Here is a 247,608-nt window from a genome sequence, read left to right on the forward strand (position 1 = left end):
AGCAGAGCCCACTCCAATGAGATGGATGTTAGTACAAGTGATATACAAATCTCACTATTTTAATCCCCTGCAAACTTTGGGTTGTTGTTACTCAGTGTAGCCCAGCCTGTCCCAACAGACATGTCAAAGAAAAACCAGAGCTGGACAGTAGTTAAAGTGGTAAAACCGGATTTTACTCAAGAACTATTGCAAGAGGGGAAAGGAGACATCAGTACAGAACCAGGGACAATTCTGAATACAGCACAGACTGGTGGGAATTCACAGCCAAGAGCCTGCTGGAGTCAGAGGATGGAGTTACTAAGAGGAAACAGCAGGGTGGTGGGAGATGCTGGTGAAACTGACCTCACAGGATCCTTGCTGAAGGCAGGCCAGACGGAGCAGACATCCTCTGGGGAGGGAGTGAGGAATCTTGTCAGATATCGAGGATGACCAGGTGTCGAGGGTGGGAGATGCTGGTTAAACTGTCCGAGCAGGAATCTTACTAAAATCAGGCTCTTAGGGTCCCCTGCTCAGGGGAGGGCCTAGTTGAAGAAGAGCTCAGAGTTGCCAACTAGAGTTTGGTCAAGAAAGACTCTCTGTCAATAAGCCTTGTTCCCTGCCAGGAACGCTTGTCAGCCTTGCCCTCTTCACCTCCAGCAAAGTCCTCACTCTGAGTGTCTCATCTCCCCTTGAAGTTCCCGTTGACAGCCAGGCCTCCTCATGCTCCCATGGCCCCTTGTGCACACCTCACAGGGCACTTTTCATTCTGAATTGCAATGAACTGCTTTCTGACTGTGTTCTCTTATCAGGAGTAACCCACACAAGAACTCTGTTCTTTCACCATCAGCACACAAAGAACTTCCGAGTGCAAGAAGTCTCCCTCATAAACACCATCTTGAAGCCTCTGCTCAAAAGTTTCTGTTCCATCCAATTTTTGCTGACCAACTACTGAAGCCTCCCTGAACTAATCCTGGAAATTTGCAGTCGATCTAAAACTTGCTACCAAGTGAATTGTTTCTACTTCTAAACAAATTCAAAATATAAAAAATCTGGGTTTACATAATGGACCTATTGGGAGGAGGAAACATGATGTACATACAATTATTTTCTTCTCCAAAAGTTCATTCTGGAAGCTTTCTAGGCTACTGTGACACAGCAGCCTGACAGCTTTGTGAGGGAATGGGATATATTCACTCCTTTATGTTACCCGGAAGCTAGCACAGTGCCCAAGGTGGAGTAGGTGCTCAGTTGACATTTCTGAACTGAATTTAGTGAGTAAGAAAAAAGTGCCTATGAAAGTAAAAGTCCTGTGTGTCGCTCCTCCAGAGAGTAAGGTTGTCTTGCAGCAGCTGCATGAGGAGCATGGAGTCCTTGTAAGAATCCTTGTTTAGAGTGTCCAGCTCGGCTATGACATCATTGAAGGTTGTTTGGCTAAGAGGAAGGCCTGTTTGGGCACATTCTGGATGGCCTAGTAGAACATGGAGAAGTTGAGGGCCAAGCCCAGCTGGATGGGGTGTGTCGGCTGCATATGCTCTTTGTTGATTTCAAAGTCTTCCTTGTAGGCCACCTCTAAAGTTTTGACTACACTATTTTTCTTCTTGCTGGAAGCCACCTCTGCCAGGTAGCGCTAGCAGTCACCCTTCATCTTCAGGTAGAAGAAGTTGCTCTTGTACTGGAAATCACTTCAGTTCTTAATGAGGAACTTGTCCAGCAGAGCCAGCATGTTATCACACACTGCACCAGCTCCTTCTTGATCTTCTTCCAGTTTTGGTTGAAAAGAATGGTGAAGAGAAGCCAGCAAGGCATTTTGAGGACACTGTCAAGGGAAAGGAAACCAATAGATATTATATATTGACTTACTACTAAGAAGAATGAAGATTTACTTCCATTAAATTGGACTACTGCCTAGGTGTCAAAATGCAATCTCCCTTTACCATGAACCTGTGTGCCTCCTGTAATCATGAACATCCCTGAAATGAATGAAAATTGGAAAGCCTCAGCAAAGAAATAGAAACTGTCAACAAAGAAATAGACGATATAAAGAAGAAGTCAATGGAAATTTTAGAGTGGAAAAGTGCAGTAACCAAAATAAAAAAACTCAGTGGATGGACTGAAGAGCAGAATGGATGGGACAGAGGAAGGAATCGGTGAACTAGAGGATAAAACAATAGAAATTACCCAAATTGAATAATAGAGAAAAAAATGACTGGAAAAATATATGAACAAAGTCTGCCTTGGGGACCTGTGGGATGATAATAAAAAATCTAACATTCATATCATCAGGTTCCCAAAAGAGAGAAAACAAGGAGGCCCTGAAAGAGTACTCAAAGAAATAATGGCTGAAAACTTCCTGAATTTGGCAAGAGACAAAAACCCACAGATTCAAGAAACTGAGTGACCCTCAAACAGGATAAATCCAAATAAATCTATGCCAAGACACATCATAATTAAACATCTGAAAATTAAAGACAAAGAAAAATTGAAAGCAGAGAGAAAAGTGACACCTTACCTAAAAAGGAAAAGCAATTCCAATGACAGTGGATTTCTCATCAGAAATCATGGAGGCCAGAGGAATTGGCAAAATATTTTTCCATTTGTGAAAGGAAATAACTATCAATAAGAATCCTCTACTCAGTGAAAATATTTGTCAGTAGTGAAGGGAAAGACATTCTCAGATGAAAGAAAACTAAGGAATCTGTTATCAGCAGACCTTACCTAAAAGAATGGCTAAAGGAAATTCTTTAAACAGAAATCAATAAAACTGAAAACAGAAAAACAATAGACAAAATCATTGAGACAAAGAGCTGGTCCCTTGAAAAGATCAATAAAATTGACACATCTCTAGGAAGACTGACAAAGAAAAAAATTGAGGACACAAATGACCAATGTCAGGAATGAAACAATATCAGTATAGAGGGGGAGGAGGAGGGGGAGGAGGGGAGGAAGGAAGGAAGAAAGGAGGGGAGAAGAGGGGAGGAGCAAGGGCCGGAGTGGGGAGGGGCAGAAGATGATGATGACAAATAATCCACAGCAGAAAACTGAGGGAAAATTGTGAAAAAGCACTGCCCGACCCTGATACACCTTTTAACCCCGACTGCGAGGCCCTCCTTATCTACAGCCCTGCACCGGCCCTGGGAGCCAATGCTCCCACTGTGCAGTGATGAAGGGAATAGGCAGGGGCAGTGGGGCAGCTTGGTCCAGGGCTTAGGTCCCGAGTGAGAGCCAGGACAGCCTGACCCAGAGCCGGCACTCTGTGTGCTCCAATGCTTCCTCTGCTCCCAGAGCTGAGCTGTGATTGCCAGGTTCTGGCTTCTACCTAGGGGTTCCAGTCTGCAGTGGAGAGACCACTGTGAAGTCCCATCATGGTGGAAATTGGCTCACCCACACAGCTCTGAGGCAGAAGAAAAGGCTGGTGAGGTGGCCCCTTTAAACGTCCATGCCTGTGACCAAACTCCCAAGGCCGGCCTCCTCCAGCTCCAGCTGGTCCTGGGGTGGGTGGTACACCCTGCTCTAAGCCCAGGGTGGCCCAAGGCCTGCAGTGGTCTGTGGGATCAGGGAGAAGCAAGTTGCCACCCCCAACTTTTATTTTTATTGAGGTATATTTTTCATACGGTAAAATGCACAGATTTTATATACCCAGTTCTTTAATTTTTTATAAAGACATAACCATGTAAGCACTGTAATCAAGATACAGAACGTATCAGTCAGCCCCGTAGGTCTCCACTTGCCCACCTTTATCAGTGATCTGATTTCTATCACTATAGATTAGTTTTGTCTGTTCTTGAACTCTGGAATCCCACGGTGCTTACTGTTTGGTGTCTAGCTTCTTCTCAATGCAATATTTTGAGGTTTATCCATGTTGTTAATGTGTATCAGTAATTCTATTCTTGTTGCTGACTTGTGTTCCATCACATGACTCTGTCAACACATGTTTATCAGTTCTCTCACTGGTGAATATTTAGGATTTTTCCAGTTCGGAGCTATGATGGATAACCTCACTAGAAATATTCCTGTGCAACTCTTACTGTGAAAGTGTATTTTTATTTCTCTTGGGTCAATACTAAAAGTGACTCTGCTGAGTGATAGAGTGAGTGTATGTTTAAGAAAGCATCAAGAGGTAGGGGCAAGATGGCGGAAGAGTAAGACGCGGAGATCACCTTCCTTCCCACAGATACAGTAGAAATACATCTACACGTGGAACTGCTCCTATAGAACACCCACTGAACGCTGGCAGAAGACGTCAGACCTCCCAAAAGGCAAGAAAATCCCCACGTACTTGGGTAGGGTAAAAGAAAAAAGAAATAACAGAGACAAAAGAATAGGGACGGGACCTGTGCCAGTGGGAGGGAGCCGTGAAGGAGGAAAGGTGTCCACACACTAGGAGCCCCTTTGCGGGCAGAGACTGCGGGTGGCAGAGGGGGGAAGCTTCGGAGCCGCGGAGGAGAGCGCAGCCACAGGGGTGCGGAGGGCAAAGCGGAGAGACTCCCACACAGAGGCTTGGCACCAACCAGCACTCACCAGCCCGAGAGGCTTGTCTGCTCACCCGCCGGGGCGGGCGGGGGCTGGGAGCTGAGGCTCGGGCTTTGGTGCTAGCCGGGAGGGAGTCCGGGAAAAAGTCTGCAGCTGCCGAAGAGGCAAGAGACTTTTTCTTGCCTCTTTGTTTCGTGGCGCGCAAGGAGAGGGTATTCAGAGCGCTGCCTAAACGAAATCCAGAGACGGGTGCGAGCCGCGGCTATCAGCACGGATGCCACAGCAACAGGGGCGCAGAGGGAAAAATGGAGAGATTCCCGCACAGAGGCTCAGCGCCGAGCAGCGCTCACCAGCCCGAGAGGCTTGTCTGCTCACCCGCTGGGGCAGGCGGGGCTGGGAGCTGAGGCGCGGGCTTCGGTCGGATCGCAGGGAGAGGACTGGGGTTGGTGGCGTGAACACAGCCTGAAGTGGTTGGGGTTCCGCAGCGAGCCGGGAGGGAGGCGGAGAGGAGGTCTGCAGCCGCCGAAGAGGCAAGAGACTTTTTCTTGCCTCTTTGTTTCGCGGCGCACAAGGAGAGGGGATTCAGAGCGCCGCCTAGATGAACTCCAGAGGCGGACGCGAGCCGCGGCTAACAGCGCAGACCCCAGAGACGGGCGCGAGCCGTGGCCATCAGCGCGGACCCCAGAGACTGGTAGGAAACACTAAGGCTGCTGCTGCCGCCACCAAGAAGCCTGTGTGCGAGCACAGGTCACTCTCCACACTGCCCCTCCCGGGAGCCAGTGCAGCTCGCCACTGCCAGGCTCCCGTGATCCGGGGACAACTTCCCCGGGAGAACACACGGTGCACCTCAGGCTGCTGCAACGTCACGACACCTCTGACGCCGCAGGCTCGCCTCGCCTCCTCCGTACCGCTCCCTCTCCCGGCCTGAGTGAGCCAGAGCCCCCGAAGCAGCTGCTCCTTTAACCCCGTTCTGTCTGGGCGGGGAACGGACGCCCTCAGGCGACGTACATGCAGAGGCGGGTCCAAATCCAAAGCTGAACGCTGGGAGCTGTACGAACAAAGAAGAGAAAGGGAAATCTCTCCCAGCAGCCTCAGAAGCAGCGGATTAAAGCTCCACAAACAACTTGATGTGCCTGCATCTGTTGAAAACTTGAATAGACAATGAATCATCCCAAATTCAAAAGCTGTGTGGATGAAAGGCTCTTGGTGCTCCAGCCAGGCATCAGGGCTGTGCCTCTGAGGTGGGAGAGACAACTTCAGGACACTGGTCCACAAGAGACCTACCAGCTCCACGTAATACCAAACAGCAAAATCTCTCAGAGATCTCCATCTCAACATCAAGAACCAGCTTCACTCAACGACCAGCAAGCTACAGTGCTGGACACCCTATGCCAAACAACTAGCAAGACAGGAACACAGCCCCATCCATTAGCAGGGAGGCTGCCTAAAATCATAAGGCCACAGACACCCCAGAACACACCACCAGACGTGGACGTGCCCACCAGAAAGACAAGATTCAACCTCATCCACCAGAACACAGGCAATAGTCCCCTCCACCAGGAAGCCTACACAACCCACTGAACCAACCTTACCCCCTGGGGACAGATATCAAAAACAACGGGAACTACGAACCTGCAGCCTGTGAAAAGGAGACCCCAAACACAGTAAGATAAGCAAAATGAGATGACAGAAAAACACACAGCAGATGAAGGAGCAGGGTCAAAACACACCAGAACTAACAAATGAAGAGGAAATAGGTAGTCTACCTGAAAAAGAATTCAGAATAATGATAGTAAGGATGATCCAAAATCTTGGAAATAGAATAGACAAAATGCAAGAAACATTTAACAAGGACATAGAAGAACTAAAGAGGAACCAAGCAACGATGAAAAACACAATAAATGAAATTAAAAATACTCTAGATGGGATCAATAGCAGAATAACTGAGGCAGAAGAAAGGATAAGTGACCTGGAAGATAAAATGGTGGAAATAACTACTGCAGAGCAGGATAAAGAAAAAAGAATGAGAAGAACTGAGGACAGTCTCAGAGACCTCTGGGACAACATTAAACACACCAACATTCGAATTATAGGGGTCCCAGAAGGAGAAGGGAAAAAGAAAGGGACTGAGAAAATATTTGAAGAGATTATAGTTGAAAACTTCCCTAATATGGGAAAGGAAATAGTTAATCAAGTCCAGGAAGCACAGAGAGTCCCATACAGGATAAACCCAAGGAGAAACATGCCAAGACACATATTAATCAAACTGTCAAAAATTAAATATAAAGAAAACATATTAAAAGCAGCAAGGGAAAAACAACAAATAACACACAAGGGAATCCCCATAAGGTTAACATCTGATCTTTCAGCAGAAACTCTGCAAGCCAGAAGGGAGTGGCAGGATATACTTAAAGTGATGAAGGAGAAAAACCTACAACCGAGATTACTCTACCCAGCAAGGATCTCATTCAGATTTGATGGAGAAATTAAAACCTTTACAGACAAGCAAAAGCAGAGAGAGTTCAGCACCACCAAAGCAGCTTTACAACAAATGCTAAAGGAACTTCTCTAGGCAAGAAACACAAGAGAAGGAAAACACCTACAATAACAAACCCAAAACATTTAAGAAAATAGGAATAGGAACATACATATCGATAATTACCTTAAATGTAAATGGATTAAATGCTCCCACCAAAAGACACAGACTGCCTGAATGGGTACAAAAACAAGACCCATATATATGCTGTCTACAAGAGACCCACTTCAGACCTAGGGACACATACAGACTGAAAGTGAGGGGATGGAAAAAGATATTCCATGCAAATGGAAATCAAAAGAAAGCTGGAGTAGCAATTCTCATATCAGACAAAATAGACTTTAAAATAAAGAATATTATAAGAGACAAAGAAGGACACTATATAATGATCAAGGGATCGATCCAAGAGGAAGGTATAACAATTGTAAATATTTATGCACCCAACATAGGAGCACCTCAATATATAAGGCAAATACTAACAGCCATAAAAGGGGAAATCGACAGCAACACAATCATAGTAGGGGACTTTAACACCCCACTTTCACCAATGGACAGATCATCCAAAATGAAAATAAATAAGGAAACACAAGCTTTAAATGATACATTAAACAAGATGGACTTAATTGATATTTATAGGACATTCCACCCAAAAACAACAGAATACACATTTTTCTCAAGTGCGCATGGAACATTCTCCAGGATAGATCATATCTTGGGTCACAAATCAAGCCTTGGTAAATTTAAGAAAATTGAAATCGTATCAAGTATCTTTTCCGACCACAACGCTATGAGATTAGATATCAATTACAGGAAAAGATCTGTAAAAAATACAAACACATGGAGGCTACACAATACACTACTTAATAACGAAGTGATCACTGAAGAAATCAAAGGGGAAATCAAAAAATACTTAGAAACAAATGACAATGGAGATACGACGACCCAAAACCTATGGGACGCAGCAAAAGCAGTGCTAAGAGGGAAGTTTATAGCAATACAAGCCTACCTCAAGAAACAGGAAACATCTCGAATAAACAACCTAACCTTGCACCTAAAGCAATTAGAGAAAGAAGAACAAAAAAACCCCAAAGCTAGCAGAAGGAAAGAAATCATAAAGACCAGGTCAGAAATAAATGAAAAAGAAATGAAGGAAACAAGAGCAAAAATCAATAAAACTAAAACCTGGTTCTTTGAGAAGATAAACAAAATTGATAAACCATTAGCCAGACTCATCAAGAGAAAAAGGGAGAAGACTCAAATCAATAGAATTAGAATTGAAAAAGGAGAAGTAACCACTGACACTGCAGAAATACAAAAGATCATGAGAGATTACTACAAGCAACTCTATGCCAATAAAATGGACAACCTGGAAGAAATGGACAGATTCTTAGAAATGCACAAACTGCCGAGACTGAACCAGGAAGAAATAGAAAATATGAACAGACCAATCACAAGCACTGAAATTGAAACTGTGATTAAAAACCTTCCAACAAACAAAAGCCCAGGACCAGATGGCTTCACAGGTGAATTCTATCAAACATTTAGAGGAGAGCTAACACCTATCTTTCTCAAACTCTTCCAAAATATTGCAGAGGGAGGAACACTCCCAAACTCATTCTACGAGGCCACCATCACCCTGATACCAAAACCAGACAAAGATGTCACAAAGAAAGAAAACTACAGGCCAATATCACTGATGAACATAGATGCAAAAATCCTCAACAAAATACTCTCAAACAGAATCCAACAGCACATTAAAAGGATCATACACCATGATCAAGTGGGGTTTATCCCAGGAATGCAAGGATTCTTCAATATATGTAAGTCAATCAATGTGATACACCATATTAACAAATTGAAGGAGAAAAACCATATGATCATCTCAATAGATGCAGAGAAAGCTTTCGACAAAATTCAACACCCATTTATGATAAAAGCCCTGCAGAAAGTAGGCATAGAGGGAACTTTCCTCAACATAATAAAGGCCATATATGACAAACCCACAGCCAACATTGTCCTCAATGGTGAAAAACTGAAACCATTTCCACTAAGATCAGGAACAAGACAAGGTTGCCCACTCTCACCACTATTATTCAACATAGTTTTGGAAGTGTTAGCCACAGCAATCAGAGAAGACAAAGAAATAAAAGGAATCCAAATCGGAAAAGAAGAAGTAAAGCTGTCACTGTTTGCAGATGACATGATACTATACATAGAGAATCCTAAAGATGCTACCAGAAAACTCCTAGAGCTAATCAATGAATTTGGTAAAGTAGCAGGATACAAAATTAATGCACAGAAATCTCTTGCATTTCTATACACTAATGATGAAAAATCTGAAAGTGAAATTAAGAAAACACTCCCGTTTACCATTGCAACAAAAAGAATAAAATATCTAGGAATAAACCTACCTAAGGAGACAAAAGACCTGTATGCAGAAAATTATAAGACACTGATGAAAGAAATTAAAGATGATACAAATAGATGGAGAGATATACCATGTTCCTGGATTGGAAGAATCAACATTGTGAAAATGACTCTACTACCCAAAGCAATCTACAGATTCAATGCAAGCCCTATCAAACTACCACTGGCATTTTTCACAGAACTAGAACAAAAAATTTCACAATTTGTATGGAAACACAAAAGACCCCGAATAGCCAAAGCAATCTTGAGAACAAAAAATGGAGCTGGGGGAATCAGGCTCCCTGACTTCAGACTATATTACAAAGCTACAGTAATCAAGACAGTTTGGTACTGGCACAAAAACAGAAATATTGATCAATGAAACAGGATAGAAAGCCCAGAGATAAACCCACGCACATATGGTCACCTTATCTTTGATAAAGGAGGCAAGCATATACAGTGGAGAAAAGACAGCCTCTTCAATAAGTGGTGCTGGGAAAATTGGACAGATACATGTAAAAGTATGAAATTAGAACACTCCCTAACACCATGCACAAAAATAAACTCAAAATGGATTAAAGACCTAAGTGTAAGGCCAGACACTATCAAACTCTTAGAGGAAAACATAGGCAGAACACTCTATGACATACATCACAGCAAGATTCTTTTTGACCCAGCTCCCAGAGAAATGGAAATAAGAACACAAATAAACAAATGGGACCTAATGAAACTTAAAAGCTTTTGCACAGCAAAGGAAACCATAAACAAGACCAAAAGACAACCATCAGAATGAGAGAAAATATTTGCAAATGAAGCAACTGACAAAGGATTAATCTCCAAGATTTACAAGCAGCTCATGCAGCTCAATAACAAAAAAACGAACAACCCAATCCAAAAATGGGCAGAAGACCTAAATAGACATTTCTCCAAAGAAGATATACAGATGGCCAACAGACACATGAAAGAATGCTCAACATCATTAATCATTAGAGAAATGCAAATCAAAACTACAATGAGATATCATCTCACACCGGTCAGAATGGCCATCATCAAAAAATCTAGAAACAATAAATGCTGGAGAGGGTGTGGAGGAAAGGGAACTCTCTTGCACTGTTGGTTGGAATGTAAATTGATACAGCCACTATGGAGAACAGTATGGAGGTTCCTTAAAAAACTACAAATAGAACTACCATACGACCCAGCAATCCCACTACTGGGCATATACCCTGAGAAAACCATAGTTCAAAAAGAGTCATGTACCAAAATGTTCATTGCAGCTCTATTTACAATAGCCAGGACATGGAAGCAACCTAAATGTCCATCGACAGATGAATGGATAAAGAAGATGTGGCACATATATACAATGGAATATTACTCAGCCATAAAAAGAAATGAAATGGAGGTATTTGTAATGAGGTGGATGGAGTTAGAGTCTGTCATACAGAGTGAAGTAAGTCAGAAAGAGAAAAACAAATACAGTATGCTAACACATATATACGGAATCTAAGGAAAAAAAAAAAAAAAAAGGCCATGAAGAACCTAGTGGCAAGACGGGAATAAAGACACAGACCTACTAGAGAATGGACTTGAGGATATGGGGAGGGGGTGGGGTGAGATGTGACAGGGTGAGAGAGTGTTATGGACATATATACACTACCAAATGTAAAATAGATAGCTAGTGGGAAGCAGCCGCATAGCACAGGGAGATCAGCTCGGTGCTTTGTGACCACCTAGAGGGGTGGGATGGGGAGGGTGGGAGGGAGGGAGATGCAAGAGGGAAGAGATATGGGAACATATTGTATATGTATAACTGATTAACTTTGTTATAAAGCAGAAGCTAACACACCATTGTAAGGCAATTATACTTCAATAAAGATGTTTAAAAAAAAAAAAAAAGCATCAAACTCTTTTCCAAAATGGTTGTAACATTTCACACTCCCACTAGGAGTGTATAAGTTTCCAGGCTGACCCTTGCCAAAGTTTGGAGTTATCAGTATTTTTAATTTTAGACATTCTAGTGGATGTGAAGTGGTGTCTTATGGTGTTTTCATTGACATTTTACTGATATGTATGATAGATCACTTATTTATATCTTCACTGGTCATTCGTTTAGTCTCTTCTGTAAAGTGTTTATTCAAGTCTTTCAGTCAATTTTCAAAAAGGAAATTAAGTTCTTTATCATTGAGTTATAATAGTTCTTTATATATTCTGGATATAAGTTCTTTGTCAAATATGTATTGTAAATATTTTATCTCCATTTGTGTCATGTCTTTTCATTTTCTCAAAAGTATCATTTGATGAGCACCTTTTTTTTTATACCATAAACCCATTTATTTGCACTATTTAATAATAATAGGGAAATTTTTTGATGTTTATTTTTTATTTTTATTTTTTCTTATTAGTCATCCATTTTATACACATCAGTGTATACACGTCAATCCCAATCTCCCAATTCATCATACCACCACTCCCACCCTCTGCCACTTTCTCCCCTTGGTGTCCATACGTTTTTTCTCTACCTTGATTTCTGCTCTGCAAACTGGTTCATCTGTACCATTTTCTAGGTTCCACATATATGCATTAATATACAATATTTGTTTTTCTCTTTCTGACTTACTTCACTCTGTATGACAGTCTCCAGATGCATCCACATCTACAAATGACCAAATTTCATTCCTTTTTATGGCTGAGTAATATTCCATTGTATATATGTACCACATCTTCTTTATCCATTCTGTCAATGGGCATTTAGATTGCTTCCATGACCTGGCTATTGTAAATAGTGCTGCAATGAACATTGGGGTGCATGTGTCTTTTTGAATTATGGTTTTCTCTGGGTATATGCCCAGTAGTGGGAGTGCTGGTTCATATGGTAATTCTATTTTTAGTTCTTGAAGGAGCCTCCATACTGTTCTCCATAGTGGCTGTATCAATTAACATTCCCACCAACAGTGCAAGAGGGTTCCCTTTTCTCCACACCCTCTCTAGCATTTGTTGTTTGCAGATTTTCTGATGATACCCATTCTAACTGGTGTGAGGTGATACCTCATTGTAGTTTTGATTTGCATTTATCTAATAATCAGTGATGTTGAGCAGCTTTTCATGTGCTTCGTGGCCGTCTGTATATCTTCTTTGGAGAAATGTCTATTTAGGTCTTCTGTCCATTTTTAGATTGGGTTGTTTGTTTTTTTTAATATTGAGCTGCATGAGCTGTTTATATATTTTGGAGATTAATCCTTTCTCCGTTGATTCATTTGTAAATATTTTCTCCCATTCTTAGGGTTGTCTTTTCATCTTGTTTATGGTTTCCTTTGTTGTGCAAAAGCTTTGAAGTTTCATTAGGTCCCATTTGTTTATTTTTGTTTTTATTTCCATTACTCTAGGAGGTGGATCAAAAAATATCTTGCTGTGATTTATGTCAAAGGGTGTTCTCCCTATGTTTTCCTCTAAGAGTTTTATAGTGCCCAGCCTTACATTTAGGTCTCTAATCCATTTTGATTTTATTTTTGTGTATGGTGTTAGGGAGTGTTCTAATTTCATTCTTTTACATGTAGCTGTCCAGTTTTCCCAGCACCACTTATTGAAGAGACTGTCTTTTCTTCATTGTATATCCTTGCCTCCTTTGTCATAGATTAATTGACCATAGGTGCATGGGTTTATCTCTGGGCTTTCTATCCTGTTTCATTGATCTATATTTCTGTTTTTGTGCCAGTACCATATTGTCTTGATTACTGTAGCTTTGTAGTATAGTCTGAAGTCAGGGAGTCTGATTCCTCAAGCTCTGTTTTTTTCCCTCAAGAGTGCTTTGGCTATTTGGGGTCTTTTGTGTCTCCATACAAATTTTAAGATTTTTTTGTTCTAGTTCTGTAAAAAATGCCATTGGTAAATTGATAGGGATTGCATTGAATCTGTAGATTGCTTTGGGTAGTATAGTCATTTTCACAATATTGATTCTTCCAATCCAAGAACATGGTATATCTCTCCATCTGTTGGTATCATCTTTAATTTCTTTCATCAGTGTCTTATAGTTTTCTGCATACAGGTCTTTTGTCTCCCTAGGTAGCTTTATTCCTAGGTATTTTATTCTTTTTGTTGCAATGGTAAATGGGAGTGTTTCCTTAATTTCTCTTTCAGATTTTTCATCATTAGTATATAGGAATGCAAGAGATTTCTGTGCATTAATTTTGTATCCTGCAACTTTACCAAATTCATTCATTACCTCTAGTAGTTTTCTGGTGGCATCTTTAGGATTCTCTATGTATAGTATCATGTCATCTGCAAACAGTGACAGTTTTACTTCTTCTATTCCAATTTGTATTCCTTTTATTTCTTTTTCTTCTCTGATTGCCATGGCTAGGACTTCCAAAACTATGTTGAATAATAGTGGTGAGAGTGAATATCCTTGTCTTGCTCCTGATCTTAGAGGAAAAGCTTTCAGTTTTTCACCATTGACAAAGATGTTTGCTGTGGGTTTGTCATATATAGCCTTTATTATGTTGAAGTAGGTTCCCTCTATGCCCACTTTCTGGAGAGTTTTTATCATAAATGGGTGTTGAATTTTGGCAAAAGCTTTTTCTGCGTCTATTGAGATGATCATATGGTTTTTCTTCTTCAATTTGTTAATATGGTGTATCACATTGATTGATTTGCGTATATTGAAGAATCCTTGCATCTCTGGGATAAATCCCACTTGATCATGGTGTATGATCCTTTTAATGTGTTGTTGGATTCTGTTTGCTAGTATTTTGTTGAGGAGTTTTGCATCTATATTCATCAGTGATATTGGTCTGTAATTTTCCTTTTTGTAGTATCTTTGTCTGGTTTTGGTATCAGGGTGATGGTGGGCTCATAGAATGAGTTTTGCAGTTTTTTGGAAGAGTTTGAGAAGGATGGGTGTTAGCTGTTCTCTGAATGTTTGACAGAATTCACCTTTGAAGCCATCTGGTCCTGGACTTCTGTTTGTTTGAAGATTTTTAATCACAGTTTCAATTTCATTACTTGTGATTGGTCTGTTCATATTTTGTACTTCTTCCTTGTTCAGTCTTGGAAGGTTATATCTTTCTACGAATTTGTCCATTTCTTCCAGGTTTTCCATTTTATTGGCATATAGTTGCTTGTAGTAGTCTCTTGGGATGTTTTGTATTTCTGCCATGTCTGTTGTAACTTCTCCTTTTTCATTCTAATTTTATTGATTTGAGTCCTCTCCCTCTTTTTCTTGATGAGTCTGGCTAATGATTTATCAATTTTGTTTATGTTCTCAAAGAACCAGCTTTTAGTTTTATTGATCTTTGCTATTATTTTCTTTGTTTCTATTTCATTTATTTCTTCTCTGATCTTTATGATTTCTTTCCTTCTGCTAACTTTGGGTTTTGTTTGTTCTTCTTTCTCTAGTTCCTTCAGGTGTAAGGTTAGATTATTTATTTGAGATTTTTCTTGTTTCTTGAAGTAGGCTTGTATAGCTATAAACTTCCCTCTTAGAACTGCTTTTGCTGCATCCCATAGGTTTTGGATCGTCGTGTTTTCATTGTCATTTGTCTCTAGGTATTTTTGGATTTCCTCTTTGATTTCTTCATTGATCTCTTGGTTATTTAGTAACGTATTGTTTAGCCTCCATGTGCTTGTGTTTTTTACGTTTTTTCCCCTGTAATTGATTTCTAATCTCATAGCGTTATGGTCAGAAAAGAAGCTTGATATGATTTCAATTTTCTTAAATTTACTGAGGCTTGATTTGTTACCCAGGATGTGATCTATCCTCGAAAATGTTCCATGCGCACTTTAGAAGAAAGTGTAATCTGCTGTGTTTGAATGGAATGTCCTATAAATATCAATTAAATCTATCTGATCTATTGTGTCATTTAAATCTTGTTTCCTTATTAATTTTCTGTTTGGATTATCAGTCCATTGGTGTAAGTGAGGTGTTAAAGTCCTCCACTATTATTGTGTTACTGTCGATTTCCTCTTTTAGAGCTGTTACCAGTTGCCTTATGTATTGAGGTGTTCCTATGTTAGGTGCATATATATTTATAATTGTTATATCTTCTTCTTGGATTGATCCCTTGATCATTATGTAGTGTCCTTCCTTGTCTCTTGTTACATTCTTTATTTTAATGTCTATTTTATCTGATATGATTATTGTTACTCCAGCTTTCTTTTGATTTCCATTTCCATGGAGTATATTTTTCCATCCCCTCATTTTCAGTCTGTATGTGTCCCTAGGTCTGAAGTGGGTCTCTTGTAGACAACATATATATGGGTCTTGTTCTTGTTCCATTCAACAAGCCTGTGTCTTTTGGTTGGAGTATTTAATCCATTCAGGTTTAAGGTAATTATCGATATGTATGTTCCTATGACCATTTTCTTAATTGTTTTGTGCTTGTTTTTGTAGGTCCTTTTCTTCTCTTGTGTTTCCCACTTAGAGAAGTTCCTTTAGCATTTGTTGTAGAGCTGGTTTGGTGGTGCTGAATTCTCTTAGCTTTTGGATGAGCTAATGACATACATATATTTCCAGCAAGACAGAAGCCATTTGGCATCATATCTACCACAAAATCACTGGCCTAACACAAGAAACATTAGGATTATGTAGACCAGTGCCTTAATTTTACAGATGTCAAAAATCCAGAAATGGCAAAAGTAAAACCATGAAATCAATAGATAGTATTTACTAAGAGTTTATTGTGCTTATAAAAACAGTTCACTGGGAGCTTCCAAATTCAAACTGATATGAAGCTCAGGGCCATGAAGTTACAGGTTGGCTTATAAAGTAAAAATGAGGATTGTTTATTACAATGGGTGTTTCCAGATAGCAGGAGATTGGTTAAAAGTGATTATCTCATACCATTTTTAGGAAGATGACAAGTTTCTTTTAAAATTCTCAGAGCCATTTACCAGAAATAACCTAATTAAGATTTTTGCTTTTGTTCATGAAATATCTAGATTTAGTTTTACTTACATGGCTTAAATGACTTTGTCTGCTCAGAGAATTCTCAAGTCTGCTCTCCATTTTGTATTTAATTTTAACATAAAGGAGAGATTAAAGTTCAGAGAGGTTAAGTGCCTTGTCTGAAGTCACACAGCTTTGCAAATGGTGGAGTCAGGTCTAGACTCAAGAGTTTGGACTCCTGGTTTACTCTGAAAAAAAAAAAAGAAGGGTGGAAAATAAGAAAACAGAGAAAGAGACAAAAAACCATAAAGCTACATAGTATATGATGAATGGCTAGAAAACTGGTGGGTCAAATAATCTGGAAAAATATGTGTAAAATGAAGTTACCTGAAATGTTCCCTCAGAAGACTGACCACATATAACTGCAGAAATCCATGGGCAAATTCTGAGCAGTCCTGATCCTGAGCCTCTAAATTGAGCTTTTATTCATATGCTGCATTTATCTTCTGAGGCCTTGCAACGTTTGTCACCTGTGACATTTCTCTAGACTGTGCATGCCATGACCCCACATTGCCTGTGACCCCACTGGGCCCTACTCAAGAGCAATCTTGGGCATTTCAGCGATGCATTATGAGAAGGTCTACCCAGTGAAATGTTGAATCATGTCCAAGAGAAAGGGGAGGCTCTCTTCAAGGGCTGGCTTCATTTTGGAACCCACGTGTGCCTGGATCTAGTTCCTGAGAGTGCCAGGCATGAACTAGAAAAACATGTGCTGATGGCAGCTGCACTGCCACTATCGTGGACAGCAGAGCCTATCTGTGGGTTATACAGACACACTTCACGTAGCCCTTCAGTCCTTAGGAAACAAAATCATGTGGGAAAGCTTAATGGCAGAGCACAGAGAAGAGGGGTTTAAGTACTCCTTCATAAAAGTTCCATAGTACCCTCAAGACAATGGTATTAGGAAGTGTGGCCTTTGGGAGGTGATTAGGTCATCAGGGTGGAACCCTCATGAATAGGATTAGTGGCCCTATAAGAAGAGATACCAGAGAGCTTGCTCTGCTCTCTGCCCCCCTCCCTGTCCCACCACCATATGAGGACAGTGTAAAAAGGTGGCTATCTGCAAGCCAGAAAGAGAGCTCTCATCAGGAACTTTCCATGCTGATACCTTGATCTTGGACTTCTAGACTACAAAACTGTGAGGAATAAATTTTTATTGCTTAAACCACCAAGATTATGGCATTTTGTTTTGGAAGCCCAAGCAGACTAAGATACTAGGTCATATCAAATTGGCTTCCAATTTATATCAATACATCCACCAGAAGAATCCATACTTTTTTTAAGAGATATTTTTCAGCGAAAAATATGGTCTTTTTGATAGTGTTCCCATTTTCCCATCTTGATTGGCATTTTTTCTGGTCTGGGGTAGTGGGTCTTCCCTCCCTCACCTGATCCCCATGACAAGGCCTGGAGGACCCCTTGCCTGGTTCTCTCTGGGGTAGCCTCCAGGGAAATCACTGCCAAACCCTGCTGGTCATTACTGACACTTGTTTTATTTGTCTCAGGGGCTCTCACACGATGCCTTTACGAACCCAATAAAAGCAACAATTCCTGTTGCTGGGAAAACACACATATGCACACAGCTTTCATTTAATTTCACGAGATCCACAGCCTTCCCAGCCCTACCCCAACTGAATAAGCTGTATTGAGTTTCGAGGAGAAGCCTGTGTGAGCATTTGGCCCTGACTAAAGCTGGGGCTACATTGCAAAGTAAATGATGAATAATAAGTTCTTATGCACTTTTAACAGAAAAGAAATGATGGCAAGATGCAGAGTGGCAGTAGGTTTCAACAACAGAGCAATCTTTGAAGTATGTTCACTTATTCCATAAAAAGTTACTTCCTAGCTCCATGAACCAGGCACTGTGCCTGGATACAGAGCAGGCTGTGATCAACACAGAAATGGAAGCAAGTGTGTTTCTTTAAGGAGGAGGGCACCAGGAACGCAGCTCCTGGAGGTTCCATCTGCATTGTCTGGCAGTGGGAGAGGTGTTGAGAATAGTGAAGGGTCCTTGCAAGCTAACAAGTTAGCCTGCCACTGTTCATAGAAGCTGAAAGATGACTTCTAGGTCAGAGAAAAAGGACCTCATCACTCATGGCAACTGTTCCCTTTGTCCTCAAAGTCCCATGGGGGTGATGTGATAGGCCCAGGAGGATGCTGCCCACATGGTGGGTCTATATCAGCTGAGGAACTCTGAGCTTAGGAACCTCCCAATCTTATAAGGGGGTTGCTAACAAACTTGCTCAAATTGCATCATTATCCTCTCTTGGTCAGGAAACGAATCTACCCTCTGCCCCAAAGGGAGACACTATCTCTATCTCCCAAAGCTGTTTGTTATACAGACATCTTTGGAGTGATAGCTCAGAACAAAAGGTGATGTAAGATGTGCAGAAATACATGAAAAATTATCTCCTATCAAAAGGGGATGGCATTATGGTTCCCGGACGTAGACAAGGAAACTAGGGTGCAGAGAAGTTAAGCTCTTACACGGGAACACACATTGATGGGCCCTGGACTTGAAGTGGGCCATGAGCCTCCAGAATACAGAGTCTGCCCATTGTAACAGTAAGACTGGGCTGGTTTGGAGTTAAGCGTGGAGGATTTCCCTGGGAGGAGTGGGGTGGTGGGGAGAGAAGGTACTGAGGCAGACAGAGCATGTTCTTAACCATTGCATCAGGAAGTAGGTGGGGTGGTGAGCTGCAGCCGGGACAGTGGAGACAGGGAGATGGGGGGAGGGCAATGGTGGAGGCAGGCGGGAAGCTGGGCCAGCATAGCATGTAGAGGGCTAGACTTGATCTCCTGCACAAAGAGCAGGCAGGGAAAGCTGTGCATACACAGCCCTTCACAAGCAGGTGTTCCATGACAGCCATCTGGATCCTATTCCATCCCAGGAAGGTAAAGGTGGAAAATAAGAGAGGTCAACTTTTTAAAAAAGGTGTTATATTTCAGATCACCTTTGATATATAGGCAAGGAAACACATCTCCTGTCCTGCATCTCTAGTACACAGAGATGAAGGGATCTGAGAGAAACTTCCAGAAACTAGAAGGAACTCTACTAACTAGACAGTATCCCAGAGGGGAGGGGCAACTCATTTGACATCAATTGTCTGCTGCAGATGATGGACACGACTTCTCCTGAGTACCACACTGGTTGAATTAAAGTGATGAATAAACAAGTAAGTCCCCTCACAAGATTATTGAAATTGAGGACAGTGAAATCCAGACACTTTTTTTCTAGTGTGGGAAACACAGAGAGAACTTCACAGGAATAAACCCACAAAAGCAGTGGGTTGAGACCAATTCTTGGCTGCAGTCTCAGAAGGTCTCTTTGCTTCCTTCTTTGTCTCTCTTTCTCAGGACCACTGGCCAGTGCAGCCTCAGAGGACTGGGTGACAGGACGAGCTAGGTCCCTGGAGGGGAGACTTGACCAGTGGGTAATGGAGAGGGTGAAGCTCAGGACAGTTCTCCAAAAGCCCACCCCTGCCATGGGTCCATCTCAATGCTTCAAGAGTAGGTCCACTGGCCGAATGGAAGAGGCGCTGAGAACTATAGTGTCTTCATGGTGAAGTGTGGACAGCATGTGGCATCTTCCTTGCTTTACCATCCATAACTTTCCATATGATCATTGCACTCTGGTCCTGGTTTGCAGATCTATTTTCTCTAGGACTTGCATTTGATTGGAAGGAAAAAGCAGGGATGGATAAACATCTCTGTATTCCTTCTTGGGCTGGTGTAGATGAACACATGTGTATCAAGAAAAAGACATTACCCCCGGCTCTCTGGCCTTTTCTGGGTGGGCCTTCTCTCTTCTCTGAAGACCCTTCTTCTCTCCCCAACACCAACAGTCTCGGAAGTCTGCGGCTCTCTTCTCTCTTTGCAAACAACCTCCTAGGAAACATCTTCACTTGAGTCATGAATACTTTGCTGTGGGTACTAGCAGATCTGTGACTTCTCAGAGGTGTTTTCCATTGAAAACCTTATTGCTGATGATGAACTGTGTTGTTCATTGGTAGCTGACATCATCTGGGGAGGGATGGAGAAATGGTTTAGGACAGGAGCCCATTTCCTGAGAGGCACGGTAAAAGAACAAATCCTTTGAGTCCTTGCTTTGCTTCCTGCAAGTGCTGTGATTTTGTGTGTTATTTAACACAGATGTCATGACATATTCCCATCCATAAATCAGAAATAATTATATCTTTACCTGTTCAGGAGGATTATTGTAAGAATGAAATGAAATAATTTGGAGATGGAATGCTTTGTGTGACCCACACAGAAACTGCTACCAAATCCATTCACCTATCAATCTATCTGTCCCTCTTTCTTCTTGTGTGTATGTGTATCCTTTCATCCATCCATCCATCCATCCAACTCTCCGTCTCCCTACTTACCCATCCACTTAGCCCTCACCATCAGGCAGACAGCAGACCCCAGACTGTGGGATGACATATCAGTTGTCCAATGGCATAACCTGCCACCCATGGTCAGAGGAGTTGCTAAAAGTGGGAACAATATGATTAATAAACTGCTTGGCAGGTTTCAAGGAAAAAGCTGCCTCAATAGATATCAGAACTGGGATGTTTTAGTGGCTCTGGGGGATTCGCTGATGCACCACTTTTCAGTGTGATCGCTTGTCCACAAATCCAGTTGATTGTGTTTTCTCTAGGTGCCTCCAGGGGGGAAATACAACTGCTGATGTCTTGGTTGAAGAGTTCACTCTCGATTGTGGAAGGAGTAGGAGGTGTATGTGTAGAGGCGAGGGCAACGATTCTGTACCTGATGTTGAATTTGGGAGAACCACTGCCAAAGAGGCCTTAATAGATGACAAATCCACAGGCACATTAAAAAAATCACCATATATCACAACTTTTCTGTAATACTTTCAGAATTTATGTTAAAAAATTAATCCTCCAAGAGAGCACTTATTTAGGAGCAAAGTTGGTTAATTGTCGCCATCCATGTGACTGTGACATTGTTGCAGGGACCAGAAGCCTAGGGCTCTCCTTTCCTTGCTCTTTCTCTGTCTGCACCTCTCCCCTTCCTGTGTGGAGTAAGCTTCTTTTCTGTGCACACCTGGCTCCGGCAGAGCTGTGTGTTGTTCCTTGGATCCAGGTGCTTCTCTCTCACTCTTCTCACAGGAGGGAAAAAGCATTACTTCCAGAGCCCACCTCTTGCCCTATTTCATTTGCTGAACTGTCCTGTATGATCTTGTGCCCTGTCAAGAGCTCGATCAGAGGGCTTCCGTACTAGGTAAGGTCAGATGCTGCCCTGGAAGCTAGTGATTCTCACTCAGTCTTGATTGCCTGTCACAATCACCTGGGAGCTTAAAAATATCCACCAGCCCAGGTGCCCTGCAAACTCTGGGTGGGGCCTAGTGAGTTCCAGAAGCCCTGTCCTTGTTCAGCTCTTCCATCTTTGCGTTCAGCAAACCCTGGTTTCTGTCAACAAGACAAACATGTCCACCATGAAAACGGGGTCCTATTCATTTTTTTGTCAAGTTAAGCAGAAAACAAAAAATAAAGCTAGTGTATAGAATTTTCTCAAATTTAAAATTCCTCCTGTAAGTTTTCTTAAAACTTCAAGGTCTAATATTGCTTATGTGAATTAAAATATAGCCAAATATATTGTGTCTGATTTAGGCTGCATTATATTTTATTATTTTACATGAAATATAAAAATTCTTCATGATGTTAGGACAGAACCCCATGTGCTTTGTCAGTGGAACACATTTGGAATGATGCTGACACTTGCTTCTGGAATGGGATATTCGTCAATGTCCTCTAAAGAAATAGAGCCAATAGGATGGAGGAGGGATGGGGAGGGAGAGAGAGAAATCTGCAGTGGGCCAGCAGGCTAGAGACTCAGGGAGGGGTTGATACTTCAGCTAAAGTCCAAAGGGCGTCTGAAGGCTAAACTCCTTCTGGTTCAAGGAAGGCCAGCCTGTCCTTTCTTGGGGCTTCAGTTGATTGGATGAGGCCCACCTACATTACAGAGGGTCATCTCCTTTACTCAAAGACTACTGATTTAAATGTTAACCTCATCCAAATAGACATCTTCACAGAAACATCTAGACTGGTGTTTTGACCAAATATCTAGGTATCGTGGCCCAACAAAGTTGACACATAAAATTAACCATCACAGATGGAACATGCATTTACATCATACATTACACACTGAGCAACTGTCTTTGAGGAGGGCAAGAAGCGGGAGGGTGTGGAAAGCTGCCATCTAAGCTGTGGAGCCCATGAGAGATCAGCAGAGCCAGAAAGGTGCTGTGGGGGGGGGGTGGGAAAGAAAGGAGGGCTGCAGCGTTGCCTTGGAGGGGTTATTCAGATACACCAAAGGGCTGCCTTCCCACCCACAGAAGGTGGGCTGTGATGTGCTTCCCAGGAGAGTAAAGGCAGCTCCCTCCAGGGAGGGGCCCATCAGCAGGTGTCATCATGCATCCGTGGGTGGTGTTACTGCTATTTTCATCCCCAATTCACAGGTGAAGTTGCTAAAGCTCAAAGTGAACCCACCATCCAGGTGCACACAGGGACCATGTGAGGAGCCAGGACTATGCCCAGGTCTGCCTGCTCCGAAGTCGGAGATGCTTTCCCACTTCACCATTCAGCCTCACTCCACATGACAGTGAAAAGAGCCCTAAGAACTCGAGTTTGACATGATCGAGACCTTGGGGGGAGGAAGTAACGAGCTGCAGTCTTCTCACTCAACACTGGTAGCTCAGCAAAGGAAAGGAAATCTGGCTCTCCAAGCCTGAGACAAAGGCACCCACTTCCATGCTTGTTCAACTTAAGAGGAGGTTCATTTGTCCTTTATTACCTGATAGATTGTGGCCTCAGTGAGAAGCATCTGATTCATCCATACTTGATGACTCCCCATTACTGGAATTTCTCCAGCAATAGTTTCCCTTTCTCACAGAGGTCCATTTCTTGTTCTCCGGGTCTGGTTACCTGATTGCCCTGACAGAGCACGTGCTTGGAAAGGACACGTGTGGTGGCAGCAAACTGAGGGGAGGCTTCCTGGAGCCTCAGGGAAATGGGAGCTGTGTGTCCCAGGCAGAGCAGCTTCTCTGCAACCCCTAATTGCCAGGGGAAGACCAGGAAATGCCCTTGGCTTTGAAGGGCCAGCCTCTCTTGTGTTTGCTCAGGGGCTCTGTGGAGTTAGCAGGCCTGGTGTTGCCCTTGACACCTACAAACCTGCACAGGGAGAGGGAAATAGTCCACTCAATTTGGCACTTTAAAAGCTGACAAGGTTCTGGGTCAAGATGGCAGAGTGGGAAGATGCAGAGTTTGCATCCTAATTCTTACAACTGGGGCACCTAACAGGCACTGGTGGGGGACTTCGTACACCTAAAGGGATGGGAGGAATCCCCAAGTGACCAGGTAGGACATTGGGGGGAAGAAAGAGGGGAGGAAAAGTGGAGGTGGGACAGGACCAGCACCCCTGGGGGAGGAGAGGGGTTACCATGCTTGAAAGGGCCCACCCACAGAGAGGGATCAGCAGGGATGGGGAGAGACCTTTGGGGGATCAGGGGATCAAAGGGGAATGAGGCTAGTGTCTCCCTTGACCGCTCGAACCCCAGCAAGGCTGCTAGGGTCCCGGGCCTAAATCTCAGCCCTCTGGGGCCCCATTGGTCCATGCTGAGCCTAAGACCCGCCCCCATTCCCCCCCAGGGCCTTTTCCGGATGCGTGGGTCTAGAGCCTAGGCTCTGCCCCCACCCAAGCCCCATCCCACCTAAGCCCCACCCCAGCCTAAGCCCAACCCCCCAAGGCCCTTTATGTACTTTTTCTTCATTTCTTTTCTTTGCTGTTGTGGTTCTGTTTTGCCTTGTTGTTGTTCCATTTATATTTTTATTTTTTCTAATATATTTTTGATTTTTCTAATTTAATTTAATTTTATTTTATTTTGTTATTGTTCTGTCTTTCTTTTTTTTTTTTTTTTGCCACACTATGTGGCTTGTGGGATCCTGATTCCCAGGCTGGGGGTCGGCCTGAGCTCCTGTGGTGGGAGCACCAAGTCCAAACCCTGGACTAACAGAGAACCTCAGACCCCAGGGAATATTAATTGGTGTGAGGTCTGCTGGAGGTCCTCATCTTGGCACCAAGATCTGGCTCTACCCAAATGCCTGCAAACTCCATTACTGGATGCCTCAGGCCAAACAACCAGTAAGACAGGAACACAGCCCCACAAAAAAATATTAGAGGACAAAAAAATATGTTATAGATGAAGGAGCAAGGCAAAACCCCACAAGACCAAATAAATGAAGAGGAAATAGGCAACCTACTTGAAAAAGAATTCAGAATAATGATAGTAAAGATGATCCCAAATCTCAGAAATAGAATGGAGGCAAAGATTGAGAAAATACAAGAAATGTTTAACAAGGACCTAGAAGAACTAAAGAACAAACAAACAGTGATGAACAACACAGTAACTGAAAGGAAAAATACACTAGAAAGAATCAATAGCAGAATAACTGAGACAGAAGAACGAATAAGTGAGCTGGAAGACAGAATGGTGGAAATAATTGCTGAGGAGCAGAATAAAGAAAAAAGAATGAAAAGGAATGAGGACACTCTCAGAGACATCTGGACAACATTAAATGCACCAATATTTGAATTACAGGGGTCCCAGAAGAAGAAGAGAAAGAGAAAGCATCTGAGAAAATAATTTAAGAGATTATCCTTGAAATCTTCCCTAACCAGGGAAAGCAAATATCCACCCATGTCTGGGAAGCACAGAGTCTCACACAGGATAAACCATAAGAGAAACAAACCAAGACACATGTTAATTAAACTAACAAAAATTTAAGTCAAAGAAAAAAAATTTTAAAGCAGCAAGGGAAAAGCAACAAATAATATACAAGGGAATCCCCATAAGGTTATCAGCTGATTTTTCAGCAGAAACTCTGCAGGCCAGAAAGGAGTGGCAGAATATATTTAAAGGAATGAAAGAGAAAAACCTACAACCAAGATTACTCTATCCAGCAAGGATCTCATTCAGATTCGATGGAGAAATCAAAAGCTTTACAGACAAGCAAAAGCTAAGAGAATTCAGCACCACCAAACCAGCTTTACAGCAAATGCTAAAGGAAATTCTCTAGGAGGGAAACACAAGAGAAGAAAAAGACCCACAAAAACAAACCCAAAACAATTAAGAAGATGGTAATAGGAACATACTTATCGATAATTACCTTGAATGTAAATGGATTAAATGTTCCACCAAACGACACAGACTGGCTGATAGATGCAAAAACAAGGTCCATATATATGCTGTCTACAAGAGACTCACTTCAGACCTGGGGACACATACAGCCTGAAAGTGAGGGGATGGAAAAAGATATACCATACAAATGGAACTCAAAAGAGCGCTGGAGTAGCAATTCTCATATCAGACAAAATAGACTTTAAAATAAAGACTGTTACAAGAGATAAGAAAGGACACTACATAATGATCAAGGGATCAATCCAAGAAGAAGATATAACAATTATAAATACTTATGCATCCAACATAGGAGCACCTCAATACATAAGGCAAATGCTAACAGCCATAAAAGGGAAATCAACAGTAACACAATAATAGTGGGGGACTTTAACACCCCACTTACACCAATGGACAGATCATCCAGACAAAATAAATAAAGAAACACAGCTTGAAATGACACAATAGACCTGATAGATTTAATTGATATTTATAGGACATTCCACCCGAAAGCAGAAGAATACACTTTCTTCTCAAGTGCACACAGAACATTCTCCAGGATAGATCACATCTTGGGTCACAAATCAAGCCTCAGAAAATTTAAGAAAATTGAAATCATATCAAGCATCTTTTTGGACCACTAAGCTCTGAGATTAGAAATCAATTACAGGGAAAAAACTGAAAAAAACACAAACACATAGAGGCTAAACAGTATGCTACTAAATAACCAAGAAATCAGTGAAGAAATCAAAGAGGGAATTTAAAAATGCATAGAAACAAATGACAATGAAAACACAACAACCCAAAACTTATGGGATGCAGCGAAAGCAGATTTAATAGGGAAGTTTAAAGCAATTAAAGCTCACCTCAGGAAATAAGAAAAATCTCAAATAAACAACCTAACCTTACAGCTAAAGCAACTAAAGAAAGAAGAAGAGGAAAAACAACAAAAAAACCCCAAAGTTAGTAGAAGAAAAGAAATCATAAAGATCAGAGAAGAAATAAATGAAATAGAAATGAAGAAAAAAATAGTAAAGATCAATAAAACTAAACGTTAGTTCTTTGAGAAGATAAACAAAATTGATAAACCTTTAGCCAGACTCATGAAGAAAAAAAAAAGGGAGAGGATTCAAATCAATAAAATTAGAAATGCAAAAGGAGAAATTACAACTGACACCACAGAAATACAAAGGAACATAAGAGACTACTACAAGAAACTATATGCCAATAAAATGGACAATCTGGAAGAAATGGACAAATTCTTGAAAGGTACAACTTTGCAAGACTAAACCAGGAAGAATTAGAAAATATAAACAGACCACTCACAAGTAATGTACTGAAACTGTAATTAAAAATCTTCCAGCAAATAAAAGTCCCGGACCAGATGACTTCACAGGTGAATTCTATCTAACATTTAGAGACGAGCTAACACCTATCCTTCTCAAACTCTTCCAAAAAATTGCAGAGGGAGGAACATTCCCAAACTTGTTCTATGAGACCACCATCACCCAGATACCAAAACCAGACAAAGATATCACAAAAAAAGAGAAAATTACAGACAAATATCACTGATGAACATAGACGCAAAGATCCTCAACACATTCTAACAAACAGAATCCAACAACACATTAAAAGTATCATACACCATGATCAAGTGGAATTTGTCCCAGGGATGCAAGGATTCTTCAATATATGCAGATCAATCAATGCGATACACCATATTAACAAATTAAAGAATAAAAACCATATGATCATCTCAATAGATGCAGAAAAAGCTTTTGACAAAATTAAACACCCATTTATGATAAAAGCTCTCCAGAAAGTGGGCATAGAGGGAACCTACCTCAACATAATAAAGGCCATATATGACAAACCCACAGCAAACATCATTCTCAATGGTGAAAACCTGAAAGCATTTTCTCTAAGATCAGGAGCAAGACAAGGATGTCCACTCTCGCCACTATTATTCAACATAGCTTTGGAAGTCCTAGCCATGGCAATCAGAGGAGAAAAAGAAATAAAAGTAATACAAATTGGAAAAGAAGAAGTAAAACTGTCACTGTTGGCAGATGACATGATACTATATGTCGAGAATCCTAAGGATGCTACCAGAAAACTACTAGAGCTAATCAATGAATTTGGTAAAGTAGCAGGATACAAAATGAATGCAGAGAAATCTCTTGCATTCCTATACACTAAGGATGAAAAATATGAAAAAGAAATTAAGGAAACACTCCCATTTACCATTGCAACAAAAACAATAAAATATCTAGTAATAAACCTACCTAAGGAGGCAAAATACCTGTACTCAGAAAACTATAAAATGCTGATGAAAGAAATCAAAGATGACATAAACAGTTGGAGAGATATACTAAGTTCATGGATTGGAAGAATCAACATTGTGAAAATGACTATACTACCCAAAGCAATCTATATATTCAATGCAATCTCTATCAAATTACCAATGGCATTTTTCACAGAACTAGAATAAACAATTTTACAATTTGTATGGAAACACAGAAGACCCTCAATAGGCAAAGCAATCTGGAGAAAGAAAAACTGAGCTGGAGGAATCAGACTTCCTGACTTCAGACTATACTACAAAGCTACAGTAATCAAGACAGTATGGTACTGACACAACAACAGAAATATAGATCAATGGAACCGGATAGAAAGGCCAGAGATAAACCCATGCACATATGGTCACCTTATCTTTGATAAAGGAGGCAAGAATATACAGTGGAGAAAAGACAGCCTCTTCAATAAGTGGTGCTGGGAAAACTGGACAGCTACATGTAAAAGAATGAAATTAGAACACTCCCTTACACCATACACAAAAATAAACTCAAAATGTATTAAAGACCTAAATATAAGACCAGACACTCTAAAACTCTTAAAGGAAAACACAGGGAAAACACACTTTGACATAAATCACAGCAAGATCTTTTTTGACCCACCTCCTAGAGTAATGAAAATAAAATAAAAAATAAACAAATGGGACCTAATGAAACTGAAAAGCTTTTGCACAGCAAAGGAAACTATGAACAAGATGAAATGACAACTCCAAAAATGGGAGAAAATATTTGCAAATGAAGCAACTGACAGAGGATTAATCTCCAAAATACACAAACAGCTCATGCAGCTTAATATCAAAAAAACAAACAATCTAATCAAAAAATGGGTGGAAGACAAAAATAGATATTTCTCCAAAGAAGACATACAGATGGCCAAGAGGCACATGAAAAGATGCTCAACATCACTAATTATTAGAGAAACGCAAATCAAAACTACAATGAGGTATCACCTCACACCGGTCAGAATGGCCATCATGAAAAAAATCTACAAACTATAAATGTTGGAGAGGGTGTGGAGAAAAGGGAATCCTCTTGCACTGTTGGTGGGAATGTAAATTGATACAGCCACTATGGAGAACAGTATGGATGTTCATTAAAAAACTAAAAATAGAACTACCATATGACCCAGCAATCCCACTACTGGGCATACACCCTGAGAAAACCATAATTCAAAAAGACATTTGTACCCCAATGTTCATTGCAGCACTATTTACAATAGCCAGGACATGGAAACAACCTAAATGTCCATTGAAAGATGAATGGATAAAGAAGATGTGGTACATATATACAATGGAATATTACTGAGCCATAAATAAGAATGAAATTGGGTCATTTGTAGAGATGTGGATCGACCTAGAAAAACAAATATCGTATATTAATGCATATATGTGAAATCTAGAAAGATGGTACAGATGAACTGGTTTGCAGGGCAGAAATAGAGACACAGATGTAGAGAACAAACGTATGGACACCAAGGGGGGAAAGCGGTGGGGGCGGTGGGGAGATGAATTGGGAGATTGGGATTGAAATATATACACTAATACGTATAAAATTGGAAACTAATAAGAACCTGCTGTATAAAAAATAAGTAAAATTAAATTTTTTAAAAATCAAGAAAAAACAAGGAATGAAGTTGGGTCCTTGTAGAGATGTGGATGCATCTAGAGTCTGTCACACAGAGTGAAGCAAGTCAGAAAGAGAAAAACAAACATCATATATGTTACGCATATAGGTGGAATCTAGAAAAAATGGTACAGATGAACCAATTTGCAGGGCAGGAATAGAGACACAGACACAGAGAATGGACATGTGGACACAGGGGAGGAAAGGGGAGGGTGAGACGAATTGGGAGATTAGGATTGACTTACATACACTATCATGTGTAAAATAGATAGCTAATGGAAACCTGCTGTATAGCACAGGGAGCTCAGATCGGTGCTCTGTGATGTCATAGATGGGCGGGATGGGGGGAAGATGGAGTGGGAGGGAGGTCCAAGAGGGAGGGAATATATGTATACATATAGCTGATTTACTTCATTGTACAGCAGAAACTAACACAACATTGTAAAGCAACTATACTCCAATTAAAAAAAAAGAAAACTCCTGACTTTGGCTGCCCCAGGGATTTGGATGTAATTGGGAGGGAGGGGGTGCAGCCTCGTCAGTGGGGTTCTAGGTGCAGCCCACTTTGAAGAGTGCTGATCTGCACCAGGGGCTGTCGCATGGTGCATCCCATGGACTGCAGCATCACACTGCCAAGAGCTTGTCAGCCACACAGAACCCCACGTCCACCCAAACCCGCTGAATCAGTACCTGCATTTCCACAGGTGATGAGTTTGCATGTGGAGTTTGAGAAATGCAGCTCTAACGTGGAGCAATCCTGTTGCTTCTCCAGAAACAGGCAGTAATGAAGTGGAGCTCAAATCAGGTGCACAAGTAGATTTCAGAAAGTCAGGGAGCACAGCAACACAACCAAGCCTCTTCCCTCCTCTGCCTGTGCCCTGGAGCCTCAATCTTGCAGCCAGCCTCCTCCTGCCATGGGGAGAGCCACGGCCCGGGGATGGGGACTGTGACACCCGCAGGTGCTCAGGCAGAGTCTGGGACAGACACAAGCTCCGGGATGCCCCCAACAGCCCCATCCTCTCCTTCAGCCCTTCCCGTGCTTTGGGTGTAGGAAACATTTTCATTAATTTTTAAACTGTCCTACATATTAAATACATATTTCTAAATATGCTGACATAACTCACCTCTGCAATCATTATCCAGATGTGATGATTAAATGACCACTGCAGTGGTGCTTCAAACAGGGGTGTTCTTAGAGGGCTTAGGTGAAGATAAGAGGGAAAGGTGGGGTCAGGAACGGCTGTTGGCTTGTGTTGTATTGTGATTTTGTTGGTTTAGGAGGTGACACTGGTGGAGAAGAGGGTTATACACTGGCTGCAGGTGTGTGATCCTGGGGCCGGCTGGGCACCCACTCCGCTGGGCCTCAGCTCTGAGGGGCGACACTGAGCTGACCCTGCCCTAGCCTCCTCCCTGCCCTGAGGCTGTGAGTCTGCCTTACTGAAACCACTAGAAGGAGAACCAGGGGTTCTCAGAGCAGCCAGCATTGGGGCAGCACTGGCTGCTGGCCATGGTGTCTGCAGCCCTGTGGACAGGATGGCAGTTCAGTCCCCAAAGGCCATGGTCCTGCTGGGAACTGTTCTCAGGCAGAGGACAGGACCTGTGGCTCTGTGAGCCTGAAGCTCAGCCCCTCTCAGGGGACAAGTTATCCTGAAGGAGGACAAACAGGACTTTCAAAAAGGAGGGCAATACTCCAAGGACCCCACAACCACACTTGCTTTCTAGTCCAGGAACACCGGACTAGGTTCACAGGAAAGAGGCAGCAAGTACCTTTCCCCACGGTCCTGTGGTCTGGTTGATGGGATGAGGCCATTCAGGGACTCAGGACTCAGCTGCAGATGCCAGCCTCCCCAGGCAGCACTGCTGCTCTCAGTCAAACACAGGAGACCAGGAGGCCTGCCCACATCCGGCGAGGGGCTCAGAAGCCAAGAAGGATGTGCAGGAAGAAAGGCTATCAGCCCTGGGATCTGTCTCCACCCTCCTCGTGGCCACCTTCTAGGATGCAGGCCGTTTGTGGGAGACTCAACCCCACCCACCTGTGGGAGGAGAATGCAGGCTTTCTGGATCTCCAAAGAAAAAAAATAAAAGCATGTTTTAGTATACCCACTGTCTTGACCATGCCCTGTCTTACACCCACACACAACCACATGGCCACATGTGCTCACCCACGCCCACACTTACACACTCACCACGAATCACCCAGATCACTACCTTGAGAAATCATGTGTCATCCCATCCACACACACTTCCTGAGGCCCCCTGTGGCAGCCAGACAGTGAGCGGCACTCTTGGAAGAAGGCAAAGACAATGGCTCAGGTCTCCAGGGGTCCTGCACTCACCCTGTATCAGACCATGGAACCTGGGTCCCTTGTGCATGGAAGCTGAGGGCTCTGGTTAAGGGAGGGGTCCTGGCCCTAAAGGGCTCCCAGCTTGGCCATAGCAGCTCAGCTGCCTTAATTGACACAAGCTGACAGAGAGAGAGAGAGAGAGAGAATGCAGAGCAAGACCCTTCAGCCATCTAGAAGCTCCCTCAGGCCCTGCTCAGAGAGAGGGTGCTGAGTGCTGGGACAGAGCTGGGCTGGGCTGGTTCCTGGGGGGTCCCAGTACTCAGCTTTGAAAAAAGTGACTCTTGGGTCAGGTTCAGTGGTGGACAAATTCTGAAACCAGCAGACACTCAACTCCCCTGGCTCTTCAAGGGGGGCACGGGGTGTACTCATCAGGAATGTAAAAGATAAATACCTGTCAGATTCCTATTGCAAAAACAAACAAATAAAATCCATGCAACTTCTTTGCTAGAGTCAGTCTCCCTGGATGACTCACGGGAGGCCCAACTACAAAGTCACAAACACGAAAATGTGGGAGCAGCCAGAACTGTGAGCAATCAGACTCCTGTCCCTTTCACAGGCTCCCCTGAAGTCCCTCCCTTGGGCAGCCCTGCCCTCCAAACCATTCTTCTCAGCTTGACACTTAAAATGTAGATTTAGGGAAATTCTTGGTCGCTTAAAAAAATCTCCTGCTCCCTTTTTGGTTGACCCCAAATGGAAAACCTATCAGACATATCAAGGGCACCAGTGTGACCACACAGTCTGCTGCCCCATTGGTTCTCTGCGTGATCGTGGACATATAGCTTGTCCTGCTCCTGGACTGCAAAGCTCATGCTTCCCCTCCAGGCCCCCGCCCAGTGTGTGTGCTCATGTGAAGCAGGGGCTCATAGAATGCTCCCAGGTGATGAGCATCAACACAGCAGATATGCTGCTCTGCATTTTTCCAACAGAGCTGCCCTTTAATCAGGATCTCACTATTGGCCCAGTTTAGAATTTTTCTAAAAGGAGTTTTGCCCTCATGGAAACTCAGAAATTTAGGTTTTACCTATTCTTGAGTTTTTGAGCTAAAAAGAAAAAAAAAATCAAGGAAGGATATTGTCTTTTGCATTGGAGAACCAAGCACCGTTACATCGACACTATTATGGACCAGAAAAGCTAAAATAAGCTCACTGCAAACCTTCTAATCTATTTATAAGGCCCTCCCTGCCTGCCTGGTTGTCACTTCCTATTATTACAAAGTTATCTTTGGTCTCAGTTTGTATAATACCAAGAACTGCCCACCCACAGTTATTGAGTTCTTGATATTGTCCCAGCGGTGACTTTTATGAACTGTGCTGAGGGATTCAGCCTTCCAAAGGAGTGCAAATTTAAAAGGAACTGGAGACACAAAGGGAGGGTGACATCACAGGCCTTTCCTTTGTTCAGAGCTGCCCCCATTCCCTGCCCACCTGGAGGGAAGGCTCTGTCTCCACTCCGGGTCCCCTTTCTCTCATCCCTCCCGCCAGCCTCAGTGCTGTGAGGCCAGTCCTGGTGGGTTTTTACAAAGGAGGAAAAGAGGTCCCAAGTGCAACCCTGGCTTATTTCCCCTGAAACAGACAAGGCCTGGGGAGAAGCCCCTGGCCTCACCGTTATCTCCACGCCCCTCCCTTCAGTTGACAGGCAGAGTGCCAAGGCCAAAACTGCCCCCAGGGTCCTGGAGGTCACACCCGGTCAGGTGGTCTCCTCTTTTCCTGCCACCTGACTGGTGAGTCCCCTCTGAGTCTGAGCCGTCTGAGCTGAGGACTGCAGGCCACACATGGCCCATGGGTCAGTGTCTCCATCACCTCTGGCCTCCATTCCCCCATCCATATTTTCTCTCCCTTCCTGTTCACAGAGTCCTAGTTTTCTTCTGATATTTTATGGAAAGTCTTATACTTTTACATTTTGCATTTAATAAGGTTTTTTTTCCCCTCTTTTCAGTAGCACTGTTTAATTTTATCATCACAGAAACATCATCTGTGCGGTAACATGAAAGCAGGGACCCTTACCCCCATTTCACAGACTGGGGCACCTAAAACCAGCAAAGAAGGTAAACATACTAAGTCCACACAGTGAGGAATAGCCTGGGCTCTTTCTTCTAAATCAGGGAAGGAACTATGGGCTGCAGATCTCAGGAGCCCCAGAGTTTCAGGGGACTTCACACTGGTGACAGTCCCTCCTCAGCTTGCACTGCTGTTGTCATGAACATAATGCCCATTCACTCTGAATTCATAGTAGCTTGCTTGTTTTATATTTTCTCAATTGGCAGATAATGAAAGAACAATCACCATCTAGAGGAAGTGTACAAAATTTTTTCTCTTTTCATTCAAAAGCCCTCCTTATAATGGGTTAAGAATCGCAGAGAAGGGCCAGACACCATCACCATTTCCCAAAGTGGGGTGGACATTCTGCTTCTGGTGCACAAGATAATTTTCAGGGCTACACCGACATTTTTTATTTAAATGTGTTAGCCTCCCTTTGTGACAGTAGCATTAAATATTTTTTGGAGAATATTCAAGTAGAAAAGTATTGATAGGTTGATGTAAAGAAAAGGCTTGTAGGTAACTGGCTCATTGGTTCTGGGGACTTGCTAATTGCAGGAGTGAAGGATATTTGTCCAACCCGACACTGTACTGAGCTAGGCAGTCAGGATATTGAAAAGAGAATCACTGGTGAAATGAATCCATTACCAACCATCAGGAGTGAGGTTTCCTATGCCCAGGTATCCGTGTGAGGTGAGGACAACCGTCAGGGGGCTGAGAAGTTCCCTGCCCTGTAATTCTTGCAGCCTTTCCAAGAAGGCCCCCATGAGGACAATGCAGCAAAGAGAAGCCCTGGGACAGTTCTGCCAATTATTCCTCTCCCCGCAGGGATGCCTGCCCTGTGCCCTGGGATCCCCCTGCTCCCACAGGCCAGAACTGGCTCAGGGCCTGCAAGCCCCTGGGGCTGCCTTCCCCAGTGGTCACAAGCTGCTCACCTCCACATCCCCACGTGAGGGCCACATCAAGGGAAAAGTTCTCTTTCTCCTCAAGGACATGCCATTTTCACCATTATCAGGCTTCAAAATCCAAAATTCATTCTCGGAGTTTTGATCACTGTAGGAGACTCATTTTTCCATACATTGGAAGAGTTGTAGTCTTCTGAGTGATTCAAAGTTTGAATGCAGATCTCCAACAGTGGTTCCAGTGGATTTCATTCATGTGGACAACTTGATGCTGCTTGGGCCAGAGGAAGGATTAAAGCAGACAGAAACAATAAAAGCAGCTCTGCCTGTACAGCCCCACAGATGTCGGCCTGCACAGGTGCAGGTGCAAAGAGTTACAAAGGTCCAGCCCAAAGTAGAAGAGCTGGAAGGACCAACCTGGCAAAAACCTGTGCCCTGTGGTTACAGAGCACAGCCCAGAGGAGCAGCAAGTGGTCCGGGTGAGGAGATGCACAAAAGCCCCAACAGAAGATTCTTTTGCTGCCGGCTGGGTTTCCAGGTGGACTGTGGAAGGCTTGCAGGTTGAAAAAAGAGGCTTGTTTTAAAAAAATTCTTCCTTTCTTGTTTTGTAAGAATAAAAATATGAGGTACATCTTTGTTATGAGTTGAATTGCTCACCCCCCCACTCTCCAATTTATGTATTGAAGTCCTACTGCCAGTACCTGAGAATCAAGTCTACAGTGACCCAGGGTGATTAGTGAACATGAGGTCATACTTGAGTAGGGTGGGCCCCTCACCCAATATGACTGTTGACCTTATGAAAAGAGTGCCATGTGAAGAGAAAGAGACAATGCACACAAAGGGAAGATGATGGAGAGAGACACAGGGAGAAGGCAGCCATGGGCAAGCCAAGGCTTCAGAAGGAACCAGCCCTGCCCACGCCTTGATCTTAGACTCCCAGCCTCCAGAACTGTGAGACAATATCTTTCTGTTGTTTAAGTCTCCACATCCGTGCTACTTTGTTATGGCAGCTCCTAGGCAACAAATATATGCTCCATGTAAATTCTTTATGCTACACATGAAGAAAAAATTTTTTAAATTTAAAACAGAAAACAAGTACAATAAAAAAATTTGCCTTTCCCACAGTGACCTAGGATCCATTTCTATCATATAATCTAAAATTAAAATAAATTTCATTCCAAAACACCTCTTGATTGAGAAGCTTTATTCTGGTAGATGCTGTGCAAAAATGGATTAGACATAGCCTCTCTTTCGAGAGTTTATTCAGGTATAATTGGCGTACAATAAGCCTCACACATATAAAGTATACAATTTATAAGCTGTGAAAGATTCAGCACAACCAGGACAGTGAACAGATCCATCTTTTCCAGAAGTTTCTTCTATTGCCTCTGTAATCCTATTCCCGTCCCCTTCCTTCCTTCTCTCTCCACCCCTCCATCCCCAGGAAACCAGTGATCTGCTTTCTATCTTTGCTAAAATTTTACATAAATGGAATCACAGCACGTCATTTTAAAAAATTTGCTTTGCTTCTTTCAGCATAATTATCTTGAGACGTTTTTCTCCCATGTGGTTGCATGTATCAGTAATTTATTCCTGTTTATTGCTGAGTAGTAGTCTATTGTGTGGCTATGACTGTGTTTATTCATTCACTTCTTGATGGGCATTTGGATTGTTTCCAGCTTTCAGTTATTACAAATGTGCTGCTGTGAACATTTGTGTGTAAGTCTTTGCGGGGACATACGCTTTCTTTTCTCTTGGGTAAATACCTAAGAGTGGAATGGCTGGATCATATGGTAGGCGTATGTTTAACTTTTTAGGAGATTGCCAGATGGCTTTCCAAAGCCCTATACCCTGTTATGCGCCTAACAGAGGTGCATGAGTGTTCCAGTTGCTCCACACCCTCGCCCATTCGTGCAGGGTCAGCCTTTTTTACCTACTCTGTTCTCATACGTGTGCAGTGGTGTCTCACTACATGGCCTGGAGGCTTTGGCGTGAGCCATGCCCTGGAACCTTGTAACACAGAGACCCTGTGGAACCAAGGTCACAGGGTAAATGACTGACATGCCTTTGCTAACTCATGAGGGAATAATGAAGATGGTGCTAAAAAATCTGATTAGCCATTTGATTCCTTTCCTTCTGACACACAAAATAAATTCCAGGTGGATTAGACGTGCATTTAAAAAACATCTCAGGATAAACAACAAGGTCCTACTGTATAGCACAAGGAACTATATTCAATATCTTGTGACAAACCATAATGGAAAAGAATATGAAAAAGAATATAATATATATATATAAAAAACTGAGTCGGGGCTTCCCTGGTGGTGCAGTGGTTGAGAATCTGCCTGCCGGTACAGGGGACACGGGTTTGAGCCTTGGTCTGGGAGGATCCCACATGCCACAGAGCGACTGGGCCCATGAGCCACAGCTGCTGAGCCTGCACGTCTGGAGCCTGTGCTCCGCAACAAGTGAGGCCGCGATAGTGAAAGGCCCACGCACCGCGATGAAGAGTGGCCCCCGCTTGCCGCAACTGGGGAAAGCCCTCGCACGAAACGAAGACCCAACACAGCCAAAAATAAATAAATTAATTAATTAAAAATCCTTCCCTAAAAAAAAAAAAAAAAAAAAAACTGAGTCACTTTGCTATATAGCAGAAATTAACACATTGTAAATCAACTATACTTCAATACAATTTTTTAAAACTTAAAAAAAAAATCTCAGGTAAAAAGTACTATTGTTTGTTTCATAGCAAAAATACATGAATGCATAAAGAGAACCTAACTAAATATGCAAATGTGTGATGCTGCAATCCACACTACCTGCTCCAGCTGCTCCCAGGCTCCTCCCGCCTCCCCTCTAGGCCTAAGGCATGAGCCGGACTCCAGTCACGCAGGGCTTCTGACCATCCCTGGGGACACTGAGCCCTTCCACACATCAGCAGCTTTGCCCATGTGTCTCTGCCAAGAAATGCTTCCCCCTATTATCCACTAGGCAAACTCCTCCTCACTCTGTAGGACCCACAGTGAATAGATACCTCGTCCCTGTGAACCAGCAGCTGCCTGCACAGTTGGACCCTCCCACCTATGTGTTCTTACAGCACCTGTCATGTCGCTTGAAATGAGCAGGTTACAGGTTGGCCTCCATGCACCTGTGAGTCCCTCTTGGGTGAGGACTTTGTGCTTGGGGGACTGTGTTTCCAGTACCCAGCAGAGAGCAGGTACCAAGCAGTGTGTGCCTAGTGAAAGGAGTAAGCATGTGCATCTGTTTAAAACATACACGACGTTGCAGTGGGTAGTCATCCAACTCTGAGTTTAGCTCGCAGTCACAGCCCTCGCAGGAGCCTCCCTGGACCCCCTCGCTGGGCTCTCCCAGCTTCACCTCCCCTCAGCAAATCCATGGGTTGCTGTTGAAGATCCGGGGCCCTTGATTGATCCTTCAAGACACATGCCTCCCTGGAGTCAGCGGCATTGCTGTCTAGCCTTTTTACTTTAATTAAACACTACATAATCCCATGAAATATGAGTGGGAAAAGAGAGTGGTTGTTTCTATGAAAAACAAGTTAAAAACTTTGGAAAGACTCAATAATGGTAAATCATGGGGAAAAAAATGATGTTCCATTATGTGTGCATGGGGAAACTCTTTACAGATGGGCAGGGGAGTAAAAATCCATAAGAATCTGCATTTAGAGTCTTGTGCAAATGTCTTAGTTTCTCACATCACTTTAAATAAGTTGAAACTGGTGTATATATACTGGTGTATATATAGAAAATGCATTATGGCTGTGTGTGTTTTGGACAGGGAATGTGGATTGGAAATCACCAAATCAGATGATCAGCACATACGTCTACGTATTTAGGCTTCAAGTTAAAATAAAATGTTATGTATAGACATACATATATATACATACACATACGTGTATACACACTCATATACATACGTGTATACATATATTTGTGTGGGCATGCATGTACACACACACACATGATTTTCTGCTTTAAGTGATTTTGGCTATTCACTTATCACCTACTGGTCTCATAGGCGTTAGATAAGAGAGCTCCTACTAAATACATAATTAAGTATGTGTGTATATGTGTATAGATTTTAAATATTTGTTTTCTATACATTAAACATCTGTGTAAATATATTTTATATATTGAATACTTTTTTTGCATATAAACACATAGTATATAAATTGAACATTTGTTTTTGCTTTTTTTAAAATTTTTATTTTATATTGGAGTATAGTTGATAAACAATGTTGTATTAGGTTCAGGTGTACAACAAAGTGATTCAGTTATACATAAACATGTATCTATTCTTTTTCAACATTTGTTTTTTTTATTTGAATTTCCTCCATCCTTGGCCTTTAAGCATTTCTAGGACAGACGGTTGTCACGACTGGGTTCCCAGGAAGCCAACTCTGAGGTAGAGTTGGATGTTTATTAGGGAAAACCTTTGGGATCATCCCCTGTGGAAGGCAGGACAGGAAACAGGATCAGGCAGAAAAGGAGTTAGATAAGAAGGAGCGCAGCAGACTTGGCTGGCCCTAGGGGCTCTGGGATTATAATGGTCAGCGTTGTCTTACCTGGATGGAGATGGTAAGACCTGGATCTGCCACAGGATGTGGACCGCCCCAGGGAGGGAGGTCATCCTGGGTGGGAGGCGCTGAGGCCAAGGGGCTGAATGCTGGAGGCCGACTGCCCACTTCTCCCCCAAGGCCAGGCAACAAGCCCTCCAAGGAAGGGACTCTGGGCAGCGCGGCCCAGTATCCACAGCAGGGGTGGTTGGCTTTGCTCTAGAATGAGTTTCCTCCATCACATGGAAGAGATTCTAAAGTACCTACAGGAGCATCTGGATTGAAAACCTAGTCTTTTACTTATTTTCATGGCATTTCTCCTTTCCTTCACCTCAAAATGCCACATAGGACAGATCCAGCCCCCCACGGGTGAGCACACTATAGGGTGCTGTGAATAACTTCCTTCTTACAAAGGGGCTGAGGAATATTTGGACCAAAGGCTCAGCAGTCCCTGTTCACCAGAAACTAGAGCACACACAATGACCCACACATAAACACATACGTTCGGCATCGCAAAGTGGCTGTGCCCTGTTAATGATACACAGGTTCTTAAAGGGGCTAGGAGGAGGTAAATTCTAGTCTTCTAGCTCCCCATCATACTCAAGGATTCCATGAGTCCACAGTCTTAGAGATGGGTGGCTGCTCTACTGTTAGGTGGGAGACAAAACACAACGACAGTGACAACAGGTTACCAACAATGTCAAAAGCCTGGGTATAGGCCTGGGTGGGAATCCTGGTTGCGTGGGACAAGTTTCTTTACCTCTCTGAGCCTTTCTTTCTATTTCCCAGCTCTACACAGTGAACAGTGAAATCACATGTATTAAAGTTCTTGTTGCTCAAGGCCTGGTGAGACCCAACTTTAGAAAAGTAGTAGCTGCATTATCAGCTATCATTCTGTGCTCAAATATGCATAAATACATAAATATGTGTGCACAGAAAACTAAAGTAAATATTGGTATTACTGGATGGGGAGATATGGGTGATTTTTTTTCCATAAATTGTTTTCCATGAATGTTTTAGAGTAAAGAGATACTACATTTGTATTCAGAAAGAAAAATAATTTTAAAAATAAAATTAATTAATGTTAAAAATCATACTATTTTCTACAGTGGGTGAAGTCAACAGAATAGTCAATTTTGTGGCCTGACTGCCCCACCTCAGGAGGGAGAGAGTATCAAGAAGTCAAACTTTTACCAGGAGATCCCAGAGAGGCTGGATTACTTAACTTAGCTCTGGAAGAGTGGTTGACATGCTGTAGAAGACAGGTTAACAACGTTTTTGGCCCCAAGTCATCAGGTAAACACACACTTTTCCCCCAACTCATATATAAATTCCAGCACCCAATTACTTCTCCCTTAATAAAGATCCAATAAAATTTTTTCAAAGAATGGTACCACTTACCCATCACAGAGGAGGTCTGTCTGCTGCTGCCACTGGGATAGTCTGGCCCCAGGAGAGCTCTCCTGGTCATCTTGTGACCTCAGCTGCACTCCCGGCTACTGCCTAAGAGGAATGATTGGTGTTCAGACGGGGCTGCCCAGTTGTGTTGGGAACTCCTGGTGACCTTGAGGTAATGAGGATCATGAGGTCTCATACCCCCAAATTTGGACAAACTTGCCTTGAAGACCACCTCTGTGCTGTGCACATGCAACTTTGCAAACAGCATTCTGTAGCTTGGATTGGAAGCAGCAGACTGTGACTCGGGGTGAGGTTGCCCTCAGGTCTCTGGATGTCCCCACCTTCTTCATAAGGCAATCCATAATCACATCACCTCACCTTCCCTTCTTTTTCTCTTTTAAAAATTTGTGTTCATTTTTCTCCCTTCCAATTTTCCTTATTTTTCTTTTTATTTAACAAAACAAACTTCTTGTAAAAAGTGATCCAGAAAAAAAAAAAAAAACATAAAGCAAAAGTTAATGGTTCACCACCATCCACATGCCCTCACCATTTTACCCTGAATTTGAAGGTTTGCTCATAGTTGTCGTGTCATCCCCAGGAATCAGAGTACAACCACCTAGGCCAACGCATTTTTATTTAATTCATTAACATTTTGTTCCTAGTTATGATGATGAAGCTCTGTTAATTTCCAGTCATTCAGACAGAGAGGGAATCATCATCATGGCAGCATCCCCCCATGGGTTAAAGTCTAGTCACCCACCCTCTGTGTTTCAGATTTGTGCCACTCGGGACATCTTGAATGACACTTGTTCTGAAGTGGAATAGAAACTCTGTACCGAGCCATGGAGGGCAGGCTGGGGAGGGCCAGGCACACTCCTTTGCTCAGTAACTGTTCACAGATGCAGGTCCTGAGTCTATGGGGATGGCAAGACCCATTCATATTTATGAATGTCTCCTCTGGAAATAGTTTTCTCTGAAACTTCAGCAATGTAAGTTAGAAGAGTTTTCTTAAAGTCATACCACCTTGAGGAGGGAAAGAAGGAAATAAAGAGAACTAAAGTGTGCCCAGACTGTGCTTATCTCAAACCATCATAACCTTTAGAATCTCATGTCTCCCAATGCCCTACCCTACCCTGGAGACCTCATCTCACTGCTTAGTAAATTAAACAGGCAGGAAAGATGGCTGATGTTGTAAGCCTGCAACTCGCCCTTCAGTCAATTCTGGGCATGGCTGTGGTGGCTCAAATCCACCATCCTGCTGTGCAGGCACCTTCCAGAGTCATTGTCTCCTTGGACTGGAAGATGGCAGGCCTTCATGGCATCAGCCATGAGCCTGAGGCCACAGAGGTGACCTAATGATCCAGAGTGCCTGACAGGTAGTGGGGAGCTGGCACAAGACCACAGACAACACAGAGCGACATGAGGTGGGCAAAGCAAATGTTAATTCTGCTGAAGCCAAATTCAGCGTGCTTGCCCCAGAGCACATCCTCCTTTTACCCCAGAGCTGAGCTCAGCTGTTCTCCACTCCACCCTCAGTCCCTGAGCCAAGCTAGACCTGAAGCTGAAGACACTTAAACTCACTCATCCCTACCCTGCATGATCCCTCAGCTGTGGGTCCATAACCCCGAGCTCCACTTCCTTCTGCGCAAGCTGCTGCTCCAGGTTTCCCTCGCCAGCCTCCCATCCATGTCCTCTTTAGAGTGAGACCCTCCTTTTTCTTGTCTGTCCTCTTCCCAGAGATCGGAGCCCTTCCCTACCACTCAAGACAGCAACAAGGACAACAACATTCAACACAATATTCACGTCAAGAAGAACATTTCTCTGTTTGTGAAACCACATCGACCTAGAGCTTCATAGCTCAGGGCTGAGCCGGTGGTAATGAGAGAGAAAAGCTGAGGGCCATAGCCATCCCTCCCCATGCCACCTGGAAAGCAGGGACCGGCTCTTACTTGCCTTGAGGTGCAGAGCCTGATGCCTTATCCAGAGTCCATGAGCAGCAGAAATAAATGCAGTTGGTACCCTGTTATTCAATCTTTTCTCGTATCTCCCTCCTGGATTGTTTCCAATCATTGCCGAGTTTCTGTTGGCCTGAAAATCTGCCCCACATGTCCAGGCACTGAAGTGGCCTTGCCTATGATGACATGTGATCCAAGTGTCTACCAGCCTGCTCCCAATCAGTCACCAAAAACAATAAATCTGTGAACGTGCCAAGAGCTGTTCTGGTTGAAGTCCCTGTAACGGCACAGTCTCTGTCCTTCAGGACTTGTTGGTCTAGCAACTGGAGAAACCAGAGATAGCCATGGAGTCCCCAAGCTCTAGGTAAGCATGTTCTTGCTGAGGACAGGTGGATGGTGTAGAGAACTTGTGAGTGAGGGGTGTGGCAGAGGGGCCAGCGATGAAGGGTGGCAGGAAAGAGGATGGCCAGGTTGGAAGGAGCAGAAGGCAGGCAGCAGAAGTCAGGATGAAAGAAGGAAGGATGCAGGGCATATCCTGGGACACAGCAAATGACTTCCCCCAGGCCTGTCCAGGGTCACCCATGTGGCCTGAAGCCATAGTTTTGTGCTTCCTTGATTAAGTCCCTGACAAATAGTTGGCTCCCGAAAACATTTGTTGGATTCAATTCTAACCAAAGTAAAAGTGAGAGAAGCTTTTTTGCAAGATAATCACAGCAAAGCAGATGACAAATGGCGAGCATATGGAAATGAGGGTCCTGTTGAATCGTGCAGTTCCCCTGTGAGCGCAAATGTAAACCCATGGAAGCAACCCAAGTGTCCATGGACAGATGAGTGGATAAAGAAGATGTGGTACATATATACAATGGAATATTACTCAGCCATAGAAAAGAACGAAATATTGCCATTTGCAGCAACATGGATGGACCTAGAGATTATCATACTACATGAAGTAAGTCAGACAGAGAAAGACAAATATGATATCACTTAAAAGTGGAATCTAAAAAATAACACAAACTTATTTACAAAACAGAAACAGACTCACAGATATAGAAAACAAACTTATGGTTACCAAAGGAGAAAGCGGGGAGGGGAGGGATAAATTAGGAGTTTGGAATTAACAAAGACATTAACAGATACACACTACTATATAAAAAATAGATAAACAACAAGGTCATACTGTATAACACAGGGAACTATATTCAATATCTTGTAATAATCAATAATAGAAAAGAATCTGAAGAAAATAGATATATATGTATAACTGAATCACTTTGCTGTACACCTGACACTAACACAATATAGTAAATCAACTATAGTTTAATTTAAAAAAAGTTTAAAAAAAGATGTAAACCCAGACTTCAGAGGCCTTCTGCTGTGCCTTTCACAGCAAAACCCTCAGCAAGCCCCTGCCCAGCACCTTCAGTCTGAAAGACCATCTTGCCCCCCTCCTCAGGCCTTGACATTGTCTGTTTTTACACTTTGCCTGCTGTGAATTAGCAGACTCTTGTTTCCCAAAGTATATCCCTGTGACTGCTTGCCCAAGGTGGTTCACATAGAACCTGTAATTGTCAGGATCCTGCAAGACTATTTCCCTGGAAGCAGCTTCAAGAAGCATCCAGGTGTGAAAGGAAACATTTCCACTTGCAGCAGCACCTTCCAAGGAGCCATTCAAACTCCACACCGTCTTCCATCACAGCTGGTCCCAGCTGTGAACAGTGAACTTCCCCTCAGCACAGAGGACTCGCCCCAACACTGTGCTCAGAGTCCTAACCAAACTCGCGCCTGGCTCCAGCCCGCACTGGGCCGGTCCCTGAAGGTGACCTCAGCCTCTGTGTTGAGTCTTTGCTCAAGAAAACACAATGCTGCCAAACTGCAAAATGTTCATCATCCCAAACCACATTGCCAAACCACTTTCAGTAACTCTTCACTTATCCTTTCTGCAATTTTCCATCTCCTCAGAACCCCCAGTCTCCTTTTTGGTTCCCCAACTTTCCACTTCCCACGACCCCTTTTTGTTCCTTCTTGGTCCTCCCATTAGGTCTTGGCTGGTGTTGAACTCAGTTTATACTGAAGTCTCTCTCCACTATCGCAATAGTCTGAAAAAAATCCATCTTGCTGCCTTTATCAGGTTTCCAGAGCTGTTTCTCTTTGACACAACCAGCTAAATCTGGGCAGACAGACCCTCCTGGGTACTTAATGAAGATGCTTCCTGACCAATGAGCCATGACACTTGGTGCGACCAATCATTTAATCCACCGTGCCAGCCTCAGTCTCATTAACATAACCACAATAAAACTGCTTTCCTGAAACATAAACACTACTGACTCTTTCCTCTTAGAGCCACAGGTGAGCTGACTCCCTCCCTGGTGTGGGCGCCCTTGCCTGCCAAGTAAATGACCCCAGTTCCCACCACCTGTGCAGATAGGAGGAGGTCAGACCCCACCAAGTTCATGATCAAAAACCAGAGATCTACACCAAACTGCAAACCACACCACTCAGAGCTGCCACTGACCGAATTCCTATGTGTGTGCCACACTGCAGGCTATTCACACATCATCTATTTTTGTTTGATCCTGCAAGACCCCCACTTTACCCACGAGGAAACCAAAGGGTCAGGTCATGGGCAGGCCAAGCTCAAAGTTATGTGTTCCTGGTTCCAAACACACGACCAGGAATACTGTCCAGTGGCCCATGAATTCAAGGGAGTGGACATTCGAATAAGAGAGCTTTACCAGATGCACCACAAGGCTCGAAGCAGAAGGTAGGAGCAACTTGAAGAATGAGGCAATTCCGGCCAGGGCTGGCTCCCAGAGACCAGAGGCCCCTGGGTTAGCAGAATGGAACAGGAAGCTTGTCTGCTCCAATAGCTGGTGAAAGGGTCTGCTGCCGACACACAAGCCAGGATGGAGAGGAACCAGTTACAGAGAGGATGGGACCTCTAGGAGCTGGACAGCATCCTCAGGGTGGTCCCAGCGCAGCCCAAAGCCAGAGAAAGACTCTCAGGCCCTAGATACAGAAGTATCTCCTTCACACCTGAGCACAGGGCAGAACTCATGGGGGCTGGCAGTGCCTTCGAGGGGGAGCTGGCTGTGGCCAAGGCCCTCTAGAAAGAAGAGAAGGCAGATTGACATGCTTGGTGTCCACCCCATCAGGTCTGCATTCAGGCACAGATGGCTTGGCCTTGCTTCCAGCCTGGGCCCCAGTCAGGGCAGTCTAGGCAAGGTCTTGGCAGATTTGCCACCTCAGAAATTCACTCTTTCCTCCTTAAATTCTAAAAAACATTTAATTTTTCCCATAGCTTTTTAAAAATGTATTTTTAATTTTAAAACTGTGGCAAAATACACATATCATAAAATTTACCATCTGAACCATTTTTAAGTGTATACTTCAGTGATTTTAAGTACATTCACATTGTTGTGCAACCATCCCCTCCAGCCACCTCCAGAAAGTTTTCATCTTCTCAAGCTGAAACTCATCCCCATTCAACACAAACTCCATTCTCCCTCCCCCAGCCCTTGACAACCACCAGTCTACTTTCTGTCTCTGTGAATGTGACTACTCTAGGGACCTCATATGAGTGCAATCAAACAGTATTTATCCTGTTGTGACTGGCTTATTTCACTGAGCATAATGTCCTCAAGGTTCATCCATGTTGTAACAAGTGTCAGTATTTCATCACTTTTTAAGGCTGAATAATATTCCATAGTATGTATAGACTACATTTTGTTTATCCATTCCTCTGTTGATGGACACTTGGATTGTTTCCTCCTTTTGGCTTTATGAATAATGCTGCTATGAACATATACAGATATCTGTTTGAGTTCCTGCTTTCAATTCTTTTGTGTTTATATCCAGAAGTGGAATGGCTGGATCATAAGGTAATTCTATTTTTAATGTTTTCAGGAACTGCCCTATTGTTTTCCACAGTGACTACAACATTTTATGTTCCCACAAGCAAAGCAGAAGTGTTCCAATTTCTCTACATCCTCACCTACACTTGTTATTTCTGATTTTTTAAAAATAGTAGTAGCCATCTTAATGGGTGTGAATAATGTATATTTTTTTAATCCCTAAATAAAGGAAGTAGGGAAGTGCTTACGCTTAGGGCCAAAGAACTCAGATGAACAGAGTGCTGGGTAGACACAGAAGTACCTTTCTCGGTACAGTATTTCATGTTCCTGAGATACATGCTTGCTCACATGTATTTGCATGTTTGACTCTGTCTCAGACTGAGAAGGCTATGAGGCTTGTCACTGTAATCCCTATATTCCTAGGTCCTAGTAAAGAGCCTGGCACACAGCAGGGGACACTGGGAATGGTGTGTTTCCTGGAGCTCTTGACCCCAGACACGCTTTCTCCAGACACATCCACCTACCACCCCTGAGTCAGCAAGCTCTCCATACCCTTCTCATCCATACATGGGCTTTCCACACAGAGCAGAAAAAACCTTTATCTTCTCTTGCTACATTGCCTCATGAGATTTGCTGTGGACTGCTGGATGAGCCATTTCTCATGTCTGCTGACCAGCTCTATCTCTGCCCTAACTCCCACATAGATACATAAATAAATCTCCTTCTAAGCTGGAATGTTTCCAAATCCCCACAGGCAGGTTAGTGAAAGGTAGGAACGTGTGTTAAGAAAATGAGCCTGGTGTGGAATAGTGAGCTGTGGAGAATGCAGGGAGCACGTCTGAACAGTGACAGGGGAGGGCTGTCTCTCCATGTCTCACATGGCTAATGAGCACTAGTCTGCGCTTTCAGGGATGATTTTCAAATCAAAGCTAAATAAGTTCAGGAAAATGTCCAGAATAGAGTGTCAGCTCAGATTGTGACTCGTTTCCACTTGAGAGACCTTACAGCCTGGATGTCCAAATCCTCGAATTTCTGCAAAGAAGAGGCTGGTGCTGCCTGAGCAGGGCCCTGGTTTTGAGACTGGAGTGCAAAGAAGCAGTCAGAGGATCTGGGGCTGGATTGGGGGTCCCCACCTGACACAAAGGAAAGAGCAAGTTTGGAGGAGGAGAATTGTAAAACCATGTGGGAAGGCCAAGTTCTCAAATCTCAGAAAAGTGTAGGAGCTAAATGTCCATTGACAGATGAATGGATAAAGAAGATGTGGTGTGTATATATATATATATATATATATATATATATATATACACATATATGGAATGAAATATTACTCAGCCATAAAAAAGAATGATATAATGCCATTTGCAGCAATGTGGATGGACCTAGAGATTATCATACTAAGTGAAGTAAGTCAGACAAAGAAAGACAAATATCGTATGACATCACTTATAGGTGGAATCTTAAAAAATGATACAAATGAACTTATATACAAAACAGAAACAGACAAAACTCACAGAGAGTTATATACAAACCTCACAGACAAAGAAAATAAACTTATGGTTACCAAAGGGGAAAGGTGGGTGGGAGGAATAAATTAGGAATTTGGGAATAACATATACACACTACTTTATATAAAATAGATAAACAACAAGGACCTACTGTGTAGCACAGGGAACTCTACTTAATATTCTGTAATAACCTAAATGGGAAAAGAATTCGAACAAGAATAGGTATATGTATATGTATAACTCAGTCACTTTGCTGTACACCTGAAACTAACACAACATTGTAAATCAACTATACTCTGATGAAAAAATTAATTTATTTAAAAAAATTAGAAGAGTGTAGGTTGGTGGGCATATATAAGCCCAAGGCATGTATCTAACGCAGGGGTGAAGCCCAGAGCCTGGAGTATGAAGTGAGGCAAAGTAAGTGAACCATCAGGAAAGAGATGTGTGTTGTAGTGTGTGTAGAGGGCTGCGGGAGCATAGTGGAAAGAGGCGGGACTACTGAGCAGACGGCTGGAACATCTACTGATGTTCTACGTACAGTGGGTTGGCTGGTGCGTGGGTGGGTTGTGTGTGTGAATGAGCACACGAGTGTGCATATGAGTTTGTATGAATGTGTATGTACATGTGAGTGTGAGTGAGTGTGAGCATGTGTGATTTGTGTATGGGTCACATGGAGAGGTATGGAGTCTGGCCTGAATTAAAGAGTTAGGGTTTGAAGGTCTGTGCCTCTTTGGGCAATTTAAGACCCTTCACCTTAGGACAGTTCACAAATCCTTACAGCTGGATTACCTTCATCTTTACATGCCTCCTTCTCAGAATTAGAAAGTCGTATGCACAAACACAACATCTAATTTGTGGTCGCCACCTTCCAAGATGCTCCCCCACCCCACAAGTATCCTTGCCTCCCAGTGTTCACGTCCTGTGTAGTCTCTGCTCATACTGAAGGGCTGGCCTGTGTGACCCATCAAATACAGCAGAAGTGACGATGTGTAGCATCCATAAAAGGCTTTGTGGCTTCCACCTCAGCCTCAGGAATCACTTGCTCTGGGGAAGCTGGCACCATGCTAGGAGGACACTCAAGAAGGCCTGTGGAGTGGCCTTGAAGAGGGGCAATAAGGTTTCCTGCCAGTGGTTAGCACCAACCTCCAACCATGTGAGTGGCCAGCTTGGAAGCAGCCCTCTGGCCCCAGTCAAGCCTTCAGATGACTCCAGCCCTGGCCCACACCTGACTGCAACTTCATGAGAGACCCTGAGCCAGAAACACTCAGCCAAACCAACCCCAGATTCCTGAACCACAGACATTGTGAGATAATAAATGTATATTGCTATGTTAAGCCACTAAACTTGGGATGATTTTTTATGAAACAATAGATAACTAATATAGTATTATACAAACATGAATAAAAGAAGGATCATTGGGAAATTTGTGTTTTCCAGGATAGACTATTCAACGTACAACAAAATAGTGCCATTTATCTTGTATATGGGTGACTACCTTTTGATGGTGCCTCTCTAAGGATTGTCAAAGGATAAGAGATAGAAGGGGGATATTAATGGGAATTCTGTATTCAAGGGTCATCTCGTTTAGTTCATATTTTTTCTTTCAGGTCAGCAAAATTTTATAAATCACTTGAAAATATTAACATCACTGCAATTGCATTTTAAAATCACTTATCTGAAACTATGCATTTTTATATGTATGCATAGTTTTTGAACAATGCTGGCACCCAATGGAAGTCCAGTGGGGTGGCAAGGTTCTTGTGCCCTGGAAGCCCTCCTGGAGACTTCCAAGAAGCCCTTGAGAGAGGGTGGGTAAGGGCAGAGCCAGAAAAACATGACTCCATGGTTGTGAATACCACATAGAGCATCTCTGGCATGCTGCATGCTGTCCACCTCAAAGCACGTGTGGAGTGTTTGTTTTGTAAGGGAGACTCAAAAGAATCGAAATTGTTAGAACTAGACTGCGCTTCCCATGTCAGTAGTGAGAGCCTGGAGTAAAATCTGTTCTGATTAAAACGTGTCCCCTTTGCTCTCATGGGAAGAGCAAGAACAACACTTGTCATCTCGTGTCCCTTACGTGACAGTCGGCAATCTCCTTCAATAAGAATTAGAATGTGAAGGCTCAGTGCCATCTTGGTGCTCGATGGGTTCTCTGGTTCCAGACATGAGGGGTGTGCCTTGCACCTTTGTCCTGGGAATGACTTGTACCTTGGCTGCTCAGTGACTCAGTGTTGGTGGGAGGGCTGCCCTGAGCTAAGGACAAAGGTGCCAACTCCTCTCATCTCACTTGATAAGGTGACCCCCTCCATGCCCTGGGACTGTGTTGAGAATGTCCTGACATTCAGAAAAGAGTTATGACAAGAGATAGATCTCTATGGCCTACGTCCATCATGGCATGACAGGTCCATCCACATTCAATACAGGCTCCTGCTTCACTTTGGCTACACCTCTTGAAGTTCAAGGGTCTCACAAGGCTAACAGAATTCCCCCAGGTGTCTACAATACTAATTCCAAAAGGAGATGAAATGATGAAAGGGTATTTATTTTGGGATATCCTGACATTCGCAAAAAAATTTTGATTGTTGACTTCAGTACTTCTAAAACTAGTAACTTAACATTTTCCTTAAAAATGTCAGCAAACTTTCAAAAATCACTGCAGTTTCCTGGCCTGTCTGAGCTACAGTAAGCTCCAAGGTGGGCCAAGAAGATACACATTAAAGCTGTCTATTGGCTTGTCAAGATTTATCTGATCAAAACAAAGTCACAGGGGCTTCCCTGGTGGTGCAGTGGTTGAGAATCTGCCTGCCAATGCAGGGGACACGGGTTCAAGTCCTGGTCTGGGAAGATCCCACATGCTGCGGAGCAACTGGGCCCGTGAGCCACAACTACTGAGCCTGCGGGTCTGGAGCCTGTGCTCCGCAACAAGAGAGGCCGCGACAGTGAGAGGCCCGCGCACCGCGATGAAGAGTGGCCCCCGCTCGTCACAACTAGAGAAAGCCCTCGCACAGAAACGAAGACCCAACACAGCCAAAAATAAATAAATAAATAAATTTTTTAAAAAAAAACAAAAAAAACAAAGTCACAGAGAAGACATCCCTGCCAGGAGTCTCAGTGTAGAGAGGCATGTCTTTGATGGATTCTGTGGGAGAGGCCCTGATTCAAGCTTTTGAGTGCAAGTATTGTTTTGGGGAAGTGATGCAGGAAAGACTGCTGGGGGGTGGGGAAGTCAAAAGGGAGGGAAGACAGCCAGCAGGATGGGGGGTGGGGGGGAAGTGGGGTATCATCAAGTAACCATCCCACTGGAGCTCATCCCACTGGGGGTCTCTACCCACAATGGAGAAGACATCTCAAAGTTATTCCAAGGAAGGGACAAGGAAGAATTGTAAATTATTACCATAAATTTTAATGTTCATCTTTATACTATGCAGTGTCAGTTTTAAATGCAAATAGCAGCATTTAACTCATGCAGAATCATCAAAATTATACAATTTGTATTTGGTAGTTCACACATTTATATCTCTTACCAGAACAGTGGCCACACAAAACTAACTCATCTGGTTTTATTTCTCCATAGGTGTCCTTTCCCCCCAACCCCACGCCCCGCCCACCGGCTACCTTTGGCTCACTGGTGAGTAAAGACAGCCTGAAGGGAAAGGTGGGTTGGCCTATCTTTCCCTTTCCTTCTATCTCTTTACTGTTGGCATAATTGATTGGCTAATACAGGGAAGTAGCAAGAGTAAGAAAGGATGTGATAGGGTTTGTTCCCTAGTTGTTTCCAAATCTGCTCTCTGCATGTGAAACAAGTTCTGATGTGATCAGAAAGTGTGGCCTCTTGGGGCTGTTTGCACCCCTTTACTCAGTCATGAATGTGACACACTTACCTTGTGCTCGCTTTCTCCCGGTATCCTGGGTCCCTAAATTCTGGGCTTGTGGGGCATTGGGAATGCTCTGTGGGAACTGGGGAGGCAAGGAATGATGGTGGGGGCCACATACATCATGAGAATCTCATCTACTCACACACATGACCCAGGTCTCATTGCCTTCACTTACAAAATAGTAGCCCAAGGATAGAACAACTAGAATTTCATGAAAAGGACAGCAAAGCATTAACTGAGGCACAGGGCCCTTCTCAATGTGGGGCCCCCTGGGACGCTGGTCCTGGCTGGGGTTTTTATCCATCGCAACCCACTTGTGGTGCGTTCATGCCAAGCCAGATAGGGAAACTGAGTGAAAGCCTTGGGCAGAGATGCAGGTGTTGACCACCTTCATTTAGTGTGTAAAGGTGGGTACCGGAGTAGATGTAGGGTGCTGATCAGTCTCCAAAGACATCTCTGAGACTTAAACAGAAGAACGTTGTACTTCAGGGTTTGCTGAGTGCTCTGGACTCACCATTCCCTGTAATGTAAATCAAAGTCAGGAGATTTGTCACCAGGGATTTTTTTTCTGTGTTAGTCCCACCAAAATGAAGGTCACACATGTTTCCCTCACCAACTGACCCCTTCCTACATTTTTTTAAAAATTGAGGTATAGTTTATTTGCAATATAATATTAGTTTCAGGTATACAACATAGTGATTCACAATTTTTAAAGATTATACTCCATTTATAGCTATTATAAAATACTGGCTATATTCGCTGTGCTGTACGTCACATCCTTGTAGCTGTTTTATTTTATACATAGTAGTTTGCACCCATATGTTTTCGTTTTGCAGCCTGTTTGAGATTGTCACCGGCTGACAGCTGCTTGTGAGGTGCCTGCAGGACTTGGCTGGGTAGAAGAGAGACAGGGGACATTCTCTGTGTGGAAGGAACACAGAAGCAGAGGAGCAGATGGAAGCTGGAGAGGACAGAGCCTGCTGGGTTCCCAGAATCTACCCAGCTTAATTGGAAAGCAGAGCCTACATGGGGAGGAATGGATGTGGCTGGAGAATGTTCTCTCTGTTCTAATTCCAAGGGCTAGAGAGGCGTTGGTGAATTGGGCTGACTGCAGAGAAAGTGTAAATGTTGATAGCTTCTGGGTAAGCAATTTGGCAACATGTATTTAGAATTTTAATAATGTTTATACCCTCTGCCCTGGAATTACACTCTTAGGAACTTATTCTAATACACATTTATTGAAATATCATTTACCTTAGAAAAAAGTTACACAGTTCAATAATGAAAAAATCTTCCAAATTTCCAGATGAAGGAATGCTGTGCAGCTAAAAGATTATTATGCTTTGGAATAATAATTATAAATCTGGCAAAGAGTTTAAAATTAGACTGACATACATCCCCATTTGTCCATTAGAGTCCAGGTCTATGCATGTGACCCTGGGAGAATCACTATGGGTGTGCCTTTCACTGTCACTCCACCATAACATGGCGACTGCACAGAGCTGGCCATGGCACATTACATGCTGATTTAACTGGGACTCTCTGGGAAACTGGCTCTGATTGCAGCATCTGCCAATTTCCATGGTGTAAATACTCCCACTGTGGCCGATTTCAAGCTAAAACAGGAGGTCCCTGAAGGCAGATTTGGGCTGAGATGAACACAGTCGCTCTCCTGAGCCATCCAAGCAGACTCAGCCCACCTCTGGGGAAAAGTGACACTGTGTGGTGGGAACTCCACAAGGACAAGGGTGGCTGTTTTTGTTTGCGTGGTTGGAAGTAGTTCTCTGCTCTTCTCTGTGTGTGGTGAGGGAGTCTGACACCCACTGGGCACCACCTCTAGAGAGGGCGACTCCTGCATTTGGTGCAGGTGGGGGTTGGAGGGTCCTGCTGCTCTTTGAGGAGGGGGAGCCTCTGAGTTCTGGCCTCCCTGCCTGCCCATCAGGCGTTCCCCTCCCCACCATGAGCCCCACCTCAGGGCAAGAGGACTAGCTCTGATCTCTGGCTTTGCTCCTAGCCCTCCAGCCTTCCAAGGATAAGAACGGGAGATAGCAGGGACAGACAGACTTGTTAGGAGGCTTTAACAGTATACAGAAGAGGAAACGAGGGCCTAAAGGAGAGGAAGGGCAAGAACTTGCAGAGGAGGGGGAAGCTGCAGGAAGCACTGGATGCTCCTGTGCCCTGTCCTGATGTATGGAAGTGGGAGTGGGGACGGCCAGGTCTAGGAGCCTAGTTTATTGACAAACTTCACCATCCAACGTTTTCAAGGGATGCAGCCACACCATGAATGTGGATTAAGAGGAACACAGTGCCAGCTGGTGGAAACTCCATGAAGAGAGTGGTCACGTGCCTTTCCTTGTCTGTCATCCCCACTGGCTCCTGCCTCGGAGCTGTAGTCACAAAGCCCATCGCCAGCAGGGCCCCACAGCCTCAGCCATGAGCAGGGCACACCTGGATGGGGATCCTTCTCAGTGTGACCAAAGTGTCTGAAGTTATTTCCAAACTCAGATTATATTTTCATACTGTTATGGTCTGAATTTTATTTCTCCCCAAAATCATATGTGAAATCCTAACACTCAAAGATGATAGTATTAGGAGGTGAGGCCTTTGGGATGTGATTAAGCCATGAGGATGGAGCCTTCAGGAATGGGACTGGACTTTTATAAAAGAGCAGAGAGATGTCTCTTCCATCATGTGAGGACACAGCGAGAAGGTGCAAGCTATGAACCAGGACACAGAACCTCAGCAGAAGGAGATCCTACTCATACCTTGATCTTGGACTCTCAGCCTCCAGAACTGTGAGAAATAAATTTCTGTTGTTCATAAGTCATCCGTTCTGTGGCATTTTTTATAAAGCCCAAACAGACTAAGACACATACATTCATTCCCTCATGAAATATTTATTAAGCACCTACTATGTGCTAGGCCCAGCTATAGGCACTCGGGGTACACCAGTGAACAGCAGCAACAAAAAATTCATTAAAATCCCCACCTTTGAGGATCTACTTCTTGCAAGGAGAAGACAGACGGTCAATGATGTGGTGTGTTGAACATGGTCAGTGCTTGAGAAATAATAGAGCAGGGCAAGGGGGATGGGAGTACAGCCTGCCCTCAGTATCCACAGGTTCCTGTTTGCAGATTCAACCAAACTTGGATCACAAATATTCTAAAAAAAAATTCCAGAAAGTTCCAAAAAGCAAAACTTGAATATGCCACATGCGTCAACTATTTACATGTCATTTACATTATATCTACAACTATTTACATGGCATTTACATTGTATCAGGTATTATAAGTAATCTAGAGATGATTTATAGTATACGGCAGGATGTGCACAGATTATAAGAAATACCACAGCATTTTATAAAAGGAGTTTGAGCACCCATGGATTTTAGTATCGTTGAGGGTGGTGGTAAGGGGGAGAGGGTTCTGGAACCAGTCCCCTGTGGATACTAAGGAACGACTGTACTTGATGGGCACCAGGGAGGAGAGCTGAAACTCTCCCTTAATTCTGGTGCATTTCCCATCAGTCAACTACATAATTTAGTGAACTGATGTGTTGGTCTAATCAATCTCCAGCACAGAGCCCACTGGGTCCTGTCTAACCCCATGTTCACCCTCCTTTGTCTGCATCCGAGTCTCACTGCTTTGGAAATCAAGTCCTCTCTAAGGGATTTACTGGAATGTCCCAATGACACAGGTCACTAAGTCACTGTGAGATATACTCCCTTCATTTGTGAAGGAGACAGAAATCCTGATCCCCAAGGAGCTATGCTTGTGGGGGAAAGATGCAAACTGTCCCGAACAAGGGAGTAAGGGGCTGAAGACAGCAGAAGGTTCTGGAGTGGGTAGGAGGGTGTGGGCAGGGGAGGAAAGTCAAGAGAAGTGCTACAGGGGAAGATGAGTGGTCTTCAGGTGGACAAGGGAGAGAAGGACCTTCCAGCAGAGGAAACACTTGAACCCTTTTTCCGTTCTTGTCTGACCATCCCCAGACGGCCAAGTCTCCATTTACCTTACCCACCCCCTCCTTAGTCCCTACAGGATGAGGACACAGCCAGTGCTAGGTAAATACTTATTGTGAGGAAGAAGAGAAGGAAGAAACACAAGGAAAGACCCTTCAGCTGGGAGAGTGGCTCGTCTAATAGACCTGAGGTGGAGAAACCAAGGGAAGAGGTGAAATTAGAAGTTAAGGGAGGCAGATGCAAAGAGCCTGGTGTGACATAATAAAGAGTCTGGGCTTCCTCCTGAAAAGGTGATGGGGAATCTTAGAGTATTTTAAGAAAGAGAGAACACATGATTGGCATTACATATTAGAAAGATTGGTCTGGAAGCGGTAGGCCAGATGGACGTGAGGCAGGGAAGGGGGTTGGAGGGTTGGACAAGGGATGAGGCTGTAGACCAGTGGAAAACTGGGGAGAGCTGGAACAGGGTGGGAACATTGAGTAGGGTGGCCAGGCCAAGCAGGCAGGGGTGGGAGGAGGGCAGGGCAGAAAGAATGCACATCAGGTTGCTTAAAGATGCATTGTGTTTCTTCAAGAATCAAGATTGCACTTTGAAAATATTTTTTCCTCCATCCTAATTGGCACTCCCCCAGTTACATTTTTTTCAGTTTAGAAATTTGTGGTAAAGGAAAACACCAGCTTAGCATGTGCAAAAAGACCCCAACAGCAGTGATAGGACTGCGTTAGTTCAGTCCCCGGCAAAATTGCAGAGACCCTCAGCCCTGCACCCTCCCTCCCAGACACTGCCCACAGGAGGGTCTCTCCCCTGTTCCGATCATGGTGTAAGCTCAGTCCCCTATAGATTTTAAAGACAGGGCTCTGGGTTAACGTCTCCTCCCATTCAGACTTGGAGTGAAAGGACAATGAGAGTAACCCCACGTTTCCACACTCCAAATTCTTTTTTTTTTGTTCTGAGTTTCAGGTCTTAACTTGCTTGTGAGCTTCACTTCTCTTGCTCAAATTGAAGCAAGAGAAGTTCGTCTTTATGTCAGCAAACAGGTTCTTCAGGAGGCCAGAAAACAAACCTGGACTTGACTACCTAGCAAGGGGTCTGTGGCTTATGCCGACTACATGATTGTAACTTGATGATCAATTTTCCTCCCAAATTTTTATTATGAAAAATTTAAACATAAAGAAGATTTGAAAGAATACTACAGTGAACATTCATATATCCACCAACAATATTCAATATTCCACATTTTGTCATGTGTACTTCTCTACCTAACCTATCTGCACTTTTGTTTGAACCATTAGAAATTATGTTACCTTTACCTTTACCTCTTCAGCATGCATCTCCCAGAAAAAAGAAATTCTCCTCTGTGACTATAATAGCATAATCACACTTAACCTCAATTCCCTAATATCCTCTCTATATTAGCATTTCCCAGTTGTCTCCAAAATGTTTTTTATAGCTCAATTTTTTAAAAATGTAGATACAACCAAGATTCACATGTTGCATCTTGCATTTGGTGGTTGCATCTTCTTAGTCCTTTTTGATCATGACGTTTTGAAGAGACCAGGACAATTGCCTCGTGAAATGTCCACATTCTGGATTTGAGGATGATATCATTGTGGCATCATTTGATGCTCCTCTGTAAACTAGAAGTCAAGACAAAAGCTTCCTTTAGATTTAGTGTAAACATTTTCATCAAGAATACTTTAACTTGACTAAAATATTTCCCAAGTTTTCAAACCATACCAAATTGGGTTTGATAGCTCCAAGAATACGAGGTCATGTTGTAGCCATGTGGAAGGGTCTTCCTCACTCCTCTGTCTGTGTCTGGGTGTCAGAACTATGATAAGTTACTTCACTGAATAATCCATGAACATCATCACTGTTAATCAGGTTGCAGATATGGATTCAAAGATGATTTTGAATCAAAATAACCCTGGAGCTTCAGTTTAGCACTTTGGTTCATTGAGCTTTCTTTAACAAGAAACCCTAAATGGAAGACTTTTTCAGACCTCTCCTTTTCACTTTCTTTCTACATTGATACCTTCTAAGGTTACTTGAAGAAGTAAAATCAAAGCCAATACAAAACTCACTCTTTTCTTCTGATGTTGCAATAAATACTATAGGCAAATGAAAATTAATTTCCTCCAAACTATAAAAAATAAATCAATTAGGACAAGAGAGTTTCAGCAGTGGCATATTAAACTGGTTGGTAACAGTGGCAAAATGATATAGTAGTTCTTTCAAGATGATGCAAATAAGCCTCATGCTGTGTACACGGGCAATTCTACAGATGAATGTAACCCAGGGTGACTGCAGGCAGCCTAAAAAACTCACATCTAGGTCTTTCCCTTCCAGAGCAAACTCTAGCACTGTAGGTAGAGCATGGTTTAATGTGTATAAATCCAAATTAATTATAATTTTTATTGTGGTAAAATATACATAACATAAAATTTAACATTTTAACCATTTTTAAGTATACAGTTTAGTGGCGTTAAGTACACTCACATTGTCATGTAACTATCATCAACGTCCACCCATCTTCCAACTCTTCAGCTTCCCAAGCTGAAACTCTGTACCCATTAAACTACAACTCCCCGTTCTCCCCTCACTCCCTGGCCTGTGGCAACCACCATTCTGCTTTCTGTCTCTACAATTTTGATTCATTTAGATACTTCATATAAATGAAATTATACAATATTTGTCCTTTTGTGACTGGCTAATTTCACTTAGCATAAAGTTCTCAGGGTTCATCCATGTTGTAGCATGTGTCATTCTATTTTAAGGCTGAATACTATTCCACAGTAGGTATAGACCACATTTTGTTTATCCATTTATCTTTCAACGAACTTTTGAATTATTTCCTTTTGGTTATTGTGAATAATGCTGCTATAAACTTAAATGTACAAATGTCTGAGTCCCTGCTTTTAACTCTTTTGGGTATATACCCAGAAGTGGAATTGATGGATTATATGGGTAATTCTATGTTTTGTTTTAATTTATTGAGAATAACCATAACTTTTAAGTGTGGCAAATAAAAATATGGTGAAATTTCCATATATAATACTAAAGAAATCAGAAGGACAATTTACACATTTCAGTTAAGGTCACCCTTTCCTCAGGTAAATAGAACCTATGAAGCAGCTTCTTGCTCTCAGTTTCCAAGACCATCATCTCAGTGAACAGTGCATAATCTTCATTAGGACCCATGTAAACACTTCCAAAGTGGGCCAATCTGGAGGAAATAGTCCAGGCAGATGGACAGTGAATTATAAGAACCAATAGAATAGATGACAAAAACATTCATCAAAGCTTCCAGATCCAGCAAGGTACAAATTCCAGAGATGTTATTAATAGGAAGAAAGGAGGTAAATTTTAGACACTGGTCCAGGTATGCTAACTCAGGAAGAAATCATTCTGGCTTTGAGGCTGTAGAGCACAGCTCTCTTTGTTGTACTAGCCATCTTTTTTTAATCAAGGCAACAGAGAACACAGCATGTCAGAAACTGGGCCAGTCTCCTTTTTTTCAATTCTTTTTTTGGTTTTCATTCCTTTCCAAAGTCAGACTACAAGTCTGAGGAGAATTTACACTTTGATGTTGGTGATAAAATGGTTTCTGAAGAAGAAGAGACAGAAATCTGAAGAAGGAAAAAAACAACAAAGAAAGCAAAAGAAATGGAGGTGAACCAGCAGCTAATGAACAGATGGATAAGCTTTACATACATGTGTATATATATATATATATATATATATATATATATATATATATCTTCTTATCTGGAATCAGTGGGTTCCGTTGCCAGCAGACACTTAGAAAGCTGTCATTGAACTCTGGAGCAGGAAGGTAGGGAACCATCAGCCAGTCCTCTGAATGATGTGGAGGAGGTCCTGGAGCCCAGGGACAGGAAAGGGAAGGCCAGCAGCCTGTCTCTGCAAATAGGAGATGAATTATTCACTCTGGAAACTAGAGCCATCCAGAGACACTCGGCTTCCCCAGCTCAGGACCCGATCTGAGAATCTGAGGTTGGGAGGTTCTCCAGACAGAGTGCTTGGGGAGCTGTTGGTCCACATACCATCCCGATAGAACACTGATTCTCCATGGACAGCAGAAGTCACCAAGCAGACCCTGGGTGACTGAGAAGAAGGACTACAAACAGAAGTCACTTCAGCATGAGAGGGTTTTCCTCCTGAGGCAAGATTAGATCACAAACACCAGCATGGCTTTCCTCTGCTGTTTTAATTTCCATTCCATTGCCCACCACATGGACAACAGTTAGAGTCGTGCAGAGGAGCTGCTGTTCACACAGATGCTGCACCACCCACAGACCCCTTCACATGCCACCCTTTCTGTCATATGGAATCAGCAACAGAGACCAGATGGGACCCCGTGTCTCTTTTCAACAAAATTAGACACACTTTTGCCTAACTGTTCCTACTCTTCTGGACCCCTGGCCTACAATGTTCCCATTCAGCCTTGGGGACCATCATAGCATGGAAATTCAGGTCTAGAGAATAAGGCTAAGGGTCTGAACTGTCTGCTCCTGGGGTCCACGGTGCCCAGGATGCTGGTGGGGATGGATGTGGCTTGAGTCAGTTCTGTTCTCATCGTGCTTCCTCCCCCCTCAATGACTACTGATGACACTCCCTTCAGCTCTCCCGGGAAACAACTGTCTACACTGTGGGGCTCATGTCTCTCACCTTTCTTGTCCCAGCCACAAATGAACTGGACAAAGGGCCTTTCTGCAGAGGTCATTCATCTGACTTTTAAAATCAAGTGTTACAGCATCTCCTGAAAAGGGCCTTAGTGTAAAAAATGGGGTGCATAATTGGGCTCATGATAATTGCATTCATAGTCCACGTAAATTGTCCTTGATGTCTCAGTGACCATTCAGATCACAGTGTAACACTGGGCTCCTTACCAAGCTCAGGCTTAGAAACAGGTGATCTCTGATTTGTACATTCTTTCATTTATCTGTTCATTCCCTCATATCTCTATTTGAGAGATGATGGGTGGGCTCTGGGACTATACCTTGCTTCTGCAGTCTCCCTCTCAGCTTGGGATGATGAGATTTGGGTGTATTAGAAGGTTTTCTTTAAAAAGATCTTCAGTACCTCCCTACAGATCATGGTCCATTAACCTGTAACTGCTTTTGGAACATCCCAAGGCACACATAGAAGCTTTATCTTCCAAGGTGTTTAAGTTTATGCTATTGGAAAGAATATTATATACACAAAGGGGGAAAATGCTAATGCTAATATGATATTTTTGGTTCAGTATCCGTAAGTCAAAACTGACACTGATAGCCCAAATTATCATGAATGTTTCTTTTTAATTTTTTTCCCCAACTATGAAAGTAACAAATGGTTCCAGTAATGGCAGACTGAGCAATTCAGACCAGCTCTTGCTCTAAGAAAAACTAAACTATCTGGATGATGCTAAAATATATCATCTTAAGAGCATCCAAACATTGACATATATACACTAACTAATATGTATAAAATAGATAACTAATGAGAACCTGCTGTATAGCACAGGGAACTTTACTTCACTTCGCTGTATAATAGAAACTAACACAACATTGTAAAACAACTATACCCCAATAAAAAAATAAAAATGAAAAATAAAATAAAATTGCATAATTGTATACCAATGGGAAGGCCTTATAAATATAGATATAATATTCATCTAATATAAATATAAGCCACTACATCTTATGAAATATTAAAAGCCTGCAAGTTTAAAATCTCTACGTGTGTGTATATATATATACATGTATACATATATTAACATACCTGGAGACAAAAAAAAAAAAATGTTGCCTGCCACTCCAGTAAACAACGAATGTTGCCCAGCCACCAAGCCATCAGCCACTGTAGCCATCCCCAACAGTAGGCCCCTGAGGAAAATTCAGGATGAAGAAAAACAAGACATACTGAGAAGGCACCAGCAATGAATCAGGAAGAGAACCTCACGTGTCTATTCTGGCGACTTGATCTTGGACTTCCTGCCTCCAGAATTATGAGAAATAAATTTATGTTTTTTATAAGCTAAAAATAAATAAATAAATAAATAAAAGCATCCAAGAGCCAACAAGAGAGTAAAGAACCATTAGACCACACTTTAAAAGAAGACAAAAACCAGAAAAAGTAAGCCAAAGACTCAGAGGTATTTTGCCCCAGGGATTTTCTCTATAAACAAAGAAACAGCGGGAAAACTGATTTTAGGTCAGAAGGAATTAAAGTCAAATCTCCAGGCCTCCTAAAATAGGGCTGCAAATAGACTGTACTGATGGGGAGTTAGGACTCCAAAGGCCAACACTCTCAGGGTGAGAGTGAAGTGGACATAAATTAGCCTGTGTCTAGACTTGCAGCCTGGCTTTGAGTTCTTTGTGTGGCCCAAGGAGCCTCAGGCTTTGAACTTGGATTGAAGGAGTCCTAGCTGAGTGGTGCACTCAGATTCTGATGCATAAATTAATGGTACATCCAGAAACTGGAGTACTATGCCACTGTTAAAAGGAATTCTGCTGGAGAGTGAACTCCAGGATATATTGTTAAGGGAAAAAGAAACATGGAAAAAGTTTGTAGCATTGTAGCATGCCTTCATTTATCTGGTCAGGGTAGGGGTAATATATATATATGTATGTATGTATGTATATGTGAACTTGTATTTTTAAATACAAAATAAACAATAGATTGGTTCAAAATGGCAGAGTAGAAGGACATGTGCTCACTCCCTCTCGTGAGAGCACCGGAATCACAACTAACTGCTGAACAATCATCGACAGGAAGACACTGGAACTCACCAAAAAGGATACCCCACATCCAAAGACAAAGAAGAAGCCACAGTGAGACAGAAGGAGGGGCACAATCACAAAATCAAATCCCATAACTGCTGGGTGGGTGACTCACAAACTGGAGAACACTTAGACCACAGAAGTCCACCCACTGGACTGAAGGTTCTGAGCCCCATGTCAGGCTTCCCAACCTGGGGGCCTGGCAACAGGAGGAGGAATTCCTAGAGAATCAGACTTTGAAGGCTAGCGGGATTTGATCGCAGGACTTCTGCAGGACCTGGGGGAACAGAGACTCCACTCTTGGAGGGCACACACAAAGTAGTGTGCACATCGGGACCCAGGGGAAGGAGCAGTGACAGCACAGGAGACTGAACCAGACCTACCTGCTAGTGTTGGAGGGTCTCCTGCAGAGGCAGGGGGTGGCTGTGGCTCACGGTGAGGACAAAAACACTGGCAGCAGAAGTTCTGGGAAGTACTCCTTGGTGTGAGCACTCCCAGAGTCCGTCATTAGCCCCACCAAAGAGCCTGTAGGCCCCAGTGCTGGGTTGCCTCAGGCGGAACAACCAACAGGGAGGGAACTCAGCCCCACCCATCAGCAGACAAGTGGATTAACGTTTCACTGAGCTCTGACCAACACAGCAACACCTAGCTCTACCCAGCAACAGTCCCTCCTATCAGGAAGCTTGCACAAGCCTCTTAGATAGCCTCATCCACCAGAGAGCAGACAGCAGAAGCATGAAGAACTACAATCCTGCAGCCTGTGGAACAAAAACAACATTCACAGAAAGATAGACAAGATGAAAAGGCAGAGGTCTATGTACCAGATGAAGGAACAAGAAAAAACCCCAGACAAACAACTAAATGAAGTGGAGATAGGCAACCTTCCAGAAAAAGAATTCAGAATAATGATAGTGAAGATGATCCAGGACCTCGGAAAAAGAATGGAGGCAAAGATCGAGAAGATGCAAGAAATGTTTAACAAAGACCTAGAAGAATTAAAGAACAAACAGAGATGAACAATAAAATAACTGAAATGAAAAATACACTGGAAGGAATCAATAGCAGAATAACTGAGGCAGAAGAACGGATAAGTGACCTGGAAGACAGAATGGTGGAATTCACAGCTGCAGAACAGAATTAAGAAAAAAAAAAAAAGAAAAGAAATGAAGACAGCTTAAGAGACCTCTGGGATAACATTAAACACAACAACATTCACATTATGGGGTCCCAGAAGGAGAAGAGAGAGAGAAAGGACATGAGAAAATATTTGAAGAGAGTATAGTCAAAAACTTCCCTAACATGGGAAAGGAAATAGCCACCCAAGTCCAGGAAGCACAGAGAGTCCCATACAGGATAAACCCAAGGAGAAACATGCCAAGACCCATAGTAATTAAACTGGCAAAAATTAAAGACAAAGAAAAATTATTAAAAGCAGCAAGGGAAAAATGACAAATAACATACAAGGGAACTCCCAGAAGGTTAACAGCTGATGTCTCAGCAGAAACTCTACAAACCAGAAGGGAGTGGCATGACATATTTAAAGTGATGAAAGGGAAGAACCTACAAACAAGATTACTCTACCTGGCAAGGATCTCATTCAGATTCGATGGAGAAATCAAAAGGTTTACAGACAAGCAAAAGCTAAGAGAATTCAGCACCACCAAACCAGCTTTACAACAAATGCTAAAGGAACTTCTCTAAGTGGGAAACACAAGAGAAGAAAAGGACCTACAAAAACAAACCCAAAACAATTAAGAAAATGGTCATAGGAACATACATATCGATAATTACCTTAAACGTGAATGGATTAAATACTCCAACCAAAAAACACAGACTCACTGAATGGATACAAAAATAAGACCCATATATATGCTGTCTACAAGAGACCGACTTCAGACCTAGGGACACATACAGACTGAAAGTGAGGGGATAGAAAAAGATATTCCATGCAAATGGAAATCAAAAGAAAGCTGGAATAGCAATACTCATATCAGATAAAATAGACTTTAAAATAAAGAATGATACAAGAGACAAGGAAGGACACTACATAATGATCAAGGGATCAATCCAAGAAGAAGATATAACAATTATAAATATATATGTACCCAACATAGGAGCACCACAATACATAAGGCAACTGCCAACAGCTCTAAAAGAGGAAATCGACAGTGACACACTAATAGTGGGGGACTTTAACACCTCACTTACACCAATGGACAGATCATCCAAACAGAAAATTAATAGGGAAACACAAGCTTTAAATGACACGATAGACCAGATAGATTTAATTGATATTTATAGGACATTCCATCCAAAAACAGCAGATTACACTTTCTTCTCAAGTGTGCACAGAACATTCTCCAAGATAGATCACATCTTGGGTCACAAATCAAGCCTCAGTAAATTTAAGAAAATTGAAATCATATCAGGAATCTTTTCTGACTACAACGCATTGAGATTAGAAATCAATTACAGGGAAAAAAACGTAAAAAACACAAACACATGGAGGCTAAACAATATGCTACTAAATAACCAAGAGAGCACTGAAGAAATCAAAGAGGAAATCAAAAAATACCTAAAGACAAATGACAATGAAAACACGACGATCCAAAACCTATGGGATGCAGCAAAAGCAGTTCTAAAAGGGAAGTTTATAGCAATACAAGCCTACTGCAAGAAACAAGAAAAATCTCAAATAAACAATCTAACCTTACACCTAAAGGAACTAGAGAAAGAAGAACAAACAAAACCCAAAGTTAGCAGAAGGAAAAAAAAAAAAGTTCAACATTCATTCATGATTAAAATTCCCCAGCAAATAAGAAATAGAAATGAATTTACTTAACATGATAAAAAATCTATTAAATATTATATCTTTTAAAATACATATTAAATATAAATATATTAAATATTGTATTTGTTGATGATACATTGAAAGCTTTATCTTTGAAATTAAGAATAAAATAAGAGTGCTTTCTATCACCACTTTTTTTTTTTTTTTTTTTTGGCCATGGTGCAAGGCTTGTGAGATTTTTGTTCCCCCTACAGGGATTGAACCCGGGCCACAGCAGTGAAAGCACCAAGTTCTAACCACTGGACCACCAGGGAATTCCCCTATATCACCACTCTTATTCTGCATTTTATTGAAGGTGCTAGACAACAAGAAAAATATATCAAAGATATAAAAACTAAAATAAATAGATAAAACTTTTATTATTCACAGAGTATATGATTGTGTATGGGAAAATCTATAAATAAAATATTAGAGTTTGTAAAAGAGTTTGTCAGGATTGTCGTATTTTAAGTAAAGATATAACAATCAATTGTTTTCTATATATCAGCAACAAATATTTTAAAATGTTTTTCAAAATATATAATTAGCAACACATCTAAAACAGCAGGAACCTAGTAATAAATTTAGTGAATTACATTGTAAAATACTATGAGAAATCACAAAATTTTATTGAGATGTCAAAGATGATTAAGAATATAGAGAAATACCATCTTTATGAATTGGAAGACACACTGTTATAAAGATCTCATTTCTCCCCAAACTAGCTTATAGATTAAATGCAAACCCAGTCAAAGTCCCCAAGGGATTTTGTGGAATTTAACGAGTTGATTCTAAAATATGTATTCATCTGCAAAATGCCAAGACCTTTAAAGACCCTCTGGAAAAATAAATGCAAGATGAGTTTATTATAAACTTACTATAAAGCCATAATAATTAAAATGGTGTGGTATCAGTACAGAGACAGACAAAAAAGACCAAAGAGCCCCTGAAACTGATCAGAGTTGTGCAGATGACCAAACAGTTTGACAACCTTCTGGCCCCTCTGTAGTCTAGATTATTCCTTCTTTTACCCCCAGTGCAAGTTCTTGAAATTGACCATTACCAGGTACAGAGGCAAGACTGCCTCCTTCCTCCTTCCTGGTCCTTATGTGAACCTGAATGACTCTTGGATTCCCTCTTTGCCACACAAAGCTCTCTGTGAACTGGTTCTACTCTTTCCACTCTCTCCTTCAACCTCATGTCAGAGTACAGCCAACTGAGAGTCCCCTCAGTGGGGAAGACATCTTCAATTGCCCACCATAAGTCAATTTTCCCATTTATTTCTTCCTTGCTGCCTTAGCCCACATTCTACCAGAGACGATAAAAGTACCAAGTCTTTACTTCCCCACCCCCTGCAGCCAGAGCATGGGCATGAGATCCAACCCTAGTCCACAGAATCTGAACAGAAATGTGATGGAAGCATTTTCCCCCCCATCCTCCACACCACCCCCCCACACACACACACATGCTCACACACCACCCCAGTGTTTCTCTTCTTGGACAGGATATGGCTATGTCTACCTTTGAATTTGTAGCTGAACCAACCCTAGAACAATCTACTTCCAGAATTCTTATTGTGAGTTAAGGTATAATTCAAGATCTTTGCAGAACATAGACCACCCTCAAAGGGTTCACTGAAGAGTTTCATAAAGGGGCTGGTGGCAGATGTGTGGGTAGAATGAAAGGAACTAGAAAAGGTTGTTGAAGCATCCAGAAACTGGCAAGAGTAGGAAGCCATTATGACTCTAAGTTTGCAAGGACAGGGAGTGGGTGGTTACTGGACCTTGGAGAGAGGATGAGGCTGGGAATAGAGTAACTCAGATGCTTTCAAAACCACAGCCCAGTGTGAAAAGGGTGGAACTAATACTGCAACCTCTCTTTCCTGGTGCCATCTGATCTCCTGCCAATGCCTCCCACTAGCTGAAACCCAAAGGTGGCCCAGGTGATGGAGCTCAGCTTCCCAGGGCACAGAGAAGTGCAGTGAATGGACCTAGAAGGGTGATCAGAGAATAGCTAACACTTAAAGCAAACCCCTCTCCATCAGGCCACTTTTAGTGAGTCTTGTGCTACTTTTGATCAAAGCATCCTGACTGATGAATTACCCTTTCCCACCTCTGTGCTTCTGGGAAGGCTGTTCTGATCTCTCCCTAAAAGGTTTCTGCCACCCCTGAAAGCCCCCCATCAACCAAGGACTAGACTCATATGTTGCTTCCACAACTAAATCGTTCCCACCTCTGCAGGGCCGTTACTCCATTCTCTGTGTTTTTCAAACTTTTAATTTTGAAATAATAGTAAACTCACAGAACCTTGCAAAGATGGCAGAGTAGTCCTATGTATGCTTCACTCAATTTCCCTTCTGGGTTATATCTTACATAATTATAGTACACTATCAAAACCAGAAACTTGACGTTGGACAATGTGAGTGTACAGTTCTGTCATTTTATAATGTGTAGATTTGTGTGATCCTCATCACAAGAACTTTCTTTACCACAAACATTTCTCTGAACTACCCTTGAGCAGTCACACATTCTCCCTCCTTCCCCAATCATCCCTAACCTCTGGAAACCACTAACCTATTTTCTCCATCTTAATATTTTTGTCATTTCAACGAGGTTATACAAATGGAGTCATATAATGTAATGTTTTGAGGGTTTTTTTGGTTTATTTTTAAATCACTTAGCAAAATGCCCTTGATATCCATCAAAGTTTGTGTATTCACTCCATGGTATGGATGACAGATAAACCACAGTTTGTTTAACCATTCACCTATTGAGGGATATTTTTGTTGTTTCCAGGTTTACAAATAAAGCTGCTATTAGCAATCACCTACAGGTTTTTGTGCTGACATAAGTTTTCATTATGAGCATAATTGCTGAATTGTATGGTGAGTTTATGCTTAGTTTTTTAAGAAACTGACAACCTATTTTCTTTTTTTTTTTTCACACACACACACTGTATTTTATTTTTACAAGAGATAAATAGACTGACACCAAGCATTGTAAATGGATGACCACAACAAAAGCAACAATGATTGCAATTACCAAACATGAAACACACTCATACTATGACAACCTATTTTCTAGAGTAACTGTACCATCTTACATTCTCAACTAGTAATATATGAGAGATTCAGTTTCTCCATACCCCCTGCAGCATTTGGTATTGTCGCTGTTTTGTATTTTACTTGTTTTAATAAATGTATGATGATATCTTATCATCATCTTAATTTGCATTTCTCCAATGATTAGTGGTATCATGATATTGAATATCTTTTCATGTGCTTATCTGCCATATATAAATTCTCTTGAGTGAAATGTCTGTTCATGTCTTTTGCCCATTTTCACCTTCTAATTGTATTGTTTCCTTTTTAAAAATTCTCACCTTTGAGAATTACTTATATATGCTAGATATGATTACTTTGTCAGATATTCAGTTTGCAAATATTTTCTCTCTGTCTATAGTTTTCATTCTCTTACCAGAGTCTTTTGAAGAACAAAAGATTTAAAATTTGATAAAGTCCAATTTATCATTTACACCCTTTTATGGATTGTGCTTTCGAGTCATCTCTAAGAACTCCTCACTTAGACCCAGGTTTCAAAGATTTTCTACTATGTTATATTCTTAAAGTTATATAGTTTTGCAATTTACACTAAATCAATTATCCTTTTTTGAATTAATTTTTGTCTAATGTGTAAGGTTTAGGTCAAAGGTTATTGTTTTGCCTATAAATATCCAGTTGTTCCAGGACCATTTGAGAAGACTATTCTTCTTCCTTTGAATTAAAAAAAAAAAAAAATCTTGTCAAAAGTGAGTAGCCGACTTTTTTGGGACTGTTTCTGGGTTTTCTATTCTGTTCCAATAATCTATGTGTCCATCGCTTTGCCAATACCACACTGTCTTGATTAGTGTAGCTAATATTGGGTTAAGTGATTTCTCTCACTTTACTCTTGTTTTCCAGACTTGTAGATAGATAGATAGATAGATAGATAGATAGATAGATAGATAGATAGATAGATAGATATACAATCTTGTTGAGATTTTGATAGGAATTGCACTAAACCTGTTTATCAATTTGGAAAGAAGACATCTCTACTATATTGAATCTTCTAATCCATGAACACAAAATATCTCTCCAATTATTTAGATGGTTCACTTAAAAAAATGCACAACGTGCAAGTTGTGAGTTAAGTTTTGTTTGGGGCAAAATGAGGACTGCAGCCTGGGAGACAGCATTTCAGATAGCTCTGAGAAACTGCTCCAAAGAGGTAGTGGGTCAATATATATGTGATTTTGGTGAAGGGGGAATACATGCAATCAAGCACATATTTTTGCAGAAGGTCTCGTGAGGGTTAATGTTAGTCACAAGGAGCAGTCTTCACATGAAGGAATTTAGTGCTTTTCTAGAGGGGATGCAAGAAATGGGCTCATAAAATCAGCTCCTGAAAATATCTAACTATCTGAAGACCTGTTCTGCTAGTTTTACTCAGAGCACCTAGTGCCTCATTCCTGATCTCCACCCTGAATTCCTTTCAGGGAATGTTGAAGGTCAGCAGCTGCAGTGGCACTTGGTTTAATCCTAGTAGAGGTAGATGGCAAGTGCCCATGGCAAACACCAATTTGTAGTTGACAAGATCTTTGATTTCTTTCATCGGTATTTCATGGTTTTCAACATACAAGTCCTGTATATGGTTTGTTAGATTTATACCTATTTCAGATTTCCTCCTTCTGTCTTCTGTGGACAAAGAATATCAGTAAACAAAGGATATTGTGGCCATCAAGCCATCAGCCACTGCAGCCACCTCCAACAGTGCACCCTGAGGGGACTCAGGATGGGAAATAACAGGACACTAGCCCCATATAGCTAAGGTGCATATCAAAGGAATGATTTCAATGAGCCCAGACTCTTGCATCTTCCCTTACATGGAAAAGTGCTAAATTCATTAACTTGAGATGTCTGGTTTTCTTTAACAGTAATCTTTTGATATTCTGACTACCTGGTTTTTGTTGCAAAACTCCTGTATATCCTGGCTCCTCCCTTACCTCTTTGGAGCCAGACAGAGCAATCTAAGAGGCTGCCTCCTGGGCTTGAAGTCCTCAGAAAGTCTGCCAAATAAAACATAATTCTCAACTTCTGGTTGTGCTTTTTTTTTTTCAGTCGACACTTCTTTCAAGAGTTTGTCTTTGGTTTTCTGATGTCTGAATATGACATGCTCTGGTGTAGTTGTTTTAATATTTGTACTGCTTGATGCTCCCTGAGCTTCTCAGATCTATGGTTTGGTGTCTATAATTAATTTTAGAAAAATCTCAGACATTATTACTTCAAACATTTTCCTGCTTCTTCCTCTCCTTCTTCTGCCTCTGGTATTACAATTATGCCTATGTTATACCTTTAGGAATTGTCCTGTAATTCTTGAATATTGTGTGGTTTTTTCTTTGCACTTTAGTTTGGAAGTTTCTATTGGCATATCATAAGTTTACTGATTCTTTCTTCAGCCATGGCCGGTCTACTGATGAGCCCAAAGGCATTCATCATTTCTATTACAGTGTTTTTGATTCCTGACATTTCCTTTTGATTTTTTCTTAGAATTTCCATCATTCTGCCTACATTACTCATCTGTTCTTGCATATTTCTACTTCCCCCCTTTTTACTAATCATAGTTATTTTAAATTCTTCATCTAATAGTTCCAATATCTATGTCATAGTCTTGTTTTGATGCTTGCTTCGTCTCTTCAGACTATTTTTTCTTGCTGTTATCATGCCCTGTAATTTGTTGACTTTATTAGGAAATAGTACCTGAGGTAAATAGGCCTTAAGTGTGAAGTTTGATGTTAATTTGGCCAGGAAGTGGGTGTTGTTTTATGTTTGCTGTAGCTGTAGGAGCATCAAATTCCTTGTTTTGTTTCCCTTGTCTTTGGGCTTCTCCTTAGATGGAGCCTATGTCTTGTGGCTCCTTCATTTGTAATCCACTGATATTATGCTACAGCCCTGTTGATGTGGTGATCAGGTGTGGGAAAGGAAAAACATTCTATAGTCTTATGATTAAATCTCAGTCTTTTAGTGGGTCTGTGTCCCCAGGTTATGACTTTCACAATTGTTTCTTACCTTTTCTCCTCCCTTGGGTGAAACAAGAAGGCTCTGGTAAAGACTTTCCCCATAAAGAGCAGGTATTTGTTATGAAGAATGCTCTGGGCATATTTCATAATTTTTTTTTTTGCACCCCCTGCCAAAGACATGAGGGAATTTGCCTTGGCTTTTCACAGTGAGAACCTGGTGGGGTTAGTGGAGGTTAAAACCCATAAATGTTTGGGGTCCACCAAACCTATAACCCCAGGAATCTCTTAACTCTCACAGTAGTCCATATTCAGCCTTCAGCAATTCATCAGAATTACCGTTTAAGTGTTCCTATCGGTAGCTTCTGCTACAGGTAAGCTGATCTCCATGTGATTCCTTGTAGTCATCTACTTCTCCAGATATCAGGGTGGTTGTTTGCCCTGTGACCTCAGTTCTCTAATGAGTCCAAGATAATTCATTGGTTTTCAGTTTCTTCAGGTTTTTTCTTGTTTAAGAAGAGAGTGAGGACATCCAAATCAATTTTTTTATTCCCCTTGAGGCATTCTTTTTGATCCATAGTGCATTATTTAGCTTCTGAGTACATGGAGATTTTCCTGTTATCTTTCTGCCACTGATTTCTACTTTGTTTCCATTATGGTCAGAAAACATACACTGTGTGATCAATTCTTATAAATTTATTAAGTTGTTTTATCACACAGACTAAAACAACCTACCTGCTTATCTTTGTACACGTTCTGATCTATCTTGGTATATGTTCTGGAAGCTCTTGGAAAGAATGTATTTTCTGCTATTGTTTAATTAAATGTTCTCTAAATGTTAACTAGATTGTAATTGTTTGTTCAGTTCTTATATATCTTTTCTGATTATTTTTCTGGCTGTTCTATCAGTTGTTGAGAAAGTAATGTTGAAATCTCCAATGTAAATGTGGATTTGTCAACCTCTCCTTTCAGTTTTATCACTTCTTGCTTTGTATATTTTGCAGCTCTGTGGTTTGATGCATATATATTTAGAATTGCTATGTATTCTTGGTGGATTAATTCTTTTATGTAATGTCCATCTCTGTCCTTAATTTTCTTTGCTCTGAAGTCTAACTTATCTGATATTATTATAGCCTTTCCTGCTTTAAAAAAATGTATTAGCAAGGTATGTTTTTCCACCTTTTTCCTTTCACTTTGCCTATATCATTATATTTGAAGTGAGCATAAGGGAGTGGATAAAGTTACTGGATGAGAAGTCTGGATGCAGGCAGTCCCAAGATTCTGCCTGAAGAATCATTCTAACCGCAGACCTAGTTCTGTGGGTCCACAAAGTCACCAGTTGTGCGGACCCTTTAATCTGTCACACGTTGGGCACACCTCTCTCTTCATCATCTTAGGTGACTGCTTTTTCAAGCATCTACATCTTTACAGAAGCATCCAAAGCAGAAAGCAATGGGAAGTGGGAAAATCTCTCTCTATCTCCATATTCATAACTATTATCAAGTAGGAAAAAATTCCCAATGTGCTCATCACATTCTCCTTCATGTCTCATTGACCAAAATTGGGTCACATGCACACCTCAGGCCACTCACTAGTGGAGGGGATGCCAGTCCTCCAAGACTTCCATGACTGCTATTCTGGCAAACACCAGTCATTACCCACCCAGTGAAGTGAGGCAGATGCTGTCAGAACAACAGTGGACTTCTTCTGTTCGCAAGCAAGAGAGGAAGAAACATTAAAAAGGAGCTTTCATTGGGTAGATAAGATGGTCAATTCTTCTGTAGAGGTGCGAAGGCTAGCACCCAAGAAAAATTACCTGAGGAAATTCATGAGAGTTCTAGATTAAAATCCATCCTAGGGATGCATATTTGGCAGGACAAGGTAAATTTAATGAGGAAAAATGAATGTTCTAAAGGGGAAAAAAATAAAAGAGGAAAAAACAGAGCCAAAGACTGAAACTTGGGATGATTTCCATTGTAAAGAGATGAAAAAGAAGTGGTGGTAATCAGCAAAGAATGCAAGGAGGAAGGCAGACCACCAATATGGAATCTTGACAGGGAGGTCTTGAAAGAAGGATTTCAGGTGCAGGCAGTAAATGGTGTCAAGTGCTGCAAGAAAGGTGTGAGTGTTCATATAAGGAAGTCACCTTCAAGAGTAAAGCTCAGCTACATAGTGAGGAGAAATCTCAATGCAGACGGCTGAGGGGGGCATGACTGTTTATGACAGAGTCCAGTAAGTATAGCCCAGATGGAAGAATTTTGAACAATGAATTAATGTGGAAAAAGAAAAAGCTAACTTGGGAAATGACAAGGTCAAATAAAGACTTTTAGGGAAAAGGAAGATGACACACAGTTGAAGGCAAATGCAGAAAAGTTAGTGGAGAGAATAAAGTTCTGCCCTGGAGAAGGAGAGACTTGGTTATTCAGAATAACCCTTCTGCTAAGCCAGATGAGAAAGCTGAAAGAAATAAACCAGCAATACCTGGAAGTACAGACAGAAATGAAGCAACAGCATTCTGAAAGAACAACCTTTGTTTTCTCAGAATTGTAAAGGAGAAAATTACATGTCCTCAGTGGAATAAGTGAGATCTGGAACTCAAGGAAGATGAAGAAGGAGCAAGTGCTAAGGGAAGTGGGGTCCAGAACCAATAAGACATGCTTGCAGGGTAGACAGGAAACACGGTGTAATTTATATTCCATGAGTTGAAGGGCTTTGTGGATTCCTATAATCAGGCTAGTTTGGGGCTGGTAATAAATGTATATAAGTCAAAAAATCAAGGAAATAGTGGTAGACAGAAATTTTTGTGGGTGTTATCTAAATTGTATTGATTCCTGAAAATATTTTCAACATGACTTTTCAGAAGCCATTAGTTTGAATGTAAAAAATAGTAATGCATTCCTAACCCTACCCCAAAACTCCAAACGATTTCCCCAAATATGACTAAAACACATTTTAACACATACATAGCAATTCATCATGCATTTCTGCAAAATGCATGGCATTTAAAAGACCAAGTAGTAAATAATCTAACACTTAGAGACTCACTAATGAGTATGCTTGTGAATACTGTGTATTAATCCTGTCTGTATAAAACATAGATTACATTTACTTCTTACACAAGCATGTAAAGTAAATAAATAGTGAAGTAGCATATTAAAGATATACAATGAATGCAATAACACTGGGCAGAAAAAAATAACAAAGAAAACAATTTTTTTAAAATGGGCTACTTCCTGATTTCCTAATCCATTTCTAAAGTAGCTGGTATGAGATATCCTCCTGTTTTAAATAATTATAAAAGCTAGACAAAATATATAAACAAAATGTATAAAAGAACTGGACACTGGACAGTAGTCTTGGACATCAGTCAGTGCAAAACTTTCAAAAATCTTTGAAAGAAGGAGAGCACAAGAAATGAGCCTACATTCACCTGTAGTACCCTGAGTTCATCTTCCAAATAGAGGCACAGAGAAATGGAACTCAGGCAGAGAGCAGCAGTCTCAGTGGGTGACAGAAGCTTTGAGCTTTGAAGGCAGTGGGATGGTGGGGGAGGGTACTGAAAAAGAGGGCACCTCTGAGAAAATACACCCAAAGATCTCAGCCAATGCATCTTTGGCTTCTTGTCCTAATTTTAAGCTGCACAAGTACAGGGTGAGACTCCAGGATACCTGGCAGAGAACAGTTGTTGGAAAAGAGCATGTGAGGCAGAGATTTCAGAGATCCTACAGTGCTGGAGAGACATGGGAATTCCATCTCAGCCAGTGTTGAGATACTTTGGTGAAAATCCTGGACATTCAGTACAGACTCCAGAAAGGCAATGCTTAGGAGTAAGAACTATGTCTGAGGAATAAGAGCTATGCTCCAGGACTAAAACAAAACTGAAATACATCAACTTAACAAAGCCTAAAACTAAGCCTTAATAGGAGCCACACATCAAGAAATAAAAAGTCAATGAAGAGACACATTCATGTTGGGTCTTCATAGACAGAACTCATTCATGTTGGAATAAATAGAAAGGATGTCAAGATGACTGTGATTAATATGTTAAAGAAAATAGAATTAAAGATTGGGAACTGATGAAAAGACATATTTCAAAAGAGAATTCAAATCTACAAAAAAGAACTAAATGAACATTCTAGGACTTCGAAATATAATATCTGATGTTAAGAAATTATTAAATAGCTTTAATAGCGTAGTGGACACGACAGAATACAGCATTAGTATATACAAAGATATGTTAGTAAAAATATCCAAACTGAAGTAGAAAGAAAAAAAGATTGAAAAATAAAACAGTATGAGAGATGTAGGATGCATTCAAAAGGTCTGAAATAGGCATAATCAGGGTACCAGAAAGAGAAAATAGAGAGAATGAGACAGAAGCAAAATTGGAAGAAACAATGGTTGAGAACTCTCCAAATTTGATTATATACATCAACTCACAAATTTAAGAATCACAGAGGATCCCAAACAGGATTAATATAACACACACACATGTGCAAATATCCATAAGCATGCTATAGTCAGAAATACTGAAAAAGAGAAAGAGGAAATCTTAAAACACCATGAAAAAAAGACATTATCATTGGAAAAAAGTAACAACAGAAGCAAGAGACATTAGAATATAATCTATAAGAAATTTTTTATAAGAAAAAAACCTATCAACCTAGAATTCCATACCCAGTGTAAATATTCTTCAAAAATAAAGATGCAATAATGATGTTACTTACAAATGAAAGCTATGAGAATTCATCTCCAGCAGACCTACACTTCAAGAAATACTAAAGAAAGTTCTTCATGCTGAAGGAAATTGATCTCAGATGGAAAAATAGAAGTTTAAGAAGTGAACAGCATTGGAAAGGGTAAATATATGTATAAATATAAAAGATTATTATGTTTAAAAAACAATAAACAGCATATTTTGTGAAGTTTGTAATCTATGTAAAAGTAAACCACACAACAACAATAGAAAGGAGGAGATGGTAAATAGAGTTAAATTGTTGCATGGTTGTTTTATTGTTGAGAAGTGTTAAAATGCTAATTTAAGGTAGACCGTAACAAGGATGAATTTTGTAATTTCTAGTAACCATAAAGAGACTGATACTAAAATGTATTACAAAATGCTGGTAGAGAAAACAGGATATTAAAAAAAAAAAAACTTGCTTAATATATACAATGGAAGGCAGGAAAGGAGGAAAAAGGAAATAAATGTCAGAACAAATAAAAAATAAATAGTAAAGTGATAAACCTAACATATAATACTATATTAAATATGAATTGAATAAATACACCAATTAAAATACAAAGAGAGATTTTTTTAGAAGCCCAAACTATATGCTATTTACAATAAAAATATTATAAACTTACAGAAATAAAATTACAGGATGAAAATAAAAGACCAAAAAGACATACTAATTAAATGAAATCTAGCATGGTGAAATTAATATTAATTAAAATAAACTCTAAGGTAAGAGACATTGTGAGAGGGGGCTTCCCTGGTGGCGCAGTGTTTGAGAATCTGCCTGCCAATGCAGGGGACACGGGTTCGAGCCCTGGTCTGGGAAGATCCCACATGCCGCGGAGCAACTAGGCCCGTGAGCCACAACTGCTGAGCCTGCGCGTCTGGAGCCTGTGCTCCACAACAAGAGAGGCCACAATGGTGAGAGGCCCGCGCACCACGATGAAGAGTGGCCCCCACTTGCCACAACTAGAGAAAGCCCTCGCACAGAAAAGAAGACCCAACACAGCCATAAATAAATAAATTAATTAATTAATTAAAAAAAAAAAAGAGACATTGTGAGAGATAAATGGTGACATTTCATAATGGTAAAGGGTCAAATCAAAAGAAAGTCATAACAATCTAACATCATAGTTTCAAAATATGTGAAGCAAAAATTGACAAAACTAAAGAGAGAGAGATGAACCCACATCAGAGTTGATATGTTAACTTGCTTCTCTCAGTAACTGATGAAACATATAGATAAAATAAAAGTAGTCTGCCTTTTTCCCCAGCCACCCCTGTCATTGCCCAATGGGGTCATGAACAAAGTAGCCAGAATGACAGACAAGGAGGTTGTATGTGAGCTCAGCAACATGGACTTCCCCTCAGCAAGGCTGGCCTGGCTATGCCCACTGCTGAGAGCCCAATCTGCCAGCAGTAGAGAGCAACACTAAATCCCCAGTATGGCACCATTTCCCATGGTGACCAGCCAGCTACCTGAAAGAGGTGGTATTTTGTTCTCACTGGAATAGACACTTACTCTGGACACAGATTTCCTTCCCTATGTGCAATGCTTCTGTCAAAACTACCATCCATGGAGTTACAAAATGCCTTATTCACCATCATGGTATTCCACACAGCATTGATTCTGATTCTGGAACCCACTTCATAGCAAAAGTAGTGCAGCAAGGGCCCATGATCATGGAATTCACTAGTCCTGCCATGTTCCCCATCATCATGAAGCGGCTGGCTTGAAAGAACTGTGGAATGGCCTTTTGAAGATTACAGCGTCAGCTAGGTGACAACACCTTGCAGGGCTGGGGCAAGGTTCTCTAGGAGTCTATATATGCTCTGAATCCATATATAGTGTTACTTCCCCCATAGTCAGAATTCATAGGTCCAGGAATCAAGGGGTAGAAATGAGATTGACACCACCCACTATTACCTCTAGTGACCCACTAGCAAAATTTTTGTTTCCTGTTTCTATGACTTTATGCTCTGTTTGCCTAAAATCTTAGTTCCAGAAGGAGGAATGCTTCCACCAGGATACACAGCAATTATTTCATTGAACTTGGAGTTAAGATGGCCACTGAACCACTCCAGGTTCCTCATGCTTCTGAATCAACAAGAAGGAAGTTACGGTGCTGGCTGGGGTGATTGATCTTGACTACCAAGAGGAAATTAGACTACTAATCTACAATGGAGCTAGAGAAGAGAATGTTCCTTGGGGCATCTCATGCCCTGTGGTTAAGGTCAATGTAAAACTACAGCGACCCAATTCAGGCAGAACTATTAATGGCCCAGACACTTCAGGAATTGAGGTTTGGGTTATCTCTCCAGCTGAAAAAAACATTATCATGTGAGGTAGTCGCTGAGGGCAAAGAACAAGTAGTGGAAGAAATACTAGCTACAACCACCTGACGAGTTACCAAAATGAGGTCTTTAATTGCATGAGTTTTTCTTCCTTATTTTGTTCTGAATATGTTTGTGTGGGTGTGTATGTGTGTATAGCAAATATCTTTGACTTCTTCCCTCTCTTATTTCCTTATCACATAACATAAGATGTGTTGACTTTATATCAGTATATTTAAGTATTGTTGACTTTACATGATAGTATTTAAATTATAAGATATCAAGAAGAATAGTAAGCATCACTCAAGGACTTTGTGTCCTCTTCTGGGGAAAAGGCATTTTTGGTTGTATGTAGGATAGTTTTATAGTATTAGGCAGAGTATGACCTTGTTATTATCTTTATCTGGAGATTAAATATTGTTTAAGGAGATGCATATGGGTGCCAAGTTGACAGGGTGGACTTGTGATGAATAATTTTATGTGTCAACTTAGCTGCACCACAGTACTCAGATATTTGATCAAATATCTGGATGTTTCTGTGAAGGTGTTTTTTGGATGATATTGACAATTAAATTGGTGGTCTTTGAGTAAAACAGATTACACTCTGTAACATGAGTGGGCTTCATCCGATCAGTTGAAGGCCTTAATAGAACAAAGACTGACTTCCCCTGAGCAGGAAGAATTTCTGCCAGATGACTGTCTTTGGACTTAAATTGCAACCCCTCCCCTCCCTGGGTCTGTAGCCTGCTGGCTAACCCTGCAGATTTTGGACTTACCAAGCTTCACAATTTCATGAGTCAATTCCTTAAAATAAATATCTTTCTCTATATGTGTATACACACATATATATATCTCTATATATACATCTTGTTGGTTCTGTTTCTCTGGAGAATCCTGACTAATACACTAGAAAATCTCACTGAAGGAAATGAAAAAAGACTGAAATAAATGGAGAGATATTCTATGTTCGTAAGATTGAAAAGCTCACATTGTTAGTATGTCAGTTCTTCCCATATTGCCTGATGAATTCAAATAAATCTACTAGTTTTTTTTTAATGAAGAAAATTGTCAAGCTAATTCAAAAATATATGTGGAAATGCAAAGGACCTAGAAGAAACAGAACACTTGAATAAGAAAAGCAAAGTTCAAGAATTTCAAGACTTACTTTAAAGCTACAGTAATTTAGACAGAGTGGTATTGGAGGGAGGACGGACAAAGAGAAAAGTATAACAGATACACAGTCCCAAAATAGACACACACATGATTTATGTCAAAGGCGCTGCTGCTAGTCAGTCAGAAACAGATGGTCTTTCTAATAAATAAAGCAATTGGCTATCTGTCTGAGAAAAAAATAAACCTTAACTCCTATCTCACACTCTAAACAAAAATTAATTTAAGATGGATCATATATCTCAGTGTGCAAGCTAAAAAAATCCTCAAGATTTTAGGAGAAAACATAGAATGTCTTCATGATGTTATGATAGGCTAAGACTCTCTAAAAACAGGATATAGAAAGCACTAACCACAAAAGAAAAATATGGTAATTTGGACTCTTAAAATGGAGACCTTTGTTCAACAAAGGACATCATTAAGAAAATGAAAAGTCAAGACACAAACTGGAACAATATATTTGCAATAAATAAATATGACAAAAGACTCCTCTAGAATATATAAAGAATGCCTACAAATAAATAATAAAAATATAAACAACTCAAATAAAAATGAAGAAAAGACTTGAACCTGCAATTTACAAAGGATATCCAAATGCCCAATACTCATATAATTTAATGTTCATCATCATTACTCATCAGTGAAATGCAAAGTCTGGCAATACCAATATTGGTGAGGACTTGAGGAAAGTTACACTTTCATACTTTGGTGGAGAGTAAACTGTCTCTTAATAACTTTTGAAAATTTTGCAAATACCTATTAAAACTTGACATTGCCTACTCCAAAACCCCTCTAGGTATATACCCAAGATATATGAATGCCCCTCTATACATATATCCAAGAGAAAAGACATGTACAAGAATGCCTATAGTACTTTTATTCATAATAACCAAAGGCTAAGAGTAACCCAAATATACATTAAAGAATAAATAGAGATATTTATAATGGAAAATTGCACCACAGTAAAGAACACACGGTTGATATGTGTAACTAGGTGGATAAATATCAAAAAGAAATATACTGAGTAAAAGAAGCCAAACACAAAAACAAATATATCTGAATAATTCCATTTATATGAAGCTCAGGAACAGGCAAAACTAATCTCTGGTAATAGAAGTCAGAATAGTGGTTACCTGGGAGGTAGATGGTATTGACTGGGAAAGGGCAGGAAGGAAGCTTCCAAGTGATGGAAGATTCTTATCTCCTGATCCATGTAGTGGTTACATGTATGCATATGTAAAAAATTCACCCAACTGTCAACATTTGTGCAATTTACTACATATAATTTATACCTTAATAGAAAGTAAAAACTGAATTTCTTTCTGTATTAGTTTTCTGTTGCTGCTATAATAAATTACCACAAAATTGCTGGCTTGAAACAATAGAACATTTTTATCTTTTAGTTCTGTAGTCTAGAAGTCTGACAGGGGTCTCATTGGACTAAAATCAGGGTATCAGCAGACTGTATTCCTCTGGAGGTTCTAAGGAAAAGTCCATGTCCTTGCCTTCTCCAGTTTCCTGAGGCCACCTGCATTCCTTGGCTCGTGGCCTCTTACTTCATCTTCAAAGCCAGCCACATTACCTCTCTCTGACCCTGCCTTCCAAAGGCATACCTCTCTCTAACCATAGCCAGGAAAAGGTCTCCACTTTTAAGGACACGTGTGATAGAGTGGGCCCACCTGGACAACAGGATAATCTCCCCATCTCAAGGCCCACAACCTTAATCACATCTTCAAAATCCCTTTTGACATTGAGGGTACCATATGCACAGGTTCCAGGAGTTAGGGCATGGTATCTTTAAGGGACTATTACTCATCAACCACACTTTATTCCTTAATTGAAAAGTTGCTTGAGTAACGTTTGATGGCAAGAGGAAGGAGATGGATCTGTGGTCTCTGATAAGCTGGTAGGTGAAGGTGGTCAGGAGAGTGGGTTGTAAAGGAGGGTACAAAATAGTAAAGGCCTGAGGGTATGCATGTTTGAATCCAGGGAATTGGTGGGCTGTCTGCTTTTCTTGGCACTTAAGACTCCAAGAGATGGCCTTGAACCCTAGTCTGAAGCCATAAACAAAGCATCGGATTAAAAAAGAACAGCCCTCAAATAGGACCTGTTGTATTCCTTTTTCTTTCATTGTACAGCCGCTGCTAACACAAGGCTGTAATATAACTTCATTTGTGAATGTGATGTTTTTATCATGATCACACTCATGTGCCACAGCAATCATTTTGTCTGTACCATTTAATATTTCTTTTAAATATTTGTCATCCAGTATTTGTGACTTCTTTTCCTCTTTTTGCCCTTCCTTACCATTTCCTACTTTTATTCTAATGCTTCTTAGGCTCACTTACCTTCTTCATAAACTTTGTCACTAAGGTAGAAGACGTTTTAAGCTCATAAAGTGGGGAAGGTGATAGCAGTAATGCATAGTAGCATATTTAAACAAGCTTGAGACACCATCCTGATGGAAGAACAGCTGAGATATCCAACAGAGCACTCCATTTCTTCACACCTGTTCTCAAACTAAACTCAGTTTTGTTGACAGATTCATTTTATAGGAATTTCAAAATGGATAGTAAGTTTTGGGGAAAAGAAAATTTGCAATCCATTATATAAAACATACAGACAGGAAGGGTACAATTAAAAAGAGATAACTTGGGCTTCCCTGGTGGCCCAGTGGTTGAGAATCTGCCTGCCAATGCAGGGGACATGGGTTCGAGCCCTGGTCTGGGAAGATCCTACATGCCACAGAGCGACTAGACCCGTGAGCCACAATTGCTGAGCCTGCGCGTCTGGAGCTTGTGCCCCGCAACAAGAGAGGCCGTGACAGTGAGAGGCCTGCGCACCACGATGAAGAGTGGCCCTCGCTCGCCGCAACTAGGGAAAGCCCTCGCACGGAAATGAAAACCCAACACAGCCAAAAAATAAATAAATTAAATAAAATAAATAAAAATTTAAAAAAAGAGATAACCTAAGGAGGGACTAAAACTGAAATATTACTATTGGTATCTAGGTATTCATGGTAATATTCTAAAAGCGAGTATCTTCCAATTTATGCCATCAGTTAAGTGGGTTTAATATTTTTACATGAATCTTTCTTGTTTGCTACCTTCACATTACTCCTTATTCCTCTCATACTTACATCACCAGTCCCATAAAAATAGGTATCATTAATAAGACTTTATGATATTGATATGATATGATACTTGATTTATATGCTACTCCTTGAAAAACTGCACAGCTTAACTTTTTTTTCTTCTTTTCTTAATGGACTCAGAATAGCTTTTGTTTTTTAAAGGTCCATTCTTTACTGTGAATTCAGTTCTCTGTTTCATTGATATTGAGAAAAATGAAACCTCTACTATGCTGCAGGGGAGTCAGAGAGACACATAGGTTAAATCCTAACTGGGCACTTAGTGACCCTGCAAATGACTCAGCCTCCACCTTAATCCTTACCTTCTTCCACTCTCTCCCACATCCCCACCCCTAGACCCAGGGGCTGACTTTGATTAATCTAACACAGTTAGTGTAATTCCATGCTCCAGTCTTGCCCCATGGTTAACTCTTTACCTAAGTCTATGGCATTCCCTGAATAATAAGCTCTGTTCAGGAACTGGGCCAATGTATTGGAAGGAGAGTTGTTGGGGGCCTTCTGGATGGTGGGATTAAAGGTCTGGTACTGCAGTAGGCATGATGACACTGTTGAGTCCTGAATTAAACCCATTCTCAAAACTGTACAGCCAGGATGGGCAAGAATACATGATCACCCTAAACCACTATTTCAGTGTTGATTTGCAAAAGTTTGTTTCTCATGCGCACATTCAGCTGTGGGCCTAGGTGATGCTCCGGGACACCATCCTTTAGTGGTGGTTCAGTATTCCTGGCTGCTTTGATTTTGTGTAACCCTCATATCAACACAAGAGAGCACGGAGACTCACACACTTCTTTTCCCCCAGAAGTAAGCACACATCATGTTTGCTGTCCGTAATGTGACATGCCCAACGCCAAGAGGTCACATGCCTGAAAAGGAGATTTTGAGTTCTAGTGGTGTCGATCATTCTACTTTATCTACAGACTGTCACTCAAGACAATACTTCCCTTTACGGTTTAGGTAGCTAGAATCTGAATTTATGTTTTTAATTTCAACCAAAAGTATCTAACATCCTAACTGAAGCAATTGCTACCATTTTCATTCAAAGGGTGAGGAAATTTCTCAATATGCCGAGAGTTCAGCTGCGCATCCATTTCTGGCTTCTCAAGCAGGGAGGAAAATGCAACTACATGGGATTGGCAAAAGCCACAAGCCAGCTTGGTCTTCAGGTCACAGTGACAAGTTTCAAACAGAAGCCTGGCATCCAGAAATGTACAGCGTTGACCATGAAAGCATGAAGATATTCCAAAGTATTCTGAGACAGGTCTTGCTGGCACCCACATTCTGAGGCCTGTTTTAAATAAGAGTCCTGGAAGCAGGCCCCTGAGCCTCAGAAATATACCCTGGTTCCTCCAACCAGTCACTCACCCATCTCTCTGAATGCTGTCACATCTGGGCATTCTCTGCAGTTCAGTTATTCTTCAAACTATCCTTTGTGCGAGCAGCCAAGTAATCTAACTTTCTAAATAAGGATTTAAAGGTGCCCCTCCTGATGAAGGTAAAATGTCTGCAGGCTTGAGTGTCTCTGCTGTCCTCAAAGGCACCTGGACATGTCGTCAGCCTTCTACATGTGCATGCCAGTGTTCAGTTCTTTCCAAGGCCCCAAGGGCAATGACTTTCTGTCCAAGTGGCAGACTATCTTCACAATGCTGCCAAGAAAATATGCAACAGGGAGCTTGCAAAAGCACCTTTTGGACTTCTCCCATATGTCTTTTTTCCCACCTAACTTCAGAAATACATATATGCACGTGCAAACGTGACTTAAAAGGAGCAAGATTCTGTGATGTGCTGTCCAGATGATATATCAAGTAATGGATATGTAGTAGAATTTAGGACCATGGAAATGACTCCTATGTCTCCAACACTGCTCATTTAATTCCCTGCAAGCTCAGCTGTCCACACACTGGCACTGTCTCATGCATGTTGCCCTCATGTTCCCCTTAGTCTGGACAGCCCCCCAGGACACTGATTGGAGATGAGCTTGCAAACTTCAGCTTCCTCTGTAGAGATGACAGCTCACTTAGGAACACACAGGGCACTGCCTTGAGAGCTTTCGTGGGTCCTTCTGGAACTCCTCCCTGCATCTTAATTCCTTTACATCATTACAAGTTGAAAGCACCATTAGATCAAAGGGAGCCATTTCCATGTCAAAAGGCATCAGCCTGCCTTTTGTCTCTTTAGGTTAAAGTTCAAGTCTCTGCCAAGATGCTCAGTCTCTCTTGACACCCACAGGGGAAGTGATGACCCAATTTCAGATCTACGGATTTTTCACTCCCAATGCCTCCCACCCCGCAATATTATCTCAGAAACTTCCTGTAAATTGTAACTGACTCTAAATTTTTAAAATTCAGTTTTTAAAAATTCCATGGGTTGCAAGTTGGCAAAAGAACAAAACCATAAAATTTGGGACAGTCTTTGCTGTCCTGAATGTGTGAATTTTCGGCAGGTAGTAGAGTACCTTCCCTGATTTGGGATTCATGATACACCCAGTCTATTTGTCCACTTTTCAAGTGATTTCAAGGAGAGAATACAGCCACTTCAAGAAAAAGAAGGAGATCACAAACCTAAAATGATGATGTGGAAAACACAAATTGATGAAGCACCGTCAGAGTTTCTTGCCATAATTATACTAGTGTGGAAAGGGAAGATCCTTTAACTGCAAACAATTCCTAACTTTTCTTAAAAAAATAAAGTAAAATGAGGCCCAGAAAAGTAGAGATTAAAAAAAAATAAGCTTGCATTTTCTCACACACACACACACACACACCCGAGTGATTAATTCCCATCAGGAGCATCATACCAAGGATGGTGCCAGCATATCACCCCATTGCACAGTCTGGGGAAACTCCTTTCCCAGTGAGAATCTGGGCTGAGAAGAGATTGACCAAGACTATGACAAGCAGGGGTCAGAACCGCCCCCTCCAAGCTCCTGGAGCCAAAAGATTGCTCATCACAAACAGCTGGGCTGGAGTATGGGAGTTGAGAGTGTAGCCCCACTTGTGATACCACCGCATACCCTGGAGGTGTTGCCACCTTCAGGACAATTGGTACCTTTGTGTGTTCTTAGACATCCACGCTATGCCGGGCACTGCTGTAGGCACTGCTGAGTCTTACCCCTCATGGGCCAGCAGTTTAGCTGGGATAGTCAGACCATAAACCACTTAACAAGTGATCATGCCCAGCACACACACCCTTTAATTGCATGGCTCTTGCTGCCATTCATCATCCTCTCTGCTCAGACCTTGGCCTGCTCCTCAGAGGTCTTCCCTGGATGCCTGACTTCAGTGAAATGTCATGACTGTTACAACACGGGGACAATACGCAATAAAGCAAGTCACCAGAGGACTTCACCTGCTCCTGGTGCTCACAGCCAGTCTAGGATGGGAGAAGCAGAGCCCTGGGGGTTGCTCCTGGCACTGAGGAATAGACAAGCTTCCTCCTTCTCACTCCATTTCACAAAGACCAGTTTTTGCTCCATGGACTTCCAAGGAAAGAACTCAATGGGAACTCTTGCACACACTGCGAGGAGCTCATGGCTCTTAGGGCAATGGAGAGGCCAGCAGCCGTGCACTCAGCTGGCAAACACTGGATGAAAAGTGTAAGAAGAAAGTCCAGGCCTCCACAGTTTCCTTGCTCAATCCACTTGGGTCAATTTGCTTATATTTTAGCATTATGGACATGCAGTTTCTGATGTCTCCTTCTTATCTGCCTTTATATTAACCTTTTTAAAAGAAATTAAAAGAAGGCCTTTAAAAAATTAAATTGGTTCTGTAATTAATAAACATTTAATTTATTGTGGTTAAACTACAAACAGGAGACATTAAGCTGAGTCAGCTGGTGTCGCCCAGAAAACATGCTGTTCTTTGGGCTTCTCTTCATGGCTAAAGCTCCAGTTGATTGTCAGCTCCACCTATGCCAAATTAGTGGGGCCCCGCCAGGTTAGCAGGGAAAGTCCTGAAAGAAACCACAGTGCCAGCCTAAGAGTGACCAGTAAAAGAAACCTGACTAGCCACTTCCTGCCAGGAGGCTGCTGACCCCAGGGCAGGGGGAGTGTGAAAGAGGGTTTGCCTCATCTCTGGTGTGGACAGAGCTACAGTCCCAGAAATGTGAATGATCCATTCAAGGAGCACAGTTGAATGGTTCCAGGGTTGCTCCAGAGTCAGGCACACTGGATGGGTGTCCAAGTTTGCCACGTATGAAATCTGAGGCTGAATGAATCTGAGTCCTGGATCCCGGGACTGGACTGGGATCACATGAGGCCACAGGGCACAGAGCACAGCCCCAGTGATGGATGTCATCCCAGCACCTGCCACTTCCTTTCTCGGCTGGCATCTGTGTCCCTGAGTTCATTCCCTCATCGCAGAGATGAAACAGTGATAAGTAACTAACAGTGCATATTGGCAATTTCTAAGTTAATAGATGTTATTTTTCAGATCAGTTTTAAGTTCACAGTATAATTGAGGGGAAGATACAAAGATTTCTCGTATGCCCCCTACTCACACACATGAATAGTGTCTCCCATTAACGACGTCCCTCACCAGATGGGATATTTGTTGCAATCCACGAACAAACATTAACACATCATTACCACCCAAAGTCCATAGTTTGCATTAGGGTTTACTCATGGTGTTGTACATTCTATGGGTTTGACAAATATATGATTCCATGTATCCACCATTATAGAATCATATAAAGTAGTTTCATTGCCCTAAAAATTCTGTGCTCCACCTATTCATCTCTCCCTCCCCCCAACCCCTGTCAACCCCTGATCTTTTTACTGTCTCCATAGTTTGCCTTTAACAAAATGTCATAGAGTTGGAATCATATAAAGATTTTCCAAATTGGCTTCTTTCACTTACTAAAATGCATTCTAGTTTCCTCCATACTTTTCACAGCTTGATAGCTCATTTCTTTTCAGCACTGAAAAATATTCCATTTTCTGGGTGTATCACAGTTTCCTTATCTCTTCACCTACTGAACGATATCTTGGTTGCTTCTGAGTTTTGGAAAATTATGAATAAAGCTGCTGTAAACATCCATGTGTGGGTTTTTGTGTGGACATAAGTTTTCATCTCCTTTGGGTAAATACCAAGGAGTACAATTGCTGGATCATATGGTAAGAGTATGTCTAATTTTGTAAGAAATCACCGAACTGTCTACCAAAGTGGTTGTACCAGCTTGCATTCCCATTTATGAACATTTTTAACATATAAAGAACTCTCAGATATACTGTTTCATCCAATCATCAAGATAAAGTCATCAGGTGGTATAATTAACCCAACTGTGTAGCTGGAAATGGTGGCTCTGAGAGCCAGGATATTCCCCCAGGGCTGCACAGATAGGGCGGGCAGGCCCTCTGAGAAGTGAGTCAGATGGCTTAATGAAGGTTACAAGGCAAGAGTCCTTACAAAAATGGAGGATTCGTATCCCAACTTGACTAGAATTTAAGGAAGACACTGCAACAGGATCCACAATGCAAGAAAAGTCACTATCAACTAAAATGGTAGTATTTTGTGTGTGTGTGTTTTTAATTAATATCATGTCAAGGTTCACCAAATGAAATGCTTCTCTTCCTCACTGTGATTGCTTTGGCAAACTGAAGATATTTTGTTTCCTCCTCAACCATTTCATGAGCTGCTGGATATGGAGTGCCCCAATTGGTCCCCACACCAAAGGCTACCCAGGAGGAGCTGGAAGCTACTGACTTCAGGCTGGATGCTTACACTTTAGCCTCTGCTCAGGCTAAACACCCCTCTCTTCTCAAGATGTGTGCTTCTGAAGGACAGCAAATATAGTTTCCAATTCTTTTCTGGGCCTGCTTATCAGGATCGCTGCAGTTTTCTGAGTTCTGCACATAATGGGTTGCCAGCCTGCAGCTCTGACTTCCCTGAGCTCCTGTGGTACCTGGAAGCCCTGGTCTCAGAAACCCAAATCTCAACAACCTTTGCAGGACAAAGGGTGATTCCCCAGGACCAGAGGCAGACATCTCTGCCCTCTTCCTAATTGGTTTAAGAACTTTGATTTCATGAATGGATAAAGAAGATGTGGTATATATATACAATGGAATAGTATTCAGCCATCAAAAAGAATGAAATAATGCCATTTGCAGCAACATGAATGGACCTAGAGATTATCATACTAAGTGAAGTAAGTCAGATAGAGAAAGACAAATATCATATATCACTTATACATGGAATCTAAAGTATGGCACAAATCAACATATCTATGAAACAAAAACAGACTCACAGATATAAAGAACACATTTGTGGTTGCCAAGGGGAAGGGGTGGTACGGGAGGGAAGGAATGGGAGTTTGGGATTAGCAGAGGCAAACTATTATATATAGAATGGATAAAAAGTAAGGTCATACTGTATAACACAAGAATGATATTCAATATCCTGTAATAAACCATAATGGAAAGGAATGTGAAAAGAATAGGTATATGTATAACTGAGTCACTTTGCTGTATAGAAGAAATTAACACAGCATTATAAATCAACTATACTTCAATAAAATTAAAAATAAAAAAAACTTTGATTTCCTTGGGCAGCCCTGTTGAGTGGGGGTGGGCCCTCCCTGAGACCCTGAGACCCTGAGACTCACCAAAGAACCAGAGTCCGTGTCCCTGGCCTACTTCCTGGCCACACCCTGCAGCTTCTCCCTTAAAGACCCCACCCCAGGACTTTCTCTGGCAGCAGGAGGGTGAGAACTTTCTCCCGTCCCTGGCCTTGCTCTTGGGAAAGCATACTTGCCTCAGTTACTACGTTCCTATCTCCCCAGCCACTGGAAATGTGCATAGTTTAAGATATGTGTGTATCTGAGGGGGAGGAGGTGGCAGGCTGATGTAGACAAAAATTACATACATACATGAAATTAGACAATATCTTGCCAACGATAACAAAAGGACTACAGGTCGAGGAAGAAAGATTAGTGGCCACATAGGTGGCTTTCTAGGACAAGATTACCTTTCCAGGCTGATAAAACACTATCAAGACTTCTCTAGCTCAATAACTACACAATGTATAACCCAAACACATTACCCCAAATAGAATTTTACCCATCACATTAGTAGTTTCCACACTTTCACAAAGCAGCATATTAAAAGGTGGTGGATGGTGTCTTTTAATTTTGCCAATAAGAATTTAATTTTTTTAAAAATACCATTTATTGTCACTATCATTTGATTAGAGAAAGAATATTCTAACACCAAAAAGTAAGAAGGACATAATCTCAACTTGATTATATTTTGTTTTCTGCAAACTCATTGTCTTGCTTTATCTGTTTTGACAGAGGCCCGGGAAAACCTCACCAATGTTAGGCACCACGCAGGTACTGGCACCTGGGGACTATTGCTTTGGACATTTGGTTTTTTTAATATACAAATTTATTTATTTTATTTATTTTTCTTTTTGGCTACATTGGGTCCTCATTGCTGCGTGCAGGCTTTCTCTAGTTGCGGTGAGTGGGAGCTACTCTTCATTGCAGTGTGCGGGCTTCTCATTGTGGTGGCTTTTCTTGTTGCGGAGCACGGGCTCTAGATGCACAGGCTCCAGTAGTTGTGGCCCACGGGCTCTAGAGAGCAGGCTCAGTAGTTGTGGTGCACAGACTTAGTTGCTCCGTGGGATCTTCCCGGACCAGGGCTCGAACCCGTGTTCCCTGCATTGGCAGGCGGATTCTTAACCACTGCGCCACCAGGGAAGCCCTGGACATTTGTTTGTAATTAAAAAATATAAACAGCTAAAAAAGATTATATGTATATATATAAAGCTATCTTCAGGTCAGGTGGCTGTAAAAGGACCAAGGGTCAAGCAGGTTTGCTTGCTCAAGGCCAGATTCTATCTATGGGCGGTCTGCCTGGATCTCAGCACATTACATATACTATGTATGTTGGATGCCCACTGTATAGCCTGCTGTGTGCACACCCATGAGTTTCATACACATCCCTGACACATGGGGGCAGCAACCCCACAGACCTCTGTGTTCCTGTGCCATAGATGCACATCCCTATCTAGGCATGGAAAATGCAGCAGTTGCCTGAGATTTTTCTGCAGGCTGGACAGCCCCCCAGCACTGGTGCACCTCCTCCTAAGGCAGCAGAATCATCATGTTTCCCATGTCTTCCTTGTGAGTGTGAAGCAGAACCCGCCACTGCCTTTGGCAGCACACACTTCCAGTTGGAAGAAAATCTGAAATGATTCAGGGAAAGGGTGCAGAGTCGGCTGGGTGGGAAGACGCCCTATTCTAGAGTCCCTCTGTCATTGGAATTCTTTCTTCTAAACAGGGCTGTTTTTCACCAGCCTGCCCAGCCCACAAGGAGAAGACAGGGAGGAATAGGAAGCCCAAACTGCCAACCAGGACTGAGGAGAAGGAGGGGTACTCAAACCCCTGGCAGGAGCTGGACTCAGCCAGGAAAGTGGAGACACAGCCAGCACCCTCATGATTCAGGGGGACTTTGGTAGCAGTAGAGGGTGGGGGTCTTGGGGGAGCAGTTGGCTATTCCAGCAGTCAGGCAGCTGGGATCAGAGGCTCCTGGAGCTAGAAGGTGTCAGGAGGACACAAAAACAGCTCGAGGGACCCAAGCCAGGCAGTCCTGGGCAGGTCAGACATGGTCCCAGTTCTGAGTCCAGGGACCTCTCCAAGCTGCCTCCTTTGGGGACGTGCTCACTCCAGCTCCTCCGTGAAGCTGTCCTTGAGTGATGTCCTGTGACTCAGGCCCACTGTTCACACAGCCCTTGCCCGGATCCCAGAGCCCATATGTATACAAGCAGCCCCTGGAAAGAGCCTTGTTTTCCAGGACTTTGGGAAGCACTGCTCCAACCTCCTTGTAACACATCACTAGACATATTTCTTATTCTTATGGTTTCTGACAGATATTTTATTTTCTTGGCCTTGGCACTTAAGTGGTTCTTGACTTTTTCTGCTCCAATCTGCTCGAGGAACATGATCTATCACCCTAGTCAATAACAGAAAGACCCACCTGGTAGGGAGAGGCAGTGGAAAGGCCTTCTACATGATGTGCACACCTATCTCCTCCCCCAGCTGCTACTGAAAATCACTAATCTGGATGATAATAGAACATGTGTCTCATTTGTATGCCCAGGGCTTTAGCATGTAGTATTGGGCACATAGTAGGTACTCAATAAATGTTTGTTTAAATAAATATAAGTGATAGATGAGCAAAATATTTACTGAATGAATTGAAGGGTGACCAAATATAAAATTTTAGGTACAATTTAAGGGCATTCTTCCCAGCTTGGGAGGTACCAGGTAGGGTTCCTTATCCCAGTGGCTGAGGGCCAGGTATACAGATGCCTGCAAGAGGATCAGGACCCTCTCCCCAAATGCCCAGCTCTTCCAGAATGGGGTCTTGGTCATCTTTGACTGCTCCTGTCAAGTTACTCCCCTTCTCCAAGGCCTTGATGATTGCCCAGACTAAGAGCTGAATTGCCTACAGAAATTGGAAGGTTCCATTTGAGAATGAAATCTTGAAGGAGGTGCACCAAACTTGCACAGCCTCCAAACTGAGGGGCCAGAAAGGGCTGCACCTGACCACAATGTGAGATTGTATGTAACTGGGGTGGGGGGTGTTGCCAGGGGGCCTGAGATGATGGATCTCTGTTGGCCTGTCATCACCAGTTTCCATGTCTCTATCCTTTAGATGCTGGGTCCCACCCTGAAGTATGAATCTGCTTCCTTATCTTCCAAATCTCCCTTTTATCTGCACTATCTGAAACCCATACCTGGGGGAAGCCTAGGAAGCTCATTGTTGGTTTTTCCACCTCCTTTAAGCTTTTCCATCTGATAGGGACAGGGTAAAGGGACAAAGTAGGTGATTAAATAGCTAATCCCACTAGGGGATTGTAAGTAAAGAAAAAGTATGGAAGACCCCTGTAAGTTAATGATCACTCAAGAAAGCAGGTTTGCTTAACCACAAAACCAAGCAGACTTGCTTAGCAACAAAACCATGCAACAGAAGCATGAGATATGCTCAAAAACAATAAAACAATGGTAGAATGAGACTCACATCCTGCCCAGTGAGTTCGGTAAGTTAATGACTCCTAGGACATGCTTCTCTGTGCACACTAAAAACAAAAATATAAGGAAAAGGTGACATTATACTGAAACCTGAGATGATTTACCATATTTTCGTATATGTTACCACCTTTTTGTTCATTTCCATTGCACCATGAAAGTCCCAGTTTGACCATGTAGGTCAAGAAAACTCCCCCACCCAACGTGGAGGAGGAGGAGGAGCTGATGATAGAAGCTTGACATCTACTTGAGAATGAGGAAGAAGGTTCATTGGAGCACTATTTATAATAGCCAGGACATGGAAGCAAACTAAATGTCCATCAAGGGAGGAATAAAGAAGATGTGGTACATAAATACGATGGAATATTACTCAGCCATAAAAAGGAACGAAATAATGCCATTTGCAGTGACATGGATGGACCTAGAGATTGTCATACAGAGTGAAGTAAGTCAGAAAGAGAAAGACAAATATCCTATAATATCACTTATACGTGGAATCTAAAAAAAAATGGTACAGATGAACTTATTTGCAAAGCAGAAATAGAGTCATAGATGCAGAAAACAAACTTATGGTTACCAATGGGGGAAGGGGAGGTGGGATGAACTGGGAGATTGGCACTGACATATATACACTACTATATATAAAATAGATAACTAATGAGAACCTACTGTATAGCACAGGGAACTCTACTCAGTGCTCTGTAGTGACCTAAACGGGAATTTAAAAAAGAGTAGATATATGTATATGTATAACTGATTCACATTGCTGTACAGCAGAAACTAACACAACATGGTAAAGCAACTATACTCCAATAAAAATTAATTAAAAAAAGAATGAGGAAGAAGATATTCTTCTCCCCCTCCCCACTTTTTCTTTGATTACAAAACTGTAGCCCACTAAGTTCTTGGGGTGGCACCCTCCTGCCTCTGCTTGTAAACCTCACATGCATCCTATTCTAATAAATCACTTCTTATCTATCACTTTGCCTCTTGCTGAATTCTTTCTGTGCTGAGACATAAAGAACCAGGACTCCTCAGAGCCCCCTGAAACACATTTCTGTGGTTTCACATCCAGGGCAGGATCCAGTACTCCTGGAATTCTTGGGCCCTTTTTATCAGGGTCTCCAGAATAGGGTCTGTCTGGCAGAGAAGTGTCCTCTGTCCTGGGCTGCCCTAGACTACAGATCTTCCCCATCTCCCTGAGCCCACCAAATTTGGAGTATTTATTTGCGATCTTAATTAAAGGCAAGACAAGTTGAGAAAGAAATTGGTTTTATGAATGCCAAATTTCATTTCTCACAAGTTGACTCTTCTCTGGCACAACTCTTCCTGAGCATCCTTGGGATGAGTCGTCCTCCTTGGAGAAGGCTTCAGTGACTCCCCCCATTCCCTCTGTCTGTGTTGTTGGGAGGCTGAGATCTAACAATCTTTTTACATGCCTGCAGCCCTTAGAGACTGTGAACACCCTAGATGCAGTGGTGGGACAGAGCGACGTCATTCATCTTGCATCTGCTCCTGTGTCTGGCATACAGCAGGAGCCTCTGACTAACTGTTGGCAGACAAGTAACTTTTTTGTTGCCTTTTACATCCCCATAAGAATTATATCCCTCATGATAAATCAAAATGGGAAATATGTGGTTTCCTATCATGCATACCCACAGATTATTTTGCCAAGTAAAACCAGAAATTAGGTGCAAGCTTTCTACTGGGAGAAAATCCTTCCCCTGAATAATAGCAAAGGCTATTATTCAGAGCTTCTAAAGCAAGGGAGTCAGTCAATCACCGTCATCTGTGTTTGACAGACTCAAAGGCAGGCAGAGGAAGAGAAAAGCTTTATAATGGAAAAAAGAGAGGGCTTCATGCCCTGTCGGCCTGGGGAGGCTGGAGGTGGGCCCACTGGAAGTAGGGTGTCCTGTGTGGTTGGGTAGGGGTGCATATTTGGTTTTCTCAGGATGGTTCTGAATTGGAATTGGGGGCAAAAATTAGGGAAACTGCTAGTCATTAATCAAGTCCTGGCCAATTCCAGCCGATTGTTACAGAAATTATTGTTTAGCTTCCTGGATTGTCACAGTGACTAGAGATGGCAGTCTGGCCTCCTGCAAGTCTGACTGACAGCAGGCTGCTTTCTGGACTGGTCACTGTAGACCAGGGCCTTGGTTAGTTAGGTTGCTGCCAGCTGTGGGTCTAAGTTCTATTTTTATTATATGATCTGGTCACTTTCTCTTTTTATATTCAGTTTCTCAGCATGTGAACATGCTGCTCCAGAGCCACAGAATTTGGGAACTGAGAGAAAACCTAGAATCCTCTGCTCCAGCCCTAATTGTCATGTAAATACACACACACACCCCTCTGTCTCCACTATTCAGGGGGATGTTCTCTCAGGCAGCCCCTCTTCCAAAAATTACACAAAATCCCAACACATCCGAGAATGCCCTAAAAGGCAGACAAGCTATCCTAAATGAAAGTTGCTCCTCCACACCCACACGCTTTCTTAAAGAAGGGGCAGAATCAGCACTGCTTGGGCTGTATTCTCACATCCCACTCTGCATCCAGTCAACAGCAATTAGATCCCACTGTCTTTCCAGGGAGCCCTGTGTGTGCTTAAACTGTCCTTAGCGCTTCTCAGAAGTCAGACGGGGACTACTTTGGTCTTCTGGTATTAGTCTTTTCAGAAGAATTTCGAGATCCATAAACCCAGAATCTTCTCAAAAGAGCTACGCATTAAGCCCATAATAGAGGGCTCGGGATTCCGGTCACTGAACGTTGACAAAGCCGTTTTTTGAACCTAGAGCCCAGAAACTAAGGACGGGAGGCGAGCACTGCCCACGGCAATCCTCGCCTTGCCCGAGCCGGCCCAGGATGTAATTGCCCTGCAATCCTCCTCCCTCCTCGGTGGCTGGGTCCGTGCGACCTGGGCTGGCAGCCGCGTGATCCCTGCGTCCTCTGTCCTCCCAGGCGCTGAGCCTGGCGGGGCTCAGCCTCCGCAGCTCGGCCCCCGCTGCGCTGCTATTTTTAGCCTCCCTGGCGCAGGAGCTGAGCTATGGTCTGTGATGATGTGCCCGTGACGCAGAGAGAGCGCATCCCGGCAACATCCGAGGGACCGCAGACCCTCCCCACCCAGAGGACGCTCCTTCTGCAGCTCTGTCTGCCTCCCTCGGGCCCCAGTGAGAGTGGCAGTGTGCCTGAGAGGGTCGGTATTATCGTCATTCCATCTTAAAGTGGTTTTATCAGACTAAGAGGGAGGGGCGCCAGGAGAGGAAAGGCTCTTCCCCCACGGGAACCCTGCTCTGCTGCTCGGCCAGGGCCAGGCTTTTCCAGGAAGGGTCAGCTCTAGGGGTCTCGCCCTCCCTAACCGAGGGACCCCATTTTTCCACTCTACCAACTTACTCCTGCAGGTTGGGTCCCCTCGATCCACCTGGAGGCGCCCTTCAGACCCTTGATTGGTGGGAGCCATCCCCTCCCTCCACCCCCCTCCCTCTGGCTCCCTGTCCTGTGTCTGCTGGGCGTCCTCCCAGGACTCGGACCGGTAGGCCAAGCTCTGCCCCAGCACAACCTGGGGCCCCACACACCACATTTTTGGTTGTGGTCTGCTGTGGAAACTTCTTTCTTAGCAGTCCAAGTCAAATATCATTAATCAGGCAAACAAAGCCAAATTGTGTAATGTACTCTAAGGTCACTTGGAAATGTCTTGTGAATTTGCTACTGTTTTGCATTATAGAACCAGCAATTCTTTGGGGGCATAGATTGAGATGGTCTATGAATTAAAGGGATATATATATATATATATATATATATATATATATATATATAAATTTTTGGCCGAGCTGCTGCAGCTTGCGGGATCTTAGTTCCCCAGCCAGGGTTGGAACCCACAACCTCTGCAGTGAAAGCACAGAGTCCTAACCACTGGACCGGGAGGAAATTCCCTAAAGGGTTTTATATTGTATTTCCAACAAGACAGATTTTATTCTTAGATATTGTATTAGTAGATCTAAGGACCTAGAAGGCAGAGGAAAGTGGTGGGGGGAGGTTTACAGTTACAGAATCCAGGGTAGGTAAGAGATAGCGGATAAAGATGCCAAGGAACCTTTATTCATACATTCAGCTATGTATTGAGGCCGGACTGTGGGAAGGCTCTGGCCAGAATTTGTAGATAAAATGGCAAACCACTTGGTACTTTCTATTCTCCAGAAATTTAAGGACTAAAAGGAAAGACTGATGGAGTGGTCTTTGCTATCCAGACGCATGAGTGTTGGAAACACATGGGCAGTATTTCTGTTAAAGAGAGACGACCTTGATGGGTGAAAACACAGATTGTCAAGCTGGCTACATAATTGGTGTGACTCAGGGCAGAGTAAAAGTGGGAGACACCCTTCCATCAAAAATTATTAAAAATTTCAAAATGGTGACAGGAGAGCTTTAAACCGAGGGTGGGCCCTGTGTGACTGCCCAGGTCACAGACTGTGAAGCCGCTCGGGGAAGGTGTGGAAATGCTGGAAATGCAAAGATTCACCAGAGTGGCCACAGACTGTTGTGCTATGCTTAGCAGGTATCAGGAAGCAGTTCTGCTCAGGGAAATATTCTAGCAGCTGCAGGGGGAGATGTGGAAAGTAAGGTTTGTTTCAAGGTATATTCATCAGGGAAATATGGTTCTGCTGAGATGTCCAGGTGAGGGTAATGTCAGCTCTCTTTTTCTTAGTAGTCCCAGGGAGACTAGTCTTTTGGGGGACACATCCCACCCAGAAGGAACAGATTGACAATGAGCCCGTGCTCTGGGGTAAAGTCATTCTACCTCTGACCCGTCTCCAATCCAGTGATCAAGCAGGTCAAGCATGGGTTGTTTATAGCTATTATAAGAGGTATGGCAAGGACAGAGGGATAAGACCATCACTATGAGTGGATGTACGAAACCTTCCCCATAACCTCACTCCTACCTAGAAGTTTCCAGAAGTGACTTTCTTATACCTCCAAATGTGTTGTTCTGATGGTAGCAATTTTTCAATAAGCTGATAGTAGGAGCTAACATAGGTGCATTCTGATGCTTACCCCTAAAAGAATACTGGAACTTGCTGTATAGTCTCTGGTCTTTCATCCAATATGTTAAAAATGGACTCTCTGAAATACCCTGCTGCATTTTGTTTATACTGATACAAAAAGCCCATTCCTTCACATCAGTTTTCTACAGTAATATACAGAAAGCAGTTTTGCTTTAAAAAGTATCTGAGCCATTGCTTTTCTCAGGATCAAAAACACTAGAATAAGAATTTCATTTAAAAGAATGAAATAATGCCATTTGCAGCAACATGGATGGACCTAGAGATTATCATACTAAGTGAAGTAAGCCAGGAAGAGAAAAACAAATATTATGATATCGCTTATATGTAGAATCTAAAATATGACACAAATGAACTTATTTACAAAACAGAAATAGACTCACAGACAGAAAACAAACTTATGGTTAAACAAAGGGGAAAGGGGAAGGAGAAATAAATTAAGAGGTTGGGATTAACATATACACACTACTATATATAAAATAGATAACCAACAAGGACCTATTGTATAGCACAGAGAACTATACTCAATATTTTGTAATTACCTATAATGGAAAATAATCTGAAAAAGAATATATATGTATAACTGAATCACTTTGGTGTATACCTGAAACTAACATGATATTGTAAATCAATTATACTTCAATTAAAAAATTAAAAAATAAAAATAAAAAAAATTTGGTTTAAGAAGAAATTGTTCCACAAATATTGGCTCTTATAAGTGTATGAAAGAATTATGTAAATGGTTTACTTTTAATATCTTTAAAATAACTAAGCTAACCCTCTGGGCTAAAAGCCTCCTGTAGATCACTCCTGACAGAGCAGATGGAGGAAAGTCCAAATACCTATTCCCTCCACAGCATTTACTGAGCAGTCATTTATGAAGGATCCTGAGAAATGATGAATTCTCACTCAGCTGCTCACTTCTGGAATACTAGATTTTGCGGCGTGGACAAAAAAGTTGAAAGGTATTTATGAAGGTCTGTAGGAGAGAACTCACTATAAAGATGAAAATCTTATTTGTTTATATCAAATATCTTCATGAGGTTCATTGTTCAATACAAACATTCAAGTGGACAAGGTGGTGACCCATCATCAACTTCCAGGCTGTTCTTGAGAATCTCCTGCTCCTGACACACAATAAAATATCTCTGATTTCATGTTTTACTTCACCTGATGCTTCCTGGCTCAGACTTAGTGTTAATTTAGATAGGAAAGAGTCAGAGTAGTAGCAGAATGAGAAACTAGGTGGTCATGGAATTAAAAGAAGAGGATTCCAAAGGAGGAGGGTATTCAGACATAAAATTTGTGAAGAGGCCAAGAAACAATAATGATAATGGCAGTTAAGCTTACTCTGCCAAGCACTTTCTGACACCATTATTATCCCCATTTTACAAATGTGGAGACTGAGGCAAAGACAGGTTATGTAACTTGCCTAAAGTTGTGGGCAGGTAAGTGGGTGGGCCAGGAGGTGGAGCTGGACATTCTAATCTAAACCCACTGTCCCCCCATCTGGGGTAGCAGCACAAAGACCAACAGCTCTGGGATGCAATGAATGAAGAAAGGGATTTGTTTCCAGCCTAGTTGAAATGTCAAAGACTGAGAATTTTAGCCCCAGGTGGGATTTTAAAATGTCAGTACTTGATTACTTTTGGTTCCACCAAAGCAGAGCAACACCAGCCCTCCCAGGTCTTCCCCTCGCAACTATAAATCCCTGGATGTAACCCAACAAATGCACCTGAGAGGGCTAGCAGGTAGGAAGAGGGGAGGTGCTGGCTAGGGGCCTGGGACCCCACATGTGTTGTTGCTTCCCAGAGCCCTGGTAGGGCTACAGAGCCTCCCCTGGACCATTGCAGGCATAGACACAGAGAGCCTTGAGCAGGCTGGCCCTCCAAGCCAAGAGCTGGGAAGGCTGAACTAAGGATGGAAAACCTTTTGGCAATATCCACATTTCTTCAGCCAAATGCCAAGGGAAAGAACTGCTCCTTCCCTGGTTTCAGTTGATTTTCCACCTACTCCCTGCACCATGGAGCAGGTGACTACCATCCTGTCATAGGGCTGATTGGTACGCTCACTGTCCATCCCTTGCCCAGGGATGCGGGCGGGACACCAATTTCCCCCACTGCAGTCTCTTCAGGATAAGCTGTCTCTACCCCAACAATATGAGTCAGCTCTCTGCTTCCCTTCCCTCGGGTCAGCACAGCATAGCCAGGAGCTGAGCTTATATACCTCCCCCCACCCCCCAACTAGGAGGCAATGCGCTGGTGTGAGTTATACAACATTTTCCCCCAGAAGGGGTCAACGGTGGAAGGGAGGCTGAACTTTCACCCATACCTCCACAGGGAGGCAGGTGACTCAGTGTGCTCTACTTTTGTGGTGAAGCATTGGCAGGACTCAGTGGAAAGATGAATACACACAACCAGCAGGACTTTGTGCTGCACCTCTATAGGGAGATGCCTACTAAAATGATGATTAAATAGGATTCAGAGCCTCGTAATATAATATTGCAAAAGGATAGGATACAAGTGAAAATCGTGCATCAAACTAAGAACTAGGAAAATCAGAACTTGAATGAGAAAAGGCAATCAACAGACCAATACCAACATGAATCAAATGTTGGAATTCTCTGACAAGGATTTTAAAGCAGGCATCATAAAGATGCTTTAATAAACAATTACTGATTCTCTTGGAACAAATTGAAAAAAAAATAGAAAATTGCCAAAAAGAAATAATAGTTATTTAAAAAAGAATCAGGTGCAAATTACAGAACTGAAAAAAATACAATAACTGAAATAAAAAAACTAACTGGATAAACTTAATAGTAGAGTGGAGATGACAAAAAGTAGAATCAATGAACTGGAAGACAGATCAGTAGAATTAACCCAAATTGAATAAGACTAAAATAGACTGAAAAAAAAGAACAGAGACTCAGAGAATTGTGATATGGTAATAATAAAAAGAGCTAATGTTCGAATCATCAAAGTCCCAGAAGAAGAGGAGAGAGAGAGAATGAGACTGATCTTGGGTGGCCTCCACCTGCAGCAGCTTGAAGCAGGATTTCTGTTCCCCAACCAGAGACTGAAGTCAGGGTGCAGCAGTGAGTGCGCTGAATCCTAGCTACTAGACTGCCAGGGCCAGTGGCCAGTGACAAGGCCCTAGGCCATCGGCTTTGTAGATATGAATTCCCACAAAGAGATGGAAAGTAGTGAAACAAGTAAAGTGTTTATTAGGAGGAAAAAGAGTACATGTGAATAGGCACACAAAGATGGTCTCCGAGAAAGAGTCGCACACCTGTAGTAGTTTGAATCACTTATATGGGGCATTTCTTCTGGGCTTCCTTTGGCCAATCATCTTGCTTTGCCTGGCTCTGAGTCTGTATTTGGTTTATCTCAGGGTTCTCCCATGTGTGCGTGCACATCTCTTAGCCAAGATGGATTCTAGCAAAGAAGACTATGAGTAGGTTGACATCACATACTATGGGGTGACACCCCCTCTCTTTTGGTCTCTGAGGAACTTTTCTGTGCATGTGTAGTTGGGAAGGTCTCCTTGACCTTGAGAATGAAGAATATGTGGTCTCTTGTCTGGGCAGGGCTCAGCTCCTCCTCCTCTTCATCTTGGAATATCTGTCCACAGGAGACAAACTCCAGCTGCTCAGCCTGGGGCCCATCTATCTCCTGCCTCAGGACTGAAAAGCATTCAAAGAAATAATGTCTGATAACCTCTCAAATTTGAAAAAAGGTATACATCTATTATATTAGTTTCCTGTGGTTGCCATAAGAAATTACCACAAATTTGATGGCTTAAAAGAACAGAAATTTGTTCTCTCACAGTTCTAGAGGTCAAAAGTCCAAAATCAGAATCGCTGGACCAAAATCAAGGGGTTCGCAGGCTGCAGAGGCTCCAGGAGAGAACCCATCTCTTGTCTTTTCCAGCTTGTGAAGGCTGTCAGTGTTCCTTAGCTTGTGCCTACATCACTCCAATCTCTGCCTCCATGGTCACACTGTCTTCTCCTTTCTGTGTCTTCTTTGTGTGTCTATCTTCTCCTCTTTTTTCTATAAGAATATCTTATAGATGATTTACAAGGATTTAGGACTCACCTGAGACAATCTAGTATTATCTCTTCCTTTCCAAATCTTTAACTTACAGGTGCAAAGACCCATTTTCAAATTAAGGTAATGTTCACAGGTTCCAGGGGTTTGACGTAGATCTCTTTTGGAGGTGGGTATTTGTCAGTCCCCCATGCCTACAGATTCAAGAAGCTGATTGAACCTCAAATAAGATAAACCCAAGGACACCATGGCAAGATGCATCATTATTAAACTTCTGAAAACTAAAGACAAAGAAAAATCTTCAAGGCAGCTAGAGAGAAATGACATATTACTTTTAGGGGAAAAACAATTTGAATGACAGTGGATTTCTCATCTGAAATCATGGAAGCCAAAGTGAAGAATTCAATATGTGAAAGCCAGAGTGTAAAAGAGCAGCACTGTTCTTGCTTTTGTCAGGGGTAGATACCACGCCTCACCTGCTCACCTAACCAACTCTTACCTCCCACCCCCAAGGACTGTCACCAAGACCTCTTTACAACACATAAGATTTAGCCAAGCACTTTTACACAGGTATCTAAAATTATAAAATTTTAAACCATCTCCATTTCTTTTTTCAAGATCTGCTGTTCAAAATGACTTTCATTTGTACTTTAATATACCAACTTTATCTCATTCATAGTGTGGTCCAATAACATACAGAGTGAATATGGAACTCATAGAAACAACACATTGGGCAGTGAGCACAGTGCTTCTCAAACTTTAATTTGCTAAGCAACTCCTGAATCTCATCTAATTCAATGGGTCAGGAGGGTGGTGGAGCTGGGAGCTGAGTCTGCTTTTCTTTTTTAAAAAAAAAATCTACGTTTTATTTACGTGTAAGGTTAGAGTTTTACTTTATTTACATATTTTGCATTTATAAACCCAGTAAAGTCAGACGCATGTATACAAATTAGGAGTGATCTAAAATTAAAACAAAAAACCACAACTGGAAAAAAAGGTTATTTCTCTGATATTAACTATTTAATATAAGCCTATCAACTCCATATAAAAAATTTTACCAACAACAAAAAGGCAGTACATATTTTTGCTATAATTTATACCTTTAATTCATTATCTGAATGTCAACAATTAAATTAAAATCTGTTGAAAACTTGTTAACATGATATTTATAATTCTATAACAGTGGCATCTTCGATTTTTTTCTTGCATAATTTTCTAATTTTATAATTCAATGTTGCTTTTTTCTATGTATTTTTAGCTTTATTGTGATATAATTGGCAAATACAATTATAAGATATTTAAAGTGTACATCGTGATTATTTGATATATGTATAAATCATGAAAGGATTCCTCTCAGCTGATTAATTGACACATTCATCACTATATATATTTGGTGAGAACATTTAAGTTCTACTCCCTTAGAAAATTTCAATTATACAATACAGTGTTATCAACTATAGTTGCTCTGAACTTATTCATTGTGTAGCTAAAAGTTTGTACCCTTTTACCAACTTCTCCTTATTTCCCCCAACCCCCAGGGCCCTGGCAAACACTTTTCTACTCTCTATTTCTATGAGTGCCTGTTTTTTAAGATAGATTCCACATTAAGTTATGCCATGCACTAGTTATTTTTCTCTGTCTTACTTATTTCACTTAGCATAATGCCCTCGAGGTAAATCTATGTTGTCTCAAATGGCAGGATTTCCTCCTTTCTCATGGCTGAATAGGCAAATCTGATATTGAATCTTACCTTTAGCTCTTATTAGCTAACTGGCCTTAAATAAGGTATTTATCTCTCTGAGTCTCAGTTCCAACATACATACAATGAAGATATTTCAATAAAAACTCATGGCACTACCTGATTTTAAGGCTTCATATAAAATATCCATTAAAAAGATATATAGATCAATGGAACAGAATGGAGAATCCAAAACTACCCACACATATATCTTCAACTGATTTTTTAAATTTTTTATTTTATTTTTATTTAATATCTTCATTGGAGTAAAATTGCTTTACAATATTGTGTTAGTTTCTGCTGTATAACAATGTGAATCAGCTACATGTATACATATATCCCCATAGACCCACCCTCTTGCATCTCCCTCCCACCCTCCCTATCTCACCCCTCTAGGTGGTCACAAAGCACCGAGCTGGTCTCCCTGTGCTATGCGGCTGCTTCCCACTAGCTATCTATTTTACATTTGGTAGTGTATATATGTCAATGCTACTCTCTCACTTCATCCCAGCTTACCCTTCCCCCTCCCCATGTCCTCAACTCCATTCTCTACATCTGCATCTTTATTCCTGTCCTGCCCCTAGCTTCTTCAGAACCATTTCTTTTTTTTTTTTTTTATAGATTCCATATATAAGTTTTAGTGTACGGTATTTGTTTTTCTCTTTCTGACTTACTTCACTCTGTATGACAGACTCTAGGTCCATCCACCTCACTACAAATAACTCAATTTTGTTTCTTTTTATGGCTGAGTAATATTCCATTGTATATATGTGCCACATCTTCTTTATCCATTCATCTGTCAATGTACACTTAGGTTGCTTCCATGTCCTGGCTATTGTAAATACAGCTGCAATGAATATTGTGGTACATGACTCTTTTTGAATTATGGTTTTCCCAGGGTATATACCCAGTAGTGGGGCTGCTGGGTCATACAGTTGTTCTCTTTTTAGTTTTTTAAGGAACTTCCATACTGTTCTCCTTAGTAGCTGTATCAATTTATATTCCCACCAACAGTACAAGAGGGTTCCCTTTTCTCCACACCTTCTCCAGCATTTATTGTTTGTAGATTTTTTGATGATGGCCATTCTGACTGGTGTGAGGTGATACCTCATTGTAGTTTTGATTTGCATTTCTCTAATGATTAGTGATGTTGAGCATCCTTTCATGTGTTTGTTGGCAATCTGTATATCTTTGGAGAAACGTCTATTTAGGTCTTCTGCTCATTTTTGGATTTGGTTTTGTTTTTTTTTTAACATCTTTATTAGAGTATAATTGCTTTACAATGGTGTGTCAGTTTCTGCTTTACAACAAAGTGAATCAGTTATACACACACATATGTCCCCATATCTCTTCCCTCTTGCATCTCCCTCCCTCCCACCCTCCCTATCCCAACCCTTCCAGGTGGTCACAAAGCACTGAGCTGATCTCCCTGTGTTATGCGTCTGCTTCCCACTAGCTATCTATTTTACATTTGGTAGTGTATATATGTCCATGCCACTCTCTCACTTTGTCCCAGCTTACCCTTCCTCCTCCCCGTATCCTCAAGTCCGTTCTCTAGTAGGTCTGCATCTTTATTCCCATCTTACCCCTAGGTTCTTCTGACCAGTTTTTGTTTTTTTAGATTCCATATATATGCGTTAGCATACAGTATTTGTTTTTCTCTTTCTGACTTACTTCACTCTGTATGACAGTCTCTAGGTCCATCCACCTCACTACAAATAACTCAGTTTCATTCCTTTTTATGGCTTAGTAATATTCCATTGTATATATGTGCCACATCTTCTTTATCCATTCATCTATTGATGCACACATAGATTGCTTCCATGTCCTGGCTATTGTAAATAGAGCTGCAATGAACATTTTGGTATATGACTCTTTTTGAATTATGGTTTTCTCAGGGTACATGCCCAGTAGTGGGATTGCTGGGTCATATGGTTGTTCTATTTTTAGCTTTTTCAGGAACCTCCATACTCTTCTCCATAGTGGCTGTATCAATTTACATTCCCACCAACAGTGCAAGAGGGTTCCCTTCTCCCCACACCCTCTCCAGCATTTATTGTTTGTAGATTTTTTGATGATGGCCATTCTGACTGGTGTGAGATGATATCTCATTGTAGTTTTGATTTGCATTTCTCTAATGATTAATAATGTTGAGCATTCTTTCATGTGTTTGTTGGCAATCTGTATATCTTCTCTGGAGAAATGTATATTTAGGTCTTCTGCCCATTTTTGGATTGGGTTGTTTGTTTTTTTGATATTGAGCTGCATGAGTTGCTTGTATGTTTTGGAGATTAATCCTTTGTCAGTTGCATCATTTGCAAATATTTTCTCCCATTCTGAGGGTTGCCTTTTGTCTTGTTTTTGGTTTGCTTTGCTGTGCAAAAGCGTTTCAGTTTCATTAGGTCCCATTTGTTTATTTTTGTTTTTATTTCCATTTCTCTAGGAGGTGGGTCCAAAAATATCTTGCTGTGATTTATGTCAAAGAGTGTTCTTCCTACGTTTTCCTCTAAGAGTTTTATAGTGGCTGGCCTTACATTGAGGTCTTTAATCCATTTTGAGGTTATTTTTGTGTATGGTGTTAGGAAGTGTTCTAATTTCATTCTTTTACATGTAGCTGTCCAGTTTTCCCAGCACCACTTATTGAAGAGGCTGTCTTCTCTCCATTGTATATTCTTGCCTCCATTATCAAAGAAAAGGTGACCATATGTGCGTGGGTTTATCTCTGGGCTTCCTATCTTGTTCCATTGATCTATATTTCTGTTTTTGTACCAGTCCCATACTGTCTTGATTACTGTAGCTTTGTAGTATAGTCTGAAGCCAGGGAGCCTGATTCCTCCAGCTCCGTTTTTCTTTCTCAAAAATGCTTTGGCTATTCGGAGTCTTTGCGTTTCCAAACAAATTGTGATTTTTTTTCCTACTAATTCTGTGAAAAATGCCATTGGCAGTTTGTTAGGGATTGCATTGAAACTGTAGACTGTTTCAGGTAGTGTAGTCATTTTCACAATGTTGATTCTTCCAATCCAGTAACATGGTATATCTCTCCATCTGTTTGTATCATCCTTAATTTCTTTCATCAGTGTCTTATAGTTTTCTGCATACAGGTCTTTTGTCTCCTTAGACAAGTTTATTCTTAAGTATTTTATTCTTTTTGTTGCAATGGTAAATGGCAATGTTTCCTTAATTTCTCTTTCAGTTTTTTCATCATTAGTGTATAGGAATGCAAGAGATTTCTGTGCATTAATTTTGTATCCTGCTATTTTACCAAATTCATTCATTAGCTCTAGTAGTTTCCTCGTAGCATCTTTATGATTCTCTATGTATAGTATCATGTCATCTGCAAACAGTGACAGTCTTCTTTCTTCTTTTCAGATTTGGATTCCTTTTATTTCTTTTTCTTCTCTGATTGCTGTGGTTAAAACTTCCAAAACTATGTTGAATAATAGTGGTGAGAGTGGGCAACCTTGTCTTCTTCCTGACCTTAGAGGAAATGGTTTCAGTTTTTCACCATTGAGAACAATGTTGGCTGTGGGTTTGTCATATATGGCCTTTATTATGCTGAGGTAGAGTCCCTCTATGCCTACTTTCTGGAGAGTTTTAGAATAATAACAGTGAGAGTGGGCAACCTTGTCTTGTTACTGATCTTAGAGGAAATGGTTTCAGGTTTTCACCACTGAGAATGACATTGGCTGTGGGTTTGTCATATATGGCCTTTATTATGTTGAGGTAGATTCCCTCTATGCCTATGTTCTGGAGAGTTTTTAATCATAAATGGGTGTTGAATTTTGTCAAAAACTTTTTCTGCATCTATTGAGATGATCATATGGTTTTTATCCTTCAATTTGTTAATATGGTGTATCACACTGATTGATTTGTGTATACTGAAGAATCCTTGCATTCCTGGGTTGAACCCCACTTGATCATGGTGTATGATCCTTTTAATGTGCCGTTGGATTCTGTTTGAAGTATTTTGTTGAGGATTTTTGCATCTATGTTCATCAGTGATATTGGCCTGTAGTTTTCTTTTTTGGTGACATCTTTGTCTGGTTTTGGCGTCAGGGTGATGGTGGTGTCATAGAATGAGTTTGAGTGTTCCTCCCTCTTCTATATTTTGGAAGAGTTTGAGAAGTATAGGTGTTAGCTCTTCTCTAAATGTTTGAGAGAATTCACCTGGGAAGCCCTCTGGTCCTGGGCTTTTGTTTGTTGGAAGATTTTTAATCACAGTTTCAATTTCACCGCTTGTGATTGGTCTGTTTATATTTTCTATTTCCTTCTGGTTCAGTCTCGGAACTTTTCTAAGTTGTACTTTTCTAAGAATTTGTCCGTTTCTTCCATGGTGTCCATTTTATTGGCATATAGTTGCTTGTAGTAATCGCTCATGATGCTTTATATTTCTGCAGTGTCAGTTGTTACTTCTCCTTTTTCATTTCTAATACTGTTGATTTGAGTCTTCTCCCATTTTTTCTTGATGAGTCTGGCTAATGGTTTATCAACTTTGTTTATCTTCTCAAAGAACCAGCTTTTAGGTTTATTGATCTTTGCTATTGTTTCCTTCATTTCTTTTTCATTTATTTCTGATCTGATCTTTATGATTTTTTTCCTTCTGCTAACTTTGAGGGTTTCTTTTTTTCTTCTTTCTCTAATTGCTTTAAGTGTAAGGTTAGGTTGTTTGTTTGAGATTTTTCTTGTTTCTTCAGGTATGATTGTATTGCTATGAACTTCCCTCTTAGAACTGGTTTTGCTGCATTCCCATTGGTTTTGGGTCATCATGTTTTCATTGTCATTTGTTTCTAGGTATTCTTTAATTTCCTCTTTGATTTCTTCAGTGACATCTTGGTTATTTAGTAGCATATTGTTTAGCCTCCATGTGTTTGTATTTTTTAGTTTTTTTCTTGTAATTGATATCTAGTCTCATAGCATTGTGGTTGGAAAAGATACTTGATATGATTTCAATTTTCTCAAATTTATCAAGGCTTAATTTGTGACCCAAGATATGATCTATCCCGGAGGATGTTCCATGAGCACTTGAGAAGAAAGTGTGTTCTGTTATTTTTGGATGGAATGTCCTATAAATATCAATTAAGTTCATCTTGTTTCACGTGTCATTTAAAGCTTGTGTTTCCTTATTTATTTTCATTTTGGATGATCTGTCCATTGGTGAAAGTGGGGTGTTAAAGTCCCCTACTATTGTTATGTTGCTGTCAATTTCCCCTTTTATGGATGTTAGCATTTGCCTTAAGTATTGAGGTGCTCCTATGTTGGGTGCATAAGTATTTACAATTGTTATATCTTCTTCTTTGATTGACCCCTTGATCATTATGTAGTGTCTCTTGTAATAGTCTTTATTTTAAAGTCTATATTTTCTGATATGGGAATTGTTGCTCCAGCTTTCTTTTGATTTCCATTTGCATGGAATATCGTTTTCCATCCCCTCACTTTCGGTCTGTATGTGTCCCTAGCTCTGAAGTGGGTCTCTCATAGACAGCATATATATGGGTCTTGTTTTTGTATCCATTCAGCCAGTCTATGTCTTTTGGTTGGAGCATTTAATCCATTTACATTTAAGGTAGTTATCGATATGTATGTTCCTATTACCATTTTCTTCATTTTTTGGGGTTTGTTTTTGTAGGTCTTTTCCTTCTCTTGTGTTTCCTGCGTAGAGAAGTTCCTTTAGCATTTGTTGTAAAGCTGGTTTGGTGGTGCTGAATTCTCTTAGCTGTTGCTTTTCTGTAAAGGTTTAATTTCTCCGTTGAATCTGAATGAGATCCTTGCTGGGTAGAATAGTCTTGGTTGTAGGTTTTTCCCTTGCATCACTTTAAATATGTTCTACCACTCCCTTCTGGTCTGCAGAGTTTCTGCTGAAAGATCAGCTGTTAACTTTATGGGGATTCCCTTGTATGTTATTTGTTGCTTTTCCCTTGCCGCTTTTAATATTTTTTCTTTGTACTTAATTTATGACAGTTTGATTAGTATGTGTCTTGGCATGTTTCTCCTTGGATTTATCCTGTATGGAACTCTCTGTGCTTCCTGGACTTGATTGATTATTTCCTTTCCCATATTAGGGAAGTTTCCCACTATGATCTCTTCAAACATTTTCTCAGACCATTTATTTTTCTCTTCTTCTTCTGGAACCCCTATAATTTGAATGTTGGTGCATTTAATGTTGTCCCAGAGGTCTCTGAAACTGTCCTCAATTCTCTTCATTCTTTTTTCTTTATTCTGCTCTACGGTAGTTATTTCCACTATTTTATCTTCCAGGTCACTTATCAGTTCTTCTGCCTCAGTTATTCTGCTATTGATTCCTTCTAGAGAATTTTTAATTTCATTTATTGTGTTGTTCATCATTGTTTGCTTGCTCTTTAGTTCTTCTAGGTCCTTTTTAAACAGTTCTTGTATTTTCTCCATTCTATTTCCAAGATTTTGGATCATCTTTACTATCATTACTATGAATTCTTTTTCAGGTAAACTGCCTATTTCCTCTTCATTTGTTTGGTCTGGTGGGTTTTTACCTTTCTCCTTCATCTGCTGTATATTTCTTTGTCTTCTCATTTTGCTTAACTTACCATGTTTGGGGTCTCCTTTTTGCAGGCTGCAGCTTCATAATTCCCATTATTTTTGGTGTCTGCCCCCACTGGGTAAGGTTGGTTCAGTGGCTTGTGTATGCTTTCTGGTGCAGGGGACTGGTGCCTGTGCTCTTGTGGGTGGGGCTGGATCCTGTCTTTCTGGTGGGCAGGGCTACATCTGGTGGTGTGTTTTGGGGTGTTTGTGAACTTAGTATGATTTTAGGTAGCCTCTCTGCTAATGGGTGCGGTTGTGTTCCTGTCTTGCAAGTTGTTTGGCTTGGGGCGTCCAGCACTGGAGATTGGTGGCCATTGGGTGGACCTGGGGCTTAGCTTTGAGATGGAGATCTCTGGGAGAGGTCTTGCTGACTGATATTATGTGTGGCCGGAGGTCCCTGGTGGTCCAATGTCCTGAACTCAGCTCTCCCACCTCAGAGGCTCAGACCTTACACCAGGCCGGTGCACCAAGACCCTGTCATTGACATGGTGTAGAAGAAAAGGGAGAAAAAAAAGAAAGAAAGAAATAAAAAATATTAAAAAAATAAAATTATTAAAATAAAAAATTTAGAAAGTAATAAGAATAAAAAGAAAAAACAGAGATCAAACCAGTAAAGAAATCCATCAATGATAACAAGTGTTAAAAGCTATACTAAGGTAAACATAAGAATCAGAAAGAAGTCAGCCTCAGACAGCAAACCCCAAGTTCTACAGCTTCTCCCAAAGTCCACTGTCTCAATTTGGGATGATTCTCTGCTTATTCAGGCAAGGGTAGATTCAGATATCTACCCTTACACAGATGCAGGGTACATCAAGTTGATTTTGGTGATTTAATCCACTGCTCTTGAGGCTGCATGGGGAAATTTCCCTTTCTCTTTGTTTGCACAGCTCCTGGGGTTCAGCTTTGGTTTTGGCCCCATCTCTGCATGTAGGTCACCCTCAGGCATCTGTTCCCCTCTCAGGCAGGAGGGGGTTAAAGCAGCAGCTGATTAGGGGACTCTTGCTCACTCATGCTGTGGGGGAGGGACCGGTACTGTAGTTATAATTGGAATGCAGGGCGAGCCTGTGGTGGCAGAGGCTGGCATGACTGTTGCAACAGCCTGAGGCACACCATGTGTTCTCCCAGGGAATTTGTCCCTGGATCACGGGACCCTGGCAGTGGTAGGCTGCACAGGCTCCTGGGGGGGTGGGGTGTGGATAGTGACCTGTGTTTGCACACAGGATCTTGGTGTCTGCAGCAGCATCATTAGCATTTCATGCCCGTCTCTGTTGTCTGAACTGATAGTCGCAGCTCATGCCCATCTCTGGAGCTCGTTTAGGCCGTGCTCTGTCTTCTGTGGGCAGACAGGTAAGGAATCCCCTCTCCTCGCACACCCCAAAACAATGGTCTCTTTCCTCTTAGGCAGGTCCAGACTTTTTCCTGGATTCCCTTCTGGCTAGCTGTGGCGCACTAGCTCCCTTCAGGCTGTGTTCACACAGCCAACCCCAGTCCTCTCCCTGAGATCTGATCTCCAAAGCCCTAGCCTCAGCTTGACCCCCCACCTACCCCAGCAGGTGAGCAGACAAGCTTCTCAGGCTGGTGAGTGCTGGTTGGCACTGATCCTCTATGTGGGAATCTCTCCGCTTTGCCCTCTGCACCCCTGTTGCAGGTCCCATCCCTATTCTTTTGCCTCTGTTTTTTCTTTTTTCTTTTGCCCTATCCAGGTACGTGGGTATTTTCTTGCCTTTTGGGAAGTCTGAGGTCTTCTGCCAGTGTTCAGTAGGTGGTCTGTAGGAGTTGTTCCACCTGTAGATGTATTTCTGATGTATTTGTGGGGAAGAAGGTGATCTCCACGTCTTACTCCTCTGCCATCTTGAAGGTCTCCCTTCAAACTTTTTATTTTAAAATAGAGATTTGCAGAAATTTGCAAGGGCACTACAAAGATCTCATGTAATGTTAATCCAATTTCCCCAAATGGGCACATCTTACATTATTACAGTGTAAAGGAAAAACCAGGAATTTGACATTGATATGATGTGACTGTATAGTTCCATGTCATTTTATCACATGTGTGCATTTGTGTAACCACTACCACATACAAGGTACAGAATTTTTCCACTACTACAATGATATCCTTTTTTTCTACATTTTCCTCGCCTGTCATCTGTTTGCTATCTCTATAATTTGCTGTCATTTCAAGAGTGCTACATAAGTAGTATTATACAATGTGTAACCTTTTGATGTTGGCTTTTTTTCACTCAGCACAATGCCCTTGATATACATCCAAGTTATTATATCAATAATTCACACCATTTATTGCTAAATAGTATCCCATGGTATGGATTTACTCCAATTTGTTTAGCCATTCACCTATAAGGAATATTATGGTTGTTTCCAGTTTTGGGCTATTACAATATAATGATGCTGCTAAGAACAATTATGTGCACGTTTTTGTGCAAATATAATCTCCATTTCTCTGGGAAAAATGCTAAGCATTTTGTGGTACTGTTATATTTATTTTTTAAAGAAACCATCAAAATGTTTTCCATAGTAGTTGTACTATCATACATTCCCACCAGCAACATATGAGAAATCCAGTTTCCCTGCATACCTTGCAGGATTTGGTATCATCACTATTTTTTATTTTAACTGTTCTAATATGTATGTAGTGACATCTAATCGTGATCTTAACTTTCATTTCCCTAATAGCTCATGATGTTGAACTCAGTTTCATGTGCTTATTTGCATCTCTATATATCTGTGTACTTTTTTTTTTTTTTTTTTTTTAGTGCAATGTCTCTTCAGGTTTTTTGCCCATTTCCTAAATGGTTTTTTTTGTCTTTCAATGTTGAATTTTATATATTCTAGGTACGATTCCTTTGTCAGATACATGATTTGCAAACCATGTACTTTCTCCAGTCTTCACTTCATCTTTTCATATTTTTAACAAGGTCTTTCCCAGGTCAAAATTTTTAATTTTTTTATGAATTTCGGGGTTTTTTAAAAAAATTTATTTATTTTTTTATACAGCAGGTTTTTATTAGTCATGAAATTTATACACATCAGTGTATACATGTCAATCCCAATCACCAATTCATCACACCACCACACCCACCACCCCACCGCTTTCCCTGCTTGCTGTCCATACATTTGTTCTCTACATCTGTGTCTCAATTTCTGCCCTGCAAACCGGTTCATCTGTACCATTTTTCTATGTTCCACATATACGCATTAATATATGATATTTGTTTTTCTCTTTCTGACTTACTTCACTCTGTATGACAGTCTCTAGATCAATCCACGTCTTAACAAATGACCCAATTTCGTTCCTTTTTATGGCTGAGTAATTTTCCATTGTATATATGTACCACATCTTCTTTATCCATTCGTCTGTCAATGGGCATTTAGGTTGCTTCCATAACCTGGCTATTGTAAATAGTGCTGCAATGAACATTGGGGTGCATGTGTCTTTTTGAATTATGGTTTTCTCTGGGTGTATGCCCAGTAGTGGGATTGCTGGATCATATGGTAATACTATTTTTAGTTTTTAAAGGAACCTGCATACTGTTCTCCATAGTGGCTGTATCAATTTACATTCCCACCAACAGTGCAAGAGGGTTCCCTTTTCTCCACACCCTCTCCAGCATTTGTTGTCTGTAGATGTTCTGATGATGCCCATTCTAACTGATGTGAGATGATACCTCATTGTAGTTTTGATTTACATTTCTCTAATAATTAGTGATGTTGAGCAGCTTTTCATGTGCTTCTTGGCCATCTGTATGTCTTCTTCGGAGAAATGTCTATTTAGGTCTTCTCTCCATTTTTGTATAGGGTTGTCTGTTTTTTTAATATTCAGCTGCATGATCTGTTTATATATTTTGGAGATTAATCCTTTGTTCATTGATTCATTTGCAAATATTTTCTCCCATTCTGAGGGTTGTCTTTTCATCTTGTTTATGGTTTCCTTTGCTGTGCAAAAGCTTTGAAGTTTCATTAGGTCCCATTTGTTTATTTTTGTTTTTATTTCCATTACTCTAGGAGGTGGATCAAAAAAGATCTTGCTGTGATTTATGTCAAAGAGTGTTCTTCCTATGTTTTCCTGTAAGAGATTTATAGTGTCCGGTCTTACATTTAGGTCTCTAATCCATTTTGAGTTTATATTTGTGTATGGTGTTAGGGAGTGTGCTAATTACATTCTTTTACATGTAGCTGTCCAGTTTTCCCAGCACCACTTATTGAAGAAACTGTCTTTTCTCCATTGTATATCCTTGCCTCCTTTGTCATAGATTAGTTGACCATAGGTGCGTGGGTTTATCTCTGGGCTTTCTATCTTGTTCCATTGATCTATGTTTCTGTTTTTGTGCCAGTACCTTATTGTCTTGATTACTGTAGCTTTATAGTATAGTCTGAAGTCAGGGAGTCTGATTCCTCCAGCTCCGTTTTTTTCCCTCAAGACTGCTTTGGCTATTCAGGGTCTTTTGTGTCTCCATACAAATTTTAAGTTTTTTTGTTCTAGTTCCATAAAAAAATGCCATTGGTAATTTGATAGGGATTGCATTGAATCTGTAGATTGCTTTGGGTAGTATAGTCATTTTCACAATATTGATACTTCCAATCCAAGAACGTGGTATATCTCTCCATCTGTTGGTATCATCTTTAATTTCTTTCATCAGTGTCTTATAGTTTTCTGCATACAGGTCTTTTGTCTCCTTAGGTAGGTTTATTCCTAGGTATTTTATTCTTTTTGTTGCAGCGGTAAATGGGAGTGTTTCCTTAATTTCTCTTTCAGATTTTTCATCATTAGTGTATAGGAATGCAAGACATTTCTGTGCATTAATTTTGTATACTGCAACTTTACCAGATTCATTGATTAGCTCTAGTAGTTTTCTGGTAGCATGTTTAGGATTCTCCATGTATAGTATCATGTCCCTGAAAACAGTGACAGTTTTACTTCTTCTTTTCCAATTTGATAAATAAAATTCCTTTTATTTCATTTTCTTCTCTGATTGCCATGGCTAGGACTTCCAAAACTATGTTGAATAATAGTGGTTAGAGTGGACATCCTTGTCTTATTCCTGATCTTAGAGGAAAGGCTTTCAGTTTTTCACCATTAAGAATGATGTTTGCTGTGGGTTTGTGATATATGGCCTTTATTATGTTGAGGTAGGTTCCCTCTATGCCCACTTTCTGGAGAGTTTTTATCATAAATTGGTGTTGAATTTTGTCAAAGCTTTTTTGATATCTATTGTGATGATCATATGGTTTTTATTCTTCAATTTGTTAATATGGTGTATCACATTGATTGATTTGCATATATTGAAGAATCCTTGCATCCCTGGGATAAATCCCACTTGTTCATGGTGTATGATCCTTTTAATGTGTTGTTGGATTCTGTTTGCTAGTATTTTGTTGAGGAGTTTTGCATCTATATTCATCAGTGATATTGGTCTGTAATTTTCTTTTTTTTGTAGTATCTTTGTCTGGTTTTGGTATCAGGGTGATGGTGGCCTCATAGAATGAGTTTGGGAGTGCTCCTTCCTCTGCAATTTTTGGGAATAGTTTGAGAAAGATGGGTGTTAACTCTTCTCTAAATGTTTGATAGAATTCACCTGTGAAGCCATCTGGTCCTGGACTTTTGTTTTTTGGAAGATTTTAAATCACAGTTTCAATTTCATTACCTGTGATTGGTCTCTTCATATTTTCTATTTCTTTCTGGTTCGGTCTTGGAAGGTTATACCTTTCTAAGAATTTGTCCATTTCTTCCAGGTTTTCCATTTTATTGGCATAGAGTTGCTTGTAGTAGTCTCTTAGGATGCTTTGTATTTCTGTGGTGTCTGTTGTAACTTCTCCTTTTTCATTTCTAATTTTATTGATTTGAGTCCTCTCCCTCTTTTTCTTGATGAATCTGGCCAATGGTTTATCAACTTTTTATCTTATCAAAGAACCAGCTTTTAGTTTTATTAATCTTTGCTATTGTTTCCTTTGTTTCTATTTCATTTATGTCTGCTCTGATCTTTATGATTTCTTTCCTTCTACTAACTTTGTGTTTTGTTTGTTCTTCTTTCTCTAGTTCCTTTAGGTGTAAGGTTAGATTGTTTATTTGAGATATTTCTTGTTTCTTGAGGTAGGATATATTGCTATAAACTTCCTTGTTAGAATGGCTTTTGCTGCATCCTGTAGGTTTCAGATCACTGTGTTTTCATTGTCATTTTTCTCCAGGTATTTTTTGATTTCCTCTGATTTCTTCAGGGGTCTCTTGGTTATTTAGTAACGTATTGTTTAACCTCCATGTGGTTGTGTTTTTAATGTTTTTTTCCCTGTAATTGATTTCTAATCTCATCGTGTTGTAGTCAGAAAAGATGCTTGATATGATTTCAATTTTCTTAAATTTACTGAGGCTTGATTTGTGAACCAAGATGTGATCTATCCTGGAGAATGTTCTGTGTGCACTTGAGAAGAAAGTGTAATCTGCTGTTTTTGGATGGAATGTCCTATAAATATCAATTAAATCTATCTGATCTATTGTGTCATTTAAAGCTTGTTTCCTTATTAATTTTCTGTTTGGATTATCTGTCCTTTGGTATAAGTGAGGTGTTAAAGTCCCCCACTCTTATTGTGTTACTGTTGATTTCCTCTTTTATAGCTGTTAGCAGTTGCCTTATGTATTGAGGTGCTCCTATGTTGGGTGCATATATATTTATAATTGTTATATCTTCTTCTTGGATTGATCCCTTGATCATTATGTAGTGTCCTTCCTTGTCTCTTGTAACATTCTTTATTTTAAAATCTATTTTATCTGATATGAGTATTGCTACTCCAGCTTTCTTTTGCTTTCCATTCGCATGGAATATTTTTTCTCATCCTCTCACTTTCAGTCTGAATGTGTCTCTAGGTCTGAAGTGGGTCTCTTGTAGACAGCATATATATGGGTCTTGTTTTTGTGTCCATTCAGCAAGCTGGTGTCTTTTGGTTGGAGCATTTAATCCATTCAGTTTTAAGGTAATTACTGATATGTATGTTCCTATGACCATTTTCTTAACTGTTTTGGGTTTGTTTTTGTAGGTCCTTTTCTTCTCTTATGTTTCCCACTTAGAGAAGTTCCTTTAGCATTTGTTGTAGAGCTGGTTTAGTGGTGCTGAATTCTCTTAGCTTTTGCTTGCCTGTAAACCTTTTGATTTCTCCATCGAATCTGAATGAGATCCTTGCCCGGTAGAGTAATCTTGTTTGTAGGTTCTTCCCTTTCATCACTTTAAGTATATCATGCCACTCCCTCTGGCTTGTAGCGTTTCTGCTGAGAAATCTGCTGTTAACCTTTTGGGAGTTCCCTTGTATGTTATTTGTCATTTTTCCCTTGCTTCTTTTAATAATTTTTCTTTGTCTTTAATTTTTGCCAATTTGATTACTATGTGTCTCAGTGTGTTTCTCCTTGGGCTTATCCTGTATGGGACTTGCTGCGTTTGCTGGACTTGGGTGGCTATTTCCTTTCCCATGTTAGGGAAGTTTTCGACTATAATCTCTTCAAATATTTTCTCGGGTCCTTTCTCTCTCTCTTCTCCTTCTGGGACCCCTATAATGCGAATGTTGCTGTGTTTAATGTTGTCCCAGCGGTCACTTTGGCTGTCTTCATTTCTTTTCATTCTTTTTTCTTTATTCTGTTCTGCAGCAGTGAATTCCACCATTCTGTCTTCCAGGTCACTTATCTGTTCTTCTGCCTCAGTTATTCTGCTATTGATTCCTTCTAGTGTAGTTTTCATTTCAGTTATTGTATTGTTCACCTCTGTTTGTTTTTTCTTTAATTCTTCTAGGTCTTTGTTAAACATTTCTTGCATCTTCTCAATCTTTGCCTCCATTCTTTTTCCGAGGTCCTGGATCATCTTCACTATCATTATTCTGAATTCTTTTTCTGGAAGGTTGCCTATGTCCACTTCATTTAGCTGTTTTTCTGGGGTTTTATCTTGTTCCTTCATCTGGTACATAGCCCTCTGCCTTTTCATCTTGTCTGTCTTTCTGTGAATGTGGTTTTTGTTCCACAGGCTGCAGGATTGTAGTTCTTCTTGCTTCTGCTCTAAATTTTTAATGAATTTCTATTCATCAATTTATGTTTGCAATAGCCTACAACTTTGCTGAAGTCACTTATTAGTTCTATGAATGTTTAGTGTATTCTCTGAGCTTTACTATGTAGATGATGTCTTCTGCAAATAGGACAGTTTTATTTCTCCCTTTCTGATGTGTATAGTTTTAATTTCCTATTCTTGCCTTATTGTGCTGCCTAGAATTTCCAGTACTATGTTGAGTAACAATGGCAAGAGTGAACATCTTTGCTTTGTTCTCAAACTTAGAGAAAGAATTCAGTATTCACCATTGCATATGATATTAGTTACAACTTTTTTGTAGATGATTTTTAACAAGTTGAAGAAATTCCCCTCTATTTCTATATTTCTGAGGGTTTGTATCCAAAAAAGGGTATTGAATTTTGTCAGATGCTTTTTCTGCCTTAACTGACATGATCATGTGATTTTTCTTCCTTAGCTTATTGATATGATAAGGTTTAAATATTGAAGGAACCTTGCATCACTGGAATAACTCCCTTTTGGTTATGGTTTATAATTCTGTTTATATATTTTTGAACTACAATTTGATAATTTTAAAGAATTTTTATATCTATATTCACGAGGGATATTGGCCTGTAGCTTTCTTTTTGTACTGTGTTTGGCTGGTTTTGGTAACAAGGTAATACTGGCTTTATAGTTTAAGTTAATAAATTTTCTGAAAAAGACTGTGTAGAATTGGACTTATTTCTTCATTAAGCTTTTAGTAGAATTCCCCAGTGAAGCCATCTGTACCTACAGATTTCTTTTGGGGAGGTTTAAAAATATGAATTCAGTTTCATTAATAGTGATAAGGCTATTCAAATAATTACTTCATTTTGGGTGAGTTGTGGTAGTTTCATATGGTCTGTTTCACTTAAGTTGTAAAATTTATGTATGTTGAGTTGTTTCTAGTATTCCCTATTAGTCTTTTAAATCTGCATGGTTTGTAGTGATATCACTTGTTTCATTCCTACTGTTAATAATTTGGATCCTCTCTCTTTTTTGCTGCATCAGTCTTACTATATGATAGCAAATTTTATTGATCTTTTTCAAAGAACCAGATTTTGGGTCTTTTGATTTTCTCTATAGTTTTTCTGTTTTAATTTCATTGATGTCTCCTTTTATTATTTTCTACTTCTGCTTTCTTCGAGCTTATGTTGCTCTTCTTTTTCTAATTTCTTGAAGTGGGAGCTGAGATTAATGACTTGAGACCTTTCCTCTTGTCTAAGTATTTAATGCTATAAATTTCTCTCTTCTTGCTGTATAGCTGTTTTCCACAAATTCTGATGTGTGGTATTTTCATTTCTATTCAGTTCAATGTGTTTTTTAAATTTCCATGAAAGTTCCTCTTTAACCAATAGAATATTGAGGAGTGTGCTCTTTTGTTTCTATGTTTTGAGATTTTCCTTTTATCTCTCTGTTACTGATTTATAGTTTTGTTCTGTTATGGTCATAGAACATACAGGCACACCTCAGTTCCAGACCACCACAATAAAACAAATATTGCAGTAAAGGTAGTCACATGAGTGTTTTTGTTTTCCCAGTGCACATAAAACTTGTGCTCCTGATCTTAGAGGAAATGCTTTCAGTTTTTTACCATTGAGAATTATGTTTGCTGTGGGTTTGTCATATATGGCTTTTATTATCTTGAGGTAGGTTCCCTCTATGCCCACTTTCTGGAGAGTTTTTTTTTTATATATATATATAAATGGGTGTTGAATTTTGTCAAAAGCTTTTTTCTGCATCTATTGAGATGATCATATGGTTTTTATTCTTTAATATGTTAACATGGTGTATCACATTGATTGATTTGTGTATACTGAACCAGATTTTGGGTCTTCCATCCCTGGGATAAATCCCTCTTGATCATGGTGTATGATACTTTTAATGTGTTTTGGATTCTGTTTGCTAGTATTTTGTTGAGGATTTTTGCATCTATGTTCCTCAGTGATATTGATCTGTAATTTTCTTTTTTATGATATCTTTGTCTGGTTTTGGTATCAGGGGGATGGTGGCCTCGTAGAATGAGCTTGGGAGTGTTCCTTCCTCTGCAATTTTTTGGAAGAGTTTGAGAAGCACAGGTGTTAGCTCTTCTCTAAATGTTTGAAAGAATTTGCCTGTGAAGCCATCTGGTCCTGTACTTTTGTTTGTTGGATGATTGTTAATTGCAGTTTCAATTTTATTACTTGTGATTAGTCTGTTTACATTTTCTATTTCTTCCTGGTTCAGTCTTGGAAGGTTATACCTTTCTAACAATTTATCCATTTCTTCCAGGTTGTCCATTTTATTGGCATATAGTTGCTTGTAGTAGTGGCTTATGATCCTAACAAGGATGTCCACTCTCATCACTATTATTCAACATAGTTTTGGAAGTCTTAGCCACAGCAGAGAAGAAAAATAAATGAAAGGAATCCAAATTGGAAAAGAAGAAGTAAAACTTTCACTATTTGCAGATGACATGATACTATACACAGAAAGTCCTAAAGATGCCACCAGAAAACTACTAGAGCTAATGAATGAATTAGGTAAAGTTGCAAGATACAAAATTAATGCACAGGTATCTCTTGCATTCCTATACACTAACAATGAAAGATCAGAAATAGAACTTAAGGAAACAATTCCATTTACCATTGCAACAAAAAAGAATAAAATACCTAGGAATAACCCCACCTAAGGAAGTAAAAGACCTGTACTCAGAAAACTATAAGATACTAATGAAAGAAATCAAAGACACACACAGATGGAGAGATATACCATATGTTCTTGGATTGGAAGAATCAACATTGTAAAAATGACCATACTACCCAAAGCAATCTAAAGAGTCAATGCAATCCCTATCAAATTACCAATGGAATTTTTCACAGAACTAGAACAAAAAATTTTACAATTTGTATGGGAACACAAAAGACCCCGAATAGCTAAAACAATCTTGAGAAAGAAAAACTGAGCTGGAGGAATCAGGCTCCCTGACTTCAGACTATACTACAAAGCTACAGTAATCAAGACAATATGGTACTAGCACAAAAATAGAAATATAGATCAGTGGAACAGGATAGAAAGCCCAGAGATAAATCCATGCACCTATGGTTACCTAATCTATGACAAAGGAGGCAAGGATATACAATGGAGAAAAGACAGCCTCTTCAATAAGTGTTGCTGGGAAAATTGGACAGCTACATGTAAAAGAATGAAATTGGAACACTTCCTAATACCATACACAAAAATAAACTCAAAATGGATTAAAGACCTAAATATAAGTCCAGACACTCTAAAACACTTAGAAGAAAACGTAGGCAGAACACTCTGACACAAATCACAGCAAGATCCTTTTTGACCCACCTCCTAGAGTAATGAAAATAAAAACAAAAATAAACAAATGAGACCTAATTAAACTTAAAAGCTTTTGCACAGCAAAGAAAACCATAAATGAGACAAAAAGACAACCCTCAAAATGGGAGAAAATATTTGCAAATGAAGCAACAGACAAAAGCTTAATCTCTAAAATATACAAACAGCTCATGTAGCTCAATATCAAAAAAACCAAAACATAACAACCCAATCAAAAAATGGGTGTAAGACCTAAATAGACATTTCTCCAAAGAAGTCATACAGATGGCCAAGAGGCACATGAAAAGATGCTCAACATCACTAATTATTAGAGAAATGCAGATCAGAACTACAATGAGGTATCATCTCACACTGGTCAGAATGGCCATCATCAAAAAATCTACAAACAATAAATTTTGGAGAGAATGTGGAGAAAAGGGAACCCTCTTGCACTGTTGGTGGGAATGTGTATTGATACAGCCACTATGGAGAGCAGTATGAAGGTTCCTTAAAAAATTAAAAATAGAACTACCTTATGACCCAGCAATCCCACTACTGGGCATATACCCTGAGAAATCCATAATTCAAAAAGCCACATGCACCCCAATGTTCATTGCAGCACTATTTATAATAGCCAGGACATGGAAGCAAGTCCATCAACAGAGGAATAAAGAATATGTGGTACATAAATACAATGGAATATTAGCCATAAAAAGAAATGAAATCATGCCATTTGCAGTGACATGGATGGACCTAGAGATTGTCATACAGAGTGAAGTAAGTCAGAAAGAGAAAGACAAATATCCTATAATATCACTTATATGAGGAATCTATAAAAATGGTACAGATGAACTTATTTGCAAAGCAGAAATAGAGTCATAGTTGCAGAAAACAAACTTATGTTTACCAATGGGGGAATGGGAGGTGGGATGAATTGGGAGATTTGGATTGACATATATACACTATTATATATAAAATGGATAACTAATGAGGACCTACTGTATAGCACAGGGAACTCTACTCAATGCTCTGTGGTGACCTAAATGGGATGGGAATCTGAAGAAGAATGTATATACGTATATGTATAACTGATTCACTTTGGTGTACAGCAGAAACTAACACAACATTGTAAAGCAACTATACTCCAATAAAATTAATTAAAAAAAAAAAAGAATGAGGACGAAGATAGTCTTCTCCCCCTCCCCACTTTTCCTTTGATTATAAAACTGTAGCCCACTAAGTTCTCGGTGCAGCACCCTCCTGCTTGCCTGCTTGTAAACCTCACACGCGTCCTATTCTAATAAATCACTTCTTATCTATCACTTAACCTCTTGCTGAACCTATTTGCAGGACAGGAATAGAGATACAGTCATAGAGAATGGATGTGTGGACACGGTGGGGGGAAGGGGGGATGAATTGGAAGATTGGGATTGACATATATATTGACATAATTACACTACCATGTGTAAAACAGATAACTGTTGAGTACCTGATGTATAGCGCTGGGAGCTCAGCTCATTGCTCTGTGGTGACCTAGATGGGTGGGATGGGGGTAGGGTGGGGGGAGGTACAAGAGGGAGGGCATATATGTATACATATAGCTGATTCACTTCATTGTACAGCAGAAACTAACACAATATTGTAAAGTAACTATGCCCCAATTTTTTAAAAAAAGTTGTGCTTATACTATTCTGTAGTCTATTAAGTGCACAGTAGCATTATATCTTTAAAAAACAATGTATAGGGCTTCCCTGGTGGCGCAGTGGTTGAGAATCTGCCTGCTAATGCAGGGGACACGGGTTCGCCCCCTGGTCTGGGAAGATCCCACATGCCGCGGAGCGACTAGGCCCGTGAGCCACAACTACTGAGCCTGCGTGTCTGGAGCCTGTGCTCTGCAACAAGAGAGGCCGCGATAGTGAGAGGCCCGCGCATCGCGATGAAGAGTGGCCCCCGCTTGCCACAACTAGAGAAAGCCCTCGCACAGAAACGAAGACCCAACACAGCCAAAAATAAATAAATAAATTAAAAAAAAAAAAAACAGATGGTGCTTTTCTTTTAAAAAAAAACAAAACAAAACAATGTATAAACCTTAATTTAAAAATACTTTATAGCTAAAAAATATTAACCATCCTCTGAGCCTTAAGCAAGTCATAATCTTTTTGCTGGTGGAGGATCTTGCATTAATGTTGATGGCTGAAGACTGATCAGGATGGTGGTGGCTGAAGGTTTGGGTGGCTGTGACAATTTCTTAAAATAAGACAACAGTGAAGTTTGCTGCATTGATTGACTTTTCATTTCACAAATGATTTCTTTGCAGCATGCCATGCTGTTTGATAACATTTTACCACAATAGAACTTTCAAAATTGGAGTCAATCCTCTCAAAGTCTGCTGCTGCTTTATCAACTAAGTTTAGGTAATATGCTAAATCCTTTGTTGTCATTTCATCGATTTCACAGCATCCTCATCAGGAGTAAATTCCATTTCAAGAAACCACTTTCGTTTCTCTTTCATAAGAAGCAACTCCTCATCCATTAAAGTTTTATCTTTAGATTGTAGCAATTCAGTCACATCTTCAGGCTCCACTTCTAATTTTAGTTCTCTTGCTATTTCCACCACATCTGCAATGACTTCCTCCATTTAAGTCTTGAACCCCTCAAAGTCTCCCATGAGGGCTGGAATCAACTTCTTCCAAACTCCTGTTACTGTTGATATTTTGACCTCTTCCAATGAATCACAAATGTTCTTAATGGCATTTAGAATGGTGAGTCCTTCTAGAAGGTTTTCAACTGACTTTGCCTAGGTCCATCAGAGGTATCACTATCTATGGCAGCTATAGCATTATGAAATGTATTTCTCAAACAATAAGACTTGAAAATTGAAATTACTTTTTGACACATGGGCTGCAGAATGGATGTTGTGTTAGCAGGCATGAAAACAACATTCATCTCATTGTATATCTCCATCAACATTCTTGGGTGACTAGGTGCACTGTTGATGAGTAGTGATATTTTGAAAGGGATCTTTTTTTCTTAAGCAGTGGGTCTCAGCAGTGGGCTTAAAATATTCAGTAAATCATGTTGTAAACAGATGTTCTGTTATCCTGGCTTTGTTGTTCCATTTAGAGAGCACAGGTGGAGTTAGCAGAGTAGACTTAGCATGATTCTTAAGGGCCCTAGGATTTTCAGAATGGTAAATGAGCATTGGCTTCAACTTAAAGCCACCAGCTGCATTAGCCCCTAACAAGACTCTAGTCAGCCGTCCTTTGAAGCTTGGAAGTCAGGCATTGACTTCTCCTCTCTAACTATGAAAGTCCTAGATGACATCTTCTTCCAATAGAAGGCTGTTTCATCTACATTGAAAAATCTGTTGTTTAGTGTAGCCACCTTCATGAATTATCTTAGCTAGGTCTTCTGGATAACTTGCTGCTGCTTCACCTTGAACTTTATATTATGGAGATGGCTTCTTTCATGCATATGAGAATAATTTTCCCTTCATTTCAGAATATTTTCATTGGATATAGAATTGTGGGTTTAAAATTTTTTTCTTTTAGTACTGGAAAAATGGTGTGCCACTTCCCCCTGGCCTCCATGGTTTCTGATGTGAAATGAAATCTTCTGTAATTTGAATTGTTTTTCCCCTATATGCATGCATCATTTCTCTCTGATTGCTTTCAAGAGTTTTTCCTTGTTTTTCAGTTTCTACTGTCTGACTATGATGTGACTTGGCAGGGACTTATTTGAGTTTATCCTGTTTGAGGTTGTCTCTGTTTAATGAACCTCTAACTTTATGGTTTTTACCGTTTAGAAATTTTCCAGCCATTAATTCTTCCACCTACATTATCTTCTTTCTCTGGGACCTCTAATGACATGAAGATTACACTTTTTTTCTTATAGTCTCACATGTCTATGAGGTTCTATTTATTTTTATCTTTTCTATCTATTTCCCCTATGTTGTTCATACTGGGTAATTTCTTCTGTTCTGTCACCAAGTTCACTGATTCTTTTCTGTCTCCTCCTTATTCTGCTGTTGGGATATTCCTGGTTCTTGGTACAATAAGTCATTTGTTTATTGATACTTCGATATTTTGGTTATCATGTTATGAACCTGTGGATCTTATTTAAACTTTCTGTTTTAATTAGCTTTCTTTGACATCACTCCAGCAGGGGAAGAAGCGACGCTACCTCATTACTGTCAGAAACGAGCAAAATCCAGATTTATTACTTGGCCTCCACTGACACCTGAGGAAATGACTCCCCTCTACTACAGGATATTTGTGGGGGTACCAGATGCCAAACAGGCTTCTACTAGTATGTCCCTAGCTGGGAAGGAGTGGAACATCTTGTTACTGCCCCTCTTGTGACCTCCACTGAAACCATGTGTGGGTGTGGCCTTCATACCACTGAACAGTGGTGAAAGTTCTGACTCTTATCTAGGCTGTTTCTGACGCCACCCCCGTGAGGAGGGGTAGAGTTGCCTCGTCAGCACCAGGTGAATGAAGATGGACATCTAGGCACCTATATGGTCTCCACTGACACTGTGGGGGAGTGGTGATCTGGATCTCTGCTTGGCCGTCTCTGACACCACCGTGGAAGAGGAGTTGGAATGCATATGTGGAAGTCTAGACTCTTCATTCTATATTTGCTGGTGAGGATAAGGGTGGGGCCTCACTTTTTTTTCCTGTATTGTATGACTGCAGTAAAGTGTTTATTTTCTAAAAGTTTTTGGTCTGGCAAGGTTCTAATCCTTTGTCTAGAAATCAAGCTTTTCTTGGGCTTTTGGTTGTTGTCCTGTGACAGTCGGTATTTCTGGGTTGCCAGCTTCTCCAGTTTTTAGTCTGGGGTGTATGAGGCAAAAATAAAACCCAGGTAACTAACTATCATGTCCCCTTTCCCGAGTTTTAAGCTGTGCTTAATAGGAGAAATACAGAAATGTACATCTATCCCATCATTCAAGAGATGAGATCATCAACTTATTGAGATTGATTGATCAAAAATGCCAAGGTAATTCAATAGGGAAAAGATAGTCTTTCCAACGAATGGTGCTGGAACAAATGGGCATCAAAATGAAAATGAACCTTGACCCTTACTACACCATATACAAAAATTAACTCAAAATGGATACTAGACTTAAATTTAAGATCTTGAACTACAACATTTCTTGAAGAAAAACTAAGAGAATATTTTAGTGACTGTGGATTTGAGATTTATTAGATACAATGCAAAAGTCCAAACTGTAAAAGAAAAAAATCAGTAAGTTGTTCTTATTCAAAAATTTTTTTTTAATTTTGCTCTTCAAAGATACAGTTAAAAAATGAAAAGGTCATCCAAGTCTTTGCAAAACCTATATCTAACAAAAAAACTTTTATTTAATATATATAAAGAACTCTCATAACTTAATAAGAAAAGACAAACATCCTAGTTAAAAATGAGCAAAATATTTGAGCAAGCACTTCACCAAAGAAGATACACAAACGGCCAATAAGCACATGGAAGGAGGTTCAACCTAGTAAGTCACAGGGAAATGCAAATAAAGACCACACAGAGATAGTACTACATACTCACTAGAACAGCAAAAATGAAGGAGTCTGATCATAGCAAGTGTTGGCAAGGTTGTGAAGCAACTCTCCATACACTGCTGATTAGAATGAAAAATGAAACGACCACTTTGGAAGACATTTTGGCTATTTCTTAAAAACTTCAATATTCCCCAACCATATGACTCAGCAATCCAACTCCTAGGCATTTACCCAAGAGGAATGAAAGCATATGTTCACACAAAAAAATTGCAAAAACATTCATAGACACTTATTTGTAATAGCCCTAAACTGGAAACAACCCAAATGTCCATCAAGAGGTGAACAGATAAATAGAATTGTGGTTCATGCATATGACAAAATATCACTCTGCAATAAAGATAAATGAACTATGGATGCACACAGCAACATGGATAAATCTCAAAATAATTATGCTGATTTAAAAAACCAGACCAAAAAAATACATAGAGTATGATCACGTTTACATAAACTTCTAAAAAATACAAGCAAATCTACAATGACAGCATGAAAATGAGGTTGCCTGGGGATGGGGAAAATTGTTGCTAGAAGAGGCAAAAAGGGGTTTACCAAGGAACATGAAGAAATTTTTGTGGATGGATATATTCATAATATAGATTGAGCTTATTGTTTTATCAGCTTCATCAAGTTGTACAATTTAAATTTGTGCAGTTTAATATCAGTCAATTATACCTCAATAATGCCAACTACAACACAGTTAGCTCGTGGGTTTGGGCTGAGGACCAAATGTGACAACATGCAAAGAAACTAGCTAAATGTTTCTTGCCTCTTTTCATTTTTATTCTTCTCTTCCTCCACCACTTCTTCTCCCTCTCTCCCCATATTGGAGATTCAATAAAGTACAAGAAGAGTGTGTTTTCCTTCATTTTCTGTGGGATCTGATAGAACGTTCTGAATACTACAGATAATACATCAAAGCTGAAACAACTGAGTGAGTGAAAGCACATTCATTATGCTGGTTTATAATAGGAGTCACAGAGTAAGTAAAACATCACTGTTCGGACTTAGCCTCTCATTAAAGCATTTTAATTTAAGGACTTATATTTCCTTTTTCTCACTTTTAATTCCTTTCTGCTGACTTAACTTCTTTAAGTCCTCATCTTCATTTTTCTTTCCAATTCTACAGCTACGCTACTGGGTTCTGTTGGGATTTGTCTTGATATCCTTTTAAATTCTTCATTCCTGATCTATTTTCCAAGTGCTTGTCACAGGAGACTTTAAACAAATAACATTTAATTTTACAGCACAGTGCTAGTATCTTATTCACTGACATACAGCCTTTTTTCCCGTACCATTCATTATTCTCTTTATCGACTTTGTCCTCTCTTGGCTGCCCTCTCTTTCCTAGTGAAGCATCACATGGATGTGCAGATGCCCTCTGAAACCACAGAACAGCAGCATGTAGGAGGAAGGACAGTGACTCATTGGCCCATGAAGAGTGAGTTCTGAAAAATCAGATGAGTGGTGCACAGGTGGGCATTTAATCAACACTACTGGAAAATAATCCAATCTGGTTAATTGATGCACTAGGTAGAGTCAGCCATCCTCATTTATTAATCACCTGCTTGAGATGAGCCGGCACTGTGACAAACTCTCAGGAGATGCAAATCATATAAATGTCCCTAGAATTTTTAATATGTTCATATTGTCACAAAGTATGTACATTTAAAAGCAGGGTTTGTTTGTTTGTTTGTTTGTTTGGGGCTGTGTTGCATAGCATGTGGGATCCTAGTTCCCCGACCAGAGAACAAACCCATGCCCCCTGCACAGGAAGTGTGGAGTCTCAACCACTGGCCCACCAGGGAAGTCCCTAAAAAGCAGTTTTAATCCTTTGCACCATCAGAAACCTGGAGGTTATAGTTGAAGGGGATTGATTGGGATACAATTTCCCAGCAAAATCAGTAATTCTATGGATCCTAAACCAAAACGCATAACTGCATAGAGTAACTGTGTTGATTTTGCCAGGAAATTTCATTAACTTGACAGTGTACTATATGACATATTCCTTGATAAATGCAGAAGGTTCCTGATAGGGTTACAATATTTATTGTTTAAGTGGTTCAACAAAATAATTAAATTGTTCAAAAGTTACTTTCTCTGAAAAGGAAGCCTCCTACACAGTTGGTGGGAATGTAAATTGGTGCAGCCACTTTGGAGAACAGTATGGATTTCCTGAAAAAAACTAAAAATAGAGTTACTATATGATCCTGCAATTCCACTCCTGGGCATATATCCAGAGAAAACTCTAATTTGAAAAGATACATGCACCCCAATGTTCATAACAACACTATTTACAATAGCTAAGACATGGAAGCAACTTAAGTGTCCATTGACATGTTAATGGATAAAGAAGATGTACTTATACCTGATGGAATATTACTCAGCCATAAAAAGAATAAAATAATGTCATTTGCAGCAACATGGATAGACCTAGAGATTATCATACTAAGTGAAGTAAGTCAGACAGAGAAAGACAAATATCATGTATCACTTATATGTGGAATCTAAAAAATAAATAAATAAATAAACTTATTTACAAAACAAAAATAAACTCACAGACAGAAAACAAACTTATGGCTACCAAAGGGGAAAGGGAGGGGGAGGAATAAATTAAGAATTTTGGATTAACTTATACACACTACTATATATAAAATAGATGAGCAACAAGGACCTACTGTATAGCACAGGGAACTATATTCAATATCTTGTAATAACCTATAATGGAAAAGAATCTGAAAAAGAATATATATATATCTGAATCACTTTGCTGTACACCTGAAACTAATGCAATATTGTATATCAACTATACCTCAATTTTAAAAAAAGAAAGAATAGTTACTTTCTCTGAAAGGATAACAGGGCCATCTGAGTCCCGGCTTACTTCAGACCTTATCTAAAAATTTCAAAAGACGGATAAAGGTTGCATCATATGAGTATATTTAAAGGCTTGTGGAAAGTCTTACCTCATTATAAAAAGTCATTTAAAGAATTCTGTGTAAACTTCTGAAAGTGGCCTCAGGTCACCTATGAGAGAATATAATTCAATTGGGATCCCATCCAGATCTTCTCTATTCTAATTTAATTGTAAACTTTTTGGCCTAGAACTGTTTCTTGTTGCTTGTGGTAATGATCAAATTACTGGGCATTTGCTAAAATCATTTAATGACTGTATGTGTCAATGCTACATCCCACACCTATTGCCCTTGTTTATTTAAAGTATATGAGGATTGAGGAGACCTTCAAGATGGCAGAGAAGTAAGATGTGGAGATCACCTTCCTCCCCACAAATACATCAAAAATACATCTACATGTGGAACGACTCCTACAGAACACCTACTGAACACTGGCAGAAGACCTCAGACTTCCCCAAAGGCAAGAAAAAACCCACATACCTGGTTAGGGCAAAAGAAAAAAGAAAAAACAGAGACAAAAGAATAGGGACAGGACCTGCACCTCTGGGAGGGAGCTGTGAAGGAGGAAATGTTTCTACACACTAGGAAGCCCCTTCACTGGTGGAGATGGGGGTGTGGGCAAGGGGGAAGCTTTGGAGCCACGGAGGAGAGTGCAACAACAGGGGTGCAGAGGGCAAAGTGGAAAGATTCCCACACAGCAGATAGGTGCCGACCAGCACTCACCAACCTGAGAGGCTTGTCTGCTCACCTGCCAGGGTGAGTGGGGGCTGGGAGCTGAGGCTAGGGCCTCGGAGATCAGATCCCAGGGAGAGGACTGGGGTTGGCTGCGTGAAAACAGCCCGAAGGGGGCTAGTGTGCCACAGCTAGCCGAGAGGGAGTCCGGGAAGAAGTGTGGACCTGCCTGAGGCAAGAGACCATTGTTTTGGGATGTGCAAGGAGAGGGGATTCCTTCCCCATCTGCCCACAGAAGGCAGAGCACTGCCTAAATGAGCTCCACAGATGGGTGCGAGCTGCGGCTATCAGCTCGGACCACAGAGACGTGCATGAAACGCTACCGCTGCTGCTGCAGCCACTAAGAATCCTGTGTACAAGCACAGGTCACTATCCACACCACTCCCACACCCGGGAGCCTGTGCAGCGCACTACTGCCAGGGTCCCAATATCCAGGGACAACTTCCTGGGAGAACACATGGCATGCCTCAGGCTGTTGCAACATCATCCTGGCCTCTGCAGCCACAGGCTAACCCCGCATTCCAATTATAAGTACCGTACCCCTCCCTCCCCCGGGCCTGAATAAGCAAGAGAATCCTAATCAGATGCTGCTTTAACCCCCTCCTGTCTGGGCAGGAAACAGATGCCTGAGGGTGACCTACACGCAGAGGTGGGGCCAAAACCAAAGCTGAACCTCAGGAGCTGTGTGAACAAAGAAGAGAAAGAGAAATTTGTCTGTGCAGCCTCAGGAGCAGTGGATTAAATCCCCACAATCAACTTGATGTACCCTGCATCTGTGGAATACCTGAATAGACAATGAATCATCCCATAATTGAGGCAGTGGACTTTGGAGCAACTGTAGAACTTGGGGTTTGCTGTCTGCGACTGATTTGTTTCTGATTTTTATGTTTATCTTAGTTTAGTTTTTAGCGCTTGTTATCATTGGTGGATTTGTTTATTGGTTTTGTTGCTCTCTTCTTCTTTAAAAATTATTATTTGTTTTATTTTTTATTTTAATAATTTATTTATTTATTATTTTTAAAAATTTTTCTTTCTTTGTTTTTTTCTCCCTTTTCTTCTGAGCTGTGTCACTGACAGGGTCTTTGTGTTCCGGCCAGGTGTCAGGCCTGAGCTTCTGAGGTGGGAGAGCTGAGTTCAGGACATGGGACCACCAGAGACCTCCCAGTCCCACATAATATCAATCAGCAAGAGCTCTCCCAGAGATCTCTGGCTCAATGCTAAGACCCACCTCCACCCAACAGCCAGCAATCTCCAGTGCTGGACACGCCATGCCAAACAACCAGCAAGACAGGAACACAACCGCACCCATTAGCAGAGAGCCTGCCTAAACTCATACTAAGTTTGCAGACACCCCAAAACACACCACCAGATGTGGTCCTGCACACCAGAAAGACAAGACCCAGCCCCACCCACCAGAACACAGGCACCAGTCCCCTCCATCAGGAAGCCTACACAAGCCACTGAACCAACCTTACCCAATGGGGGCAGATACCAAAAACTATTGGAACTATGAAGCTGCAGCCTGCAAAAAGGAAACCCCAAACACAGTAAGTTAAGCAAAATGAGAAGACAGAGAAATATGCAGCAAATGAAGGAGCACGGTTAAAACCCACCACCAAACAAATGAAGAGGAAATAGTCAGTTTACCTGAAAAAGAATTCAGAGTAATGAGAGTAAAGATGATCCAAAATCTTGGAAATAGAATGGAGAAAATACAAGAAATATTTAACAAGGGCCTAGAAGAACTAAAGAGCAAGCAAACAATGATGAACAACACAATAAATGAAATTAAAAATTCTCTAGAAGGAATCAATAGCAGAATAACTGAGGCAGAAGAATGGATAAGTGACCTGGAAGATAAAACAGTGGAAATAACTACTGCAGAGAAGAATAAAGAAAAAAGATTGAAAAGAATTGACGGCAGTCTCAGAGACGTCTGGGACAACATTAAAAGCACCAACATTCGAATTACAGGAGTCCCAGAAGAAGAAGAGAAAAAGAAACGATCTGAGAAAATGTTTGAAGGGATCATAGTTGAAAACTTCCCAAACATGGGAAAGGAAATAGTCAATCAAGTCCAGGAAGCACAGAGAGTCCCATACAGGATAAATCCAAGGAGAACCACGCCAAGACACATATTAATCAAACTATCATAAATTAAATACAAAGAAAAAATATTAAAAGCAGCAAGGGAAAAGCAACAAATAACCTACAAGAGAATCCCCATAAGGTTAACAGCTGATCTTTCAGCAGAAACACTGCAGACCAGAAAGGAGTGGCAGGACATATTTAAACTGATGAAAGGGGGGCTTCCCTGGTGGCGCAGTGGTTAAGAATCCACCTGCCAATGCAGGGAACATGGGTTTGATCCCTGGTCCGGGCAGATCCCACATGTCACGGAGCAACTAAGCCCGTGTTCCACAACTACTGACCCTCCGCTCTAGAGCCCATGTGCCACAGCTACTGAAGCCTGCACGCCTAGAGCCCATGCTCTGTAACAAGAGAAGCCACCACAATGAGAAGCCTGCACACCGCACCACTCGCCGCAACTAGAGAAAGCTCGCATGCAGCAATGAAGACCCAACACAGCCTAAAATAAAAAATAAATAAATTTATAAAGTGATGAAAGGGAAAAACCTACAACCAAGATTACTCTACCCAGCAAGGATCTCATTCAGATTCGACAGAGAAACTAAACTTTAGAGACAAGCAACAGCTAAGAGAATTCAGCACCACCAAACCAGCTTTACAACAAATGCTAAAGGAACTTCTCTACGCAGGAAACACAAGAGAAGGAAAAGACCTACAAAAACAAACCCCAAAAAATGAAGAAAATGGTAATAGGAACATACATATCGATAACTACCTTAAATGTAAATGGATTAAATGCTCCAACCAAAAGACATAGACTGGCTGAATGGATACAAAAACAAGACCCATATATATGCTGTCTATGAGAGACCCACTTCAGAGCTAGGGACACATACAGACCGAAAGTGAGGGGATGGAAAACGATATTCCATGCAAATGGAAATCAAAAGAAAGCTGGAGCAACAATTCCCATATCAGAAAATATAGACTTTAAAATAAAGACTATTACAAGAGACACTACATAATGATCAAGGGGTCAATCAAAGAAGAAGATATAACAATTGTAAATACTTATGCACCCAACATAGGAGCACCTCAATACTTAAGGCAAATGCTAACATCCATAAAAGGGGAAATTGACAGCAACATAACAATAGTAGGGGACTTTAACACCCCACTTTCACCAATGGACAGATCATCCAAAATGAAAATAAATAAGGAAACACAAGCTTTAAATGACACGTGAAACAAGATGAACTTAATTGATATTTATAGGACATTCCATCCAAAAATAACAGAACACACTTTCTTCTCAAGTGCTCATGGAACATCCTCCGGGATAGATCATATCTTGGGTCACAAATTAAGCCTTGATAAATTTGAGAAAATTGAAATCATATCAAGTATCTTTTCCAACCACAATGCTATGAGACTAGATATCAATTACAAGAAAAAAACTAAAAAATACAAACACATGGAGGCTAAACAATATGCTACTAAATAACCAAGATGTCACTGAAGAAATCAAAGAGGAAATTAAAGAATACCTAGAAACAAATGACAATGAAAACATGATGACCCAAAACCAATGGGAATGCAGCAAAACCAGTTCTAAGAGGGAAGTTCATAGCAATACAATCATACCTGAAGAAACAAGAAAAATCTCAAACAAACAACCTAACCTTACACTTAAAGCAATTAGAGAAAGAAGAAAAAAAGAAACCCTCAAAGTTAGCAGAAGGAAAAAAATCATAAAGATCAGATCAGAAATAAATGAAAAAGAAATGAAGGAAACAATAGCAAAGATCAATAAACCTAAAAGCTGGTTCTTTGAGAAGATAAACAAAGTTGATAAACCATTAGCCAGACTCATCAAGAAAAAATGGGAGAAGACTCAAATCAACAGTATTAGAAATGAAAAAGGAGAAGTAACAACTGACACTGCAGAAATATAAAGCATCATGAGCGATTACTACAAGCAACTATATGCCAATAAAATGGACACCATGGAAGAAACGGACAAATTCTTAGAAAAGTACAACTTAGAAAAGTTCCGAGACTGAACCAGAAGGAAATAGAAAATATAAACAGACCAATCACAAGCGGTGAAATTGAAACTGTGATTAAAAATCTTCCAACAAACAAAAGCCCAGGACCAGATGGCTTCCCAGGTGAATTCTCTCAAACATTTAGAGAAGAGCTAACACCTATACTTCTCAAACTCTTCCAAAATATAGAAGAGGGAGGAACACTCAAACTCATTCTATGACACCACCATCACCCTGACGCCAAAACCAGACAAAGATGTCACCAAAAAAGAAAACTACAGGCCAATATCACTGATGAACATAGATGCAAAAATCCTCAACAAAATACTTCAAACAGAATCCAACGGCACATTAAAAGGATCATACACCATGATCAAGTGGGGTTCAACCCAGGAATGCAAGGATTCTTCAGTATACACAAATCAATCAGTGTGATACACCATATTAACAAATTGAAGGATAAAAACCATATGATCATCTCAATAGATGCAGAAAAAGTTTTTGACAAAATTCAACACCCATTTATGATAAAAACTCTCCAGAACATAGGCATAGAGGGAATCTACCTCAACATAATAAAGGCCATATATGACAAACCCACAGCCAATGTCGTTCTCAGTGGTGAAAACCTGAAACCATTTCCTCTAAGATCAGTAACAAGACAAGGTTGCCCACTCTCACTGTTATTATTCTAAAACTCTCCAGAAAGTAGGCATAGAGGGAACCTAACTAAACATGATAAAGGCCATATATGACAAACCCACAGCCAACATTGTTCTCAACGGTGAAAAACTGAAACCATTTCCTTTAAGGTCAGGAAGAAGACAAGGTTGCCCACTCTCACCACTATTATTCAACATAGTTTTGGAAGTTTTAGCCACAGCAATCAGAGAAGAAAAAGAAATAAAGGAATCCAAATCTGAAAAGAAGAAGTAAAAGTGTCACTGTTTGCAGATGACATGATACTATACATAGAGAATCCTAAAGATGCTACGAGAAAACTACTAGAGCTAATGAATGAATTTGGTAAAGTAGCAGGATACAAAATTAATGCACAGAAATCTCTTGCATTCCTATACACTAATGATGAAAAAACTGAAAGAGAAATTAAGGAAACATTGCCATTTACCATTGCAACAAAAAAAAATAAAATACCTAGGAATAAACCTACCTAAGGAGACAAAAGACCTGTAGGCAGAAAACTATAAGACACTGATGAAAGAAATTAAAGATGATATAAACAGATGGAGAGATATACCATGTTCCTGATTGGAAGAATCAACACTGTGAGAGTGACTATCCTACCTGAAGCAATCTACAGATTCAATGCAATCCCTAACAAACTACCAATGACATTTTTCACAGAATTAGAAGAAAAAATTCTCAATTTGTATGCAAACACAAAGACTCCGAATAGCCAAATCATTCTTGAGAAAGAAAAACGGAGCTGGAGGAATCAGGCTCCCTGGCTTCAGACTATACTACAAAGCTACAGTAATCAAGACAGTATGGTACTGGTACAAAAACAGAGATATAGATCAATGGAACAAGATAGAAAGCCCAGAGATAAACCCACACACATATGGCCACCTTCTCTTTGATAAAGGATGCAAGAATATACAGTGGAGAAAAGGCAGCCTCTTCAATAAGTGGTGCTGGGAAAACTGGACAGCTACATGTAAAAGAATGAAATTAGAACAGTTCCTAACACCATACACAAAAATAAACTCAAAATGGATTGAAGACCTCAATTTAAGGCCAGACGCTGTAAAAATCTTAGAGGAAAACATAGGAAGAACACTCTTTGACATAAATCACAGCAAGATATTATTTGACCCACCTCCTAGAGAAATGGAAGTAAAAACTAAAATAAACCAATGGTACCTAATGAAACTGAAAAGCTTTTGCACAGCAAAGGAAACCAAAAACAAGACAAAAAGACAACCCTCAGAATGGGAGAAAATATTTGCAAATGATGCAACTGACAAAGGATTAATCTCCAAAATATACAAGCAGCTCATGCAGCTCAATATCAAAAACACAAACAACCCAATCCAAATATGGGCAGAAGACCTAAATAGACATTTCTCCAAAGAAGATATACAGATTGCCAACAAACACATGAAAGGATGCTCAACATCACTAATCATTAGAGAATTGCAAATCAAAACTACAATGAGGTATCACCTCACACCAGTCAGAATGGCCATCGTCAAAAAAGTCTACAAACAATAAATGCTGGAGAGGGTGTGGAGAAAAGGGAACCCTCTTGCACTGTTGGTGGGAATGTAAATTGATACAGCCACTATGGAGAACAGTATGGAAGTTCCTTAAAAAACTAAAAAGAGAACTACCATATGGCCCAGCAGTCCCACTACTGGGTATATACCTTGGGAAAACCATAATTCAAAAAGAGTCATGTACCACAATATTCATTGCAGCTGTATTTACAATAGCCAGGACATGGAAGCAACCTAAGTGCCCATCGACAGATGAATGGATAAAGAAGATGTGGCACATATATATAATGGGATATTACTCAACCATAAAAAGAAACGAAATTGAGTTATTTGTAGTGAGGTGGATGGACCTAGATTCTGTCATACAGAGTGAAGTAAGTCAGAAAGAGAAAAACAAATACCATATACTAAAACTTATATATGGAATCTATTAAAAAAAAGAAATGCTTCTGAAGATTCTAGGGACAGGACAGGAATAAAGACACAGATGTAGAGAATGGAGTTGAGGACACGGGGAGGGGGAAGGGTAAGCTGGGACGAAGTGAGAGAGTGGCATGGACGTATATACACTACCAAATGTAAAATAGATAGCTAGTGGGAAGCAGCTGCATAGCACAGGGAGTTCAGGTCGGTGCTTTGTGACCACCTAGAGGGGTGGGTTAGGGAGGGTGGGAGGGAGATGCAAGAGGGAAGGGATATGGGGATATATGTATACATATAGCTGATTCACTTTGTTATACAACAGAAACTAACACAACATTGTAAAGCAATGATACTGCAATAAAGAAGTTTAAAAAAAAAAAAAAGCATGAAGACTAATTGGGCAACTCTGGGAGAAAGGCCATAAGAATAAACTTAATGTCCTTCCAGAAGAAGTAACATCTTCATATTTGTATTCCAGCACCTGGTAGAGTCTGGAAGAAGCAGGACTCAATCAGTATTTAGCAAGGGGAATTAATGAAACAAATGCATGGCCACAATCATAACTTTGATTTATTATCATAATCCTTCCAGTGGCCTGTCTTCATGACGTTGGTCTGGGCTTCATGATCTTTTGGTTCTTGTCCCCAAGCACCAGGTAGAGGCTGATTTAACTGTCTCCAGAGGTCTCTGATGATTCTGAGATTCCACATTTCCTTTAAGGTCCACGAATGATACTAGCAGCTCTAACGCACAAAAACAGAGAAAGATCAAAGAGCAAATGAGAAGAATAGAGAATCAAGGGGAAGGACCATGAGGAAGGAGGGGAAGGGAAAGAAGACCAGAAACAGGGAAAGGGAGGGACACTAAACTGGAAAGATAGATGGGAAGAGGAGAGGAAATGTAAAAACTGGATAAATACTGGCTTGAAGGATGAGAAGTTGAAATCTGATAGGGGGCCAGGGGAAAATAAAAAATCAGGGAGCAGGTTTAGGGAGAAACCAGTGGGTGACTGGGTAATGGGACTGTCCCATTGGCTCATGAGCAGACTAGGGTCCCTTGTTAGCTCTATTTCAAAGGCTAGCAACATAGCAGATAAATGTGTCCTCTTTGCCTTATCTGCCACTTACAGCCAGACCCAAACAAAACAGCGAGTAGGAATGAGACTCTTTCCTCTTGAGTTACATTTTACCAAACCTTGGCTCATAGCCCAGATCTTAGAAATAGGCCATCTTTGATAAAGCAATACAGCCTGCAGATGAAGAACAGATCTGAGGATCTGGCTAAACTAGAGGGACACAAAACAAAGGCAATAGGGATATGCAGTCAATCAGTCAGACAATCAATCTGTATCCTTCAAGTAGTTCAGAACACTGCCCCCTTAGAATAAATTCAGAAAGAAGCACTCTTGTTCCTACTTCAACTCAGGCATTGTGAGATGGAAGAGTCTACCTAAAGTTTGTACAGTTAGTGATGAAAGTAGAAAAGGAGGTCAAGAGTCCTCAATTCTAAGCCATGGTTTTTTTCCCCTTTTCTTTTCCTTTCTTTCTTCCTTCCTTCCTTCCTTCCTTCCTTCCTTCCTTCCTTCCTTCCTTCCTTCTTTCCTTCCTTCTTTCCCTCCTTTCCTTTGTAAAATTGATCAACTCTCTCTCCTCATCACAAAGTCATGCTGAGTTTAAAATCACCACCATCAATTATCCACTTCATGAAAAAACTCAGAGGATTTTGAGATATCACCCTGACTTCATGTTACCACCAGGCAAAGACTCCTCCTCTCTGTCCTTGTGGAACATGCAATCTAAATTATCCTTGTGCTCCATAAGTTGATGTGAAAAGCATGTTGAAAACCCCATGTGAACAGCCGCACTCCAGTCCTGCATTTTTATACTCTCTTCTGTGGAGGGAAGAAGATTCATTCTTTGAAGTAGTTGCTTCTGACTGGGTCACAGATACTCACGAGACCAAATTCTTGATTAAAAGGAGAGGTGGGGAGAAAAGATGGGAGGTACTATGCTGATGACCAGCATAAAGAAACTTTATACTTTGTGAAAACTTTAATCCTGAGATAGTTTTCAAAGCTCAGGTAATCGATCTACATTTTGTTTGTCACTTAATATAAATGATTTTATGTTTTCATTGTCCATCTTTATCCAATGTCTGTATCAAAGACATCATTTCTTTGCCCTACTTTTACATAAATTCAATTGAAATCAATAAATGTTTACTGATCTTCTGTCTAGGACTCTGCTGCGCTTATTTCTGTGGGGAGTTACAGAGATAAACACAAGAAGTTCTCTGCTTTTGGAGTGTCAGAGCAAATTTCCCAATGCAAATTTCTGATGAATCAAATTAAGTTTAATTTAAATAAAGAACCAAGAAACTTCAAACTTTTCACTTATAGTAAGAGACTTGAAATTTTTGAGAAGAACTAAAAGGAAATGGTAGTTTTCAGCGATCACCAAGTTATAGTCCATTCTAATGTGAGGTTTTGTTGCGGTGCCTGCCAGAGACCTGGCACAAGTCTTGGAAGTTGAGACCGACTCTGTGGAGATGCTCAAGTACATCACCTCCCTTCTACAGTCTCCCTCCTTCACCAGTACTACAGAAGAGCAACTTTTCTGGTAGAGGGACATGTTTGCCTGTTGCAGGTAGTGTGTGTGGGGGGGAAACCATCCCTATTAACAAAACAGACATTGCTGGTACCACCCTTTCCCTCACTTTGTCCTGCCTGCCATGCAGATGGCATGAAGCCTGGCAACCATCTTGTGAACATGAGAGAAAGACTAAGATAATGACAGAGATACAAACTGTGACCTGGAAATTCTGAACCACTGCCAGCAGCTGCCTACTTCCAGATTCCTTTTTCATTCAGAAAAAAATAAATCTTAATTTGTTTAAGAAAAATGTTAAAGGCAATGCTGTGTAAATGGCTCAGGAAAGCCACTCTTAAGCCAGACTTCCCAGCTTCAGATACCAATACCATGGTACCCATGGATCTATGTGTAAAGTAAGGGTCTCTTTTAGTGATTTAGAATTGTGGTATTTTAGATATTATTGACATTTTCTCCTTTATTTCAAAACAATCTCATATTGAAAAATAAAATACTGTTAAAAATGTAAGTTCTTCCTAAAATGATTTATGAAATCTCAATAAAAACCCCAGCAAATTTTGTGACGGTCATTAATAATATAATTCTGAAATCTAAATGGAAATGCAAAGAGCCAAGAACAGGTAGCACACTCTTTATTTTCTGTTTGTTTGTGTTTTTTTGTTTGTTTTTTTATACTGCAGGTTCTTATTAGTCATCAATTTTATACACATCAGTGTATACATGTCAATCCCAATCGTCCAATTCAGCATACCACCATCCCCACTCCACTGCAGTTTTCCTCCCTTGGTGTCCATACGTTTGTTCTCTACATCTGTGTCTCAACTTCTGCCCTGCAAACCGGTTCATCTGTACCATTTTTCTAGGTGCCACATACATGCGTTAATATACGATATTTGTTTTTCTCTTTCTGACTTACTTCACTCTGTATGACAGTCTCTAGATCCATCCACATCTCAACAAATGACTCAATTTCGTTCCTTTTTATGGCTGAGTAATATTCCATTGTATATATGTACCACAACTTCTTTATCCATTCGTCTGTCAATGGGCATTTAGGTTGCTTCCATGACCTGGCTATTGTAAATAGTGCTGCAATGAACATTGGAGTGCATGGTAGCACACTCTTAAAACAATGAGGGAGGATTTCCTTTTGCACATTTCATAATTTACTATATAGCTGCAGTAGTTAAGGCAGAATGATCTTGTTCCAGAGATAGACAGACTAATGAAGCAGAATAGAAAGCCTAGAAACAAACCAATGCATATTTTAACACTTGATTTTTGAAAACTTGGTACAGCAAACAATGAAAAAAAAAGGATAGTATTTTAGATAAATGGTGCTGAGTCAACTATATATCCTTTTGAAGAAAAAAATTCAAGTCAGCCACTTTACACAAAAATCAAGTTGCAGTATATTGTAGACCTACGTAGAAAAGGCAAAACAATAAATCATCAAGAAAGTAATAAAGGAAGATATTTTCATGACCTTTTGGGCAGGGAAAGATTTCCTAAATAGGACACAAAATGGGCTAATTATATAGGAAAAGATTGATAATTCAAAATACATTCAAATTAAGAGTGAAAAAGCAAACCATAGACTGAGAGAAGATATTTGCAATTCATGTAAACAACAAAAGACTCATACCCAGAATATGAAAAGCATTCCTAACAAATCAATAAGAAAAAGATAGATGAGTCAATTGAAAAATGGGAAAGTGATTCAAACAGGGATTTCCTGAAAGATTTATTGTTCCAAATGGACAGTAAGTATATGAAAAGTTTCTCAACCCTATCAGTAATCAGGGAAATGCAAATTCATTTTGCATTTTGAAAGATGGTTGATCATAAGTGTTGGTGAGGATGTGGAGCATAAATTACAGTCAGATTGGAAACTATCTGGCATTATTTCTTGGAGTTGAAAATAAGCATTCACTATGACTAGGGTGACCATATTTTGGAGAGCGAAGGGAGTCTCTAACTGGATAGGACACTAGGACAGCAGGCATAAATCAGGACACTCCCAGGCAAATCAGGGTGTATGTTCACATCAGTTGTGGTGTTTTCTCTCACCCAACAATGCCACTCATAGAAACACCAAGACACAGGCTCAAGAAGGTGCAGCATATATAAAAGCACAGAACTGGGCACAACCCAAATATCCATCCACTTAAAGTATATACATAAACTGTGGTGTATTCACACAGTAGAATATTACAGTAAGGAATCAATGAACTAGAATTACAGAATGAATCTCACACCACGTTGAGAAAAAAAGGCAGGCACACACACAAAAAGAACATACAGTGTAATTTCAGGCAACACAAACTATAATGCAAAAAGTTAGGATAGTGTTAAGGTGGTTGGCAGAACCATGGCTCCCCAAAGATGTCCATGCCCTAATGTTCTAACACCTGTGATTTTATAAACATGGCAAAAGGGACACTGCAGATGTGATTAAGGTTAAGGAACTTGAGGTGGGGAGATTGTCCTGAATTATCCCACAAGCCCTATATAATCACAAGGATCCTTAAAAAGTGAAAGGAGAGTCAGAATCAGAGAGGTACCAACAGAAGCAAGGTCAGAATGATGTCCTAAGAGAAATACTCAACTGGCCATAACAATGGCTTTAAAAATGAAGAAGAGGCCATGATCCAAGGAATGCAGGTGTCCTCTAGAAGTTGGAACAGGCAAGAAATAGATTCTCCCTTAGAGCCTCCAGACAGGAAGGCTGTTCTGCCAACACCTTGATTTTAGGACTTCTGACCTCCGTAACTATAAGATAACAAATTTGTGCTGTTTCAAGCCACTGAGTTTGTGATAATTTGTGACAACAGCAACAGAAAACTAATATAGTGTCTTTTCCAATGGAGGGAGTGTAGGGGGAGGAGGTTTGGGGATGTCATGGAAGTATTCTATTTTCGGATTTTAGGTGCTCCTTACAAACTTTTGCTGAATCCTACATTTATTTTGTGTGTGCTTTTCTCCAAGTGTGTTATATCACACACACACAACTTCTACTTAATGAGGAACAGAGGCAAGATACTCAGAGCCACCCCCACAAGAAGTTTACTGCCTGAGACCCAGGCATATATTTGTCCCAGGAAGGCACAGTTTCCCCAAGGATTCAAATTAGATGAAAGCAGCTCAAACCTGCCTGACAGACAGAAGAGTGTGGATGCCTCACTTCAGAGCCTCCAGCAAATGACTACCTTATAAGAAGATCCAGGGTCTTGTCTTTCTGTTTTTAATTGGCTCACCTCTGTAGGAAGTCAGGTTGAAGTGCCCCCAGCACACTAACTCCCAATGGCAAATGTAAGAGTTTGGATTTTTTTTTTTCTGCTTTGGGATCCTATAAGGCAGGAAGTCAGCACTTACACCTCAATTTACCAACAAAATAATAAGTGCACAGTGTTTGCCACACTGGTTTCTAAAAACCCTTCTCTGTAGAAATTACCTGACTGATGCACGTTCCACGTAGAAGATACAAAATGGAAAGGTTCACGAGAGGCCATTCTTATGAACCAGAGGAAGGCATACAGGAACTAGGAAACATTATGCCACAGTGGTTGGCTCCATTGAAACAAACTCAAAATATAAAAAATATAAAAAATTCAGATAGGACATGAGATACACTGGTAATAATAAAGGAATTATCTGGCCTAGCATACTGCTCCTGGGAATTTAAGAAACTTATTCTACAGAAGACATAAAAAGGATGGGGAGGTCTTTTCATTTGCAGCCAAGTGTTTTCTATGTATCATCTTGGTGCCCCACTGAGCGGTCTTAGTATATTCATGAAATGACCATGCTGAAACCATTGCTTCTGCTGTGAGCTAATTACAGGTGGGGGCGGGGTTTGGGGGGCTTAAAACATTCACCACATTTACTACCATGGTAACAAACTATAAACAAGTTCAATGTATAATAGTAAAAAAGTGGATACTACTTAAGGTATAATGAAGTACTTTGGGGGAAAAGAAAAACCTGATGCTAATCGATTCTGTCATTTCAATTAAGTAAAACATATACATCTAATACACAAAAGTTAGAAAAAAGCATAATTGAAATGAGTCACATTTGAGTTAGGAGATGGCAGATGATTAATTTTTATCATTTTTGACACTTCCTGTAAGACTCTTGTATGGATTTTACAGTCAAATAAACATAAAAGATGTATTGCTTTATAAAGAGATCTTATCATAAGATTTATTTTAATAATAAGCTCCCCATTTGCAAAATAATTTAATGGCAAACATTTAAATTCAAAAACAGTATTTAAGTCGTGCATATATCACATGCAATAAGGGGTACCTTGTCCCCTGCCCAGTTCTATAAAGAAAGAATCTGACAGGGGTGATACTCCAGCCATCACACCATTTGCTGTATCCAGGGCTTAAATACCTTGTTTGGGATTTGGAGGTAAGACATCTGCTTATCTTGGCTCAGCTTGTTCTATTTTTGGTGCTCAGGAGAGAATTGGGGACTGTATCATCTGGGACCTACATAGAGAAAAATGTGGGGTTTTTTTGCCAGCAATGGAGCTGGCAAATTTTCTTTAAGCAGTCTAGTCCAAAAGGAAAAAAGTCCTGTCTAATATACATTGCATGCTCTGATTATCCAGTAGATTTCAAAAAGGATAAAAGGATATCGTAGACTCAAGTCAGCAGATGCACTTTGTAATGCACAGCTAGCTCTGTAAATATGTTGACACTGTTTTCTGCAGGGAAATGACGACAGCCCTGTGGAGAGGTGTTTCCTGCTCACCCTGTCTATCCAATGGCCTGGCGTCATTTTTTGTTGACTGTGTGGAGGCTAATGGTATGATTGCCTTAGGGAAATTAGGAGCATAATGTGGAGGATGGGGAACTAATTGGCCAATATGTGAGCAAAGTGCCTACTGCCAGCTCCTTCCTAATAGCCAGAAGCAAGACCACAAATCAAAAAGAAAACAGTTCAGGAATCTCTAGGTCCCTTTAAAAATAAAGACTAAGAGAAAGCAGTGGTAGCTTAATGGGCAGCAGCCAGCTATTTTACATCTGGGGGATTTCTTTCTTAGAGGCAGATTCAATGAAATGAATGTGAAAATGCAGACTTGGTCAGGGTGGGCTGGCCGGGTGCTGTGTTCCTCACCAACTCCCAGCTGAGGCTGCATTGTAAAGACATGTAGTAGGAGCTCAAAAAACAGTCATAATACTAAACTAAACAAGAATTTTTTTTTAATGTACGTGGCATTTCTTATGGAAAAAAAAGTGAAGACGTTTTGAAAATGTGCTTAACAGAGAAAAAGAAGAGGATAAATACCCAGAAGTGGGATTGCTGAATCACAGCAGATGGGTGGATAAAGAAAATGTGGTATATACTTACATGGAATATTATCTAGTCTTAAAAAAGAAGGAAATTTTGCAATATGTGACCACATGGATGAACCTTGAGGACATTATGCTCAGTGAAATAAGCCAGTTACAGAAGGACAAATGCTATATATTCCAGTTACATGAGGGATCTAAAGTAGTCAAATTCATAGAATCGAAGGGTGGAATGGTGGCTGCCAGGGCTTGGGGGGTGGCGGGGAATGGGGAGTCACTAACCAAGAGACATAAAGTTTCAGCCAAGCAGGATGATTGAGTTCTGGAGATGGGCTGTGCAGCATCATGCCTGAGACAATGACACTGCATTGCACGGTGGAAAATGCGTTAAAAGGGAAATCCCATATTACCACAATAAAATACAATTTAAAGAAAGGAGAGAGAGAAGGAAGGGAGGGAGGGCGGAAAGGGGAGGGAAAGGAAGGGAAGGGAAGGAAAAAGGGCCTGCAAGAAAGACATTTAAGGTTTATGAGGGAGAAGCTTGTGTGTTGTATGTGGGGAAAGAACAAATGGCTGAGTCCTGCTGTCAGGCAGGGGCAGAGGGAAGGCTAGTGGGGCTCATATTGAAATGCTGAAGGGGAGCTGACATATAGAGACCCCTCCAGGGCATAAATACCACATGCCCCAATACTGTGTGCCCTCAGTCACTTCAATGGATCACTCAGAACCTACAGAGGTTTGTCAAGACTGTCTCTTTAAATCCAGCTCAGGGTTCTCCCCAGTAGTCTAGCCTCTTTCCACTGAAGGACCGAGTTTCTTTTCTTCTCACTCCAGGTTGGCAAGAAAAAGAAGGATCTTTTGCAATGTAAGAAAAGAGGGTCAGGCAGAGAGGTGCTTATTCCAGCCTCTGCTTTGACTCTTTTCAAAAGAAAGAAACAAATAGATAAGATGAAATGGACCCAGCAAGGAAGCAAAAGGTTTATCCTTTGATGGAATAGATTTCAAATAGCATCCTAAAATAGGAACAGGCTGTGCCTTATGTGGGTTATAGAGTTCATGTGCTTAAAAGAAATGTTTAATTCTATAACTACTTGAAAAAGTGAGCAGAAAGGAATCCATTTCTCTCACAAGCACCAAAGTTCTTTGCTTTTCATCCTATAGTTCTTTGCTTTTCATCCACATTTAGCATACATTTATTTCTGAAACTTCAAGGGTGGTGCAACCCCCCAGGAAGCACAGATGAGCAGAGAATAGACAGTAAATTTATACTGTGTGTGGCTCATCTCCTCTGAAAAATGGAAAATGTACCATGCTCTCTCAGGTCAGACTGGCTTGATTATCCATCAGTCTAAGCTGATTGTGGACCCAGCAATAGACCAGACCCTGAGGGGCCTGCAGGGATGTCCAGAGACAATGTGCTGGTTTGGAAATAAGGACAAGAGCTGGAAGAAAGGATGGTTGTGTTAAATGGAGACATGAGTCAAACCCAACATGGTGGGCCAATGAATCTACTCGTTGCTGTGTCTCCCGGGCCTCTCCTTCCTGCCCCTCCTGTGAGGCTCCAGGACCACCATGTCAAGCTGAACTGGGGTTCACCCAGGTGCTGTAGGAGACAGCCTCCCCCAGCCCACACCTGACCTTGCCACTGCCCACCTGGAGTGATTGCCGCCATCTCACTTACGTGTTTACTCACCAGCATCTTCTTGGCTTCCTTGCCCATCTCCTTCCCCGTTTTCCATTTTATTAATAACTTTTCTTTGTTCCCATGTTATTCCAACTGGTTTGGAAGTTATATATCCCATTTGTATTCTTTGAGAGATTATTTTTAGCTGTTTAACATGGTTGTTTAACACAGTTGAAAGCTAATAGAGATCTCTTTTCTGGCCCCATAGAATATAGGACTCTCAGAATTTGTTCCCTATAAAGTCCTATATTTATCGTTTCCTAATATTTTAGTTTTACCACCTTTTAAAAAATAAATGCAAATAACCGAAATCTGCAGCAAAGTAATTTTACTCTTCAACCACATTGCTGAATAGAGAAGTCACAAATATTAACCTTTCTGTAATAAATAATAACAATTTCATAAAGAGACACTAGATTAATCTTTTATCAAAAATAAACTGGATATTTCCTTTCACTATTTTTTTCACCTAGCTAGAAAAGTCGTCTGACTTAAGAATCAGTTTAAAGCAGGTACTTCATTATATGCTTCCTATTTTTTCAAAATACAACTAATTTTATTTATTTATATAAGCTAGTGAGTAGTTGCCACAGATGTTGATTTTGAATTTCTCTCAAGGAATCTCCTTTTTTATTTTATGAGTATTAATAAAACCATGGTGCCTTGGATAATTCAATTTCAGATTGTTTTCCACTTGGAGAGCTTTAGAATTCTTCTAATTTTTGAACATGAGCATTGTTCCATTCGACAGGTTTTTTTTTTTTTCTTACTGTAGTTTCATACAATAAATATTCTCAAAAGAGACTTAAGGACAGGGAAGCATTACAGTGTCTCCACACAAATCATTTTTGAGGAAAAGAAAGTAATGACCTTTCTTAAAAATTTTCATGATGAGTTTTGTCTGCGAATCACATTAAAAGTTGAATGTGTCTTTGGGAATAATATTAATCTCTGCTGGAAATTAGAAAATACTAGATTATTTCTTCCTCTCTGTACTCATCAGATTGACCCATCTCTATAAACTACATTTTTAATATTATCTCAAAATATTGACATACTCTTTTTGTACAGTATTAATAAATGTTTTACATTGCCACAAATAAAAGCTTACTGCAATGCCAAAAAAACAAAACAAAACAAAACAAAAAACCTACCCAGATCAGTTTTTAATGTTATTATTTTTAATTAATACATATTTGGATTTTCCAACATGTTCATGGAGCTCTTTCTTCATCATTTTCAGTGTTCCACTCTCTTCCTTTCAGATGAATTTCTTTTTTTTTTTTTTTTTTTTGCTGAAGTTCAAGCTATAGTTATTTTTTATATTCAAATGGAGACCTTGTCTAGTGTTCACACTTGAAGAATCTCTGTGCCTGAAAATATCTTTTGTGCCCAGGAGTTAGTTTTCCCCCAGCACTTGTAAGATCTGATTCCATTTTTCTTCTTGAATCTCTAGTTGCTGGTCTTCTAGGAGCCACAGTCCTTGAAAGCCCGCCGGCCTCCTTTCACCAATCTGTCATGTATCTCAGTGGCTTTTCTGATTTCCTCTGTTTTTGAAATTTGGAAATTCCACTACAGTATAACTAGGTATGGATTTGTCTTTATTCATTCTGTTCAGGACTAAGTGAGTTCTTTTTTCAATATTCTCTTTCCATGATCTCAATTCTGTCCTCTCCAGGTCTCTTTTAGGTCTTAAATCTGGGTCTTGGGATGCAAATTCTCCCATTTGTGTGTCTACTGACTCTCCTTCATATAATTTATTTCCTGCTACAGTTTGTCACTGTTTTACTATGAGCGCATACTCAGTGGAGACAGTGCTCTGTGGAGGTGCACCCTGGAGCACAGAAGATTTCTTCAGGATTCTTTTGTGTTCACTCTGCTGCAGCCTTACAGGTTTCACCTCCACCTTCAATACCACCACTGCCTTTACCTCCACCTCTGCCAAGCCCACCACCTTCATCACTGCCACCTCCACCAATACCTCCACTTCCACCAACACCACCGCCACCTCTACCACCTCCCCTACCTCTATAACCACAAACACTTCAAACACCACCACTTTCACCAATATCTCCACCACCAGTACAACCATTTCCACCATCACCACCACCCAAACATTTCACCTTGTATGACTGCAAAGAAAACTCCTGAGATTCAGTAAGTTGTGTGACATGAGAAACCTTTGTATACCTGTTAAGAAGGAGTATCACAAGCAACATGGTGCTAGGTCAGAAGTTGACAGAACTATGACAAGAGATGGTAAGACACAGTCCTGAGCAATGAGGACAAGAAAAACAGCAACTAGATTCGGAGTGAAGGGAATACTCAGTAGGGGCTTTCTAGAGGTGAATTTCAGTGGTACAAGGTCAGTAATATTTGGTATAATCTTGACTGAGTAAAAGAAAAACATGGATAGAGATATATATGCTTCTGTAATATGGTGTTAAGCTGGAACTGCTTTTGTCTTAGTTCCAGCTGAAGAAAATAGAATACAATGGCAAATACCCTTATAACTTAGACCGAGGTGCTAAAGCACCAATGCTGAATTTACTAAGTGATTTTAAAATCAGTTCTGCTAGCAGGAATCCTTCACCCTTCCCTTGGCTATGAGTGACTACAACTAAATGGAGAGAGAGAGAGAGCATTCCCATGAGGATGCTGGGATGCTTCTCTCTATCCCATGGTGGCAGAAAGAAGTTTCATCTCCCCCATCTCTTGCCAAGTGAGAGGTGCTTGGCACCAAGGAGAGCACATGGATAGCATATGTCTTCTGGAGTCTGGGAGAAAAGGACTTATACAGGAAAGAGACTGTGTCTTCAAAAACCTGAGACCAGGGAGAGAGAGAGGTTTCTTATTTATTTATTTGGTTACACTGTGTGGCTTGCGGGATCTTAGTTCCCCAACCAGGGATTGAACCCAGGGCCATGGCAGTGAAAGCACTGACTCCTAACCACTGGACCACCAGGGAATTCCCTGAGAGAAGTTTCAATGGGAGCAGCTCATTTCTCCAGTGTGCACTTTTCCCAGGGACTAAGCATGGGATCCACAGAGGCAACTGGCCTGAAGCCACTTGAAGGATACTTTGCCCAAGAAGGCCATCAGGAGGGGTAAAATGAACTAGAAGAGGAAGGTGGCAGAGGTAGCTGAGAAGCCCAGAGAACAAAGCACTGAAAGTGACTGCGTGTGGATGCATATCCTGCATTACAAGATGCCCTGAGAGTTCTCCAAAATAATCCACAAAATCACCCATGAGAGAGTCAGCAGAGCATACAGTCACCTAGAAGTTCCAATGCCAAAATGACACCTGCAGCCAGGCAAGCTGTGCATTTTTCATTTGCCCTGGGCACCACCCCAGGGGTGGGGGTCAGAAATTACATCTTGCAAAAGATATGAGGCCCCTGCCCACACTGCAGACTTCCAAGCCTCAAGCAGGTATGAGCTCTAGCCTGGATGGAGTTCACAGAGTTGATTCCTACACAGGATTAGACATTTTAATTGTTGAAATGAAACTCTTCTAGGTATGGTCAGAGGACATATCATAACAGAAACACATTCCATTGTTCCCCACAACAGAAATGTATGGTCAGTGAAATGTTCAGACCTAACCCTGAGAATAGTAAGTGTTAAGAGCTCATTATCATAGACAAGTCAAAATAGAATGTCTCTTTTCTCAGAAACACACTTGATAAGGAACGTAAACCAGATGTTTTTTTTTTTCTTTTTTGACAAGAATTGCACAAAAGAGTATTAATCAGAATTCCTATATTTATAAGCTTGTTTCAGTCAGTACCAGAAACAGGATATCTGTATGTAGAGTTGCATGTTTTATGCATCCTGTTTTATGCATCCAGTAATAAATAAAAATGTAAATCAATGAGAAGAAATGCTGAATTATCTTTTTAAACTCTCTATAAAAATGGCATTACAAAATTTATCAAAGAGCATGTAGTCAAAAAATGTAGGAAACAAATATGATACAGGTATGACAGGGGGTTAATAAAAATATGATGTTTTCCTGGATTTTGTGATATTTTTCAACTTCTTAAAATGTGTAATGTGTTGAAATTTATTTTCTCAACATAAATAAATATTCTCTTTTGTACCTAGTTTTGTATTTGTAATTTTCTATTCTTTTTGTTAATGAGGATTACAAAAGTTGTATGAGCTACAGGCTTCCCAAAACTTGGATCCACCCTGAATAAAAACACTGTAGCAATATGAGGTATTAAATTATACATTTTCAAATAAAGAAAAGAAGTTACTACTCGATAGAGGAATATGCTGAGTAAGGCTTCAACCAAAACATCTCCAACCTTCTGGGCTGATAAATAGACTTTGGCCTTTAGCCCTTGGCAGAAAAAAACCTGTATCCCAGGCGTTGCTGTGTGGTAGAATACATCTTTCATATTACAGGTCCATCCAGGCAGCTGCATATGGGTTATGATACTAATTCTTCACACCCAGCCATGCACACACCAGGCTACAATACAATTTTGTCTAATGTTTAACAAACTAGGATGGCTAGTTTATTTTCCTGTAAAATCAGCACTTAAAAAAATAAAGACATAATTTATTTAAATGGATAAATTGATTTTATGTACAAAAAGTTGGGATACAGAGGGCTTATTCAATTTCCCCTGACTTTTTTCTTTTCTAAACAAAACATTCTTTCCTTATATTGCTGCCAGTTCTTGGTCAGGTCAGAATGTCTATCACATTGCTCTGAATCAATTGCTCTGAATCATTGAGAAGCAACCTTCTTTAGCAACGTTCAGATGAAATGGTATAGTCTGTATGAATACAATTTGAAAAATGACTGAATTGGACCAGATTATCTTTATGGGTCCTTTCAAGAGTCAATGGTCTATCACTCCTTCCTAACATTGTTTCTGGCTATTTTTGTTGTTGTCATTCAAATAGGTATATATTTATATTAAAGTTTGTTGAAGAAACATAACTAGCACACCAAACCAGTGAATTCAAAGATATTATATAATCCCTTTTGAAAGGAATTAGATGATTTAAATGAAAGTATTAAGTAATGGTGGTTGGACATCAGGTGGTACATAGATGGGGCAAGCAATCATGCTGGTAGTACAGGAATAACTGAATCATGGAAAACAGGAACAACTGGAGCCTGCCTGGATCTATCATAGCGATACCTTTTTTTTTAAACTTTTCAATATACGTACAGTAAAATTTACTTTTGGCGGTTACAGTTCTTTGAGTTTCTACAGATGTATAGATTCTTGTAATCACTACCACAGACAGAATACAGAAAAAGTTTAATACTCCAAAGAATCCCCTCATACTACCCCTCTGTATTTATACCCTCACCCTAACTCTAACCCCAGGAAACTACTGATCTATTTTCTATTTCTGTTTTTTTTTTCCCTTTTCCAGAACACTGTATAAATAGAATAATACAGTTTGCAATATTTTGAAACTGGCTTCTTTCACTTAGCAAAATAAATTTTAAGATTCATTCATGTTATTCTAAGTACCAGTAGTTCATTTCTTTTTATTGGTGGGTAGTGTAACATTGTGTGGATGTACCACAGTTTGTTTAGTCAGTGGCACATTGAAAGACAATTGAATTGCTTCCAGTTTGGGGTGATTATGAATATAACTGCTATAAACATTCACAAAAAAGTTTTTCCATGAACATAACTTTTTATTTCTCTGAGAAAAATACCTGGAAGTGGAATTATTGGGTCATATTATAAATGTATGTTTAATTTGTAAAATTTATTAGACTTTATTTTTGGCACACTATTAAGTTCACAGCAAAATTAAACAGAAGTTATGGAGATTTCCAATATCCCCTTGACTCTACACATGCATGGCCTCCCTCATGTGTAATAACCCCCACAAGAATGGTATGTTTGTTACAATTGATGAACCTATACTGACACATCATTATCATCCAAAGTCCATAGTTCACATTTGAGTTCACTCTTGGTGTTGTATATGTTTACCATTTTAAGACATTTCCAAACTGTTTTCCAGAACGACTATACCATTTTGCGTTCCTATTAGCAGATTCCCGTTGCTTCACTTGTCAGCCCTTGGTATTATCAGTATTTTTTATTTTAGCCATTGTAATATGTACTTAATGGTTCCTTATTTTGGTTTTAATTTTTGTTTCCTAATGACTAACGATTTTGAGCATCTTTTGTGTGATTTTGAACTCTTTTAACTTTTAATTTTTTTCCAGGATCTTATTTTATTTATTTATTTATAAAATAACTTTATTCTATTATAGTCTGTAATAGTTCCTCAGTCTTGTTTACTTTGATCACTTGGTTAAGTTGGTGTCTGCTAGATGTTTCCACTGTAAGGTTACTGTTTTTCACTTTGTAGTTGGTAAGCATATTGAGGGAGATGCGTTGAGACTATACAAATCCTCAGAGTTTCTTCTCAAACTTTTGCCACTAATTTTAACATCCACTGATGAATCTCACTTTTAATTCTGTGGTGTTTGCCTAATGATGATTCTCTATTTCCCTCTTTCTGTCTACATTAATTAATTGAAATTCTATGGTAAGGAAGAGTTGTCTCTTCTCTTCTATTTATTTATTTGATTACACATTTATATCAGTACTGACTCATGAATAGTTTACTCTATGGGTTGGGTCACAAAAAAAGAACATTAGTAACTTTCATGCAGAAATATTTCACACAACACACTCTGATCACAATACAATAAATCTGAAATTTACTAACAAAAAACAAATAAACAAATAAGAGAAAGACTTTTTCTTGGAAATTTAAAAACCAAGGAGCCAACCTGAAGGAGCCTCTAATTGCCAAAGCCAGAACAATTTGAACAACAAAATTAATAATAATAATAGTAATAATAATAATGGATTTTAACCCATAAAACAAGATAAAACATATAGTCATGAATCAATGCTGATATATATATATATATATATATATATATATATATATTCAAATAAATAAATGGGAGAGAAGAGACATCTTTTCCTAATAGTAGTATTCCAATTAATTAATGCACACAGAAAAAGAGAAGTAGAGAATCCTTGACTCATACTTTCTTTCATTAAGCTTTTAAAAGATACTGCTCCATTATTGCCTGGTTTTATAAGTTGGTCTTGAAAAGTTTGTTGTCAGTCTAATTCTTTTGCTCTTTAAAATTATTTGTCCTTTTTGCCTGCAGATCTTGAGGATTTTATCTTTATATTTGAAATCTAATAGTTTTACTAGAAAATGCCTCAGAGTTGATCATTCTTTGTTAATTTTCTGAGGTAGCCAGTCAGTCTTTTCAATACATGGAACAGGTCTTTTTATAATTCTGGAAATATTTCTTGGGTTATAGCTTAAATATAGTTCTGCTCTGTTGATTTGTTCTTCCTGCTTCAGGGACTTCACTGAAAGGAATATTATTTCTTCTTTGCCTGTTTTCCATTTCCACTACTTTTTCTCCCATCCATTTCAGTTCTTTCTTTATGCCATTTTCTTTGTATGTGCTGTATTCCTGCTTTTCTCTGTTGCCCTTATTAAATTTTCATTTGAGTCTGTTCTTTCATATCTTGTAATTTATTTTTCATTTCTGAGATAATTTTGTATTTTTATTCCATTTCTTTCCTGAATTCAATCAACTTTAAAAAAATTTCTCCTTGTTTATGGTCTATTTATGTTCTTAGTTTCTGAGCTAAAATGTAGATTTACAGTTTTTTTTCTGCTTTATGATTCCTTTCTGAGGACAAATTTCTGTAAAAATTTATTTCCTGATTTTCTGCAAATCCATAGTTCTCTATGGATTTAATTTTCTTCTTGCCCATTTTTTATGATATTGAGGTGTCTTACAAGATTTCTAGCTTAGTGGCACTTTTTTTCTGTCTAGCAAAGGCTGAGTACTTTAATAGGGTTTTTGTTTCTTTGACTCCTTGTTTCTATGGTGGTGGAGGGTTTACGAGTCCTCAGATATTGTGATTATCTGTTGTCTTGCAGGCAAAGCTATTTTTTCCCTTTTATTTCTTTCCCCCCTCATTGTTTAAGTGCCAAGATGCCCTTCTTTCTTCTTTTTTTCTTTTAATCTCCCCCAGTAGCTATATATTTGGAAGACTATCCCTTTAATCATGTATTCTTCATTAAACTGAGTCTATCTTTTTAAATCATTTGCCTGACCCATTAAATGGTAGGTACTTTGTGATTCCTTTCCTACATCTGTTCTGATGTATTTCCTGCAGTTACTTTTTAAAGTATTTTCATATTTAGGGTGGATTTAATCCCTCTGTCAGTGTCTTCACTTCTGGTGGGCTCCCTCCGAGCCCCTGTCTGCATCCCTCCTTTGTCTCCCTAGCAGTTTATCTTATCTGTCTGACTGTATTCTGCATGTTTCATTTGCTCTCAATGAAAGTGCTGATTCCTAAAATGTAGAGGCTGAGGCTGCTTCTGGTTCTCCTACAGCAGCTCCTGCAGTTCTACGCATAAAGTTAGTAAAGGACTTCTAAAAAGTCTCTTTTGAACTTGTAAAATCTCTTGATTCTAAGAGAACAGATATTCCTTCTATATCTCTACTCTCTGCTGTAAGAAAACTATAACCAATTGAAAATATTGTCCCCTTAGAGTTAACAGAAGCATAGAGTATTGTGCCAGTTTGGGGAGAAAAGTAAATGAGAGATTAGATTGGGTACTGAGTGCTTTGTTTTGATAAAAGCCTAAGAAGATTATTTTCACCTTCTCTCTGCCTGGACCCTAAATTGGAAGAATAACAAAGAATATCAGAGACAGTTTAGTTGGAGAGCAACTTTAAAAAAGGAATCTTCACTGACTTTTGTAAGAACTGAGATCTTGGTAACTCATTGGTATTTTCCTGTGCAGTGTCCTAAGTCTCTGCTTGTACAGAGTTGAAAAATCTGAATGTGGAAGAGAAACAATTTTTACAAGTCAAAGTTTTAGAAACATCTTCCAGTCTTTCCTAGGTGATCCCCCGGCCACCATTAAACACTGAACTGCAAAGGAATGAATGGTAAATTTCTGCTCCAAACTCATTTCCCACCAAGCCCCCTGCTTTGAATTCTCATTAGCAAGTCCCACCTCTTTATTCATTCTATTTTTTAAAATACTTAAATCTATACTTCTGAAGTAAGATCAAAGCCAAAAATAAACCAGGAACCCACTCAGGATCAGAGAGTTTTTAAAGCTGTTATTGGCCCAAGTACATGGAATTTAATCTTCTGAAATCTGAAAAGCTGTTAGAATCACAGATAATTTTATCAGCTTTATCCTGGGAAATAAAGCTGGCAGCTCGAACTGTCCGCAGCAAGCTGGGGCTATATCCACCCCTTAACAGTAACTCCAGCACAGGGCTGTTTCACATTCGTAGGTTAAAATAGGCCTCTCTCAAAGTCTAAATGCAGTTGAGCATGCATGCCTGGTGGTAGAATGCTGTATGAACCACCTGGAATTCTCCTACTGTCAGCTGATTTTAGAACAGAAAATTAGGAAAATATTTTTTTCTTTTGTTTGTGATCATACTACCTCTGATTCCAAGTTCAGCCACTACCTTGTAAATAACATGCCTGGGACACAGTTCCCCTCTGTAGTGAATAATATTTGCCCATTAACTGGTAAATTTGTTGACACCTGTTCATTATAATCTCTAAGAGTAAACTCATCTAGCTGGGTGTGAAATGAGTTCTTTCAAATCAAAGAGGTGTGTTCCTAATTTCTCACCCAATAATTTGCTACATCTTATAAATTATAAAATGCTAATAAGTTTAATGTGAGAAGCAGACTCAGTGTCAGTGAATTTCACAAGAGAAAAATAACAAAAGTGACATATTCCAGTTAGCTGTTATTTAACAGGTTCTAATTCAGAAGGTTGAAAGGCAGTAATATCACTTAACCATCTATTCTATTCTAGTGATTTTAAGGGGTTTTAAGGGATTGCACAGTTCTCTTTATATTGAAGAGTGAAGTGCTCATGGCAAAAAAGACCAACCTAGAAAAATATTCCAGTTGTGTTACATTCAGATACTTCAGAGATGAACAAGAAAATTGTTATGGACTGAATGTCTGCATCCCCCTCAAATTCATATGTTAAAATTCTAACCCCAATATGATGGTGTTAGGAGGTAGGGCCTTTGCGGGATAATTGGGTCATGAGGTGGAGACCTCATGAATGGGATTCATGCCCTTGACCCTTCAAGGTTCTTTGGTTAAACTGACATGAGACAGATTAACAGGAGAATATCAAACAAAAGTTTAATAACATGTATACATTGGAGAGATCCAGGAAAACTAAGTAATTTGCCCAAATGACTGAAGCCCTCACCTTAAATACCATCTTCAGTTAAAGACAAAAGAGGATTTGGAGAGGGGGTGTAGATGTTTGGAACTTCAAAGGGGAGGAAGGCAGTTGACATGGAGATGGAAAAGTAAATATTTGGTATCCAAGTGTTTGCTGGGCCAGGCAGAGACAGTGGGACTGTTGATGAATAAGTGATCAGTCCCTGGCTCCTTACACCTCAAATGACAGGCTTTGCTGCATCTGTGAGGACACCTTTGAAAGAGGTCACCGTATTTCTCCAGTAAAATATTTAAGATACCTAAAGAGGTCACTGAGTCTGCCCAGGAAAGTAAGACATTAGGAGTCTCCCCATTAGCCTAGATTCATAGTGTTTAGGACACATGACCACAAGTTGTATTAATCACGGAGGCTGCATACCTTCCCCAGGCAAAGTTGCATGCTGTTCACCCCTGTCCTATTCAGCTCTGCATCCCCAGCACTGAGAAGACTGCCTGGCACATGATATGACTCATAAATGTTTGTTGAATTCATTAACATTAACATTGTTGAATTATCTTCTATAAATAAACTGGATGCATAGGAAATGGGGGGAGATCTTTAGCGTTAAAGAAGGCTACAATTAAACGTATTTGCTCTTTTTAAAATTTATTTTATTGAAGTATAGTTGATTTACAATGTTGTGTTAATTTCTGCTGTACAGCAAAATGATTCAGTTATACATGTATACACATTCTTTTTTTTTTAAACACACACCACTGTTTTTTTTTTTTAAGTCTTTTGAATTTGTTACAATATTGCTTCTGTTTTATGTTTTGGTTTTTTGGCTACAAGGCTTGTGGGATCTTAGCTCCCCCACCAGGGATCAAACCCACACCCCCTGCATTGGAAGGCGAAGTCTTAACCACTGGACCACCAGGGAAGTCCCTATACACATTCTTTTTCATATTCTTTTCCTTTATGGTTTATCACAGGATATTGAATATATTTCCCTATGCTATCCAGTAGGACCTTGTTGTTTATCCATCCTATATATAATAAATGCATTCCCTCTTTACTTAACAGACAGATGTGTAGAAGGAGGTGGTCTGGAGAAGCCCCTTTTCCCCATCTCTAAATATAAATGAAATGGAGCAGGAGCAACTCAACTCCTAGGGACACTGAGGAAAGCTGTGTGACTCCCGTGTGTGAAGGGCGGATGGGCAGGTCCTGGTTCTGTGTCTCACACGTGGGCCCCCTTGTGCTGCATTTCACTCTATGGGTTTCCCTGGCCATTGCTAACAAACAAGGGACTGTACCAGTTACCGTCCCCACCCGGGTCCCAGGCGTTAGGACGGTGGCAGCACCTGGCATTTAGGAGCAGGGTGTGGCGGGACACGTTGGCTTCTCCTTACAAAATTTTCCCCAAAGAAAGTCCTTAAAGAAAACTACCGTTTGGACCCCAGAGAAATAGCCACTTGCCACCTACGCACTTTTCGCTTTCCGGTACTGCAAGATGCATCAGGGCAAACACATCACATGAGGAAGAGGCATCTGGCAGGATTTGTCATGGGCACTTACCCCGCCGGGTCACCATCACAACCGCTGCTTTGCCAGAGCAGGTGAGAAGCTGCAGGGAGGCAGAAACTCGTGTGCAGCGCCCCCCCTCCCCCACCCCGGGCCAAGCCTGAGCAAACAGGAGGCCCAGGGTGGGTAAGTGCCCGTGACAAATCCCCCTATTGGCCTGGCCTAGTCGCTCTGGATCCCACACTTTCTGACTCAGGTTTTGTCCAGCCTTAGGGGAACAAATAGCATTACCCTAATGCACGAGCATTAACAAGCTCATAAACATGACCCGCGCCACTGAGCCCTTGACTGTTTACCGAGAAGCTCATTTGAGCACACACCCCGAGCCCGGCCAGGGTCTCCAGCAAAGGTGGGCATTTACAGCTGGACTCATTACTTCCTCTATTGGTATGTAGCGCTCCGAGTTCAATATTGACTGCAAGCATTTGATTCCGATTTAATTATCCTTTCCAACAAGTGCAGCTTGGGCTTGACGGGCGACAGAAAAGGCAAATTCATCACAGGCATCTGTCATTAGCATATTCTTCCCATAATGACTGCGGTGCTGCCACCGCAGCTGTGCCCGCCCTACAGGTGCAGCACCGAGAAGGGGCGCCGGAGGGGCCCCAGGAGGGTACTGGGTTGGCTGGGGGAGGGGGGAGCCCACTCAGAACTCATCTCAGGGCCAAGGGCAATGCCCAGGAGCACAGATGCCTACCTCTGCCAGCCTCAAAGAGGAAGCTGTTCCCAGTGCCCTTAGTGGGAGGGGGAGGAGCCCAGGCCCCACCCCCACCTGTATTTGCAACCCCTGAGAGCCCACCTGGGCCTGTTCTCCTGGTGCCGAGGAAAACCTGTCTCATCAGTTTTCTTTGCTCCACCTTTGATCTTGTGGTTAAAAGCAGACCAGCCTATAGCTCTTCAGTCCTCTTCTTGCTAGATCTTTTGATTAAAACACACACACACACTTTAAAATATTTTCAAGATATAGAGAACAAACTAGTGGTTACCACTGGGGAGAGGGAATGGGGGAGGGGCATGACAGGGGTATGGGATTAAGATGTAGAAACTACTATATATAAAATAAATAAGCTACAGGTGGGCTCAGCCCCACCTGACCTTCCTTGGTTCACCTCCCACCACCCCACTTCCCGCACTTGTGCTCAAACACAGTGCCACAGGGTTCCTGTTGTTTGGCAACAAGCTACTTGGAGGCAGAATGTTTTATATTACTCATCTTTATCCCCTGCAGAATGCTGGCACAACTCTGGGAACATAGAAGGCTCTGAAACCCACTGGTTGCATGAAGAAATGAATGAACAAATTGCTGGGGTGTTTGTCCGCTGCACAGAGAGTTTAGGAGCAAAAACAGAGGGCAAATCCAAGACTGCTCCCCAATTCCACAGTTACTGCAAGGAACCCAGACCTCTTCATTAACCATGCTGCCTTTTGATCACAATCACAATAGTCTGCCATGGTTTAGGGAAAGAAAGATATTCTATGCTCTTATAAGTACAGTTTAAAGCGTCCTGTCCTTGTCAAAACAGAAGCATATTCAGTTACCTTAATAATTTGCCATTTTGGACCAAGTAAATCAATTGTGATAGATTCATACAACAAAATGTTTACACAATTGTTTAAAAAGAATGAGGAAATACCTGTATATACATATGGAAAGATCTCCCAAAATTTAATTTTTAATGAACAAAAAGGAACTGTGTGATGTGAATGAATGATCTGGTTTGTGTCTAAATGAGTAGATGTAAATACACTTCTATTCATAATAATTTAAAGAAGAATATAAATACAGCTAGAGGACTGCCCTCTGGGAAATGAATAGAGGACACACTTTGTACTTTACTGTAGTGTTTGGCCTCTTTTTCTATGATGAATGTATTTTACTTTTATAATAATTTTGAAAACTATTTTTAAAGATTCTCTTCTTAGTTAGCAGAATGTGAATAGAATGTAGTTATCACCCCAGTAGCATCTGTGTAGGACACAAGCTTGTACCTGACATTGTAACAAGGCGGAGTTTGGTTGTTGATGAGGAAATGGCTATGTCTTCTGTATTTGTTTTTTGTGGCTGCTCTAACAAACTACCACACACTTGGTGGCTTACAACAGCAGAAATTTATTCCTCACAGTCCTGGAGGCCAGAAATACAAAATCGGTTTCACTAGTCTGAAACCAAGGTGTCAGCAGGTCACCTTCCGTCCTGGGGCACTGAGGAGACTCTCCCCAGTTTCTGGTGGCTGTCGGCAATCCTTGGCTTGTGGCTGCTGCATTACTCCAGTGCCTGCCTCCCTTTCCACATCACCTTCTCCTCTTCTATCTGTAGTTAAATCTCCCTATGTCTCCCCTCTTATAAAAACACATGCATATAAAAACTGAACTTAGGGTCCACTCCATAATCTAAGATAATCTTCTCATCTCTTGATTGCATCTCCAAAGACCCTTTTTCCAAAAAGCCAATAGGTACAAGTTCCAAGGATTAGGATGTGGATATCTTTGTGGGGGGGGTGCATTTTTCAGCCTACCACATCTTCTATTTGCTAGAGTACAGGTCCAAAGGCATGCATAAAGTCATTCATGAATTCCACAAATATTTAAGTGTCTGCTCTATCCAGAAACTGAAAAAGCTCAGACCTTGGACTTCAAGGAGTTTGGACAGGTGAACTTTCATGAACTGACATCCCCCCACAAATTTCCTGGAAGGAAGCAGCATCTAACTCTAGAGGGACCAGGAAAGGGACATCTGATTTAGTGATGGCCACCGGCCCCTCCCAGCACACAGGAGGTAAACTGGGACTTCTCGGTCATCCATCAGAGGAAGGTGCAAAAGGTCATCTGAGCTTTCCTGGGGCTACTCACTCATTTCCAACCTAACGGGGCTTCACGTACCCAGTCACCATTAAAGGGAGCTAGCTACACCCTGGCCTCCCTTCACAGGGTTGCTTCACACCTCCCCATCCTGCAGGGGCTGGTGGATGGCAAGGTCTAAAAACCACAAACACTCAGGGCTCATGCATGTATGGGGTTTTTGTTTCATCTAAAAAATCATTGTATAAGCCAAGTACTCCTCTGTGGGAGAAAAAAAAAATGAGAGTTTTGAAAGGGGTTCTTATTATCTCCCTAGCAACAGTTTGCTATAAATAAAAGTGCCCTGTTTTGCTATTTTATGATTAATAGCCCAACATTCTCACAAAAACATTGGCTTTGCTGGCATCCCAATTTCTTGTTTGCAGTGGGCCTGGATGATTCCACAATCTTCCTTTGAATGCAAATTGAGTACACAGTGTTTTAAACAAAAGAAATGCTGCCTCTTACTACACACATAGGCTATGTGATCAAAGCTGTGGTATTCATGCTTATAAATTTCTTATCTCTGGTCAAATATTTAACTTGCATTTTCACTAATTATGCCAAATGCAGATTTACTGTGGGATTCTGTCATTTGCACTCTGCACCCTTCCCCATACCCACTCAATGTGAAAACCAGAAAATTGGTGCTAACACATATGACTACTAACCATGCACCCCCGCTGGGCTTGACATGTCTCACTCTTTACTCCACCCTGAGAGGTAGGCATTATTCTTCCCATTCTGCAGTTGAGCAAACTAAGGTACAGATCTATTCAGGCACTTGTCAGGTTCAGAGAGTGAATCAGTAGAAAATGTAGGATTAGAGCTGAATTTCAACCCAGTTCTGTCTAACTTGAAGGCCCAGTTTCTCAATCATCAACCCTTACTGCTCCATCATCAGTTGTCACAGAACCCATGGGCATGAGATTGCCATCCTGAGATAAGAACATGGAAACTAAGATCCAGAGCAAATAAGCTTTTCCTCACTCTCTGAGCAGAAGAGGCTGATCACCTCACTTCTTTACAGAAGTAAAAATATGTTTCTTCCAAGATAGATAGAAAATATGTCTAATAGTGAACAATTATAACATCAGATGCATAATTTTAGGAAGTCTTTATTGTCCTTAGGGCTGCTCCCAGCAAAAACCTGGAGGTATAGTATTACTAGAGAATTATGAGCATTTTGTGGAGAAAGTTGACATAATCTTTGCATCCTGTAGGTGTTAGCTGACACTGATTAAATATAGTCAGCCTTCCATATCTGCAGATGCAGAACCCACAGATATGGAGGGCCAACTGTAAGGGACTCGAGCATTCATGGATTTTGGTATCCATGGGGGGTTCTGGAACCAATCCTCTGCATGTACCAAGAGATGATTATACTAACAAAGCATTAAGTACCACAGGATGGAGGAGCAGTGAACCTTTCCCAACAGCAGGGTCTGGTAATCATGGAAATGAAGATGACCATCAATCCACTCACATTACTCCCTGATCACATGCTGAGTGCTGCTCCTCTGAGACAGGATCAGATTAGGGGCTTCTCCTTACCTGCCTGTGAGAAGGGTGTTAACATTCAAATAGGAAAAGACATATCTGTGACCTTCCAATGGAAATGGAATTCCATTCCAAGGAAATGGAATCTTAAAAAGAAAGAATCCTTCCTCATAGGATTCAGGAAGTGAACTATATCAAAAACAAGACTTTCCACATTGGATAAGAAGTCACTTTCCCAGAGGTCTGAAGGGGTGAGCAAGTATGATGGGCACCTGATTAGTAGAGGGAACTTTGGGGGTTACAGGTAGTTGTAGTGAAACCCTGGAGTGGGTAGAGGAGTGCAAGTTGAAGGCTTCTGGCTATGAATTCCCATGATATAAATGCAGCAAGGAAAGGGGATTGGAGGGAACATCTGCTCTTAAGAATGCATCCCAGCTTGTTTTCAAAGGTGGAGTAGGAAGACGTTGAACTACCTCCTCTCCACAAGCATACCAAAATTACAACTATGTATAAAGCAACTATCCATGAGAACAATCTGATGGTTAGCAGAAAAAAATTTTCCACAACTAAAGATATAAAGAAGGAACTGCAACAAGATGAGTAGGAGGGGTGGAGACACATATCATCAGGACCCACACCCCTGGGTCAGTGACCCACAAATTGGAGGAATATCACAATAGTAGAGGTCCTGCCCAAAGAGCAAGGGGTCCAAGCCCCACATCAGGCTCTCTAGCCCAGGGGTCCTGCATTGGGAAGATGAGCACCCAGAACATCTGGCTTTGAAAACCAGCGGGGCTTATGTTTGGGAGAGTGACAGGGTTATAAGAAACAGATCCTCTGCTCTTAAAGAGCACATGTAAATTCTTACACAGTCTAAGTCCCAGAACAGAGGCAGTAGTTTGAAAGGAGCCTGGGTCAGACCCACTTGCTGATCTTGGAGAGCCTCCTGGGGATGGAGATGCTGGCAGCAGCCATTTTGGGGAGCTCATTCTTCCATAATAACACCACCACTGGCAAGCATCATTTTGTAATCTTCCCTCAAGTGCCAGAGGTTTATCTGCCCACCAGCAGGCTGCACCAGCCCCAATCCCCCTGGGTATATAAGGAACCACACAGAGAACCCAGCCCCACCCTCCAGCAGGTTGGCACCAGCCCATGTCCCCCTACCAGGTCAAGCAGACAGCCATGTGGAGACACAGCCTTGTTCACCAGCAGGTCAGCAAATGCCCTGTGCCATCCTGGGCCACACAGCCAACTACATGGGAAGTCTATTGCACTCTTCAGCAGGCCTGCAGCTACCACATGACACATAGCCTCACTGCCAACCAGGCGAGTAGCAAGCCTTACCTACTAGTGTGCCCATAGTAGTCAGCCCTGCCACAACAGAAGGGGGCATGCAGCCCACATAGGGAGCACCCTAGAACATATAGTTTGGTGACCAGAGAGGAGCATGCTACTGGGCCCCATAGGATATTTCCTACATAAGTCATTTCTCCAAAATTGGGAAACATAACTGGCCAACCTAACACCTAGAAATAAACACAGAGAACTGGGCAAAATGAAGAGACAAAACCTCAGAAAAAAAGAACTAAATTAAGTGGAGATAAGAAATCTGCCTGTTAAGGGTTCAAGATAATGATCATAAAGATGCTCAACAAACTCAGGAGAAAAACAGATGAACACAGTGAGAATGTCAGCAAGAAGTAGAAAATAGAAAGAAGACCCAAACAGAGCTAAAGAATACAATAAATGATATAAAAATACACTAAAAGGAATCAACAGTAGATTAGATGATACAGAAGAACAGATCAGCAAATGGGAAGACAGAGTAGTGGAAATCACCCAAGCTGAACAGAAAAAAGACTTCTGGAAAAACATCAAGCATACTAACACTCACATTACAGGGATCCTAGAAGGACAAGACAAAGAAAAAGAGGGAGAATTTATTTGAAGAAATAATAGTTAAAAACTTTTCTAACCCGGGGAAGGAAACAGACATATAAGTCCAGGAAGCACAGAGAGTCCAAAAAATATGAACCAGGGACTTCCCTGGTGGTCCAGGGGTTAAGACTCCATGCTTCCACTGCAGGGGGTGCGAGTTCAATCCCTGGTCGGGGAACTAAGATCACATATGCCAGGTGATGGCCAAAAAAAATAAATTTAAAAAAAAGAGATGAACCAAAGAGGTCCACATCAAGACACCTTAAAATTAAAATGACAAAAATTAAAGATAAAGAGAGAATCTCAAAAGCAGCAAGAGAAAAGCAACTAGTTACATACAAAGGAACTCCCCTAAGACTATCACATGACTTCTCAGCAGAAACTTTGCAGGCAAGAGGAGAGTGGCATGATATATTCAAAGTGATGAAAGGAAAAAAACTTACAAAAAGAATACTCTACCTAGCAAGGTTATCATTCAGATTTGAAGAAGAAAAAGAGTTTAACAGACAAACAAAAGCTAAACGAGTTCAGTACCACTAAATTGAATCTACAAGAAATGTTAAAGGGACTTTTCTAAGCAGAAAAGAAAAGCCTACAACCAGAAATATGAAAATTAGGAGAACATACAGTAAAAATAAAAAGCTAGTCGGGGGGCTTCCCTGGTGGCACAGTGGTTGAGAATCTGCCTGCCAATGCAGGGGTCACGGGTTCGAGCCCTGGTCTGGGAAGATCCCATGTGCTGCGGAGCAACTAGGCCTGTGAGCCAAAATTACTGAGCCTGCGCGTCTGGAGCCTGTTCTCCGCAACAAGAGAGGCCACGATAATGAGAGGCCCATGCACCGTGATGAAGAGTGGCCCCCACTTGCCTCAATTAGAGAAAGCCCTTACACAGAAACGAAGACCCAACACAGCCATAAATAAATTAATTAATTTAAAAAAAAAAGCTAGTAGGAAGACTAAAAGACAATAGTAGTAAAATCATCAATATCCACAAAACAAAAAGATGTACAATATGATGTCAAAAACATTAAATTGGGGGGGAGGGGTTGGAGTAAAAATGTAAGGTTGTCAGAATGCATTCAAACTGAAAAGATCATCAACTTAAAATAATCACATATATGTTTATGCTGTTACACATGAACCTCATGATAACCACAAACCAAAAACCTATAATAGATACAGACACAAAAAAGAGAAAGGAATCCAAACATAACATTACAGAAAGTCATCAAATCACAAGGGAAGAGAACAAAAGAAGAAAGGAACAAAAATAACTACACCAATGAGAAAGCAATTAACAAAATGGCAATAAGTGCATACCTGTCAATAATTTATTTAAGTGTAAATGGACTAAATGCTCCAGTCAAAAGACATAGAGTAGCTAAATGAATTTTAAAAAGATTCAAATCTATGCTGCCTACAAGAGACTCACTTCAGATCTAAAGACACACACAGACTGACAGCGAGAGGATGGAAAAAGGTATTCCATGCATTTGGAAATACAAAAAAAGCTGGGGTGGCAATACTTATATCAGACAAAATAGACTTTAAAACAAAGACTGCAACAAGAGACAAAGATGAACACTACATATTGATAAAGGAATCAATCAAACAAGAAGACATAACAATTGTAATCATATATTCACTCAACAAAGGAACACCTAAATACATAAAGCTAATATTAAGAAACATAAAAGGAGAAGTTAACAGTAATATAATAATAGTAGGGGACCCCACATACATGAATGAATAGATCACCCAGACAGAAAATCAATAAGGAAACACAGGCCTATTTGATCAAATGGAATTAATAGATATATAGACAGAGTATTTCATCCACAAACAGCAGAATGTACATTATTTTCAAGTGCACATGGAACATTCTTCATGATAGATCACATGTTAGGCCACAAAAAAAGTCTTAATAAGTTTAAGAAGATTAAAATCATAGCAACATCTTTTCTGACCACAGCAGTATGACACTAGAATTAAACTACAAGAAAAAAACTATTAAAAAACACAAACATGTGGAGTCTAAATAATATGCTATTAAACACCCAATGGGTCACTGAAGAAATCAAAGAGGAAATTTTAAAATACCCAAAGAGAAATGAAAATGGAAACACAATGATCCAAAATCTATGGTATGAAGTAAAAGTAGTACTAACAGGAGAGTTTATAGTGATACAAACCTACCTCAGGAAATAAGAAAAATCTCAATTAAAACATATAACTTTCTGCCTAAAAGAACTAGAATAAAAGAACAAACAAAATCTAAAACTAGTAGAAGGAAAGAAATAACAAAGGCAAGAGCAGAAATAAATAAAATATGGACTAAAAAACGATAGAAACGATCAATGAAACTAAGAGCTGGTTCTTTGAAAAGATAAACAAAATTAATAAAACTTTAGCCAGACTCATCAAGAAAAAGGGAGAGAGGGCCCAAATAAATAAAATCAGAAATGAAGGAAGAGATGTAATAACAGACACCACAGACATATAAAGAATCATAAGAGATTACTACAAGCACTTATACACCAATTAAATGGACAACCTAGAAAAAATGGATAAATTCCTTTAGACATATGATCTGACAAAACTGAATCAGGAAGAAACAGAAAATATGAACAGACAAATTACCAGTAATGAAATTGAATCAGTAATTTAGAAAACTCCCAACAAACAAAAGTCCAGAACCAGATGGCTTCACAAATGAGTTATGCCAAACATTTAAAGAATTAATGCCTATCCTTCTCAAAATATTCCAAAAAATTGAAGAGAAAAGAATGCTTCTGAACTCATTCTATGAAACTGGCATTGTCCTGATACCAAAATGAGATGAAGACACCACAAAAAAAAAACAGAGAATTTCAGGCCAATATTGAAACCAAGCAGGACCATGTGGGGCTCCTGGTCATGGAAGCCTTTCTATTCCCTGTTTTCTTATTTGTAAGGAACAGACCCCAGCCTCCATGACCTTCCCTGAGTTCCAAAGGGCAGATAAGAACAGTTGTTAATCAAGGGAGGAGCAGCCAAGAAAACATCTGAGGCAAGATTAAAGGAACCAGAGAAGCTCATCAAAAAGATTACCTGAGACCAATTAGAGGAGTGCAGGCCCTGCACACACCCTAATCTTATCAGCAACCCCACCCTTGAATCATTGTCATAAAACTCCTCACCAAGGGCTTCCCTGGTGGTGCAGTGGTTGGGAGTCTGCCTGCCAATGCAGGGGACACGGGTTCGAGCCCTGGTCTGGGAGGATCCCACATGCCGCGGAGCAACCGGGCCCGTGAGCCACAATTGCTGAGCCTGCGCGTCTGGAGCCTGTGCTCCGCAACAAGAGAGGCCGCGATAGTGAGAGGCCCGCGCACCGCGATGAAGAGTGGCCCCCCGCTTGCCGCAACTAGAGAAAGCCCTAGCACAGAAACGAAGACCCAACATAGCAATCACTCAATCAATCAATAAATCAATAAATCTTTAAAAAAAAATAAAAAAAAAACAAAGGGAATATGTTCTCTACCTATCCTCACCTAAACTGTGTATTTAAAAAAAAAAAAAAAAAAAAACTCCTCACCAAACTCCCTGGGTTGGGACACATAGGTTTCAAGGGCAGGAGCCTGCCGTGTTTCCCTTTGCCTGGCAAAGCAATAAAGATATTCTTTTCTACTTCACCCAAAACTCTGTCTCCAAGATTTGATTTGGCACTGGTGCACAGAGGTGGAGATTTTGACATCAATATCACTGATGAATGTAGATGCAAAAATCCTCAACAAAGTAATAGCAAACCAAATTCAACAATACATCAAAAGGATCTTATACCATGATCAAGTGGGATTTATCCTAGGGATGCAAGGATGGTTCAATACTTGCAAATCAATCAATGTGATACACCACATTAATAAATTGAAGAATAAAAATCATACAATCACCTCAATAGATGCAAAAAAAGCTGACAAAATTCAGCACACATTTATGATAAAAACTCTCAACAAAGTGAGTATAGAGGGAACATACCTCAACATAATAAAAGCCACATATAACAAACCCACAGGCAACATCATACTCAATGGCAAAAAGATGAAAGCATTTCCTCTAAGATTAGGAATAAGATGTAGATGCCCACTCTCATCACTTTTATTCAACATAGTATTGGAAGTCCTACCTACAGCAATCAGACAAGAAAAAGAAATAAAAGGAATCCAAACTGGAAAGAAATAAGTAACACTATCACTATTTGCAAATGACATGATACCATACATAGAAAATCCTAAAGACACCACCAAAAAACTATGAGAACTAATAAGTGAATTCAGTAAAGTTACAGGATACACAATTAATATACAGAAATCTGTTGTGTTTCAATACACTGATAACAAACTATCAAAATGAGAACGAATAAAATCTAAACAAGGAGGGTAAAGACACAGATGAAAGAAATTGAAGACAACACAAACAAATGGAAAGATATACCATACTCATGGAATGGAAGAATTAATATTGTTAAAATGACCACACTACCTAAGGCCATCTACAGATTCAATGCAATCTCTATCAAAATACCAATGACATTTTTTCACCAGAATAAATAATTCTAAAATTTTTGTGGAAACACAAAAGACCCTGAGTAGCCAAAGCAATCTTGAGAAAGAAGAACAAAGCTGTCACATTTCATGATTTTGAAATATGCAATGAAGTTACACTAATCAAAACAGTGTGGTACTGGTACAAAAACAGACACAGAGATCAGTGGGACAGAATAGAGAGCCCAGAAATGAACTCACATTTATATGGTCAATTAATCTATGACAAAGGAGGCAAGAATACATAATGAGGAAAAGACAGCCTTTTCAATAATTGGTGTTGGGAAAACTGTACAGCTACATGCAAAAGACTCAACCTGGACTACATTCTCACACCATATACAAAAATAAACTAAAAAATGCTTCAGGGCTTCCCTGGTGGCGCAGTGGCTGAGAATCCGCCTGCCAGTGCAGGGGACATGGGTTTGAACCCTGGTCCGGGAAGATCCCACATGCCATGGAGCAGCTAAGCCCATGCACCACAATTACTGAGCCTGCGCTGTAGAGCCCACGAGCCACAACTACCGAGCCCACATGCCACAACTACTGAAGCCCGCACGTCTAGAGCCCATGCTCCACAACAAGAGAAGCCACCGCAATGAGAAGCTGGTACACCACAACGAAGAGTAGCCCCCGCTCGTCGCCTCAACTAGAGAGAAAGCCCATGCACAGCAACGAAGACCCAATGCAGCCAGAAACAATAAATAAATTAAATAAGATAATAAAGTAAATAAATTTATAAAAAAAAAATGCTTCAAAGACTTAAATGTAAGATGAGACACCTTAAAACTCCTAGAAGAAAACACAGGCAGCATGCTCTTTGACATCAGTCTTAGCCATATTTTTTTAAGTATGTTTCTTCAGGCAAGGGAAACAAAAGCAAAAATAAACAAATGGGATTACACCAAACTAAAAAGTTTTGCACTGCGAAGGAAACTATTAACAAAATGAAAAGACCACCTACTCAATGGGAGAAGATATTTGCAAAAGATATATCTAATAAGGGGTTAATATCAAAACTATACAAAGAACTCATGCAATTCAACATCAAAAACCCAAACAACTGTATTTTAAAATTGGCAGAGGACATAAATAGACCTTTTTCCAAAGAAGACATACAGATGGTTAACAGGCACATGCAAAGACGCTCAACATCACTAATCATCAGGAAAGTGCAAATCAAGACCACAATAAGATATTACCTCAGAATGGCTATCATCAAAATTCATCATCAAATGTTGGTGAGGATGTGGAGAAAAGGGAACCCTTGTTCACTGTTGGTGGAATGTAAATTGGTGCAGCCACTATGGAAAATAGTATGGATATTAAAAATAGAGCTGCCATATGATCCAGCAATTTCACTTCTGGGTATTTACCCAAAGAAAACAAAAACCTATTTAAAAAGATACGTGCACCCCTATGTTCATAGCAGCATTATTTACAATGGCCAAGATATGGAAGCAACCTAAATGTCCATCAACAGATGAATGGATAAAGAAGATGTGGTATACATATACAATGGAGTATTACTCAGCCCTAAAAAAAAGTGAGGGACTTTCCTGGTGGTCCAGTGGTTATGAATCCACCTTCCCTGTGCTCCGCAACTACTGAGCTCACATGCTCTGGAGCCCGTGCACCCCAACTAGAGAGCCCACGCACTGCAACTATTGAGCCTGCATGCTCTGGAGCCTGCGCACCACAACTAGAGAGGAGCCTGTGCGCTGGAATGAAGAGCTCACATGCCACAATGAAAGATCCTTCATGCCACAACTAAGACCTGACACAGCCAAAAATAATAAATAAATATTTTTTTAAAAAATGAAATCTTGCTACCTGTGACAACATGGATGGATCTAGAGGTATTATGCTAAGTGAAATAAGTCAGATGGAGAAAGACAAATTTTGTATGATTTCATTTATATGTGGAATTGAAAAAACAAAATAAACAAGCAAATGAATCAAAACAAAAACAGACTCATAGATACAGAGAACAAACAGGTGATTCAAAAGGGAAAGGAATTGGAAGTGGGGGGGGGGGTGAAACAGGTGATGGGGATTAAGAGGTACAAATGTCTAGTTATAAAATAAGCCACAGGGATGTAATACACAGCATAAAGCATATGGTCAATGATATTGTAATAACTCTATATGGGGAAAGATGGTTACTAGACTTATGGTGGTGATTATTTCATAATGTATGTAAATGTCAAATCAAATCACTATGCATTACACCTGAACTAACATAATGCTGTGTGTCAACTATATTTTAATAATAAAAAGAAAAAATAACATGCCACACCAGGGAGAAGAATGGCATTTCTAGTTATCTTTCTTCCTAAATATTCCTTATTTATACATGCAATTTAATAAAATGAACTGGTTCCTGAAGACATGAAACTTGGCTACTTTAACTCAATGGAGAGCAATGAGCCTTCGAAATGGTGATCTGTACTGCTTGGGGTATTTATCTGCACAACAAGAGCCACCCATGCCTCACTCATGAGCCTCCAACTGGGTGAAGACTCTTTGGTGACCCACAGAAAACGTGCAGGCATGCATTCATTCAACAAGCATCTATTGAATACCTACTAAGGGCCTCCCTTTCAGCAGTTGAAGATGAATACCTTTGCTCAGTAAAGCTATTGCAGGTAGGAAGGGGAAGGGACTGGGGGAGAGGATCCTACAGCCCTGGTAGGAATCAGCAAACCTGAATAATGACCCAAAGCCATGTTATGAATATGAACAGTTCCTATACTGTTAGTATACTGTTAGGGCTTAAGTATAAGGTCTTCAGAGACAAATGATCTTCCTTCGAGTCTTGGCTCTGTCACTTATTAGTGTGTGCTGTTAGGCAGGTTGTTTAACCTCTCTTAGCCTCAGTGTTCTCTTCTGTATAATTGGGAGCAGGGATAATAATGTCTATCTCACAATAAAGATTAATGTATGTAAAGCACAATGTCTGACATGTCTGATCAATAAAGTTTACCTCTTTATATTAATAGTAGCAAGGACTAGAGCCAGGTAGAATGGATTGACACTTTCCTAAATGTGAGTTTTCCTACATTGTGTGTCCCTAGGTCCGCCAGTACTGGGCTCCAAGAGAATTGGCATGCCCAATCTCTTCCGTAAGGCAAGTTTCATGCAACCAATATCTAGGGTGTGATGGGGGTGTTAAAGAAATCCTCAGACCAGAAGCAGTTGGATCTGTGACTCAGCGTTCTGAGAGGTGGGATGAGCCTTATGGATGAAGCTGCATGTAATAGAAGGACTGGCATGTCATGCACCCATGCAACCCAAACCAGGGCAGCTCTTAGCATGTAGGGACTGATGGGTCATCTGCTAGATGAAGCAATTAGGAAACAATTATCACAGTCATCATTATCATCGTCATCATGGTCAAAAGGCAAGGAGAGTTTTGCAGATAAATCCTGCATGACTAACAGTGTACAATTTTCCCCACAGTACATATACCACATGACAGATGCTGTCATGGACTTCATATCTTTATAAAGAAGGTCCAAAGGGATATTTTTGGAGCTCTCACTTAGTGCTGCTAAATTATAATGCCTTATTCAATAGAGTGCATATGCAGCAGAACACAAGGTACTTTCATGAATGGCATCTTATTTGATTTTGCAATCAACTTAAACTTAAGATCTGGTAACTGATAGCTTCTTTTCAGTTTTCTCTCTTTCTCCCTACTGGATGCCAAATTCAACAGATGTGCTTGTCCCTCTGAAGTAGTTTTGGTTCTTGGAACCATTTTGTCATGAAACCTCTGTTGTGTTAGTACCTCCCAGTATATAAGCACTCACTGTCAGCTAGCAAGCAGCAAAAATAGCATCTGAATCCAGGGGGAAAACTCAAACTGTCATCCTCTGAAAGCCTCTGAAATATCAGCTGCTGCTGCCATTGCGGCATCTCAAAAACAGGACCAATGTTTGCTCAGTGATTTTATACCCTATATCCTCAGGTTTGGGCAAGACAGGAACCAACATTTTAATTGGGGTCTCCTTTAAAGCCAAGATATCTTTAGCCTCAGAGCACTTTGAGAATATTCAAAGGAACTCAGCTTTGGAAGGAACCTTAACTGTTTTCCAATGCAGACCCTTTGCAATATTTAAACACTCTTGGGTATTCACACTTGGGAGGCAGGTGGCCAATGATAACCCAGTTTGAGTAAGGTCAAGTTTTCCTAAACAGACCAGGATCTTCTAATCCATCTCAACAGCCCTGTGGTGGCGTCTGGTCTCCCACCTCTCTGAGGTCCTTATCAGTGTTAGTCCTAACTTCCTTCCTGGTACCCACCCCTGTTTCCATTTTATGTGTAAACAGTGACATCTGCTGGTGAAAATACAGAAGTGTTTACATGGGGTCTGGAAGCCCACAAAGCAGTTTCCGGTTTAAGAAGCATGAATTTCTGAGACTTTTCATCATGGCCTTCTCGTCACCAGAACGCCCAAAGGCCCCTTGTGAAACCCCCAGAATAGAGGCGCATATCTGATGTTCATAGCGGTGTTATTCTGCAACATCAAACAATTTAATTAAGACAATGAATGAACCAATAATTAAAACAATTCTTCCTTTATCAGATTCATTAGCCTAGTTTCAACTTTCATCTTCCTTTGTGATACAGTTTTCACATGGTAGATGCCCACTTGGTTTCGCTGGGGGAAGTGGTTACAAGCACCCATCTCCTCACAGTTCAGTCATCATGAGTGAATTTTGTTCCCTAATTGTTTTTCAAGCATGGTTGTAAAGAGTGCCACCAGGGATAAAAGTGTTTGAAACTGAGGACTAATAGCCAAAAGTGGAAAATATGCCTGCTGAGGGCTGTCTTTCCAACACTGCTCCCACCACCGCTGTGTGCCAAGATGAAGCTCTGCTTTCAGGGTAAAGTAAATGTCAAGAGCCACAAAGTAGCATGCCTTCCATTCCAAGCAAAACAAAGGATAGTTTTCTGGCCAACCTGGCTTCATGGGAGGAAGCCAAGCAGCCCTGTGTGGTTCGAGCCCTAAGGAAAACCAAAAATCCTTTGCCACCTCAAGCTATAAATCTGGCATCAGATATCAGAAGCTTGTGTGAAAATAAGAACTCCTGGAATTTGCTCTGGCTTCAAAGAAAAAGTCCAGCTCCACAGAAGGACTATTCTAGGCTCATGGCCCCCCTGTGACTCCATTGAGCTCAGTGCTGCTGGGAAGGCAGCCCCAGAATCCTTTTTGGTCACATCTGCTTCCACAGCCCCCTCACCCTACAACCACACCTCCCATCAAACTTCAATTTCCATCCATCCTTCCTTGTTTCTCAGAGCTGTCCCTGCTTGGGTTCCGTTTCCACTGCCACTGCCTGCAGGCCTCAGGTGCCTCCAGGACCATTGTAGTTCTGTTAACCAGGTTGCCAACCTCCTCCACCCACCTTGACAATGAGGCTTCCCAGAGCACTAGTCTCCTAACCCCATCAGAATGCTCCGTCTACAGAGTGTCCCCATGGGTCAGGCCCCCCCAGTGGACACTCTGCACACATGATTGCACTGAGTTCTCCAAACAAGACCACATAGCGGGCATCATTTCCTTCAAGTTACAGACATGGGAACTGAGGGAGAGAGCAACTTATCAGTGGACACCACTAAAATACTCTAGCCTGGATCTGTCTGACTCTAAAGAGCATGCTTCTCCCACTAACCCCATGTCATGGATTTCCCTTGCTATAAAAGCTTTCATGGACCACACTCCTACTGAATTCAGCCTAAGCCATCTACCCTGGTGCTCGAGCCTTCTATGACCTGGCCTTAGCTTGCCTCTTTAACCTTGCTCCAGCTCTTCCCCTCCACTAACATCCCCAAGTCCCACACAAGTCCAAGCTTCCTTTGTTCATCTGGAATGTTCTCTCCACCAGCTCATCAACCCTGCCCATTTATCCAGACCTCTGTGATTCTCCAGGGAGAGCTCATTCTCTCACAAACTCTTCCACAACACTTGCTTACTCTCCCTTATGTTATACAGTCGTCCCTCAGTATTCCTGGGGGATTGGTTCCAGGAGCTCTCGTTCATACCAAAATCCACAGATGCTCAGGGCCCTTATATCAAATGGCATAGTATTTGCATATAACCTACTCACACCCTTCCCTATACTTTATTTATTTATTTATTTATTTTGGCCGTGCCACCTGGCACACAGGATCTTAGTTACTCAAGCAGGGATCTAACCCTCGCCCCCTGTAGTGGAAGTGCGGAGTCTTAACCACTGGACCGCCAGGGAAGTCCCTTCCATATACTTTATTTTATTTTATTTTATTTTGTTTTTTAAAATTTTTGGCTGCATTGAGTCTTTGTTGCTGTGCGCGGGCTTTCTCTAGTTGTGGCGAGCGGGGGCTACTCTTTGTTGCAGTGAGTGGGCTTCTCTTTGCAGTGGCTTCACTTGTTGTGGAGCACATTCTCTAGGCACCCAGGCTTCTGTAGTTGTGGCATGCAGGCTCATTAGTTGTGGCTCACAGGCTGTAGAGCGCAGGCTCAGTATTTGTGGCACACGGGCTTAGTTGCTCTGTGGCATGTGGGATCTTCCCGGACCAGGAATCAAACCTGTGTCCCCTGCACTGGCAGGTGGATTCTTAACTACTGCGCCACCAGGGAAGTCCCTCCCATATACTTTAAATTATCTCTAGATTATTGATAATACCTAATACAGTGTAAATGCTATCTAATTGTTGTAAATACAATGTACATGCTGTGTTAGTAGTTGCTGGCATACAGCATATTCAAGTTTTGCTTTCTGCGATTTTTTTTTAGACATTTTTGATCTGTGGTTGATTGAATTCATGAATGAGGAACCTGTGGATACAGAGGGCCAATTGCAATGCTCTGTGTAGATGTTCTCCCCCAGCTAGACTCTGAACACCTTTGGAGAAGAAGTAATGCTTGATTTTTAATATCTCTCTATGGCCTTTAATCTTTAGCAAAGGTACTTGAGACTAAGTCAAAATCAACAAATATTTGCTGAATGTATGAATGAATGATGGATAAGTTAATAAGGAAAGTACTATTTAAGTTGTTATCTCTCAGGATTCAGGGAAATATATTTATTCGATTTCAGACATACAAATAAAGAAATCAGTTATGGTATAATAGAGCAATATTGTTTATTGAGTAATAGTAAATGATTAATAAATAGTTATTATTTTACATCAGTGTGTGTCTCTACCATTAGACAAACAAGTCTGTAAGTTTCATGAGGTCAGGAACTACATTTATAGATACAGCTACATCTGCCAAACGAATTTGGAGCCTGTCACTGATTTAGTACCATAATGTAGGAGCTCTCACTCACCATAGAGGGAAATCTATAAGCTGCTTGCTAGAACCCCTAGGAAGGAGCAGAACTCCCCATCATAGATCAAAGCTTTGGGATCACAGTACCTGAATCCAAACCTGGTTCTGCCGTGTGAGCCTCTCTTGGGTCTCAATTTTCTTTCTGAAAATGGGGATGGGAATCCCAGTCCCATGAATTGTATTGAGATATAAATGTGATAACCACGTGCACTCAGCACAGCAATTAGAAAGGCTCCATGAGTGGCAGCTATCACGTTCCTGCAGTGACTATCATTCATGTCTCAGCTTCTGTCTTACTGGTGACGACTTGTTGGTGATGACTATAACTCTGTTCTTAGAGTGGTCACCAGGCCTTGTCAAAGTAGAAAAATACGGACTTCTGATAAACTCAAAGTTAACCTGTAGGCAATTTTAATAGAGAAATCTGATTAATTGTAGTTTAAAAAATATTACAATGAGATATAATCTAAAAGAGGATTCCATAAGTAGAATAGAGAGCCCAGAAATAAACCCACATATATATGGTCAATTAATTTAAGACAAAGGAGCCAAGAATATACAATGGGGAAAAGATAGCTTCTTTAATAAATGATGTTAAAAAAAACCGGACAGCTACCTGCAAAAGAATGAAACTGGACCACTGTCTCACACCATACATAAAAGTTAACTTAAAATGGATTAAGGACTTGAATGTAAGACCTGAAACCATAAAACTCCCAGAAGAAAACATAGGCAGTAAGCTCCTTGACATCAATCTTGGTGAAGAGTTTTTGAATTTGACACCGAAAGCAAAGGCAACAAAAGCCAAAATAAACAAGTGACACCACATCAACCTAAAAAGATTCTGCCCAATAAAGAAAACAAAACAAAAAGGCAGCCTACCGAATGGGAGAAAGTATTTGCATATCATGTATATGTTAAGGGATAAATATCCAAAATATATAAAGAAGTCATACAATTCAAATAGCAAAAAAACAAACAATTCAATTTAAAAATGGGTGGAAGATATGAATAGATATTTTTCCAAAGAAGACATACAGCTAGACCATAGACACATGGAAAGATGCTCAACATCACTAATTATCAGGGAAATGCAAATCAAAACCAAAATGAGATGTCACCTCACACCTGTTAGAATGGCTATTACCAAAAGACAAAAAATAACAAGTGTTGGTGAGGATGTTGAATAAAGGGAACCCTTGTGCACTGTTGGTGGGAATGTACATTTGTGCAGCCACTATGGAAAAAACTGTGGATGTTCCTCAAAAAATTAAATATAAAACTACCATATTATCCAGCAATTTCAATTCTACATAACAAAAATACTGATTTTAAAAGATATATTCATCCCTCCATGTTCATTGTAGCATTATTTGCAATAGCCAAGATGTAGAAACAACCTAAGTGTCCATCAATGGCTGAAGGGATGAAGAAAATGTGGGATAGATAGATAGATAGATAGATAGATAGATAGATAGATAGATAGATAGATAGATAGAGATATAGGTGTTATTCAACCATGAGAAAGAAAGAAATCCTTCCACTTCCAACAACATGGAGGACTTTGAGGGCATTATGCTAAGTGGAAAAAGTCAGAGGAAGACAAATACCATATGATCTCACTTATGTGTGGAATCTAAAGCAAAACAAAACAAAAACCTCATAGATACAGAGAACAGATTGGTGGTTGCCAGAGGCAGGGTGAGGGGGTGGGGGAAGGAGGTCAAAAGATATAAACTTCCAGTTATAAAATAAATGTCATGAGGATGTAATGCACAGCATGGTGACTACAGTTAAAAATACAGTTTTGCATACTTGAAAGTTGCTAAGAGAGTAGGTCTTAAAAGTTCTCACCACAAGGAAAAAATTTTTTGTAACTATGTATGATGATGGATGTTAACTAAGCGTATTGTGGTCATCATTTTGCAAAGTATTCAAACCATGATACTGAAACTAATATACTGTTGTGTCATACCAGTGACATATAATGTTATATACCTCAGTAAAAATACATACATACATACACAAAAGAGAATTCCATAGACTTCAAGTCAAAATCCTCATTTAATCCATTAAAACCCTACCTCCCTCGCCCATATTAAAATATTATATTATATTCCATCCCATAATTGTGTTTTAAAGGCACTGGAGTGCCTGAATACTTCAGATTGTCCCCCATCTCCTGCCAAGATATCCCCTAACAGCGTAGATCCATGGATGGGGTGGCTACTCTGCACCCACAGTGCCCAGGTCCATCCAGGCACCACATGCCAGTGCCGTCAGTTCCTACAAACCAGGCATCTTTGCACAGGGATGGCACTAGAGGGCAGCACAGCCTCAGGGACGCTTCTGGCTTCTCAAGCTCTAGCAGTGTAGAACTGCCTCCATGTGCTGGAAGATGATTATCTCCACAGACTAGCCCTCAAAAACTGCTCCTCCAGTACAGAAGGTACTAGAAACAAAAAAGCCACACTCCTCTGGGCATGGATTTAGAGCCATCCATCCCAGGGGAAGGACCTGATGAGCATTTGCCCTAGTGATATGTTCTACGCCATGAAGACTGTGAGTGACAGAGATGCTCTGGCACCAGCAGAGGCAATATGACTTGGAGTGGATGGACTCGGTTCCCGGCAGGCTCATTTTCTATGCTGTCAAATTGTCAAAGAAATGTTCATCCTCTTCCTCAAGCAAAGCTGGAGAGGACGTTGTTGACATATGGGACATCCTTAAAGCATCCTCCCCACCCAGCCAGTGTTTGGAGACATGCACTAGGTCTGGAGGCTGGGAATAGGGCATTGCTCATTGCTTTAATGAGCATGAATGCTCAGAAAAAGCATATATATATATATATATATATATATATATATATATATATATATACATACACACATACATACATACACACACATATGCATACATGCACATACATATATATATACATACACATGCATACAAATAAACATATATGTGTGTGTGCACATGTATGTGTATATATACATATACATATATATATATATATATATATATATATGTATATATGTATATATTGCCTGTACACTTAACCTAAGGAGGCTGGTGGTGGTAGAGCTTTGTTATAATAGTTTGGAGTTTTGTTTGGATAATTTCTTTTTTAATGTGACAGCTCCATTTTACAGTTTTCTCAGTACAGTGTTGTTGGTGATATTACCAAAGATGACAAAACAGTACATGCTGATCACTCAGAGTCACTTTGTCGCCAGATATAGAAATGACTTTTTCAAATTCCAGCTATAATCCTCCCAAACCTCTACTGAGGAAATGAATGAATCATCATCACCAAATGCAGAACTTGCTGTTACTCTCCGTGGATGACAAACAAGATCTCTCTTCTGCAGACCTCCTCTGGGGTGGGCCTCATGCTGGTTACACCACTGGCCATTCCCTTCCATCGCCACCGCCTGAAGTCCTCTGAACCCTCTCTTCACTGACAGCACTGGTAAGAGACAAGTCTAGGTAGCTCCCCAAACTTTTTGTAAGGAGAAACTGTTTTTCATTTCTGTGAAAGTTTGAGTGCAGGCTGGCTGCACTCCCTTCCTCCATAGCAAATCTCAGCACACCCAGAAGAGGAGGGTGGGCAGAGAGCAGATGAGTGGCAGTAAAGGGCCATGAGAGCCCTCCTACCCCAGGGAAGGTTTTGAGGACAACCTCAAGATTGGTCTGCTGGAGAATTAGCCCTGAGTGAAGTACAGTCCCACTCTCAGGCTCTCATTCTGGCAATGCCCACTGAAGTCTCAACCAAGACTTCATCCTCAGAGAAGAAACCTTAAAGGAATTTCTCCTAAATGGTCCCCTTCCCTGATCTGGTATAAATGAATGGAATAACTGACTAATTGAGTGAAGGGAGGAGAACAGGAGAAAGTGAATAAACTCTTGGTTTTCTGGACATCAAATTTCAGGAAAGAAAATTAGAAATGAGTTCTATAATGACCCCAATCTTTCTTTCTTCAGCAATGCAAGAGGAAGGAATAAAATAGCCTCTACGTTCAGAAATCTCCAATCCAAGGGAAACAAATTCTATCATGCAGTTTTTAACCAGGTAATTCTGCTATTGGTGCTGTGGTCATATCATGCACAGGGTTGAAAGCTCTTGGTGGGTGGGTGCTTGGTGATGTGTATGAGTTTCCAACTGCTCCTTTCTCCCAAGACCTATATGAAATGTGTTTCACCTCATTCAGCTTCTCCACCTGTCCCTACCTCAGAGAAGAGGCTATTTCTCCAAGACTGGTTCTTGGAACTTTGTCATTCAGAATCTGAGAATGGGAAGAGAAATATCTGAGGGGCTAGATGAGAAGGTAAGGACTAAGAAAGAGGCTGAACAAGAGTGAGAATGGGAAGGAGAGAGAAAACAGCCACGCTTGGAGAAGGTGTGGGGAGGGGTGATGACAGAAGAATGGTGGGCCATCAGAGCATGTGGAAAATAGGAAAATAAGATTTGAGGAGGAGAGAAACGGGGCATGGAGTAAGATGTGTTTCCCATGGATTGGTTCTTTTTTCATGCTTTTCAAGAGATGCAGATTGGCATTTCTCCTTAAATTTGTATTTGCTGTTGTGACTGTCATTCTTTGAATGTGACTCCATAGAGAGAACCACGTGGATCTTGAGCTTGTAACATTTTCTCAGTTCTAGTCCAGCCATCTCATCTTATGGCTGAGAAAACTGAAGCCAGAGAAGTAAAATCACTGGCTTCAAAAATGCAGGACAATCTAACAATGGAACTTTGACTGATTCCTCTGCCATTAGTCCAGTGTAGGTTCTACTACCCTGTGTTAAAAATATGGTTGTTCCTAAAAATACTCACATACAGCAGCCCCTCCTCCACAAGCCTGCCTTCTTACTGAGAAGATAAAAACCTCACACTCTCTCTTCAGCAGAAAGAATTTAAACTTCTGAAGAGAAAGCATCCCACCACAATAGAAGATGTTCGCTAAATAAATTAGGCTCCAGGGCTGGAAGTCAGCAGCCATGCCTCACATCTACAGAGTAAAGGCAGAATCTTTCCTTTGGGAGGCAAGCTGAAGTTAAAAGGAAAGGACAGATATTTGGTTGTTTAAAAGGTCCCTGTGTCTAATTAGCTCTTACGTTCCATCCAACAGATGGCAGTAGCAACATATTTTTTTAAATAAGCACCTAGAAGTCCAAAGTTCAGAAGAAAAGGATTGCCAGTGAAATGAGATGTAAAATCTTCCTGTCCTCATCAAAAACCAAGTTATCCACCCACCCTTCCTGAAGTAACATGGAATTAAAACAAACGAACAACAACAACAAAACACACCTACCTAATCGCTACTAGATAAAATCAACCAACAGTCCATTAATAACATGTTACTTATTACAAATTATCAATAACAACTGCTTTTGTGTTTTGTTTTTATTAGAAGAATTAGAGGTAATCCTAATTCCCCTTGTCTGTTGAATTTAGCTAGACTTAAATGAATGGTTGTAAATAGCTTGTTTTCCACACACCAGCATTCTTGAAGGGAAAAATAAATGGAACCCACAGGTTGCTAACAATTGTTAAAGAATCACCTGATGCTTGGAGTTTATTACACTTGTGAGCATTACTAGTTTTCAAATTGAGAAAGCATTTATGTTAGAAAGCAGTGTCTCTCTCTCCCTTTGGGATTACACTTCACTTATTATTTGAGTTACAGAAAAGTCAAGTAGATAATGCAATTTATCTCAATTGTAATTGTATTCAATTGAATACCTTGTAAAAAAATATAAGCGTATGTGTGTGGTACTGCATAAAAAATACATTTCTTTAGCTCTTTTTAAAATTCTATTTGTATCCCCCCACCCTGGCCTTTTTTTCCTTTCCTCTATTCCTATCCACGATTTTCTCCATATCTAATATCATCATGTAGAAGAAAAAGGACTACCTACAACCTGTTTCCCAGCATTAACAGACCGTGTCCTGGGGTAGCCACCTCAGGGAATTCACAGAGCCTCCTGGATATTTTAAATTTTGGAGGGAAACACAGTGATGGCTGTTGGACACATCGAGAACTGCTAGATCAAGGTAAGTCAGCCTTAACATTATATCTTTTCTTCTGTTTACTTGAGATTTAATTTGCACTTCTTTTTCTAACTTCCAAAGGTAGAAGCTCAGATGACTGATTTTAGGTCTTTCTCTTTTTTTAATATATGCATTAAATGCCATAAATTTTCCTTTAAGCACTATTTTCACTGCATTCCAGAAATTTTGATAAGTTGTATTTTCATTTTCATTTCTTTAAAAATAATTATTTTAATTTCTCTTGAGACTTTTCCATTGACCTATGTGTTATTTAGAAGTGTGTTGTTTACTCTCTATGTATTTGAGGATTTTGCAGCTACTATCTGTTAATGATTTCTAGTTTAATTCCTTTATGGTCTGAAAGCAGACGTTGTATGATTTCTATTCTTTTAAATGTATTAAGGTGTGTTTTGGCCCAAAATGTGTTCTATATTGGTGAATGTTGCATTTGAGCTTGAGAAGTCCGTCTAATCTGCTGTTATTGGATGAAGTATTCTATAGATGTCAACCATATCCAGTTAACTAATGGTACTGTTGAATGCAATTATTTCCTTACTGATTTTCTGCCTGTTGAATCTGTCCATTTCTGATAGAAGGATATTAAAGTATACAACTATAAATGTGGATTCATTTACTAGTCCTGTGGTTCTATCAGTTTTTGCTTCTAGTATTTGGGTGCTCTGTTGTTAGGTGCATACACATTAAGAGTTGTTATGTTGGGCTTCGCTGGTAGTGCAGTGGTTGAGAATCTGCCTGCCAGTGCAGGGGACACGGGTTCCATCCCTGGTCCAAGAAGATCCTGCATGCTGTGAAGCAGCTAAGCCCATGCACCACAACTACTGGGCCTATGCTCTAGAGCCCACGAACCACAACTACTGAGCCCACATGCCACAACTACTGAAGTCTGTGCTCCTAGAACCCATGCTCCGCAACAAGAGAAGCCACCACAATGAGAAGCCCACTAACCGCAACGAAGAGTAGTCCCCACTCGCCACAACAAGAGAAAAGCCCACACACAGCAACGAAGACCCAACGCAGCCAGAAACAATAAATAAATAAAATAAAATAATAAAATAAATAAATTTATATTAAAAAAAGAGTTGTTATGTCTCTTTGGACATAACACATCACTATGTAATGCCCCTCTTTATCTCTGATAACTTTCCTTGCTTTGAAGTCTAATCCATCTGAAATTAATATAGCTATTCATGTTTTTTTTGATTAGAGTTAGCATGGTATATATTTCTTCATCTCTTTACTTTTAATCTATATACGACTTTATACTTAAGGTAGATTTTTTTTTGGCTGTGCCACACGGCTTGTGGGATCTGTTCCCCAACCAGGGATTGAACCAGGCCACAGCAGTGAAAACGCTGAATCCTAACCATTAGACCACCAGGGAACTCCCTAAAGTAGATTTTTTGTAGACCATACATAACTGGGTCTTGGTTTTTGATCCACTGTAATGAGCACTGTCTTTAGTTGGTATATTTAGATCAATGAAGTTTAAAGCAATTGCAACATAGTTGGATGAATATCTACCATAGTTATTACTATTTTCTATTTGTTACCAATGTTTTTTGTTCTTATTTTTTTCTTCCGCACTCTGCCTTCTGTGGTTTTAATTGAACGTTTTATATGATTCCATTTTCTCTCCTTCTTCACTTATCAATTATGCTTATTTTCTACTTTTTAATTTGTTACTCTAGAGTTTGCAATATACATTTGCAACTAATCCAAATCCACTTTCAAATAACACTATACCACTTCATGGGCAATGCAAGTACCTTATAATAACAAAATAATCACACTTTCTCCCTCCAGTTCCTTGTATTATTGCTGTCATTCATTGCACTACATACATAAGCATATATAGAAGCATATACATAAACATACATAAACATGTAATGTATTGTTCATAATATTGTTAATAGTCTAATATATTGTTGCTATCATTATTTTTGAACAACTGTTATCTGTTAGATCAATTAAGAATAAGAAAAGTAAAGTTTTTTATTTTATCTTTACTTACTCCTTCTGATGCTCTTCCTTTCTTTATGTAAATCCAAGTTTCTGACCTATTTCATTTTCCTTCTCTCTAAAGAACTTCTTTCAACATTTCTTGCTCACCTTGTCTACGGGCAACAAATTCCTTCAATTTTTGTTTGTCTGAGAAAGTCTCTATTTCTCCTGCACCTTTGAAGGATAATTTTGCAGGGTACAGAATTGGTGACCTCACTTCTCTGATGGATCTGAAAAGAGTTGTTGATTTTTTTTAATTTGTTCAGCTCTTTCCTTATTGTTAGAATGGACTGGTGACTTCTAAGCTCCTTACATGGAAGTCCCATGCTCTTTTCTAAATGTTGTCTTTCTTTCATAAAAACAGTGTAATGATGATTGACTCAGTTCACAAATCTCTCCTGCCTCAGATTGTCCTAAATGTGCAGAAGTAGTCTTTGGACAGCCTAACCCACACAAAGGGTGGGCACTGACTAAACTGAACGACTAAGAATCTCCACACTAGGAATTGGGTCAGAGAAAGTCAGTATCCCCTAATAGACTATCTTTCACCTCCTTGTGAAGGTTCAAAACAAAAATTGGTCTCCAGTGATTTTTTTTTTTAATGAATAAATCAGAAAGAAAGAGATGCAAGACAAATTCAGGATGATTTTCCTGTTCTTGGGTCAGTGCAAGCCTGGTCTCCAGCTGTGCATCCTTATTTACTCAGGACATAAAAGGACTCACCTTTTTTACTCAGCTTCCCCAAGAAAATTTCTGTTTCTTACAACCAAGAAGTCAAATTCAGTGAGTCTGAATCTGTCCATAAACTAAAGTGGGCATGAATACCACATTTCCATATTGTCTGAGGTAGTGGGAAAGTCATCCACCATCTGGGTAGCTCAAAGGTCTAGGGTCTTCCCTAGCTCCAGACAATGGGAAAGAGCCAGCTTCCAAGACCAGAGGAGCCAGGGTAGCCACACACACAACTCCAGGATCACCTACTGTGTGAAGTCAGTGGGAGTCATGAACATAGATTGTGTGGCCATCAAATAAACTACTCTGGAGAGAAAGCAGGAAGACTGTTTCCCAGAAGAGAAAACCATTTCTAGAAGGAAACCAGAAGGCTCTGCCTAACTGGACATCTGAGTAATCCTGAAGGTAAGGGAATGTAATTGCCCATGGTTTTGCTGAATCTGAAGAAATAATAGATATATCACGGCAGGTCACATGCAAGAAGAGAATTGCAAGAACTACAAGGGACCTAAGACATCTTGGAGTTTGAAGGTTTAGAAAAATACAGAGACCGCAAAGTCTCTCAGTCCCACAAGACTCTAGGCACTGTTTCTCTTCTCTCAGATCAGATACCATCAGCCAGGAAAGGGAACGAGGAAGAGGCTGGTACATGGTGATGCCACCATGCAGGCTGTGGGGCCTGCTCCCTTCCAGCCTCACCCCTAAGTGTCAGGACATTTAATTTAAACATTCATTTGTGTTTGGTTACCTAATGTAATCGTATTCCCTCCCTCTGTTTCAACAGGCAGAGGGGCCCTTAGTCATCAAAAATGCTGGGAGGCTCTTCTCATTTTCATAAGAGCTACACACTCATTGAATAGGTCATTCTTAGGGTCTGAGTGGAGGTGGAGGCACAGAAAAGAGCATGTATTAGTACTTCATTCCTTTTTATTTATTTATTTATTTTTTAAAATGATGAGTTGGGTTCCTTTTTTAAGAAAAATATTTATTTATTTGGCTGTGTCAGGTCTTAGTTGCAGCACGTGGGATCTTTCGTTGCGGCGCACGGGCTCTTTGTTGCAGCGTGTGGGCTTCTGTCTAGCTGTGGCATGCAGGCTCTAGGCTAGAGCGCGCAGGCTTAGTTGCCCCATGGCATATGGGATCTTAGTTGCCTGACCAGGGATTGAACCCACGCCCCCTGCATTGGAAGGCAGATTCTTAACCACTGGACCACCAGGGAAGTCCCAACTTCATTCCTTTTTAATGCTGGGTAATTTCCATTGTGTGGATATACCTCATTTTGTTTATCTATTCATCACTTGATATACATGTGGGTTGTTTCCAACTTTTGATTATTATGAATAATGCTGTTTTGTGTAAAGTTTTATGTGAACATATGTTTTTACTTTTTCATTTGTAATTTTTCTTGTGTATATATCTGAGAGTAGAATTGGCAGGTCATACGGAAACTATGATTAACATTTTGAGGAACTACTAAATTGTTTTCTGTACTATTTTAAATTATGCCAACAATGTATGAGGATTCCAATTTCTCCTCATCCTTGCCAATAATTGTTATTGTTTTCTTTTTTTATTTTAGACAACCTAGTGAGCACAAATAGGTATCTCACTGTGGATTTGATTTGCATTTCCCTAATGAATAATGACTAATGCTGTTGAGAATCATTTCATGTTTTTATTGGCAAAGTGTATATCTTATTTGGAGAAATGTCTATTCAAATCCTTTCCCCATTTAAAAAAATTGGATAGGATTTTTACTGTGGACTGTAAGATTTCTTTATATATTCTGGACACAAGACCCTTACCAGACATGATTTGCAAATATATTCTCTCATTCTGTGGGTAGTCTTTTCACTTTCTTGATGGCATCCTTTGAAGCATGAAACATAAAAGTTTTATTTTCATGAAGTTCAAATTAGTTTAGGATTTATCTGTGAATGGAAATTATTTTACTTTGTCCTGTCTACTCTGAACACATTTCTTTCTTTCTTTTTTTTAAATTACAAGATAACATGCATGCTATTTTTTTTACTGAAATATAGCTGATGTACAATATTATGTAAGTTACAGGTGTACAATATAGTGATACACAATTTTTAAAGGTTATACTCCATTTTTAGTAATTATAAAATATTGGCTATATTCCCCATGTTGTACAATAAGCTACAATCCTTGTGGCTTATTTTATACATAATAGTTTGTATCTCTTAATCCCCTACCCCTATATTGCCCCTCCCCACTTCCCTCTCTCCACTGGTAACCACTAGTTTGTTCTCTATATCTGTGAATCTGTTTCTTTTTTATTATATTTCCTAGTTTGTTATATTTTTTAGCTTCCACATATCACAAATACTGTGATGTCATACAGTATTTGTCTTTCTCTGTCTGTCTTATTTCACTTAGTATAATAACCTCCAAGTCTTTCTATGTTGTTGCAAATGGCAAAATTTCATTCTTTTTTATGGCTCTGTAGTATTCCATTGTTTACATATACCACATCTTCTTTATCCATTCATATGTTGAGGAACACTTAGCTTGCTTCCGCATCTTGACAATTGTAAATAAAGCTGCTATTGGGACTGACATATATACACTACTATATATAAAATAGGTAAATAATAAGAACCTTCTGTATAGCACAGGGAACTCTACTCAATACTCTGTAATGGCCTATATGAGAAAAGAATCTAAAAAAGAGTGGATATATGTATATGTATAACTGATTCACTTTGCTGTACACCTGAAACTAACACAACATTGTAAGTCAACTCTATTCCAATAAAAATTTTAAAAAAATAAAGCTGCTATGAACACTGTGGTGCATGTATCTTTTTGAATTTGTGGTTTTGGTTTTTTTCAGATATACACCCAGGAGTGGAATTGCTGGGTCATATGTGTCTCTTTCTTGACTAATTGCTGAGGCTCTAACCTCCAATAAAATGTGGAATAGAAGTGGTGAGAGTAAACATCCTTGTCTTGTGCATGATCTTAGGTGGAAGGCATTCAGTCTTTCACCATTAAATATGATGGTAGCTGTGGGTTTTTCATAGGTCCCTTGGTTAGTTAGAGGAATTTGCATTCTTTTCTTTGTTTGTTGAATGTTTTCTCAAGAAAGGCTGTTGGATTTTGTCAAACACTTTTTCTGTGTCTATTCAAATGATCATGTGGTTTTTGTCCTTTATTCTATTAAGTGGTATATTATATTGATTGATTTTTAAATTTTAAAACAACACTACATTCTGGGAAAAAAATCTCACTTGGTCATGGTGTATAATCCTTTTTATATATTTGTGGATCCAAACTGATAGTAATTTTGAAGAATTTTTGTGTCAATATTCTTGTGATGTCTTTGTTTGGTTTTAGTATCTGGGTAATAATTGTCCTTGTAGAATGAGTGGAAAAGGTTGCATTCTTTTTATTTATTTATTTTTTGAAGAGTTAGCGAAGGAAAAGTATTATTTTTTGCATGTTTGGTAGAATTCACCAGTGAAGCCATCTAGGCCTGGAATTTTCCTTGTGGGAAGTTTTTAAATCACTAGTTCAATCTTTTTACTTTTTAATAGGTCTATTCACATTTTCTATTTCTTCTTGAATCAGTTTTCGTAGTTTGTATCTTTCTAGGAATTTGTCCACTTCACCTAGTTTATCTAATTTATTGGGATACAGTTTTCACAGTATTCCCTCACAATGCTTTTTATTTCTGTAAGTTTGTTTCTGTATTTTAAAACTTGTGTCTTCTCTCTTTTCTCTTGCTCAGTCTAGCTAATGGTTTGTAAATTAGATCTATTTGTTTCACAGTGTTGTTCAAGTGTTCTATTTCCTTGTTGATCTTCTCCCTACTTGTTCTTACTATTATTGAATGTGATACTTCAAAAGAAGTCTCCAACTATTGTTGGATTATCTGTTTCTTCATTCTATTCTGTCAGTTTTGCTTCATGTACTTTAAGGTTTTTTTATTGTGATCTGTTATATATTTGCATATATAGGTAATTTTGTTGTGTCTTCTTGAGGGATTAACACTGTGTCAGCATTAAATCCTTCTTTGTCTTTAGTAACAAGTTTTGTCTTAAAGTCTATTTTGTCTGTTGTTGGTAGAAACATTCCAGCACTATTTTGATTACTGCTTGCATTGTATACATTTTTCCAAGTTTTCATCTTCAATCTGTTAGACTTTTTAGTCTAAAGTTTCTCTTGTAGACAGAATAGTTAGATTATGTTTTTAAATTTTTCTTCTAGACTCTGCCTTTTTTGCTTAGAGTGTTTAATTCATTTTTATTTAATGTAATTACTGAAAAGGTAAGGTTTATGTCTGCCATTTTGCTATTTGTTTTCTATATGTTTTATGTGGTTTTTGTTCCTGTACTCTTTCATTACTACCTTCTTTTATATTAATATGCATTTTCTAGTGTGCCATTTAAATTTCCTTGTTGTTCCTTTTACTGCATATTTTTTAGTTATTTTTGAGTGGTTAATAACCTGATTACTTAAAACAATCTCATTCAGACTAATATCAACCTAATTTCAATAGTATGCAAAAGGTTTGTTCCATTATAGACCCATTCTCTTTTTTTTGCATTATTATCATATAAATTATATTTATACATTATAAGCTCATCAGTACAGTTTTAGAACTGTTGCTTCATGAAGTTGTCTTTTAAATTAGACAGGAAAAGGAGTGTTACAAACTCATGTGGATTCAAGTTACTCTCAAGTGTTTTTTAATTTTAACTGAAAGACTCCTTTCTTATTTCTTGTAGAGCAGCTCTGATAGTGATGTACTCTCTCAGTATTTATCCACGGTTCCCTTAACTGCTCCTTTGTTTTTCAAAAATACTTTTGCTGTATATAGAATTCTTGATTGACATTCTTTTACTTTCAGCCCTTTGAATATATCACTTCAAGGCCTTGGTTTCTTATGGAGAGTCTGTCATTAATCTTATTGAGGATCACTTGTATATGATGAATCATTTTTCTCTCTCTCCAAAATTCTCTCTTTATCTTTTAACAGCTTGACTATGATATGTATATGTATCAATTTATTTCTATTTATCTAATTTGATATTTTTGGATGTGTCCATAAGTGCTTTTCATTAAAATTTGTGAGTTTTTGGCCATTATTTCTTCAGATATTTCTTCTACCCTTTTCTCTCTGTTCCCTTCACCTGGGACTCCTATTGTGGACATGTTGGTATCCTTGATGGTGTCCCATAGATTTCTGCAACTCTGTTCATTTTTTTTTCTATTCTCTTCTCTTTCTTTTTCTCAGACCGAATAATTTCAGTTGCCCTGTCTTTCAAGTTCATTGATTCTTTCTTCTGTCACCTTAAACTTGAAGTTGAATTTCTCTAACGAATTTTTTCATTTAATCTATGTATTTTTAGCTATAGAATTCAATTCGGTCCTTTGTTTTTATAATTTCTGTCTCTTTATTGAGATAGAAATTTGAGGCTTGGTGAAACATTGCTCTCATACTTTCCTTTCATTCTTTAAACATGCTTCTTTCAGTTTTTTGAGCATATCTGTGATTTAAAGTTTTTGTCTAGTAAGTCCAGCATTGAGGTTTCCTCAGAGACAGTTTCTATTGACTGCCTTAGTCATGTATGTGTCATATTTTCTTATTTCTTTGCATGACTTTGTAACTTTTTGTTGAAAATTGATCATTTAAAATAATGTGTAATGTGGTAAATATAGAAATCCTATTCTCCCCTCCCATACCCCGAGTTTTTGTTTGTTTGGGTTTTTTTTTGCTGTTTGTTGTTGCTGTTGTTAATTTAGTGACTTCATGGAATAATTCTGTAAATTCTGCATTCCTTGTAGTAGGCAAGGAATGTCATATGCAAAGCGTTGCGTGTGTGTGTGTGTGTGTGTGTGTGTGTGTGTGTTGGAGAATGCCTTCTTTCAATGTCTGGCAGTTTACAACTCTTCCTTAGCCTTCACTTAAAGGTCCCAAGGTCTTTCCTGAGCACACGCACATGCTTACACATGTGCGCACATTTTAGATCCCCTAGAACAGAGTTTTTTAAGACCCCTGTGACATCTTCATCTTCCTGACCTTGATCTTCCTTTTAAGTTCTGGCCAGGTTCTTTTTGTCCCAACTTGTTCTACAGTGTTGGGCAGCTGCAATGTTAAATACTTGCTGCTGTTTGTTTTAGACAAATGCCCTGGGAATAAGATTTTCCCATGGAGCAGAGGTCCAAGTCAGGTCAAATAAAAATAATACCCTGAAAAATGGGGTTTTCCAGGACATTGTGAGACAAACCAAATAGTGATACTACTCTGAGGATGGGACTTTTTAAGGAGCTCCAAACCTGGTCTCTCTCCTCCAGTGGCTACAAGGTTACTGGCTTTGACAGCTACCGTGGTTGTAAGGCTGCTGGTTTTCAAGTTTACTGCCCAGCTGCATAGAGGGAGATGGGTTTAGATTACCTTACAAAGCCTAAAGCCCTCCTGTTCTTACACATTTTCAGCAGTTTTTCCTGAGTAAATCCTCTTCGCTTAATGCAGGACTCTGGTTAATTTCAAGAGTTCTTTTAAAGGTTGATTTTGACAGTTTTTGTCAGTGCGTTCATCGCTTCTTTGGAGAGGTACATTTGCAGAACTCCTCACTCTACCGCTCCAGAAAAAAATTTTTAATTCATTAAATTGCAAGAGAATAGACCCACAAAGAGCATGCATTTTACTTAATAAATGTTTGTTGAGCAGCTAGTATTTGCTGGGCACTGGGTTAAGTCCTAGAGATTTTAATGTGAGAAAGAAATAGCACTTTCTCTCAAATGTTCACCATTCACAAAGGAAATGGACATGTGGATGGAGATAAGTGAGCTGAGGAAGGAATCAAGGCTTCTCCTTCCAGACTAAAAGAGCAATAGTCTGACCAGGGAATGGAGTAAAGGGGCTGACATGTCCACTTCTATTTCCATTTTGTGCATGCCAAAGAATAAGAACTATAGGGACATTGTGAGTCTATTTACCTGTTGAACTTTGCCCACATCTTTGTATTTTTCACTTTATTTCTCTTTATTTCCACCTAAAGGATAATAAAATTCTTAAAATTTAAAAGTCTACAGTATGCTTTGATCAGAACAGCAGAAAAGGACTGGTAGATGCAGAAAAAGGAATTTATTCCATTGCTAGACTTAGAGGAGACAGAAACCTCAAGAACAAAGAGGAAGTGGCAGCAGCTGTAGAATACAGATAGAGAGAAAAGGTAATGGGTTTGATGCTCCATGTGTGGAAAACAGCACTTTGGGTTCAGCCATGAATGGGGAGTTTGCTCCAGGGGCTTAGCAGGCCAAAGTAGCTGTGGTTCCCTGATTCAGAGGTCCAAGTGTCATCTAATTTCATTTTGAATTGATTTCACTTTCACCAATTCAATACTGTACAAAGGTGCAGTTTCCTTTGTCACAATTTGACAGAAAGTATTTCTGCATCCTCATAAAAAAAACCAGGCTATCCTTTCCTCAGTACAAATTACATTAGGAGCATTACAGAATATCTCAAGGCCAGCTTAACCTAATAAACACCACCTAGTAATAACATAAATGCTGTGGGTTTACCTAAGGGTTCCTAGAGGAAACTTGATTTCTCTCCTCTAAGATGGTATACACTTTCCCTACCTATGGCTGTGTTCATACCTGGAGGCTGTACTTGTGGTCTGGTATAAGCTGAACTGATCCTGTCACTGACCTGTGGAGATCCCAAAACAAGCTATGAGATGGAGACAGAATTTTGCAGAAGAATGACAAAGAAATGCAAATGCTATGGGTGGAAAAAGTTGGGGGATAAGCACAGAATCACAAAGTCAATGCTGGAGTCCATCCTGGGAGTAGTATCTTAGTCCATTTGGACTGCTATAACAAAATACCAGCGATGGGGTGGCTTATAAACAACAGAAATTTCTGGAGTTCTGGAGACTGGAAGTCTAAGATCAGGGTGCCAAAAGAGTCAGGTTCTGGTGCTGCAGATGCCAACTTCTTGCTATGTCCTCACATGGTGGAAAGGAAGGGAATTCTCTTGGGCCTCTTTTATTGGGGCATTAATGTCATAATTAATGCAGAGCCCTCATGACCTAATCACCTCCCCACTTCTTAATACCATCACATTGGGCTTTAGGGTTTAATATATAAATTCGGTGGTGGGAGGACACATTTAGACCATAGCAGGTGGAGACAGAAATAAAGCTTTCCTGGAAAATAGTCCTGCCCTCCATTCTCCAACTGGAAAACACACTATATTGCAAATGTCTTCATAGACCTCTCAGGGACTCTAACATAGACAGATGTTGCCACACCAAATTTATGGATTCTCATTTCTCTACAGTAAAATCCCATTTGTTATTGTAAACTAAGGAACAGAAGCTAAATTATAAAATGTTTAGTTTATGTAATATTTAAGATGTATGATTTTATGCATTTCTAATACCCTCCAGGGCTATCAAGATTTGCCTCTTCCCTCAATTTTTTCTTTAAGCAAAATTCACTGCAGAATAAGCCAGGTGATGTGGTGGTGACAAACAATGCCCCAGATCTGCACAGTTCACACACAAACGTTCCTGCTCATTTACATCACTCATATCACATGTCCTCCCAGCCCTGCGGGGGCTCTGCTCTAAGCTGTCATCATCCCCACTCTGGGACGTGGGCTGATGGAACAGCTGCCATCTGAAACATTGTCAGTGATCATGACAGGGAAGAGTACGAAGCGAGCTCCTCCTGGCTCTCAAAGCTTCCGCCTGTAAGTGACATTCATCATTCCTGCTTGCTTCTCATTAAGCAGGTGAGTCACAAGAATAAGCTGAATCTCAAAGAGGCCCTGGGTGTTGGGGAACAATACACAGCCAACTTACCACACACACCATCACACAGTCTGTCCTGTGCCACACACACTGAGGCTACAGCTGCACAACTACAGCCAGACGTGGATTTCCCCACAAGTTTACAGCCCAGGGAAAATGCAAATAAGAGACCCCACTCTGCAGAGACTCACCCAGGTACCTGGTGTGTGGGCAGAACCAGAAGAGGGCTGCTACCATGGCAAGTGGCCCAGCTCAGGAAGCTCCTTTGTCCCCATATACCTGAGACCACCCCCTCCTCCAAGACACTTGGTAGTCCAACTTGGGGAATCCTGTTCCACTCCCTCAGACAGCATTAAGACGGAGAGGGAGCCCCAGCACCAGCAGATAAATCAGGAGACCAAAGATTAAAATATAACTGATTTGGAACCACAGCCTGGAAAAATAAGCCAGAACTTGAGTGCTAAACCTAAACAGGGTGACTGCCTGCTAAAATTAAAGGTTTAAATAGGACCCCTAGTCTCCTAACACTATAGACAAAATGTCCAGGGTACAATAAGAAAAATCACCTGTCATGCCAAGAACTAGGAAAATCACAACTTGAGTGAGAAATGACAATGAACTAACATTAACACTAAGATGAATAAGATGCTGGAATTTTCCGATAAGGATTTTAAGATAGCTGTTATAAAAATGCTTCAACAGTCAATAACAAAAACAATTACAAAAGCTCAGCAGGTAAACAGAATTACAAAAAGAGAACCAAATGAAAATCAGAGAACTGAAAAATATAATAGCAGAAAATTTTGAAAAACTCACTGGATGGGCTCAATTGTAGCATGGTGATGGCAGAGGATAGAATCACTGAACCTGAGGAAATAATTTGCCCAATTTCAACAACCAATCTAAACAACAGAGGAAAATAGACTTCAAAAAATGAACTGAGTCTCAGAGACCTAAGGGGCTATTAAAACAAACAAACAAACAAATGAACATTTCTGTCATTGGAGTACCAGAAAAAGAGGAGAAAGAGAGTGGAGCTGAAAGAGCATATGAAGAAGTAATAACTAAAAATTTCCCAAATTTGGTGACATGCACAAACCTAGATTCAAGAAGGTGAGTGGATCCCAAACAGGATCCATGAAAGAAACCCATGCAGAAGACAAAGAAAAAAAAATCTTGAAAGAAGCTAAAGAGAAATGATGTGTTATTACCTGGAGGGGAAAATGATACAAATGACAGTAGAGTTCTCCTGAAACAGTGGAGCCAGAAGAAAGGGCACAACACTTTTCAAAGGAAAACAATTCAACCACAAATTATGTCTGGCAGCACTATCCTTCAGGAATGAAAGGAAAATAAAGACATCCTCAGGTGAAAGAAAACTAAAAGAATTTGTTGATAAGCAAACCTACCCTTTAAGACTGACTGAAGTAATTCATCAAGCAGAAAGGAATGGATGAAAGAAAGAATCTTGGAGTATCAGGAAAGAAGGAACAACAGAAATAACAGAAATGTGTATACACAGTGAACTATTCTTCTCCTCATGTGTTTTATAAATCATCAATCATGTTTGATAACTGAAACAAAAATGTTAACACCACCTGATATTCAAGCCAATGAAATTTAAAACAGGAGAAAGTAAAGAGATCTAGATGGACGTGAAACTCCACAGTTAACACAAAGTAAAATGTTGTTACTAGTAGACTCTGATAAGTCACATATTTCTATTATAATACCCAGAATGACCACTAAAAAAAAAACTATACAAAGAAATATACTCAAAAATATTATAAATAAATCAAGGTGGAATAAAAAAATTTGTTCAAGTAACCCCAGGAAGGCAAGAAAAGAGAAATAAAGGAACAAGAACCAGAGAAACAAACATAAAACTAATAATAAAATGGCTGACTCAAGCATCAACATATATTTACCTTCAGTATAAATGGTTTAAATAACAGTGATAGACAGAAATTGGCAGAACAGATAAAAATCACATAACCCCTTTATATGTTGTCTGGAAGAGACTCACTTCAAATATAACATAGGTAGCTTGAATGAGTGAATGATTAAAGAAACTGGTTTATCCATACCCTGGATAACTATTCAACAATTAAAAGGAACAAATTATGTATGTTCACAATGACTTGCATGGATCTCAAGAGAATTACGCATGCTGAAAAAAAAAACAATCTCACATGTTACATACTGTATGATTCCATTTACAGAATAGTTTTTTAAAAATATTTATTTATTTATATATTTAGGCTGTGCTAGGTCTTAGTTGCAGCACGTGGGATCTTAGTTTGCAGCATGCGGTATCTTTAGTTGCGGCATGCAGACTTCTTAGTTGCGGCATGCATGCGGGATCCAGTTCCCCGACCAGGGATCGAACCCGGGCCCCCTGCATTGGGAGCTCGGAGTCTTACCCACTGGACCACCAGGGAAGTCCCTACATAATAGTTTTGAAATGACATAATTTTAGAAATGGAGAGCAGGGGTTGCCAAGGGTTAGGGGGCGGCATAAGAGTGGAGAAAGAGGTGGTGGTTATAAAAGGACAACATAGGGGATTTTAGTGATGATAAGGCATTCTGTATCTTGACTGTGGTGGTGGACACACAAATCTATACATGTACATGTACAGTAGTCAAACTGTATAGAACTAAACACACACACATAAATGAGTACAAGTATAACCAGGGACTCTGAACTAGATGGTGGATTTTATCAATGTCAGTATCCTGGCTGTGATATACTATAACTTTGCAAAATATTATCATTGGGGAAAACTGGGAAAATGTATATGGGGGGGTCTCTCTGTATTATTTCTTATAATAATTTGCATGTGAATCTATAATTATATCAAATTTTCAATTAAAAGTAATTTGTATGTTCAGTTGTTTTAAAACACATGTGTGCATGTGCTCTCGCACTCCCCATCTTCCCCCTCCCTCCCCCACAGTAAAGCCTGCAATCTTCCCTTCTTATTGAAACAGTATTTTCCCCTTGGGAGTTCACACCTATCTAATTGTCCCTGCCCTCTCCACTCAGGCATCTATAGGAGTCTGAACAAAGAGAAGCTCTCTAGGAAGCAGGCCTGGCCCAAAGGTTTGGTCCCTTTTCTGTCCTCAGTTCTAGGTACAGTGCTGATCTGGCCCTTTGGTTCTGAGTCAGCATGAGTTGGCTCCTTAAGAGCTGCGGTATTACCACCACAGCACTGACTAAGCCCAAATTTGGCAAGCCAAAAAAGAGGGAAAGAACAGAGAGAGGAAAGCCAAGACAGCAGGGAGGCAGGGTTGAGAATAAGGATTTAAAGCCCAAGCTGCACCAGGCAACAGAGCTGCTTTTACAGGTCTTTCAGGGCTGCTGGCTCCTTTCCTGGCGACAGGAAACAACAGAAGGACCGACACTGTTTGTTCAGCCACATCTTTATGATTAATTATAACCTCCTGTATTTTCAGGACAAGCAGAAGGCACAGGTTTCCCCTCAGGCCACTTAAATTCTCCATAAGCCTAACAGGTTAGATCAGTGACTTGGTGCATATGTAACTATGGTGCAAGACTGTATCCCCAGTAGGATAGGATTGTTATTAATTGCCTTTATGCATTTGGTAGTTTATTAACATTGACAGTCGTTATGGATATGGTTTATTCAATCCCTGCCCCTTAATTAGGGCAGTAACCTCTCCTGCAGTACAGACATTGGTATAAGGCAAGGGAGACGCAGGCATTCCAGGGAAACCACCACCAGGAATATGGGCTTCTCTAGGCTGATTCTGGCTACAACCTGCTTGCCACCAACACCTGTGAGGAGGAAGGGACAAGCAGATAAGGGGGAAGGGGAAGCATCACTGGCCCTTGAAATAACATATCTCCTTCCAAGGATATAGAGGTCTTAGTCTCCTAGTCTCCTGTCCTTAAAACCTTTCTTGTTCCCCCCTGGTTTTTCTTGCCCTTTCTGCCATCACTTATCTCCCCAGCCTAGGTCATTTTAAATCATTAGACTCTTTGGATCCTACAATTTCTGCTCTTCCAGCCTACCATCCTTTCCTTGTCCAAGAATTTCTGGAGGAAGTCACAGAGCTCTGCTGTTTTGATTCTCAGAATGTGTACCGACTATAATTTGGCCCTCAGAGGAACTGCACAGCTTTGTTCATCTTTTCTTGACTTTCTTGTGCATTGTCTAAAGTGACTGCTCCAAGCACGTGTCACTACCTTCAATACCCCCAGTGACACCTCTGCCCTTTCCATTTCTATCAAATTACCTGTCCTCCCAGTTTTGTAAAGTGATCGAGGACACCCAAGGAAGGCCTTCCCTCTTTTCTCTTCTCTCTATCTCATCTCATGTCTTCTTATCTCTACCAATCTTTCTCCTTGCTTTCCACAGCAGTCCAGCCTCCATGTGGAGAATCACCCATCATCTCCCAGCATCATCAGTCTCACTTACTCCCACATCCTCCCTTCCATCTACCACCAACATCGCCCAGACCAGAGCCCTTGCAGCCTCCACCCTTCGAGCCTTGACTCCTTAACCCTTGGCAGAGACTTTTCCCCTCCTCCCTCTGATGAACAACTGTCTCCAGCATCTCTCATCACAACATCAAAGCCATTCTCTGGCCTTGCTGCCTTACCTGCTACTGATGTGTCCTTGTGCCCGAGCCTTCATGGAACTCGCCCTGGCCCTCACAACTTATCTAATGACCTTGGCTTCTTCTCTACTGTTTTATTTCTTCCTGCAGCCCCCAACTCATAAGCTCTATTCAAGTTCTGTTCTCAGGAATTTCTCCCTTTTCTGTGTGAATTTCCTTAGGGAACTAGCACCAACTAACAGAACTTCAGTGACGGCTTTGAGCCTGGCTCCGGAGTCCATCTCAGGCTCTGGCCTCTGTCTCTGATCCAGTCCCTTGTTCCCAGTTGTTTATTGGGCATCACCCTCTGGATTGCTCTTTGGAAATGCAAGTCCTTGGTGTCCAAGTCTGAACTCACTACCTTTCCCCAAAACTCTTTCTTACTCTGTGAATCCTATTTCTGTTCCCATCACCAAATCTGGGAGTTTCGGCACACCTTCCCCTGTGTGTCCCTGAGGTAGCACTGGGTCTTTGTCACTCCAGTCCAGGCATCTAGCACAGGGCCTAATACAGAGCAGTGATGTTAAGTACATTTATGAATGCTCTTTTGTCCTCATTTGATCAGCTATTAAGTCTTAGTAATGGGAATATTTCACTTCCAATAATTCAGATAAAATATATGAAGGACCTGGATTAAGTTGCCAGTGATACTGGAAATTGCAAGAAATATCAAAGACTTACAAGGAATTGACTTGTGTAAGTTTTGAGCTCCTCTATCTGTTCAGCACAATAGAATGATATCTATAAGCATATAGTAAGTAAGCCATGTTATAATGAGTTTTAATATTTGTTTTATTTCTCATCCAGCCACTCTACTAAACTAGTTCTAGGCAAGTGATTCTTATGGGTTTTCCAGCCTTGTTATTTAGCAATAGTGGTCATTTACTTTCTTCTTTTGAACAATTATATGTCTTATTTCTGTTTCATTTGTATTACATTTCAAAACATTCCTGAATAATAAAGGAAACAACAAAGTGCCCAGTCTCACCCAGAGTGTCTCATCTGCTAAGAAAGCATCTTGAAGGGCAGTTCTAATGATCTATTAAAGTTTTTGTTGTAGGATGTGTGTGTGCATGCACTTTAGGGATCTAGGCAGGCTCAGCTTTTAAAAAAAAATAGCTTTTTAAGGGTTCCCTTAAAAATAGCAGTTAAATTCCATCAACATTTAACATTGTTAGGAACACTGATAATGTACATTGCATATGTTATTACCTGGTTGGATATTTTTATTGCTAGCAGATTTACATCCCCAAAGAATGAAAGGTAAATGCAGCAAAAATGAGAACCTTGTAGGCACTGCACTTGGGAGCCAGGGTGGCACATGCAGGGATGCTGAGAGTCAAAGCCCTCGAACCCAGCAACTCTTCACTTCTAAGGGGACCATGGGAATCACAGCTCCACATGGGAGGATGGCACCTGGTGGGTGCTGCAGTGCTCCCTTGGTTTCATTCATTCATTCGTTCTGCAAAAACAAGCAAACCAAAATTTCAAAAGATTTATTGAGGTTATCCTGTAATCACAGTGTAACGTCAGCAGTACCATCTTTCTGTACAGAGGAAGAAACCAGAATTTGGGATTTTTTTTTTTTTTAAGAGTGAAATCATTAAAAACAAAACTCCCAAAGGCTTTTCCAGCTGGGCGGGGGTTGGGGGTTGAGAAGGTGGGGGTGTTGCTGAGTCATGGATTTTCTGCTAGCTCACTTATGCATCCAGGCACAGAACCTGGAAATGATGGGGTCCTTGGTGGCCTCTGACAAAACAGCTTAATTCGCTTGCTCTTTCTACAAGTAAGGCAACTACTGTGTTCTAAGAACCGGGCAAAGTACAGTGATAACCAACACTAATGTAGCCCCTACCCTTTTGAAGTTCATAGTCTAGAAACAGACAGTATAGATGAACAAGTAAAATATATATAAACTAGGAAGTGCACTCTCAAGGAAAAGAACAGGAGCTGAGCTGAAAAAAAGGAGAATAAAAGGGAACCTTACTTTAAATCAGATGGGCAGGCAAGGCCTCACTCTGCTATCCAAGTGACAAGCTGGGAGGAAGAAGCAGGGAGAGGCCATCATAGTCCTGACAGTAGCAGTGCAAAGGCCCTGAGGCAGGAAAGAGCTCTGCACATCAAGAAACTATAAGAAAGCCCAGGACTGTAGGGCAGCAAATGATGGGAAATGGGACAGAGCTGCATGAGGGGAGGGGGCAGGCTGAGTCATGCAGGGCTCTGGGGGCTTCATTAGGGGGGTTGGGTTTGGGTTGGTTGGCAGCTTTTGTTTGTTTTAAGTGTATCAAGAATATATGTGAAGTGGTGGGGACAGACACTGGATTGCAGAGAACTGAAGAGTGAATGAGAACTGAAGAGACAAACAACATGGGTTTATTTTTCAATAGATTTTGGCTATAAAAGAATACAGAGCAAAAAGTTTGAGCAAGGATTCTCTTTTTAGTGGGGAAAATTTGAGCATACTTACAGTCCAAGGAATGAGTCAGTAAAAACAAAAAGAATGCAGAATGGATGTTCCCCCTCCGGGGAGCAGGAAGTGTTTCTCAAAGAAGGCCACCAAACTCTGTGTGAGGATCCCCTGAGGGGCTAGTTAAAAATAAAAATCCCTGGGCAACTCCCAATATCTAATGAATTTGATGAGAGTGAAAGAGAAACAAAAGTCATAAATGACTCTAAGATCCCCAGTTTGAGTCGCAGGATAGATGATGGAGTCAGTAACCAACACTGGGAATAAGGGACAAGAATAGGTTTGAATGGGAAGTGTCATGAATCGGGGTTTGGATGTGTTGAGCAGGCTTTGAAGCACGAATGCAAGTTGTAAATATGTATCAGGAGCTTAAGAGAGGGATGTGGGCTGGAGCTACAGATTTAGTGTAATTGAAGACAGAAGAGCATATGTTTTAAAAGCTTTGAAACAACGGGATGAAAATACCATATGACTATTCACTTAGAAATACTTCTCAGAACAATTTTTTTTTTTTTAGATTCCGTATATATGTGTTAGCATATGGTATTTGTTTTTCTCTTTCTGACTTACTTCACTCTGTATGACAGTCTCTCGGTCCATCCACCTCACTACAAATAACTCAGTTTTGTTTCTTTTTATGGCTGAGTAGTATTCCATTGTATATATGTGCCACATCTTCTTTATCCATTCATCTGTCAATGGACTTAGGTTGCTTCCATGTCATGGCTATTGTAAACAGAGTTTCAGTGAACATTGTGGCGCATGACTCTTTTTGAATTCTGGTTTTCTCAAGGTATATGCCCAGTAGTGGGATTGCTGGGTCATGTGGTAGTTCTATTTTTAGTTTTTTAAGGAATCTCCATACTGTTCTCCATAGTGGCTGTATCAATTTACATTCCCACCAACAGTGCAAGAGTGTTCCCTTTTCTCCACACCCTCTCCAGCATTTATTTGTAGAGTTTTTGATGATGGCCATTCTGACTGGTGTGAGGTGATACCTCATTGTAGTTTTGATTTGCAATTCTCTAATGATTAGTGATGTTGAGCATCCTTTCATATGTTTGTTGGCAATCTGTATATCTTCTTTGGAGAAATGTCTATTTAGGTCTTCTGCCCATATTTGGATTGGGTTGTTTGTTTTTTGTTATTGAGCTGCATGAGCTGTTTATGTATTTTGGAGATTAATCCTTTGTCAGTTGCTTCATTTGCAAATATTTTCTCCCATTCTAAGGGTTGTCTTTTCATCTTGTTTATGGTTTCCTTTGCTGTGCAAAAGGTTTTAAGTTACATTAGGTCCCATTTGTTTATTTTTGTTTTTATTTCCCTTACTCTATGAGGTGGTTTGAAAGGGATCTTGCTGTGATTTATGTCATAAAATGTTCTGCCTATGTTTTCCTCTAAGAGTTTTATAGTGTCTGGCCTTACATTTAGGTCTCTAATCCATTTTGAGTTTATTTTTGTGTATGGTGTGAGGGAGTGTTCTAATTTCATTCTTTTACATGTAGCTGTCCAGTTTTCCCAGCACCACTTATTGAAGCGGCTGTCTTTTCTCCATTGTATATTGTTGCCTCATTTATCAAAGATAAGGTGACCATATGTGTGTGGGTTTATCTCTGGGCTTTCTATCCTATTCCATTGATCTATATTTCTGTTTTTGTGCCAGTATCATACTGTCTTGATTACTGTAGCGTTGTGTATAGTCTGAAGTCAGGGAGACTGATTCCTCCAGCTCCATTTTTCTTTCTCAAGATTGCCTTGGCTATTCAGGGTCTTCTGTGTTTCCATAAAAATTGTGAAATTTTTTGTTCTAGTTCTGTGAAAAATGCCATTGGTGGTTTGATAGGGATTGCATTGAATCTGTAGATTGCTTTGGGTAGTATAATCATTTTCACAATGTTGATTCTTCCAATCCAAGAACATGGTATATCTCTCCATCTGTTTGTGGGCAGGACAGCAATAAAGACGCAGATGTAGTGAATTGACTTGAGGACACGGGGAGGGGGAATGGATGAAGTGAGAGAGTGGCATAGACATATATACACTACCAAATGTAAAATAGATGGCTAGTGGGAAGCAGCTGCATAGCACAGGGAGATCAGCTCGGTGCTTTGTGTCCACCTAGAGGGGTGGGATAGGGAGGGTTGGAGGGAGATGCAAGAGGGAAGAGATATGGGGATATATGTTTATGTATAGCTGATTCACTTTGTTATACATCAGAAACTAACACACCATTTTAAAGTAATTATACTCCAATAAAGATGTTTAAAAAAAAAGAAAAAGAAATACTTTTCACCCTGTTATCTAGCTTGCTATCATAAAATCATGTGAGCTCTTCCATGGTTCTGTCCAGCTCCTCCATGCTATCAGCACAGCACCAGGACTCTACGGCCAGTTCAGAGTTTGGAGCTGGATTTCTGTACCTTTAGGAGCAGAGAAACGTGCAACTGCAGCTGTGGGAGGAGAGGTGGGAGCTGGAGAGAACCAGGTAAGTTCCACTGGAATGGAGGAAAACTAGAACTTGGCTAGTGCACAGAGGGCTTCTCTCCCCACCTGTCTGGGCATTCCTCTCAATGCATATATCAGACTTTTTTGGCTGCAGACTGATTTCATATTTAACCAACTAGCGAAGAGCCTCTTTATACAGACTTAGGATTTGTTATAGTTTTCTCAGGACTTAGATAGGCCTGAGTGAAAATTACAGCTCTCAGTTCCTAGAGCTGAAAGCAGCTGTGGAAAGAAAGAATTCATAATCTTTCCATCAAGAATTTTTTTTCAACATTTTCTGCCAAGTTTACACACTCTGTTTTTGGTTTTCTATTAAAAGACAAAATATGGAAAAATTATATCCAATTCTCATACTGACAGGCTATACTATATTTTATAATTTCTGTTTCTCAGAATGTTTTTAGAAGGAAGAATCAAGGCAATACTTTTAGTTATAGCCCTTTTCTATAATTTTATTTTATTTTGTCTTTAAACCACTTTATTGAAGTATAATTGACATATAAAAAGCTATACATATTTACTGTATACAACTGGATGACCTTGGGGATAAGGATACACCTGTGAAACTATCACCACAATCAAGGCCATAAACATATCCATCACTTCCCAATGTTTCTTCCCATGCCTTTAGTATTATTATAAGCTTTTGTGGTAACAACACTTAACATAAGATCTACTCTCCTAGCAGAGTTTAAGTGTACAACATGCTATTGTTAGCTATAGGCACCATGCTATATAGTGGATCTCCAGAACTTATTTATTTTGCATACCTGAACACTTGTAGTCCTTTTTTTTTTTTGGCTGTATTGGGTCTTCGTTGCTGCACGCTGGCTTTCTCTAGTTGCAGCGAGTGGGGACTACTCTTTTTTGTGGTTCTCTTGTTGCAGAGCATGGGCTCTAGACACACGGGCTTCAGTAGTTGTGGCGCACGGGCTTAGTTGCTCTGCGGCATGTGGGATCTTCCCTGACCAGGGCTTGAACCCGTGTCCCCTGCACTGACAGGTGGATTTTTAACCACTGCGCCACCAGGGAAGTCCCTGTAGTCCTTTTTCTTGATGAACTTATGACAGCACTCCTTCTCTTTCTAGTTTTATTCCATCACTAAAAAATTAGCATTTAAAAATAACCCAGAGATTAATGGTGAAAAGCATTTCCTCTAAGATCAGGAACAAGACAAGGATGTCCACTCACGCCACTATTATTCATCATAGTTTTGGAAGTCCTAGCCACAGCAATCAGAAAAGAAAAAGAAATAAAAAGAATACAAATTGGAAAAGAAGAAGTAAAACTGTCACTGTTTGCAGATGACATGATACTATACATAGAGAATCCTAAAGATGCCACCTGAAAACTACTGGAGCTAATCAATGAATTTGGTAAAGTTGCAGGATACAAAATTAATGCACAGAAGTCTCTTGCATTCCTATACACTAATGATGAAAAATCTGAAAGAGAAATTAAGGAAACACTCCCATTTACCATTGGAACAAAAAGAACAAAATACCTAGGAATAAACCTACCTAGGGAGACAAAAGACCTGTATGCAGAAAACTATAAGACACTGATGAAAGAAATTAAAGATGATACAAACAGATGGAGAGATATACCATGTTCTTGGATTTGAAGAATCAATATTGTGAAACTGACTATACTACGCAAAGCAATCTACAGATTCAGTGCAATCCCTATCAAATTACCAATGGCATTTTTTACAGAACTAGAACAAAAACTCTTAAAATGTGTATGGAGACAAAAAAGACCCTGAATAGCCAAAGCAGTCTTGAGGGAAAAAAACGGAGCTGGAGGAATCAGGCTCCCTGACTTCAGACTATACTACAAAGCTACAGTAATCAAGACAATATGGTACTGGCACAAAAACAGAAATATAGATCAATGGAATGGAATAGAAAGCCCAGAGATAAACCCACGCACATATGGTCAACTAATCTATGACAAAGGAGGCAAAGATATACAATGGAGAAAAGACAGCCACTTCAATAAGTGGTGCTGGGAAAACTTGACAGCTACATGTAAAAGAATGAAATTAGAACACTCCCTAACACCATACACAAAAATAAACTCAAAATGGATTCAAGACCTAAATGTAAGACCGGTCACTATAAAACTCTTAGAGGAAAACATAGGAAGAACTCTCTTTGACATCAATCACAGCAAGATCCTTTTTGAACCACCTCCTAGAGTAAGAGAAATAAAAACAAAAATAAACAAATGGGACCTAACGAAACTTAAAAGCTTTTGCAAAGCAAAGGAAACCATAAACAAGATGAAAAGACAACCCTCAGAATGGGAGAAAATATTTGCAAACAAATCAGTAGACCAAGCATTAATCTCCAAAATACATAAACAGCTCATGCAGCTCAATATTAAAAAAAAACACACACAATCAAAAAATTTTAAAAATAAAAAAATAAAAATAAAAATAACCAGAGTATGAATAAATTCTTCAAAATAAAAAATAGGTTGTTTTCCTGTTGTCTCATATTTGGTGTATAAAATATCTACATTTCAGACTTATCATCAAGCCATTGTTGCCCAGCTTAGCCATGGTAAGTCACTGTCTGAGGAATTACTCCCTGGTGAAGAACTCATGGGCTGGCTCACTTTATAAACACATCCATCATGCTGCAAGCACTGAAAAGCCCAGATGCGTGCATTTTACCAAAGCACCTTGACTACTGCTTGCAGTGTAATTGCAAGCATTCTTTGGATCCAACACGTTTGGATTTGAATGTTTTTACTGTTACAATTGTGCTCCTGATAACTAAAAGCCTTATTAAATGGAGAGATTAATAGTACCCACTGGGGTATTGGGAGTCTGCTTTAAAAGCCACAGATAACACATAAGTACGTTAAAGAAAATGTAAGGTTTTTTCTGATACAAGTGTTGTTCGTTAGCAGCATCATTTACAAATATTTTCCATCAGTACAATTTTGTCATCAAAGAGGTGCTTTGAACTGTTTCCTAAGGTTTCACTTCACAGAGAGAAATAACTTTAATTCATGTGTTTTGCTGATAAAGTACTATTCAGTATGAAAAAAAATACCTTTTAACTGAGAAGATTTCCACTTAGAATCATTTATCACTGGAAATTTGGGGTAAAAACACATTTCTTTTTCTGGTTAAATAAGACAGAAAATGTCTTATGAATCCAGAGCTGCCTGTCCAATATGTTAGCCACTAGCTACATGTGGCTATTTAAATTTAAGCTACTTAAAATAAAATTAAAACTTCAGTTCTTCAGTCTCACTCGCCACATTTCAACTGCTCAGTAGCCACAAGTGGCTCATGCTACTACATTGGACACTACAATAACAGACCATATCCACCATCTCAGCTCACTGGGCTGCTCCAGACACTACATTTGACATTGTGTCTCTGCCCAGGTGGGTTACCTGGGAGGTGTGAGTTGCATCACATTGTGGACACTGCTGCTTTACCGGGCAGTCCTCAACGATAGCTGCACAGTAGAGTCACCTGGGGAGCTTTTGAAAAAGATTGATGCCCAGGACTCACCCCTAGAGATTCTGATTAATCAGTCTGGAATGTGACCCAGGCATCAGCATTTTTAAAGCTCCCAGATAATTCTAGTATGTGGCTCTAGCCCTACACAAAATGTGTATGTGGTAAAATCAAGTTAAGTGGAATATCAAGAGCAGTTGTAATGAGGACACAACACCAAAAGTTATAACATTAATAATAGAACTACCAGACAGAAAATTATTAAGAATATAGAAGAACTGAACAACAGCATCAGCCAATGGGACCTAATAGATATCTATAGAACATAATGATCAATAACAACATAATAGTCAATATGGATAAGATACAGATGGTCCCTGACTTACAATGTTTTGACTTACAATTTTTTGACTTTACCATGGTGCAGAAGCTATACACATTTGGTAGAAACTGTACTTTGCATTTTGAATATTGACCTTTTCCTGGGCTAGTGATGTGCAGTACAATACTCTCCCACGATGCTGGGCAGTGGCAGTGAGCCACACCTCCCAGTCAGTCATGCACTCATGAGGGTAAACAACCTATACTTAATAATAATTCTGGTTTTCATTTTCGGTACAGTACTCAGTAAATTACATGAGATATTCAGCACTTTACAATAGGATTTGTGTTGGATGATTTTGCCCAAATGTAAGCTAATGTAAGTGTTCTGAGCACATTTAAGGTGGGCTAGACCAAGGTATAATGTTCAGCAGATTAGATGTATTAAATGCATTTTCAACTTACAATATTTTCAACTTATGATGGGTTTATCATGGTGGAACATCCACCAAGGTAGACTATAGTTGCTCCTTGCTATAAATGGGGGATTGGTTCCAGATGCCCCACCCCCACACAACAGATACCAGTATCCAAGGATGCTCAAGTCCCTTATATAAAATTGTGAAGCATTTGCATATAACCTACAGCAGCCTCCTATATAATTTAAATCATCTCTATATTACTTATAATACCCAATAAAATGTAAATGCTATGTAAATAGTTGTCAGCCCACATGGCAAATTCAAGTTTTACTTTTTGGAACTTTCTGGAATTGTTTCCTTTTTCTCACATATTTTTGATCCATGGTTGGTTGAATTTGCAGATGCAGAGCCTGTGAATATGGAGGGGTGAATGTATCGATATATCCTGGATCATGAAACAAACCTCAACAAATTTAAAAGAATCAAAATCATGTAGAGTATATTCTCTGACCATAAAGAAATCAAACTAGAAGTCAATAAACAGAAAGATATGAGAAAAATCTCCCCAAACTTGGAAATTAAACAACACACTTCTAAATAATCCATGGATGGAAATGGAAGACACAGAGGAAATTTTAAAAATACATAGGGCTGAATTAAAATAAAAATACATCATCACAATTTGTTGGATGCAGCTAAGGTGTTGCTGAGGGAAATTTATGGCTCTAAGTGAACTAAGAAAAAAAATTCTCAAATCAATAATAATAAGCTTCCACCTCAAGAAATTAGAAAATGAAAAACAAAATAAACCTAAAGCAAGCAGGAAAAAAGAAATAGAGCAGAAATCAATGGAATTGAAAACAGAAAAGCAATAGAGAAAATCAATACAACAAAAAGTTTGTTCTTTGAACACTTCAATGATGACATACTTCTGGCAAAACTGACAGAAATAAAGAGAGAAAAGATACAAATTACCCACCTCAGGAATGAGGCAGGAAACATCATCATCTTATCCTGATTGTGATACTGTGTCTACTCATACAAGATCTTACCACTGGGTGAAACTGAGTGAGAGGACCTCTCTGTACTATTTTTTGCAGTTTCCTGTGATTCTACAGTTATTTCAAAATTTTTTAAAATTCAGCTTAAAATAAAAATTTCATGACATTCCAAAATACTTTATAATAAAATTAAGATTAATTGAAGATTTATTGAATCAATTGAAGATTAATAAACTTTAGAAAAAGGTGAATGAATTTTCTTCTTTTTCTTCATTTTTTGCAATTTGTCCAGCTGATTAAAGACAGAGTGATGTGCCTCCTTCCCCAGGAGCTGCCTTCCAGTGCAATTCCTGTCCACCAACAACAGGAGACTGAACCCTGAAACACAGGCCCAGAGGAACCCCAATTCTCCATGCTTGATGCATAACTCTGTCCCAGTGGAAGGGGGTTCGCAGGACAGAGGTGTTCCATCCCCCCATATGAACCCCTCAAACAGCATAGCTATCAGGAAATCGTGTAGTAGCTATTTTTGTCATAGACCTTACAATTTAGCAGCTGGAAAGGCCTGTCCTCATCCTCAGAAAGTCCAAGACCAAGTCCCGTCTCCTTGGCCAAACCCATCCCCCCAGTCAGGTGGACACTAGACCTTGAAGAGGTGGTTTCCTGCTGTGGCAGTTGTTGGCTAAGCCCTGGACAAGATGCTGCAATAACATGATGATCAGTTAGCCCTGGTCTGTGTCCTGGAGGACGAACAATCACATCAAAAAGACAGAAAGAGAATTAATTACACTCTGTGTTTAGTTCCAGAGGGGAATGACAGTGTGTCTCAGAAAACAATGGGAAAGGGCTTCTTAAGTCCCTACCAGAAAGTGGAGTGTTCCTTGCTATGAGGTGTTTCAAGGGGAAAAAACAAAAACAGAAACTCTGAGCATTTCTGGCTAAATAAGATTTAAGAACATTTCTTAACCTGAGGACTTCTCAGGGCCCACTGTGAATGTCTGAGGAGGCTTCTAATGCTGCGGTCAGTGTTATTTGACAGGATCTACCCCTGGGGCGATCCAGGGGCCACTGGTGTGGAGAACACAATCGGGAGCACGCTGGAGACCACCCCAGGGTCTCCACGGGAGCTCCGCACACCTGGGCTCCGGGTCACCACATCTGTGGGAGGAGCCTAGTGTTGTCAGGCCAACGTGACGTCTACCTGCATTGATTGAACAGTAAATCTCTCTTTTTTTTTTTATCAGCAGCTATATTTCATCTGCATATATCACGCCAATAAACCCTGAAACGGGATACAAAGATTGTTTTAAATGCAGTCCTTTCCTGAGTCTAGAAATAGTGTAATGGCTACTGAATCCATTTAGTTGTTAAAACATTGGTTGAACATGTTCTTTCTGAAATTTTATTAATTCTGTCCTGGGGAAGGGGGATCTGAAAATAGTACTCTCTCAGTAAATAAACTCTTTCTCAGGAGAGCAGTCTTTTTGTTGATTTGGTCATTGACTTTAGCACCTGTCCTGAGGAAGCCACCTATGGCCACATCAGGACAGGTCTTCAGATGTCTCACCAAAACCATGGGCATCACGTTGACCTCTGGCCTGGTCTGCGTTCAAACACAGTCAGGCTTCCCCAGTCACATTAGGAAGTTCTTATTCACGTGACAAATGTTTCAATCAATTTTTGCTTCACTTTAATGCACCTGCCCTTAGTTTGAATGGGCTGTAGCAAACGATCATGACCTTGTCTTTAACAGGGAGGTGTTTTCCTGATGCTGCAAGCCTGCCTTTCCTTAAGTCATCTTGGGCCAGGCAGGCAGTTGGCCCATCTGCCAATTTCCCTCACAAGGACCCCAGCAGCCACCAGCTGCTTTGCCAGCTGTGGTACTTATCGGGACCATGAAACAAACTAAAAACTGTGCCAAGCTTTAGGCTGAATTCCAATGGTTGTAGAATTCCTTGCTCAGTCATAAATGCATCATCTCTCAGGTGTTAGTAACATAACCTCTCACTGAGCCTCCATCAGCCTTTGATCACAAAACAAGGCCACCCTTGAGGGCTTGAAATGGGTTGACCTCAAGGTTTGCCCTGTTATTCTGGGTCCTGAAAGGGACCTCACTCTCACCCCCCAGGAGCTGTACCTGCCCTGGTCTTCAGCTGCAGCTCCCACTTGTCCAGACACCTGCCCAAAGGGGCCTCACTCTGACCTTCTCACCGCAGCCTTGCCTATCATCTGACAATGCCCACACCAAGCCTGTGGTCTCAGGATGCTCTGATGCCAGACAATTACTTGGCTCTTGCAGAGGGGAGAGTGGGTTCCTCTCACTGCTCTGCCACCTTCAGTCCCTCAAGCCCGTAAACAGTTCTCCTTATGGCAGGCCCAACCAAAGTTTTCCTTCGGTAGTTCTATCCACTTCTGACCTCTCATCTCTACTGAGTCTCCCATGGAAAGTTGCTCTGTCCACTTCTTGTGTCCCTCCTCCAGCTGCAAAAACTCAAATCCAGCCTCTGTCCACTGACTCAACCAAGAACTCCCCTCTAATGATAGAACAAAAACTCTTGTGCATAGCAATGGATACAAATAAATACTTAGGGTTCAATAGTTTAAGGGGCAGTTAGAGAAATAATGGAGATTTTTTTTTCATTTATAGTTCTGGGCTCCAATTCAGCCAGATAAAATTGTCCTCTTATAAAAGTAACAATTTTATGATAAAAATCATTTGTTTTCATCCTAGAAGAAAGGTCTAAAGAAGGAATAAACATTGCTTGTCTCCCACCTCCCAGAGATAAACAAATTTGTTCTTTAATGTGCCTTTCATACATAGACAAAATTAGACTCACACCATCCCCTGCAGGTATCATTTCACTGGGATCACTTTCATCTCCTAATTTTCTTAAACCTCCTCACATTAATAGAATAAAATGTTCTTACTCTTGCACTGAGCCCCTTTATCATCTTTTGTAGAGTTACAATGAGGCAAGCAGTTGCTCAGGCATGAGTATCTCATGGAAACTTGTCCAGCACCTGGCACGCAGAAAATGCTCAGTAAACATCAGCTGTTATTATTTAGCCACAAAATTGACCTATGATTTGGGAGATAGTTTAAACAGATTAAAGAGTGATTAAAATTTGGAGAGAGGGGCTTCCCTGGTGGCACAGTGGTTGAGAATCTGCCTGCGAATGCAGGGGACACAGGTTCGAGCCCTGGTCTGGGAAGATCCCACATGCCACGGAGCAACTAGGCCCATGAGCCACAACTACTGAGCCTGCACGTCTGGAGCCTGTGCTCCCAACAAGAGAGGCCACGATAGTGAGAGGCCCGTGCACCGCGATGAATAGTGGCCCCTGCTTGCCGCAACTAGAGAAGCCCTTGCACAGAAATGAAGACCCAACACAGCCAAAAATAAATAAATAAAATAAATAAATAAAAATTTTAAAAAAAGATTTGGAGAGAATCCAGGAATTTCTGTCCCAGTACTAGTTCATTATCATCTTATTTTTTTAACTCTGAGTAGTCCCATTTCCTATTAATGATATCTCTCCCATCATTGTCTTCTCTTCAGGTGGGACAGGTATGGTTCCTTGGATGTTCAGCCTGAGGCTGAACATTGAGACACTGTGTTTTTCTGGCTTGTTTTCTGTGTTAAGGTTTCTTTTGGTGGAAAGATGCTAACTGTAGGGTGCAATGGTACTGCCTTGAATTGGGTTGGACACAGAGGCTACCGCAGCTCACACATTACAAAACCCAGATTAGTCAATGGGATTAGGAGCAAAGCCTAGAACAAACCTATGTTCTCTATGTTGGAGAATGGCTATGTCATCTGAGTCATCTGTCAGAAAGTTCACTTTGCATCTGAAATCAGGTTCATGCTCTTGAGCACACAGTGCCCTTCACAAGCTGGCTCTCCTGATTCACTTCTCCAGCCTCATCAAATGCTAGTGTCCCTCCTCCAGCCAGAGAAAATGACTGCTTGAACTTGCCAGGTTCTCTTGCACCTCCACGCCTTTTCACATGCTGTTCCCTCTGCCTGATGGGGCTGTCTCCTCCCTATCATGTCTCTTCTTTGTAACTTGTTTCAAATTCTCTCTGCCCCAAGAAGCTTCTCTCACCTCTCGCTCTTCTGATCTTCCTCTCTGCTCTCACAGCATGGCCAATTCCAGCCTGTATCCTCTGTAGGATGCACACTTCTGAAAGATGAGAATGGTGTCTTTTAAAGTTTGTATCCCAGCATCTAAGAGCGCATCTAGCACACAGTAGAGGATCAGTAAATACTTGTTGAATGTGTGAATACTCAAATACATTATTTTCTCTATATTAAGGAAGTAGATCTCTTTGAATATATTTTCTTACTTCTTTGGAATGAATTACTTTTCTACTTTTAAAATCAGAAAAGCATAATAATATAAGCCTTTATTGCTTTTCTAATCAGATAAATTATTTTTATAATAAACATCTAAAACTTAACGATAATCATTTATAACATTTACAAAATTTGTCCTAAAACTGGACGATTATTTCAATGTTTGTGGCATTTTTAACACTTATGCTTCAAAATGTATTCCTCTAAAAATAGGAATATAAAAAATGTTCTGATAACTAAATATTACATGACACAGTCTAAACACATACCCACATAAATCTACCCTTTCCAACCTAAAATTTTCCCGATAATCTTCATTGAGGATAAAGAATTTTGTTCCAAAGTCTATTTTATTTTCTTTGAGCACATCTTTTCTCTTTACTCTTCCATTTATTATTACATGTTCAAGTCATATCCTGGACAGTTCTTTTCAATAAGTGCTCTGAGAAGGTGCATGTTGCTGGGGAATTTTGTGTACTCAGGTAGATGTTAAACTTAGCTAACTGCTTTCTTAGAGTTTCTAAAGTAAGTTTCTTTAATTACATCAACATCTTCTAACATGCCCTGATAGACTCATCTGCTGACTCCAGAGCAGACACCAGGATGACTTCCAGGATTCTGATGAGAAAGAACTCCAATTGCTCTGTGCTACAGAAGCTGCTGCTGGTGGGCATGGCCACTACAATGAGGTCCTCAGGCAAGGGTGACCCTGCCGAGCCATCACTGTGATGCCCCTCGGGGCAGTGATGCCTTTGAGGGCAGTCTTATTGCCTCGATTCGGTTCCCTTCCCTGAGATCTACTGATTCCAAGTGCTGTTTGACACGGTCACTGATTTAGACACACTGTGTGCTCTGCGCTGACCTGACCTTCACAAGTCACTGGGCACTGTATCACTCAGGATATGGAGCACTGGAGAGTCGTTTCTGTTTCCAGCAATTCCACTACAGATTTTAGTGTGAGAGTCATAATATATCACTAATCTCTTAACCTCTATTTAAAAATCCACCAGTGGCCAGGCTGCTGTAACCTGTTCCTCATCTAAGAAAAAGTATAATCATCAATACAAGCCACCACAGCCAGGCCTGAAATAACAGCTCAGAGAAAGTGCCAGCAGACACACCATTCCTGCAGGCTGGTCCTGTCTGCTTTGTGAGCCGCTTCATGCTGGGTCCAGTGGAATTATTTTGGGATTATTTCTGAGGGTGGAGAGAACATTAGACACCCAGCCTTCTCTCCTGGTTTCTGTGCCAGAGGTTGGCTGGGTGCTTTGGCAGTGGATCAAGGAAGTGTGATGCATTCTTAGTAAGCTAAGATGGCTGGGTGATGTCAGGGTTTATTCCCCGGGCACAGTTTTCAGCAATGTGCCAAACTCAATGGCTTCACCTGCTACTTCCTAAAATACATGCTGGGGACTCAGATCTGATTCTAGACCATGGTTAAAGTCACATTCCACATAATACAAAACATCCCAGGGCTTAGCTGGCAATCTAATGTAATATAAATTAACTTTCAATACTATAGGATTTCAGTCCCCAAAACTAATGTGGACAATACGTTAAGCTTCACTGACTTCCTCAAGACCTTTTCCACTGGCACAACCCTCACATTTTACATTATATAAACTTTATGCTTACTTTTTTTTCCCTATTGGGATATTTAAGATTGGAGAAAATGTTTAGGCCTTATAAAACCAGTCTCCTGGAATCCACGCCCCAGTTATTCTCTTTTTCCCAATTCTCCACCTGTACATGCAAAGCAACTGTTCTGTCCCCTGCTGACAGGTGCTCCTGTCCTATGCCACTCACGACCCTATCAAAGATGCTGGAACCTGCCCCACCATGCACACCATGCCCTGTGGAGATGCTCCCTCCTTCCTCCCTCCCTCCGGTGGTCCGAAGAATAATAATTCATAGTTTATAATCAACACATGTCTCCCTGGTACCATCTCCATGAGGCTGCATGAACAGAGTTATCACATGGGATCTCAGTGCTCACCAGTCAGGGCCTCCCAAGATGGCAGCCTCTGCCAATGGCATTCTCATGCTCTTTGTCAGTCAGTCAAAGCTTTGATGGGACCTTGAACTCTCTCCCTCCTTTTTGTCCAAATATGCCATCAGCCACCCGTGTTGGCAGTTCTCCCATCAAAAACGCTTGTCGTATCTCTTCCTCCAACCTCAGGCTTCCTCTCTAATTGAGAACCACATCTGTTAGCTCCAGTACCATTCCCTGAGTAGTCCTGACTCCAGCCTCTCCTTTTAAACTGTCATGATGATTATTATTTTTTTATAAATTTATTTATTTTATTTTATTTTATTTTTGGCTGCATTGGGTCTTCGTTTCTGTGTGCGGGCTTTCTCTAGTTGCAGCGAGCATGGGCTACTCTTCGTTGCAGTGTGTGGGCTCTAGGCACGCGGGCTTCAGTAGTTGTGGCACGTGGGCTTTGTTGCTCCATGGCATGTGGGATCTTTCTGGACCAGAGCTCAAACCCGTGTCCCCTGCATTGGCAGGCGGATTCCTGACCACTGCACCACCAGGGAAGCCCCTATAAACTGTCATGATTATTATCACTTTCCTCACACCCCTTCTCCATGCAACAATCTGGGCTTCTTAATTTCCACTGCTTACATTTATATAATAATTTCATATCATGAAGAAAAAAATTTAATACCCAATCATTTTGGACCTAGAAACAATTTTTTCCAGGGGCCATTCTACCCTCTCTACAATAGCTTTAATGATTTAAATACCTTAAGGACCTGGAGAAGCTCTGCTATAAACATGTTTTATAAATTGTATGCATACTATGCTGGCCTTTCAACTTAACTATTTAATCTGCTATTCTACATTATTGAATTATCAGCTTGCAATATTTTGAAGCTGTTTTATCAGGTGCACACATGTTTAAAACTGAGATAGCAACCCGGTGTGCTGAAGTTTTTACCATTATTTAGTGACCTTTCTTATCTAATAATATAAGAATAGGGTTTAAGACCATAAATATTAGTGGAGTTGGAGAGGGTCACTATACAATTGTGTCTTTTTTCCATTCTTATATTTTCAGCTTTTACACATCCATGTAGTTTTCACTGTAGGTTTATTTCACTTATATTTATTGACATTATTGATCAATTTGGACATTTGTAGCAGACAATGTCATGTTCTGTCCAGATCCATTCTCATATCAGAGTGTGCTTTGGGGGAATCTGATCTAACAAAACCTATTTTTACAGTCTCAGTGTATTATTTTAGTTCTCTCACACATTTTCCATTATTTTAATTTGTCTCCCTTTTTGGGGGGGATATTGATGTTTACATCTCCTCCACCCCCCAAAAGAAAGAATTTTAACACACTTTCAAATATTCCAGACTCTTCACTCCTTATGTTGGTAACACCTAGATTTAAAATTCATAGTTATTACGATACATTTTTTCTTTCTCTTTGATCTTATTTTTAAAGACAAATATTACCAAGGCATGAAATATCTTGTTCCCTCATATATCTCCTATAGCATCTCCTAGACTGTTCTCTCCACTTATACAAATATTTCACCCTAGTTTCCAATGCAGGTCTTTGTTTGGCAAACCTTCTAAGACCTTCTATTCAGAGACTATCTTATCATGTCTCCAAGTTTGAATGACAGTTTATTTGGACATAAAATTCTAGTTGTTTCCCTTCAATATGTTGAATATACTACTTCATTGTCTTCTTGCAACTAGTTGGTAGTGAAAAATAAATCTAATGTCAATCTGATTCTTGGGCTCATCTGTGATTTGTTTTGTCTGTGAAGCCTTCTAATTTCTCTTTACTTTTGATATCTTATGTTTTACTATAAGGTACCTACATGTCAGCTTTTCTTTACCTCTCTTTGAGAGCACTCTATGAGGCCTTTGAAGCAGAGGTCTTTCATCTTTATTTAATTTGGGAAAATTTAATCTCCATTATTCCTTCAATTATTTCCTCATCTCCATTTATATTTTCTCTTTCTGGGACTCCTATTATCTGGATATTGGCACTTCTATTTTTCTCTCCTTCATATATTTAAAAAAAATTTTTTTGGCTTTTCTTCCAAGAGATTTCCTCAGTCTGTCTCCTCATTCATTAACTCATTCCTCAGACACATCCCATTGAATGTGTTCTTTATTGTAAGTATTATTTTTGTTACCTAATATTTCTGCTTATTTTCAGACTTTTTTTGTTCTTGTTTCACATTGCCAATTTTGTCTTTTGTCTCACTGAGTATGTTTATTGGGATAATTTAATTTATTTGTCCTCTTTTAATATTTCTACATCTGACACAATCTATAATAGAGTATGTTATTTTTAGTTTTGAAATAATTATGTCCCTCAAATGACTTCTTTTGGTGTAAGTACATGTAACATTAAAGTTTTAGCTCAACTACCAGGCAATGTGAAAGGTAAAACCCTAACTTGCCTCAGCCCTGGTATGGGAGGGAGATGTGTCCAGAGTGGAGAATCCTGGGTACTAATCACTTCACACAGTCAGGACTTCACCACTGTGACCAGAAAGAAGTACAGTTGGTTTTCTTGTAATCTTCCTACATCTTTTTGGTCTATTATGGTTTTCTCCTCCTGTTTTTGCTTATTGACAGCTCTGCCACAACAGGGTCCAAAGAACACTTGCACTGATGTCTCCTCTGGGTGCTTGTTAAAAATGTGTTTTCTGGGCTCTACCTCAGACTTGCTGATCCAGACTCTGAGTAGAGCCTGGGAAGCTGAATGTCAGCAAACTATCCAGGTGAATCTTACAGATGTCTACAATTCAGTCATTGCTAGTTCTTACTATTAATTTTGCTCTCAGAAGCTTTATTGAGAAAGTTGGAGGAGAATATACTGTATGACTGAACTGTATGACTGAAATGAGATTTTAATGTGTTGATATCATGTATCTGTCCTACACCTGGATCCCATTAGTATAAATAAGCAGGGAGTGAATCTAGTGCATGTCTCCCAAGGGGCTCAAAGGACTTCAAGAATCTTAAATCTCCTTAATTCTCAAAATATTCTCTAGTGGGCAAACATATTAATAGAACAATAAGGAAAATAAAGCTTATTTTGTGTTGATGAATTATGCTGTCTATGGAAGAATATAATCAGTCAAATAGCTATTGAAGATCATAAAACTGGATGGTAAGCCTGGAGAACCTGGGGCACTCTTTCTGTGGCAGAAGAGTCCTTTTGTCATGATTCAAGCAGAAGCAGTTTACATCCACTTCAAGAATCTTCCTAGCAGCATATTCATTATATCCAAAAATAAGAAAGAACTCAGATGCCCATCAACAGTAGAGTGGATTAGCAAAATGTGGTATATTTGCAGTGTATGACAATGGAGATAAACTACAGACCCATGCCACAACATGAATGAATTTCACGGACATAGTTTTGAGTGAAAGAAGATAGGATTCCAATTCCATTTATACGAAGTTCAAAAAACAAGAAAACTAAACTACAGTGTTTAGGAATTCAAACTTGGGTAGCTAAAGTATAAAGAAATGCACGGAAATTATCTCCATAAATGTCTCCTTTAGGGAAGAGAGAGGGTTATGTCAAGTTTGTCTATCATTCCATACTGGCCTTTCCTGGACAGGGATCTTGCCTGTTTATGCCGATGGGGGAGCTGAGGATACTGTGTTTGGGCTATATCAGCAATTCTCAGTGAATGTCCTCCTGACTGGAAAGGGAATTCGAGTCCTCCTTTCCTTGTATAAAGGAGAGCGCAGGTTTGAAGTGAGCAGTCAAAAATCTGCCATGGTTACCACAGAGCACCGAGTAGGGTTCCCTGTGCAGTGTAAAGCAACTATACTCCAATAAAAAAAATACATATATAAAGAAAGAAAAAAAAATCTGCCAGGGTTTACTTATCATGTCCCACTTCTGAGGCCACATTTCTTACAGAATGATTGAAAGTGACTATGAGTTGTTCTTCATTCATGCACATAACTTAATGTCACTTCTGGGGCTTTTAGGACTTTCTAACTTAAAGTGCTCTTCCCCATCATTTATTCACAGACTCGACTGATAGTTATGAGCACCTACCCAATGCCAGGCAGTCTTCTGGCTGTGCTAAAGATACAGCATTGGAAGAGACAAAATTTCAGCCTTCATAGAACTTGCAATTGAGATGGGAAGATAAAAGGCAAATAATAAATAATAAAAATTATGTATGGATGTAATTTAAAGTAGTAGTTAGACTAGAAAAAATGTACTAGGGAAAAGAGGTAGAAGTAAAAGTGTGTGGGGGGAATATGATTTCGATTTTTACAAGCCAGGGGAGACCTCTCTGAGGAGGCAATGGAAGTTTTCCATGATTTCCTTGTATATGCTATGAGGTGATTTTGTTCATTTTTTTGCCCTAGTCCTTAGGGTTGGTCAGATAAACTGCTTTAGATCACTAGATCTAAAAAGTGTGCATTATTCATAGTTCTTTTTCATATTAGCCTGCAAACTATGGCCTGTGGGCCAACCACCTGTCTCCTTAATGTCTATGAATGTTCTTACTCTACAATGGCAGAGACGAGTAGTTGAGACCGAGATCATATGGCCCAAAAGCCTGAAACATTTACTATCTGGGCCTTTACAGAAAAATTTTGTTGGTTCCTGGCTCAGATCATTGATTTTCAAATTTCATTGTATTTAAAGCCATTAATCTCCCTCTAAGCACTGCTTTAGCTGCATTTAACTGGCTTTGTTATGACCTACATGTTACCATTCAGTTTAAACTATTTTTTAAATATTCACTATAATTTATCCTTTTAATCATGAGTTAATTAGACGCAAGTTGCTTAATTGCTAAACTATTAAGGATTTGTCTATTTATCTTTCTGTTCTTTACTTCCAGTTTAAATTCAAAGTGGTCAGAGAGCACACCTTAAATTTTTTCATTTATTTTTTTTTCTGAGACTTTGATTGAGGGACCAGCATATGGTATACTTTGGTAACTGTTCCAACTAATAAAAAAAAATGGATCTAGGTCTCCAATAAAAAGAAAATTGATATGCAGCTGTTAAGCACGGTATTTTACATAGGTAAGTTTGATTAAGTTGATTAATTATGTTGCTCAAATATTTTATATCCTTGTTGATTTTTTGACTGCTGTTCTAATACTTACTTAGAGATATGTCTCAAAATCACCAACTGCTATTACATGATTTTAGCTGTTCGTTCTTTTAGTTCTGTTAAGTTTTGCATTGTATATTTTTGAGTTATTAGGTACACATATGTGAAACATTAAGTACAGAAAATTTTAGAATGACTACCTGTTTAGTTGATATTTTTATTATAATGAAATATTTCTCTTTGCTTCTAGTGATTTTTTTGCCTTAAAGTCTATTAATTTGATATTATATACAAACAACCAGTTTTCTCTTGGGTACTGTTTACATGATATAATTTTTTCTATCCTTTTACTTTCCATTTACCTGTGTCCTTATATTTAAACTTCTTCTCTTATAGATAGCACATACTCAAGTCTTGGTTTTGTATCCAGTGTGACAATCTCTGTCTTTAGTTGGAATATTTAGTTATTCATACATGATGCAACAAATAAAATAAATGGATCTAAGTCTCCAATATTGCTATTTATTTCTGTTTATACTATCTGTTCTTTGTTTCATATTTTTTCTTAGCAGGCTTCTTTTGTATTAGTTAAACATTTTTTTGTTATTCTATTATTCATCTCTATTAGCTATTCTCGAATATTTTAGTAGTTACCTAGAGATTCAATATGAATCCCTCATTTACTACAGTTTGCCTTAAGGTAGTTATTTTTACCACCTGAGCAATGCAAAAACTTTGTAGCATTTTTAATCTATTTAATGTTCTTGTTTATTGTGCTATTGTTGTCATATATTTTTATTTTTATTTATTCTGCTTGAGGTACACCAATCTTCAATCTGTGGGTTGATAGCTTTCAACAGTTTGAAGAAATTGTTGCTAGTCTATTTTCAAGTATTCATTCTGCTTCATTTTTTTCTCTTCTTTTCTGCTGGAATTCACATTAAACATATAGTAATTAGTTGACTGTTTAGATTATTTGATTACTTATTTCACATATATTTTATGCTCTTATCTTTATTTCCATTCTTCTTTTCTCTGTGCACTTTAGTTTGGATACATTTTATCGACTTATTTTCAACTGCATTGTTCCTGTCTTCTGCTATGTCTGGTTTGCTGTTAAATCCATCCAACTAGTTCTTAATTTTAGACGTGGTATTTTTCATTTCTAGAATATACATTTCATCTCTAGAATATTCATTTGTAGAAATGTATATATATTTTAGAGTTTCAGGTCTCTGTTGAAATTATTCCTTCTATAGTTTCAATTCTCTGTTGAAAAGCTCCAATTTTTTGGTCTTTTCATCTCTTACTTTTTAAAAAAAATCTATTAATCATAGATGGTCCTCCCAGCCCTTTGATTAAGAGACTGTAAAATTTTCCATCTCCTCAAACCTGGAAATTTTGCCCTTTGTAGGTTTTGAACTTAGCTATTATTTTACCCTGCGCAGGGTCAAAATCTGGCCAATGTCATGAGGTTCAAAATCTAGACCAATTATCTGTTTATTGCAGGCCTCTCTCTCTAATGGAATTTAGCACCATGAGACCATGGGAGACTCCATTCTGCCTTTCAGACTCAAGTTTCCAGTCACATACATTGCCTCATAAATCAGCAACTGTCCTGTGAGGAAAACCAATATATATGTCAATTAGGTTGGATTTGCTAATTGTGTTATTCAAATCTTCTATATGCTTATCAATTTTTGGTCTACTTGTTTCATGAGTTACTGAGAGGAGTATATTAACATGTTCCACTCTGATTGTGGATTTATCCTTTACATATTTTGAAGCTCTATTATTAGATACATAAATATTTAGATCAATTCTACCCTCTGGGTAACTTGATATTTTATTGTCATGATGTATCCCTGTTTATCTCTATTTAGGATTTTGCCTTAAAGTTTATTTTATCTGGTATTAATATGGTAATATTAGCTTTCTTTTCATTAGTGTGTATGAGTTTTCCTTCCTTTAACTTTCTCCTATTTCTTTTTATATGTATTCTTATATTTAAGATAATAGCATAAGTTGGGTTTTATTTTATTCAGTGTGACCATTTTTTTCCCCTTTTCTGAAACATTTGGTCTATTTTCATTTAATGTATTTACCAACAAAATTATTTTTGTTCTCCCATCTTTTTTTTCCATCTTTTCTGCTTCTGTTTTCTCTTTTTTTCTTATAATTAATTGGTTGGTTTTATATTGCATTTTTCACTCTAAATTTTGAAGTGTTGTTTTTTTTTTTCAACTATTCTGTAAGTAGTCATGCTGGAAATAATCCTGCATCCTTGCCTTGTAACTTATTTTTTTTGTTTTGGTCATCTTTCTGGACTCTACAGGGATTGTGGAACACTTTAACTCCATTAACCCTCTCCAAACCTATAGGTATTGTTGTCATGTATTTTAATTCTGTACATATTTTTAAACCCCACTAGATTTTATTATTTCTTTATTAATTCATCATCCATTTAGATTTGCCATTTGCATTATATTTAAATCCTTCCTGAGGATAGTAGTATTTCAGGCTTGCAATTTTATGGAATATCTTGGTTTACATATGTTTGCCCTTACATGTAAGGTTCCATCCTTCAGGGTCTCATCTCAAAGCATGGTGACTCCATCCATGATAGGCCCTGGATTCTAACTTTTGTCTCCCAGGCTTACAAGTTTTTAAAAAGTGATGCTTATTTTCAGCCACTTCTTCTGGTATAAAAGGTTCCCTGGTAAGAAGTTCAAAATGCCAATTTTACCTCTCTAGATTTCTGTTTATTCCCAGATACTTCTCAGCCCTCTGATGCCTTCAAGAATACACTCTTCCACTATAAAAGAATTTGGGGAGACTGTGAAAAAGATTGCAGATTACTAGAGGAATTTTGGGAGAGAGCTGTTGGTAGGCTGCAGAGCACCGCATCCCACTTCATCATAAGTCAAGAGATGAGCTTAATGTGTCTCCTCACAGTCTCACAGAGTGACCTGGTAGCTAATTGTTATGCACTGAGTTGTGTCCCCTCCAAAAAGATATGTTGAAGTCCTAACCCCAGTACCTTAGAGTGTGACCTTATTTGAAAATAGGATCATTTCAGATGTAATTGTTAAGATGACGTGATACTGGAGTAGAGTGGTCCCTTGGTCCAATATGACTGCTGTCCTTATAAGAAGACGACCAACTGAAGACAAAGACACATAGGAGGAGGCCATGTGAAGACAGAGGCAGAGACTGAATTATGCTGTCACCAGCCAAGGAACACCTGGGGCTACCAGAAGCTCAAAGACTCAAGGAAATGTCTTCCCTTGGAGACTTCAGAGAGAGCACAGCCCAATCAACACGTTGATTTCAGACTTCTAACCTCCAGAACCATGAGAAAATAAATTTTTGTTGTTTTAAGCCACTCAGCTTATGATATTTTGTCATGATAGCCCTAGGAAACTAATACACTGATTCATACCTAAAAATCTTAAAAGGGAAAATGGTTGGCTAGCCACTCTGTGTGGCAAGAAAGTGTGACTGGGTTGGACAACCTTCAGGCCTATATTTGTCAGGGAAAAGAATGGATAAACATTTCCCAGGGATTAGAGATGGGTCATACCCGAGAAAGAGCGGTTGTGGAGTTATCTTAGATCCTGTCCAAGAGAGCCACCAATATGTTAGGAACTCAACAGCAGAGCAAAATTTCAAAATCTCAGAAGCTAAAAAACAATCAGTCACAGAAGATCTATTTTCCTATATCAAGGGACCTACAGGGGAGAGATCCTCAATGATGTGGATCAACGGTCTCAAGGCAACCCACTGAAACATCCCTGAGATACTGACTTAAAAAAATCCACGTATCTCAGGAAGCACTAATGCCATCTCATAACTAGTCAGGTAAGAACTCCCTGCTCCTTTTGTCTGAGTGAAGTAAAAACAGATTTGAGAGATGGAAGGAGGGACAGTAGAAGGAGGATCAGTAGAAGTTCAAGGCGATGAAGACAGAAGATGGAAATCACACCCCCTTTTCCAATGCAGTTGGTCAGTCTACAATAAACCTAAGTTGAAGAAGGAGGAGAATATGCCAAAACAATAAAGTTTGGCATTTCTAATTACTACCTTGGATTAGACATTTTAATTATTAAACTGAGCCTTTGGAGGAACTGGAGTGATCGAGGAATATTTTCTTACCCAAGAAGTCATTGAATCTTCCATAAATTTCATCCAGGGACAGGGGAGAAACAACCCTACATTAAAAAATGCAAGGAGAGAGAGAGAGATAAAAATAAAAGCAAATTTGCCTGCTTCTTGAATGTAACACCTACATGAAGCAAGTAGAAAATTTTGGAGTCAGCCTACTGAGAGAAGTAGGTAAGAGACAGAGTCCAGTGACATTTGAATTTCAGCTTCTGGTTGTCCCTGCTTCTAAGTTATGCCCCTCCCACCTTGGCGCAAGATAATTGTTCAAGTGGTCACAAATAATCTATAATAATTTTCCTCTTTGGGAAATCACTCCTTTTCTGTTATGGGCTGAATTGTGTGCCTCTCCCCACCCCTCCACCCGCCATTCATATGTTGAAGCCCTAACACCCAGGACCTCAGAATGTAAATTTACTTGGTGATAGAACCTTTAAAGAGGTGATTAAGTTAAAATGAGGCACTAATCCATTATGACTGCTGTCCTCATAAGAAGAGGAAATTTGGACAGAGAGACACCAGGGATGCACATGCATGGAGGAAAGACCTTGTGAACACACAGCAAGAGGATGACCATCGGCAAACCACAGAGAGAGGTCTTGGCAGAAACCAAACCTGATGACAACCTGATCTGGAACTTCTAGTCTCCAGAACTATGAGACAATAAATTTCTGTTGTTTAAGCCAACCAGTCTTTGGTACTTTGTTATGGCAGCCTGAACAAACTAACACATCTTCCATGATTCTATCCATGTGGTCTGAATGGCAGCTTTCATTTTCATAAAGATCTTATTCTCTTAGTCACAGACATAAGACATGATGTGGGTCAATCATGGTATTTCATAGGCCCCAGTGATTAAACCAGGATATGGGTTTGTGATCCAAATTAGGACAATCAGGGACATTTTCTGTAATTTTTCAAACTGGAGCTGTGATAAAGGATTTCCAATTTCCTTTCAAAAGTTGGTATCTAATCCACTATTCATTTCCCTCTCCATGATGGAATAGGACAAATATATTTTATTGCCATCATGTGGCTTTTGCCTTTTTGCGGGGCTCAAAGTTGTTCAGTTTTTCTTTGCTGCTGACAGATTAGGCACCCATTACTAATTATAGCCAGACAGCCCTGGTGAGGATAATTTCATGTTGTTGGGTCCATGCATAACGTCCACCCTTGCTACATTTGCTGATTGTTCATGAGTCCATTGAGGAAGCACTTGAGGTGGCTGAGGAGAGAGGAAGACTGACTTCTACAGAATAGTTCGCTGTGTTCACCAGGTCGTTGACAACTTCTCCTAGGCCTACGATTTATTGCCTCTCAGCTCCAAATTTACTCTTTTTGGCCTGCTCTGTGAAAATGGATCTGGACCCTTTAAATTTTCTTTCTTTTCTCTTCCTTTTATTTATTTATTTTTTTGCCAGCTGGTACATGTTAAGCTTTGTCAGTAAAGGGTACTGAAGAGATGTTTCAGGAGGACAGGCTTCTAGTGCTGACTCGGTGGGCTCCTGCAATGTGGGCAACTTTTCCATTGCCCAGTTTCTGCAGTGCTTTGTGGTCAGCAGCCCAGCAACTTCCATCAGCATCACTCTCCATTAGGTGGTGCCTCTGGTTAGACACCTTTCCTGAAGAGCAGAAGGTTCCATCAGCACAGCACCACAGCAGCTTCTCTGCTCTCCAGTGAGCCATGGCCATGCCATCTCCAACAAGGTCTGCATCCTCAGGCCCTGGGCTCTTTGTCAGCCCAGGGTCAGCAGATCTTCTCTTTATCCACTATCCCTGTATACTTTAGTGTTCTTTTTACTTCTAATTAGCCAATTCCTCAGCACTCCAATCCCCTATATAGTTAATAATTCTTTACACTAAACTTTCCCTGTTCCAATTAAGTGGATTCTCTCCTGATTGGACCCTGACTGACACACTGCACAAGGAGTTCCTTTGGTGGCATTCACAGGGGACACTGACATGCTCACAATGTAGATGCATTCTTAGAGTTCCACCTTCAAACCAAACAGTCTTGTCACTGATATATCCATGTTGTTCCTTACAAGTCCCTGACCATCTAGCTATCCTTTAGCCACTGCAATTAGCTCTATAAGTAGAGGAACAACTCAGTGAGCCACTCAAGCTTCTTCCCATCTGAAAGATTTATTTCCCACTAATCTTCAGAGATTCTCTGAAGTAGAGATAAAACAATGCAATGATCAATCATTTCTGGCTGGTAAGAGCATCTCATGCAGACAAACTGTGTACTAGGCTCAGATCAACTGGTAATGGTAAAATCTCCATAAGTCCATAGGTGAGAGTTGAATGAGAGGTGGCAATGGGTCAAGAATTGGCCTACTGGGAATGTGAGCCAGCTGCTCAAGCAACTTACCAAACCCTCATGGGCTGCTTGAATTCATTGTCCTGTAGACCACCCATTTGGTGGAACTTTATTGTTTAGTGGGCCAGATAACATGTAGTACAGGAAGGCCACTCAGAATGCATGGACATATGATGTCCCATCTACCTAAGCTCAATTACAAGAGAAGAGTTCTTTCTGAAAGGGAGAATATTTACCAAAGAAAACTTAGCTTTGTTTCAAAACCCTGGGTTCTTGGCAGTGATTCTCTAATTGTGAGTTGCCACAGACTCCATGTAGTATCTAGTCAATCACAGGCACTTCAAGTTTAACTGGATCCATTGCCTCTTAACGGCTAGATGGCAGAGATGCTTTCTTGAAGACTCCAGCTGGAGAGCCTTCTCTTGCTCAAGATTACTAAGAGCTGGCAGCCTAATGGATTCCTCAGTAAATAGTTTTTGGAGCAGCATGCTCAAATGTGGCATATGTTGCCTCCAAAACCCAAAGAAGCCCGACAACCACTCTTTCATCATAGCCCTTCCAGTTAGGAGATTATTTTCAGAAAAAGCAGATAGTCAATAAACATGCAAAAAGATGCTCAATTTCATTAGCAATCACAGGAATGCAAAGCAAAGTCATAATGATATAAAATTACTACCCTGCCAACTTGGCAAAAAATTTAAAGTCTGAAAAAAACAAGAATTGGAAAGGCTGTAGACTAATGAGTATTTTCATGCTTTGCTGGAGGGAGTATAAATTGGTAAATGACTTTGAAAACAGTATGTCATCACCTAGTGATGTTGGACACGTACATAACCTATGAATAAGCAATTCTACTTCTGGTTACTTATCATAGAGAAACTCTTGCACAAGAAGTTTGTAACAAGACCTGTAAATAAGAATGTTCATGGTAACTTGTTTGTCATAATAAAAATCTAGACAATAACACAATTGTAAATCAACAGTAGAATGGTAAATGAATAATATAGATATAATGGAATAACACAGCAATTAAAATAAATGAAGTATAAATATCATGTTTAGTGCAGTAGGCAGAATTCTAAGATAGCCCCAAGATTCCAAACCCCTAGTATACACACAATAGTCCCCTCCACTTGAGTGTTGATGGGACTTGTGAATATGATGGGATAGTCATTCCCTTTATTATGGTGTGTAATATGACTCCACTGTAGCAGACTGGTGAGAAATTCTCCTGCTGGCCTTGAAGAAATGAGCTGTCATGTTGTGAAAGGAGGGACCCACATGGCAGGGATGTAAAAACTGAGAGTTGTGTCCAGTTGGCAGCTAGTAAAACAATGGGAACCTCAGTCTTATAACTGCAGTAAACTGGATTCTGCCAATAACCAGTGAGCTTGAAAGAGGATTCTGAATTTCAGATGAGACTGCAGCCCTGGTTGACACCTACATTTCAGCCTGGTGAAACCCTGAGCAGATGACTCAACTAACTCAGATGATCTGACCCATGGAAACTATGAGATAATAAATGTGTGTTTTTAAGTCACCAAGTTTGTGGTAATTAGATACAATGCAATAGAACACTAATATATTAAGGTAAAGAAAGAAATCACAAAGCAAAATATATAGTATGATTTTATTTCTGTAGTGTTCAAAATACTATGTTCCCTGGAGGCACATATATGGATAACAAACCTATAAAGAAAAGCAAAGGCATGATTGTCACTTAAGGCAGCGTAATGATTCCCTCTAGGTTAGAGGGAAGGTTTACCATTAGAGAAGGGCATGTGGGAAACTTCTAAGTTTCTAGCACTAGTTCCTATACTATCTTGGGTAGTGTTTACATGGGGATACACTTTGTTGTTATCACTGATGAAACAGTGCTTATAGCGTTTATACAATTCTCTGTAGGTATGATATATTTTACAATGTAAAATTTTAAAACGTGAGAGAAGGAATGGAGGAAAAATTAGGTAGGAGAGAGACAAGGGAGGGAGGCAGATAACCATTTTAGGAATGGCAACTGCAATTGAAATCACCATTTGATTAGACCTATTATAATCACAATGTGACTCCCCAATATCCATCTGATTTTTGCACAGGACATACAGGCAAGTTAAATGGGAGAGGTGGTAGAAATCAATACTTCTGTATCCTTCAAGTTTTAGGTGGTAGCACTAACCACCAACATTCCCATTGTAAAATGGCACTACTTTGGGTTTATTTTTTGAATACAGGGTAGGTGCATATATTTATATCACAATAGCCCCTCACTCCATGGGTCAGGGAGCTGATGTGAGAATCCTGCCAGATGACAAGCATGCTTATTACAACTGACATTCAGAATCTGGAGAATTAATCTCAGGATGGCTTGTGGACCTACTGGAACCACTGAGAAATGATGCAGCTGGTGCACACAAGTCCCCATTCTGATTGAGGGACCATAGTGTCTTTCTAGGAAGTATGTTGCCTCTATTGAGATGGCATCAGTCAAGCTTTGGTTAACCAGAACTAGCACTGTACTTATCAAAAAAGGCATAGTAGACTGCACAACTATTTCAGTCCTTGGTATTTTCTGACCAATTAGCCTCTGTTAAATATCCATGTAGGCCAAACCATTCAGATTTCTATTCTAGCTCTTTTATGTAAGACTTCTTCTCTTAAGTTGGACTTTGTAAATGTCATCTAGGAGCCCTTTTAATGATATGGACAAAGAATCTCTTGGTTCATCAAAGTCTTTTTTTCAATACCCACTTTAGTCCAGTTGACTACAGGCTATCATTTAAGTAACTACTTGGTTACTAGCTCCTGTGGACTACTGTCTCATTCTCTAACACTACCTAGTGTTCTTACTGCCTTCAGCCAACCATTTCAGACACTAGTCCCAGATTTCTATTTCTTTGAGGATCTTTCTGGATCAATTCTGTGTCAGTAATAGTTCTTGACTGAAGACAACAGAATCCACTGTAACCAGTTTAGGCAGGTGTGTCAGAGTTTCCCTAGACTACCCTCAGTCTCGATGATTTGCTACAAGGACTCACAGGACTCAGAAAACCTGTTATATTCATGGCTACAGTTTATTATAGCAAAAGAATACAGATTAAAATCAGCAAAGAAAAAAGGAGATGGGACAAAGTCCAGGAGAAACCAGGCACAAACTTCCAGGTGTCCTCTCCAGTGTATTCACATGGGGATGTGCTTAATTCTCCCAGCAACGATGTGCGACAACACATATGAAATATTGTCAACCAGAGAAGCTCAGCCAAGCCTTGGTGTTCAGAATTTTTATTCAGGGTCTGTCATGTAGACATGTAATGCCTTAAAATTCAGAGTGTTACAAGGGCTCAAAGATTATTTCCCAGGGTTCCAGTCAAGGGTTAGTCTTGAAAGCAGACCCTTCTTTAGAATGTGCAGTGTTTGAACTACCCAAGCTTATTGAGTTAACCCATTCCTGCCCAGCAGTTAAAGATTTATAAAGAAATATTGCAAAGATCACAGTACAATCAGAAGGGACTGCCTCTAGGTTAGGTTTCTGAGAACATTTCTCAGAACCATATCATAGAAATGACCTGCTAATGGAGACGCTGTCCCAGACAAGACTATTTTTGCTGCAAATGGAAGGCTACCACTATCTAATATGTACAGCCTAAGTACCCCTGCACAGAAAAACAGAAAATTGGGGAATGTAAGATTGTTTCAATTCCACTTTGGGAGGTAGAATTCAAAATGTCGGAGCATATCAAAGAGACTGTAGGGAGTTCAAAAGAATTGGGGGCAGTCATTAATGATTAATGACAGTTGTTCTCTGAAGCGAGTTATGGTTGGGGGGGATGAGTGGTGGGGGGTGTCTGGATAATTACCATTGAAATCACCTAAAGCATTTGGCAAAAATTCAGGTTCCTGAGATTCATCTAAGACCTACTGAATCCCAATCTACCGCGTTAAACTCCCCCGTTCCCAAATATTTTAGTAAGTTAGTCCAGTACTACAGTGTTTGAATTTCTAACTTCATTAATTCTCTGCTTTCACTCAGATACTTATTATAGAAAAATGATAAAGCAGAGGCAGAGTAGCAGCAACTCACTGCCAGAGACAAGGTGAGTGTGGAGCTACAATATGTAACAAGGCCAGAATGATAATTAGCAAGGCTTGCCTACAGGGTGTCTTTAGTGTTGGGCAATCAATCACAAGGTACATAAAAGAAAAATATAAGAACAATCCATGAAGCAATTTAACTTAATCCATATTGCAAAAGGAATTCTTAGTTGGGGAACAAATACCATGAGGATTCAAAATCCTTCACCAAGTCCCAAGTTGTAGTTATTTCACAGACCCAGAGCCCCTTGAATTGCTTGAGGAAACAATTTCTGATAATATCACAAGTACAAATGGTAAATATTCCTCCTAACATTTCCCAGTCTGAGTAGCAGACAATTACAAGGCCAATTGTGTGCTGAAGAAGAAGAAAACCCCAGGTCTTCTGTGGACACTTGGAATTAATTCTGTGGTTCACTAAACAGATAGGGAACACTAAGGATCAAAAAAAAAAAAAAAAAAAGACTTTGAGCCTGTGTCTAAGTCTCAGAGGATCATGAAAACAAGCTAAAATTATTTTCCTAGATCTTGAGAGTATGATTGGACTAACCTTAGCAATTGACAGAATCCTCAACTGGTTCCCTAGTCAGTGGAGCAAAGCATATTATTGGATGAAAGACCAAAGGAAACTATGGAGCTGCCTCTCTAACAAAACAGAAAAACACATGCTTGTGAAAATTTCAAAGATCATACCACTTTCAAAGGCTTGAAATATATAGTAGTTGGTGATTCCTATCACATCTCCGTAGATCAAATTGTTAGGGGAACCACTGACTGAAACTTCCTACCCTTTCCAGGCCCACAGTAACCATTTGCATGAGTTATCTTATGACAGGAGGTCCTGGTAAGGAACGCGGAACTAAGAAGCCACCACCAACCATAAGAATTCAGGAAAGGTCAAAAGGAGAGAGAAGAGGCCAGTCCATATGTCCTACCAACCTCCCAGAATCCTTCTTGCTGGAATCCATCTTGGCTGAGTGATGTGCGGGCCACCAAGAAGGACTCTGAGTCAGAATGATTGGCCAGAGACAACCGGGAAACTAATCCCATCACCATAAAACCTGAGACTGCAAGCCATGTGGCAGAGCAGTCCTCCTGGGTTCCCTTATCCTGCTGCTCTCCACCTGGGTGCCCCTTCCCAACAAAGTCTCTTGCTTTGTCAGCACATGTGTCTCCTTGGACAATTCATTTCCGAGTGTTAGACAAGTGCCCACTCTCGGGCCCTGGAAAGGGTCCCCCTTCCTGCAACAAAATAGGTCTTGAAGAATGACAGCAGATTACTGTAATGTCAATCAAATAGTGATTACAATTACAGCTGCTGTCCCAGGTATATTTTCTTTACCAGAGCAAATAAGTACAGTTCTTGGTTACTGGTACATAGTGATGAATCTGCAAGATGATAATTTCTGTGTCTCAATGACCAGAAAACATCTGAATGAATTCACTGTGTCTGGCAGGAGTAGTGAGACCCCTTATTTCCCTTACCTCATGGCTACATAACCTCTACAACTCTGTGCCAGAACAACCTGCAGAGGATTTGCTTATCTTGTCATTCTACAGGAAATCACCCTTGTCTGCTACATTGATGACATTTTACTGAGAGACACTGGAAACCTGGGAGTGGCAGATACCAAAGATGCCTGGATAAGACATAGAGATAATAGAGTAGATAAGTGAGATTTCATTTAAAAAGGAAGGCCTTTCCCAACATTTATCACCTTGGGAGGTGCATGTTCTCAGTCAGGAACTGTAAGCCATGGTGACTCTTGAGTAGACAGCAAATGATATTTATCCTATTCTGAAATTTTCCAATTAGCTTGCTACTTGGTTCCAAAAGAGACTAAATGCCTGATAAGGGGACATCAAGTGACTTCATGAACTGAAATTTCCATGGTGGACTATTATTTAATCTACCAAGCCATAAAGTTGGCCGTGCCCAGCTGCACTCCATCAGAAATTGGAAGCAATTTATATAAGATCAAAAGCCTGATAAATTAATCTTCCTGCAAATAATAGTTATGAACTCTGAACAGTAACAATAATACCAAAATGCCTGAGGGCTCTAGAGACTGAACAAATAGATTTGGGGAAAGAGCTGAAATTGGGAACAAGTGACCTGAAAGGAGAGAGTTCCCAAGTTTTCCAGCTTTGCCCCGAGGGCAGCCACAGTTAGGGAGATGACAATGTGGGGCAGGTAACATTTGATAGAAAGGTTGCTATCTTCTGGAGAGAGGAACCAATGAAAGGAGACCAAAGTAATCAGGGTCATCAGAGAATAAGGAGGAACCCCATAAAGAAGAAAGAGAAGGTGAACCGCAAATTCCATGTTTAAACTCAGCCAAACTTTCTTGCTGATCACTGAAACAAGAATGGATGAAGCAAACTGAAAACAGTGTGCATATGCTCCCCACATCAGCTATGACAGCTTTCAGTTTGAGTATAACCAAGTTAAATGCCTGCGCTATTCAGAACAATATAACATGAACCAGAGTCTCCATAACATAAGTCTTCCTGATGTCCAGGATATAATACAAAACTATTTGATACATGAAGTACCAGGAAAATATGATTTAGCCTCAGGGGAAAAGAAGTTGACAGATGCCAACCAGAGATGACCCAGATATTATCAAACAAGAATTTAAAAGCAGCTGTTGTACCTTTGCTCAGTGAAGTAAAGGAAAATACTCTTGCAATGAATAAAAAAAAATTTAATTTTTGTTTGAAAAAGAAAACTTTAGAACTGAAAAAGTACAGTATCTGAAATAAATTAACTACATGGGTTTAATAGCAGAATGGAGATGACAGAGTAAAGAATCAGTGAACCTGAAGATAAATCAGTAGAAATCAGCTAATATGAAGAAGAGAGATGAAAGAGATTGAAAAACAAATGGATAGAGTTCCAAAGAGATGAAGGGTAATTTCAAAAGGTTTAACAGAAATGGAAAGATATCTGGTGCTCTTGGATTGGAAAAATTAATATTGTTAAAATGAACATACTACCCAAAGCAATCTACAGATTTAATGCAATCCCTATCAAAATGACATTTTTCAAGGAACTAGAACAAATAATTCTAAAATTTATTTTGAACCACAAAAGACTTTGAATTGTCAAAGCAATCTTTTTTTTTTTTTTTTTTTTTTGAGCAGAAGGAATTCAGCAAGAGGCAAAGTGAAGGCAAGAAGTAGATATATTAATATAGGACGCTAGCGAGGGATAAAAGCAGGCAGGTGAGAGGGCTCTGCCTGCCAAAGCAACCTTGAGAAAAACAGAAGAAACCTTCCCAGACTTCAGACTATACTACAAAGCTACAGTAATCAAAACAGTATGGTATTGGCACAAAAAAACACACAATGGAACAGAACAGAGAGCCCAGAAATAAACTCACACACCTATTGTCAATTAATCTATGACAAAGGAAGCAAGAATATACAATGGAGCAAAGACAGTTTCTTCAATGGTGCTGGGAAAACTGGACAGCCACATGTAAAACAATGAGCAACCCAAGCACCCATCAACCGATGACTGGATTAAGAAAATGTGATATATATACCTCCAATTAAAGATAGCTCTAGGCTAAGGCCATGAACCATTGAGGTACAATCTCACTCTACTCTCAAAATGAAGGTTCTTTCTTACTAATCCAACCCTAATTATGTACCTGCTGGTGCCACTAGCAGTCTCAACTTCTCCTCTTGGTACTTGTTTCCAAATACCAGTCCCTATGCATGTATCTTCTCAGCCCAACATTGTGGTTAAGAAGGATATTATGGTGTTTTCTCATACTATATCTCTTAGGAACCCAGGCATGCCCAAATCCTGCCTTACCAATCTCCCTTGCCTGAATACTATTTTCCTACTGTGGTAATCAACAATGGAATCCTAACTAAAATAGAATCATAGTGTGTCTTTATTAACACACCAACATATTCCTAATAACTCTCAGTATAGATTCCAACAAATACTATATTAAAGAATGAAGCTTAGACTACCTATTGTCCTTTATATTTAAACTCCTGTGACCAGTTTGGTCAGGCTATAAGCAAGCAAGTATAAAAGCAAGCATATATACAGAGTATGATGGTTGGGACCCCAGAGGATCCCCAAGTGAACGTATATACCCTGGCACATGGAATGAGACACAGAGACAGAGAGAAAAAGAGAGAGAGAGAAGCAACTTTTAACATACAATGACCCTGGGACTTCCCTGGCAGTCCGTTGTTAAGACTTCACCTTTGGGGCTTCCCTGGTGGCGCAGTGGTTGAGAATCCGCCTGCCAATGCAGGGGACACGGGTTCGAGCCCTGGTCCGGGAAGATCCCACATGCCGCGGAGCAACAGAGCCCGTGAGCCACAACTACTGAGCCTGCGCGTCTGGAGCCTGTGCTCCGCAACAAGAGAGGCCGCGATAGTGAGAGGCCCGTGCACCGCGATGAAGAGTGGCCCCTGCTTGCCGCAACTGGAGAAAGCCCTTGAACAGAAACGAAGACCCAACACAGCCAAAAATAAATATAAATAAATAAATAAATTTATTTTAAAAAAAAAAAAAAAAAAAGACTTCACCTTCCAATGCAGGGGGTGTGGGTTCAATCCCTGATTGGGGAGCTAAGATCCCACATGCCTCGTGGCCAAAAAAACAAAACATAAAACAGAAGCAATATTGTAACAAATTAAATAAAGACTTTAAAAGTGGTCCACATCAAAAAAAATCTTTAAAAAAAAACAAGGGCTTTGCCTACTAGTAAAAATAATCTAATGATTGTCAAATATTTTATGTTTTCATGTCTCTTTACTGAAGTATAATTTACATACGTGAAATCCACTCATAAGTGTACAGTTAAACAATTTTTAGTAAATGTATACAGTTCTGCAAACATCACCACAGTATAATTTTAAAACAATTCCATCACTCCATGAGGTTCTCTCATGTCCGTTTGCAACCAATCCCTGCTCCCACTCCCAGCCCTAGGCAGCCTTTGATCATCTTTCTGTCTCTTCAGTTTTGCCTTTTCTAGAAATTTTATATAAATGGAATTCTATATAATTTATATAAATGGAATATACAGTGTCTTCTGTCTGGCTTCTTCCACTTTAGCATAATGTTTTGACATTCATCCATGTTGTATGTATCAGTAGTTTGACCCTTTTTATTGTTGATTAGCATTCTGTTGTACAGATATACCAATTGGGGGATATTTGCACTGCTTCCAGTTTTTGCTATTATGAATAATGCTATACAAGTCTTGGTGGGTTTGTATGTTTTCATTCCTTGTGGATAGAAACCTAGAAGAATTGCTGGGTTATATGACAAGCACATGATTAACTTTTCAAGAAAGTTCCAAACTGCTTTCCAAAGTGACTGTACCATTTTATATATCCACCAGAAAATTTTCCACATCCTGGACAACAGCCTTATATTATCAGCCTTTGCGATTGTAGTCATCCTAGTGGGCATGAAGTGGTACCTCTTTGTGGTTTTAATTTGAATTTCCCTAGTAACTAATGATGTTGAATATCTTGTGTTAATTAGCAATTTGAATATTATATTTGGTGAAAGGGCTATTCAAATATTTGGCCAATTTCAAATTGGATTGTCTGTCCTCTTATTATTATTATTAATTTATTTATTTATTTTTTGGCTGCACCACGGCATGTGGGATCTTAGTTCCCTGACCAGGGATCAAACCCGTGCCCCCTACATTGGAAGTGCAGAGTCTTAACCACTGAACCACCAGGGAAGTCTCTCTGTCCTCTTATTTTTGATTTGTAAGAGTTCTTTATATGTTCTGAATATATCCTCTATTAGATTGATAATTTTCAAATATTGTCTCCAGTCTGTGGCTTTTCATTTTACTAATAGTGTAGTTTGATAAAAAAATTTTTAAATTTTGATGATGTTCAATTTGTTGTGTTCTTTTATGGATTGTGCTTTTGGCGTTGTCACATCAAAGAAATCTTTACCCATGCTGGGGACAAAAATTTTTCTCCTATGTTTTCTTCTAGAAGTTTTATAGTTTTAATTCTTACATTTAGGTCTTGGTTCATTTTGAGTTAATTTTTGTATATGGTATAAGGTAAGAGTATAAGTTCATATTTTGCCTATGACTATCCAATTGCCCCAGAATCCCATTAGTTTAAAAGACTATGCTTTCCCCACTGAATTGCTCAGGCACTTTTGTTGAAAATCAGTTGACCATAAAAGTGAATTTATTTCTGGACTCTCTATTCTGACACATCCATCTATAAATCTATCCTTATATTAATACCAAACTGTCTTGTTTACTTTAGCTTTATCACAAAATTCAAAATCAGGTAGTACACAAAAAAAACAAACAGAAGAACCATTTTTCAAGAAATTATTTTGGCTATTAGTTCCATATAAATTTTAGAATAATCTTGTTAATTCTACAAAAAAAAAGTTTCATTGCATCCATAGATTAATTTGAGAGAGACTTGACATCTTAAGAAGATTGAATCTTCCAATCCATGAACATGATATATCTCTCCCTTTATTTAGTTCTTGTTTAATTTCTTTTAGCAGTGCTTTGTAGTTTTCAGTGTACATGTCTTGCACTCCTTTTGTTAAATTTATCCTAAATATTTTATTCTACGTGAATTTTAAAATCAGCTTGCTAATTTCCACAAAATAATGCTGAGATTTTAAAATCACACTTGCATTGAATCTGTACATTGATTTAAAGATAATTGACGTCTTAAAAATAGTCAATTAATCTATAAAGATGGAATAAATTTCTATATATTTAGGTCTTTAATTTCTCCCAGCAATGTTTTGTAATTTTCTATGTTAAGGAGTAGTATATCTCTTATTACACTTATTACTAAGTATTTGTTGCTTTTTCAATGCTATAATCAATAACGTTTTCAAAATTTTTCATTTTCTAGTTTCTTGTTGCTAACATATAGAAAAAAACATTGATTTTTATATATTGGCTTTGTTTCAAACAATCTTGCTAAATTCCTTACTAATTCTAAAGGTAGGCTTATAGATTCATTTGGATTCTCTTTATTATAGCAGAGTATATAATTTTGTCATCTATGAATAATAATAGTTTTACTTCTTCCTTTCTAATTTGTATGTTTTCTATTTCTTCATCTTGCCTTATTTCACTGGCTAGGACCTCCAGGAAAATATTGAATAGGAATAATGAGAGTGAAAATCCTTATCTTAATTTAGAGGGAATGCTCCTAGTCTCTTGCTATTTAGAACAATTTTGTCTATAGCCCCTGCAATCAGCTAAGTCATTTGCTATTGCCCACGAGTCCAGGTGTATCTCTCGCCCCCAAAATGGATGACGTACCACCCAAAGCTCTACCCATTGAGAGTCTTTCCACTACCCTACACCACTGTTTTTCATTTTCTGATCATACCAACCTCACAAGTTGACCCATAGTGAATCAAGCTCAGGTCTTTTTCTTCTTTGCTAGCTGGCTATAGGGAATACTTTCCTGGGTCAAAGGTGTGAGCTCAGGGAGTGGGAACAGTGCAATAGTGTTGAATAACATGGGGGTGAGAGACAGATGTTCTTTCAGCTTATTTGTGATGTTTGGATCTGCTTAAGACTGATCTTGGATGTATCACTTCCACTGTTGTGATGAATTGATGCTAGTCCTATCTGACCCTATGACTACATTTTAAAAAAATATTATGGAAATAAAAGAAGATCTGAATCTGTATGTTGAAAAGGGCCTCACTGTGAACTTGGAAAACTGGTCATCTCCAAATCATATCTTAGTAAAACTTTTAGACATTAAAAATAAAGAAAAATCTGGACTCCACACTAAAACACCAGACAAAGGACAGAAAATCCAGTTGCCATCAGATTTCTTAAAAGCAACAAAAGCTAAGAAGGAGTGGAGCAACATATACATGAAGATCAAAGATAAAATGTGAACCAAAGAATTTTTTAGAGCCAACCAAGCTGTGCTTTGAATATCAAAGCTGTAGGAAAACAGTTTTAAACATAAACAAACTCAGGGAATACTGTATGCCTGATCTCTTCCTGAGGAATTTACTAAAAGACAGCCTTTATTAAACCAAGATACGACTGAGGAAACGTCAGTAAAAGGACTGATTATAAGATTTAAATGTATTTAATTATAGCTCTAACCCTAAAACAAACTGTTGATTAGGTGTAAGAATAGTATGTAAAAATATGTTGTTACAAAGTAGAACTAACACCATTTTTAAAATAAGAAGAGAAGGGAGAGAGAACAGGGAAAGAAAAATATGCTCATTTATTGTTACATAGACATGTAACATATGTTACATTTATTGTTACATAGACAATAGGTAGAATTCAAAGGATATTGCATAGCTGTTGAAATAGTAGAAATCAAATAGTAGAAATCGCAATAAAGGATCCTAAGGGGATTATATAAAGTATGAGTGTAAAGTTTTCTCTGTCATAATTTATGTTTCTTAAATACCAAAAGAGATAAACTTAAAAGGGACAATAATTTTAAGGATATATACATATATATTACATATACATATAAAAATGTGTGTGTTTGTAGGTTTATTTCTGTAAAAGGAAACTCAGGAAAGATAACCTTAAAAAAATAAAAGTGGCTACCTATAGAGAGTGGGTGGGAATGGGGTTGAAGGGGTGGGAATTAGAGTGAAACATCTCCAGGTATATCTTTTATGTAGTTTTCATATTTGAAACATCAAAATGTTTTACATATTCAAAAACTAAAATTAAACTAATGTAGATGAAAGAATCAAGCCCTAAAATTCCTACATACAGAAACAAAAAAATCTAATTATGTATCAAACTAATAAGAATTAATTCAAGAAACTACTGAACGTAATACTCTGAACATCTTTATGGGAATTTAGTTTAAGGACTAAAAGAATTGCAAAGAAATCTTGAACTTAGTAGATTTGTTGTTGATAGTGGTATTGGTAATTTGTGTGTATTGTAAGATAGAGCATGTGATAAATATATCGGGTTCTCACTGTGGGAGAAGAGAGATAAATATGGAATGAGAGGAAATGCAAAAGAATCCAGCACTGTTGGATATGAAATATCATTATGAATATATATATATATATATATATATATATATATATATATATACTCCATAAGTATGGCCATTGAAGAAATGACAAGTTAGATGCAATGACTAGTGCCCAGATTTACTAAAAGGAACCAGGTTTCTGAGAAATGACTGAAATGGGGCAAAATAAGTCTGAACATTATATTGTGCCAAAACCAAAGAAATGCTCAGGCAGGTAGGGACATGTCAAAAGGATACACAGTTGGCTTGAGGGGCCCCAACTGGACAAATCTGGGACAATTTGAGCACCAAAAAGAATAATGATGTAATGTATTATGCCATATGGATAAAAAGGGAAGCTATGAATCCATATTAATACTAAAGAAAAGCGGTGGTTAGGTGGACAATTTCTTCTTTTCTGAAGAACATGACTAATAAACCTAGAAGGAATGGAGGAAAATTTATCATTGTGCAATCACCAGTGTAAAGTTAATTTAGGCAATGATCACCCATGGATGCTAAAACTAGTGGGTAAAATACTGAAATATTTACTCAATTCTCAAAGTATCACCACTCAGATTACTTATTAATTACAACATATACATACTAGTTGCCCATACTGGATGCTTGATTGATAATCCACCCTTTATTGGTTGTCTCCCTTCCCTAAGTTATTTCCTTACTTCCCTACTAATGTTTTTTTGGGATCAGTTCCCAAATAAACTACTTGTACCCAAATCATTTTCTCAAGATCTGTTTCTGGGGCAATCCCAAATTGAGACAATTTCATCCATTCACCCATTTATTCATAAACATTTATTGAGCATTTATATTGTGCTAGGCACTGAGCCAAGTCATTAGCAGCACATTGTCTCTTTAATCATCACAATATCATCCCCTTTATAGATGAAGAAATTGAGGCTTAAAGAAGATAAGCAGCTGGCCCCAAATCACACAATTAGGACTGAGTACTGGAAGGGAGTGGTGGCAGTGCTGGCTGGCTGAGGCTCTCAGAAGCCCAGTTTTGAACTGAAGAGTATGGAAAAGGAGCTTTCTATTCAGGTAACAATTTGAGAATATTGTTCTTATAATACTTTTAGGAAGCAATGAATAAAAGTGATGACTGGAAAATTGAGAAAACACTTCAATGAAACATATTTTTGAAATTCAAAAAACTTATCTTTGTCTTCTGGGAAAGCAGCAACACACACACACCACCCCCTCACCCCCCGCCCACGGATTTACACCCTAGCTCTACTAGGTTTTATGTGTGGGACATGGGCAAGTTACTTATTTTAAGCTCAATTTCCTAATCCATGAAATGCATAATAGCAAAGATTGTTGTCAGAATTAGTACAATTTATTTAAGCAACTAGCACTTAATAGGTGCAGAAATGCAATTTGTGGAAATAAATTCATTTTCAGGAACTTTGCATTAAGTACTGAAATATAGATGCAATCACTATCTTGCTTAGCAGGAACTAAAAAAAGAAGCAATATAAAATATTTTATGTCAAGAATAATATCAGCGTTAGAATTTTAAAAAACCTTTGCCTTTTTATATTGTAATGATGGTTTACTGTCACAAAGAAAAAATAAAAACAACAAAAAGAAGGCAAGCTTTGTTTCAAGGAATACCAAAAAATTCCAATAGTAAATTTTATCATTTTGATAATTTTTTATTCTCTTGTGTCAACCAAGAATAAAAAAATATTGCTTATCAATTGCAAACTATATTCATGATTCTTCCCTTGCTAGATATTTTCTTTAGTTGAGGTATCCCAAAGAAAAACAGTAAGTATAGTTGTCTACATTATTTTTACTAACCAAGATTTTATTTAACCAACGCACTTCCTTAGATTTAAAAAATTGTTAGAGTTCCTGTTAGAATCAGTATGATATGTCTTAAAAATGTTATTGGATGCATGAATTCAGTGTGAATGCAGCAACCGCTGTTCAATAAAACTCCTCTTTCCATCTACTCTCCAGTTGGGTAAGGCAGGCACAAAGACTGAAATGACCATAGTCAAAGCATGATTTAATGACTTGCAGGTTTTTGCTTGAATGACTTCTTAAGTAGTCTTGGATATATGTGCAATTAGTGAAATTTAGTGGTTGAATAAGTTGTAGATTTAAGAGAATTTTGTAGGTTATCTTGCTCACTATCTTAATTTTATACAAATAATACTAAGGTCCCAAAAGATTAAAAGATATATATTGTTGCTTACTTAGTTGCTGGAGTTCACAACAAGTTAAAATATCTTACTTTGATAATTTATCAAAACAAATTTATTTGCCTGATTTTTCTGTCCCCACTAAATTGTATAGGCAGGCACTTCTGCACCTTGTATCTCTGCTTGGCACAGTTGAAAAGTGAAATATCCAAAGATACGCTACTTTACCATACATTAGCTCATTCATTCAAACACTTTTTGAGGACTTGCCAGGCTTTAGCTACGGAGATAGATACTGGGAACAAAAAGCAAACCAAAGGCACTCTCCTCTCTCAAGGAACTTCTTAAGGGGAGACAGAATTGTAAGCATAGCACATAAACCAACAGTATGTGAAAAGTGACATGATAGGAAGAAGTGGCATGAGCAACAAGCCTGCCTGGAAAGATTAGAGAGGCTTCTCAGAGGAGGTGCTTTAAATTGTTTAAAAGACAGAATGAATTGCAGGCAAAAGGGCTCCAAATGACTGTAAAGTACCGCTCCAGGAAGGGATCCATGAGGGGAGTGGAAGGAAACGGGGCTGGGAGGCAGGGTCCACCTCCAGTGGGCCTTGTTCTTGGAGTTTGAACATTTTCCAGAAAGCTATGAAGAGCCACTGCTATATTCAAGCAAGGGAGCAATAAGATTCACATTTGTTTCTTTAAAGAACATTCCATGATGAGATGCTTCAGTAGGAAAGTATTGGACCAGCATTGGGGTGTTGGGGATACAATAATGAGTAAGATAAAATGGCCCTGCCCTTCTGGAGTTTCTATTCTGGTTCAAGTAAGAAACACTAAAGGTCTAAATTATGGTAGCAGCAGTGGGATTATATAGAAGGAAATGGATGTTATAATAATAATGACAATAACACCTATTAATAGTAATAATAGTGCCTATTCCCATTTATTGGACGCTTCCCATATGCCAGGCACTAAACACTTCACATGTACTGTCCCTGTTCACTCTCCACAGTAGCCGGATGAGGTCAGTACTATCATTTTTCCTGCTTCACTGATGAGGAAACAGAGAGATTAATTGAATATTTAATTTAAGTTTCTATATCTGGTAAGCAGCAGAACTGGAATTTGCATGGGATTAAAAAAAAGCTCACCTTTACTGAGCTTGTACTACGTACCCAGCATTACTCTAAGTGCTTTTATGTATACTAACATGTAATCCTTACAGCAACCCAATTTTACAGATGAGAAAACCAAATCACAGAGGAGTTTATGATTTTGCCCAGCATTTTTGCAGTTGTTAATAAATTGTGAACCTATGCTCTTAACCACTCTGCTATGCTACCTAATTCTAAAATCAATTCTTTAAGGAATATATAACTTTGCCTCCTAAGTGAGGAAGAGGAAGAAATCTAGGATTATTAACATTATGATTGGGGACTGCCACAGATGGTAAAGTCATCAATCAAGTCAAAGAATGTAGCATGATTTGGTTTCATTCACCCCTAACTCCAGATGACTATGTCCACCTGCTTCCTTGATTTCTTCATTTGGATATTAGGATACAAGGTCAGCTGCAGTGAAAGGTATCTAGAGTAACCATGGCAGATTATAGAAGTTAGTAGCTGTCTCACACCAAAGTTCACTGGTATACAAACTGTGACTCAGGAAGTCCTCAGGGACACATATTATTGCTCTAGCTCACAACCCCACCACATTCCAATCATCAGAAAGGGACAAAGGGAAAGGAGCATCTCATTTCTTTTAGAGTATGATTTGGAAGTTGCTCACATCATTTCTGCTCACATCTCACTAGCCAGAACTTAGTGACATGGCCACACTTAGAGAGTTTATTACAGTCAACTGTGTATCTGGCTAGATATTCCATTATCATGGATGAAGAGTAGAGTGCATATTAGGAGCCAACTAGCAATCAGTCTGTACTACAGACATATAGGCATCTCAAATTTAACATTTGCAAAAACCAATTCCTGCTTATTCTTCCAAAACCTGCTTCTCTCCACAATTATCCACATCTCAGTTAATGATGATAAATGGGACACAGTCAGCAGTTCGATTTCAGACATGGATGAATTTGAGGTGCCTGTAGGATATTCAATACAAATTTTCAATAAGGGGCTGAAGATACATGTCTCAAGTTTCTGAATGAGGTCAGTGTTCAAGATTCAGATTTCATTCCTGACTTATATAAGTGATAGAGAAAGAGTATACATAAACAGTTCTGTGAGAGACTGTAATAATGGAGGGTGAAGAGAACCAAAAGTAGAGAGAACAAGCATTCTGTAATGAAGAGAAAGAGTGGTCCAAGACACAGAAGATGGAGAATTCAGGGTGATGGAACCAAGGGAGCAGTTTCCAGTAGGTAGTAGTTAGCAGTGCAGAAGGCTGCAAAGTGGTCAGATACCATGAAAATTGAGAAGCAACTTTTAAATTTGATCATTATGCCATTACTGACATTAATACTAGCAATGTATATATTGATAGTAAAATGGGGGCACATGCTAAATTTCAGTACTTGAAGAGGGACTTGGAAGGAAATGGCAATCTGATAGCATTTCCAAACAGAAAAGACAAAGTTAATAGGAGAATTAATGAACAGGAGAGGGAATGACTGAAGGATTAAGTCTTGAGGAGCACCTCTCCCCATATATATATAATATATATATTAGCTGTAGAAAGGAAGAAAGATGGCTCATACTTTAGGACAGGAGATCAGGGGGAGTACAGATTTGGGTAATCTGTAGGAATAAGGGTGAAGGTGTGAAGGAGTTAATGCCTGAAGTCCGTAATGATAAACAATGATACAGATAATGCTAGTATCACTACAGCTATTACTAAGCACTAACATTTACTGAGCACTTGTCATATGCCAGGCAATGTTTTTCATGGAATTAATTTTGCTACAACAGTATTTCTTAAATACTGAGAGCTACTCATATACTGAAAGCCTAGTCTTTTTCAATAGTTGAGTGTGTAACATTTTGATGCAACCTAAATATAGCAACAGTAACTTTTATCCCACCATATCCGACCATTTTTTGTTCCATTCTTTCAGCTTCTTCCTGATCCCAGGGGCATGCTAGGTAATAAAAAATTGTGTTTTTGCATTTTGATTCATCTGTTGTGACTCACATCAAAAAGAAATCTTGAGCAGCAAAACAGCCCTGTTGAAAAACCAACTTCATCAGCAATTTGGGGCAAACTGTTCCATAAAAACTGTTGGGTTACTCTGAAATAAATTTCGTTTTACTGGTGATTTCCTCTTGGACTGTGAGTTCTTGAGGGCAAGGATAGGGATTGTTGATCTTTTATTGTTTTCCAAAGCCTGGCACAGTTCTGGGTAAATAGTAGAAGTTCAAAGTTTGTTAAAGGAATTAATGCACTATGCTAAAAAAATTAAACTGCTCCTTTCACTTTACACCTGAAATGAGAAACTTAGAAACTACTGGGTCTCATTTTGCCTACAGTAGTCTAACAAATTTACTACTTAACTTGGTAGCTACTAAGTTGTTTCTCTGGGAAAACGTACCTGAAGAAAAATATGGGTTTGACTTGGGGAAAAAAATTATTCATAAAAACTGATATATATGGAGATGGAACGCTATTATTCTAAGGATTCCTGACAATGTTCCATACTGGTAATTTTTACCAGCAAACATTTTGAAATTTGAACATGGACAAGGCAAACAGCACAGTGGGTTCTTGAAACAAGCCTGACACTACCATCACACGTAAGAATGCCTATTTAATATTAACGAGCTAAAAGGGCTATGGGTAATTTCTCCAGATTTCAAGGAGGAATTGGGATCCTCTTTGATCTTAGTAAAGAATTGGCATTTAACTGACATTTAATTAAGAGGTTTATTTCTCTTGTCTTTAATTTTCTTGGAACTCATGGTTTTCTGCCACATTTGATATACCAGGTTATTACAAAATAAAATTACATTTAATTATTCAGACAATTTTTACTTAAGAGGAAGTAGAATCGCTAAAAGACTCTTCATATGCTAGATATTGTAGTAATATTTTACTTTAATAAAGTCTTTAAAGATTTACACTTGCCTATTTTGAAAATATGCAAAGATAAATCCTTAAGAGACTGATTTTAACTAATCTCTCCCATAAAACATGACTGCAAAGTTTCCAAATGAGAATCTGTAATGGAAGAAAATGAAAAAAGAATAAGGAACTGAGTTAAAATTGGTCATGATTTAATACTGTTATCATCAGTTGTCCTAGAATAATTTAAATTCCACTAGCTTATTTTTTTTAGTTGGGAAGCAGTATATATATATGACTATATAAAAAAGATGTTCTAAGAATGACAGCTAAATTCACTGCTATGTATTATTGTTGATATAAAAAGTTTCAATACTAAATGAATGGGATCTCATATGGTATTCTACGGACTTATCAGCAAAAGCCACAAACCGTAAGGATATGAATTGTTAGTGACCCCATTACAGATTTGCTAGTAAGTGTTGCAGAGCCATAAAAAAATCCTTTTAAATAAGATGGTGACCTTGGTGCTAA

The 247,608-nt window shown here is 39.9% G+C and overlaps 1 pseudogene; it reads right to left on the minus strand.

The window, feature by feature from the left end:
* Window positions 1-1,247: 1,247 nt before the first annotated feature.
* Window positions 1,248-149,497, minus strand: LOC132360075 (14-3-3 protein eta-like; annotated as a pseudogene).
* Between the last annotated feature and the right edge of the window lie 98,111 nt (window positions 149,498-247,608).

Source organism: Balaenoptera ricei, chromosome 2 (assembly GCF_028023285.1).
Source record: "Balaenoptera ricei isolate mBalRic1 chromosome 2, mBalRic1.hap2, whole genome shotgun sequence".
NCBI lineage: Eukaryota > Metazoa > Chordata > Mammalia > Artiodactyla > Balaenopteridae > Balaenoptera > Balaenoptera ricei.